This window comes from Salvelinus namaycush, chromosome 39 (genome assembly GCF_016432855.1).
Source record: "Salvelinus namaycush isolate Seneca chromosome 39, SaNama_1.0, whole genome shotgun sequence".
Lineage (NCBI taxonomy): Eukaryota > Metazoa > Chordata > Actinopteri > Salmoniformes > Salmonidae > Salvelinus > Salvelinus namaycush.
Genome location: NC_052345.1, coordinates 10,132,814 through 10,421,171, shown reverse-complemented (window position 1 = coordinate 10,421,171; position 288,358 = coordinate 10,132,814). Strand labels below are relative to the sequence as shown.

The window sequence follows — 288,358 nt, the reverse complement described above, 5'->3', positions numbered from 1 at the left end:
GAAATATATTGAAAACATTCTGGTTGAGCTTAAAACGGATCAGAACGAAAACATTGAATTTACTTATGGTAAAACGATTGTAAAACTCCACTTTAGACCCACCAAAACCTCTCTACATATATAATATTTGGTATTATATTTATAAACATAATACAAATAAAAGGGTTATGGAGCACCATCAGCTCGACCCTAACCGTTATGTTTCATACTATGTGGATCAAGTTGGTAATGGACTACCAGGATATCATGGAGCACCGACAATGTACGGTGCGGGGATAGGGGGTATATTTCGTAACCTCTTTAGGATGGTTTTACCGTTTATGAAGAGAGGCTTCAGCATAGCCAAACCACATTTAAAATCAGCGGCTAAAAATATAGTAAGTGAGGTTGTAGCAAATGCTATGACCCGAAGGGCGTCACCAGATGTGGAGCATCAAGAAGGCTCGGGGCTTATGATATTGTCTCGAAGGCCAAAAAAGAGACCCCCAGGTTTAAGACGCAGGCCGGCACCTAAAAAGCGGAGGTTAACTGTTAAAAGAACCTCAGTAAGTCAAAGACGTGGTAAAGTGAGGAGGTCTGGACCAAAAAGAATACTAGGAAGTATTTTCTAAAAGAATAAGTGACATGGCTCTTTTACACCGAATGTCCTCTGAAGCTATAAAGACAGAACTCGATCTTTTCACGGCACCGTTAACGCAGCATTCAATAGACAGGTCCAGTTATGTGGAGATAGCCCCCCTCTCGGCTATTACAGATAACGGGCCTATCGAATTTTTCATACCCGGCCACGGTGACAACTATCTGGACCTCAACAACACCTTGGTGCATTTACGTCTAAAAGTGACCAAAAGAGATGGGTCTAATATTGCAGGCGATGCCAAAGTGAGTCTCATTAATTACCCCTTGGCCACCATCTTCTCCCAAGTGGATGTGACTTTGGGTGAACGCCTAATCAGTCAAAGCAGCGCCACATACCCATATAGAGCCATCATGGAGTGTTTGCTAAACTACTCCGAAGACACTCTCAAAACACAATTTAGCGCCGGGTTGTTTAGCAAGGATACTGCAGGAGCCGCTATGGAATCGACAGACCCTTCCACCGGTGCAAACAAAGGACTGGCGGCACGCGCTCGCTACTACGCCGAATCTCGAGAGTTTCATTTGCTAGGCCCTATACACTCTGACATTTTCTTTCAAGAACGGTTGCTCTTAAATTCTGTTGATTTAAGATTAAAATTAACCAGGGCCAAGGATGAGTTTTGCCTGATGTCTCCCCAAGACGGGGATTTTAGTTTGAAAGTGTTGGGGGCCACCCTTTTTATTAAAAAAGTGTCTGTATCTCCGGCAGTACGCCTGGGTCACTCACATGCTTTGATGAAAGGAAATGCCCTTTACCCTCTCCAAAGAATTACCATGAAAACCTTTAGCATACCTGTGGGCAGTAGAATCTGCAGTCAAGAAAACCTATTTCTAGGCCCTTTACCTAGATATGTGGTTATAGGTCTGGTTGATCACGCCTCTAATACGGGGAGTTTAGATAAAAAAAACTTTAATTTTCAACACTTCAATGCAGAGTATGTAGCTCTCTGTCAGGACGGACGTCAGGTTCCGGCTAAGGCTTTCCAACCCCAATTTAACAACAACATATCTGTGCGAGAATTTGACAATCTATTCCTGGCTACAGGGCGACATCTCAAAGATCTCTCTTTGCCTATTGACAGAAATGATTTTGCAGAGGGTTACACGTTGTATGCTTTCAATTTATCCCCTGATGATGACACCTCAGGAAATCTGTCTGTGATGTCCCAAGGTAACCTCAGGCTGGAAATGCGTTTCCGTACACCTTTAACCTGTACAGTTAGCATGATTGTTTACGCATGCTCTGATTCAATCTTGGAAGTGAATGCCCGAAGACAGGTCTTAGTGGATTATTATTAAGGACCTTTGAGCAAAGACATGAATACCCAAGAGTTGGAAGGGCTCATGAGCCGCTTGATTGTAAAACAATTTTGTGGAGTGATGGCTTGTGATGAATTACCTATTGAGATATGGCCTGAGAGGCCTGCAATGTTTATTGTCAATACCCATCCTAAACACATGCCTGTTGAACATTGGCTAGCTATGACATTAGAACAGGAAGGTGGAAGAAAAATCTCAACTTTTTTTGATTCCTATGGCTTTCCCCCCGGTTTTTCACATTTCCCTAAATCTATTAAATATTTTTTGACCCTAAACGGTTCAAAGATCTACTACAGCATCAAACAAGTGCAAGATAACCTTTCCACTACATGCGGTCACCACTGTGTATTTTACCTGTGCCAAAGAGCCCGGGGAGTTTCTTTTGAAGATGTTATGTCTCTTTATAAGGATGATTTAAGAAGTAATGATAACCTTGTATCTTGTTTTGTTAGAAAATATCAAAAGTGTTCAAATGTGTGTCCTTTAAGAACGCGTAATCAAGGCGTATGCTCACGTCATATGTTTCAAGAATGCCACAAATGTTAAATTGCTTATTTTTCAAATAAAAAATTTATTGAATTTAATCATAGTCATTCAAAAGTCATTTTCAAAAGTCTAACCACGCCGAGAGATCGGGATTAGGAAAAGGTCCTGAGACGTTCATGGGAGTAAATGAGTTAGCATCATCGCTTTCATAGGGGGACGGTGTCGTTGGGGCATCTTTAGGGGTGCTGTATCTCGTTGAAGGCTTTTGTTTTAAAGCTTGAATCTGTTGACGAAGCTTATGGTTGGGTACACCCGAGAGGGGAATGTTGAGGATTGCCAGGGCCTTAAGAAACTGACGCCAGCCGGGAGGCCTTCGGTCATCAGCAACCTTGTGGGCAGCCGTGGTACTTTTAAGCAAGTCCAGCATATGTGAACCCCTGACAACAGAGCCCTGAAGGATAAACTCTCCAGAGTCGTTCCAAGCAGCTATCCCCTTTGAGTCTTTTATCTTGTTCATAATGTATTTAACATTCTTCCTGTTACGTAAAGGCACATGTGTCAGTAGGTCATGCATAACTTTATCTTCAAATGGCATTTGAGCTTCACCAGACATATGATCTTCACTAGGTAAGATCGCCGGTACAGGCCTTACAGGGGCATGGCTATCGCTAGGTTCGACATCTGTTAAAGGGTCCGGTAGGGAAAGTGTTAAATGGTTAGTCTCTCTCTCCCCTTGCTTTACCAGAGTCAAATACCTTTGCATTAGGTTTGTGTATTTTTGAATCTTATCATAGGGGTTCAATCCTTTTCGGTTCAAAACATCCTTCATGGCCGTATCCAAATCATTTTCCGCTGTTTGTCTGATATTTTCAGGACCCTGCATTTGTTTTTTAAGTCTATCCAACTCTTGTTGAGGCACCAAGTACATTTTAGTGGCCATCACACCGCGTGTTCAACCCCCACGTCTGGCAGCAATAAGGCTGGTGATGAAGGGCACGGCTATACTGAGTAAAGGTAAAAGAAAACCCCCAGACTGTTGTATACTATGTCTTTTCTTTTGAAGACTGGCCCTTTTATTGGCAAAGAGTTTGATCGCGGTCTTTTGTCTCTTTAATTTTTTCAATTGGTTCAGGGTGAGTGGAATGCGTCCTTTGAGAAGATTCAAAGCAATCTCACATAGGGCTAATATGAGATCTGAAGAACAGCGACCCAAGATGGCCTTCCGTTCTTTAGCTGTAGACCCAACTAGCCTTCTCAAGAGGGGCAGGTTTCTTTTTAAACGCAGAGACATAGCGTTTACTTTTTAGGAAGGTATGCAGCAGGCCGCTCCCACGGAAACAGACCTGTACGTAGCCTAAGGTGTTCTGGAGTATTTGCTTTTAAATCCACGATTAAATAAGAAAATGGCTCTTTGGTAGCGTCCTCATAGCTCTCCATAAAGTATGATTTCCTTCCAGGGTACATCTGCTGAGCTAGAGTGCTAATTTGCAGTTTGTCTCTAGGATTTTTAAACAATACCATGTAGTTGGCATTCAAGCTAATGGTACGGCTATTTTTACCTTGGTGAAACACATTCTGGACCAAGTAAAGCACGGACAGGTTTCTATGATGAGTATATTGGGTAAAAGCTCGTGCAATTTCGGGGTGTTCGCTACCAGCAAATAGCATATTGTCCAAAACAAGCAGATTGTTTTTATGTGGGGGGAGAAGTTCATCATCAGACAGAGAATCGGGTATTCCTTCAACAAACTTGATTTTTATTGTCTTCAATAATTCATCATACAGAGGTTGGTAACAGGAATAACACCATACAATATTGTCAGGCTTTTGAGATAACACATGTTCAGAATTCTCTAAAATACTTTTTACAAAAAAAGTTTTACCACTGTTTGAGGGGCCTGCAATTAAGGCCGAAAAAGGCAGTTTTAAACGTGGGTCAAAATCCTCGACAGCCGTCATTATATCTTAAGCTTTAAGACACACCGGGGCTTGTAGCCTAAGTCAGTAGCCAAAGGGCAATGTGGTACCGTCAGGCAATAGCCGTCTCTTGTCATAGACTACCCTGAATCTTTTAGTGAGTGGGGCGTTTCTTAGATGGAACCCCTTTTTATCCCTCACTATTTTGTTGTAGGAGCTCAAAATCTCCAAGTCACTATTCCTGTCATTTACGAACCCCTCGACCAAGCGCGTGATTGATTCCAAGTTTACACGCGGGGCATTTTCGTAGTTTTGAGTCACGCCTTTGGCTTTCAACACCACGTGATTGGCTTTAGTCCTAAAAGCATAGCTTTTGGGACCACATGAGGACCATTCTGTGATATGGTCACCCTCGTCGAGTTCACTAGTTAAACCCCCAAGATAGTTGCTAAGTGGGGGGTTCCAATCCCCCGGTTTGCTTACATAGACCACAGAGTCTGTGTCGTGGTAAAGAACCCGCCGCTGAAGCTGTTCCATGAGGGTGTACAGGCCATAGGCTGTGGTAAATGCTGCAAGAAACACATTTACATTACCCGGGGGTAGAACCCACTTTTGGTTGCGCCGCCATTGCACCAAGGCAATGTCTTGACTCAAGAATGAAAAATGTGAAATTTCGTATTGGTCCGAAAAAACAAATTCCAAAAATTCTTCCGGGTCTTTAATGATCGAAGTTGTTAGCATATTGCATCTCTGCGCTAATTTCCCCCAAAGGGAGTTCAAGTACAATTTCGAAACATTTCTTTTGGTTTTGTTGACCTCTATTCTGTCAGGGTCAAGAAGTATGCCTTCTCTGTCATGGTAGTCTTGAATGTACTTGTCTTTACTCTCTTGATCTGTGACCGATGCAGGATAGCCGGAAGCCATCTGCTTGCATCTCAAGAAGGTCTTGATGTACTCTTTAAAAAGTGTGTCTGATTTCCTGGAAAAGTTCCACACTTCAAAGATTTTGGCCACACGATACCCCTTCTCTAAAGCCTTAGAGAATTCAACGGTGACCCATACACCGGTCAGGGCTCTTTCTTGATCTGAGTGATCACATGGGTTTTCCTGGTTGTTGTTTTCACAGCATGTGCGACAAAGGGGAAAGAAAAGTTTTCCTTTAGACCCCTTGTAAGGCAACACAGGTATAAACAGACCCCTAGGAGGGTAGACAGTCGCTTTGATTAAACCAAAATAATTTTGAGGTATGTCAAAGTCGCTGTGAATAATTTCAGGATGCCCTATAGGATAGCATGAGGAACTCATTACATGAGGATATAGGGATGTAAAATCTACATAGCCTATTGTCTCGTCGGGTTGAGCTACATAACGCAATGTCAAAGCATTGGTCCGGCCTCCAAACAAGGCCTGTCTCGGTTCCAGGGGCTCTGGAGGGTCATATTGGGTAAGGAAGGCCTGAACATGAGGATCCGCCTTTTTGAGGGCTGTCCATTCGTGCTCCCACAAAACCACAACTTTTAACCCGTAAGTAGCCTTTAAAGAATTCAGTTTGTCTTGAAACTCTTGGTACATTTCCCCAAAAGTCTTTTGGGTTAGGACACACAGGGCCTGGGGGACAAAGCATAATTTACAACCGTGGAAGAAACAACCGTTGTACTCATACACTGTCTCAACCCCGTCAATCTGTGTGTATCCATCTACATGGTAAGGCCCAAAAGCCTTCTCCCCCCGATTCAAAGCATGTTGGATAAAAATATCTTTATCCTGGGCCAAGTACTCCAACCATTGAATGGAACCACTAGAGTAGGCCTTGAATTGTCGTCGGTAGTTGTCTGGCGATGGGATAGCTATAGATGCTGGAGTTAGATAGTGTGTACGATAGGTTTTCATGCACGCGGATGCAATAGTTGTACAGCTCCAGGGGTCAATGCCCGCATCTTTGATTACCTCTTCTCTGAATCTGAGGCATCCTTCACGTAGTATAACCACGTCATTGTCACAGTATGATTCCATCTCTTTATGAAAATTAAAAGTTCCATGTCTTACTGTCTCGTACCACGTCATGAATTTCTCACGCTCTTTGGGAGACATTTGATCACACCCGTACATTTCGGGGGATGGATAAGATCCTATATAATGTAGATTCTCCTCAGATGTGAAGAAGTGGGGGAAATAGCCTTTGACAGAGTTTTCAAAACCCAAGGCCTCTGGCATTTGAGCCAATCTCATGGGTAAGAAGCTTAAGCTGTCAATGTATCTCTGTTTGAAGGCGGGGTCAACAAAACATAATATTTTACTCCCTTGAGCTATGACACTGGGCGCAACGCCTTGCTGTATCAAAGGGTTCAGAAGCAGATAGGAGTCATAGGCTCGCGCATTGTGAGCTATAAACGTGAAGTTTCTGTACTGGGCCTTTCTAAAATGTTTTAGAAAGAGCCGGGCACAATTGGGCCCCTCGGCCGACCACTTTTCACCGGTGAAAGTCATGGTAGATACAAAAATAGGCAAGTGAACCCCTGATTGCTGATTTGTCTCAAAATCATAAAAAACATATTTCTCTATGTTCATCTTCAGCCAAGGGCTGAATGTAACACTCATGTGGTACTTCTTGAACCACTTCTGCGTCTCTGCTTTTCAAAGGCCCTTTACAGATGGGGCAATGTAGAATTCCACAAACATGCGGTTTAGGGCTGTCTATTTTAAGGTTGTAATTGCAATGACATTTTGGACATTTCTTGTTAATGTCACAACTGCTTACAGATTTACAGGCCTTGGGGTGCCATGTTTCAGTTTTGTGTTTTTCGTAACAGTAAACCGAGCGACATGTGCGGTGACAATCCTCACAGGGTGTCAAGTTTAGCGGTTGCATAGGGCAATGTTTATCCAGACATACTGAACAGTTATAACGACACGAGTGCCCCCCCAGGCGTGTGTAGCCGGTATGACAGGCGGGACAAACATATGGGGCGCCTAAAAAAACTGTGATGTTAGTTACGGCATAGTAATGCTCATTTTGCACATAAAAGTACATAGTCTTAGGATGTGGCTCTTGTATATTTTGGAACTTCAAGAGAGCGTCATTAGCCCTACTGTGGTACAAAACCACAATCTTGATATTCAGAAAGTTTTCAAATTGGACTATGTCCGAGAAAGCCACCGCATCCTGTATACCGAGACCCACAGCCTTTTGTAGCTCTTGAGCTTTCTGTAACGCTGCGCGCTCTGTACATCCTGAGCTGAGTAAGTGGGCCAGCCCTATGGCAAAGCATAGCTTATTACCAGGATTGGGAACGATTATGAGGTAGGCCCTTTTATTGCTTATGATTTCTGACTGCATTAGGCTATCGAGCTTCCTTCTCTGACCACCGCCACCTTGGGGTTGACGTATTAATTGTACTACAAGTTCGAGGGTCCTATCTGCTAGCACGTTTAAATTTGACTGAACAAGGCGTTCTAGCAGGTTAACAAATTGTTCAAGATCTGCTTCACCATTCTGTAAAATAAGCGATACACGGCTCTGCAGACTGTCTCCACAAATTTCCAACTGTAAGAGATCCCTTGGTTCGCTATAATCTCTAACCCTATCTAACAGTTCATTCAAAGTGTCCATAAGCATTACGTAAAACACAGCATATTCCCGAATCTGACCCCCCCATGCGAAATTGAAAAACTGTCGAACCTCAATATTGTGGAATTTATTTCGATACAAAACATGTACACTGCGATCAAGACCATCCCCCTCCTGATTTGCTAGACAATTGTCCAACTGTTCAAAAACATCGTATTGGGTTTCAGACTCTTCGGACATGGGTGTTAAAGGCTGGCTTAGAGGTGTAGGTGGTGCAGAATTAAACCTAGGGCTCTCGTTCTGTACACTGCGATCAAGACCTTCCCCCTCCAGATTTGCTAGACATTTGTCCAGCTGTTCAAAAACATCGTATTGGGTTTCAGACTCTTCGGACAGGGGTGTTAAAGGCTGGCTTAGAAGTGTATGTGGTTCAGAATTAAACCTCGGGCTCTCGTTCATCTGGGGTAATTAGAGATATGATTGATTCGGGTATCTGTGATAACCTGTTTTCATCGGAAGGCCCTGACTCATTCATACGAGTAATAATTTCTATGAGTTCGGCGGGAATCTGGGATAATAGGTTTTCATCTATAGTCATTATGTCAATTATCCCCGAATCATTCATATGGTTAATTATATCTTGGAGCTCTGTAGGGATTTGGGCTAAGAGGTTTTCAATTGTCTCGCTTAGGTCTATAGGTGGCGCCATTTGTCTACTTAAGGATGTGTGTTCTTGTGTTTACAGATGTGTTTTTTAACGGCGGTATTTGCTTGTTTTAACCCTACTGTTTTTTAACATACGGGGAAGCTCGCTACGCCAGAATGACACATCCTGACTGTATTGATGCTCTAGTAGAATACACATACGTCTTTGAAGTAAAGCCTTTCGTGATCTTAAACCCTGAGTAAAAGCCTTGAAAAACCTGGCTTGGTCTATTTCAGAATCGGCTGTTGCCCCCCCAGAATTGGCCGATTCAAGAAGGTTGGCCAATTCACAAAACATCAAATCGTCTACCTCAGAAATGTCATTTAAAACTTTGAAATCATCAGTTTTCGCTGTTCTCTTGACAGGGGTCTTTGGCGCCTCCTCGGGGTCTAGATGTGTAGCTTCTTCGATGTCTTTATAAGCCGGGGAGGAGTCTGAAATAAAAATAATACATACAAAAATAGGTTATTAACCCTAAAATATGTTAGATAAAAATGTCAAATACATTTCAGATATAAGCCTATATATTAACAATACATTAATGAAATACCTCGGCTTTTTTGACGAGGGCTGTTCTGAAGAAGCTCGGAAAACTCTGGAACATGTCTTTGGGCAACCCGAATTACAGCATCTGCCTGGTCTGTAGCTGGTGAGCCTGAAAAAAAAACAGCATTAGGCCCTGTTTTAACATATTCAGGCATAAAAAAATATATAAATAATAAAATAATAATATATATAAATAATAATAATATATAATTGATTCATACCTTGTCCTTGGAACGCGGTCTCGTGAATACCGGCCAAGTAGAATTGCTCGGGTGAAGCGGAACTGTGGATCTGGGCACTGATTGTCCGTTGGTGTTTAGAAATATGGGGCGCACCGGTGGCCTGTCCCAGGGGAGTTGACCTGCCGTTTAAAGCCTCTGTTCGCGGCTTGTGTGTAAAAACCTCCTTGGAGTATGGGCGAATGGGCTCGTAGTCATATGTTTCGCAGAAACCGTTCAGGCTCCTTATGGCATCCTTTAACCTTCTAGGCTTTATGTCCGCTGTAAACACATAAAAATAGCTTTTAATATAAGATGCCCACACTTTTTGTTTTTAAGGTCTAAAAATATTTTTATGTATGGAATTCTTGGACTCACGTTTACAATTCAGGGTCGGCGTTGGGATGCAGGCAATTTGTTCCGGAGACCCTATGGCCGGTTCGAGCTCAGTTATACCTCGGAGTATCTGCGTGAATGCTTCAGAATCTATAAAACATTCGACAATATTAAAGCTCTAATCCCTTTATATAATATTGACATGTTATACGTTAAGAATACATGCCCTAATGCATGTTTAATATTGCTATAACATACATAATGTTCAAACAATTCCACACAACAGACAAATCTAATATAAATATATATTTATTTCAAGAACTCACCTTCAGAAAGATCCATTAGGAGTTTTTCCTAGATGCTATTTTAACGGGTCAGTCCGATAACGATTCTTGGGGTTTCTGTAGGTGCTGTTTGCATCTGAACTAAAACGCTGCTAACAGGGTCGCGGTTGTCAATAGAGTTTGTCCCCCACTACCTAGAGAAAGTACTGTATGAATTCACATAGCATCGGGTTGACGTTTTTTTAGAACTAGACCCCAGCTATATTTAACTCCTAAGGTATTTGGTTCAAACAAAGGGATTGGTGTTGTTAAACCTTATTACACCCTAGGCTATTCTACAAACTAACCGGGGTGCTAGCACCTCGATGCTGGGGGTTGGGAGTTCTAGACAAAGAGGGACTGATTTACTTTTTAAAACCCTGTTTTAGACCCTAAAACATAAATTATGTTTTGACATGTTGTTAATGATTCGTAAGTGGCCTTAAGACAAAGACACCCTTTTTTGTTTGGGGGGTAGGCCTCTGTTTTGCAGGATATGGTAAAGATAGAGAGAGAGCCTTGAGCGCTGACGCATAGCCATTTATGAACACACACCCCGCCCCCGTTTTCTTTGTTTTGAAACACACACACACACATCCACTCCAGCACACGCACGCACACACACGCGCGCACATGGCTTTTTCCGCAAGTTTTTTTCTCTGGGGGCATGCTTGGTGATAGACACACACGCTCGCACATGGCTTTTTCCGAAAGTTTTTTTTCCTCAGGGACAGACTGAGCTAAGAGTGAACAAACTAACGAGTTCATGACATGGTGAGATTCTGCTTTTAAAACCATTTATTTCATTCAAAATATTTAGTACATACATTTTATAACCGTTCATAATTATGGTCTTTTACGATGCCTTTCTTACAGATCCAGGGATCTGGTGCAACCACCCCCCATTGTCCGTGTCTAATTCTTCACCCTCAAAATGCCGGGATCTCTTGCAAGGTTCATCAAAACTGCGTAAGTTTTCACTCCAGGGGTAGATCCTACGTCGGGCCTTTTGGTCGTGACTATGTCTCAAGGACAGCCTAGGCCAGCGCTTTAACTGTTCGCGATTTTTGAAGAGACTGTCCAGCTTATTCATAAGGGTTATGAAAATCGGATAATCCAAACATTTAAAACTAAACACAGGAATAAAAAAGTTTACATCTTTGCATGCTCTGGAAGCTACTGGAGAATTGACAGACTTTGTAGCATTACCAGCATCATAAACTTCACAGGCTAAAATTGTCACTTTGTTGTCAGGGCTATAGTCCATTGAAGCGATTCTTAGAGCCTTCAGATCCCTGCCCCCGAAGACCTGTTCTTCCAACGCATAGCCGGGCACATGTTTACCACTCAGAGCCTGTTCAATTTTACAGAGCGCCAGCCTGATCTTTAGCCATTCTCTCATCCCCAGAGCAGGAGAAAAACTACCAGGTTTTGCCTGATACAAGGGTTTGCGGCCACTGTCTGTGAATATCTTTACCGTAGAATCCTCCGGGTGGAATATGTAAGAAATATGGCCATCACTCGTACCCAAAAATCCTTTAAAACATTCTGGAGCTTCACACAGAACTTCTTCAAGGCTTTGGTCACTGGGTTCATGACAAGCCGAGCATAACATCCCGAAAATTGGCATAGGTGGCATTTTTGTTTAATATTCAGGGGGGTTATCAAGTACAGTCTTAACTTCTTGCGAATATAGGGGGTGCTGTTTCGACTTAGCATTAATTGGTCTCCAGATTAAACTGCCTAGTACTCAATTCTTGCTCGTACAATATGCATATTATTATTATTATTGGATAGAAAACACTCTCTAGTTTCTATAGCCGTTGGAATTATGTCTCTGAGTGAAACAGAACTCCTTCTACAGCACTTTTCATGACAGGGAGTGAGATTTCAGAAATCTTGGCCCCTGTTCCCAGGTCAGTTGTAATGTCCCTGTAAATGCTATGGGGAAACAAACACTGCCTACGTCTTCCTCTAGATGTCAGTAAGTGGTGACGCTTTGAATGGAGTCGATTGCGCAATCAGGGCCTGTATAAAACACCAATGACCGGAAGTAGCTTTCTTTTCGTCTCTGCGCCTGACGCACGATGGACGTCGGACTTGCCTCCTTCCAAGCTGTTGTTTAGCCAGTAATATTTCTCCGGTCATGTTTTTACTCGTTATAGGTGTTAAAAACATCATAAGGTAGTTAATTTAAACCGTTTTATAGCAATTTATATCCGTTTAGGGCGATTTTATGGCATTTCTGTGTGATGCACCTCGAGGAGCTGGGCACTTTTCGAGTGCATGGTGAACGTTAGTGGCCATTTCAACGGGACAAGAGGACATCTTTCGACCAAAAGACGATTAGACCGGAGAAAGGATTCATTGCCCAAGATTCTGATGGAAGAACAGCTCATAGTAAGAACTATTTATGATGATAAATCGTGTTTCTGTCGAAAAATGTTAAACGCTTATGCCGCCATTTTCTTTGGTGTAGCTTCGCTTTGGCGCAACCTGTATTGAAAAGTAAGGATAATTTTAAAAATGTAATTCAGCGATTGCATTAAGAACTAAATTGTCTATCAATCGCTGTCCACCCTGTATTTTTTAGTCAAGTTTATGAGTATTTATGTATAAGACTAGATCACTGTCTAATATGGCGCCCGACATTTTCTGACCAGCTTGGGTACTTTTCTCATTGTATAACCACGATTTTGGTGGCTAAATATCCACATTTTCGAACAAACTCTATATGTATGTTGTAATATGATGTTACAGGAGTGTCATCTGAAGAATTCTGAGAAGGTTAGTGAAAAAATTAATACATTTTGGTGGTGATAATGCTATCGCTCTTTTTGCCGTGAATCAATGCTGGGGTAATGTTTGCACATGTGCTATGCTAATATAACGATTTATTGTGTTTTCGCTGTAAGACACTTAGAAAATCTGAAATATTGTCTGGATTCACAGGATCTGTGTCTTTCAATTAGTGTACGCTGTGTATTTTTAAGAAATGTTTTATGATTAGTAATTAGGTAATACACGTTGCTCTCTGTATTTATTCTAGTCGAGTTGTGATGGTGGGTGCAATTGTAAACTATGATTTCTACCTGAAATATGCACATTTTTCTAACAAAACCTATCCTATACAATAAATATGTTATCAGACTGTCATCTGATGAGGTTTTTTCTTGGTTAGTGGCTATCAATATCTTTATTTGGCCGAATTGGTGATAGCTACTGATGCAGTAAGAAAATGGTGGAGTAAGAAAATTGTTGTCTTTTGCTAACAGTGGTTAGCTAATAGATTTACATATTGTGTCTTCCCTGTAAAACATTTTACAAATCAGAGATGATGGCTTGAATCACAAGATCTGTATCTTTCATTTGGTGTCTTGGACTTGTGATTTCATGAACATTTTATTTTATGATATCCCTGTAACTTTAGACTAGGCTATGCTAGTCAGCTTTTGTGTTGGGGGGGATCCCGGATCCGGGTTAGGGAGGCGTTAGAGGTTAAACAGGGATTGTTCAAAAGCTTTATAAGGCTTTTGCAAAGCCCCTGACATTAGTGTTTCCTAGACAACAACCCCTGAGGGCTATAAGCTATAAAATAGGCCTTACTCTTTGAAATGTTCAGCACACACACCCCCACCCACCCCAGCCCCCAACAGGACACATGACATCAAACAGCATGACAAATTCAAAAACAGCATAAAACGCTTTTATGAAACAGGAGCACCATTCATAGGGTCATAAACCACGCCCCCCCTCAAACCAAAAGGAGGGTCAGGACAGGAAACCCTGGGCTTGCACACGTCAGCAGGACATAGGGTCATCAATAATTTTTTTGACAGCTGGACTTAGGGTCATCAATCAATATTTTGACACGTGACATCTACTTTAATCTCTCTCGAAAGCATCAGTTGTTTCTCTATTCAAACGGCTTCCAAGCGGGAAACCGGCGTTCCAGTGACACTGCCAAATGTCACGCTCCACAGCTGCATTGTCGAAGCCCCACAGGGGGCGGCCATGTCTGGCCCACCTTGTGAAATCACATCCATAGAAATGTGATTACTGGAACTACAAGTCAGTGATGGATAGGCCGACAGCCATATTGAGTGTATCCATGCAAATAATTATATTTCTATGTTCAGATGTGGACGACCAGTGGTTGAAACCAAAAAAACTGCATGTTTTCTGTGCCCTTTTCTCTCAGCTAATTATGTTTATCTCTCCAATTGATGCTGGACATACACTAGAGGAAGTTTTGGTAATGCAAGACATTTGGAGAAAAAGTATTGGTTTCGTGACTTGATCTCTAATTAAGCATGGCTAGTACAGCATCTAGTACAACTGGATGGAGGGATTTTGTAATTCAATGTATTGTATTAGTATTAGGTCCAATGGGTGTTTTTAGCCATACAAATACTATATTTTATGGAAAATTGCCCAAAGGAAAACGATTTGCTATGTCATCATAGTTGCATTAATGTTTACGTTGTAAATAAGAAGACAAGTATCCATTTATTGCTTTATATTGACATATATTGTGTCGTTTTTCTCTTCTTCGCAAGGACACAACACAGAGTTATTGGAGGAGATTGCAGTGACCCGAACGTCGAGTCACAGTGCATGTTTTAGCTTGCCTTTCAGACTCGTTTCGGCCGCCATTTGGAAATCTGCTGTCGACTCGTTAGAAGTTGATTACTTACTCAATAACCCATTAGTCAGTCAGCAGAGGAGAGCAGAGGGCAAGACGAGTGTGTCGAGATTCGTAAATGTTGTAAACATATGGAAATAATGTGGTTTTGATGTTGCACAATGTAGACAAAGTTGCTGACAATATGTCTGACAAATACCTGTAACAAGGAATGACAATGGTGTGGCGCAAATCCCCAGTTATCTAGGAGGAGGGTAGACCACCCCTGTGTTATGGTAAGTAGGATACCATTGAATGCTATTCCCCGTTCCTACAAATGTTACAGGTTGTATACATACATACCAAACACATGTTATGTAGTACTATCTGACAAACCTCTCAGAGCACCAGTGAAAATACCCTACCACTCACTACAAACATGTTGCCTCTCATTTCCCTCTCACACATTTAAAATATCCAAAGAAGTTTTACATTTATCTTCCCTGCATGTTAATTTAAGTCTCCTGCCTCTTTTTGAAGTAGGTACTTACCTTTTGAAGGCCTGGTCGCTCTTTCTCCATCTTAATGAATGAATCACCTTGTAAAATTTGGGAGGCACACTATTGACAAAATGGAAATGGGAATGCTGACCCAGCAAGCATCAATCACCTCTGAGATGAATTACCAATTTCAGCCCCCATGTCCCCCTTATCAGTCTTTCCTTGATGATACCTCAAAGGACTAATTAATTTAAATTAAAAAACGTTTTATTTTGACTCTTAATCACATGGAAATATCACTGACGACAGTTCTTTTATTTAACTTCTTTCTCTCCAGTGAAGAGTATTGGAGATGTGGTTGTGGGTGCAAAATAACTTAATTTTCACAACAATGGGGTGGCAGGTAGTGGTTAGGGCGTTGCACTAGTAACCGAAAGGTTGCAAGATCAAATCCCCGAGCTGACAAGGTACAAAATGTTGTTATGCCCCTGAACAAGGCAGTTAACCCACTCTTCCTAGGCCATTATTGAAAATATGAATTTGTTCTTAACCGACTTGCCTAGTTGAGTAAAGGTAAGACTTTTTTTTTTTTAAATGTGCTGTGAAGTAGATGGTGAAATACTTTACAACTTTTAATGGACTGAGTTATAACACCATGCATCTAAATGATGAAATACCTTCAAAAGATAAATATATTTATCAAGACATCATGCAGCAGTGGGATATTTTATATTATAGATGAAAAGTATTGATACAGTGCATTGAGAAAGTATTCACAACGCTTTACTTTTTTCACGCATTGTTGTGTTACAAAGTGGGATTATGTCACGACTTCCGCCGAAGTTGGTCCCTCTCCTTGTTCGGGCGGCGTTCGGCGGTCGAAGTCCCCGACCTTCTAGCCATCGCTGATCCACTTTCATTTTCAATTGGTTTTGTCTTGTCTTCCTGGTTCCCTGAATCACAACTGGTTCCAATTCCATCAATTCCATGGTGTGTATTTTAACCCTCTGTTCCCCCCATGTCCTTGTCGGTAATTGTTTCTTGTAGTGCTTATGCACGGTATGCTGGTATTTACCGGGTTTTGTTTGACCCATTTTTTGTATTGTTCTGTTGACGGTGGTTTATGGATATTAAACGACACAGTTGTAAATCAGTTTTCGCTCTCCTGCGCCTGACTTCTCTGCCGCCAGTACGCACCTCACTACAGATTAACATTTAATTAACTGTAATTTTTTGTCAACGATCTACACAAAATACTTTGTAATGTCAAAGTGGAAGAAAAATGCTAAAATGTGTAAAAATAAAGTGAAAAATAAAACACATATGTCTTGATTAATAAGTATTCAACCCCCTGAGTCAATACATGTTAGAATCACCTTTGTCAGTGAATACAGCTGTGAGTCTTTCTGGGTAATTGCTCAAAGAGTGCTCAACGAGCATTCCACACCTGAATTGTGAAACATTTGCTTATTGTTCTTTTCAAAATGTTTCAAGCTCTGTCAAATTGGTTGTTGATCATTGCTTGACATCCATTTTCAGGTCTTGCCATAGATTTTCAAGCAGATTTAAGTCAAAACTTTAACTCGGCCACTCAGCAACATTCGCTGTCTTCTTGGAAAGCAATTCCAGTGTAGATTTGGCTTTGTGCTTTAGGTTATTGTCCTTCTGAAATGTGAGTTCATCTCCCAGAGTCTGGTTGAAAGAAGACTGAAACAGTTGTCCATTGCCTGTGCTTAGCTTCATTCCGTAAATGTTTTATCCTGAAAAACTCACCAGTTAAAAGCATACCCATAACATGATGCAGCCACCACTATGCTTGAAAACATGGAGAGTGGTACTCAGTAATGTGTTGTATTGGATTTGCCTGAAACATAACACTTTGTATTAACACTTTGTATTTAGGACAAAAATACATGTTTTTGCAGTATTACTTTTGTGCCTTGTTGCAAAAAGGATTCATGTTTTGGAATATTTTTATTCTGTACAGGCTTCCTTCTTTTCACTCTCTCAATTGGGCTGGTATTGTGGAGTAACACACAATGTTGTAGATCAATCGTCAGTTTTTTCCTACCACAGCCATTATACTCTGTAACTGTGTCAAAGTCCCCATTGGCCTCATGGTGAAATCCCTGAACGGTTTCCTTCCTCTAGAGCAACTGTGTTAGGAAGGAGGCCTTTATCTTTGTAGTGACTGGGTGTATTGATAGACCATCCAAAGTGTAATTAATAACTTCACCATGCTCAAAGGGATATTCAATGTCAGCTTTTTTAAATGTTTACCCATCTACCAATAGGTGCAGTTCTTTGCAAGGCATTTGAAAACATTCACTAAGGGACTTTACATATAATTGGATATGTGAGGGTACAGAGATGAAGTAGTCATTAAAAAATCATGTTAAACACTATTATTCCATGCACATTTTTATGTAACTTGTTATTAAGCTCATTTTTACTCCTGAACTTGCCATAACAAATGGGTTGATTACTTATTGACTCAATACATTTCAGCTTTTCATTAGTATTTCATTTGGATTTTGGGGGGGGGGGGGACATAATTACATTTTGACATTAAGGTTGTATTTTGTGTAGGCACATTTGCTTTAGGCTGTAACACAACAAAATGTGGGAAAAGTCAAGGGGTGTGGATACTTTCTGATGGCACTGTACATATCTGAAGGCATTGGTCTAGTAATTCAACAAAATATGATGTTAACACAATAGGGAAAACATTTGTTTAATAGTGGTTCAATAAAATCAATAGCGACTTCACTAAATTGATAGTGGTCAGTAAACTCTCAGATGTCCACAAATATGACCAACTGTATGACTACGCAAGTTACGGTGTTCCTTTCACAAGGCTATTGACAGAAATACCTGACAGGGGATAACGATGGCAGATAAATGTAGAAGGAAAAAACCAGTAGGTCTCAGCGGAGTTATTATTCATACACAGATGACAAGCAGAAGCAAATGAGCTGTGAACGAGGGCAGCTGTCCCTGCTGTTGCATGGAGAACTCTGGACTTACAAGAGGTAGTATCAGTACACTTTAGACTAAGGCTAATGTTAAACTATTAAATACTTCTCATTGGAGGATTGTGTGTCGAGGTAGGGGAGGGTGAAGTGGCGGTGAGAGGGACTCATTATTTTTTCTCCGATTTGATATTTGCCGTATCGGAAATAGCTCCAATCGTCTAGCTAAGAGGGACATTCTAGAGAAATAGAAAATGCAATGGTTTGTGGCGCATCTATTCCAGAGATTCTGACTGAGCCTGACAAAATTTGAGGAGTGAAGATAGATTTGTTTTTATAGCTATTCATATGATTGTAAATAACAGAGGGCCCTACAATACTGTAGCGACTAAACAAACAGTATGGAACAGAACACCCTTTCATTTGATCCTATGTCATGAATGTAGTTCTATTGAGCCAGGAGGTCGATAATTCAGGCTATACATGTTCAGGCACTTCCACAGAAACTCTGAAAATGGAACCGTGAGACTGTGGCCAATGAAATATTAAACTAATGTCCTATCCGTCTGTAAAATATGTAATGCATTCCCTGGTATCTGACATTATGCACTGCCAGTTTGAAAATGTCCACTCACAGCTATGCATAAAGGGAGTGCTCTTTATATGTTTATTTTTGAAATATTGAAATGTAACTGTGACACTAAAACTTTTGTAACAGGGATGACTTTAGGTAACAGGGCTGAGTTTAGATAACAGGGATGACTAGATAACAGGAATAACTTTAAGCAGAAAGGAACGGAAAGATTCATTTCCCAAACCCTGGTCCTCAAATACCCCCAACAGAACACATGTTTGTTGTAACCCTGGACAAGCACAACTGATTCCACTTTTCAACTAATCATCAAGCCCTCAATGAGGTGTGTTTGTCAAGAGCTACATCTCAACTGTGTACTGTTGGGGTACTCGAGGATCAGGGTTGGGAAACACTGCCATACTCAATAGAACTGTATAAGTAAATATCCCAAACCCCAGTGTCAGAGTGAACACTTAGTTCAATTAGGCTTCAACTCAGCCACTTCAGCCATTGAAGAAATTGACCATTTACATCACTCATGAATACCTCTGCATTTACTTTCATTCCAGTTATCGCCATTCCGAGGTGAAATATTAAGCTAACAAAACCAACCTCCAGGCTTCTGAAAAATAATAATCATCACTGACTCACATCAAATGTTTGTCCAAATAAATGTTTTTTCCAAATACAGTAGTATTTTATCCAATGAACTCCAAAATGCCCCTAAGTGGCCAGAGTTTTATAGTCCATTTCTGGTCAATCAATCCCAGAAACAGTTCCATCTGAACCCTTTTTTTGTAATTAATTCAACCGCCCTGGTAAGCTCCCGCGATACATCATTTTGTGCCGAGTCAGAGAGGAAATCAAAGTTAATTCACCTTTACACTGAACCTTGCGGGGTAAGCTTTTAAGCTGTCCTATCTTTGACCTGTTGTTTTCTGTCAATTTACTTACAGGCATAAATAATAAATGGAAGAAGGTCGAAATAACTGTCCACCCTCTCAACACACACATCCATGTACTTGCGCACACACTGTTACACACAGCTATACCTGCATTAAAGATCCCCCTGTGTGCTGGTGTCTATCATTGCTGTGATGAAATAAATGCCATCACATCTCACCACTTGACACACAACTCTGTGAAATGCAAAGTACGTCTTAAACGGTCAGTTTCCAATGTGCAGGGTGGAGTTCAACCGAGCCCGCCAAGCTTCAACTGTAATCAATCACAGCGCCTACTTCAAACATTTAAGAAACATTTCAGACAAACTCATGGAAAGTTACGAGTTTTCCAACCCCCTTACCCCCTATTGGTTACCCTCCCACGGCATCCACCTAGTTTTTTTGTGTTTTTTTTACAAGGCCCTGAGCATCAAGGACAAGCATCTATTCCACCAGGGAGGGAGAGAAGGAATACATCATTTACATTTAAGTCATTTAGCAGACGCTCTTATCCAGAGCGACTTACAAATTGGAAAGTTCATACATATTCATCCTGGTCCCCCCGTGGGAATTGAACCCTGGTCCCCCCGTGGGAATTGAACCCACAACCCTGGCGTTTCAAGCGCCATGCTCTACCAACTGAGCCACACGGGACCACGACATCAGGGTGTCTTCTTATTTGATGATTCCAGATGCTTCATTAGGACTTGATGTCTTTCATCATTATACTTTCATGTTATTCTGTAGCGCTCGGCATCTGCACTCCACTCAGGTAGCACTGTTTGGTTTGTATGGAAATCGATTTTCATCAAAATCACATAAACAGGCTTTGAAAAACTACTAGAATATTTCAGAATCCTTCAACAATGGCTGAAATCATGAGGTGAAATATATAACGTTGATCTAACATTGGCCCAAGCATCTGGAGTTGGATACTATTCACAGCTGAGATGTGAAATGTGAAGAATTTTCATTTTCCATTGACTGAGTACAACAGCAGGCAGATGCATATTGCTTTTTCATTGCACATCTCCGTTTTGGGTTTGAAATGACAAAACAACTTCTGTGGGCGAAACACTTTTGATACCCTTTGATATACATCTGAACATAATCAGAATGTTATATTTTGTTCTATTGCTAATGATTCAAGTTTCAAACATGGCCTGCTGGCCTGTTGATTATTTTTCATTATCTGTGGGTTTCAAGATGTCATAATAAATCATGTTTATTTATTTCAAATTATACAAAAGTCATTAACATCAAACATCAGGGATCAGGGAAATTAATTACAATTCCAGCATCTTCTGTCTTTTTTTCATTTCATAATGAGATCATAGTCCTCTTTAACCGTCCATTGTTGATGGAAAAGTAATACGTATAAAAGCTTGTTTGTTCTTCGAGATCAAAGCCACATCAATATGACAACAACTTGAGACCAAGTGACGTACAGTTGAGAGACTCTACTCAGCCCCCCAAGTACACAGGTGAACTGTGCTTGACAGATGACTTAAAATGCTCAGGGACTCAGGAAGTGAGACCTGAAAAAACCACACTCATTGCTATGTCAACTGACTCGTCCCATTCAACAGGGCTCCTTTCTTACTAAATGTGTAATCGTGCCACACAGCACCCACTCAGTTTACTGGATCTCCAAGGTAATTACTTTTCGGGAAAAACTAGGCTTCATTTTTTTTCTAACTTTACAGTTGTTGACACAGCTAAGCTTCAACTTTGTTGGTAACTATACTTTAAGACGAGTCTTTGGTTGTCTATCTTCAACAGCACAGGTGGATGGGTTTATAATGTATTTCACATATATTCCTCCACTAAAATTGCCTCCACTACTGAGACTGAGAGATACAACATAATGACAGGTTACAGACCTGTTATAGACCCATCCACTGTTATAGACCCATCCACTGTTATAGACCCATCCACTGTTATAGACCCATCCACTGTTATAGACCCATCCACTGTTATAGACCAATCCACTGTTATAGACCCATCCACTGTTATAGACCCATCCACTGTTATAGACCCATCCACTGTTATAGACCCATCCACTGTTATAGACCCATCCACTGTTATAGACCAATCCACTGTTATAGACCCATCCACTGTTATAGACCCATCCACTGTTATAGACCCATCCACTGTTATAGACCCATCCACTGTTATAGACAGTGGATAATCCTAGAGTCACCTCTGCAATGTCATTTTACATCACAAACCTGAATCTACTCAGCCCCCCCAAAAACATATGTGAGCTTTGCCTTTTTGGTAGATATACTTTAAGGCAAGTCTTTGGGCTGGATTCAAATCGCATCGCTGAAGTATTGCGGAAGATCTGCGTAAAAATGTTAAGGACAAATGCAGCGTTTAGGCCTACCGTGAATGTAGTCCCCGCAACCGTGGAAACATTGCCTTAAATTGTCAATCATGCTTTTAAGAGTATCTTCAGCACTACGGATCGAATAAAGCCCTTTGAGTGTATATCTTCAGCGGCACAGGTGGATGGGTTTAAAATATATTTCACATACAGGTAACTGCCAAAGTAATGCAAACACATGAGTAAAAAAGGGATACAGTAAAGTATATTGAACGTGGGTGCCTCCACACAGGTGTGGTTCCTGACTTAAGGAAGCAATGTACATCTGTTAGTGGAATTCAATAATTCCTACAATATACTCATTAATTAAATTCAATCTGTCTATTTATAAGAATTTGTAAGATACTTATTAACATAAAATAGACAGGATACAGTCTTATCAAAATTAGATAATAGAGTTTATTCTCGGAGCAAGCTCCCATTTGAACATAAACACAGGTTTATATACAAAATATGACGTCATAGATTACAGAATTAAGTCTCATTGTCCTGACAAATAGAAAACAGGTTCAAAAGTTCATTCTAACCTCACAGGGCACTCACATGAAACACCATATAATCATTTATCCTGAAGGCTCACTATAATTGATTACCACTTTAGCAGACAACTCAAGATAATGGAAAACCTAAAAAGTTATCTAAACACCTCAGGGCTAAGTTGGGTCAGTTCAACCATAGTTTAACGACCCTTTCTGCTTATTTTATGACCCACAACACAAATCTCTTTTCACCAGGCATGCAGAGTTCAATTAGTTATAGTTTTATCTAAAGCTAGAATTTGTTTTAACTATTTATTAACAAAATTCCTAACAATCCACCCTAAATAACAAAACAATTCATAGCTACATATCAAATATCATATAGAAACATAAATGTTTATACAAGAATAAAACCACATCAATACATGTATTTACACTCCATCAACATCAATGACTGTTCTAACCTACATCAGAAACATAACTCCATATTTAGGATTTTCGTTACAGACTTCATTAAAGAAACAGTCTATCCATTGAAACATGTAACCGTCTAAATTCTCTAAACGTCAAATACAGTCTCGTCCAATCTCGGTTCCTCATAATTAAAAGATCCGGAGTCGTTTTCCACTAGATCCGGGCCCATACATTCATCCTTCCACTGGTCAGAGCTTAGAATTGGTCCGTACTTTATCATCTGTTGTGTAATCGATTTCTCCAGAATCCTGGAAATGAGAACTTTCACACACGGAATCAAACCACATCCACACAAAACTAACACAGTCACACAGGTGAAGGTAGCCCATAACACAGTAATCATGACATTTTTCCATTTCCCAAACATACTGTCAAACCAATTAGTCAGAAAAGTATCCACCCCTGAGGTCACTGCCAACTCGTGAGCTAGGGTGGTTAAACCTCCAAGGCCTTAGTCACAGATCCATCTGGAGCTGTGTTACTTGGGATAAACGTACAGCACATCGACCCGAATAACACACAAACCCCAACCTTTTCTGCCAATAACATATCTATCTCGATTCTATTCTATTCTGCCAAGCCATTCATTACATCTCTGGTATAATTGATCTAGTCCACATTCTTATTGAGAGTGGACCACTAGAAAATACTTGACTCTAATCCTGCTAAGATCTAATTCCTCGCTTTGAATTGGATCTGAGTAAGGGTAAAGAGCATGCCTAACTGCACTAGTGCACAACTACCGTTCCAATTGGTAGGCAGGTTAGGTCACAGCTTCATACCTCCACACTCTAAACCTTTTCATCTGCCAGTCAGGTCCCTCATTGTCTTCTCGGTTGTAACATTCTCAGTCCTATTGCATGTACTGACTCCCCCTACTTCCCATCCGTGTGTTATGTAGCGATCCATAAAATCCTGTCACTGTGAAAGAGAAAATCTGGATGTAATCGGCACCTGGGGACACATATCACAGATCAATGCAACTGTCATAGTTCAGCTTCCTGCCCTCTTGAACCGCTTTATCATACAGGCCATTTCATGGGTGTAGCAATTCCATCAAATGGAAAGGAAATGGTTATGAACTGAGGTTTTGCTGAGGCATGCCTAACCATAGGTTAGAATCCCATAACAGTTTCCACCTCAATCACTTCCTTAAAATCTTTCATCTGAACCATCCACATCGGCCTTGGCTCTGGACAACTCTACGGTCAGTATCTGCTTTGTCTGGGGCTCTGCTTGTATTCTGGCTGACTATCATCTGCTCTAACTTCTCGTACTCGGAATGGCACTAGGTTGTCAACTGAAACCCTTACTTTCACTACTCTCCATCTTCCATACTGGGTATGTAGATTTATGTAGCCCTCTCTCATGATGTGAGCTATAACCTGTTTCCATGAGCTACACAGGGACTTGCATAAATGTCTTCCACAATGGCTGCTCTTAGTCCTAAACTGCCAAGGAGTCAGAGGCCCCATTTGGTCTACATAGAACTCCACTGAGACTTCCTTCCCAATCCCACTCTCACTTCCTGTTTATCCAGATTACGTGATCTCTTATGCTTGGTTAATACAAAATCCTCTCTAACTATGGGTCAATATTACCCTCTGGCCTTCTTGGGGTTCATGGTGTATCAGGAATATGGCTCCCACAACCAGACAGCTCAGGATGGACCGCTCACCTATAAAGCCCCACCCTCTCCCAGAGAAAACATCATCAGCAAGAAGCCAGACACACCTTCACTTCTATGAACAAACACAGGAATGGAATGACGGGAAAAGGAAATCTTCATCCGAGAGATGGCCCCCGGAATTCTGTTAATTCCAGTTCTCCTCTCGGACACTGTGCTTGTTCGACAGTGTCAATGTGTCTTACCCTCCCGCAGTGTGATATGAATCCGGGTAGCTCTTTCAGCTAGCTGTTACCAGGAGTCTTGGTATGGTCCCCCCAACAGGCCTCAGGGACTGGATTGAGTGACTTCACCTGTAATTCACCTGTAGTGCATAAAATCTTGGACATACAGGTTTGGTTAAACAAACAACCTTTTCATGTAATTAACAATACTTCTTTCTATTTCTATATCTGCTTATTTAGCTAGATTTTTTTTTAAATTAGTTTATCATCCAGTAGGCCACATCCTATCCTAGACCACAACTTACCCATCCCCCCTTTGTTACCTGGCTCTGCCAGTTAACAACCTTGTCTAACCTAACCAATGACTTAGGTAAAATTAGTTTAAATTATCCTTATGTCTGACATTATCATGTAGGAACGCCCCTTTCATTCGCCGCATGTCCAATTCTCCCTTGGCCGTCCATTCATATCTATCCTTTTCCAATTCTCTGTCAAGTTACTTATCTACTTAAAAAGGTATCTGTGCTGCTTATATATGTTCTTAAATATATATATATTTATTGATTTAAACCGTATCCCTCTTCTCACCTATCTTATTTCACAGCCTACCTTGCTCATGTCCTGGTTCCCCCCTCTCCACTCTGCTCTCAAACCTTCAAGATCTCAACAGTGCGTGGCGGACCCCTCTGTATGCCTTTTTCTCACAATAGTCAATAACAACTATGTGTTTCATCCAAATATTAACTAAGTGTCTCACTGTTTTGGCTTTATCTAAAATCATGGATTTAAAAAAACAACATGTCTTATAGTGTTAATCTCTAAAATCCTTATATAACCTTAATCAACCTATCAATAATCCCAAATCATCACACATGTCATATACCCCTGTCAATTTTAATACTATTTAAATAAAAATCTTCTAATGGCCAAAACAAATGGTAACCATATCAAAACCTTTCTTTACTAATAAGCCCTCTCCCCCAGGAGTCCACTGTTTTTTATTAAATAATAATATTGGTTAAACTTAACCTCAGTCTCATAAATAATTAATATATGTTTTACAGTGTGGATACCTTATCCACAGTAAATTACCACTCCTAAGAACTAAAACTTATTTCTTCTCATAAATAATTTGAATGCTTATGTATTTTCCTGCCCTATTGGCTTAAAATATCTCCTGTCCAAACCTCAATGTATCATATCTTCCCTCATTTATTATTGATGACAAAGGGGATTTTCCCAGTTGTAATACCAAATCAATAATAGTCAATTAATTTACCTCAAAACTAGTATCCCAAATGACCACAAATGCATTATCTACATGGCCCTCCCCTGAAGCTGATCAGACTTCAAGAGACAGCCATGATAAAGGTCAAAGGTTATACCACCCCTGTATAGTCATGTTCCTAGACATTTTAAAGAACCCTTTATCCTTAAAATCAAAAAATTCACTTGTGTAATTAAAACTCAGAAGATAAAAACTCATAAAAACTCCAAATGTGAGCATGCCCCTTTAAAATACCTTTGCACTAAAACGAATAGTCCTAACAAATGTTTTATGTGTGTATATTTGCAAACCTTAATGAAAAAACAAAAACCTTTCAGGCCCTTTCCAATTTGGTCGTTTATGGCCTCAATCTCACTCCTCAATCTCAAACTCAATTTCTCCCCAAGATAATAGTCCCTTTAAACATTCAAGAAGACAATAAAACTCGCACTCTCCCAGGAAAAACACAAAGCGCCTAACTAGCATTCACTGTGCTACATCGATCCAGAAACTCAAAAGTGAACCATTAACCAAACCTAATGATAATTTCCAATTTACCTCAAATCATTAACCATAAGTTTTAAACAACGTCCATGTATATGCCTACTTAAGTGAACATGCTAGCCTTAGATGCAATTAACCTGATATTTATCATCTAACCGTATTACTTTTTTCCTCTGTCGCAAATGTCGTACATTTCTCAGTGTAAGAAATCAGTAATTTAATCCCAGGTATTTAATAAAAATGTAAACGTATTTTCCCATGGCTCCTTCAACTTACATATTTTAGATAACTTCCATCCGTCCCGGAAGAAGGAATCCTACTTTAACACACCAGAATACAATGTTTAATTAAGTTAAATCAACTCCTAAAATAAACAATAAACAGTAACCAAATAAACAAACCATTTTAATCAGCAAAAAACAAACTATACAAGAACTCACTACTATAATGGTTCAGATGACAAAATTACTCAGAGACTCATGTTTACATCTCAATAAAATAAAACACAGTCTGCATGTTCCTCAAAAAACAACAACTGATGCCCCTGTTACAGATGTCTATGTATCAGAGGAAAAGCTCAAATAACCAAATTCAACCTAGCTAATTTCCCAAAACATATGCAATTGTTTTTTACTATAGAGGTTGCTTTTCAACATTAATACCCTGACATTGTTCCACATAATGGAAACGGATTATAATGTTAGACTACATGAACTTTCCTGCTCAAATTAACTGGTGTTACTTAAACAATCAAACCAGGAATCAATAACCATCAGAATCCATTATCACTATGTTTTACGATTCAGACATTCAGATCTCCCTTCACACAGGTGAATATAGTCCAATAAACACCATAAATCAATGATGCCCACCTAGCGAATCTGTTGCTAGTTTTTAGCATCTTTACTGACTACCCTGACGACTTACAGCTACTTTTAAAAATGTAGCTGGAAATGTTTATCAACTTCTGAAAAGTGACTCAAAACCATATTGGACGCATTTTCCTTCTAAATGACACAAACACTTTTCTCTGCCATACCCCAGTCACAACATCATTGCCGTGGCGACAAAAGTGCCTTGTGAGTGATGTCATCAACAGGCGCTCAACCCAGACCCAAGCCGCAACGACTTTAAATGAATTGTAAATAATTGTTGGCTGTCTGCAGCAACAGTAGTACGGGTTCGATAAACCAAACCCAATTTATCACAAAGGTTGGATCTTGAATATAATTTACAACGTCAATCAACATCTCTCAATCAAAACTATACTGCCAGAATTATAGAAAATAGTGTACCTGAACAATGGCCAAATAATTATAATATTCCGATGGGCACAACTGTATCGTATTTCTCCGTTATTCTTTAGAATTCATCAGATTTAGTAACTATCTCTTCCTTGATTCAGCATTTTAATTACGACTATATTCCCAATACATTATTCAAACATATAATTTAGGCAACAGACATCGTCTTGCATCGAAATTCGCTTCGTTATTATTTTAAGTGGAACGAATTAATCTATTAATTTAACCTATACAATCTAATAAAACGTTCAGTTTATATCTTATACAAACACTAGCAACTATAACTTACTAGGCAAAACATACAAATAGTTTAATTAGAATCAAAAACTCTGATTCTAGTCAAAGCATTTACCGGGAACCGAACCCGAGATTCTCACGTTCCAGGCGAGAATTCTACCACTGATCCACCAAAGCCATGTAAATAACAAAACATTATCCGTATTTAAACCCACTTTACATTTATCTGTATTCTTGGTGACAACACAGAGACTACAAAAATAGCCCTAATTTAAAAGCTACAAGCCTTATTCCGGCTATATTTCCCCCATGCCAAATTAATAGATTAGCAGTCAAACAATAAAATCAACATTTATAGACTAGGAAACAGATCTCGTGCCTTTTAATAAATGTAGATTATGTTTACTCATGTAACATATTTCTTCCAGCCCCGCCATCAAGAACTCAACTCTTTTTCTCCCGATAGACGCGCCTTACCTTTCCCTTAGTTAAATTACAATCTCGGTGATTGTGTCCAATCCTGTCACGATGTTTGCAGGGAGTGTTACACTCCCGGGCGAAATGTCCAATTTCATTACAATTAAAACATTTTCTCTTTTTCTTTGGACTCGCATTTCCCACTTTTCTCGACTTATTTTCTTTCTCTACACCGACTATTCCTCCTTCGGCTTCAGCAGACTCCACAATTTTGGGTGGTTGTACCGTTATCTCCTGCAGCCGTATTCTCACCACTACTATCTCATCAACAGTATTACCTCTGTATATCTGGTCTACTAGAGAAGGACATAGTATTTGACTCCCACCCCCGCCCATTCGGCTAACTTTTTCATCTGTGGGAGCGGAGTGTAGCGTATTTTGTCTCTCTTTAGATTTCTTTCTGTTATCACCCTCTACTCTTTTCCTAGCATCCGAAAGCCAGACTCTAGCTGTGTATAACCCCTGTTTATTCTGCTTCTTCTCATCCTCACCACACTTCTTATGTATCTGTTTGATAAGTAATTCTAGTTTTTCAACATTCAGCCTACCATCAAATCCATAATGCTTACTCCAATTTGGACAGAATTCTAAATTCCTTTTATCTTTCAGTTCCATAAAACGCTGGTCTCCCGTTAATACCGGGACCTCCTTGGAGGATTTACTACCCATGTTTGATAAATCCTTGCCTTTACTAGTAGTTATGGTATTATCACCTATCTATGTCTTTCTATTTATTTATTTATTTCTCTATGTGTGTGTTACCACTTACCTAGTTATAATCTATGTGTATGAATTTATATGATTCTCTTCCCTGGAAACTTTATCTATAGCGTTGTTATTGATCGGACATTAGATCTCACTTTAAACTATCAGTTATTAGCCAGGGGACTTACTTCCCTGGTCAAACTCTGGTTGTATTTATCCAATCTCACTTCGCTATATTAAGTTTCCCTCCCACCCTTTTGGATATTACTTTCTTTCAGTATTAATAAATTCAGTTATTCCGTTCGCCTAGGATTACCCTGCCTTCTCACCAAACCGAATTTATATTTAGGTATGTCTTTTGAATTAATGGCTGTCCTATTTGTACAAAACGACCGTCCTAACAACACGTACTATACCCCACCCTCAATAATCCTCACAGTTTGCAAGACTCGGATTATTCAAGCTCATCATTATTTTTTTTACGGTAATGCACCTACCAAGGTCTTTTCGGACCTTTACATCCATCCATCTTGTATTTCGGTCATACAAGTAACCCACAATCTGTTTGGAATATCCGAAGCTACTATTATTGATAAATGCTAAACACGTTTAGAATTTAAAATCAAAGATAACGTACATCATACCCCCCACATTCGAGAATAAAGACTATTTACCTTCGTCTTGCAGACTGGGAAAAACAATGCCGGTTTGTTTCCGTTACCGTCTCTGTCGACCTCAGATATATATATACCGGCCTGTTTCTTAACCTCAATTCAGAGGCCAGGACTTTAAAATAACGGGTCTAGACCCGCCCGTGCACGGTTTTCGGCTAATATCTTCGGATGACAGAGGCAAAGTTTGGAAATCCACTCGAAGGACCAATTGTTAGTGGAATTCAATAATTCCTACAATATACTCATTAATTAAATTCAATCTGTCTATTTATAAGAATTTGTAAGATACTTATTAACATAAAATAGACAGGATACAGTCTTATCAAAATTAGATAATAGAGTTTATTCTCGGAGCAAGCTCCCATTTGATCATAAACACAGGTTTATATACAAGATATGACGTCATAGATTACAGAATTAAGTCTCATTGTCCTGACAAATAGAAAACAGGTTCAAAAGTTCATTCTAACCTCACAGGGCACTCACATGAAACACCATATAATCATTTATCCTGAAGGCTCACTATAATTGATTACCACTTTAGCAGACAACTCAAGATAATGGAAAACCTAAAAAGTTATCTAAACACCTCAGGGCTAAGTTGGGTCAGTTCAACCATAGTTTAACGACCCTTTCTGCTTATTTTATGACCCACAACACAAATCTCTTTTCACCAGGCATGCAGAGTTCAATTAGTTATAGTTTTATCTAAAGCTAGAATTTGTTTTAACTATTTATTAACAAAATTCCTAACAACATCCCATCATGAATTGGGTCATGTATAAAAATGCTGGGCATGTCATTATTTTGGCTACCATGGCTATGCCCCCAAAGGATGACATTGCCTCCATCCACAGGACATAAGTGGTCGATGAATTGTTTGAGGAGCACAACACCAATGTAAACCATATGCCATGTCCTTCTCAGTCAGCAGATCTCAGTCTAATTGAACACCTATGGTAGATTCTGGAGCGGCGTCTGAAATAGCGTTTTCTACAACCAACAAAATAACAAATGATGGAATTTATTGTGGAAGAATGGTGTTGCATCCCTCCAAAAGAGTTCCAGACTCTTGAAAGATCTATACCAAGGTGCATTGAAGCTATTCTGGCTCGTGGTGACCCAACGCCCAATTAAGACACTTTATGTTGGTGTTTTCTTTATTTTGTCAGTTACAGTGTCTTGTGAAAGTATTCACCCCCTTGGCATTTTTCCTATTTTGTTGCCTTACAACCTGAAATTAAAATATATTTTTTGGGGGGTTGTATCATTTGATTTACACAACATGCCTACCACTTTGAAGATGCAAAATGTATTTATTGTGAAACAAACAAGAAATACGTTTAAAAAAACTGAAAACATGAGCGTGCATAACTATTCACCCCCCAAGTCAATACTTTGTAGAGCCATCTTTTGCAGCAATTACAGCTGCAAGTCTCTTGGGATATGTCTCTATAAGCTTGGCACATCTAGCCACTGGGATTTTTGCCCATTCTTCAAGGCAAAACTGCTCCAGCTCCTTCAAGTTGGATGGGTTCCTGCTGGTGTACAGCAATCTTTAAGTCATACCACAGATTCTCAATTGGATTGAGGTCTGGGCTTTGACTAGGCCATTCCAAGACATTTAAATGTTTCCCCTTAAACCACTCAAGTGTTGTTTAGGGTCATTGTCTGCTGGAAGGTGAACCTCCGTCCCAGTCTCAAATCTCTGGAAGACTGAAACAGGTTTCCATCAATAATCTCCCTGTATTTAGCGCCATCCATCATTCCTTCAATTCTGACCAGTTTCCCAGTCCCTGCCATTGAAAAACATCCCCACAGCATGATGCTGCCACCACCATGCTTCACTGTGGGAATGGTGTTCTCGGGGTGATGAGAGGTGTTGGGTTTGTGCCAGACAGCGTTTTCCTTGATGGCCAAAAAGCTACATTTTAGTCTCATCTGACCAGAGTACCTTCTTCCATATGTTTGGGGAGTCTCCCACATGCCTTTTGGTGAACACCAAACGTGTTTGTTCTTTTTTTCTTTAAGCAATGGCTTTTTTCTGGCAACTTTTCCATAAAGCCCAGCTCTGTGGAGTGTACGGCTTAAAGTGGTCCTATGGACAGATACTCCAATCTCCGCTATGGAGCTTTGCAGCTCCTTCAGGGTTGTCTTTGGTCTCTTTGTTTCCTCTGATTAATGCCCTTCTTGCCTGGTTCGTGAGTTTTGGTGGGCGGCCCTCTCTTGGCAGGTTTTTTGTAGTGCCATATTCTTTCCATTTTTTAATAATGGATTTAATGGTGCTCTGTGGGATGTTCAAAAGTTTCGGATATTTTTCTATAACCCAACCCTGATCTGTACTTCTCCACAACTTTGTCCTTGAACTGTTTGGAGAGCTCCTTGGTCTTCATGGTGCTGCTTGCTTGGTGGTGCCTCTTGCTTAGTGGTGTTGCAGACTCTGGGGCCTTTCAGAAAAAGTGTATATATACTGAGATCATGTGACAGATCATGTGACACAGGTGGACTTTATTTAAATAATTATGTGACTTCTGAAGGTATTGGTTGCACCAGATCTCATTTAGGGGCTTCATAGCAAAGGGGTGAATACATATGCATGCACCACTTTTCTGTTTTTAATTTAATAAAAATAAAAAATATTTTCACTTCACCAATGTGGACTATTTTGTGTATGTCCATTACATGAAATCCAAATAAAATCCAATTAAATTACAGGTTGTAATGTAACAAAATAGGAAAAACGCCAAGGGGTTGACTGCTTTTGCAAGACACTGTACCTGCATTTCCTCCACTAAAATTGCCTCCACTCTTGAGACTGACAGATAAAGAGCAACAACAAAAGCTCAACTGATATTCATTTGTATTTATGAGCCTCACTGAATTGGGTTGTGTCTGGCACACTGAGAAGGTGCCATGCTCAAGCTCAGAGATGAAACCTTGCAGCATTGTGTAAAGAGTTGGGTGATATGAATACACAATAGCTTCAGACACAATAGCTTCAGACACATTCAGTTTGGTCCTTTGGAGACAGAGAAATTGAAAATGAAAGCACAGATGCTCTCTTAATATGTTTGAGGATCACACTTCATCAAAGAGTTTTAAAAGTGTCATGAAATACCAAAACCATTGAGTGTATGTTGCTCAGTGCAGGCGAGGGCTGACAACCCCACTTACATAAGGAATCAGTTATGTTTTCTCTCTAAGGTGAGTTGAATCATGTCATTGAGGGAAAGCGATAGAAAACAGGTTATGTTATCTTGTCTCCACAGTCCAATGTTATACAGTGTAATGTGCAGCATTTCACACAAATGTACAGTGATTTGTCCTTGAACTAGCGATGAACCAACTATCTACTTGAAAAGTAGCTATTCCATATTAAATTATAGAGGATGTAGGGGCTAAGTAGACCCTCAGATAGCCACTTTCGACCAAACCAGAAAGCCTGCCGGCCTCAGTGCGAAGTTCTATACCAGCACGCAATGCCATTTGTTTGAGGTTTGCGCAATTTCGTACAAAATATTTATTTTGAGACTTGACATGTAACAGATGAAATACTTCCCACGACAGGGGGGATTTGTTCATGAGAATGTCATGCTTGTTTTATTATTTAAAAGTGGAACATGAGGCCTCCCGGGTGACGCAGTGGTCTAAGGCACTTCATCGCAGTGCTAGCTGTGCCACCAGAGACTCTGGGTTCCAGAGACTCTGTCGCAGCCGGCCGCAACCGGGAGGTCCATTGGGCGACGCACAATTGGCCTAGCGTCGTCCGGGTTAGGGAGGATTTGGCCAGTAGGGATATCCTTGTCTCATCGCGCACTAGCTACTCTTGTGGCGGGCCGGGCGCAGTGCACGCTGACCAGGTCGCTAGGTGTACAGTGTTTCCTCCGACACATTGGTGCGGCTGGCTTCCGGGTTGGATGCGCGCTGTGTTAGGAAGCAGTGCCGTTTGGTTGCTTTGTGTTTCGGAGGGCGCATGGTTCTTGACCTTCGTCTCTCCCGAGCCCGTACGGGAGTTGTAGCGAGGAGACAAGACAGTAACTACTAACAATTGGATACCAAGAAATTGGGGAGAAAAATAGGGTAAGAAAAAAAAAGAAAGTGGAACATGAAGTGCATCATTCAAGTCAGGAGTGTGTGCCGAAGATGATGGGTTTATTGATCCCATCCCCAAATTTTTGGAAGTCACCCTTTTAGTTTTGTCCACAACACATGACAACCGAGCGAGTTGGTTGTCTCACTCTCTCTCACTCTAAAAGACTCATGACAGAATATTACAAACTTAACAAGTTTATGCATGTGCCTTGATATACTTACATACATACACTTATCTTTTAATGGTTATTGCTAATCCAAATATCTACATTATGATCAATATAACGATATTGACAATAAGCTCATTATCTACCTAATGGATCCTCCATATTGCCCTTATTTATCTATTTTCTAAATCTCTGCAGTGCAGCTGGACCTTCTGCTCACCCATGCTCCTCCATCACCCTGTTATCATGAGGTCATAGAGTTGCTATCAGGCTTAGCCAATTATATTACCTTCATAAATTAAAGTTAAACTAGAACATAGTGTATTTAATTATTTGCTTTAGATGGAGCTCATGTCCAAACGTGTTAGTGCAGATCATTTTTCATGCTAAAGCTTACCTAGACATGGATACAATGATACATATTCAGCCTTTGAATTACAACAAATAGCCTCCGGTGTTGTCGTGCTAATTGATCAAAAACGCCTGCATGTCTGACAGCTCCATATTGACGAGAGGTAGATAATGCATATTTTTTAAATAATCTGCTGAGCGTGTGAACTCATTAATAACTAAATGATTTATTCCCTTGTGTTCTTAATATTATAAAAATATGAATGTTTCATGACTCATCTTACATGATTGCGTGAATTTATTTATGCTAAACTCTGAGAGATATTGTTCAAGTATTGTGGACAGCAGTACGTCACCTCAGATTCTTCAGTCTGTAGTAGGACTCTAGAAGGAATACTAAATATTGTTGTTGTTCTGGTCTAGCACTCATTTCACATTTTTCATTAAGATAATCTCTAATGGTAAATGTATAAGCTTACTCCCACTTGAAGAGTCAAAACGTTTCAGAGCTCATTTAAGGGGATTTGATATCAAACCGATTCTCTTATGATAGTCGACAGAGGTTGATGTCTATCCCCTCTCTTCAGTATAAGTGTTTGCCGAACTTTTGAAATGACTAGAAGGGCCTTTCATCACGCTAAGTACCTCTGTTTATGTATAGGCGTCTTTGTGAATGTGATTTTGTGGTAGATTTAATAAATGGATGATTGTTATTACAATATGCATAAACCACCTCTGGTGATGGCTTCTTGTCCTCTTCCGATCCCTGTGGGATGGAAGACAATGGAAAGCGGTCCTCTAGCCTGCCTGTTGTTAGCAGAGGAAAATAACCCCAAGTCAGAGGAAATACATGCTCATGGAGGTTGTTTCACTCTATGTTATGCTCAATGGGAGACACAAGATGAAGATATTGTAGTTTTCAACCAAGACCACATCTTGGCACATCACATGACATCCCTGTTTGTGCAATACCACAATGGGCCTACATTAATATGTTTTTTGATAGTCAATGTTTGAATGATTACACTGAAACTCGAGTTATTTTTAGTTCACATGTTGATGTGATAAACAACATGTGGGAGGTATGGAGTAATCATGAAATCATTTATTACAGAAAACACTAGCTGTTGAAATTTTTATTTTTGTTATGTTTACTCACAATCAACTATCCTAAGCACCATAACACACAGTCTGGGCCCTGGGCGGTCTTGACAAAATGTACATCCTTATGATCAAACCACCCTCTTCACAGTAGTGCCATCCTAACCAATATCAGTGTTATCCTACATGTGGGAGCTCTGCATATGCGTTGGAGACCAGCTCACATTAAAACAATGTGTAAATAAACTTTTGCCTAGAACCAAGCTTCTATTACACATCCCACAGGTCTATCTTTAACCATATCTACATGTACATTCTACCTCAATCAGCCTGACTAACCGGTGTCTGTATGTAGCCTCGCTACTTTTATAGCCTCACTACTGTATATAGCCCGTCTTTTTACTGTTGTTTTATTTCTTTACCTACCTATTGTTCACCTAATACCTTTTTTGCACTATTGGTTAGAGCCTGTAAGTAAGCATTTCACTGTAAGGTCTAGACCTGTTGTATTCAGCGCACGTGACAAATACACTTTGATTTGATTTGATCAGCAACCCTCTCCAAGAGTTAGAGTATGTGTTTGGGGTTCTAAGGCTGTGTTTACACAGGCATCCCAATTCTGATCTGTTGTCCATTTATTGGTCTTTTGACTAATCACATCAGATCTTTTCACATCAGAACTTTTTAGAGCTGATCTGATTGGTTAAAAGACCAATTAGTGGGAAAAATATCAGAATTGGGCTGCATGTGTAAACACAGCCTAAGATAACTGTAACATTTTGAGAAAGGCCCCAAAATTAATCTAACCCTAGGTATAATGAGGCTGCTCTGAAAGCTTTCCCTTTGCGAGTCAAGACAAATGTCCCTTGTTTATGCCAAGTCGGTCCATCTGCCAACTACGACAGAAAACTGCAAAAGTGAAATAAACTGTAATCGAAGTAGAGTCTTTATTCGCCATTAAGTGACAGTACTTTTATTGTCTGGTGAAGGCCCAATCCCTTGAGGGGACGGTGGCTTTTTTCAGATGGCAATGCTGCCATCTTTCTTGACAAGGGTATTTTATCAAGTGCAAATATTCTGCCTCAAATCAATTGTTCACCGCTTCGTCCTCTCTTTCCGGCTACAGGCGGCTAGAGGATAATGAAAAAAAAAACGTGGCCTCTTAGACAAGGCTCATTGTTGACGTTCGAGTGGTAGCAGGTGTCACACGACGTGGATGTCAAATTAAGGACGATTTACCTGTCAGTGTCAAAAGAATGGCAGTAGAACAGATCAGAAGGGGAAGTGGCATCTCATAATACCGTGAAGTCATCCTGTCGCCGTGGTGATAATTAAACCAGTGCCTCATAGGAATACCTCTCACCTGTTTGGGTTCAGGAAGGAGACACGCAGTGACCTCACTACCGTGAAGGACATTTGGAAAATATTCAAAATAAATATATCTTCTCTAAAATAATAAGATACAGTATAGTATCTACAATAACGGCATACAGTATAGTATCTAAAATAACAGGATACAGTATAGTATCTACAATAACAGGATAGACTATAGTATCTACAGTAACAAGGTACACTATAGTATCTACAATAACAAGAGACAGTATAGTATCTACAATAACAAGATACAGTACAGTATCTACAACAACAAGAGACAGTATATTATCTACAGTAACAAGATACAGTATAGTATCTACAACAACAAGAGACAGTATATTATCTACAATAATGAGATACAGTATAGTATCTACAGTAACAAGATACAGTAGCTTTAACAGGAACTTACTGTATAACATGACTGCAGTATCGGAAGATTAACTCGGAAGATTAAAGATTAACACAAAACTGCTTTTATCATTTCTGAACAAGTGTTGGTGACAGTTATCACAAACTATCACATTAGTCACATTGACAATATTTATGCCCGTCCTTTGTCTTGCAGCCTTTGAATTTACCATAAGTATTTTACATCAACTGTTGTAGCTGCTATTTGCTAATGGCATGCCCGTCACTAGAGACACACACACACACACACACATATCTCCCTAATAGCTGTAGATAATGCATTCTTCACACAGTAACATCGTGACAGACAGGAATACAGCAGTACATTGTCTAAATGCCTGCAGCAGTGTAAGTAAGTGATGGCTGATTCTGATCTGCAGTATTGGTGCTTGGGAGAGCATTGTGTACACTTCAGCTCCTGGCTGTAGCTTCTGTAGCTGGCTGAAGCAGGTGTAATGTATCAAGGTTTGTCAGACAGTATACAGTGATGTGGTTTGCTTTAACGACTTCAGTGCTGATGAACTAGGAGAAACTGGAGCTGTTAGACTTTGAGTAAAGGTATCTGCTGAAGTTGGGCTTTTTAAACACTTTTTCCACAACACTGTTGACAATGATTTTTTTCAACACTTTTTCCCAAAACAGTATTTTTTCTACAATGTTTTAACACTGTAACAGTTAGACAACTGTAATGAAGAAGGAATGACCTGCATAACATCATTTTAACACCCATCAATCAATCACATTAATTTTATTAAGCCCCTTTTACATCAGCAGTTGTCACTATGTGCTTATACAGGTAGTCAGCCTAAAACCCCAAAGAGCAAAAATGCAGATGTGGAAGCACAGAGGCATAAAAACTCCCTAGAAAGGCAGGAACCTAGGAAGGAACCTAGAGAGGAACTAGGCTCTGAGGGGTGGCTCCTCTTCTAGCTGTGCCAGTTGGAGATTATAATAGTACATGGCCATAAAGGCTAGATAAGAAAAATATATATATATATTTCACCTTTATTTAACCAGGTAGGCTAGTTGAGAACAAGTTCTCATTTACAACTGCGACCTGGCCAAGATAAAGCAGTGCGACACAAACAACAACACAGAGTTACACATGGAATAAACAAACATACAGTCAATAACACAATAGAAAAGTATATTTAAAGTGTGTGCAAATGAGGTAAGATAGGTGAGGTAAGGCAATAAATGAGGTAAGGCAATAAATAGGCCATAGTGGCAAAACAATTTACAATTTAGCAATTAAACACTGGAGTGATAGATGTGTGTGCAAGTAGAGATACTGGGGTGCAAAGGAGAAAAAATAAAATAAAATAAAAAAATAACAGTATGGGGATGAGGTAGTTGGATCTGTGAGCTGCTCTGACAGCTGGTGCTTAAAGTTAGTGAGGGCGATTGTAACGTCCTGACCAGAGTTCTTATGTGTTTTGCTTGTTTAGTGTTGGTCAGGACGTGAGCTTGGTGGGAATTCTATGTTGTGTGTCTAGTTAGTCTGTTTCCTGTCTCTGTGTTTGTGTTCTGCACCAGATAGGACTGTCTCGGCTTTCACGTTTTGTTATTTTGTTATTTGTTAATGTTCACCGTTTATCGTCTGATTAAACATGTTGAACACTAACTGCGCTGCATTTTGGTCCTCTCCTTCATCCCAGGAAGAAAGCCGATACAGAACCACCCACCAAACCCGGACCAAGCAGCGTGGAAACGGGCAGCAGCGACAGCAGCTGTGGTACAAGGAGGAATGGACATGGGAGGAGATTCTAGACGGAGAAGGACCCTGGGCAGAGCCAGAGGAGTGTCGCCGCCCCAAAGCGGAGCTGGAGGCATCAAAAGCGGAGAGGCGGCATTATGAGGCGCTAGCAAGGCAGAGCGGCTGGAAGCCCGAGAGGCTCACCCAAAAATTTCTTGGGGGGGGGCTAAAGGGGAGTGTGGCGAAGTCAGGTAGGAGACCTGCGCCAACTTCCCGGGCTTACCGTGGAGAGCGAGAGTACGGGCAGACACCGTGTTGTGCGGAAGAGCGCACGGAGTCTCCTGTACGTGTGCTTAGCCCGGTGCGGGTTATTCCACCTCCCCGCACTAGCCGGGCTAGAGTGAGCATTGAGCCAAGTGCCATGAAGCCGGCACAACATATCTGGCCTCCAGTACGTCTCCTCGGGCCGGTGTACATGGCACCAGCCTTACAAATGGTGTCCCCGGTTCGCCAGCATAGCCCAGTGCGGGCTATTCCACCTCGCCGCACTGGCAGGGCTACGGGGACCATTCAACCAGGTAAGGTTGGGCAGGCTCGGTGCTCACAAGCTCGTGTACTCCTTCACGGTCCGGTATATCCGGCGCCACCTTCCCGCCCCAGCCCAGTACCACCAGTGCCTACACCACGCACCAGGCTTCCAGTGCGTCTCCAGAGCCCTGTTCCTCCTCCACGCACTCTCCCTATGGTGCATGTCTCCAGCCCAGTACCTCCAGTTCCGGCACCACGCACCAAGCCTCCTGTGCGTCTCCAGAGCCCTGTACGCACTGTTCCTTCTCCCCGCACTCGCCCTGAGGTGCGTGCCCTCAGCCCGATACCTCCAGTTCCGGTACCACGCACCAGGCCTATAGTGCGCCTCGAGAGTCCAGTGTGCCCTGTTCCTGTTCCCCGCACTAGCCTTGAGGTGCGTGTCTCCAGTCCGGTACCACCAGTTCCGGCACCACGCACCAGGCCTACTGTGCGCCTCAGCAGGTCAGAGTCGGCCGTCTGCCCAACACCGCCTGCACTGCTCGTCTGCCCAGCACCGTCTGTACTGCCTGCCTGCCCAACGCCGCCTGCACTGCTCGTCTGCCCAGCACCGTCTGAGCTGCCTGCACCTCTCGTCTGCCCAGCGCCGTCTGAGCTGCCTGCCTGCCCAGCGCCATCTGAGCCATCCGTCTGCCCAGCGCCATCTGAGCCATCCGTCTGCCCAGCGCCATCTGAGCCATCCGTCTGCCCAGCGCCATCTGAGCCATCCATCTGCCCAGCGCCATCTGAGCCATCCGTCTGCCCAGCGCCATCTGAGCCATCCGTCTGCCCAGCGCCATCTGAGCCATCCGTCTGCCACGAGCCTTCAGAGCCGCCCGTCTGTCCCGAGCCATTAGAGCCGTCCGCCAGTCAGGAGCCGCTAGAGCCGTCCGTCAGTCAGGAGCTGCCAGAGCCGCCAGCCAGTCAGGAGCTGCCAGAGCCGCCAGCCAGTCAGGAGCTGCCAGAGCCGCCAGCCAGTCAGGAGCTGACAGAGCCGCCAGCCAGTCAGGAGCTGACAGAGCCGCCAGCCAGTCAGGAGCTGCCAGAGCCGCCAGCCAGTCAGGAGCTGCACTCCAGTCATGAGCTGCCCTCCAGTCATGAGCTGCCTTCCAGTCATGACCTGCACTCCAGTCATGAGCTGCCTTCCAGTCATGAGCTGCCCAACAGTCATGAGCTGCCCTACAGTCATGAGCTGCCCTACAGTCATGAGCTGCCCTACAGTCATGAGCGGCCCTACAGTCATGAGCGGCCCTACAGTCATGAGCTGCCCTACAGTCATGAGCTGCCACTCAGTCCGGAGCTGCCATTCAGTCCGGAGCTGCCATTCAGTCCGGAGCTGCCATTCAGTCCGGAGCTGCCATTCAGTTCGGAGCTGCCATTAGTCCAGAGCTGCCTCTCTGTCCGGAGTTACCCCTCTGTCCTGAGCTACCCCTCTGTCCTGAGCTACCTCTCTGTCCTGAGCTACCTCTCGGTCCTGAGCTACCTCTCTGTCCTGAGCTGTCTCCTAAATCATGTGGGGGCCTTGGGGAGGATTCCTAGGCCAAGGTCGGGGGCGAGGGTCGCCACTCAAAGGACGCTAAGGAGGGGGACAAAGACAGTGGTGGAGTGGTGTCCTCGTCCACCGCCGGAACCGCCACCGCGGACAGATGCCCACCCAGACCCTCCCCTTGAGTTTTAGGGGTGCGTTCGGAGTCCGCACCTCAGGGGGGGGGGGGTACTGTAACGTCCTGACCAGAGTTCTTATGTGTTTTGCTTGTTTAGTGTTGGTCAGGACGTGAGCTGGGTGGGAATTCTATGTTGTGTGTCTAGTTAGTCTGTTTCCTGTCTCTGTGTTTGTGTTCTGCACCAGATAGGACTGTCTCGGCTTTCACGTTTTGTTATTTTGTTATTTGTTAATGTTCACCGTTTATCGTCTGATTAAACATGTTGAACACTAACTGCGCTGCATTTTGGTCCTCTCCTTCATCCCAGGAAGAAAGCCGCTACAGCGATATCAGTCTCCAGCTTCAGTGATTTTTGCAATTCGTTCCAGTCATTGGCAGCAGAGAACTGGAAGGAAAGGTGGCCAAAGGAGGAATAGGCTTTTGGGGTGACCAGTGAAATACACCTGCTGGAGCGTGTGCTATGGGTGGGTGCTGCTATAGTGACCAGTGAGATGAGATAAGGCGGGGCTTTACCTAGCAAAGACTTATAGATGACCTGGAGCCAGTGGGTTTGGCAACGAATATGATGCGAGGGCCAGCCAACGAGAGCATACAGGTCACAGTGGTGGGTAGTATATGGGGCTTTGGTGACAAAACGGATGGCACTTGTCACGGCCGTTGAAAGAAGTGGACCAAGGTGCAGCGTGGTGAGCGTACATATTCCTTTTTATTTGAATGTCGCCAACAAAACAATAAACAATACAAAATGACCGTGAAGCTTAACAGGGCTATGAAGCCTCTAACAAAGTTAACTTCCCACAATGACACAAGGGACAAAGGCTGCCTAAGTATGATTCCCAATCAGAGACAACGATGGACAGCTGTCCCTGATTGAGAACCATACCCGGCCAAAACATAGAAACACACAAACCTAGAAAACAGAACATAGAATGCCCACCCCAAATCACACCCTGACCAAACCAAATAGAGACATAAAAAGTCTCTCTAAGGTCAGGGTGTGACAGCACTGTGATAGACTGCATTCAATTTGCTGAGTAGAGTGTTGGAGGCTATTTTGTAAATGACATCGCCGAAGTCAAGGATCGGCAAGATAGTCAGTTTTACAAGGGTATGTTTGGCAGCATGAGTTGCTGGAAAGGATGCTTTGTTGCAAAATAGGAAGCCGATTCTAGATTTAATTTTGGATTGGAGATGCTTGATGTGAGTCTGGAAGGAGAGTTTACAGTCTAACCAGACACCTAGGTATTTGTAGTTGTCCACATATTCTAAGTCAGAACCGTCCAGAGTAGTGATGCTGGACGGGCGTGCAGGTGCGGCCAGCGATCGGTTGAAGAGCATGCATTTGGTTTTACTTGCATTTAAGAGCAGTTGGAGGCCTCGGAAGGAGAGTTGTATGGCATTGAAGCTCGTCTGGAGGTTATTTAACACAGTGTCCAAAGAAGGGCCAGAAGTATACAGAAGCGTGTCGTCTGCGTAGAGGTGGATCAGAGAATCACCAACATAAGAGCGACATCATTGATGTATACAGAGAAAAGAGTCGGCCCGAGAATTGAACCCCGAGGCACCCCCATAGAGACTACTAGAGGTACGGACAACAGGCCCTCCGATTTGACACACTGAACTCTATCTGAGAAGTAGTTGGTGAACCAGGTGAGGCAGTCATTTGAGAAACCAAGGCTGTTGAGTCTGCTGATAAGAATGTGGTGATTGACAGAATCGAAAGCCTTGGCCAGGTCGATGAATACAGCTGCACAGTATTGTCTCATTCTTCAAGCTGTTCAAATGTTCATAGATGACCAGCAGGGTCAAATAATATAAACAGTGGTTATAGAGGGTGCAACCGCTCAGCACCGTAGAAGTAAATGTCAGTTGGCTTTTCATAGAGAGAGAGATAAACAGAGGTTCGAAACAAGAATGCAGACACACACAAACACACACACAGTAACGTGTGGGATATAGCGATAAGAAAGTCAGTTTAATATGCAGTGCAAATCACCTCCTATTACCCTTCTCAGAGTTTTAAGAATTCCATTACACAGAGAGAAATGCGTTGATGTAGAAAAATACATTTATTTGAAACAATTTCAAAATGACATTTTCTTTACAGTAGAAATATTGAAATTAAGATGAAACAGAACAGTACTGATGATGCATGCATTTGTAGGATTTGTGCAATGAAGAGTATTACAATGGTCTGCCCTTAGAATCATAATACATGTGGTAAAGAGGTCAATGGAACGCAGACCGTGGGGATTGGCGCACATTCAACAAATCTGATCTAACAAAGTGGAGAGCTGTCAAATCCATCATGATTGATGTATTGTAACAGACCCACTAAGTGGTTACTAAAGTGTGCATAACATTTTAGAAGTTTTCCCATATCAGGTTTGAAGAAGTGACTGCTAAATGCTAACTCCTGTTCGTATAAGCTGGTAGCATAGCTAGCATACAGAACTCTGTGGTGGTAGTCAAAGTCGTTTTTAACTGTAATGCAGTTGATTGGTCACAATGACATCCATACAAGCATTACACTCCGATTTCTACCTCTACATAGTGTGAAATACACATATAAACAATAGCCTAAGTGTAGCCACATTTTGCTGGGGGTCAATGAGGAGTTTCAGGACATTTCCCCATGCCATCTTTCCCCCACGCGTTTCCATGGCATGTCCATTAATTTGGTCGAGTTCCACTGACCTCATTACTGCATCTATGTACACTAAGGTTTCTTAATTTCCCTTTCCCACAATCTTGATTCCCTTTCAGATTTCAGAGATAATCCTATAATAGGTGTTCAACATTTGTACCAAAAACTAATCAAACCAGCTCAATGGAATCTGATGTAAAGCAACAAACACCAGAGAAAACTTTTCAAACGAACGTTGCAGAATAAATGATCTACACCAATAAATAAGCACACAAACTGTAACAAATGTAACAAAAACCCAATTACTTTCCTTACAAACCTGCAGCAGTACAGAAAAATATATTTTAAAAAATTGCCTCTGAAGGATGTCTGAAGAACTTAGCACTGTTGAATGATCAACGACCAAGGCGGAAATGCCAACGCGTGTTTCCCACTCATAGGGCAAAAGGAGCTTCGAGGCTCATGGGATGAATAGTTGTAATCCACCGCTATAATGGCCTTACATGTCGAAGGAATGTCTTCTGAAGAAATTCAGGAGAAATAAAAGGAATTATTAACGTGGATGAACTCAGTGACCTTTTAGCTCAGCTAGTTCAGCCTAGTCTGCCAGTGGAGGAGTCACCTTAGGAACTGGTGGTGGCAGAGACGACACAAAGAAAAAACAATGTAATGTTCCCGTTATCTGTCACTACGTTAATCTTGTTTCTTTTTAATAAGTATTTGAACAAAGCCGGCGTGACATTAAGAACATCAGAATGAGTTGTCAACAACAAACAAAATAAGGACAGTCAGATGAGTGAGGATGATGCAATTATTGTTTAACAAAACAAAGTGTTGCTTTGTTCTGTCATGTCAGGAAGAATGCCTCTGTGGATAGAGTTCCATGCATCATAACAACGTTAGATTGTCCCTACTGCAACAACTTGCTTTGACAACTGCTATAACACTCCTATTAAAATGTAACTCCACTCTCGTTACAATGTAACAAGGGACTACAGATACAGAAGCTCCACCTCTTTCCTCTACTACTGAACACACTTATGTACACGATCATGGAAAACACTTTCCTTCTGCAACATTCTCTAAACATTCCCGCCATTCCCCCCTCTCACTCTCCTGTGTGTCGTCATGTGCCGAATCTAGGCACGGCATTGTTGGATAGCTCGGCATGGTGCATTCGGTGCTTAACCATCCATCCATCTCCGCGCACCGCCAGACTGGCTACACCTGCTGCCAGGGGACCTGTCCGTGCCTTCAAGCCGCTGACTGGCTGACTGGAGCTCCTGCTCCTTATCCTGCTGATGACAGCTTTCGGAGGACTGCATTGCACAGCAGTGTAGTGGAGGAAACTAGCTACTAGCTAGAATGTACACTATTGTGTGTATTTCACCACGTTAGGGAATTCAACCGTTCAAAGGTGGAACTTGACTCAACAGTTGGTTTCTAACTTCTAAATGAAGCTGATGAAATGTGTTGATAGTGGGATAATTTGATGAGACTCAAACGGATGGGATGGTGGTTTTAAAATCAGGGACTTGTGTAGTTTTTACTCCAGACACCTTGTCAGATGAGTGGAAAGTCAACACAAAGTTGTTTTGTTCCCTTCTTGTATGGAGATATTGTTTGAGAGATAATGTTTGAGGAGATTACCATGAAACTCTATGAGAGTTGATATGCTTTACAGAGATAGAGCACTCTATGAATAGATGCCAGCAAAGGACTTGTTACACTATATCACTGCAAAATACCCCCAAGATACTTGTCCTTGTCATGCTGATGGGCCTTGTACAGTATACTCATCAGTAATAACAATTGGCATCTACAACAATGTGGGATCATCTTGATGAGTCAGACAAAAATGATATCCACGGATGATAAATGGTTGATTCCACTTTTCTCGTTACATGTTTATGGCAAATGTAGTCTGTTACAAGGAGTTTAACCGTTGAGATGCAGGTAAAAATTACCACCAATGATGTGTTTTATTTCATTTCAAGCAGGGGTGGCGTTGTGTAAACCTGGTTTGATATTTAAAAAATGATGCCCATCTTAACAGTTAAACTCTTTGTACAAGACAGATACATTGTATAGCCATAAATTAACTAAATGAAGAATATGCGAGTCTGTATATATACTGTATGTAAAAGTGACTGAGCTCTTTTAATTAATAGAAAATAACTATTTACAACACTTGCTTATCTACAACACATACATCTGTCATTAATAATAACATGCACAAGTCAAGGACCTCATTAAAAACAAAGTTGGACTCTTTCTATAAGTAACATCTTGTTTTTAACACACTTTTAAGAACTGATAACAGGCCATGACTAGATCTCCTGTGTTCGTGTTCGCATTGTACTTTTACTTGAAGCGTGTGAAAAGTGAACATACATATAGTATATACAGAGCGATAACTGATATCTAAAGATAATATGGTAAGTTTTCATTAATATTCCGTTAGATCGGAGACCTAGACATGATGGCCCATACAGACAAAAACGCTTATACCTCATGAAAAGGAAAACATTAAGAAATGTACATAACTCTCTTCGTAGGTTTCGATAAAGGCTTTGATAAAATTCCATGAAATAAGACAATTACGGGCTGAAAATGTAACATTTCTTTGTAATCCAAATTGTGTAACAGTAGGCCTAAGAAGCTCATACTTGTAATTGAAACTTGTCTCGTTGAGTGGATTTCAGATTCGCCGCATAGATGCTATCAAGCAAGACACCCATGCACATCAGTATAAATCAGGCCCTTAGAAAACTATTAACATTGGGGTTGTGTTTGAGAAATTACAAAAGAAAACAAAAAAGAGAGAACCCTCAAAATGGCAATACTTTGTCTGTACACATTTGTTGCATTCCTTCCTCGGCTTTACACGCTAGTACAGTTTGGAATCTCCCTTGTGCTCTCGCAGGCATTTCCAATTCGCCCTGTGGTAGAGAGAGAAGAAAACACACATAAGAACAACATAGGTTAGTCCACTGGTAGTAGAGGCTTTGATGTCTGTGAAACAAATACCTACTTTGACACTGATACTGCCTGTTAATTACTGGGGTTTCATTACAGTGTCTTATCAAAAGCTCCTAAGCTGTTGTTTCATACGTGGGACATTAGTGGCCTACCCATTGGTTCGTTTGTTTCCTTTTTATTTAAAAAAGGTTTAAGGGGTCGATCAGCTTAATATTGCGGAATGTTGCTTCGTTTGATCCCTAGTTTTCTTTTAAAGATACACTACTCCTCCTTTTTCCTACCAGTTAAAGAAACAATGTATACTTTATAACCACTATGTAGTGTATACACTGCAGGTCAAAAGTCAACATTGTTATACAAGGAGATATGACCCATATGTGTTCTAGTCCAATATAATGAATTTGGACAAAGTATGTGTAATATTGTTGGAAGTTCATAGTTACCAAATTAGCAACTTGCTATTAAAAAAATGATTTATCAGACTATGTATGTATCTTACGTTTAACTCTGGCGTCCATCTCCTTCTCCATGACTTCTTTGGCCGTAGAGAACTCACTGAGGGTGATCTTAGGCGTGCTGTCGCTCTGGCTGACCGAACCGATCATCTCCTGCTCTTTCTCCTGGTTCACCTCCGCGTAGATGTTAATCCAGGGGATTTTTCTGCAGATTGGTAAATGTAGACAGACAATAGCCATGTTAAAATAGGGAATGACTATTCAACGATGATCCGTCCTTTTGGCAACATTTCTCAAAGATGTATGTTACACTTTTTGTTCAGAGTTGGTATGTTGACAAAACTATATTAATCTCCCTATTATCATGAAGCCACTAGATATATAACTAAGAAAATCTTAATCTATACATAATTAAATCCCCATATGACATCAATGTAGTGATATAAGACTGTAATCCTAATATATACACTACCGTTCAAAAGTTTGGGGTCACTTAGAAATGTCCTTGTTTTTGAAAGAAAAGCAACATTTTGGTCCATTAAAATAACATCAAATTGATCAGAAATACAGTGTAGACATTGTTAATGTTGTAAATGACTGTTGTAGCTGGAAACGGCTGACATGGGCGTACAGAGGCCCATTATCAGCAACTATCACTCCTGTGTTCCAATGGCACGTTGTGTTAGCTAATCCAAGTTGATCATTTTAAAAGGCTAAATGATCATTAGAAAACCCTTTGGCAATTATGTTATCACAGCTGAGAACTGTTGTTCTGATTAAAGAAGCACTAAAACTGTCCTTCTTTAGACTAGTTGAGAACATTTCTATGTGACCCCAAACTTTTGAACGGTAGTGTACATTTTGCATAATCTCAGAAAAATCTTTTCCCATTTCTATTTATGATTAGACATTTGTTTCATCCACTCTTACTTCAATTTATTTCAAATTACAAGTAATTTTGTTACTTAATTGTTTTGCTTTGTCGTGTGTGACATTTCAATAAATCGGTTTCTTCTTTAGATTAATTCCATATCCATAATTGATGCGTTTTCAGCAGACTTTTCCATGAGAATAATTTTAATAATTCAGCTTCTAACAGCCAAAGTATGTCAACAGCATTTTAAGCAATTAAATGATAGTTTTCTTAACATAACATCACTGATTCACACACGTGCCTCATGCATCCAAATCACTCTAAATTTGTTTACTACATCTTCAGTATAAAGGACTAAAAGTTACTTCAAAGGAACGTCTTTAGCTCATTAATGATGCAGGCCCTACCAATCTAGCATATCATTATAATATGCATTATGAATGATGATAGCAGGTTTATTCGAGCAGTGCTGCGATATAGTGTTCAAGGATATAAACATGCAGTACAGTACATACCTCTTGAATTTGTAGATGAGAAACACTGCTAAACCCAGGAATACTACTGATAGGAGCATCAGCATGGCTGAACTGCTGTGTCTCGGGCTGGAATCCACCAAGGGTGCTGTAAAAGAGAGTAGAGGAAGACAAACGTTAAACATAACAAGAACAGAGCAACACAATAAAGGCTAATCTGGGAATGCCTTGGAGATGTTCTTGCTTCATTGCCAATATTGATCCTATGCTGTATAATATTGTGTCACTAATAACAACCATGGAGTACAGTTGAGATGCATATTTTGCATCATAATAGTCTGCTACAGTAGGGCTACATACAGTCAATGCATATGCTTTACTTGAATCAATTTGTTGATTCAAGTAAATAAATCTGGCTATGTATTATGGGTCGATCCAAGGCAATGATAGTGCATTTTTAATATCCCAAATTTAAAAGGCTGTGATAGCGTGTAATTACTATTTCTTAATGGTTGCCTTTTCTCCAACTAAAAGCCATCTGTCTTAAACAAGCATACAGTAGCAACATTTATATTCAGAGGTAAATGCTAAATTATGGTTAAATCAAGCCTTTTACATCGATAACTGTCACAAATAAAGTGCAACATTTACTGTGGAATAAACTGGAGGTATGTGGTGCTGATTATACTATTTAACACCTCTCTCTGTGGTATTACACACCCTTGACACACAAACACACACACACACACACACACACACACTTTACGGTCCAGCACCCGCAGACCTGCTTGTGTATACCTAGCCCTTTAAGCCACAGACGGCCAGCTCAAGGCTATGTGTTCTCACTGGGATTACGTGGCTAATAGAACCTTCAAAATATGTACTATTAGACCTGTCAAACCTGGCAATCCCCTTTCCAACCACCACCCCCACCCATACAGAAAAAAAACATGTGAAGAGTTCCAAAAAGTTACATTTTATGTGAAATGATGTGATTTTCCACATGTGAAATCATGTGGTTTTTCCGTAAGGGCACTTCCAACTTTAACCCTCAACTCTTCCATGTGGACCCAGCTGCTGTAGTAAGTGTGGTGTTGTATGAGTACATACTGTAGTAGAAAGCTGGACTACTGCTCTGTATCCATTCAATACTCTCAACTGAGAATCTTTTCCAATGTGAAAGAGGATTTGTGTTGTTTTTGGGTGGACGCTGGTAAAGCATTTTAATTTCAGCCAAGAGTAGTTATTTGTTTGTCTCATTTTGAGCCAACACTCAAACTGGTGTAATGTTGTTGATTACTTTTTAGGCGATTCTGAATTCTGCATGCATTTCTAACCAAACTTCTCTTTTTTTGTCCTTTTCTCAAGGACCAAACAATCAACATAATTACACTCAGTGCAACACTCATTTTGTGGTTGGATGGCTGTAAAAGACAGTGAACAGATGTTTGGGTCGTCTTGATGGCAGATATAAAGTATCAATTGTGTCAAGGAGTTCCACTTCAAATAAAATCCATCCTCCCTTTCCTCTCATGTCCTCCTCCAATCTTCATACACCAAAGATTGTGACAAACATATAAGGCATTTTAAATCCAGAACAAAAAATAATGTGTTTGGTTTATGCTATACAAATATGAAGACGTTAGCGCTGGTAAATTATATTGCGTTTATGACATCACAAAAAGAAACAAACACAGCTAAAAAAACTATATGTAGAGAAAATAATGATTTCTCGTGCAAGTACATACAGTTAATTTATGTAATTATCTTGATACTAACTTCTTTCCTTACCCAAAGTTAGCTGTGTGATGTAAACGATGACTCTAGCTCCTGGCTTTAGTTCAAACTCCACCAGATTCTGGTTCAGAGCACTGGCAAGTATCTCAGAGATCTGTTGAAGGAAATGAAAGAAGCATCATTTAGTCAAACAATTGTCACACTTTGCAGCTCTTTCAATTCACACACAATGCATCATTAAATCGTATTTGCTGTTTCGTCACGACGCCCACCACGTTGGTTCAGTTGTCTCAATTGTCGGACTCGGCGCAATAGAATTAATGTCTGCGTGTGTGTCATTTCAGCCATGACAATGCATTTATCCTGTTGTGTGAATTGGTGTGAAGGATTGGAAACAATTTGTCATACATGCCATGACAGAATTACAATAACACTCAAAATGTCAGTGTCCAATCTAACTATCCCATACCTGCTCTAGCTCCTCCTCGCTCTTTTTCCTGCCCTCTGATTGGTTCTTGTGTGGTAACAGGAAGAGCTCAGCGGCCGTTGGCACACCTGGAAACACTGCAACCAACAGCTGATCCTCTGGAAAGTCTGACACCTGTTGACAATGGACAGTACTGTTACAATAAGTTCATACTTGTATGGTATTCTTAGTCTACAGTCAAAACACTGCCCTTAGATTATATACATATTTAACATGTTTGAAATCAAAGGAGAGGGAGGTGACAATAAAATAGCTTTGCGCTTGACCAAAATGTGTTAATAACCAATACAACCTCCAGGTAAACAATGCTACAATATGTCACCAATAGATGACAAGTCAGTATTAATTCTACTTTCTTTTTCAGTAACACTTTATTTGACACCTAGCATCATATCACGTTATGACACGGTTATAACCATGTCATAATATGTCATAACAGTTGACATAACCTGTCATAACATTGTCATAACACTGCCATGACACATATATTTAGATGTGTTGTGACATACTGTACAGTACCAGTCAAAAGTTTGGACTCATTCAAGGGTTTTTCTTTATTTTACTATTTTATACAGTACATTGTAGAACAATAGTGAATACCTCCAAACTATGAAATAACACATATGGAATTATGTAGTAACCAAAAAAGTGTTAACTTCTCTAGGATAGGAGGCAGCATTTTCACTTTTGGATAAATAGCGTGCCCAATTTCAACTTCTTTCTACTCATCCCCAGAATATAAGATATGCTTATTATTAGTAGATTTGGATGGAAAACACTCTGAAGTTTCTAAAACTGTTTGAATCATGTCTGTGAGTATAACAGAACTTATGTAGCAGGCAAAACCCAGAGGACACTGTCTGTTCAATGAGGTTTCATTGGGATACTAGATTTCTAATCAACGTGTTTGCAGTTCCTACCGCTTCCACTGGATGTCACCAGTCTTTGGAAATTGGTTGAGGTTATTCCTTTGTGCAATGAAGAAGTATGGCCATCTGGAATCAGTGTAACGTTATGTGTACTGTTTGAGAGTTGCGCAAGACTAGAAAAGTAGCGTTAGTTTGTTGTCCTCCTGTATTGAAAACAGATAGACCCGTCTTCAATTTGATCGATTATTAACGTTTAAAAATACCTAAAGATGTATTACAAAAGTAGTTTGAAATGTTTTGGCAAAGTTTAGAGGTACTTTTTGAGATATTTTGTAGTGATGTTGCGCAAATTGGAAGCTGTTTTTGTTCTGGATCAAACGCGCCAAATAAATGGACATTTTGGATATATATGGACGGAATTAATCGAACAAAAGGACCATTTGTGATGTTTATGGGACATATTGGAGTGCCAACAAAAGAAGCTCGTCAAAGGTAAGGCATGATTTATATTTTATTTCTGTGTTTTGTGTTGCGCCTGCAGGGTTGAAATATGCTACACTCTCTTTGTTTACTGTTGCGCTATCATCAGATAATAGCATCTTATGCTTTCGCCGAAAAGCCTTTTTGAAATATGACACGTTGGCTGGATTCACAATGAGTGTAGCTTTAATTTGGTACCTTACATGTGTGATTTAATGAAAGTTTGATTTTATATAATTTTTTTTGAATTTGGTGCTCTGCATTTTCCCTGGCTATTGGACAAGTGGGACAAGTGGCCTATCCCAAAGAGGTTTTAACATGTCCGTTTGTCACAACTTGGGAAACTCATGGGAGACTGTGTGGCTACATTACCATACCGCTGTTTATATAATACCTCAGATATGAGGTTTACATCTAATTGTTGTATAAAATGAATGAGTGAGTATGATACTGTTTGTATAATTGTGTAATATGATTTTGGACTGTTTAATGAAGAAAAATACAAATTCCTTTTGATTTGAACTAAATCCGAGGACCCGCCCCTGAGCCCAGTTGGGTTAGACATACTGGGACAGCCCCTTTCTGCAATCCTAATAAAAACCCAACTCTGAGAAATTATCACTAGACCATGTTTTTTCTCCATTAGGAGGAGAACGAAGGTTGAGTACCATTGCTGAATCTGTTAACCATACCACGTGGTTAAACTCTTAGACGAATAAGAACAAGTCTTTGATATTGACTACTAGTCTGCAGCTAGGAATTCGGTATCATTGAACGCGAAGAACGACAACCGCCGAAACATCCATTCTATAACGAATGTCACTCTGAACTGTCCACAATAACCAAGACAGAGACAGACGAAACTCTCCAACAGAAACTAACTTTTCTCCAGCGATCAAGACGACACACTGAGCGTAAATATATATATTGATTGCAATTGTTCCCGAATGAGTGAGCGTTCATGTGTAAAGGATTAGCATGTCAATTGTTATAGTTATGAACTCTGTAGTGACTTCTTAGTCGATCCCCAATTTTCCCTTTGTCTAACAAGCCGCCATGCCGGTTCAGCCCACTAGGGCATATTTCTCCTATCATTTAACCATTTTAAGTTTGTTTGTTTGTTTATGCATTTCTGTGAATTACTTAGTCAATAATACATAAATGATTTAAGACAATTGATGTATGGATGACTCATAGTGAAGACTGGGTTTGTGCAGATAACCAACAATTTACGACGTTTGGAATGAGACTAACGTGAGGTAAAATAAATAAATCATTAATCAGAAGATTATTGATCAGATATGAAAATATCTGAAAGGTTATATTGGGAAATTATAACTTTGTAATCTGAACAGTTTCCCTGGTGCCCCAAATTCATAGTTAATTAGTTACGTTATTAATCAGTTGATGTGTAATCCCTAATTACAGAAATCTTTGATATAAACTATAAGTCTTCAATTTAATGATAGCAAAGACACGACAGTGTTAAAGCCCACAAAACCTACCACACAAGGCAAACCAATCCATTCTACTTGTAAATAGTATGTTATATAACATTTCTTAAATTGTCCATTTTATTACCATTGTAATAGTGCCCACATTGATGTCAAACATGTGCCTAGCCCAATGCTCTTTCACTGATGACTGGGATGAATGCAGGAGAAGGACAAACACCCTCTTTGGAAAAATGAAGCTTCTTGGCAGGGAAAAATTTAACTTTTTATGGCTGCAGGGGCAGTATTGAGTAGCCAGATAATAGGTGCCCATTTCAAACGGCCTCGTACTCAATTCTTGCTCGTACAATATGCATATTATTGTTATTATTGGATAGAAAACACTCTCTAGTTTCTATAGCCGTTGAAATTTTGTCTCTGAGTGGAACAGAACTCATTCTACAGCACTTTCCCTGACATGGAGTCAGATTTCAGACATCTTGGCCCCTGATCTGGAGTCAGTTTAAAGGTCCCTGTGAATGCTATGAGGATACAAACACTGCTTACGTCTTCCCCTGGATGTCATTACGTGGTGACGCTTTGAATGGAGTCGATTGCGCAATCAGAGCCTCTATAAAACAACACAACGTGTAGGTAGTGTCCCTTTTCCAGCTGCGCCTGATGCAAGGTGGACACGGACCTGCTCTTTTTCCAAGCTTTAGTTTAGCCAGTAATATTTCTCCGGTCATGTTTTTGCTCGTTATAGGTGTTAAAAACATCATAAGGTAGTTAATTTAAACCGTTTTATAGCAATTTATATCCGTTTAGTGCGATTTTGAGGCATTGCTTTCTGAGACACTTTGAACCTCTGGGCACGTTTCCAGTTCATGCCGAACGCAGTGGGCATTTCCACATGGCAAGAGGACAGCTTTCGACCAAAAGACGATTAGACCCAATAAAGGATTCTTTGCCCAAGATTCTGATGGAAGAACAGCTCAAAGTAAGAACAATTTATTATGATAAATCGTGTTTCTGTCGAAAAATGTTAATCGCTTATGCCGCCATTTTGTTAGATGTAGCTTCGCTTGGCGCAACCTGTATTGAAAAGTAAGGATAATTTAAAAAATGTAATTCAGCGATTGTATTAAGAATTAAATTGTCTATCAATCGCTGTCCACCCTATATTTTTTTAGTCACGTTTATGATTATTTATGTATAAGACTAGATCACTGTCTAATATGGCGCACAACATTTTCTGACCAGCTGGGCTACTTTTGTCATTGTCTAACCATGATTTTGGTGGCTAAATATGCACATTTTCGAACAAACTCTATATGTATGTTGTAATATGATGTTACAGGAGTGTCATCGGAAGAATTCTGAGAAGGTTAGTGAAAAAATTAATATATTTTGGCGATGATTACGTTATCGCTCTCTTTGGCTTGAATCAATGCTCTGGTAACGTTTGCATATGTGGTATGCTAATATAACGATTTATTGTGTTTTCGCTGTAAAACACTTAGAACATCTGAAATATTGTCTGAATTCACAAGATCTGTGTCTTTCCATTGCTATGTGCTGTGTATTTTTAAGAAATGTTTTATGATGAGTAAATTGGTAATACACGTTGCTCTGTGTATTTATTCTAGTCGATTTGTGATGGTGGGTGCAATTGTAAACTAGGATTTATACCTGAAATATGCAAATTTTTCTAACAAAACCTATCCTATACAATAAATATGTTATCAGACTGTCATCTGATGAGGTTTTTTCTTGGTTAGTGGCTATCAATATCTTAGTTTAGCCGAATTGGTGATAGCTACTGGTGTTGAGAAAAAATGGTGGACAAAGAAAAATGGTGTCTTTTGCTAACATGGTTAGCTAATAGATTTACATATTTTGTCTTCCCTGTAAAACATTTTAAAAATCTGAAATGGTGGCTTTATTCACAAGATCTGTATCTTTCATTTGGTGTCTTGGACTTGTGATTTAATGATATTTAGATGCTACTATTTAATTGTGACGCTATGCTAGCGATGCTAATCAGTGTGGGGGGGGTGGGGGATGTTGTCATAGGTGTACCGACCTCGGGCTTGCAGCCATAAGAGGTTAACATAAATAATACCATTTAGAGTTAAATCATTTGATGTTGTTGTTGTAATGAATTCTTTACAGTCATATATTTTTTTCCTCAAATTTTGAATAACTTAGGAAAAATACACATTGTCATGAAGCATTATGACCATCCTGTGTCACTTTACTTGTACTATGAAAATACACTTTATGACACTGTCAAGAAGCATTATGAACATCCTGTGTTATTTTACTTGGATTAATACACTTCATGACACTGTCAAGAAGCATTATGAGCATCATAATCATATAAGCCAGATAGGTCTATCACGTACATGCCCTTATATTGGTCATCAGTCACAAATAAGGTGTCTTGTCCTGCTCCTGAAATCTGCTCCTGCATTCATGCCAGTCATGAGCAACAGAGGATTGGGGTAGGTACATGTCTGACATCAATGTGTGTTTGCAATTTAATATGGTACATTTTAGAAAATGTAATATAACATAAACCTACTGTTTACAAGTAGGCTATGGTGTAATAGAATGGTTTGCTCTGTGTGGTAGGTTTTGTGGGTTTTGACACTCTTATGTAGGTGTCATAACCAGCCATAAAATAATGCAATATGTCACAACAGGCTAAATATATGTGCCATGATAATGTTATGACCATATAATGACAGTTTATGACAAGTTGTTTCAGCTGTTGTGACCTACTATGACATGGTTATGACCGTGTCCTAACAAATAAAGTGTTGTACTTTTTTCAATCCAATCTCAACCTCCATGTTTTCGCAAAAGTGTATTTTTTTCTTGATGGTAAAAGTACATCTTGCCAAACAACTGTTTTTCCATGCTTTCAAAATAGCTACTACTAAATATTTTTCTTTAGAATGTCCTTTATCCACTTTAGATTACCAGCGAGGCACGAGTTCCAACCAGCAATAAGTGTCCATTTTAAAAGCCACTAATGTTGTTATAGGTTCTCTATGGGGCTATCGGCGGACAATGGAGTGGCGTAGTCGGCAAGTCACATACACTTGAAGCACATCAATTATCAAGCCTTAAAATCACTATTTGAGTAGCAAAGTAGTGGACAAATAAAGAGCAAAGGAATGAGGGGAAAGAGGTATAGAATGAATGGTAGAGGGAAGGGGAGAGGGAAGGGGATACGATGCAATAGCCTCTGTAAAAATCAATACACTCAGCACATATTTGTTCTCTTTGCGATCACTCATTAGTCTAAAAAGACTTCTGGCTCTGTGTACTTGGGTAGCGCTGGCATTTTGTGCCCCCAAACTCATTGGCTGGAGTGAAAAATCTGATCTTCGTTAAGGGAGGAGAGTAGATGAGTCAGACAGTCAAATGAGTGAGTGTTTTGGAGGGAACTTTGTCCAAGCCCAAATTTGGTTGGAAAACCAGCTCTTCAGAACTGTATCTTGTTGCTTTAATATTTTAATTAACAGCAAACGCTTTTGGAGAGGCTTCCTCCCAATCTTACTGTATGCAAATCTAAATAAATAAGATTAAACAGTGGTCAATTATTAATTACTATTGTAAACACACCATGAAGTGGATTCTGTTTTTCATTCGTCGTGAACTTGAAAATACTGGGTTATTCTATCTTCATAACTCCTTCCATAGTGCATTATTCCAACAATATTGTTATAAATAGGTTATGATGATTCAACTATAACTATCATTTTATTCTGTGAAGTAAACTACAGTCGTTACCCAGGAACTGAAGGGGGGGGGGGGGGGGGCAAGAGCGAGAAAGGGATGCCCAGAAGAAGTGCAGTCTCTTAGGGAAAAAAGAGGACATGTTAACCTCTTGCACCACACTGAGAGGTGCATTAACAAGTGGTGGTGACACCAGGGGGGGCTTCCGCGAAACATCCAAAATTATATGAATTTCCCGACAGTCACTGTCTGGAACCTGAGAGTGAGCTTTCGGCATCTTCCTTGTTCCGCAGAGGGAGGAAAGAAGAAGCCGGAGAAAGCGGAGATGGAATGACTTCGGAAAATAACTTGAAATAGCCTCTATTACTGAACTCCCCATTCAAACCTCTATTAGGCGGTGGGTTGAAATCAGCTTAGGAGCAAAAGCCCTGCCTTGCTCTCACTATTGTCAGCCATAGAGCTGTACTGTAGTACGGCAACACTGCAGTTTAATGGACCCTGACATTAATTGCGATTTTGCAGAGATCTTTGCTTTATTGTGGGGAGATGTTTACATTGACACGATGGAAAATGTTTCATCTTGAAGGTGAACTGAACGTGAACCGCAGAAAATCAAAAAAGAAATGAAGAGAAAAATTCGAATAACACTTTGTATGGCGGTTGTTGCACAATATCTAGACTATGAACCCTATGTCAACTCTAGCAGTACATGGATGAATAGGCCTTAATATGATTTCCTTTTAGAGAAAGGGAAAGAGATGAAAGGAGGGATGGTTTTATAGGATTAAACTGTATATGGAGGAGCACATGACACATGAACTAGTGTTCATAAACTCAATAGATACCGTATAATGTATGTAGGTTCCAAAACGTTTTGTATGAAAAGAGGTGCTGTAACAGTCTATTGAGGCTAGCAATTAATAGCTCAAGCTAGATCTATAGCTGTCTATAACTGAGTGTGCCCCTCAGTTCAATACAATTCAATTGGCTGGTGCTATACTATACTGCCATGAACATACTATGTGGCTCCCAGGTGACAAAGTGCACTTTATCCCTCAAAAAGCCTCACTTTGACCCATATCACAGTAGCTCCCTCCACTGGCTCTCAGCCTAGCTCGCCTGAGGTGCCTCTCATATCAAATCAACTGTGGAGATGGTGAAAACACAGAGAGACCACAAGTCTCAAACTATAGGCCTAAACCAACACACGAAGTGGAAGAGTAACACACTTAACTATGACATATCAGCTCTAGCTCTCCTCCGCAGATACTATGCACATCCTATGTCACAGTAATGCCTAAGATCTCCTTCATTCCAGGCTAATTCCGAAGAATGCATTTCATTGCTCCGACTTCTGAAAATAAGTTGTTAGTGCTCATCAAGCTGCCTCGAGGGGGGAAGAAGAAGCCGAGTCTCTCGCACCTGTGTGATAACGAATCACAGGACAGCCCGAGGGCGAACGCCGAAGCATCTCAGCGGATAGAAAGAGACGAGAGAGAGGAAGAATAAGAGAGAAGGAAGGAATTCACACTTACTTGGAGCAGAGCCTTCTTAATAACTCTCCCCACATCCTGTCTCCACTCGGGGACGTCAGGGTTGTACTCGTCCAGATTAGGGGAGAAAGATAAAAGCAGAGATTTGAAGAACTCTGTCAGAAAGAGAGAGAGAGACCCAGGGGAGAAACAGAAACAGACCGTTAATTCAGCCCCTGATCTAGGTGCAATATTTTCAAGGTATCCTCCTCATTCCCCACTGTCATTCGTTCTGGTTGTGTCCCTCCTCTAACTGCCTTCTGATGGGTGGGAAATCTGACAGAGATGTTGGCGTGGGTACAGTATGCATGTGCTCATGGTTTGACAAGGGGAGATGATTGCTTGCTAAGTGATTTCTGAGATAATTGGGGAAATGTCCCCTTTCGCATATATCCTGACATATTCAAATGTTAAGTACAGTCAAAAGTTGCATACCAAGTGAGATGCATGCTAGATGTGCTAATGAACATTACATTAAGTAGAATAATTTGATTAGGGTGATCAGAGAGAGAGAGAGAGAGAGAGAGAGAGAGAGAGAGAGAGAGAGAGAGAGAGAGAGAGAGAGAGAGAGAACCTTGGACTGCTATGGTCTTGGTGTCTTGCAGTATGGTGTTGGCTGAAGACACTTGGACCGTAACAGTGTTCATTCCCTCGCTGGTGAAGGTGTACGAGATGCTCCCGTCTAAGCTGATCAGCGGCTGGAGGAAGAGGGAACATGGACAAAATGGATGATCACACTTTGATCCGGTAAGTATCCCTTCACCTAAAACCTTTAGCTAAAACCCCAGAACATGAAAGAAATCCACTCCAGATGATAACAACTTCTCCTTCAACTTCTCACTTAGAGTAGTCGGAGCTTCTGACTTGAATAAAACCCTACAAAACACATCCTCCCCATAATACCTAGAACCAATGCAGCTAAGGTCATAACTTATGACATACTAATAAGATGTCTGAACAAAATATAAGATCAGAGACTGCTCCGCCTCTATCACAGTCGTCTTCATTAATAGAAGAGGTCAATGTACATAATACCATAGACATTAGGTATAACTCATATATACATCAGTGGAGGCTACTGAAAGGAGGACAGCTCATAGGAATGGCTGAAGTGGAATTGAACTGGAATGGAAACCATGTCTTTGATGTGGTCGATGCTGTTCCATTGATTCCGTTCTAGCCATTACAATAAGCCTGTCCTCCGATTTAGTTACAGTGACACCAGCCACAACTGCAGTACATGTACAGTATATGGCATTATAGGGTAAGACCCTTTTGAATAGTGCCCATTTACCTCTAATGTTGTACAGTTGGTAACCCACATATACTGTATACTATACACAACACTGGAGTCCCACAGGGCTCGGTTCTAGGCCCTCTTCCCTGTACACCCAGTGTTTTAAGTCTAATTTACCTCAGTGCTGTTCCCCAGCCACCAGAAGTAGGTGACGGTCCTGGAGTGGATGGGCCACACCACTGCTGTTAGGTTTACTTCCTTGTTCTTGATGGCTACAAACGGAGTCAGCAACTGGACATGTTCCACAGGACCTGATACAAACACAGAGGATGATTCAGATTCAGTATTGGATGATTCAGATTCAGTATTGGATGATTCATATTCGGTATTGGATGATTCAGACTCGGTATTGGATGATTCAGACTCAGTATTGGATGATTCAGACTCAGTATTGGATGAATTCAGACTCAGCATTGGACGATTCAGAGTGAGTATTGGATGATTCAGACTCCGTATTGGATGATTCAGGCACAGTATTGGATGATTCAGACTCAGTATTGAATGATTCAGACTCCATATATGATTGTAATTACAAGGACATTGCTTGAGACTGCCTATTTCACAATAGGAAAAGCATTCGCACATGGAAATATTATTTTTAGATGATTTTTTGTTTAAATAGGAAAAGCACTCGCACATCGACATAATATATTTTAATTTTTTTAGTTTAAATCTGAAAAGCACCGGCACATCCGAAGATTAATTTTACAGGTGCGTGGGAAAATAGAAATAGCAACCTTCTTAAATGAAGAATTGGGGAAAAGAAGATCTCTCACACTGAGCTTGCCAGTATCCCTAACATTATCACTGGGGTAGTGTGTGGGATCTTCTCAATAAGACTACTTTAGCTGAAACGGGAAGGTGAATGAAATCTTCCTCAACAATTATCATAACTGTCATAATGTTTTACAGTTTTGATGGAATTTAGTTGAAGAACAAGATTTATTCTCGACTTAAAACACATAGGTGTTATCATGTTTTTGAGTTTTGATGGGATTTAGTTGAAGAACAGGATTTATTCTGGACTTAAAACACATTGGTGTTATCATGTTTTTGACGTGATACCTTGTGAGTAATACTGTGGTCTGCCATGCTGAGACTGTAATGTGAGCTGACGTGGGTGTACGTGGCATTAACGTCATCTAAGTGGTGAAGGTTCCTATAGCGGAGAGATATAACACGGTATTTTAACAGTAATATTCCGGCTGACAGTGGTGTGACTCGGCGTTCAGGCTTGTACGTCTCCACCTGGGCTTCTGTTATCCTTTTTAACTGAGACGAATCTTTATCCTAGCTTTCCAACACATGCAGTGTATGTCTGTGTTAGTGTCTGTGTATGTTTGTGATGTGTGTGACAGAGAAAGAAAGTGTGCGTATCTGTGTGTCTCCCTCTTTTAATTTTGTGTCTATGCAGATGTGCGTGTGTGTGTGTTGTGTGTGTGTGATGTGAGTCATTTGGTCAGGGTCCCTAAACTGTGTCGGTTGTTAAAAATATTTCAATTTGAAGTATGTGGTGGCATCGTGATTGGCACATTGCTTAAAGCATCATCTGCACTCTCTCTCCCTTGTAAATTACCTCAAAATGTGCCAAACAGCCTTCCGAGTGCAGAGGTCTGAGGCACTGCATCACAGTGCTTGATGCGTCCCTACAGACCCGTGTTTGATCACAGGCTTTGTCACAGCCGGCCGGGTCCGGGAGACCCATGAGGCGGTGCACAATTGGCACAGAGTCGTCCGGTTTAGGGGAAGGTTTGGCCGGCCGGGATATCCTTGTCCCATCGCGCTCTAAAGACTCCTTGTGGCGGACCGGGCGCCTGCAATCTGACTGCGGTCACCAGGTGGACGTTGTTTCCTCCGACACATTGGTGCGGCTGGCTTCCAGGTTAAGCGAGCAGTGTGTCAAGAAGCAGTGCGGCTTGGCAGGGTATTATTTTGAAGAACGCACGGCTCTCGACCTTCGCCTCTCCAGAGTCTGTACGGGAGTTGGAATGATGTGGCAAGACTGCAACTACCAATTGGATATCACGAAATTGGGGAGAAAAAAAAAGTATAATAATTTGTACCAAACCATGGAGAAAAAAACACCAGCAGAATGAATGTCATCAAAAATATCAAAGTACACTGATTGAAAGTGTCGTGGCGACCAGAGACAACATTTAAATGGCACCACTAATTGACTAAAGCCTCACTTTTCAAATCAGGAGACGAGGGGTTAATTCAAACACAGCACTTCAAAGAGCTGGATAATTCTTGAAGCCTTTTAGACATGAGCATGTTATATTTGTCACTATTATTTACTTGACATTTGGCTGGCTTGTTCATTACAAGATGAAAAGAGCGAGAGAGCATCAAAGTGCTGTACTATGTGCAGAGCATTCTGGTACTTTGTCTTTAACTGGGTCCATTGTACACTGCTGTATATTTAGTAAGGTGGTTATTTACAGAGAAATATGAGGCAGAGATATTCAATTATGATCCTTGAGAACCACAGCACTGTTGTTTTCCATCCTTTCTTTCCAATCAGGGACTGATTTAAACCTTTGTAACCAGGTGAGCGACCACTGTGGCCAATCAATGGCCGATGTCACAGTAACTGACCAATTATCTATCAGGTACAGTAGAAACTAAAACCAGAAATACTTCATTCCTCAATGGCGGGAATTGAATATCCCTGACAAAATAGATGAATGTATAGAGGTGACGTACACGTAACATGGAGGTACAAGGTGGTAGTGTCAAATCCCAGGGTGTTCTCCGCCAAGGCCGAGACACGGAATATCCCAGCCGTCTTGTAAACATGTCTGATACCCTCTTCGATCCAGCTAAGGTTGGAGTAGGAGACTGCCGTGCCATCTCCAAAATCCAGTTGGATGTTGGTTCTCATTGAGTCCCCCTGGAAAGCAAGTAAAGTCTCAAGTAAGGACTACAGATGAAGAAAGAAGGAAAGACAGACAGAAAAGACAGAAATAAGACAAAAATAAAAAAAAATAAGTTCAAGTTACATAAAAAATATATATATAACAATTCCATTGTACTTGAGAGCCCAGCTAGATGCTTGTACTTTTGTTTATTATAGACTTAAATACATCATTGTTTTGTGACGGCAGGTAGCCTAGTGGTTAGAGCTTTGGGCCAGTAACCCCCAAAAAGGTCGATTCGGGGATTGAATTCCCGAGTCGACAAAGTAAAAATCTGTTGTTTTGCCCCTGAACAAGGCAGTTAACCCACTGTTCCCTGGTAGGCCGTCATTGTAAATAAGAATTTGTTCTTAACTGACTTGCCTAGTTAAATAAAAGTTAAAGGTATTTTTTTTTTAAATGGGGTTCAATACAAGAACTCAAAACCACAGTACCATTCAGTAATCAGCACTAAGCATGCATGAGCACAGGCAGGGCATCTTTGTCTGTTTTTGTCAGAAGTCCAACAGATGGTGTTGTGACACCTCTACATCAGCATGCATCCTGAGTCTGACATGAGTCCCTGTGGTGTGAGTGTGTGTGTTTGTGTGTATATGTGTGTCTGATGGAGAGAGAGAGAACGACAGGGAGGTCGAGGCAGTGTAGTAATCAAGAGACAGTAGGGTGGCAGGTACACTAGTCAACAGACTGCTGGGCTACATTCACACACAGACACAAGCAGTCAGCACTAGGGGTTGCATCATATTCTGGCCCACCATGAGAGCAGTGTGTGTGTGTGTGTGTGTGATGGAGAGAGAGAGAACGACAGGGAGGTCGAGGCAGTGTAGTAATCAAGAGACAGTAGGGTGGCAGGTACACTAGTCAACATACTGCTGGGCTACATTCACACACAGACACCATCAATCATCACCAGCCCAACATTGGGTTTGCATCATGTTCTGCCCCAATGTGAGAGCGGTCTGTTTGCCTGTTATACCTAATGAGGTTTGTGTGTGTGTGTGTCTTTCTCTCTCTCTCTCTCTTTCTCTCTTTCTTCACTATATGTTTTGCTTCTTTTCAAGCACAGCAGAGTATGAAAACACGAGAAGGCTTCTGGGGGTATATAACGTTGGCGGCTATTGTGTGGAACTGTAATGACCCACAATCCTTTGCCAAAATGTCACTCGCAATGACACTTAGGTTTTCAGTGGCGTCGATGTCATTCAGGCTTTTGTTGATGTCCGCTGTTCACATTCTCTGGACATTTCTAGTTCTATATCGAGGTGTCCTGGGATCGCTAACTAATCTGCATGAGACTGATGCTGGCCTGCTGGCTAAATGTCAAGCTTTGTGTCCGTGGCTCCGTGTGTGACTCAGAGGGCCTCAAAATCCAAAATGCATAATAGGGTAAGCGTCATGGTCTGGACAACAGTGCTGGTTGACAATGAGGGGTTTTGTTAGTTCAGGTTCAGACACAGTAGGACAGTGTAAGGTACTCTTGTTCAGGTGAATGTCAACACACAAAGGATGGTATAAACGGTGTGATGTCAGTGCTGTCGTGCTGATGGGGTGTCATACCTGGGTTCAAATAGTTTTCGCTTTATTTCAAATGCTTTGAGTGTTTGTTTGAGCCTGCCTGGAGAGCTAGATGGACTGATTTGCACTTTTGGGACTATTCCATTGGTTATGGTTGGTGTACACATTACATACTATAAGGCAGCTAATGCACAGTAAATCTGGTTGGTGTACACATGATATGCTATAAGGTAGCTAATGTACAGTAAATCTGGATGGTGCACACATGATATACTATAAGGTAGCTAATGTACAGTAAATCTGGATGGTGTACACATGATATGCTATAAGGTAGCTAATGTACAGTAAATCTGGTTGGTGTACACATGACATGCTATAAGGTAGCTAATGTACAGTAAATCTGGATGGTGTACACATGACATGCTATAAGGTAGCTAATGTACAGTAAATCTGGTTGGTGTACACATTACATACTATAAGGTCACTTTCTGATAATGAAATCTTGACGTGTGACACCACAGATCTCATCCCTCTCTCAAAACATCAAACTTTCTTCCACCTCCCTCTCTCCTTTATTTTATTTTCTGAACCGCCATGTTCACTACCTGCCATTACCACACATTACATATTTAGGCCCATTTGCTCTCCCCAAGAAATACTGCCATCTCGGGCTTCATGAATATAAATTAAAGTCTGATTCGATGGGACCGAAGGATTTTCCGAATGCATGAGACCCAATGCCATCAAGATTCTTCACCTCCATTAGTCTCCTGTGATAGTTGTTTAGAATTATTTTGGGACTGAAATTATTATAAGATACATTTCACAAACTTTTTGACCACATGGCAGAGGAGGCCTCTCTTAGTGAAATAAATACATCCTAATTTCCTCAACTCATCACACTGTAATGTGACAGCTGGGCCCGGGAGAGACCTCGTGGTAGAGACACTTCTTATCTGCAGTGCAGGGGGAAAGCACCACCGCACCGAGCAGAGCACTACCTCACTTCTTCCACCTGAATTTAATGTGAGGTGGTTGAACAGTGTCTAGGGAGTGAGGGGAATGAGGCAAGGCCCTGGCTCTAGAAGGAGGCTACTCTGAGTCTATCACTCTATAACAGGGTCTCCAGGGGTGCATCTCTCTCTAAGGTCTTTTTCTCTTACTCTGCCTCTCAGCTCGGGGCTTGGGGCATGTAGCTGTGTGTGGGTGATGTTGTGTTGCAAGTGACTATTAAACTTTCAGGAGTTGGTGTATATGAGATGACATAACAGGGAAATAATTTCAAGCGTATGTCTGGAAGAAACATCCATATTTCACTCAGTAACAGGCCTACGGTGAGTTAGTTGTACACCACATGCTAGGACTACTTTTACAACCATGCATAACAATACAAAACATATAGATTTTTCGTTCTATGGCTTAAGGTAAAAATCAATGCAACTCATAACAGTGATGTGTACAAAGGGGTCCATTTGGGCTCCTACAGCCCCATAACAATGATATACAAAAAGGCTTTTCTGGCTTTTGGCCCAGCTCTACCTCATCCAGATGCACCAGGAAGGTGACGTTGGTGTGCAGGTCGGCGGTAAGCTTGCCCTCTCTGGTGGAGAGAGAAAGGCCTTTTGGAGCCCTGTTGGGACACATCTGCTTCCTGGGTGTGTACATGTCCTTGACTCCCTTGATGCAGTTGTTGGACACCACTTTTCGGTACCTTAAGAAGATACCATATGAATTAGTTAGTACATGTTCAGTATGGTTTACTGAGGTTATGGCTTCCTGACTCTACTAGTTAACAAGGCTAAGGTATTGGTCACGTTCATCAATGAAGCTTGACTAGAAATCGTATTTTTTATGTTTTTAACCTCAAATTGATTGTGGAAGTGACAGAGCTAGTGAACAAGACTTGCTGTTCTTTGACTAATCTTAAAAATGCTTAGTAATGACTAATTCAAAAAGTACTTTTAACCCTGAACGTTAATGTCTGACACAAGACAGTACAGTAGTTGTCAGTCACATTGACAAAACTCCAACATGTTTTCTAACTTCTGGACAAAACATGACTTTTGACCTTTTGGGGAAGCGAATGCATAAATGAACGATGAACCGTTCTCCTCAGACCTACACCATCCTGAGGCGTCCTAATCTGTGTCCTAGGACTCCTGACTGTGCTTTGTAGCTCTCAGTAGTACACTATGTCACTCAGTATAGATCTACTGTCTGGTGAATGACTCAGGCCTAAATAGCCAATATCACTATTCACACTAGGAGCCGTGCCAGAAGGTGTGACACCCTGCCAGTGTTTAATTACAGTGGGAAGATGGGAAGATGATGAGCATTGGCCAACCTATACAGAGAGATACTGTAGCCACTGTAAGCTTTAATGTGTTGTTGTACTTCTCTTTTGAAATGTGTGACACCTATTCAGGCTTTTTTTTTTACATGGACCACATCATGACCAACATAATTCTTTACAAAATGAAATGGAAAACATCAGAGCAAAAATATATGGCCTCCCACTGAGCAGAAATATACAGAAGGGTTGCCTTCACTTAGAATAGACAACATAGAAACGCTACAAAATAGTGCCCCTATGTGCAACTCACCCTGTGCTGTTGAGGTACTTCTGTCCTTGGCTGCAGCTCCTTGATACAACAGCTGGGTTGAACCAGAACGCTGGTAGACAGTTCCCTTCTCTACGCCGTTCATAGCCATAATCACTATAACAAATCACATACAGAATGTGATCAATATCAACACTTTACCTCTACCTACTGTATATGTACATATCTACCTCAATTACCTCATACATCAGCACGTCTACTTGGTACTGGTACCCCGTGTATATAGCCAAGTTATTGTTACTCATTATGTATTTATCATTACTTTTCTATATTTTTCTCTCTGCATTCTTGGGAAGAGCCCGTAGGTAAACATTTCACTGTTAGTCTACACCTGGTGTTTACGAAGCATGTGATAAATACAATTTGATATGATTTTGAGCCAAAGGACATACAGTATTACTGTGTTATATGTTACAGCTTCTCTCTCCTATCCCTCAGCACGATACATATAATAGATATTTTTTCCATTTCAACGCATAATTATTATATATTGATTGGGCTGCAGTTGACAAATGCTCCAGATCAGCAGAGGTAGGAAGACTGAGCCCTGGGGGACTCCATGTCAACACAGGCAGCCAGGTCAGGGATGGCTGACTTCCACCGGCTGACGTTAGCTACCTCCCAATCACAAAGTGATTTACATCACGCAAAGCAGGTTAGGCAAGTGCCGATTCTAATAATGACGCAGTCATTGATTCATCAATTAATTACCTAGCCAGAACTAACAGGAAGCAACAAAGCCTGAGGTCCGTCTAGGACTCCCTATGGCCTGGTCTGACCTCAGTGTGATTTAGAACCTCCCCCAATTTATTGACAGGCTGTCAAGTGAAGTTATGGTGTTTTGGTTGGTCGGGATAATAGTTATAAGGGACCAAGTGAGTCCAATGAGGGTACAGGACATTACAGCACCACTGAATCACAGCTTTGGTAATGCATAGATTACATTTCTTTCCAGTAAGTCACAGAAAAGTATGGTGTCCAGTTTAGTACATTATAGTTATGCAGACTCCCAGCGTGTTTTGGTTACATATTAATACTAATCTCTCCTCACACATTATTAATATAATATATACAGTGTTATATCTATGTATATACACTGAACAAAAACATAAACACAAAATGTTGGTCCCATGTTTCATGAGCTGAAATAAAAGATCCCCAGAAATTTTCCATAGGCATAGGGTTTCTTCTGCCAAGATAATCCATCCACCTGACAGCTGTGGCATGTCAAGAAGCTGATTAAACGGCATGATAATTACACAGGTACACCTTGTGATGTGAACAATTAAAGGTCACTCTAAAATGTGCAGTTTTGTCACACAACACAATGTCACAGATGTCTCAAAGTTTTGAGGTATCGTGCAATTGGTATGCTGACTGCAGGAAAGTTGTCAGAGAATTGAATATTCATTTCTCTAGCATAAGCCACCTCCAACGTAGTTTTAGAGAATGTGGCAGTATGTCCAACTGGCCTCACAACCGCGGACCACGTGTATGTCGTTGTGTGGGCAAGCGGTTTTCTGATGTCAACGTTGTGAACAGAGTGCCCCATGGTGGCTGTGGGGTTATGGTATGGGCAGGCATAAGCTACAGACAACACACACAAGTGCATTTTATCGATGGCAATTTGAATGCACAGAAATATCTTGATGAGACCATGAGGCCCACTGTGAGGCCAATTTGGTATCTGTGACCAACAGATGCGTCATGTGAAATCCATAGAATAGGGCCTAATGAATATATTTCAATTGACTGATTTCCTCATATGAAATGTAACTCAGTAATTTATTTGAAATTGTTGCATGATGTGTTGATATTTTTGTTCAGTGTATAACCTCTGTTTTCAGTCTAGTCACTGTCCCACTTTGGAATCAACCCCTGGACCTTTTGTTCACAGCACAACAGAACAACAGGCCGGTGCATTGTCACCCTCTTACGCAATACGCAATCAATACGCAATCAGTAAACATTTCAGACCTCAATTAGAAGTTGTATTGTTTTTCACTCTGAACATTGAAGTTTCTCAAAGAGATTGTTTTTTTATTTTTGAATTTCACTGCCAGCTGTAGAGATAGATAGAGAGAGAGTGTGAGAGAGCGAGAAAGAGAGAGAGAGAGAGAGATAGCAAGGGAGAGAGAGAGAGGGTGAGAGAGAGACATGCCATGTGGTCAGGAAGTTTGTGAAATGTGTCATATAATAATTTAAGTCCAAAATAATTAAAATAACTATCACTGGAGACTAATGGATTCTAATTACAACTCATACAGTCTGACCTGACACCGCTGGCATTTACAAATGCATCATTGCTTTTCTCTTCCCTGCCTTTTGAAGCTAAAAAACAACAACAACCTACAGTCCTATTAACACCCCTCGTCTTCTCTACGTTATTATAAACATCGCAAAACAAGCTAAGCAGAGAGACAGACGTTAGGAGCAAATTATCCCTCAAAATATCTGATAATTGGAGCGCTGACACCAAAAATGAACCAAATGAATGGGATCCTGAAATAGCGTATTAAATCCAAAATTGACTTAAATGGGACAACATAGACAAAGCATCATACAAAATGTCTCTCTCTTTTATGGACAATGAAACTTCTGTTGATCTACTCATGTTTAGATTTGTGATAAAAATACATGTTTTCACGTGTTCTATTTTACTGCAATTGTGAGTTATTATACTAGTATACTATAATTACCATTCAAAGTCGTGGGCCCGACAGATACACGATTCAGCAGAGAGGACTTTGGCGTAGTCTTTTCCCAGCATGCAATAGTTTCCTGGTCTGCGTTTCATATAGATCTGTTTCTGGCCCATCACACACGGCTCGCCCTGTGAAACACATACAGGATATTAATCCATATAGTGAACGCACATGGGATTACAGTATGTCATTTTCAAATGTCAAATTCACATAGAACAGCAAGTCAAACCATTCTTATGTTAACCTATTGAGTTTATTGGAACTAGCCAAACACTGTAAGTACACTGCATCTACCTTGTAAAAACATTGGTACCCGGAGGAAAATGGGGGAGGGTCATGCTTTTTTAATTTCAGTCAGGGGGAGGGTTTTTTATTTTGGCCAGAGGAGGGTCAGGTAATTTGTAATCGATGAAATTGCTCAGGTTTTGAGAATTATTATACTATCTCGATGTGTGCCACTACTGTGGTCACAATCAAATGATCCATAGACTATACTATATGCTATAAGCCTAGGCTATATGAAGAGCATGCTAGGAGAAGCACAGGGCAAAGTTACATTTCTAAGAACATGTACTTCCTTCCTGAGTTTTTGCATTGCTGTGGTGGTGTATATAGAACTAGGTTTCACTGCATTACACACTGCAATAGATAGGCGTTCCCAATCATGAGCCCCGACCTGTCCTGCTCTTGCTGATGTAAACACTTTTGTACTGCCTAACAAATGACTGTGCTGTGTACGATGGCGCTTCAGGAGGCGAGTCAAAGACTTATTCCGGATTTTTTATTTCATTTGTCCAAAAAAGTATATATCTGTGCTTGCAGACTAGGCCTACTGATGCCCTGTTCAGTTTGAGAGGGAGAGAATGAAGATGAAACGGAAGACCCGAGGTGAACTTCCTACTGATAAAATTGATTTTAATAAAAACAATATGTTTCGTTGCCCATAATGAAGCTGTTTATCAGGTTTATTGACCTCACAATAAGCCATATTCATGTAATTTACATAACTTACATTACTATGACGCAGCAGCAGTTTAGTTTGACTTTAGGCTACTAACAACAAGAGGACTTTGTGTTGGAGCCTTTTTCTTCCTATTGAAGACATAAGAAGTAGACCTACCTGTTTGACAGATTAAATTATAGTCTACTATCCATAGACTGTCAGCCATTTCCTTCAGTCACCATGCACTCCTTAAATATCTCAGTGTCAGTGAAGAGCTTGGTGTGTTAAGTTAAAACCAGGGCTTGAAATGAGGAGGTATGTGAGGGTATTGTGGCTTTTGTTAAAGAGCATGGCTAAAAGCATAAGCCTACCCCCTTGTTAGCTTGTTATTTTGGAAATAAAAGTGTATGGACCTGATTATATGAAGTGATATATAAGGACACTTTAATCCGCAATTCTTTATGCTAGAAACAAGCTGTAAAATGCCGGGGAAAGACGAGACTCCGATGCATATGGGATATCTTTGGTTTGTCTCTATGACATGCAGAGGCTATGCTACAACCTTCTATAGCCAAGGAGACAAGAAATGTACTTTGTTTGGGAAGTAATGTGTGATTCTGTCACTATCAATTGACGTTCAACATTTTAAAAGGCTATTAAACATACTAACTCTAAAATCAGTCAGGAGCAAGCCAGGTAGCCTAAAAATGTTTATATTATTATTATTTCCAGGCATTAGCCTGCCATTTAACTTCTTGACGCTAGGAGGCAGAATTTTTAAGTTTGAAAAAATAACTTTCCCAATGTAAACGGCCTATTTCTCAGGCCCAGATGCTAGAATATGCATATAATTGACTGATTAGGATAGGAAACACTCTAAAGTTTCCAAAACTGTCAAAATATTGTCTGTGAGTATAACAGAACTGATTTTGCAGGCGAAAACCTGAGAAAATCCAACCCGGAAGTGCCTCTTATTTTGAAAAATTCTTTTTCCATTGCCTGCCTATCCTCCATTTAAAGGTTATATCAACCAGATTCATTTTCCAATGGCTTCCACAGGTTGTGAACAGGCTTCAGACATAGTTTCATTCAAAAATAAAAAACTTTTATTCAAAAAAATGAGCGAGATTTATCAAAACGCATCAGTGGATAGCCAGATGTCCTTTGATTAGTTCCCTGCGCGCGAAAGTTGTAGCTCAACATTTTCATTATCTATTGTATTGAATAGTTTACCGTCCGGTTGAAATATTATTGATTATTTATGTTAAAAACAACCTGAGGATTGATTATAAAAAACGTTTGACATGTTTCTACGAACTTTACGGATACTATTTGGAATTTTCGTCCGCCCTTCATGACCGCTCGAGCCTGTGGATTTCTGAACATAACGCGCAAACCAAATGGAGGTTTTTGGTTATAAAAATAATCTTTATCGAACAAAAGGAACATTTATTTTGTAACTGGGAGTCTCGTGAGTGCAAACATCTGAAGATCATCAAAGGTAAGCGATTCATTTTATTGCTTTTCTGACTTTCGTGACCAATCTACATTGCTGCTAGGTGTTTGTAATGTTTTGTTTAGTGATCGATAAACTCACACAAACGCTTGGATTGCTTTCGCTATCAAGCATATTTTCAAAATCTGACACGACAGGTGGATTATCAACAAGCTAAGCTGTGTTTTGCTATATTGCACTTGTGATTTCATGAATATAAATATTTGTAGTAATTTTATTTTATTTGGCGCTCTGCAATTCAGCAGTTGTTGATGAAAATGATCCCGCTAAAGGGATCTGTGCGCCAAGAGGTAAAAATAAATACATTGAGAAACATTTGTGACATGCTACAGGCTGGCAGGGGTGCACAGCATTTCAACAACATGCCTATACAGTACATTTCGCATTAAGGCGGTATTAAATGAAATAAAATAAATTACTGAGAATTAAATAGAAACACGAGTTTGGCCAGTCTTTGGTTTGAGGATCATGTGTTGAGCTACAATACGCATGCCTAATTTGTTAATTTAGACTAGCAGATGCTCTTATACTCCCATGCCTTAATCACAATCTACACAAATCTATTTTGCAGCAACAATATCTGTCACGTCCTGATCTGTTTCACCTGTCCTTGTGCTTGTCTCCACCCCCTCCAGGTGTCGCCCATCTTCCCCACTTATCCTCTGGATTTTTATACCTGTGTTTTCTGTCTGTCTGTGCCAGTTCGTCTTGTTTGTTCAAGCCTACCAGCATTTTGTCTCAGCTCCTGTTTTTCCCTAGTCCCTCTTTTTCTCATCCTCCTGGTTTTTGACCCTTGCCTGTCCTGACCCTGTACCCTGACCACTCTGCCTGACCCTGAGCCTGCCTGCCGTCCTGGCCTCTACTCTGGATTATCAACCCCTGCCTGCCTTGACCTATCGTCTGCCTGCCCCTGTTGTTACAATAAACATTGTTACTTCACACAGTCTGCACTTGGGTCTTACCTTGATTCCCGATAATATCATGGAATAAAATAGAAACTGATAGTTTCCCAAATGACATTTTTTTTGCTGTGTTAAACAACTAATGGCTTTTTCTCAAATGAATCGATGATCATGTACTTCAGTTGTAACTGGTTCTGTTGTGCTCACTTTTTACAGTTGATAGACAACTTTAGCACTGTTGCAGACATAGACTATCCTCTATTTTTAACAATAGCCTGTAGAGAAATCAAAACCTCTCTGGTGCTGCAGCATGCGCTCATTCGTTGTCATGCTCTATTTTGCTATTCAAAAAAAGATTCTGACTGTCTCCAGTCATGTAAAATTATGTAGAATTGCATGAAATGTGTTAATAATCGTTTTTTGGGGGGGGAAACGTAAATAAGTTGATAGATTCATGCAGTGCTTTTGTTATAATTGATATATTTTTACCACTACCCTTGTCCGCGGTGGTCTTTGAACCCACAACAAATCTAATAAAATGAAGAACGGTTTCTAAAACTGAATATCAAAAGCTCTGGTCTGTCCTAGGAGTGAAGGTACATGGTAGGCATGTTCTCTGCTATCCACTTTATGTTTTAATTATTATTTTGCTTATAGGGGAGGGTCACTTTTTTTTTTTTTACCATTAAGGGAGGGTCGGGTAAAAATATATTTTACTGAAGGAAGGGCCATCCATTTTCTTTTCTGAGAGGTCCGATTTTCTCCAAGTATCGTCATTATAAATAACGTACAGTCCCTAACTAGCATGTAAATACATTGTTATTAGGTAAGAAGGACACATATTGATAAGTTGGACCGACTTCCTGTTTAAGAGGTCTTACCTTGTTGTGAAGGTGCCACGTCTGATAGTCTCCTTCTGTACATTTCCTGTTGAAGATAGACTTGTAGTCGATCTTGATAAGCTGCCACTCAGACCTATGGCTGAAATGTCCAAAAAACCTTGAGAAACAAAGGATGGATACATAGGTTAATATAACTCGACAAGGGTTGTCAGCGCTACAAGGTTTCACCAATGGGGCATTCAGTCCTAAGCTAACAGACTGACAACCCTTATGAATCAAATATTATTTTCTCCCATTTAAACGTCTGTTAATAAAGATGAGACATCAGCAATCGTTTAATTAAAATTCCTCCCCATCCCCTCATATCTTCCCTCCAAGAGGAACAGGGTTCCCAAGAGAACAAGATGAAGAGACAAATTATGTCATCCATCTCATCCCTCCATCCCCTTCCCTTTCACCAAAAGGAACAGAGTCCCAAAACAATGGCAGACAGAAAGATTAAACACATCATCCCTCTTTTTCTCCATCTCTCTAAGACTTCCTACGGAGGACAAAAGAACGTCATCCCCCATCTCTAGATCATTCATCACTGCACGTCATCCCTCGATTATTCTATTGTCCCGACTCACGTCATGATCTGGTTTTCTGTCCCGGCCTCCACCAGCATCCCGTCCACAAACAGAGGCACCAAGGAGAAGCTGTGTCTGGTCCACTGACGCCCTTCATCAAAACTGATTCTGTAACAGAGTCACAACACAATAACACATTGAATGAATCCCAAATGGCACCCAGGGTCTACAGGCCTCTGGTCTAAAGTAGTGAAGCCTACTAGGAAAAAGGGTGTCATTTGGGCTGCAACCATTCACTGGCGGTAACAAGAAGGTCAATATTCATCATTCTGACTTGGGAGTGCTGATCTAGGATCAGTTTTGCCTTTTAGATCATAATGAATGAGATTATACGGACCGGTGGGATCTGATCCTGGATACTACTCTGAATTCTAGCCCTGATGCTCTCAATTACAGTGGGTTCATGGAAGATCAGCGGAGTGAATAGTCTCCATAGAGAGTCACCCGCTGAATCTCAGGTTGTATCTAATTGACTACAATTAGTACACGTTCTGCTGAATAGATGAAGAATAAAACAACAGAACTGTGTTTGACTATCAAAGCGTGGAGACATAACAACTTGAAGAGAAAACTCAAAGTCTTGAGTTTACTTACGGTCTAGAGTGAGGTGACGTAGAAGAAATAACACAACACACAAAACAAACCAGAATAGAACCGTTTCATGTTCTAACGACTACAAAACAGGGGCGGAGAGGTGTGGGGAGACAAATAAAAAAAATAATAAGAGAATGGGCAACCTTCATCCTCCAGGCCTGTTCTCTATTGATTCTGACAGCTCATCAACAGCACTTCAGATGTGAGAACACGGCAGTACCGTGTGTGACAAGGTTGTGAACAACACTCAACAAGGCAGAGTCTTGCACTAGGATACAAGAAGCAGCAGCCTCCATGTTGCAGCTTCCATCCAAACCTCCATCAGCCAGCATGCCTTCATCTGGCTAAAAGTTCAGACAACAGACCAAGTATTGATACACATCTATTAGGAGGATACCAGGGCCAGGAAATGTTTTCAATTACCCTAGCTCTGAAGAGCGAGAGAGAGACACGATTGGTTTCTACAGCGCTTGCCTGGGTTCAAATAGTATTTATCTTTCAAATACTTTAGTTGCCCGTTACCTGGTCTAATGGATCCAATGGAATTGGCCCAAAAGTGCAACCCCCACCCATCTGGCACTCTAGACAATTAAATGTCTCAATTAAACACTGAAAGAAAAAAATACTATTTGAAAACTGGTCTGATATGAGGGCTTCTTACTGTGTTCCTTTCCTCCACTAGTGCACTTAAATCATCTAGGAGACACAACCAGGAAGGAAGGAATCATCCACACTTGACTGGTGCTAAAAGTAATTTCCTAAAGTGATATAAAAAGAAGAGAGATGTGGTTTCAGTTGAGTTGGTCTTCACTGAGGCAAAACGTGGGCGCTCCAATTTAGAAGAGGATGGGCAGTATGTTAAAGTACTAAAAGGGGGACTTGGTGAAGAAAAACACTTTCCCCCAATTTAGATTTTTGACAACATGTTTGTATCTTTATTGCATATGTTTAATCATATATAAAGTGAAATTAAAAAAGTTTTCTTTACATCAATAGAAGTACTAACATGTTACAGCAACCAGTTTTCAGATATACAAACACTGAATTAGATATAAACCTACTGTAAATGCCTAGTGGGGACGGTTGGTTGTTTCACAGCGACAAGGGCCCCTCCTTTATCCAGAAACCAGACATTGTGTTCCTCCTCGAATATCTGAAAGAGGACACAGCCCATTCAATATAATATATTATTTACATACAGTTACCGATTGTACACATCTAGCTGAACACTGAGAGTTTCATAACACCTCAAGATCAAAAGGCAGAGACAGCAGTCCAAAATACTTATTTTCCAAACTACAACATTCGAATATATGATTAGAATGCCTTAGATTTTACCCCCAAATTCAGTCCAAACTCACCTGTCTCCAGTTGTTACCACCATCAGACGAGATGAACATTCCAACGTTATTGTATGACAGCTCAGACCCAATATTCCCTGTGATAAAAATGGAACAAAGCATTAGTTAAATATTCAAATGATGCTGAAAATATGAAGATGGTGTAAATTACAATGAAAAATAGATGCAGAGAAGAGAAGAACAAACATTCATGAATGGATGGATATCGCTGAGTTTTTCTTAAGCAATGATTTTAAAATGCAGACCACACTATTTGCCTAGGGAGTTTTCAGCTTTACTTTCGTGGCTGTTTTTTACCACCACAGACGGATGCTGGCACTAAGACTGCACTCAGTCAGCTGTATGAGGAAATAAGCGAACAGGAAACCGCTCAACCAGAGGCGGTGCTCCTAGTGACCGCAGACTTTAATGCAGAGAAACTTAAATCAGTTCTACCAAATTTCTATCAACATGTTAAATGTGCAACCAGCGGGAAAAACATTCTAGATCACCTGTACTTCACACACAGAGACGCGTACAATGCTCTCCCTCACCCTCCATTTGATAAATCCAAACACAATTCTATCGTCCTGATTCCTGCTTACAAGCAAAAAATAAAGCAGGACGCACCAGTGACTCGGTCTATAAAAAAGTGGTCAGATGAAGCAGATGCTAAACTACAGGACTGTTTGCTATCACAGACTGGAACATGTTCCGTGATTCTTCCGATGGCATTGAGGATTACACCACATCAGTCACTGGCTTTATCAATAGGTGCATCGAGGACGTCATCCCCACAGCGACTGTACGTACATACCCCAACCAGAAGCAATGGATAACAGGCAACATTCGCACTGAGCTAATGGGTAGAGCTGCCGCTTTCAAGCTGCGGGACTCGGAAGCTTATAAGAAATCCTGCTATGCCCTCCGAAGAAACATCAAACAGGAAAAGCGTCAATACAGGGCTAAGATTGAATCGTCCTACACCGGCTCTGACGCTCGTCTTATGTGGCAGGGCTTGCAAACTATTACAGACTACAAAGGGAAGGACAGCCGCCCAGTAACACGAGCCTACCAGATGAGCTAAATCACTTCTATGCTCGCTTCGAGCCAAGCAACACTGAGGCATGCATGAGAGCATCAACTGTTCCGGACGACTGTGAGATCACGCTCTCCCTAGCCGACGTAAGTCAGGCCTTTAATCAGGTCAACATTAACAAGGCTGCGGGGCCAAATGGATTAGCAGGACGTGTGCTCCGGGCATGTGCTGACCAACTGGCAGGTATCTTCACTGACATTTTCAACATGTCCCTGATTGAGTCAGTAATACCAACATGTTTCAAGCAGACCACCATAGTCCCTGTGCCCAAGAACACGAAGGCCACTTGCCTAAATGACTACAGACCCGTAGCACTCATGTCCGTAACCACGAAGTGCTTTGAAAGGCTGGTAATGGCTCACATCAATACCATTATTCCAGAAACCCTAGACCCACTCCAATTTGCATATCGCCCAAAAAGATCAACAGATGATGCAATCTCTATTGCACTCCACACTGCCCTTTCCCACCTGGACAAAAGGAACACCTACGTGAGAATGCTATTCATTGACTACAGCTCAGCGTTCAACATCATAGTACTTTCAAAGCTCATCATTAAGCTAAGGATCCTGGGACTAAACACCTCCCTTTGCAACTGGATCCTAGACTCCCTGACGGGCCACCCACAAGTGGTGAGGCAAGGTAGCAACACAACTGCCATGCTGATCCTCAACACTGGAGCCCCTCAGGTGTGCGTGCTCAGTCCCCTCCTGTACTCCCTGTTCACCCACGACTGCGTGGCCAGGCACAACTCCAACGCCATCATTACGTTTTCAGACGACACTACAGAGGTGTGATCACCGACAACGACGAGACAGCCTATAGGGAGGAGGTCAGAGACCTGGCCGTGTGGTGCCAGAATAACAACCTATCCCTCAACATAACCAAGAGTAAGGAGATGATTGTAGACTACAGGAAAAGGAGGACAGAGCACGCCCCCATTCTCATCGACGGGGCTGTAGTGGAGCAGGTTGAGAGCTTCAAGTTCCTTGGTGTCCACATCACCAACAAACTAGAATGGTCCAAACACACCAAAACAGTCGTGAAGAGGGCATGACAAAGCCTATTCCCCCTCAGGAAACCAAAAAGATTTGCATGGGTACTCATGGGTTCTACAGCTGAAACATCGAGAGCATCCTGACTGGTTGCATCACTGCCTGGTATGGCAACTGCTCGGCCTCCGACCGCAAGGCACTACAGAGGGTAGTGCATATGGCCCAGTACATCACTGGGGCTAAGCTGCCTGCCATCCAGGACCTCTACACCAGGAGGTGTCAGGCACAAAAAATTGTCAAAGACCCCAGCCACCCCATTCATAGACTGTTCCCTCTACTACTGCATGGCAAGCGGTACCGGAGTGCCAAGTCTAGGACAAAAAGGCTTTCAACAGTTTTTACCCGCAAGCCATAAGACTCCTGAACAGGTAATCAAATGGCTACCCGGACTATTTGCATTGTGTGCCTCCCCCCCATCCCCTCTTTTTACGCTGCTGCTACTCTCTGTTTATCATATATGCATAGTCACTGTAACTATACATTTATGTACATACTACCTCAATTAGCCTGACCAACCGGTTCCCCCGCACATTGGCGACCCGGACAATCTGCATTGTGTCCCACCCACCACCCGCCAAACCCTCTTCTACGCTACTGCTACTCTATATTTATCATATATGCATAGTCACTTTAACCATATCTACATATACATACTACCTCAATCAGCCCGACGAACCGATGCCTGTATATAACCTCGCTACTGTTATAGTCTCGCTACTGTATTATAGCCTCGCAACTATTGTTTTTTTTATTGTCTTTTTACAGTTGTTTTTATTTCTTTACTCACCTATTGTTCACCCCATATCTTTATTTTTAGAAATTGCACTGTTGGTTAGAGCCTGTAAGTAAGCATTTCACTGTAAGGTCTACACCTGTTGTAATCGGCACATGTGACAAATAAACTTTGATATTGCTCAGTTTTTCTTCAGCAATGATGTAACATTTTCCTCTCTGAGCAGATATCTCCACTTTGTTGATGCCTTGTGATATCCCCCAACCACTGTTCAGTGTCAGGCGTGAGTGTTGAGCTGCACCGTGCTTCAGGGTCACCACCTGATCTCTGCACCAGCTGTGTGTGTGTGTGTGTATGTGTGTGTGTGTGTGTGTGTGTGTGTGTGTGTGCGTGTGCGTGTGCGCGTGCGCGTGCGCGTGCGCGTGCGCGTGTGTGTGTGTGTGTGAGGGCGAGTGATGAACGGGGCCGAAGCAGAGGGTTGTGTAGAGATACCCGAACACACACTCACACACAAACATAGTCTGTTGTGTCATGTGTCCTCAGTCTGCACTGGCCCACTTAAATAAACCGGGTGACTTTGCATCACCAAAACGTCTGTGAGTAAGGACAACATCAGAAGTGCTAAAGTGTGTCTCTGGACAGATTCAGTACATTTATACAGGCTCACAGTGGCTTAGGGATCTCACATATCCAGTAAGAGATTAGAGGATCGGAGGAGGGGACAAATTATTGTTTTGGTGACAGAGTAAATATTGTTTGAGGACAGAGATCAAGAAAGCATATTCATGGATGTAGGTCGTTTTTGTTGTTGTATCTCAATATGTCAATATGATACAACAATATGTTGTATCTCATATGTTGTATCCCACACAGTTGAAGATGAGTTGTTAATAGCAGGACTTGCAGATCCCTATCAGTAATGTTAGGGATTGGATAATCATCATAATATTCACAATCAAATGGAATTTCAGAACTGACCTGGAAAAGATAGACAGCTATTCTTCTTTTGTACCATTACCTAAATTGTATAGCCAAATTCAGCCAAATGAATTTTCACATAAGTGGACAATAAGGTAATCTAATCTAATCGTATCTATCAAATGTTCATTCTGTATTCTCTCACCTGTGGCCACTATGATTCCCGGTGCTGAGGCCTTGGTTGATATGCTGCCTGACAGGTAGGGGTTTTCAGACGTCTGCAGTTGGAGATGGAGCGAACAGAAGGGCTGAGAAATGACAGACAGTCCATTATATTTGATGAAGTCATTATACACTTATACACTGGTCAATCAAATCCCCAATGTTACATAGAACACTAAAGGACCTTTAAAGGTGCACAAAGCATATGCTTTTTATTTCAAGAGGTCCTTAAGATAAGGAAAAGAAAAGCTGCTATGCTGTCTTCATCTCAGAAAGCCTGAAGATACAGCCTAATAGAGTCCTTTTGATTCTGAAGTCTTCCCGTGAGTTACATTTACACCAAATGCTAACAACAATGCTAACATAGGCAGTTAACTATACAAAAAACTATATTTTGTGTACAAAACAAAACATGCTGCCTCTCCATAGTTTGTCTTATTAATTGTCATTATCAGTCATTAATACAGGGAGGGTCTTTACATAAAATCAACAAGTCAAGGGAGAGAAGGAGAGAGAGGGAGACACAGCTGCATGTGAGCTCTCACATTTTTAAACAAAGGTCATGTGGTTTGGTAAGAAGGATGCCCCTCTCCCCACAGGTGTGATTACTACCTCTGAGGGTTTAGAGCTTGACGTAGTCACCTCATACAAGTACTTGGGAGTATGGCTAGACGGTACACTGTCCTTCTCTCAGCACATATCAAAGCTGCAGGCTAAATTTAAATCTAGACTTGGTTTCCTCTATCATAATTGCTCCTCTTTCACCCCAGCTGCAAACTAACCGTGATTCAGATGACCATCCTACCCATGCTAGATTAAAGGGATGTAATTTATAGATCGGCAGGTAAGGGTGCTCTCGAGCGACTAGATGCTCTTTACCATTTGGCCATCAGATTTGTCACCAATGCTCCTTATAGGACACATCACTGCACTCTATACTTCTCTGTAAACTGGTCATCTCTGTATACCCGTCGCAAGACTTACTGGTTGATGCTTATTTATAAAACCCTCTTAGGCCTCACTCCCCCCTATCTGAGATATTTACTGCATCCTCCACATACAACCCCCGTTCTGCCAGTCACATTCTGTTAAAAGGTCCCCAAAGCACACACATCCCTGGGTCGCTCCTCTTTTCAGTTCACTGCAGCTAGCGACTGGAACGAGCTGCAACAAACACTCAAACTGGACAGTTTTATCTCAATCTCTTCATTCAAGGACTCAATCATGGACACTTTTACTGACAGTTGTGGCTGCTTTGCGTGATGTACTGTTGTCTCTACCTTCTTGCCCTTTGTGCTGTTGTCTGTACCCAATAATGTTTGTACCATGTGCTGTGCTGCAACCATGTAGTGCTGCTGCCATGTTGTGTTGCTACCATGTTGTTGTCATGTTGTGTTGCTACCATGCTAGGTTGTCATGTGTTGCTGCCTTGCTATGTTGTTGTCTTAGGTCTCTCTTTATGTAGTGTTGTGTTGTCTCTCTTGTCGTGATGTGTGTTTTGTCCTATTTATTTATTTATTTATTTTTTCCCAGCCCCCGTCATTGTAAATAATAATTTGTTCTTAACTGACCTAGCCTGGTTAAATAAAGGGTAAATTAAAAAAAGTATAATTTAAAAAGTCTCAGGGGTGAGCCGACAACAAAAGTCTATTATATCTGTTCACAGATTACCCTGCCAATTCATAGTATGACATTGCTGTAAGGACAAACAGGATTTAACAGGGTAATCAAATAGAATCTGTAATTAAAATATTACATAAATGCACAATCGTATTCAACCTGTAGCCCACTCAGCGCACGGTGTGCAGCCCCCACAATTGCCTCCCTAGGCTTTTAATAAACTCTACTGCTAATGTCTCAAAATGATTTCTCTACATAGTCATCATTTACAGTCGCCTCACGTGGGATAAAAGGAAAGATAGGGCGCCTAAATTAATAATAACTGTAAATAACAAGGAGTGTGTACACAGTTCGTCTTGATATCATAGCTTAAATGTGATTACGTAAAGTAATTCCCCTACCACTAAGATGAGTAAGCAAACTCCCTTGAGTGTGTGATGAAACACAACTGTTATCATTGATGTATATAACTTGAAGGGAACTGAACACATATTTCTGGACTAAAATAAACTTTCAATGGAGATTATCTATTGAGTATGCTTATTTAACTCTTCGACTAGGCTTAATCTGGGTCTGGGAAAGCACCTCAAAGTGTTCAGGCAATCTTAGATCATGATTGATTACCACTGCAATGAGCCTTCCCTGTTAGTGTCAGTATAACTCACCAGTATACAGTGGATGTCATTGCCAGCCAGGTCTGTCGCCGGGGCCTGCAGTAACCTCCAATCACGGCCCTTGTTGTAGGTGATGTAGGTCTTCACCTGGTTGTCTAGCCTCCTGTTTGCGATTAGCATGCCTTTGATACCTGCTACCTAGGGATAAATAGAGAACAAAATCTAAAACAGACACTAAAACTAGCCAATCAAACCACCAAAACAGATTACATTATGTTTTTTGATTTATTTTTCAAGCACTAAACAGTACCCAAAATGCCCCCTGACTGACATATCTGCGGGAAGTAGGATGCTGAGGGTGCTGCAACACTTCCTGAAAAAATAGATATTTATATTTTAATACAAATATGTCTACTACCGGGCAAAAGCTTGAGAACACCTACTCATTCAAGGGTTTTCAAGACATCAAAGCTATGAAATAACACATATGGAATCATGTAGTAAGCAAAAAAGTGTTAAACAAATAAAATATATTCTTCAAATAGCCACCCTTTGCCTTGATGACAGCTTTGCACAATCTTGGTATTCTCTCAACCAGCTTCACCTGGAATGCTTCTCCAAAAGTCTTGAAGGAGTTCCCACATATGCTGAGCACTTGATGGCTCCTTTTCCTTTACTCTGCAGTCTGACTCAACCCAAACCATCTCAATTTGGTTGAGGTCAGGGGATTGTGCACTCCATCACACTCCTTCTTGGTAAAGAATAGCCCTTACACAGCCTGGAGGTGTGTTGGGTCATTGTCCTGTTGAAAAACAAATGATAGTCCCACTAAGCCTACTAAATTGTAATTATTTCGCCACTATGGCCTATTTATTGCCTTACCTCCCTAATCTCACTACATTTGCACACACTGTATATCGATTTTTCTATTGTGTTATTTACTGTACGTTAGTTTATCCCATGTGTAACTCTGTGTTGTTTGTGTCGCAATGCTTTTATTTATCTTGGCCAGGTCGCAGTTGTAAATGAGAACTTGTTCTGAACTGGCCTACCTGCTCAAATAAAGGTGAAATAAAAATAAATAAAAAGCCCAAACCAGATAGGATGGTGTATTGCTGCAGAATGCTGTGGTAGCCATGCTGGTTAAGTGAGCCTTGGAATTTTAAATAAATCACAGACCGTGTCACCATAACACCTCCTCCTCCATGCTTAATGGATGGAAATACACATGCGGAGATCATCCGTTCACACACACCTCGTCTCACAAAGACACGGCGGTTGGAACCAAAAATATCCAATTTGGACTCCAGACCAAAGGACAAATTTCCACCGGTCTAATGTCCATTGCTCGTGTTTCTTGGCCCAAGCAAGTCTCTTTTTCTTATTTGTGTCCTTTTGTAGTGGTTTCTTTGCAGCAATTCAACCATGATGGCCTGATTCTCATAGTCTCCTCTGAACTGTTGATGTTGAGATGTGTCTGTTACTTGAACTCTGAAGCATTTATTTGGGCTGCAATTTCTGAGGCTGGTAACTCTAGTGTAATTATTCTCTGCATTCCATATGTGCTATTTCATAGTTTTGATGTCTTCACTATTATTCTACAATGTAGAAAATAGTAAAAATAAAGAAAAACCCTTGAATGAGTGTTCTGAAACTTTTGACCGGTAGTTTATATATACTGTATATATATAAAATTAGATTTTTCACAAAAGTCACAAAAGTAGTGCACTGAGTCTTTCGTAGTCCTGTATTAGCAGACCGATATAGCCATCTGTAACGCGGGCAAATTATAATTACATATATTGTTTTTTATTCTCACAAAAGTAGTACACTGGGCCTTTACTAGTCCTGTATTAGCGGGCTGCTACAGCTGTCTGTAGCGTGGGCAAAAATAATCCCTGCAACCCCACAGTCCACAAAAAGTTCTCAGCACCCCCAACCCCAAACATCTTCCCGCGGCTATGCTGACAGACATCAAACCAGTCTCCTTGTCCTTTAATTATCTCCCTTTAATTGTGTCCTCATCAACCGCTCACCACTGTTGTGACAACATTACTATGCTGGACGTTAAAACTGATAAACTGTCACATCCATGTGACACCCACTCACAAAGTGAGAGAGAGAGAGAGAAGTCATAGCTCCTTGCCTCCTTAGTCAAACTATCTTCCTACGATAACCCATCCAGGATGGAAATGTGATGGGGGTAAACCTGACGACTGTGCTTTAAATAAGATACTGCAGCAGACATTGAGGACCCTCAGTCGTATCACCTTACCAGTATAAGTGGCACTAATAGGCGCCACGTTTGACATCGTCATAGAAAAACAGCCACCCGGGATGGACACAGCTAATGAGGCGGGATGGGGCCCCTCCCTCCTCCCATGACCAGACGTGTCAATCACAGCGGTAATTATTTATCGTCCCCCCACACCCATCCCTCTATCGCATCTTCCACCAACAGTCCCTACTTCCCTGCTGTAGAGAAAGACAGGGTCCCTGCTGTAGTGAAGGACAGGGTCCCTGCTGTAGTGAAGGACAGGGACTTAGATCTCCACTCTGGAATAGCAACTTGTAGTCAGAGGTGTAATATCAAGGGAGTGTAGGCTGGTACTACAGTATTGATGGAGATATTACCTCTGTCAAGATATATCACAGTGGGAGAACAGGCGAGGTAGAGTACAAGGTAAAAAAAACACTGCTGGCCACCTTGCCCCTGGCAACAGCACAGTACACTTCCTGCAAGCTAATATTTTAACTAGGTACTAAATCAAAACTGTTACAGTACTAATAATGATAGCCATCAGTACATTGCTTTGATGATTGTTGGCATCAATGTCTCATTGACTATAAGAGTGATATCTAGTAATATGTGTAGAGCTATGTGTGGCTGTCATATAGTATAATTACTGTACATATGGACCTACAGGTAACTGCCAAAATAAAGGAAACTCTTGAGTAAATGAGGGTTCTGGTGGCTCTGTTATGGTGTTGTGTGATTTTTCCTGACATGGTTTAGGTCCACTCAACCCCTTAGAGGGCAAGGTAAATGCCAATAAATACACAGCCATTCTGAGGGATTAACTTCAACCTATGGTGAAGCAGATCTATCCTGATGGGAGTGGTCTCTTCCAGGATAACAATGCCCCCGTCCACAGGACATGAGTGGTCTCTGACTGGTTTGATGAGCATGAACATGATGTAAACCATATGCCATGGCCGTCTCAGTCACCAGATCTCAAACCAATTGCACACTTATGGGACATTCTGGAGCGGCGCCTGACATGCTGACCAGACCGGACACGTCGCGTGCGCGAGCGTCGCAAAATAAATGTAGAAATCCATGTTATTCAATTATTGCACCCACACTGCTCGCGCGCGTCAACGAGCGTCTGCGATGCCAAGGGCTAAAATAGAACTCCTTTCTATTTCTGATGCAGATCGCACTGAAAGTCCTGCCTCTCCCATCTTCTCATTGGTTTACAGAAGCAGGTACCCACGTGCCATCTCCTCATTGGTTTACAGAAGCAGGTACCCACGTGCCATCTCCTCATTCGTTACACCCACGTGGGTGATTGAAAGACTATATGTTTTGCCGGTTGTTGTGGTAAAAGTGTAGATGCCAATCACCATATAAATTCAAAGATGAAAAAGCCTGGAAGGAGGAAAGATGACTAGAAACGATTCGGTTGGCCGTTTTATGTGTGGATAAATTGTCGGTGCAGAAGACCTTGTGCATTTCAGGTAAAATAACAACTCAATGTTTATATCCCAGGACAAATTAGCTAGCAACAGCAAGCTAGCTAAATAGGACATATTAGCTAGCAAGTGCAAGCTAACTAGCTAAATTACCATACATGTTTAATGCTTTTCGACCTGTCCCCAAATTAATGTCATTGGTTCAGAGTTTGTTTTGCTATTTTAACCTGCGTGTCGTGATCGCGTTTGGTGTAGGGGGACAAAATACATTTATGCACGATAGCGCACGATGGCGCACGCGCACAGCCGGTTTGGGTTCCGTGTAAGACAGCGTTTTCCACCACCCTCAACAAAACACCAAATTTGGAATTTATTGTGGAATAATGGTGTTGCATCCATCCAATAGAGTTCCAGACAGTTGTAGAATCTATACCAAGGTGCATTGCAGCTGTTCTGGCTCATGGTGGTAAGACACTTTATGTTGGTGTTTCTTTTATTTTGGCAGTTACCTGTATGCGTACGTGTGGAAACATCTACAAAGGCAAAACAACAACGCCCAGCACTCTAGTAATATTAAATATAGACTGATGTATGCATGTGGATCCACCTACATAGACAAAACATACAACTTTCAGCACTCTAGTAATATTAAATATAGACTGATGTATGCATGTGGATCCACCTACATAGACAAAACATACAACTTTCAGCACTCTAGTAATATTAAATATAGACTGATGTATGCATGTGGATCCACCTACATAGACAAAACATACAACTTTCAGCACTCTAGTAATATTAAATATAGACTGATGTATGCATGTGGATCCACCTACATAGACAAAACATACAACTTTCAGCACTCTAGTAATATTAAATATAGACTGATGTATGCATGTGGATCCACCTACATAGACAAAACATACAACTTTCAGCACTCTAGTAATATTAAATATAGACTGATGTATGCATGTGGATCCACCTACATAGACAAAACATACAACTTTCAGCACAGTAGCACTAGTACCATACACGACCACTGAAAACCAGACTTCCCTCGGTACATGCAGTCGGTCTCCCCGCAGAGAGCCTTTTACAATCTTTCAATATGCATTAATGAAGCTTTCTGCAATCTATTAGAAATATGGATCCACTGCTGAATCAGGGAATCAGAGGGTCTGAATAGGGTGAAATGGGAGGAGGGGTTAAGAGGGTTGGCAGAGAGCTAATACACACAAACCGCTAGGCTAACAGAAAGGAGCATCATCACCATGACCATTGCATTACCTAAATCATCTAGCTAACCCTCCCTCCATCCATCTGTTTCTTCCTCCCTCCTACCACTCACTCATTCAAAAGTTATTTATAGCTCTGACTAGGGAATCAGGTAGTTCATCATTGGGCTGTCGTTGATTTGTAGGCCTACCACTCTGAGTATTGATTGTGCTAGGCAAGTTAGTTCTGTAATATTCAGTGTTGAAGTTCATACCTCTGGGAGATGGATTGAATCAAAAACGTAACACTAAATGGCTACGTCGACTGGGAGTTAGAGAAAAACTTTTTGATTGAAGGGAAGATTGTCCAGATTGAATCCAACTGACACTCAAGTTACTCCCATTAGTCTAAAGTGGGGGAAAATATTGTTTTATTCCAGAGAATAATATAATTTATTTTTGAGAGAGAAAGACTGGGAAAGAGAAAGTGAGAGAATACTGACGAAAGGCAAATCATTATTTGACAATCCAGGGGAAAGAGTAAAAGCCTGTTGCTTTCACTCAGTCTCTCTGTTCCCTGTTGAGCTCAAAGTACTTAGTGAATGATTCCTCTCTGAGTCTTTGAGGCCATTGGCCTTCTGAAGCCCAACACTCCAGGGGTTGTTAAAACCATACTTGGGACTCCTACAAAGTACTTTGGTCAGAGTTATATCTACAGTATTTTTCAGAGGATCTCAGAGCAATAGTCTGCCTCTTCAAAAAAAAAAAAAGATACATACAGCATAACTTCAGTTTACAATAGTTTGTGATCAGCACATGCATGCATACCCAGAGGGTTAAACTAGTTAAAACAACATCAGACTGAATGGAAAACTGGATTGGCGTCATTTCAACCAGTTTTACCCACTGGGTGTGACCATTCATTTTAATACTAACTCTGTTTTTGTAAACCATTAACACACATGTTAGAAGGAGCAGCAGTAGTAGTAGCATTGTTAATGACTTCTGACTCTGAAGATCAGACCCATATCTCACTCCTCTGCCTCCCTTCATCACACCTGCCAGTGTCTGTGATAAACTGGGGATTCATCCTGAGAAAGAGGGGAAAAAGGAGGGGGGACGAGCCGCAATGAATGTTAATGACATAGAGACCTACTAACAAGGCTACTACCAGTCCGGTGGTAGTACACATGTGCGCACCCCCCCCCCCCCTCTCCAGACACACACACAAACACACTGTGGACACTTACCTCATACAGGTCCAGCATCTGGTTGCCCCCCAGGCCGCGGGTGGTCTTGACGTTCTCCATGGCCAGGGTGAAAAGGATGCCCTGGGTGTCGGAGAGGTACAGGTTGTACGTGTCATTCTGGTTCCACTCCTGTACTGCCGCGAAGACCTGGTGCTCGTCTGTGCTGACGATGTGGAGGTCCTGGTGACAGAGGATGGGGGGTTGGAGAGGTTCGAGGATTTATAAAGAGATGACGGATCTTATGGGTTGGGGTTGTAACGAGCTGCCGAGTACGTGTTGGGCGTCACAAGATCAGGTCTCGTGTGTATATTGAATGTTTAACACTAGAGCTGCCAATGTTCTCTACACAATATATAGTGTCTTTTAAGAGCTGCAACAGAAGAGTGAGACTGCACTATGAGACTACACACCATTGTGTAGTAGTGCTACAGATATTTCTAGAGCTAAATCCTTTTGTTGAAGGGAGAAAACAAAGGGGGAAATTGTTGGGTACTTCAAATCAAATTTTATTTGTCCCATTCTATGTATACCACAGGTGTAGACTTTATTGTGAAATGCTTACTTACGAGCCCTTCCCAACAATGCACAGTTAAAAAGTAAGAAAGAAAAAAAAGTATTCAATCTGAATAATTGTTCGACTGTATGTATCACTGTAGGCATGGTGTTTATCACTGTAAAATGAATGTTGCTTACCTTAGGCAGAGAATATTTGGGCAGTTTGATTTTGAGGAATGGATCCCTCTGGTAGGACACATAGTAGCTGGCCTGTCCTGCTGTAGTAACCTGGAACACGTTGAGCCAAAACACAGAGTATTCCCTTTTTGTTCAGAATTTGTCCACGCTACAGTACACATCACATGAATGAACTACTTGGATTAATCTAAAAACTTCATAAATGTTGCAACCTTCACCCAAGTGAACATGGATGACATTGTTTATGATGTAAATATATATACTTCATTGTCAGAGAGGAACCTCCTCTCCTGTTGTCGATGCTCTTTGTGGTTTGGAAGGTAGACTTGGGTAAATATCTCGTAGGGACAATCAATAGCCCCATTATTCTCTGCCAAGAGAAATCTTTAACTCTCCCAATCAATGCTCAGTGGCCTGTCTTAGGAAAGTCATCCTTAATGATACCAGCGCCTCTGCAAGCAAACACTCGAGCTGTTAGCTGCTGTTAGCCTATGCAGTACAAACACCGCCAGCGGGGAAGAAAGTGTTACAAACCTGTAATTAGAGCACAGGCTTCGGAGGCTATAAGGATAGGAGAACAATTTTCGTCAACAAAAGTGTGATTGTCCAAGCATCAGCACTAGGGAGCAATTTATTTAATCCACTTCCTCTTTCGTAATTCCATTAATCAATAATTAATCCACAAAACAAGCTGCTGGCTTTCTGGGTTGGAAAAGGGGGAGGTGAAATAGGATCATTATCATATGACAGAACTAATTAGGCCTCTTAGTGTGCTTCTAAGTGCACTTAAATGAGAGAGAGAGAGAGAGAGAGAGAGAGAGAGAGAGGGAGGGAGGGAGAACGGGAGAGAGGGGGAGAGAGAGAGAGAGATAGAGAGAAAGAGAGAGGTTTTGAACTGAAAGAGATATTGGGATGATTGATTTTTCATTACCCACATTCATAGAATATGTTCGGTTGTGACGCAATGTGAGAAAACATTGTAGGTTCCCTGAATTGAAGATGCGGTAGGAGGTATAGGTTGAGTGGTTGTGGGTTTAATTAGGGAGACGTATGAGTGTGGTCAAACATAGTTGAGGGATCTCTTAGAACACAGAACTTATTTTAATTGTTCTTCTTTTTACCCCTTTTTCTACCCAATTTCGAGGTCTTCTTTTGGTAGTTACAGTCTTGTCCCATCGCTGCAACTCCCGTACAGACTCAGGAGATGCGAAGGTCGAGAGCCATGCGTCCTCCGAAACATGACCCTGCCAAGCCGCACTGCTTCTTGACACACTGCACGCTTTACCCGGAAGCCAGCCACACCAATGTGTCGGAGGAAACACCTTACAACTGGCGCCTGAAGTCAGCGTGCAGGCGCCTGGCTCACCACAAGAGTTGCTAGAGCGCGGCAGGACAAGGAAATCCGCCTCATGGCTCTCTCGGACACAGCCGGCTGTGACACAGCCCGGGATCAAACCCTGGTCTGTAGTGATGCCTCAAGCACGGCAAGAAACCAGAAATCTTAATTTCCATTATTCTGGCAGAATGAAGCAAATCATGTGTAGAACCTGTAGTCTTGGCCCTGCGTAGGCTATAAGTAGATGGCAGAGTTTTTCCAAGGCAGGTTTAGGGCTGAGAGTTCTTCCTGAACCCCTGACAAAGAATAAAAGAGCCTAGAGTTTTCCTGGTCAAGCCACTTTCTCAAGGGAAAACTTTTGGCTCTAATTGAAATAGTTAGGACCAGGAATTTTCCCTGACCGTGTGACCTGACCTGGAAAAACTTCTGGCCCTAATTCATGTTCTAATAGAAATACATCCAAAACTCTCCCCTTCAAATACTTCAAACAGCAAGGTAGTTCTTTGGAGTTCAATTTGGATTAAATAGTGATTTATACTGGACTGGATTGTCAGGATAATTATTCCTCTTTAACTGTTTACTTTTAAATTCATGCATCCTCATTTGCACAATGTCAAAGTAAAAAATATTAAGGCACCAGCATTACTTAGAATTCAGCACATTACCAGATTTCTCTCTCTTGCATAAATTATGATTAATATGACATATTGGGATTGGTGTGGAAGAATATAAAACTCCCTAGATCATTCACTTCTGAATCAGAATAGTGTGCAAATGCAGACTCAAGAATGAAGGTTCAAACAAAAGGTTTGCATATTTGACATATGTCACGCGAGGTGCCTTTTCTTCATACAGAATGTGTGGTTAGATATAAAATATCCATGCAGAATAACAACTGGTCAAGGTTCGGAGGTGAACATTACAAAGTATCGGAAAGTATTCAGACCCCTTGACCCCCCCCCCCCAAAAAAATTGTTACAGCCTTATTCTAAAATTGATTAATTTGTTACTTTCCTTCATCAATCTACACACAATATCCCATAATGACGAAGCAAAAACTTGTTTTTAGTAATTTTTGCAAATGTATAAAAAACAACAACAACTGGAATATCACATTTACATAAGTATTCAGACCCTTTACTCAGTACTTTGTTGAAGCACCATTGGCAGTGATTACAGGTTAGAGTCTTCTTGGGTATGACGCTACAAGCTTGGCACACCTGTATTTGGGGAGTTTATCACAGTCTTCTCTGCAGATCCTCTCAAGCTCTATCAGGTTGAATGGGGAGCATCGCTGCAAAGCTATTTTCAGGTCTCTCCAGAGAAGATCAGGTTCAAGTTCGGGCTCTGGCTGGGCCACTCAAGGACATTCAGAGACGTCCCGAAGCCACTCTTGCGTTGTCTTGGCTGTGTGCTTAAGGTCTTTGTCCTGTTGGAGGTGAATCCAGTCTGAGGCTCTGGAACAGGTTGTCATCTCTGTACTTGTCTCTGTTAATCTTTCCCTCAATCCTGACTAGTCTCCCTGTCTCTGCCGCTGAAAAACATCCCCACAGCATGATGCTGCCGCCACCATGCTTCACTGTACGGACGATGCCAGGTTTCCTCCAGACGTGACGCTTGGCATTCAGGCCAAATAGTTCAATCTTGGGTTCATCAGACCAGATAATCTTGTTTCTCATGGTCTGAGAGTCTTTAGGTGTATTTTGGAAAACTCAAAGCGGGCTGTCATGTGCCTTTTACTGAGGAGTGGCTTCCGTCTGGCCACTCTAATTTAAAGGCCAGATGGGTGGAGTGCTGCAGAGATGGTTGTCCTTCTGTAAGGTTCTCCCGTCTCCACAGAGGAACACTGGAGCTCTATCAGAGTGACCATCGGGTTCTTGGTCACCTCCCTCACCAAGGCCCTTCTCTCCCAATTGCTCAGTTTGGCCGGGCGGCCCGCTCTAGGAATAGTCTTGGTGGTTCCAAACTTCTTCCATTTAAAGGATGATGGAGGTCACTGTGTTCTTGGGGATCTTCAATGCTGCAGAAATGTTTTGGTACTTTTCCCCAGACCTGTGCCTCGACACAATCCGGACTCGGAGCTCTACGGATAATTCCTTTGACTTCACTGATTGACTTTTGCTCTGACATGCACTATCAACTGGGGGACCTTATATAGACAGGTGTGTACCTTTCCAAATCATGTCCAATCAATTGAATTCCTGACTAGAACCAAACATTTTTTGAAATCATATTACTCCAGTGCTAGCTTCCCTACACTGGCTTCCTGTTAACCTTTTCTCAATAGGGGGTGCTGTTTGCACTTTGTAATAATTTCGTTCCCAAATTAAACTGCCTCGTACTCAATTCTTGCTCGTACAATATGCATATTATTATTACTATTGGATAGAAAACACTCTCTAGTTTCTAAAACCGTTTGAATTATATCTGTGAGTAAAACAGAACTCGAGTTGGAGCAATTTTCCTATGAGGATGTCAGAATGCTGAATTCTGCAAGCTATTCTGAGGTCGGTTTATTAATTTGCCTGTATTCTATTGGTTGAGATGCACTGCATACGCCTTCCCCTGGATGTCAGCGAATAGTGAGAATTGAAATGGTGTCGCTAGGCAGATCTGAGAGCTTATAAATGGGCTGGCAACGTGGGGTCCTTCCTTTCTTATCTTCGCCATGACGCAAAAAGGACCTCTGGAAGTCGTTCTAGAAAGCTCCCGTTATAGCCCTTAGATATATCCGGCTCTGTTTTTATTCGATATAGGTGTTAAAGACATCATAATGTTGTTATTTTAAACCGAGTTATATCAGTTTATATCAGTATATTGCGATTTTCGGATATTTATTAGTGCTGCGTTATAGTGAGTTGGACACGTCTTTGCCACATGGCTAATGTTTACTGCTAATTCCAACGTTGAAGACTACATTCTACAACCGAGCAACGATTCTTTTGGACAAAGGACAACTTGACCAAGATTCTGATGGGAGTTCATCAAAAAGTAAGAACTATTTATGATGTTAATTCGTTGTTCTGTTGAAAAATGTAAAACGCATATTCCGCCATTAATTTCGGTGCGGTCTCGCTTTAACGCACGCTGTATGTCGTAGTAACGTTAATTTTAAAAATCTAACACAGCGATTGCATTAAGAACTAATGTATCTTTCATTTGCTGTCCAACCTGTATTTTTTAGTCAAGTTTAGGATTAGTTACTGATTAGAATAGGTGCCTCTCCCAAGATTTCTCCCGACATATTGTTGGCAGCTTGGCTACTATTCTCATTGTATAACCACGATTTGTGCCGCTAAATATGCACATTTTCGAACAAACTCTATATGTATTGTGTAATATGATGTTATCCTGTTTGGGCTCAAGGGGCAGTATTGAGTAGCCAGATAAAAGGTGCCCATTTCAAAAAGGCCTCGTACTCAATTCTTGCTCGTACAATATGCATATTAGTATTACTATTGGATAGAAAACACTCTCTAGTTTCTAAAACCGTTTGAATTATGTCTGTGGGTGAAACAGAACTGGACTTAGAGCAATTTTCCTATCTGTATGTCAGAATGCAGAATTTTGCTGGCTGTTCTGAGACCTGTGTATTAATTTGCCTGTCCTCTATTGGTTGAGATGCACTGCATACGCCTTCCCCTGGGTGTCAGCGAATAGGGAGACTTGAAATGGAGTTTCTACGTAGTTCCCAAAGGTTATAAATTGCTTGGAATCGAAGTGTCCCATCTTTCCACTCTTCGCTCTGACGCAGGGAGGGTCTTGGCATGTCATGTTAGAAGCTCCTGTTTTAGCTCCTAGATATATCCGGCTCTGTTTTTATTCGATATAGGTGTTAAAGACATCGTAATGTTGTTATTTTAAACCGAATTATATCAGTTTATGTCAGTATATTGCGATTTTCGGGTATTTATTTTCGTGACGTTGTAGGAAGTTGGGTATCTCTGGCCCACATGGCTATTGTTTACTGCTAATTGCAACGTTGAAGACGACGTTCTCCAACCTAGCAACGATTCTTTTGGACAAAGGACACCTTTCCCAAGATTCTGATGGGAGTTCATCAAAAAGTAAGAACTATTTATGCTGATAATTCATTGTTCTGTTGGAAAAAGTAAAATGCATAAGACGCCATTACTTGCAGTGTAGCCTTGCTTTATCGCACCCTGTATTGCGCAGTAACGTTAATTTTAAAAATGTAATTCAGCGATTGCATTAAGAACTCATTTGTCTTTCAATTGCTGTCCAACCTGTATTTTTTTAGTCAAGTTTATGAATAGTTTTCGATAAGAATAGGGGCCTTTCCAAGATGGCGCCGGACAGATTGCTTGAGTATTTGGACACTATTTTCATTGTATAAGCACGATTTGTGCCGCTAAATATGCACATTTTCGAACAAACTCTATATGCATTGTGTAATATGATGTTACAGGACTGTCATCTGAAGAATTCTGAGAAGGTTAGTGAAAAAATTAATATATTTTGGTGGTTTCTACGTTATCGCTATTTTTGCCTTGAATCAATGCTGTTGTTATGTTTGCTATTGTGCTAAGCTAATATAACGCTATATTGTGTTTTCGCTGTAAAACACTTGATAAATCGGAAATATTGTCTGGAATCACAAGATGCCTGTCTTTCAATTGCTGTACACTATGTATTTTTCAGAAATGTTTTATGATGAGTATTTAGTTATTTGGCGTTGGTGTCTGTAATTTTTCTGTCTGCTTTCGGTGCAATTTCTGACTGTAGCTGCAATGTAAACTATGATTTATACCTGAAATATGCACATTTTTCTAACAAAACATATGCTATACAATAAATATGTTATCAGACTGTCATCTGATGAAGTTGTTTCTTGGTTAGTGGCTATTTATATCTTTATTTGGTCGAATTTGTGATAGCTACTGATGGAGTAAAAAACTGATGGAGTAAAAAAAGTGGTGTCTTTTGCTAACGTGGTTAGCTAATAGATTTACATATTGTGTCTTCCCTGTAAAACATTTTAAAAATCGGACATGTTGGCTTGATTCACAAGATGTGTACCTTTCATATGCTGTATTGGACTTGTTAATGTGTGAAAGTTAAATATTTAAAAAATATATATTTTGAATTTCGCGCCCTGCACTTGAGCTGGCTGTTGTCATAAGTGTACCGACATCGGGCTTGCAGCCTGAAGAAGTTATAGGACTGTCATCTGAAGAAGTTTGAGAAGGTTAGTGAAAAAATTAATATCTTTTGCTGGTTTATACGTTATCGCTATTGTTGGCCTGAATCAATGCTGTTGTGTGGTTGGCTATTGTAGTAAGCTAATATAATGCTATATTGTGTTTTCGCTGTAAAACACTTAAAAAATCTGAAATATTGGCTGGATTCACAAGATCTTTGTCTTTCATTTGCTGTACGCTGTGTATTTTTCAGAAATGTTTTATGATGAGTATTTAGGTAATTCACGTTGGTCTCTGTAGTTATTCTAGTTGCTTTGGTGAGAGTTGTGATGGTGGCTGCAATGGTAAACTATGATTTATACCTGAAATATGCACATTTTTCTAACAAAACATATGCTATACAATAAATATGTTATCAGACTGTCAACTGATGAAGTTGTTTCTTGGTTAGTGGCTATTTATATCTTTATTTGGTCGAAATTGTGATAGCTACCTATGCAGGAAAAAAATGGTGGAGTAAAAAAAGTTGTGTCTTTTGCTATCGTGGTTAGCTAATAGATTTACATATTGTGTCTTCCCTGTAAAACATTTTAAAAATCAGAAATGATGGCTGGATTCACAAGATGTGTATCTTTCATCTGGTGTCTTGGACTTGTGATTTAATGATATTTAGATGCTAGTATTTACTTGTGACGCTATGCTAGGCTATGCTAGTCAGCTTTTTTACTGATGGGGGTGCTCCCGGATCCGGGATTGTGTGCAAGTAGAAGTTTTAAGGCAAGGGCTGATTTCAAGGTTTTACTGTTAACCTACAAAGCGTTACATGGGCTTGCTCCTACCTATCTTTCCGAGTTGGTCCTGCCGTACATACCTATACGTACACTACGGTCACAAGACGCAGGCCTCCTAATTGTCCCTAGAATTTCTAAGCAAACAGCTGGAGGCAGGGCTTTCTCCTATAGATCTCCATTTTTATGGAATGGTCTGCCTACCCATGTGAGAGACGCAGACTCGGTAGAGATACTCTTAATGATCGGCAATGAAAAGCCAACTGACATTTACTCCTGAGGTGCTGACTTGCTGCACCCTCGATAACTACTGTGATTATTATTATTTGACCATGCTGGTCATTTATGAACGTTTGAACAATCTGGCCTTAAATGGCCATGTACTCTTATAATCTCCACCCGGCACAGCCAGAAGAGGACGGGCCACCCCTCATAGCCTGGTTCCTCTCTAGGTTTCTTCCTAGGTTTTGGCCTTTCTAGGGAGTCTTTCCCAGCCACCGTGCTTCTACACCTGCATTGCTTGCTGTTTGGGGTTTTAGGCTGGGTTTCTGTACAGCACTTTGAGATATCAGCTGATGTACGAAGGGCTATATAAATAGATTTGATTTCATTTGATTTGAATTTACCACAGGTGGAGTCCAATCAAGTTGTAGCAACGTCTCAAGGATGATCAATAAAAACAGGATGCACCTGAGCTCAATTAGCCAGCAGCATACCACCCTGCATACCACTGTTGGCTTGCTTCTGAAGCTAAGCAGGGTTGGTCCTGGTCAGTCCCTGGATGGGAGACCAGATGCTGCTGGAAGTGGTGTTGGAGGGCCAGTAGGAGGCACTCTTTCCTCTGGTCTAAAAAATATCCCAATGCCCCAGGGTAGTGATTGGGGACACTGCCCTGTGTAGGGTGCCGTCTTTCGGCTGGGACGTTAAACGGGTGTCCTGACTCTCTGAGGTCATTAAAGATCCCATGGCACTTATCGTAAGAGTAGGGGTGTTAACCCCGGTGTCCTGGCTAAATTCCCAATCTGGCCCTCAAACCATCATGGTCACCTAATAATCCCCAGTTTACAATTGGCTCATTCATCCCCCTCCTCTCCCCTGTAACTATTCCCCAGGTCGTTGCTGCAAATGAGAACGTGTTCTCAGTCAACTTACCTGGTAAAATAACGGTAAAATAAAAAATAAATAAAAAATAATTTGGAGTCTCCTGGCAAAGGGTCTGAATACTTATGTATTTAAGTAAATCTGTTTTAGTTTTTTTATACATTTGCAACAATTTTTTTTTTAACCTTTTTTCGCTTTGTGATTATGGGTTATTGTGTGTAGATTGATGAGGGAAAAAATTATTAAACACATTTTAGAATAAGGCTGTAACGTAACAAAATTTGGAAAAAGTCAATGGGTCTGATTGCAAAATTAACAGTTAAAAAACTTTGCGTCTATCAATGGTTCCCACATCTATCCTAATCAAGAAAATACTGCCGTTCATACAATGTGTCAACATAACAATTAATCATAAATATAAAATATTTATCATACCATTTTCTCAAACCTTGCATGTGGTGCTGTAAAATATGCAAATCCCCTCCCAGTCCTAGCCAAACCAAGTTGTGCGTAACACGTAACAAATGCCCATAATATTGAAGGCTAACAATGCATATCCTATGCAATGCATCATGGTCCACATACAATACTTTACAATATATTTTCTTCAGACAGAGCCTTACCTGAATAAACATATAGTCATCTTGGACCACCAGTGAGCTGATGTCGATGTATCCAGGGAATGGGTAGTTTCTGTTGGTCTCTGAACACGTTAGAGCCCGGCATGTTACATACTGTATACCTGCAAGATGAGGAGATCGAGATTACTGGATAACAGGGACATTTTGTATGGTTTGTGATTGACATGCAATAGAGGAGATAACATTCAACTTGTGACGGTGTACTGACTGTTTATATATATAATTGGAATTTGACCAGTATGTTGTGATTTCCATTCTATAGTGGTGATTGGATCATACATCCAATATGTCAAGTTGTACATTTGTCACAATTCAACATGATCAACTATGATCATTCTCTGTGTACAGAAAACTAAACTGTCTCTGATTCTGGGGCTCTAACAACAGCAGCAGCAGATACTGTAGCTAGAATAAACAATCTCACAATTTCACCTATGGATGAACTTGGGTGGCATTGCAGTGGCGAGTTATGGAGCTGACAGTTCCAGAGGGAGAAGGATGAGAGGGAAAGGCCATATTAATCAACTATCATGCACTGCATTTATCAGTGGGGTAATCCACTGTCACTCTCCTGGGACACGATGCTCTGAACCCAGGTTGGAATTTATTCCTTGACAGACTCTCACTCTCTTCTATCTTTAGAGGGCTGATAATTGGACTGCAAATGTGGGGGCATTTCTTTGTAGTGTGTGTGACAGAGAGAAAAAGAGAGGTGTGTTTGTGTGTCTGTGTGTGTGTGTAGTGCTACTCACGTCCATTGGGGGTGTGTGCCTCCATGTGAACCAGATCTGACTCCTTGTCTAGACCCGTAACAGACCTGGATTAAAGAAGTCGAGGAGAGAAGGAAGGATGAAGAGGAGGAGGGGGAAGGAGGGGCAAAGCAATGAGAAGAAGGGAAGAGGAGTAGGGGAGACAGAGAGAAGAAGAGGAGACGAGAAGGGTAGAAGCGGCACGGAGGAGGGAGGAAGAGGAGAAGAGGAGGGAAGAGAAGGAGGGAAGAAGAGGAGAGGATGAGGGAAGATAAGGAGGGAAGAAGACAATAAACAGAGGCAGATGAGTCTCAACAGAGGTATTCCACTCCAGATATAGACGTCTCATTTCAGCGTTGTCTCAACAATGATGGCAATAAAATAGCAATGCCTTTCCATGTGAGGACGTTCTCTCCAGAGATGTGTCACAAAATGTCACATTACCCTTAGCAACCCCCACAGCAACAACCAGACACTGTGGGTTTGTTATTCTACCAAAAAGCTGTATCTGTCACAAAAGTGTATACACGCAACAACCTACATATGGCATTTATTTTGTGTGGCGCTGTACACCGGCAAGGCTGTGCCACATAATTAAAGTTAGAATCGCTGTACTGTATATCACTGTATTATATCATTTTAATGGGTATAGTGGACAAACTTGGACAGATTAAAAAATATATATATATATACAGTTGAAATCAGAAGTTTACATACACTTAGGTTGGAGTCAGTAAAACTCGTTTTTCAACCACTCCACAAATTTCTTGTTAACAAACTATAGTTTTGGCAAGTCGGTTAGGACATCTACTTTGCGCATTACACAAGTAATTTTTCCAACAATTGTTTACAGACAGATTATTTCAATTATAATTCACTGTATCACAATTACAGTGGGTCAGAAGTTTACATACACTAAGTTGACTGTGCCTTTAAACAGCTTGGAAAATTCCAGAAAATTATGTCATGACTTTAGAAGCTTCTGATAGGCTAATTGACATTATTTGAGTCAATTGGAGCTGTACCTGTGGATGTATTTCAAGGCCTACCTTCAAATTCAATGACTCTTTACTTGACATCATGGGAAAATCAAAAGAAATCAGCCAAGACCTAAGAAAAAGAATTGTAGACGTCCACAAGTCTGGTTCATCCTTGGGAGCAATTTCCAAACGCCTGAAGGTACCACATTCATCTGTATAAACAATAGTACGCAAGTATAAACACCGTGGGACCATGTAGCTGTCATACCGCTCAGGAAGGAGACGCGTTCTGTCTCCTAGAGATGAATGTACTTTGGTGCGAAAAGTGCAAATCAATCCCAGAACAACAGCAAAGGACCTTGTGAAGATGCTGGAGGAAACAGGTACAAAAGTATTTATATCCACAGTAAAATTAGTCCTATATCGACATAACCTGAAAGGCTGCTCAGCAAGGAAGAAGCCACCTATCCAAAACCGCAATAAAAAAGCCAGACTACGGTTTGCAACTGCACATGGGGACAAAGATCGTACTTTTTGGAGAAATGTCCTCTGGTCTGATGAAACAAAAAAGAACTGCTTGGCCATAATGCCCATTGTTATGTTTGGAAGAAAAAGGGGGAGGCTTGCAAGCTGAAGAACACCGTCCCAACTGTGAAGCACAGGGGTGGCAGCATCATGTTGTGGGGGTGCTGTGCTGCAGGAGGGACTGGTGCAATTCACAAAATAGATGGCATCATGAGGGAGGAAAAGTATGTGGATATATTGAAGCAACATCTCAAGACATCAGTCAGGAAGATAAAGCTTGGTCGCAAATGGGTCTTCCAAATGGACAATGACCCCAAGCATACTTCCAAAGTTGTGGAAAAATGGCTTAAGGACAACAAAGTCAAGGTATTGGAGTGGCCATCACAAAGCCCTGACCTCAATCCTATAGAAAATTTGTGGGCAGAACTGAAAAAGCGTGTGCAAGCAAGGAGGCCTCCAAACCTGACTCAGTTACACCAGCTCTGTCAGGAGGAATGGGCCAGAATTCATCCAACTTATTGTGGGAAGCTTGTGGAAGGCTACCCGAAACGTTTGACCCAAGTTAAACAATTGAAAGGCAATGCTACGAAATACTAATTGAGTGTATGTAAACGTCTGAACCAAGGGGAATGTGATGGAAGAAATAAAAGCTTGAATAAATGATTATCTCTAGTATTATGCTGACATTTCAAGGTCTTAAAATAAAGTGGTGACCCAAACTGTCCTAAGACAGGGCATTTTTACTAGGATGAAATGTCAGGAATTGTGAAAAACCGAGTTTAAATGTATTTGGCTAAGGTGCATGTAAACTTCTGACTTCAACTGTATATTTAAATAGGCAAGTCAGTTAAAGAACAAAGTATTAGTTACAATGACAGCCTAGGAACAGTGGGTTAACTGCCTTGATCAGATTGACAGATTTGTACCTTTTTGGTTCGGGGATGCGATCTAGCAACATTTCGGTTATTAGCCCAACGCTCTAACCACTAGCCTACCTAGAGCCTACCAGATATGGTGTTCCTATAGTGTGATGTATGTCATTCTTGGTAGAGTGAGGCTGATAAACTTATTGTCTGTAATCATGGCTTGAGATGCATGGGGTACTAATCATGAGGGTCAGAGTTTAAAGTCCTTGAAGGGGTTGGATCAAGGATGGATCACACAAATTATTTAGGATATGTAATGAAAAGTAGACCCTGGATTTATGCAAGTTGCTGTGGACATAGCTGGCGGCAGCTCGACTCACACACATATGCACGCACACACACACACACACACACACACACACACACACACACACACACACACACACACACACACACACACACACACACACACACACACACACACACACACACACACAGAGAGCATCTCCTACATCTCTAGGAAGGAAAGCAATGAGGCAGAATAAATTCAGAGCTACATTTGTGATGAGTGTGTACTTCCTCAGAATGGGGGTGGACCGATGTAATTAGATGAGAGGTGACAAATTATACAGTATCTTCCTATTTTATGAATGTACAGTATGTATGGATAACACCCAATGAAAAAGTAAGGACTGTTAAGATGAACCAGAATGTGACATGTGAGAGGCAGAATGTAAAATGGAGACAGTGTGGATGTAGATTTATCACAGTCCAATCATATCAACAGTGGAAATGAGCAGAATCGTACATAGAATTTCCCAGCAGCAACACTAGTTATTCAAATCAAATCAAAGTTTATTTGTCACGTGCGCTGAATACAACAGCGAAATGCTTACAGGCTCTAACCAATAGTGCCAAAACGGTATTAGGTGAACAATAGGTAGGTAAAGAAATGAAACAACAGTAAAAAGACAGGCTATATACAGTAGCGAGGCTATAAAAGTAGCGAGGTTACATACAGACACCGGTTAGTCAGGCTGATTGAGGTAGAATGTACATGAATGTATAATTAAAGTGACTATGCATATATGATAAACAGAGAGTAGCAGCAGCGTAAAAAGGGGGGTTGGGGGGGGGGGCACACAATGCAATTAGTCCGGGTAGCCATTTGATTACCTGTTCAGGAGTCTCATGGCTTGGGGGTAAAAACTGTTGAGAAGCATTTTTGTCCTAGACTTGGCACTCCGGTACCGCTTGCAATGCGGTAGTAGAGGGAACAGTCTATGACTGGGGTGGCTGGGGTCTTTGACAATTTTTAGGGCCTTCCTCTGACACCGCCTTGTGTAGAGGTCCTGGATGGCAGGCAGCTTAGCCCCAGTGATGTACTGGGTCAGAGGCCGAGCAGTTGCCGTACCAGGCAGTGATGCAACCAGTCAGGATAATCTCGATGTTGCACCTGTAGAACCTTTTGAGGATCTCAGGACCCATGATACATTTTTTTAGTTTCCTGAGGGGGAATAGGCTTTGTCGTGCCCTCTTCACGACTGTCTTGGTGTGTTTGGACCATTCTAGTTGTTGTTGATGTGGACACCAAGGAACTTGAAGCTCTCAACCTGCTACACTACAGCCCCGTCGATGAGAATGGGGGCGTGCTCGGTCCTTCTTTTCCTGTAGTCCACAATAATCTCCTTAGTCTTGGTTACGTTGAGGGATAGGTTGTTATTCTGGTACCACCCGGTCAGGTCTCTGACCTCCTCCCTATAGGCTGTTTCGTCGTTGTCGGTGATCAGGCCTACCACTGTTGTGTCGTCTGAAAACTTAATGATGGTGTTGGAGTCGTGCCTGGCCATGCAGTCGTGGGTGAACAGGGAGTACAGGAGGGGACTGAGCACGCACCCCTGGGGAGCTCCAGTGTTGAGGATCAGCGTGGCAGATGTGTTGCTACCTACACTCACCACCTGGGGGCGGCCCGTCAGGAAGTCCAGGATCCAGTTGCAGAGGGAGGTTTTTAAGTCCCAGGATCCTTAACTTAGTGATGAGCTTTGAGGGTACTATGGTGTTGAACGCTGAGCTGTGGTCAATGAATAGCATTCTCACGTAAGTGTTCCTTTTGTCCAGGTGGGAAAGGGCAGTGTGGAGTGCAATAGAGATTGCATCATCTGTGGATCTGTTTGAGCGGTATGCAAATTAGGGTGGGTCTAGGGTTTCTGGGATAATGGTGTTGATGTGAGCCATTACCAACCTTTCAAAGCACGTCATGGCTACAGACGTGAGGGCTACAGGTCTGTAGTCATTTATTCAGGTTGCCTTTGTGTTCTTGGCCACAGGGACTATGGTGGTCTGCTTTAAACATGTTGGTATTACAGACTTAACTTCTCTAGGGTAGGGGGCAGCATTCGGAATTTTGGATGAAAAGCATGCCCAAACTAAACTTCCTGCTTCTCGGGCCCAGAATATATGATATGCGTATAACTGGTAGATTTGGATAGAAAACACTCTAAAGTTTCCTAAACTGTTAAAATAGTGTCTGTGAGTATAACAGAACCGATTTGGCAGGCAAAAACCTGAGAAAAATCCATTCGGGAAGTCGTTTTTTAAATGTATTTTTTAGTTTTCTATTCAATGCCATTACAGTATCCATTGACTTATGACTCAAATTGCAGTTCATATGCCTTCCACTAGATGTCAACAGTCTTTAGAAATTGTTTCAGGCTTGTATTCTGAAAAATGAGGAAGTAAGAGCAGTCTGAATGAGTGGACCCTAAAGTGTCACAGAGCTTTTTCATGCGCACGACCGAGAGAGTGCCTTTCTTGTTTACCTTTTATATTGACGACGTTATTGTCCAGTTGAAATATTATCGATTATTTAGGCTAAAAACAACCTGAGGATTGAATATAAACATAATTTTACATGTTTCTATGAACTTTACGGATACAATTTGGATTTCTTTGTCTGCCTGTTTTGACTGCGTTTGAGCCTGTGGATTACTGAAGAAAACACGCGAACAAAACTGAGGTTTTTGGATATAAAGAGACTTTATTGAACAAAAGGAACATTTATTGAGTAAATGAATGTCTGCTGAGTGCAACCATATGAAGATCATCAATGGTAAGGGATTAATTTTATCTCTATTTCTGACTTGTGTAACTCTTCTACTTGGCTGATAACTGTTTGTAATGATTTGTCTGCTGGGCTATGTTTTAAAATAATCGTAAGATATTCTTTCGCCGTAAAGCATTTTTAAATCTGACACCGTGTTTGGATTCACAAGAAGTTAATCTTTAAACCTATGTAAAATATGTTTTGTTTTCTGAATTTTTATAATGAGTATTTCTGTATTTGAATTTGGCGCCCAGCAGTTTCACTGGCTGTTGAAGAGGTGGGACGCTAACGTCTCACGTACCCAAGAGAGATTAATCAGGGACATGTTGAAAATGTCAGTGAAGACACCTGCCAGTTGGTCAGCACACGTCTTGGTAATCCGTCTGGCCCCGCAGCCTTGTGTATGTTGATCTGTTTAAAGGTCTTACTCACTTCGGCTATGGAGAGCGTGATCTCACCTCTCACCTGGAACAGCTGATGCTCTCACGCATGCCTCAGTGTTGCTTGCCTCGAAGCGAGCGTATAAGTGATTTAGCTCGTCTGGTAGGCTCGTGTCACTGGGCAGCCCGCGGCTGTGCTTCCCTTTGTAGTCTGTAATAGTTTGCAAGCCCTGCCACATAAGACGAGCGTCGGAGCCGGTGTAGTATGATTTAATTTTAGCCCTGTATTGACGCTTTACCTGTTTGATGGTTTGTCGCAGGGCATAGCAGGATTTCTCGTAAGTTTCCGGGTTAGAGTCCCGCACCTTGAAAGCGGCAGCTCTACTCATTAGCTCAGTGCGAATGTTGCCTGTAATCCATGGCTTCTGGTTGGGGTATGTACATACAGTCACTGTGGGGACGACGTCCTTGATGCACTTATTGATAAAGCCAGTGACTGATGTGGTGTACTCCTCAATGCCATCGGAAGAATCACGGACCATGTTCCAGTCTCTGATAGCAAAACAGTCCTGTAGTTTAGCATCTGCTTCATCTGACCACTTTTTTAAAGACCGAGTCACTGGTGCGTTCTGCTTTAATTTTTGCTTGTAAGCAGGAATCAGGAGGATAGAATTGTGGTCGGATTTACCAAATGGAGGGCGAGGGAGAGCTTTGTATGCGTCTCTGTGTGTGGTGTACAGGTGATCTAGAATTATTTTCCCGCTGGTTGCACATTTAACATGTTGATGTAAATTTGATAGAACTGATTTAAGTTTCCCTGCATTATAGTCTCTGACCACTAGGAGCGAGTGGTTTCCTGTTTGTAGTCTCTGACCACTCTGGGTGAGTGGTTTCCTGTTTGCTTATTTCCTTATACAGCTGACTGAGTGCGGTCTTAGTGCCAGCATCTGTCTGTGGTGGTAAATAAACAGCCACGAAAAGTATAGCTGAAAACTCTCTAAGCAAGTAGTGTGGCCTGCAATTTATCACAATATACTCTACTTCAGGCGAGCAAAATCTAGAGACGTCCTTAGATTTCGTGCACCAGTTGTTGTTTACAAATATGCACAGACCCCCCCCCCCCGTCTTACCGGAGTGTGCCGTTCTATCTTACCGGTGCAGTGTGTATCCCGCTAGCTGAATATCCATGTCGTCATTCAGCCACGATTCCGTGAAACATAGGATATTACAGTTTTTGATGTCCCGTTGGTAGGATATTCGTGATCGTACCTCGTCTAGTGTATCCTCTCTTGGGTAGGTTAAAATGATGTTGGTGAGTATAACAGAACTGATATGGCAGGAGAAACCCAGAGGACCAACCATCCAAAAAAAATAGATTTAAGCCTTCTACTGTTTCCAATGGCTTTCATGTTTATTATGAGGTGAAGTCCTCCCAGATTGCAGCTCCTAGGGCTTCCACTAGATGTCAACAGTCTTTAGAAAGAGTTTCAGGCTGGTTTTTGGAAAAATGTGCTATAAGTTGTAGTGTTACAAAGTTTTTTATTTATACATTTTTTATTTTATTATTTTTTAGTACCAGTAACTTGCAAAACATAAACATAACAGCCAGAAGGATTCCACAAAGAAATGAGAAGGAAAAAAACTGGAAAAAAAGAATCCACTTTATATCAAATCAAATACAGACATATAGCGAATACATTTTTGGGACATTTTGTTTTTGTATATGTTTTAAAGACTAAATAGTTTTCCAAATCAGAAAAAAAAACTAAGAAAATGATATTTTTCTTCATAAATTTTGATTTGTGTACGATTTTTTTTCCTAATAAAATAAAGCGATTTATGACATACTCACGTTCAATTGTGGAATCAGTGTAATACAATAATATGTAAAACTTAGAAATGTCAATGGTTGAATGCAATTTGAGGCCAAGATATAGTTTTATATCAGTCCAGAACACTTCACTATATAAACAATGACAGAATAAGTGTTCAATAGATTCAGTTTCTAGTTCACAAAAACTACGTTCACTGGTAACATCAGGTATATATTTAGAAATCAAGCTATTACACGGATAGAATCTTTGGCTATTCTTAAATGAGATCTCCTTTACTTCATTGGTCACCATAAATTTGTGTGGAGTGAGCCAAGCATGGCGCCAGTTTACATCAAACGATGAAGCCCAGCAAAATATCACAGAGGGAATAGACTTCCTGTAGAAAATATCCCTTAATAAACGATTGTTGAATTTCGTATCTAGTAGACCAATGCCATTCACCTGGATATCGCTTACAATCGGAGATATTCCAAAATATGCACTATTCTGAAGTGAAGTTTTTATCCCACTAGGTATAGCTTCAATAACAGTGTCATATTCCTTGCTTGAAACCTCAAAGTTGTATCTTTCCATAAATTCTCTCCGTGTAAATAGATTCCCACTAATATTAACTAATTGGCTGACAAGGACAATGATTTTCGAGAACCATTTATGGTTAAATAACATCTTGTTTCTATGTAATATCGAAAAATTGTTCCATATAAAACATTTATGAGGTGAAAAGTTTTGTTTATACAACAAAGCCGAGTACATTAAAGCCTGCTTGTGAAAAGCCGCCAGTTTCACAGGAAGTTTACCCACAATATATGGACATTGTAGTAAAAAATGAAGCCCTCCGAACTTCTGAAAACAAATTGAGGTATAATATTACAGAAACTATGAAGATTTTTTATGTACCTTTTAATCCAGTTGACCTTTGATTGCTGATTGAAGAGAGTGAAGTCTAAGACATTTAGACCGCCATCACAAACCCTGTTGGTGATAACATCTCTTTTTATCTTATGTGGCTTGTTTTTCCATATGAAGTTGTACAAAAGCCTATCTAAGGTACAGCAAGTGGATTTGGGAATGTCAATAGATGAAAAAAGATAGGATGCACGAGATAGCCCCTCAGCTTTGGATAAAAGCACCCTTCCTTGAAGAGGAACTGGTTAAAACCAGTTATGGACAGGGGGCAGCATTTCCACTTTGAACGAATTGCGTACCCAAACGGAAGTTCCTCCTACTCTGCCCCAGAAGGTAATACATGCATATTATTATTACTATTGTATAGAAAACACTCTGAAGTTTCTAAAACTGTTCGAATTATGTCTGTAAGTATAACAGAACTCTTTTGGCAGACAAAAACCTGAGAAGACTTCCAAACAGGAAGTGAGAACTCGATTTTCAAAACAGTGCCAAATGATAGCCCATATAGTTATGGATAAGCAAACACTTCCTAGGGCTTCCACTAGATGTGACCGTCTTTAGATGTTGGTCATATGATTCTACTATAAAGGAGGGGCTCATAGGAGCTATTTTACTGAGTGGTCTTCAGAAATTCTCAGTCTCATTTTGCGCACGAGCGAGAGAGAATGCTCTCGTTCCAATGCTCTTTCTTCAGACAATGAAATTCTCCGGTTGGATCCTTATTGATGATTAATGTTAACCTGTTTGGGCTGCAGGGGGAGTATTGAGTAGCCAGATAAAAGGTGCCCATTTCAAACGGCCTCGTACTCAATTCTTGCTCGTACAATATGCATATTATTATTACTATTGGATAGAAAACACTCTCTAGTTTCTAAAACCGTTTGAATTATATCTGTGAGTCAAACAGAACTCATTTGGCACAAACTTCCTGACCAGGAAGTGGAAAGTCTGAAATCGAGGCTCTGTTCTTCTTCCTGCCTATAAATGGGCATGATACGTAAGAGTATACGTGCACTTCATAGACCTTCCCCTGGATGTCAAGAGGCTGTGAGAGAAGAAATTTAGTGTTTATCTTGGTCTGAAGTGGAATACAAGCTCTTTGTATGACGTGTCCCTCATTTCCGGTACTCTGGGGAGCGCGAGGTGGACAGTGGGATTGCCTTCTGTTTAGCTGCCGTTTTAGGCGACTACTATCTCCGGCTTTGATTTTATTTGATACATGTGACCATATCATCGTAAAGTATGTTTTTTCAATATAGTTTAATCAGATTATTGAATTTTTTTCGGGAGTTTTGCCGTGTTCCGTTCTCTGACTTTGTTTACGATGGAGAGATTCGCGCCACTTGGCTAGTGCGCTTGCTAAATCAAGAGGGAAAGTGGACGTTCTAAATCCAAACAACGACTGTTCTGGACAAAGGACACCTTGTCCAACATTCTGATGAAAGATCAGCAAAAGTAAGACACATTTTATGATGCTATTTCATATATCTGTCGTGCATGTGAACTAGTCGTGGGCGCCCACCTTTTGGGTACTCTAGCTATACCGAAGCTGGATGTCGTAATGAAGTTATTTTTTAGAATTCTAACACGGCGATTGCATTAAGAACTAGTGGATCTATCATTTCCTATACAACATGTATTTTTTAGTTATGTTTATGAATAGCTATTTGGTCAGAATATGTGTGTCATAAAAAGTGTCCGAAAAATATCCGAACGTTGTGGGAAATAGTAGCTACGTTAGCAGAATGTATAACCATTGATTTCAGCTCTAAATATGCACATTTTCGAACAAAACATAAGTGTATGTATAACCTGATGTTATAGGACTGTCATCTGATGAAGAAAATCAAGGTTAGTCAAAAATTATATATCTTTTGCTTGTTTGTTACGATCGCTAACTTTTGCTACTGGGAAATTGCTTGTGTTTTTGGCTATTGTGGTAAGCTAATATAACGCTATATTGTGTTTTCGCTGTAAAACACTTAAGAAATCGGAAATATTGTCTGGAATCACAAGATGCCTGTCTTTCATTTGCTGTACACTATGTATTTTTCAGAAATGTTTTATGATGAGTATTTAGTTATTTGGCGTTGGTGTCTGTAATTATTCTGTCTGCTTTCGGTGCAATTTCTGATTGTAGCTGCAATGTAAACTATGATTTATACCTGAAATATGCAAATTTTTTGAACAAAACATAGATTTATTGAATAACATGTTATAAGACTGTCATCTGATGAAGTTGTTTGTTGGTTAGTTAGGTTGGTTCTTGGTTAGTTAGGTTGGCTTTGTGCATGCTACCTGTGCTGTGAAAAATGTCTGTCCTTTTTTGTATTTGGTGGTGAGCTAACATAAATATACGTGGTGTTTTCGCTGTAAAACATTTTAAAAATCGGACATGTTGGCTGGATTCACAAGATGTGTACCTTTCATATGCTGTATTGGACTTGTTAATGTGTGAAAGTTAAATATTAAAAAAATATATATTTTGAATTTCGCGCCCTGCACTTGAGCTGGCTGTTGTCATAAGTGTACCGACGTTGGGCTTGCAGCCAGAAGAAGTTAAACACATCCTAAATATGGATTGCATACATCATTTGACTTGTTTCTACGACCTGTAACGGAACTTTTTGAGTTTTTGTCTGGAGGGATTGCTCGTGCGTCATGAAAATGGATTCGTGGGCTGAACATCCTAACAACAAGTGGCTAAATGATGGGCTTTATGGAACTTTTCAGTCATTTATTGTCGAACTGGGAATCCTGGGAGTGCCTTCTGATGAAGTTATTCGAAGGTAAGTGCATATTTATAGTGTTTTTGTAGCTTCTGTTGACGCCAAAATGGCGACTATTTCTTTGGCTGGATTGTGCTCTGAGCGCCGTTCTCAGATTATTCTTTTTCCGTAAAGTTTATTTTGAAATCTGACACAGCGGTTGCATAGAGGATAAGTTTATCTTTAATTTTGTGAATAACACTTGCATCTTTTATCAATGTTTATTATGAGTATTTCTGCAAAATCACTGGATGTTTTGGAATCAAAACATTACTGCACGTAACGCGCCAATGTAAACTGAGATTTGTTTTTATACATATATATGCACATTATCGAACAAAACATAAATGTATTGTGTAACATGATGTTATATGACTCATCTGATGAAGATGTTCAAAGGTTAGTGATTCATTTTATCTCTATTTGTGGGTTTTGTGAAAGCTATCTTTGCTGTGAAAAAATGTCTGTGCTTTTTTGGATTTGGTGGTGAGCTAACATAAATATATGTTGTGTTTTCGCTGTAAAATATTTAAAAAATCGGACACGTTGGCTGGAATCACAAGATGTTTATCTTTCATTTGCTGTATTGGACATGTTAATGTGTGAAAGTGAAAATATGAAAATATTTTTGAATTTTGCGCGCTGCCTTTTCAGCGGAATGTTGTGGGTGTTCCGCTAGCGGAACCCCTGGGTGAGAAAGGTTAAATCCCTCCCTAACCATGACGATAATTTTTTGGGGACAGATTCAGTTACAGGGTTCAAATTAAGATCATTCACAGCCTTAAGATTTTTGGTGATCTTTACACCGAGGTGGGTTACAGTATCTTTTTCAGAGATGTTACAATCTGCTCGATTGACAGCTCCTTTCAAAACAAACAACTCACATTGGGAAAGATTTAATGCCAAACCTGAGATTTTGGAGAACTGCTTCACAATATACAATGCTAATCTAGTTTGTGACACATTTTTCAAAAAAAGTGAGGTGTCATTCGCCAGTTGGGATATCTTGATCTCTTGATGCCTTCAAATTGACTTTTATGAACTAATGAGCATAAAATTTGAGATACTAACAAAAATAAAAAAGGTGAAATTGGACAACCTTGTTATATTCCTTTGTAAATGTTCAACCTTGAGGATGTTCCATGACAGAGTTTGATACAGCTATTGCCACCATTATACAGAGTTCTAATAGCATCAACAAAAAACAACCATTTCGACACGAATTTCAAATGCTTAAGACAATCAAATATAATATTGTGACTTACTGTATCAAATGCTTTCTGAAAATCCAAAAATAGGAAAACAGGGATGTCACGCCCTGACCTTAGAGATCCTTTTTATGTCTCTATTTTGGTTTGGTCAGGGTGTGAGTTGGGGTGGGCATTCTATGTTTTGTGTTTCTATGATTTTCTATTTCTATGTTTTGGCCGGGTATGGTTCTCAATCAGGGACAGCTGTCTATCGTTGTCTCTGATTGGGGACCATACTTAGGTAGCCTTTTTTCCCACCTGTCTTTGTGGGAAGTTGAATTTGTTTAGGGCACATAGCCTTTGAGCTTCATGGTTTGGTTTTGTAGTGTTTATTGTTTTGTTTGGCGTCATTTTGAGTTAATAAAGAAAATGTACGCTCACCACGCTGCACCTTGGTCCTCTTCTGTTAACTTCTCTAGGATAGGGGGCAGCATTTTCACTTTGGATGAATAGCGTGCCCAGAGTGACCTGCCTCCTACTCTGTCCCACATGCTAATATATGCATATTATTATTACTATTGGATATAAAACACTCTGAAGTTTCTAAAACTGTTTGAATGATGTCTTTTAGTATAACATTACTCATATGGCAGGCAAAAACCTGAGAAAAAATCCAAACAGGAAGTGAGAATTCTGAGGCTGGTGGATTTTCAACTCATCGCCTATTCAATTCCCAGTAAGATATGGATATGTTTGCACTTCCTACGCCTTCCACGAGATGTCAACAGTCTGTAGAACGTTGAATGAAGCCTCTACTGTGATGTGGGGCCGGATGGGAGGTGTTTGAGTCAGTGGTCTGGCAGAGTGCCAGTTCCTGGTCACGTGCATTCCACATGATATCGCCTTGCGTTCCATTACTTCTGTAGACACAAAGGAATTCTCCGGTTGGAACGTTATTGGATATTTATGATAACAACATCCTGAAGATTGATTCTCTACTTAGTTTGACAAGTTTATTCGACCTGTAATATAACTTTTTGAAGTTTTTGTCCGACATTCGCCTGGACCTGCGCAAGCGTTTGGACATGTGTACTAAACGTGCTAGCAAAAGTAGCTACTTGGACATAATTAATGGACATTATCGAACAAAACAATAATTTATTGTGGAACTAGCATTCTTATGAAGATCATCAAAGGTAAGGGAATATTTATGATGTAATTTCGTATTTCTGTTGACTCCAACATGGCGGAGAAATGTTGTTTATATCTGAGCGCCGTCTCAGATTATTGCATGGTTTGCTTTTTACGTAAAGTTTTTTTGAAATATGACACAGCGGTTGCATTAAAAACAAGTGTATCTTTAATTCTATGTAAAACATGTATCTTTCATCAAAGTTTATGATGAGTATTTATGTTATTTGATGTGGCTCTCTGCAATTTCTCAGGATATTTTGGAGGTATTTCTGAACATGGCGCCAATGTAAACTTAGATTTGTGGATATAAATATGCACATTATCAAACAAAACATACATGTATTGGGTAACATGATGTCCTATGAGTGTCATCTGATGAAGATCATCAAAGGTTAGTGAATCATTTCATCTCTATTTCTGCTTTTTGTGACTCCTATCTTTGGCTGGGAAAATGGCCGTGTTTTTCTGTGGCTATGTACTGACCTAACATAATCGTTTGGTGTGCTTTCGCCGTAAATCCTTTTTGAAATCAGACATGTTGGCTGGATTCACAACAGCTTTAGTTTGGTGTCTTTCATGTGTGATTTCATGAAAGATTGATTTTTATAGTAATTTATTTGAATTTGGCGCGCTGCATTTTTACTGGCTTTTGGCCAAGTGGGACGTTAGCGTCCCACATATCCCAGAGAAGTTAACAGCCATGACAAGGGAAGTCATCCAATAGATCACAATACTCAACCAAGTCTAACACCAACCTCAGATTATTAGATATATGGCACCCTTTCATAACCCCTGATTGACATTCATCAATCAGATCATTCAAGCAAGACTTTAACCTTTTTGCAAAGATTAAGGCTATAATTTTGTAGTCGTTATTTAGGAGTGTGATTGGACACCAATTATCAATATTTAAGAGATCCTTGTGTGGTTTAGGTATAAGAGTAATAACCCCTTGCTTCAGAGAGGCAGGTAGTTCTCCCTTCTTTATAGCCTCCTTAAAGGTTTCAAGTAAAAATGGTGCTATTTCTTCAGAGAAGGTTTTGTGAAATTCAGAGGTTAATCCATCACAACCTGGAGATTTGTTATTTTTTTATTGAGCAACCCCGTACTGGATGTCCATAATGGATCAATCATGACAACAATACTGATTGAATTCTTCACTAACCGAATTAACATTCTCTGTAGAATCAAGGAGATCCTTAGAGTCACTCAAATTGTTATCTAAGGAGTAAAGATTCTCATAAAACTTGTTGGTAAAGTCTGATTACAACTCTCTACTCCTCAGTGGTAACCCCATTAATCTTAAGTTTCCAAAGTGTGTTGAGTTCCCCTCTCATCTTTTCCAAACTAAAAAAGTATCTGCTGTTCTTTTCGCCTTTTTCAAGCCATTGTTTTCTGGATCTTATGAAAGTTCCTCTAGCCTTTTCCTCATACAATGTATCTAGTTGATTCTGTAAATCATTCAATTTAGCTCATTAAGATCAAGATGCTCAATCTCTGTGATATCCGCAATTGTCTTAGAGAGTTCAGCTACCTCACATCTCCTTCTTAAAGCAAGCCTTTTTCCATAAGTAATACAGGCTGAGCGGATTTTAAATTTCAGCAGTTCCCAATATTTCCCATATTCTGCATTAGATGTAGCTAAACTCCAGTAAACAGAAATTAGATTCTTAATCACATTTTTTAAATCATAATTTAATAACAATGAGTTATTTAATTTCCAATAACCACCAGAGTATTTCTTACCATCATTACTGCACATTCTTACAGTCAACCATATGACTTTATGTCAGGACTGCAGGACTGCAGGCAATATTTTGACCTCTACAGTGTTGGGTTCAAGACTAGAGGTTATCACCCACAAGTCAATTCTTGATTGTAGAGAACGATCTCTATTGCTCCATGTGTATTGTTTCTCTCCAGGGTTTTTAACTCTCCACATGTCAATTAATTCCAGGCTTTGGCAGAAATTCACCAACTTGTTCACACCATTGTTAGGCCTATGGGGCAATCTATCAGTCTCATTAGAATAAACCATATTAAAATCTCCACCAACTATAATCTGACTGGATAGATATTTTCTCAGAAGACTTTTAAGAATTTCTTCAATTTCCTCTAGAAGTAAGTTATTTGGAGGACTAGAACAGTATCCATATACATTACACAACACAAATAATCTGTCCATGTGGTTGATGACCGTTACTAGTCAATGTCCATTGGAGTCCATTTGAGTAAACAAAAATGTCCCTTTGAAATTGTGTGCTAAACCAGCTGAATGATTAGATGACACTGATTTTTCCAATAATTATAGTCCTCTTTGCATGAATGTGTTTCTTGACCGAATACAAGATCTGCATTGCAGTCCTTACAACAAAAAAAAAGCTTTTCTCTTCAACAGGTTTCGTATCCCCCTCGCATTGATTGACATAAACTTCAAGTCCGTATCTATAGAATAGAAAGAAAAATCCTATGCAATCTCAGCTCTACCGTCTCTATAAAATGTTGCTTCATATATGTATTAACAGAAGTCTTAACTTGTAAACAGTAACACCATAATTCAAAACTAGAACGCTCAGTTTGCAGTGGGGAAGGAGCTACCTTGTAAACCTACCGACAGAACAAATCACCCTGGTTGTATTTCTTTTCCATCGGCAAGAAAGGCTCTGATTCCCCTGTAGTATCCACCCTTTCCTTGATTTTGGGCCTGTTGTACAAGAGGCCACACTTTTGCCTTTGCTGCCTTGTCTGCTGCAGTCAAGTCCTCACCCAATCTAAATTTTCTCTCTTTCAGAAAGGAGCTTTCCTTTGCTTTTCTCCAAACTGCATCTCTCGCTGTGCGAAAAGCAAAATGGATGATGATCGAGCAGCTGACGATGGCCTCTTGTTTCTTCCCAATACGATGAGCGACATCCACAGCCAAATCCATATATCCATCGGCGAAGTCCGGTGCCACACGGTTACAGATGTCTCACACAAAGCGCTTCACATTCTCATCCTGGTCCTCGGGGTCACCGTAAAGCCGTAGCCCCCAACTTCTCCAGTATCGTTCTGCTTCCGATAAGCGCTCTTGCATGTCTGCGATGGTCTTCTCCTGTGCAGTGCATTTCTCAGAAGTAGCAGTGTTAGCAAGTTTAAGCTCTTCGATACTCTTGTATGCATGATTCAGAGAGGTCTCGAGGTCAACAATTTTTCATGTGTTTTCGCGTATCATTTTCTCCAGACCATCGGCTCTTTCGTTTATTTTTGCAGAGACAGCATCGATTATGTTGACCTGTAGTTCGCGCAAAGACAATTCTTTCTGTGTCTTTTTGGGTGCAGGACTATTGACTGGATTTTCAGAATCAACCAAATGTCCAGAATCCTCCATTTCTTCTCCCGAGGAGTCAGGTGGCGGTTTTTCTCCAATGTATGAGTGCTCAGCTAGCAACTGCCTTCTCCTCCCTTTGCTCTTCGCACATTTTCTTTTCTCCATTTCTCAAAGTTTCAGATCAAATTAGCGGTCAACTAAGCGTTGTTCTCTATTGTGTTTACTATAAGCCAAGTTCCATTACATTTAAGTAAGTTTGAGAGGGATAAAAGTTAAGGTTACTCGGAGCAAGCTGAAATCTCGTCTGCACTCGCCGCCATCTTCAGCACCCACTGTAGTTTTTCTAAGTGACTCCCATTTGGGCTGTAGTGTTTCCATTCGCGTTCTTTCTTATTTATCTCCGGTAATGAACATACTATTCTCCGTCTTACATTTTATTGTTTATTTACATATTAGGGTACCTGAGGTTTGATTATAAATGTTGTTTGACTTGTTTGGATAAGTTTATTGGTAAAGTTTGGGATTCATTTTGTATGCATTTTGAAGGAGGGAAACAGGTGGATTATTGAATGAAGAACGCCAGCTAAACTGAGTTTTTATGGATATAAAGAAGGACTTTATCGAACAAAAGGACCATTTGTGATGTAACTGGGACCTTTTGGAGTGCCAACAGAAGAAGATCTTCAAAGGTAAGGCATTTATTATATCGCTATTTCTGACTTTCGTCTCGCACCTACCTGGTTGAAAAATGTTTTTCATGTTTTTGTATGTGGGGTGCTGTCCTCAGATAATCGCATGGTGTGCTTTTGCCGTAAAGCCTTTTTGAAATCTGACAGCGGCTGGGTTAACAAGAAGTTAAGCTTTATTTTGATGTATAATACTTGAATTTTCATGAACGTTAAATATTTATATTTCTGTAATTTGAAATACGCGCTCTTAAATTTCACCGGATGTTGGCCAGGTGGGACGCTACCGTCCCACAAGAAGTTATTGTCCAAAGATTGCATGTTGGCGAGTAGTATTGACGGTAATGGCAGCTTTCCCACTCGCCTTTTTCGGGTCCTGACCAGGCATCCGGCTCTTTGTCCTCTGTACCTGCGTCACTTCCTCTTGTAAATAAAGTGGATGTCGGCCCTGCCAGGTGTTTGGAGAATGTCTTCTGCGTCTTGTTTGTTGAAGAAAAAATCTTCGTCTAATCCAAGGTGAGTGATTGCTGTCCTGATATCCAGAAGCTCTTTTTTGCCGTAAGATACGGTTGCAGAAACATCAAATAAGTTACAAAAAACGCGAAAAAAATACACATTAGCTCAATTGGTTGGGTGCCCGTAAAACTGTTGCCATATTATCAATATCCTTCACAGTCTCTTGCAATGCAGAAAGCAAACAACATGTTCCACACACTGCTAGTGATGCTCCAAAACAGTTTGTGATGAGAGTCTGAGTAAACAAAGGAAAAGATCAGGACAACAGAGAGGATGAGAGGAAGTGAAGGATGATGAGAAGAAAGAAAGAAGACTCACCAGTAGAACCTGTTCACATGCTCATGAACCAGCTGCCATTTTCTCCCAAAGTCCAAGGATGCGTACAACTGTGAAGAAGAACATAAAAAGAGAAAGAAAAGAGAGATAGAGAACATATCAGTCATGGCAGGATAATGCTAGGGAAGAGCGTACCCGTGAGCAATAAAGCGTGACACTCTAGATAGGCTGACATAGCTTTAAACTGACATCATCATTATAACTCAGACCATTCATGTTAAGACTATCCTGTTTCCAGACCTATCCTGTTTCCTTTTCCAATTGTAAATTAGCACGTGGTATAGATAAAGCACTTCAAGTCCAATATGTTCGGTGCAAAATAGGTTTAACATTATCGTTTGCTTTTCCTGGAACAGCAAAACCTTTGGTGGATTACTGGCGACCAAATGAAGTGGAATGCTTATATAGCAGATTATTTATCAAACAAATGGAAACCAACGCCTATAAATCAGAGGAAGAATACAAATCCAGAATGCTACTGTCAATTAAGAATATACTTGCCTAAAAATAAATATATTTCCCTGTTGACGAGCAGGTGTAGAAGTGCCCATGGCCTAATTTCATTGGTCTAATTACATTTCCCACTTCCTGGGTGCATAATGACAGGGAGCATTTTGTTCCATTACACTGATTGATGCTACTGATGTTGCATCCTGCTGGCTGTCTGTATTGTTATTTTAGTCCTACAGACAGAGTCTGTGGCCCCAGTCAGACTCCATGCTAATGTTCTACCTTTATCAGAGTGGAAATCTGACAGCCAACAATCATAAAACAACAGATACAACTTGCCATATTTGCTGTATGCAAACAAATTGTTATGCACACACACAATAGTAACTAAACTGTCATCATCAAAAACATCATGTTATTTATCGCTGGCTTGGTACCAGATCTGATCCTATAGCTAAACCATCAGTAAATAAATAGCAGTCATGTTCCACCTCATAGGATCCTACATGTGGCAGGCAGGCGGAGCCATGTTCCTCCCAATAGGAGTCTATGGTGGCAGGTAGGCTGAGCCGGGTAGCAGGTAGGCAGGTCGGGCTTGTCTCTCGTCAAGCTGCACTCATTCATCAGGCCAATTACATGTTTTATTCAAAAGCTCAGAGCTGTCACAAAGTGAGCTTCATAGTTTCCTACTCACGTCAATAACTCAAAACACCCGCCAGATCCAGAGCCACTGATGAGTCCTGCCCGGCGACAGCCAAGAGACTTAGAGAACGAGAGCTGCCAGGGAAACTTCTCTAAATGGTGGTTGAAGGATTGAGGATAACAGTTTTTGGTTATACTCATCTATTCATGTTGATGGAGGATTTCAATTTAAATCCATATGGCGGTGTGTACGTTATTGTGTTCTGAGGCTTGTTTAGCTGTGTACTTTTGCAAAACGTTGACACCAACTGAATCATTTTTAAAGTAGAACATGCGGTTTACCAGGAGACGGAAAAAGAGAGTCATGGTTGTTGTGCCGAAGCTAGGTAGGTAAACAATGTAAGCGTTTGAGAATATGTCAAGCGGACTAACGAAAACATCTGATTATGTACAAGAACAAAAACATCACGGCGCATGAGGGCAGGGAGGACGTCGCACAGCATGTGTCACGTCTTCATCTAAAGAATCATTAATTCTAATGTGGATTCAAGGAAAACGCAGAACATTATGTACAAACATTATCGCTGATGCATATGGTGCGTTGCGACCCCAAAGAGTGGGCATCACAGTCAAGGCTCCAAGATCTTACACAGGCCTCTTTTTCCAGACAACAACATCTTTTAAATTGTCTGCAGCCAGCCAGTCAGAACGTTTACAGCTATCAAATCAAATCAAAAACAAATCTGTCACACACGCCGAATACAACAAGTGCAGAGCTTACGTGAAATGCTTAACCCTTAACCAACAGTGCAGTTCAAGAAGAGTTAAGAACATATTTACCAAATAAACTAAATTAAAAATGATAAAAAGTAACACAATAAAATAACAAAAACGAGGCTATATACAGGGGGTACCGGTACCGAGTCAATGTAGTTAGTCGAGGTTATTTGTACACGTAGGTAGGGGTGAAGTGACTATGCATAGATAATAAACAGCGAGTAGCAGCAATGTCAAAACAAATGGGGGGGGGGGGTGTCAATGTAAATAGTCCGGTGGTCATTTGATTAATTGTTCAGCAGTCTTATGGATTGGGGGTAGAAGCTGTTCAGGAGCCTTTTGGTCCTAGACTTGGCGCTCCGGTACCACTTGCTGTGCGATAGCAGAGAAAACAATCTGTGACTTGGGTGACGGGAGTCTCTGAAATTTTTGGGGGCTTTCTCTGACATACCAGCCAGTGATTCAACCGGTCAGGATGCTCTCGATTGTGCAGCTGTAGAACTTTTTAAGGATCTGGGGACCCATGTCAAGTCTCTTGAGGGGTAAAAGGTGTTGTCGTGCCCTCTTCACGACTGTCTTGGTGTGTTTGGACCATGATAGTATGTTGGTGATGTGAACACCTAGGAACTTGAAACTCTCGACCCGCTCCACTACAGCCCCGTCGATGTTAAATGGGGGACTGTTCGTCCTGCCTTTTCCTGTAGTCCACGATCAGCTCCTTTGTATTGCTCACATTGAGGGAGAGGTAGTTGTCCGGGCACCACAGTCAGGTCGCTGACCTCCTCCCTATAGGCTGTCTCATCGTTGTCAGTGATCAAGCCTACCCCCTTTGTGTCGTCAGCGAACTTAATGATGTTGTTGGAGTCGTGTTTGGCCATGCAGTCGTAGGTGAACAGAGTATAGGAGGGGACTAAGTCCACACCCCTGAGGGGCCCCAGTGTTGAGGATCAGCATGGCAGACGTGTTGTTGCCTACCCTTACCACCTGTGGATGGCCCATCAAGAAGTCCAGAATCCAGTTGCAGAGGGAGGTGTTTAGACCCTGGGTCCTTAGCTTAGTGATGAGCTTTGTGGGTACTATGGTGTTGAATGCTGAGCTGTAGTCAACGAACAGCATTCTCATATAGATGTTATTTTTCTCCAGATGAGAAAATGCAGTGTGGAGTGCGATTGAGATTGCATCATCTGTGGATCTGTTGGGGCAATATTCGAATTGGAGTGGGTTTAGGTTATCCGGGAGTATGCTGTTGATGTGATCCATGACCAGCTTTTCAAAGCACTTCATGGCTACCGACATGAGTGCTACGGGGTGGTAATAATTAAGGCAGGTTACCTTTGCTTCCTTGGCCACAAGGACTATGGTAGTCTGCTTGAAACATGACTTGGTCAGGTAGAGGTTGAAAATGTCAGTGAAGACACTTGCCAGTTGGTCCGTGCATGCTTTGAGTACATGTCCTGGTAATCCGTCTGGCCCTGTGACTTTGTGAATGTTGACCTGTTTAAAGGTCTTGCTCACATCGGCTACCGAGAGAACAGCTGGTGCTCTCATGCACACTTCAGTGTTGCTTGCCTCGAAGCGAGCATAAAATGCATTTAGCTCATCTGTTAGGCTCGTGTCACTCGCATCTGGGTTTCCCTTTGTAGTCTGTAATAGTTTTCAAACCCTGCCACATCCAACGAGCATCAGAGCCGGTGTAGTACGATTCAATCTTAATCCTGTATTGACGCTTTGCTTGTTTGATGGTTCATCTGAGGGCATAGCGGGATTTCTTATAACCATCCAGATTAGTGTATTGTGCCTTGAAAGTGGCATCTCTATCCTTTAGCTCGATGTGGATGTTGCCTGAAATCCTGGGCTTCTGATTGGGAAATGTACGTACAGTCACTGTGGGTGGTACGTCGTCAATGCACTTATTGATGAAGCCGATGACTGAGGTGGTATACTCCTCAATGCCGTTGGATGAATCCAGGAACATATTCCAGTCTGTGCTAGCAAAACAGTCTTGTAGCGTAGCATCCGCATCATCTGACCACTTCCGTATAGAGAGAGTCACTGGTACTTGTTGCTTTAGTGTTTGCTTGTTAGCAGGAATCAGATTTGCCAAATGGAGGGTGGGGGAGAGCTTTGTATACATCTCTGTGTGTGGAGTAAAGGTGGTCTAGAGTTATTTTCCCTCTGGTTGCACAGAAGTTTGGTAAAACGCATATACGTTTGTCTACATTAAAGTCCCCGGCCACTAGGAGCACTGCTTCTGGGTGAACATTTTCTTATTTGCTTATGGCCTTATAGAGTTGGTTGAGTGTGGTCTTAGTGCCAGCATCGGTCTGTGGTGGTAAGTAGACGGCTACGAATAATATAGATGAGAACTCTCTTGGTAGATATTGTGATATTGATATTGTGTCTACAGCTTATCATGAGGTACTCTACCTCAGGCAGGCAATACCTTGAGAGTTCTTTAATATAAGACATCGCACACCAGCTGTTATTGTCAGCTATCTGAGCAGCTAACCAATCGCTGCAGCTGTACATAGCCCATCTGTAAATAGCCGACCCAATCTACCTACCTCATCCCCATAGTTTTTATTTACTTTTCTGCTCTTTTGCACACCAGTATTTCTACTTGCACATCATCATCTGCTCATATATCACTCCAGTGTTAATTTGCTAAACTGTAATTACTTCGCTACTATGGCCTATCTATTGCCTTACCTCCTCACGCCATTTGCACACACTGTATATAGACTTTCTTTTTTTCTATTGTGTTATTGACTGTACGCTTGTTTATTCCATGTGTAACTCTGTGTTGTTGTTTGTGTCACACTACTTTGCTTTATCTTGGCCAGGTCACAGTTGTAAATGACAACTTGTCCTCAACTAGCTTACCTGGTTAAATAAAGGTGAATATTTGTTTTTAAAGAAATTGACAAATAGACACACACCCCAACCCCTCGTCTTACATCACGCCAGCTCTATATTATCCATGTCGTCGTTCAGCCACGACTCGGTGAAACATAAGATGTTACAGTTTTTAATGTCCCGTTGGTAGGATAATCTTGATCGTACGTCATCGATTTTATTTACCAATGATTGCACGTTGGCCAATAGAACGGATGGCAGTGAAGTTTACTCGCTCGCCTATGAATTCTCAGGAGGCAGCCCAACCTCCACCCCCATTTTTTCTGTCTTTTCTTCACGCAAATGACGGGGATTTGGGCCTGTTCCCGGGAAAGCAGTATAACCTTCTCGTCGGACTCGTTAAAGGACAAAGCTTTGTCAAGCTCGAGGTGAGTAATCGCTGTTCTGATGTCCAGAAGTTATTTTCGGTCATAAGAGACGGCAGCAGCAACATTATGTACAAAATAAGTTTAAAAAATAAGTTACAAACTATGCAAAAAAACGTTTTAAAAGACAGTTGGTTAGGAGCATGTAAAATGTCAGCCATCCTCTCCGGCGTCATCTTAAATGTTATGCCTTGGTCTTTAAGGGAAGGAATAAATGGGATTTATTTTAACATTGTCCATATGACTGATATCATTTAGATGGGAATATTCAATTTCATATCTGGAGGTGCTTTTTTATGAGTGATTGTGAGCATATTACTGTGACTGATACATCAAAATCTGTCAGACATGTCTACACAAGGCAAAGTTCATCACCTCTTAGCACACAGCGTATGGCAGTGTCTTGGCCAGTCTGACATTGTCTTGGCCAGTCTGACTGTGTCTTGGCAAGTCTGAAAGTGTCTTGGCCAGTCTGACAGTGTCTTGGCCAGTCTGACAGTGTCTTGGCCAGTCTGACAGTGTCTTGGCCAGAGTGAACCTGTATAGAAGCCATACTATACAGTTTGTGGTCAATCTAGACAGCCATCCCTTCAACATGGTCACTTTAGTAGCTGTACATAGATACAGTACATGATATTACCAACACATGCTTGTGAACACTGTACTATCACTACCTATTCATTATGGTAGTGGCTATGAGGTGATGACTAGGATGACTGTCATTCTGTCCATCATGTCTGGATCCTGATTGACATAGAGGAAACAGGGTGGCATCATTTGACAACAGTCTGGGTCTTGTGGATTTTTAGCTTACTGTGAGCTCTGTATGAGCCCTGGGCTAAAGTGGCAGTCATTTGCAAGGCAGATGGCAGAATGTGTTTCAAATTAGTAACAGGAGGCTTCATTTACAGTGTGCTACAGGGCAACAATCAACTCATATTTATTAACTGTATACAGTATCAGCTCAAGTATAGAAGGAACTAAAATGGGATTGCAAGCTAATAGTATCAGAGATTGTCAAGTTTGTTGGTGCCATACTTCAGGCTACATATGTGAGTTGAAGCCTAAACAATACTTTACAATAGGTGACTAGGCATATGTTGCGTGTCACTACTTCACAGGAGCACTATTTGAATGTAAACTTTTTTTGAAATCAGAATGCTTTTTTGGGCAGAAATGCCTCTTGAACTTGAATGTGCAAACTTGTATGCCATCTGTAAATATGAATAAAATGGATAAATTACGAGCCTAGTTGGTTTATCCATGGAAAAAGTTAGCAACCTTCCCTCTAGCCATGATTGGCTGAGATAATGAGTGGGCAGGACATGCCGAGAGATGAGTTTGAATTGGTCTGCCATGTAGCAGGCTTCTGTCTATAATATGAACTGGTCAGTATGTGTAGGTAACCCTTTCTAACGTGGCTTTTTTGAAAGATATCACATAGTAGAACTGCATAAGTGTTGCTCTCCACTTTCTAGAGGACCGAGTTTTGAAATCAGTGGAATTAGACTTTGATAGCTAAGGAGATGGGGAAAATTCTGGAGTTTGACTGCAAATATGCAGACAGAGTCGAAAAGAGAACACTGAAGGCTCCGGATTACATCCTCAAACTAAGGGCAACCATGGCAACCGTGACAGAGAGGGAGAAGTGTCAATCCATGTATACGGGTAAGAGAGTCTAGCTAGCTACATTTTCAGATATTACACATTTTTAATTTAGTCAGAAAGTCATTTTCATTTGAAGTTAAATTCTACTGCTAACGTTAGCTAGCTGGCTAGTTAGGTAACATTACGTATGTGATCTGCGTTGTAATATTATTTGTATCTCAGAGCCATTTGCATTGCTAGTTATAGCCGAATGTTAGCTAGCTAACATTGAACCTGGTTGGTTAGTTACCTGCAGATTCATGCAGGGTAGTAACATTATGAGTTGGGATTGTGGTTAATTGTTTAGCTAGCTAGCTACATGTTTAAACAAAAGACTCCACTATGCAAGTAACTATTTCAATAGAATGTTTATGATGTCACTTCGACAACTGTCGATAGATGTAGCTGGTAAATTCGCTCTGGCTATCTACTCCGATTTCAGAGCACTCTCGTCGTGTGCCAGAGCGCAGAATAACTGACAAATTTACGAACGCTCAACACCCGTTGAATATGGCCGGTGTCAGTAAACGTTGGCAAAAAAAGGCTAGTTTAAAGTGTTGCCAGCAGCACAGTTGCAGACACCACCGCTCTGGGTAACACAAAAAGAGCCTAACCAGCTTTACTAGGGCGAGTAAAATGGTCTGCTCCGGAGCACAAACTACTGCATCACTTGTCACCCCTCCCTTGTACGTTCTATAGAAATAAGACTGTGTTGAGTCCCAAATGGCACCCTATTCCCTATATAGTGGCCTACTTTTGACCAGAGCCCCATAGGGAATAGGGTGCAATTTGGGATGTAAACTATGTCCATATACTGTACAGTAGAGCTGATACTCTGTAATGAACTCCAGAGTTTGATGTAGTTAATTTGACAGTTATGTTTGAAATTGATGAACAATACTGGAAATGGAATTAGACCTGATGATACTGTATGGATGTCTATCACGTTTGTTAGGTGCCATGCTGTAACTGCAGTAAGAATATTTTGGTAGGCTGATGTGTCAAAATCTGTTGCATAATGTTTAAATCTCAGTCTTATAGACTTATAGACCTGTAATACATATTACAGCACAGCATTAATTAATCAAGAAAGTAATAATCTTCAGAGTTTGAAGACACATAAAAATGAAATACACTGCAATGGCAACAGCATGTATTCTCATACAGCATACCGTATCGCTAAACATGTAAGTGGAACATCTCATGTTGCTAGTAGTATACACCTGACAAATAAAACAATTATCTCAGGAGATGAACTTCATACACTAATGGAGCCCACTTTCCTATAAACCAATACCAATTCCCTCTCGCATTGCGGTGACATATTGTAACGGGTGTCTAGTTCTTCCTCCTCCTCGGACGAGGAGAGGAGAGAAGGATCGGAGGACCAAAATGCAGCGGGTTGTGAATACATAATGATTTAATTACAGACGAAGACGAAACATGAAGAACACTTGAAATGATTACAAAATAACAAAACGAAAACGTAGACAGACCTGAACTATGAGAACTTACATGTAACACGAAGAACGCACGAACAGGTACAGACTACAACAAACGAACGAACAAACCGAAACAGTCCCGTGTGGTGCATAGACACAGACACGGAAGACAATCACCCACAAACAAACAGTGTGAACAGCCAACCTATATATGATTCTCAATCAGAGGAAAAGTCAAACACCTGTCTCTGATTGAGAACCATATAAGGCTAATTACCAACCACCTAAACATAGAAACACAAAACATAGAATGCCCACCCCAACTCACGCCCTGACCAACTAAACACATACAAAAATAACATAAAACAGGTCAGGAACGTGACAGAACCCCCCCCTCAAGGTGCGAACTCCGGACGCACCACCAAAAGTCTAGGGGAGGGTCTGGGTGGGCATCTGTCCATGGTGGTGGCTCAGGCTCTGGGCGTGGTTCCCATCCCACCATAATAAATCCCCGCTTCTTTATCCACCTCACAATGACCACCCTCCAAATAACCCCACCTAAATTAAGGGGCATCACCAGGATAAGGAGCAGCACCGGAATGAGGGGCAACACCGGAATGAGGGGCAACACCAGAATGAGGGGCAACACCAGAATGAGGGGCAACAGACTGAGGGGCAACACCAGAATGACTGGCGGATCCTGGCTGGCTGGCTCTGGCGGATCCTGGCTGGCTGGCTCTGGCGGATCCTGGCTGGCTGGCTCTGGCGGATCCTGGCTGGCTGGCTCTGGCGGATCCTGGCTGGCTGGCTCTGGCGGATCCTGGCTGGATGACGGCTCTGGCTGGTCATGGCTGGATGACGGCTCTGGCTGGTCATGGCTGGATGACGGCTCTGGTTGGTCATGGCTGGATGACGGCTCTGGCTGGTCATGGCTGGATGACGGCTCTGGCTGGTCATGGCTGGATGACGGCTCTGGCTGGTCATGGCTGGATGACGGCTCTGGCTGGTCATGGCTGGATGACGGCTCTGGCTGGTCATGGCTGGCGGAAGGCTCTGGCTGGTCATGGCTGGCGGAAGGCTCTGGCTGATCCTGTCTGGCGGAAGGCTCTGGCTGATCCTGTCTGGCGGAAGGCTCTGGCTGATCCTGTCTGGCGGAAAGCTCTTGCTGATCCTGTCTGGCGGAAGGCTTTGGCTGCTCCTGTCTGGCGGAAGGCTCTAGCGGCTCCTGTCTGGCGGAAGGCTCTAGCGGCTCCTGTCTGGCGGACGGCTCTGAAGGCTCATGGCAGACGGGCGGCTTTGCAGGCTCAGTACAGACGGGCGGCTTTGAAGGCTCAGTACAGACGGGCAGTTCATGCGGCACTTGGCCGACGGACAGTTCAGACGGCGTTGGGCAGACGGACAGTTCAGACGGCGTTGGGCAGACGGACAGTTCAGACGGCGTTGGGCAGACGGGCAGTTCAGGCGCCGTTAGGCAGACGGGCAGTTCAGGCGCCGTTAGGCAGACGGGCAGTTCAGGCGCCGTTAGGCAGACGGGCAGTTCAGGCGCCGTTGGGCAGACGGGCAGTTCAGGCGCCGTTGGGCAGACGGCAGACTCTGGCCGGCTGAGACGCACTGTAGGCCTGGGGCGTGGTGCCGGAACTGGAGGTACCGGGCTAAAGCTACGCACCTTCAGGCTAGTGCGGGGAACAACAACAGGGCACACTGGACTCTCAAAACGTACTATAGGCCTGGTGCGTGGTACCGGGCTGAGGGCACGCACATCAGAACGAGTGCGGGGAGAAAGATCAGTGCGTACAGGGCTCGGATACGCACATGAGGCTTGGTGCGTGGTGCCGGAACTGGAGGCACTGGGCTGGATACACACACCACAGGGAGAGTGCGTGGAGGAGGAACTGGTGGTACTGGCCTGGAGCGGGGAGGTGGCGCCGGAAATACCGGACCGTGCAGGCGTACTGGCTCCCTTGAGCACTGAGCCTGCCCAACCTTACCTGGTTGTATGCTCCCCGTCGCCCGACCAGTGCGGGGAGGTGGAATAACCCGCACCGGGCTATGTAGGCGAACCGGGGACACCATGCGCAAGGCTGGTGCCATGTAAGCCGGCCCGAGGAGACGTACTGGTGGCCAGATATGTAGGGCCTGCTTCATGACATCCGGCTCAATACTCAATCTGGCCCGGCCGATACGAGGAGCTGGTATGTACCGCACCGGGCTGTGCACACGTACAGGAGAAACCATGCGCTCTATTGCGTAACATGGTGTCTGCCCGTACTCTCGCTCTCCACGGTAAGTACAGGGAGTGGGCGCAGGTCTCCTACCTGACTTCGCCACTCTCCCTTCTAGCCCCCCCCCCAAGAAATTTTTGGGGTTTACTCACAGGCTTTTCGGGCTTCCAGCCACGTCTCCTTGCTGCCTCCTCAAACCACCGCTCCTGGGCTTTAGCTGCCTCCCTCTCTTCCTGAGAGCGGCGATTCTCTCCTGCCTTAGCCCAGGGTCCTTCTCCATTCAATATCTGCTCCCAAGTCCACGAGTCCTGGTTTCGCTGTTGAGCTCTCCCCCGCCGCTTGGTCCTAGGTTGGTGGGTGATTCTGTAACGGGTGTCTAGTTCTTCCTCCTCCTCGGACGAGGAGAGGAGAGAAGGATCGGAGGACCAAAATGCAGCGGGTTGTGAATACATAATGATTTAATTACAGACGAAGACGAAACATGAAGAACACTTGAAATGATTACAAAATAACAAAACGAAAACGTAGACAGACCTGAACTATGAGAACTTACATGTAACACGAAGAACGCACGAACAGGTACAGACTACAACAAACGAACGAACGAACAAACAAACCGAAACAGTCCCGTGTGGTGCATAGACACAGACACGGAAGACAATCACCCACAAACAAACAGTGTGAACAGCCAACCTATATATGATTCTCAATCAGAGGAAAAGTCAAACACCTGTCTCTGATTGAGAACCATATAAGGCTAATTACCAACCACCTAAACATAGAAACACAAAACATAGAATGCCCACCCCAACTCACGCCCTGACCAACTAAACACATACAAAAATAACATAAAACAGGTCAGGAACGTGACACATATTACCCACCACCGTCCCTCAATGGATCTTAATGGGGCACACATCTGCACTACCGCAGTTAAATAACAAATGATAGCAGCCGTTCAAACGGCGCTGCAACTGCTTTGGTTCACAATGTCACCAAATGTGTAATCTCTGGTGGGGAGGAATGATGGCTGTTGAGCTCAGTCATCTATTCCGCTCGGTTGAATACGCTCTGCAAACTCGTCAACAACAACCTCTTCCTAGACCCCGACACCTTTTATAGGTGTAGTTTAGTGGTGTGTAAAGAGATTTTAAAAGGTTCATGTTATGGTGGAAAAATGTGTGTGGATGTGCAAGTAAGTATATTGCTTCTACATGTCTAGACTGTGAAAAAACATGTGGTGATTCACAATGCAAATTAATAATACCCAACTAAGTACTTAGGCTTGGTATGTCTGCATTGTTATCCAATTAGGCATAATTGTGCTGTGAAGTGCTACGAGGTAAACGCAGAAAAAATGACACTATTAGTCCACTGCTAAAGGCAATATGGGCGCTTATTAATCCACTGCTAAAGGCAATATGGGCGCTTATTAGTCCACTGCTAAAGGCAATATGGGCACTTATTAGTCCACTGCTAAAGGCAATATGGGCACTTATTAGTCCATTGCTAAAGGCAATATGGGCACTTATTAGTCTACTGCTAAAGGCAATATGGGCACTTATTAGTCCACTGCTAAAGGCAATATGGGCACTTATTAGTCCACTGCTAAAGGCAATATGGGCACTTATTAGTCCACTGCTAAAGGCAATATGGGCACTTATTAGTCCACTGCTAAAGGCAATATGGGCACTTATTAGTCAATTTTTTAAGATAATATGGAGGTCTGTATTGTCATTGTCATGACAGTGTGTTTCAAATTAAAGTCCATTAAAGGTGTCCTGAGAGGACCTGCTGGTTCCAGTGAACTGCAAGGGGAGCAGCTTCAGCTGACATGTGGGCTGAGCACTTAAGATACCTGCCATCTGGACGGGCATTGAGCTGAGAAATGCACCACAGCAGAGGAGGAGAAGGAGCAGCCATTTTGGCTCTGGCTCAGGAACATTTTGAAGGGTCGCATCCAGATCTAAGGTGGGTGCGGTAGGGAAGGCACTGCGGTGGTGGTGGAGGCCATTTTGGATTTAAATTAATGGATAGTATGTTTATATTGTGGAGGAACCATTTTGGGGTCTGACTCCACAGCACCTTGCTGGTTGTGTCATGACAAATTGGGCCTATGCACTGCAGTGGTGGAGACTGGGGAGGCCATTTTGACTCAAGATCAACATCACCTTCCAGGATCAGTTTATGCGGAGGAGTGAAACTGCTGACGTAAGGAAGCCATTTTGTCATACAGTGTGTTCCATTGCAGAGTTTGCACCACATAATATAATACAACCACAGTTGGATACTAAACTTTTACTACCTGGATACAGGTCTGGGAACACACATAAGGGGCAGATGTTGCTTCTGCTAACACAACACAAGCTCTTAAATCAGAAATATGGTTTACTGCTCTCTCTCTCTCTGTACTATAGTGCATCTATTTAAGTTTTGTCGATGTCAGAAACGGGAGGTTTTAGAACGAAAAATCAGTAATGAGCAGCAGAAAGGTGTCAGCCACGGATTACAATGACAAGAGATCCTGTAAGCGAAAGCACTCTGTGATTTATAAATTCACTGACTCCTATTAGACAAGGATTGATTTAAACCAGCTTATCTGAAGGAGACTCCTCCAACGACAAGAGCTGAAACCCATCCATAGAAAGGCAATATCCCAAATATTACTATTATTACCACAGAATTGCATTTTTATGCACTTTTAAACAGTCAATTTAATTCAAATGAAGACAGAAAAAAAAATATATATATTTATTTTCTCACTCTGCATACTTTATTGAGACAGATGTCCCCCGTTGCATTTGCGCTAACGTTTAGCGGCGATACGATTCTGTGTAGAAAATAATTAACGGCGTACATTAGCATCATTAGGGCGGATTAAGTCAAGCAATGTTTGCTTATAGAAGGACTGGAGGGACTGTGTAGCACGCTCAACGAGGCTGATTCCTACCATTTCCTGATTAGATTTTTGGTAGCTGCCCCCCTGGGAGAAGGGAATGGAGAAAAATTATCCATTCAGCTAAGCGCCAACAGCCAACATTCGTCACGTTTATTTGTGGCCTGTGTGTTTTGAAAAGCAAAAACAATGGCAAGCAACAAATGTTGGAGAAACCTAATCACCAAGGTTAATGAGGTAGAAAGTGTCAAGAGAACAACCGTATCTGTTGTTTTGATGATATAACACCTTAGTGATTAGCAACATTTTACCTCTCCCTGAGTCTTCTCCATTTACACAACTTAGTTCTGCCACAAAAGTTATGTGGCCATTTTTCTCGACAGTCAGAGTGTTATTTTCTCATTTCCCAGCCTGCCTCTCTCTCCAGACTGATAATACCTCCTAAGACCCTGACAGACTGATGATGGGTTTGTCCAGATGTGGGTCGCACCTCTTCAGTATGATCCCTGTGTATCCCAGAGAAGCCAAACTATCCTCCAGATAGTGTCACATGCCCTTGAAGTGTGCGTTTTGCTCTTTTGCCGAACTCAACACCTCTGGATAACAGAGAGAGGATTATAGGAGGAGAGGTACAAGGTACATTTTGGGCTATTCCCTCTTTCATTATTCAGCCCCCATGACTTTCATTTGCTCCCCATCCAAAATGTTCCCTGCTGTTTCTTAAAATCACTATTCTTATACTTCCAGGTCACCTTGCTCGGTAAGTGTACTGTACAGTTGAACAACATGTCGTATCCTGTTGGGTTTCAGAGGATATTTCCTTCCAACAATTACCTGCATCACACAAACTAGTATACTACAAAGTAGGCTGGACTATGACACATTGGCAACATTATCTACAATGTTTGTTTCATACTCAATACAATACTAAACATAAGAGTACATGGAATATGCCATATTGAAAGGGTGATGTTGCTATATAGCATTTTGTATGGTAGATTACTACTAAACAATAGGTTTGTAGTTAAAGCTGGAATCCTTAATTGTTTAACTGCCACGTCCATTTGCAATGCTACAACATCAAAGTTACTTCAAACAACGAATACTGTTATGTTTTTCTCTGACATCATTGTGCACAATAGAACAGCAGAGTATTTACTGTGATTTATTTTTACTGCGATGCTGGATGTTCATCTCCTCTGTTACTTCAACTAAACAAAAGCAATAACACGTGCTGGGAGGAACACTGTTTCACCTTATGGGGAGTTCAGCTTTAAAATAAGTCTATTGTATATATAGACATATTGGTTTATGTCTCCGTGGTGGCACGATGAACATGTTAAAACCCCTACAGGCATGTTATGAATGCACATGCAGTTGTTAATGTGACAACCGTCTTAACATGGACCTCCAATGGGGTTTCCTAACACACAGGGAATGAACTAACAGCAACAGCACTATACCACAACCCAAAATGGGCCCTGTCATCTTCAGTCACCCATTACCATTAGTCAACTGGTAGAGTAATTCAGCTTAGCACATTACGCCAAAGACATCACAATGGCACGAGGACGTAATTAATTAGTATTTTTTAATAAAATGCTTACGGAAACGAGATTCTGCCACTACTCTTCAGGACATATGGTAGATTTTCTCTGAGAGAGGATAGGTGGAGACCACATAATGATGAGACACTTAGTGTCACTACTGTTCACGATTTATAGGCTCCTGGGCAAGTTACGATCATTAGGGGAAATGTGGGGGATGTGTACGACTAGAGATGGGGGTGGTGGATGGGATATTACATCAAGGCTTTTTCTGGTGAACGCAGCACTTTTGAACTATACATCTTTGATCCTCCCTCCGCACTATTTGTGCAATGACATTTTGTGCAATGACGACTCCCTATAATTTCACACTCCAATTAGTACAATACTAATGTTGTCCTAAAGAGCCAATCTCCGGCCACAGTAAACAAATACTGTAGGTTCTAAACCTCAAGGGCATCAAAGGTTCCCCAAGTCCAAATAAAACTGGCACTGAATGTATGTCTAAGTGGTATATATGTGGGAAAGGAATTGCAGCAAATCTACAGTACATGAGGCAGAATCGCCCAGGTTTAGTATCTGATTGGAAGTTTAACTTCACTAGGGGGCAGCATTGGGAATTTTGGATGAAAAGTGTGCCCAAATTAAACTGCCTGCTACTCAGCCATAAAAGCTAGAATATGCATATAATTAGTAGATTTGGATAGAAAACACTCTGAAGTTTCCAAAACTGTTTGAATGATGTCTGTGAGTATGACAGAACTCATGACAGGCAAAAACCTGAGAAAAAATCCAACCAGGAAGTGGGAAATCTGAGGTTTGTAGTTTTTCAACTCTTTGCCTATCGAATACACAGTGTTTATGAGGTCAAATTGCACTTCCTAAGGCTTCCACTAGATGTCAACAGTCTTTAGAACCTTGTTTGAGGCTTCTACTGTGAAGTGGGGGGCGAATGAGAGGGGAATGAGTTAGAGGTCTGCCAGAGAGCCACGAGCTGGCCATGGGCGTTCACGTGATAGTTAGCTTGCGTTCCATTGCAATTCTACAGACAAAGGAATTCTCCGGTTGGAACATTATTGAAGATTTATGTTAATCTTGGGCACGTGAGACGGTAGCGTCCCACCTCTACAGCAGCCAGTGAAACTGCTGGGCGCCAAATTCAAATACAGAAATACTCATTATAAAAATTCAGAAAACAAAACATATTTTACATAGGTTTAAAGATTAACTGCTTGTGAATCCAACCACGGTGTCAGATTTTTAAAATGCTTTACGGCGAAAGCATACATTACGATTATGAGAACATAGCCCACTAGACAAATCATTACAAACAGTAGCCAGCCAGGTTACACAATTTAGAAATAGAGATAAAATTAATCCCTTACCTTTGATGATCTACATATGTTTGCATTCAGCAGACATTAATTTACTCAATAAATGTTATTTTTGTTCGATAAAGTCTCTTTATACCAAAAAACCTCTGTTTTGTTCGCGCGTTTTCTTCAGTAATCCACAGGCTCAAACAAAGTAAAAACGGAAAGACAAAAAAATCCAAATTGTATCCGTAAAGTTCATAGAAACATGTCAAACGATGTTTATATTCAAACCTCGGGTTATTTTTAGCCTAAATAATCAATAATATTTCAACCGGACAATAACGTCGTTAATATAAAATGTAAACAAGAAACGCACTCTCTCGGTCTTGCGCAGGAAAAAGCTCTGTGACACGGCAAGGTCCACTCATGCAGACTGCTCTTACTTCTTCATTTTTCAGAATACAAGCTTGAAACATTTTCTGAAGACTGTTGACATCTAGTGGAAGGCATAGAAACTGCATTTTGAGTCCTAAGTCAATGGATACTGTATTGGCATTGAATAGAAAACTACAAAACCAACAAAAAAAACTACTTCCTGAATGGATTTTTCTCAGGTTTTTGCCTGCCAAATCAGTTCTGTTATACTCACAGACACTATTTTAACAGTTTTGGAAACTTTAGATTGTTTTCTATCCAAATCTACCAGTTATATGCATATCATATATTCTGGGCCCGAGATGCAGGCAGTTTGGGCATGCATTTCATCCAATATTCCGAATGCTGCCCCCTACCCTAGAGAAGTTAAAAACATCCTAAAGATTGATTCTGTACACCGTTTGACATGTTTCTACGGACTGTAACGGAACTTTTTGACTTTTCGTCTGCACCTAGTGATCGCGCCTCATGAATTTTGATTACTGGGCTAAACGTGCAAACATAAAGGAGGTATTTAGACATAAATGATGGACTCTCTGAGCGCTTTTTTTCCGTAAAGTTTTTTTGAAATCTCCAATATAGTCCAACCCCAATACAGTCCAACTCCAGTAAAGTCCAACTCCAGTATAGACCAACTCCAGTATAGTCCAACTCCAGTATAGTCCAACTCCAGTATTGACCAACTCCAGTGTAGACCAACTCCAATACAGACCAACTCCAGTATAGTCCAACTCCAGTATCGACCAACTCCAGTATAGACCAACTCCAGTATCGACCAACTCCAGTGTAGTCCAACCCCAGTAAAGTCCAACCCCAGTAAAGTCCTTCAGTAAAGACCAACTCCAATGTAGACCAACTCCAGTATAGTCCAACTCCAGCATAGACCAGCTCCAGTATAGACCAACTCCAGTATAGACCAACCTCAGTATAGTCCAACTCCATTATAGTCCTCCAGTGTAGACCAAGTCCAGTAAAGACCAACTCCAGTAAAGGCCAACTCCAGTGTAGACCAACTCCAATGTTGACCAACTCCAGTATAGTCCAACTCCAGCATAGACCAGCTCCAGTATAGACGAGCTCCAGCATAGTCCACCTCCAGTATAGTCCAACTCCAGCATAGACCAGCTCCAGTATAGACCAGCTCCAGCATAGACCAGCTCCAGTATAGACCAACCTCAGTATAGTCCAACTCCATTATAGTCCTCCAGTGTAGACCAACTCCAGTAAAGACCAACTCCAGTAAAGACCAACTCCAGTATAGTCCAACTCCAGTATAGTCCAACTCCAGCATAATCCAACTCCAGTATACACCAACTCCAGTATACACCAACTCCAGTATAGACCAACTCCAGTATAGACCAACTCCAGTATAGACCAACACCAGTATAGACCAACTCCAGTATAGACCAACTCCAGTATAGAGCAACTCCAGTCCAGATCGACATTCCACTGAAAGAGGAAGCCTCTTTGATAATCCCCTATTTCTAACAGATGAGGAAACAATACTGCTGGCTGGCAGCTTCAAATTACCATGAACATGAATGGATTCAAAATGGCCACCTCTTTCACTATCGCTCTCCCTCAGAGGGAGACTTTATCATACTAATAAACAAGAAAGAAATGCAGAGCGGGTCATGTTAGTGACATATGAAAGTGGAGCCGGCCACAGAACGAGGCTGTTGGACTGTAGTTAGGCGAGGCAGAATCCATCACGTCGACTATTATGTCTTCCCCACAGAATAATGATGGAAGGTTGGCAGCACTGATACCCAGCTGATCCTATTTGAAAAGTTAAATGTCAGCCATGTCCCTGGCCGAGATACTGAGATACACACTCTGACTTCTGTCTGCAGCGGAAGAGAAGAGGGGGATTCAAAAGGCAGGGACAGGAAGAAACAAGAGAGGAAGTGGGAGAGGTGTAATAAAGTGTCAGATCACCATCAGTGCCAGCTCAGGGAAGGGACGTATGCAAACCGTGAAAAGTGTGTTTTCGCCCTCACTGTCACTGTAATATGGGCCAATAAGTTTAATTGAAAATAAGTGATTTTGACCAAGTGTCAGGAAATCTCAGATAGTTGGGGGTTTGGAATGTAAATTGATAGAACAAAGTGAGAATATTCTGGAGGCCCTGTTTCAAAACAGATAAACAAACTTGAATTCATCATCTTCACTCCCTGTCACACACACACACACTCCTCTACACACACAGTACAGCCTATGGTTTGAATTGAAGAGGCAGTCCATCAACTGGGGCTTTAAACTTAATGTAAAGAGGCCCGGGACATGAAGAAAAACCAAAAGGATGTCACACCTCCACCATATCACCAAAGGAACACAGGTGCATGGCAAGAGAGGCCTGACAACGACACAAAAAGTGGTGTTTCTTACACACGCTACAATCTGTTTCCTTGTTGTTTGCACATTGGCTCCTCACTCCTCTCTCTATTTAACAGCACACCTCCATCCATTTGCTGTAGTGAAAATGTATACATCCTCAAAAAAAAACACCTCCAGATATATTCTCAGCAGGAAGACCCCCCTCCACAACACATTCTCCAGCTTTATCCTCAGCAGGTAGACCCCCCTCCACAACACATTCTCCAGCTTTATCCTCAGCAGGAAGACCCTCCTCCACAACACCTTCTGCAGCTTTATCCTCAGCAGGAAGACCCTCCTCACAACACATTCTCCAGCTTCATCCTCTGCAGGAAGACCCTCCTCCACAACACATTCTCCAGCTTTATCCTCAGCAGGAAGACCCCCCTCCACAACACATTCTCCAGCTTTATCCTCAGCAGGAAGACCCTCCTCCACAACACATTCTCCAGCTTTATCCTCAGCAGGAAGACCCTCCTCCACAAACACCTTCTCCAGCTTTATCCTCAGCAGGAAGACCCCCCTCCACAAATACATTCTCCAGCTTTATCCTCAGCAGGAAGACCCTCCTCCACAAACACCTTCTCCAGCTTTATCCTCAGCAGGAAGACTCCCCTCCACAAACATATTCTCCAGCTTTATCCTCAGCAGGAAGACCCTCCTCCACAACACATTCTCCAGCTTTATCCTCAGCAGGAAGACCCTCCTCCACAAAAATCTTCTCCAGCTTTATACTCAGCAGGAAGACCCCCCTCCACAAATACATTCTCCAGCTTTATCCTCAGCAGGAAGACCCTCCTCCACAAACACCTTCTCCAGCTTTATCCTCAGCAGGTAGACTCCCCTCCACAAACACATTCTCCAGCTTTATCCTCAGCAGGTAGACTCCCCTCCACAAACACATTCTCCAGCTTTATCCTCAGCAGGAAGACCCTCCTCCACAACACATTCTCCAGCTTTATCCTCAGCAGGAAGACTCCCCTCCACAACACCTTCTCCAGCTTTATCCTCAGCAGGAAGACTCCCCTCCACAAAAATCTTCTCCAGCTTTATCCTCAGCAGGAAGACCCCCCTCCACAAATACATTCTCCAGCTTTATCCTCAGCAGGAAGACCCTCCTCCACAAACACCTTCTCCAGCTTTATCCTCAGCAGGAAGACCCCCCTCCACAAATACATTCTCCAGCTTTATCCTCAGCAGGAAGACCCTCCTCCACAAACACCTTCTCCAGCTTTATCCTCAGCAGGAAGACTCCCCTCCACAAACACCTTCTCCAGCTTTATCCTCAGCAGGAAGACTCCCCTCCACAAACACATTCTCCAGCTTTATCCTCAGCAGGAAGACTCCCCTCCACTAACACATTCTCCAGCTTTATCCTCAGCAGGAAGACCCTCCTCCACAAACACCTTCTCCAGCTTTATCCTCAGCAGGAAGACCCCCCTCCACAAATACATTCTCCAGCTTTATCCTCAGCAGGAAGACCCTCCTCCACAAACACCTTCTCCAGCTTTATCCTCAGCAGGAAGACCCTCCTCCACAACACATTCTCCAGCTTTATCCTCAGCAAGAAGACCCTCCTCCACAAACACCTTCTCCAGCTTTATCCTCAGCAGGAAGACCCCCCTCCACAAATACATTCTCCAGCTTTATCCTCAGCAGGAAGACCCTCCTCCACAAACACCTTCTCCAGCTTTATCCTCAGCAGGAAGACTCCCCTCCACAAACACATTCTCCAGCTTTATCCTCAGCAGGAAGACCCTCCTCCACAACACATTCTCCAGCTTTATCCTCAGCAGGAAGACCCTCCTCCACAAACACCTTCTCCAGCTTTATCCTCAGCAGGAAGACCCCCCTCCACAAATACATTCTCCAGCTTTATCCTCAGCAGGAAGACCCTCCTCCACAAACACTTTCTCCAGCTTTATCCTCAGCAGGTAGACTCCCCTCCACAAACACATTCTCCAGCTTTATCCTCAGCAGGAAGACCCTCCTCCACAACACATTCTCCAGCTTTATCCTCAGCAGGAAGACTCCCCTCCACAACACCTTCTCCAGCTTTATCCTCAGCAGGAAGACTCCCCTCCACAAAAATCTTCTCCAGCTTTATCCTCAGCAGGAAGACCCCCCTCCACAAATACATTCTCCAGCTTTATCCTCAGCAGGAAGACCCTCCTCCACAAACACCTTCTCCAGCTTTATCCTCAGCAGGAAGACCCCCCTCCACAAATACATTCTCCAGCTTTATCCTCAGCAGGAAGACCCTCCTCCACAAACACCTTCTCCAGCTTTATCCTCAGCAGGAAGACTCCCCTCCACAAACACCTTCTCCAGCTTTATCCTCAGCAGGAAGACTCCCCTCCACAAACACATTCTCCAGCTTTATCCTCAGCAGGAAGACTCCCCTCCACTAACACATTCTCCAGCTTTATCCTCAGCAGGAAGACCCTCCTCCACAAACACCTTCTCCAGCTTTATCCTCAGCAGGAAGACCCCCCTCCACAAATACATTCTCCAGCTTTATCCTCAGCAGGAAGACCCTCCTCCACAAACACCTTCTCCAGCTTTATCCTCAGCAGGAAGACCCTCCTCCACAACACATTCTCCAGCTTTATCCTCAGCAAGAAGACCCTCCTCCACAAACACCTTCTCCAGCTTTATCCTCAGCAGGAAGACCCCCCTCCACAAATACATTCTCCAGCTTTATCCTCAGCAGGAAGACCCTCCTCCACAAACACCTTCTCCAGCTTTATCCTCAGCAGGAAGACTCCCCTCCACAAACACATTCTCCAGCTTTATCCTCAGCAGGAAGACCCTCCTCCACAACACATTCTCCAGCTTTATCCTCAGCAGGAAGACCCTCCTCCACAAACACCTTCTCCAGCTTTATCCTCAGCAGGAAGACCCCCCTCCACAAATACATTCTCCAGCTTTATCCTCAGCAGGAAGACCCTCCTCCACAAACACCTTCTCCAGCTTTATCCTCAGCAGGTAGACTCCCCTCCACAAACACATTCTCCAGCTTTATCCTCAGCAGGTAGAATCCCCTCCACAAACACATTCTCCAGCTTTATCCTCAGCAGGAAGACCCTCCTCCACAACACATTCTCCAGCTTTATCCTCAGCAGGAAGACTCCCCTCCACAACACCTTCTCCAGCTTTATCCTCAGCAGGAAGACTCCCCTCCACAAACACATTCTCCAGCTTTATCCCCAGCAGGAAGACTCCCCTCCACAACACCTTCTCCAGCTTTATCCTCAGCAGGAAGACTCCCCTCCACAAACACATTCTCCAGCTTTATCCTCAGCAGGAAGACCCTCCTCCACAACACATTCTCCAGCTTTATCCTCAGCAGGAAGACCCCCCTCCACAAACACATTCTCCAGCTTTATCCTCAGCAGGTAGACTCCCCTCCACAAACACATTCTCCAGCTTTATCCTCAGCAGGAAGACCCTCCTCCACAACACATTCTCCAGCTTTATCCTCAGCAGGAAGACCCTCCTCCACAAACACCTTCTCCAGCTTTATCCTCAGCAGGAAGACCCTCCTCCACAAACACCTTCTCCAGCTTTATCCTCAGCAGGAAGACTCCCCTCCACAAACACATTCTCCAGCTTTATTCTCAGCAGGAAGACCCCCCTCCACAAATACATTCTCCAGCTTTATCCTCAGCAGGAAGACCCTCCTCCACAACACATTCTCCAGCTTTATCCTCAGCAGGAAGACCCCCCTCCACAAACACATTCTCCAGCTTTATCCTCAGCAGGAAGACTCCCCTCCACAAACACATTCTCCAGCTTTATCCTCAGCAGGAAGACCCTCCTCCACAAACACCTCCTCCAGCTTTATCCTCAGCAGGAAGACCCCCCTCCACAAATACATTCTCCAGCTTTATCCTCAGCAGGAAGACCCTCCTCCACAAACACCTTCTCCAGCTTTATCCTCAGCAGGAAGACCCCCCTCCACAAATACATTCTCCAGCTTTATCCTCAGCAGGAAGACCCTCCTCCACAAACACCTTCTCCAGCTTTATCCTCAGCAGGAAGACTCCCCTCCACAAACACCTTCTCCAGCTTTATCCTCAGCAGGAAGACTCCCCTCCACAAACACATTCTCCAGCTTTATCCTCAGCAGGAAGACTCCCCTCCACTAACACATTCTCCAGCTTTATCCTCAGCAGGAAGACCCTCCTCCACAAACACCTTCTCCAGCTTTATCCTCAGCAGGAAGACCCCCCTCCACAAATACATTCTCCAGCTTTATCCTCAGCAGGAAGACCCTCCTCCACAAACACCTTCTCCAGCTTTATCCTCAGCAGGAAGACCCTCCTCCACAACACATTCTCCAGCTTTATCCTCAGCAAGAAGACCCTCCTCCACAAACACCTTCTCCAGCTTTATCCTCAGCAGGAAGACCCCCCTCCACAAATACATTCTCCAGCTTTATCCTCAGCAGGAAGACCCTCCTCCACAAACACCTTCTCCAGCTTTATCCTCAGCAGGAAGACTCCCCTCCACAAACACATTCTCCAGCTTTATCCTCAGCAGGAAGACCCTCCTCCACAACACATTCTCCAGCTTTATCCTCAGCAGGAAGACCCTCCTCCACAAACACCTTCTCCAGCTTTATCCTCAGCAGGAAGACCCCCCTCCACAAATACATTCTCCAGCTTTATCCTCAGCAGGAAGACCCTCCTCCACAAACACCTTCTCCAGCTTTATCCTCAGCAGGTAGACTCCCCTCCACAAACACATTCTCCAGCTTTATCCTCAGCAGGTAGAATCCCCTCCACAAACACATTCTCCAGCTTTATCCTCAGCAGGAAGACCCTCCTCCACAACACATTCTCCAGCTTTATCCTCAGCAGGAAGACTCCCCTCCACAACACCTTCTCCAGCTTTATCCTCAGCAGGAAGACTCCCCTCCACAAACACATTCTCCAGCTTTATCCCCAGCAGGAAGACTCCCCTCCACAACACCTTCTCCAGCTTTATCCTCAGCAGGAAGACTCCCCTCCACAAACACATTCTCCAGCTTTATCCTCAGCAGGAAGACCCTCCTCCACAACACATTCTCCAGCTTTATCCTCAGCAGGAAGACCCCCCTCCACAAACACATTCTCCAGCTTTATCCTCAGCAGGTAGACTCCCCTCCACAAACACATTCTCCAGCTTTATCCTCAGCAGGAAGACCCTCCTCCACAACACATTCTCCAGCTTTATCCTCAGCAGGAAGACCCTCCTCCACAAACACCTTCTCCAGCTTTATCCTCAGCAGGAAGACCCTCCTCCACAAACACCTTCTCCAGCTTTATCCTCAGCAGGAAGACTCCCCTCCACAAACACATTCTCCAGCTTTATTCTCAGCAGGAAGACCCCCCTCCACAAATACATTCTCCAGCTTTATCCTCAGCAGGAAGACCCTCCTCCACAACACATTCTCCAGCTTTATCCTCAGCAGGAAGACCCCCCTCCACAAACACATTCTCCAGCTTTATCCTCAGCAGGAAGACTCCCCTCCACAAACACATTCTCCAGCTTTATCCTCAGCAGGAAGACCCTCCTCCACAAACACCTCCTCCAGCTTTATCCTCAGCAGGAAGACCCCCCTCCACAAATACATTCTCCAGCTTTATCCTCAGCAGGAAGACCCCCCTCCACTAATACATTCTCCAGCTTTATCCTCAGCAGGAAGACCCTCCTCCACAAACACCTTCTCCAGCTTTATCCTCAGCAGGAAGACCCCCCTCCACAACACATTCTCCAGCTTTATCCTCAGCAGGAAGACCCTCCTCCACAACACATTCTCCAGCTTTATCCTCAGCAGGAAGACCCTCCTCCACAAACACCTTCTCCAGCTTTATCCTCAGCAGGAAGACCCCCCTCCACAAATACATTCGCCAGCTTTATCCTCAGCAGGAAGACCCTCCTCCACAAACACCTTCTCCAGCTTTATCCTCAGCAGGAAGACTCCCCTCCACAAACATATTCTCCAGCTTTATCCTCAGCAGGAAGACCCTCCTCCACAACACATTCTCCAGCTTTATCCTCAGCAGGAAGACCCTCCTCCACAAACATCTTCTCCAGCTTTATCCTCAGCAAGAAGACCCCCCTCCACAAATACATTCTCCAGCTTTATCCTCAGCAGGAAGACCCTCCTCCACAAACACTTTCTCCAGCTTTATCCTCAGCAGGTAGACTCCCCTCCACAAACACATTCTCCAGCTTTATCCTCAGCAGGTAGACTCCCCTCCACAAACACATTCTCCAGCTTTATCCCCAGCAGGAAGACTCCCCTCCACAACACCTTCTCCAGCTTTATCCTCAGCAGGAAGACTCCCCTCCACAAACACATTCTCCAGCTTTATCCTCAGCAGGAAGACCCTCCTCCACAACACATTCTCCAGCTTTATCCTCAGCAGGAAGACCCCCCTCCACAAACACATTCTCCAGCTTTATCCTCAGCAGGTAGACTCCCCTCCACAAACACATTCTCCAGCTTTATCCTCAGCAGGAAGACCCTCCTCCACAACACATTCTCCAGCTTTATCCTCAGCAGGAAGACCCTCCTCCACAAACACCTTCTCCAGCTTTATCCTCAGCAGGAAGACCCCCCTCCACAAATACATTCTCCAGCTTTATCCTCAGCAGGAAGACCCTCCTCCACAAACACCTTCTCCAGCTTTATCCTCAGCAGGAAGACTCCCCTCCACAAACACATTCTCCAGCTTTATTCTCAGCAGGAAGACCCCCCTCCACAAATACATTCTCCAGCTTTATCCTCAGCAGGAAGACCCTCCTCCACAACACATTCTCCAGCTTTATCCTCAGCAGGAAGACCCCCCTCCACAACACATTCTCCAGCTTTATCCTCAGCAGGAAGACTCCCCTCCACAAACACATTCTCCAGCTTTATCCTCAGCAGGAAGACCCTCCTCCACAAACACCTCCTCCAGCTTTATCCTCAGCAGGAAGACCCCCCTCCACAAATACATTCTCCAGCTTTATCCTCAGCAGGAAGACCCCCCTCCACAAATACATTCTCCAGCTTTATCCTCAGCAGGAAGACCCTCCTCCACAAACACCTTCTCCAGCTTTATCCTCAGCAGGAAGACCCCCCTCCACAACACATTCTCCAGCTTTATCCTCAGCAGGAAGACCCTCCTCCACAACACATTCTCCAGATTTATCCTCAGCAGGAAGACCCTCCTCCACAAACATCTTCTCCAGCTTTATCCTCAGCAGGAAGACCCCCCTCCACAAATACATTCTCCAGCTTTATCCTCAGCAGGAAGACCCTCCTCCACAAACACCTTCTCCAGCTTTATCCTCAGCAGGAAGACTCCCCTCCACAAACATATTCTCCAGCTTTATCCTCAGCAGGAAGACCCTCCTCCACAACACATTCTCCAGCTTTATCCTCAGCAGGAAGACCCTCCTCCACAAACATCTTCTCCAGCTTTATCCTCAGCAGGAAGACCCCCCTCCACAAATACATTCTCCAGCTTTATCCTCAGCAGGAAGACCCTCCTCCACAAACACCTTCTCCAGCTTTATCCTCAGCAGGTAGACTCCCCTCCACAAACACATTCTCCAGCTTTATCCTCAGCAGGTAGACTCCCCTGCACAAACACATTCTCCAGCTTTATCCTCAGCAGGAAGACCCTCCTCCACAACACATTCTCCAGCTTTATCCTCATTAGGAAGACTCCCCTCCACAACACCTTCTCCAGCTTTATCCTCAGCAGGAAGACTCCCCTCCACAAACACATTCTCCAGCTTTATCCTCAGCAGGAAGACTCCCCTCCACAACACCTTCTCCAGCTTTATCCTCAGCAGGAAGACTCCCCTCCACAAACACATTCTCCAGCTTTATCCTCAGCAGGAAGACCCTCCTCCACAACACATTCTCCAGCTTTATCCTCAGCAGGAAGACCCCCCTCCACAAACACATTCTCCAGCTTTATCCTCAGCAGGTAGACTCCCCTCCACAAACACATTCTCCAGCTTTATCCTCAGCAGGAAGACCCTCCTCCACAAACACATTCTCCAGCTTTATCCTCAGCAGGAAGACCCTCCTCCACAAACACCTTCTCCAGCTTTATCCTCAGCAGGAAGACCCTCCTCCACAAACACCTTCTCCAGCTTTATCCTCAGCAGGTAGACTCCCCTCCACAAACACATTCTCCAGCTTTATCCTCAGCAGGTAGACTCCCCTGCACAAACACATTCTCCAGCTTTATCCTCAGCAGGAAGACCCTCCTCCACAACACATTCTCCAGCTTTATCCTCATTAGGAAGACTCCCCTCCACAACACCTTCTCCAGCTTTATCCTCAGCAGGAAGACTCCCCTCACAAACACATTCTCCAGCTTTATCCTCAGCAGGAAGAGACTCCCTCAACACCTTCTCCAGCTTTATCCTCAGCAGGAAGACTCCCCTCCACAAACACATTCTCCAGCTTTATCCTCAGCAGGAAGACCCTCCTCCAAACACATTCTCCAGCTTTATCCTCAGCAGAGACCCCCTCCACAAACACATTCTCCAGCTTTATCCTCAGCAGGTAGACTCCCCTCACAAAACAATTCTCCAGCTTTTCCTCAGCAGGAGACCCTCCTCCACAACACATTCTCCAGCTTATCCTCAGCAGAAGACCCTCCTCCACAAACACTTCTCCAGCTTTATCCTCAGCAGGAAGACCCCCTCCACAAACATTCTCCAGCTTTATCCTCAGCAGGAAGACCCTCCTCCACAAACACCTTCTCCAGCTTTATCCTCAGCAGGAAGACCTCCCCTCGCACAAAACACATTCTCAGCTTTATTTCAGCAGGAAGACCCCCCCCACAAATAACATTCTCCAGCTTTATCCTCAGCAGGAAGACCCCCTCACAAACACATTCTCCAGCTTTATCTCAGCAGGAAGACCCCCTCCACAACACATCTCTAGCTTTATCCTCAGCAGGAAGACTCCCCACAAACACTCCAGCTTTATCCTCAGCAGGAAGACCCTCCTCCACAAACACCTCTCCAGCTTTATCCTCAGCAGGAAGACCCTCACAAAACATTCTCCAGCTTTATCCTCAGCAGGAAGACCCCCTCCACAAATACCTCTCCAGCTTATCCTCATCAGGAAGACCCTCCTCCACAAACACCTTCTCCAGCTTTATCCTCAGCAGGAAGACCCCCCTCCACAACACATTCTCCAGCTTTATCTCAGCAGGAAGACCCTCCTCCACAACACATTCTCCAGCTTTATCCTCAGCAGGAAGACCCTCCTCCACAAACACTTCTCAGTATCCTCAGCAGGAAGACCCCTCCACAAATCATTCTCAGCTTTATCCTCAGCAGGAAGACCCTCCCCCACAAACACCTTCTCCAGCTTATCCTCAGCAGGAAGACTCCCCTCACAAACATATTCTCCAGCTTTATCCTCAGCAGGAAACCCTCCTCCACACAACACATCTCCAGCTTTATCCTCAGCAGGAAGACCCCCTCCACAAACATCTTTCCAGCTTTATCCTCAGCAGGAACCCCCTCCACAAACACATTCTCCAGCTTTATCCTCAGCAGGAAGACCCCCTCCACAAATACATTCTCCAGCTTTATCCTCAGCAGGAAGACCCTCCTCCAAACACATTCTCCAGCTTTATCCTCAGCATGAAGACTCCCCTCCACAAACACCTTCCAGCTTTATCTCAGCAGGAGACCCCTCCTCCACAACATCTTCTCCATCCCTTTATCCTCATCAGGAATACCCCCCTCTACAAATATTCTCCACTTTATCCTCACAGGATACCCTCCTCCACAAACACCTTCTCAGCTTTATCTCAGCAGGTAGACTCCCCTCCACACAACCATTCTCCCAGCTTTATCCTCAGCAGTAAGACTCCCCTCCCACACTTCTCCAGCTTTATCCTCAGCAGTAAGACCCTCCTCCACAACAAATTCTCCAGCTTTATCCTCAGCAGGAAGACTCCCCTCCACATACACCTTCTCCAGCTTTATCCTCAGCAGGAAGACTCCCCTCCACAAACACATTCTCCAGCTTATCCTCAGCAGGAAGACTCCCCTCCACAACACCTTCTCCAGCTTATCCTCAGCAGGAAGACTCCCCTCCACAAACACATTCTCCAGCTTTATCCTCAGCAGGAAGACCTCCTCCACAACACATTCTCCAGCTTTATCCTCAGCAGGAAGACCCCCCTCCACAAACACATTCTCCAGCTTTATCCTCAGCAGGTAGACTCCCCTCCACAAACACATTCTCCAGCTTTATCCTCAGCAGGAAGACCCTCCTCCACAACACATTCTCCAGCTTTATCCTCAGCAGGAAGACCCTCCTCCACAAACACCTTCTCCAGCTTTATCCTCAGCAGGAAGACCCCCCTCCACAAATACATTCTCCAGCTTTATCCTCAGCAGGAAGACCCTCCTCCACAAACACCTTCTCCAGCTTTATCCTCAGCAGGAAGACTCCCCTCCACAAACACATTCTCCAGCTTTATTCTCAGCAGGAAGACCCCCCTCCACAAATACATTCTCCAGCTTTATCCTCAGCAGGAAGACCCTCCTCCACAACACATTCTCCAGCTTTATCCTCAGCAGGAAGACCCCCCTCCACAACACATCCTCTAGCTTTATCCTCAGCAGGAAGACTCCCCTCCACAAACACAATCTCCAGCTTTATCCTCAGCAGGAAGACCCTCCTCCACAAACACCTCCTCCAGCTTTATCCTCAGCAGGAAGACCCCCCTCCACAAATACATTCTCCAGCTTTATCCTCAGCAGGAAGACCCCCCTCCACAAATACATTCTCCAGCTTTATCCTCATCAGGAAGACCCTCCTCCACAAACACCTTCTCCAGCTTTATCCTCAGCAGGAAGACCCCCCTCCACAACACATTCTCCAGCTTTATCCTCAGCAGGAAGACCCTCCTCCACAACACATTCTCCAGCTTTATCCTCAGCAGGAAGACCCTCCTCCACAAACACCTTCTCTAGATTTATCCTCAGCAGGAAGACCCCCCTCCACAAATACATTCTCCAGCTTTATCCTCAGCAGGAAGACCCTCCTCCACAAACACCTTCTCCAGCTTTATCCTCAGCAGGAAGACTCCCCTCCACAAACATATTCTCCAGCTTTATCCTCAGCAGGAAGACCCTCCTCCACAACACATTCTCCAGCTTTATCCTCAGCAGGAAGACCCTCCTCCACAAACATCTTCTCCAGCTTTATCCTCAGCAGGAAGACCCCCCTCCACAAATACATTCTCCAGCTTTATCCTCAGCAGGAAGACCCTCCTCCACAAACACCTTCTCCAGCTTTATCCTCAGCAGGTAGACTCCCCTCCACAAACACATTCTCCAGCTTTATCCTCAGCAGGTAGACTCCCCTCCACAAACACATTCTCCAGCTTTATCCTCAGCAGGAAGACCCTCCTCCACAACACATTCTCCAGCTTTATCCTCAGCAGGAAGACTCCCCTCCACAACACCTTCTCCAGCTTTATCCTCAGCAGGAAGACTCCCCTCCACAAACACATTCTCCAGCTTTATCCTCAGCAGGAAGACTCCCCTCCACAACACCTTCTCCAGCTTTATCCTCAGCAGGAAGACTCCCCTCCACAAACACATTCTCCAGCTTTATCCTCAGCAGGAAGACCCTCCTCCACAACACATTCTCCAGCTTTATCCTCAGCAGGAAGACCCCCCTCCACAAACACATTCTCCAGCTTTATCCTCAGCAGGTAGACTCCCCTCCACAAACACATTCTCCAGCTTTATCCTCAGCAGGAAGACCCTCCTCCACAACACATTCTCCAGCTTTATCCTCAGCAGGAAGACCCTCCTCCACAAACACCTTCTCCAGCTTTATCCTCAGCAGGAAGACCCCCCTCCACAAATACATTCTCCAGCTTTATCCTCAGCAGGAAGACCCTCCTCCACAAACACCTTCTCCAGCTTTATCCTCAGCAGGAAGACTCCCCTCCACAAACACATTCTCCAGCTTTATTCTCAGCAGGAAGACCCCCCTCCACAAATACATTCTCCAGCTTTATCCTCAGCAGGAAGACCCTCCTCCACAACACATTCTCCAGCTTTATCCTCAGCAGGAAGACCCCCCTCCACAACACATTCTCCAGCTTTATCCTCAGCAGGAAGACTCCCCTCCACAAACACAATCTCCAGCTTTATCCTCAGCAGGAAGACCCTCCTCCACAAACACCTCCTCCAGCTTTATCCTCAGCAGGAAGACCCCCCTCCACAAATACATTCTCCAGCTTTATCCTCAGCAGGAAGACCCCCCTCCACAAATACATTCTCCAGCTTTATCCTCATCAGGAAGACCCTCCTCCACAAACACCTTCTCCAGCTTTATCCTCAGCAGGAAGACCCCCCTCCACAACACATTCTCCAGCTTTATCCTCAGCAGGAAGACCCTCCTCCACAACACATTCTCCAGCTTTATCCTCAGCAGGAAGACCCTCCTCCACAAACACCTTCTCTAGATTTATCCTCAGCAGGAAGACCCCCCTCCACAAATACATTCTCCAGCTTTATCCTCAGCAGGAAGACCCTCCTCCACAAACACCTTCTCCAGCTTTATCCTCAGCAGGAAGACTCCCCTCCACAAACATATTCTCCAGCTTTATCCTCAGCAGGAAGACCCTCCTCCACAACACATTCTCCAGCTTTATCCTCAGCAGGAAGACCCTCCTCCACAAACATCTTCTCCAGCTTTATCCTCAGCAGGAAGACCCCCCTCCACAAATACATTCTCCAGCTTTATCCTCAGCAGGAAGACCCTCCTCCACAAACACCTTCTCCAGCTTTATCCTCAGCAGGTAGACTCCCCTCCACAAACACATTCTCCAGCTTTATCCTCAGCAGGTAGACTCCCCTCCACAAACACATTCTCCAGCTTTATCCTCAGCAGTAAGACCCTCCTCCACAACACATTCTCCAGCTTTATCCTCAGCAGGAAGACTCCCCTCCACAACACCTTCTCCAGCTTTATCCTCAGCAGGAAGACTCCCCTCCACAAACACATTCTCCAGCTTTATCCTCAGCAGGAAGACTCCCCTCCACAACACCTTCTCCAGCTTTATCCTCAGCAGGAAGACTCCCCTCCACAAACACATTCTCCAGCTTTATCCTCAGCAGGAAGACCCTCCTCCACAACACATTCTCCAGCTTTATCCTCAGCAGGAAGACCCCCCTCCACAAACACATTCTCCAGCTTTATCCTTAGCAGTTAGACTCCCCTCCACAAACACCTTCTCCAGCTTTATCCTCAGCAGGAAGACTCCCCTCCACAAACACATTCTCCAGCTTTATCCTCAGCAGGAAGACTCCCCTCCACAAACACATTCTCCAGCTTTATCCTCAGCAGGAAGACCCTCCTCCACAAACACCTTCTCCAGCTTTATCCTCAGCAGGAAGACCCCCCTCCACAAATACATTCTCCAGCTTTATCCTCAGCAGGAAGATCCTCCTCCACAAACACCTTCTCCAGCTTTATCCTCAGCAGGAAGACCCTCCTCCACAACACATTCTCCAGCTTTATCCTCAGCAAGAAGACCCTCCTCCACAAACACCTTCTCCAGCTTTATCCTCAGCAGGAAGACCCCCCTCCACAAATACATTCTCCAGCTTTATCCTCAGCAGGAAGACCCTCCTCCACAAACACCTTCTCCAGCTTTATCCTCAGCAGGAAGACTCCCCTCCACAAACACCTTCTCCAGCTTTATCCTCAGCAGGAAGACTCCCCTCCACAAACACATTCTCCAGCTTTATCCTCAGCAGGAAGACTCCCCTCCACAAACACATTCTCCAGCTTTATCCTCAGCAGGAAGACCCTCCTCCACAAACACCTTCTCCAGCTTTATCCTCAGCAGGAAGACCCCCCTCCACAAATACATTCTCCAGCTTTATCCTCAGCAGGAAGACCCTCCTCCACAAACACCTTCTCCAGCTTTATCCTCAGCAGGAAGACCCTCCTCCACAACACATTCTCCAGCTTTATCCTCAGCAGGAAGACCCTCCTCCACAAACACCTTCTCCAGCTTTATCCTCAGCAGGTAGACTCCCCTCCACAAACACATTCTCCAGCTTTATCCTCAGCAGGTAGAATCCCCTCCACAAACACATTCTCCAGCTTTATCCTCAGCAGGAAGACCCTCCTCCACAACACATTCTCCAGCTTTATCCTCAGCAGGAAGACTCCCCTCCACAAAACCTTCTCCAGCTTTATCCTCAGCAGGAAGACTCCCCTCCACAAACACATTCTTCAGCTTTATCCCCAGCAGGAAGACTCCCCTCCACAACACCTTCTCCAGCTTTATCCCCAGCAGGAAGACTCCCCTCCACAACACCTTCTCCAGCTTTATCCTCAGCAGGAAGACTCCCCTCCACAAACACATTCTCCAGCTTTATCCTCAGCAGGAAGACCCTCCTCCACAACACATTCTCCAGCTTTATCCTCAGCAGGAAGACCCTCCTCCACAAACACCTTCTCCAGCTTTATCCTCAGCAGGAAGACCCCCCTCCACAAATACATTCTCCAGCTTTATCCTCAGCAGGAAGACCCTCCTCCACAAACACCTTCTCCAGCTTTATCCTCAGCAGGAAGACCCCCCTCCACAAACACATTCTCCAGCTTTATCCTTAGCAGTTAGACTCCCCTCCACAAACACCTTCTCCAGCTTTATCCTCAGCAGGAAGACCCTCCTCCACAAACACCTTCTCTAGATTTATCCTCAGCAGGAAGACCCCCCTCCACAAATACATTCTCCAGCTTTATCCTCAGCAGGAAGACCCTCCTCCACAAACACCTTCTCCAGCTTTATCCTCAGCAGGAAGACTCCCCTCCACAAACATATTCTCCAGCTTTATCCTCAGCAGGAAGACCCTCCTCCACAACACATTCTCCAGCTTTATCCTCAGCAGGAAGACCCTCCTCCACAAACATCTTCTCCAGCTTTATCCTCAGCAGGAAGACCCCCCTCCACAAATACATTCTCCAGCTTTATCCTCAGCAGGAAGACCCTCCTCCACAAACACCTTCTCCAGCTTTATCCTCAGCAGGTAGACTCCCCTCCACAAACACATTCTCCAGCTTTATCCTCAGCAGGTAGACTCCCCTCCACAAACACATTCTCCAGCTTTATCCTCAGCAGTAAGACCCTCCTCCACAACACATTCTCCAGCTTTATCCTCAGCAGGAAGACTCCCCTCCACAACACCTTCTCCAGCTTTATCCTCAGCAGGAAGACTCCCCTCCACAAACACATTCTCCAGCTTTATCCTCAGCAGGAAGACTCCCCTCCACAACACCTTCTCCAGCTTTATCCTCAGCAGGAAGACTCCCCTCCACAAACACATTCTCCAGCTTTATCCTCAGCAGGAAGACCCTCCTCCACAACACATTCTCCAGCTTTATCCTCAGCAGGAAGACCCCCCTCCACAAACACATTCTCCAGCTTTATCCTTAGCAGTTAGACTCCCCTCCACAAACACCTTCTCCAGCTTTATCCTCAGCAGGAAGACTCCCCTCCACAAACACATTCTCCAGCTTTATCCTCAGCAGGAAGACTCCCCTCCACAAACACATTCTCCAGCTTTATCCTCAGCAGGAAGACCCTCCTCCACAAACACCTTCTCCAGCTTTATCCTCAGCAGGAAGACCCCCCTCCACAAATACATTCTCCAGCTTTATCCTCAGCAGGAAGATCCTCCTCCACAAACACCTTCTCCAGCTTTATCCTCAGCAGGAAGACCCTCCTCCACAACACATTCTCCAGCTTTATCCTCAGCAAGAAGACCCTCCTCCACAAACACCTTCTCCAGCTTTATCCTCAGCAGGAAGACCCCCCTCCACAAATACATTCTCCAGCTTTATCCTCAGCAGGAAGACCCTCCTCCACAAACACCTTCTCCAGCTTTATCCTCAGCAGGAAGACTCCCCTCCACAAACACCTTCTCCAGCTTTATCCTCAGCAGGAAGACTCCCCTCCACAAACACATTCTCCAGCTTTATCCTCAGCAGGAAGACTCCCCTCCACAAACACATTCTCCAGCTTTATCCTCAGCAGGAAGACCCTCCTCCACAAACACCTTCTCCAGCTTTATCCTCAGCAGGAAGACCCCCCTCCACAAATACATTCTCCAGCTTTATCCTCAGCAGGAAGACCCTCCTCCACAAACACCTTCTCCAGCTTTATCCTCAGCAGGAAGACCCTCCTCCACAACACATTCTCCAGCTTTATCCTCAGCAGGAAGACCCTCCTCCACAAACACCTTCTCCAGCTTTATCCTCAGCAGGTAGACTCCCCTCCACAAACACATTCTCCAGCTTTATCCTCAGCAGGTAGAATCCCCTCCACAAACACATTCTCCAGCTTTATCCTCAGCAGGAAGACCCTCCTCCACAACACATTCTCCAGCTTTATCCTCAGCAGGAAGACTCCCCTCCACAAAACCTTCTCCAGCTTTATCCTCAGCAGGAAGACTCCCCTCCACAAACACATTCTTCAGCTTTATCCCCAGCAGGAAGACTCCCCTCCACAACACCTTCTCCAGCTTTATCCCCAGCAGGAAGACTCCCCTCCACAACACCTTCTCCAGCTTTATCCTCAGCAGGAAGACTCCCCTCCACAAACACATTCTCCAGCTTTATCCTCAGCAGGAAGACCCTCCTCCACAACACATTCTCCAGCTTTATCCTCAGCAGGAAGACCCTCCTCCACAAACACCTTCTCCAGCTTTATCCTCAGCAGGAAGACCCCCCTCCACAAATACATTCTCCAGCTTTATCCTCAGCAGGAAGACCCTCCTCCACAAACACCTTCTCCAGCTTTATCCTCAGCAGGAAGACCCCCCTCCACAAACACATTCTCCAGCTTTATCCTTAGCAGTTAGACTCCCCTCCACAAACACCTTCTCCAGCTTTATCCTCAGCAGGAAGACTCCCCTCCACAAACACATTCTCCAGCTTTATCCTCAGCAGGAAGACTCCCCTCCACAAACACATTCTCCAGCTTTATCCTCAGCAGGAAGACCCTCCTCCACAAACACCTTCTCCAGCTTTATCCTCAGCAGGAAGACCCCCCTCCACAAATACATTCTCCAGCTTTATCCTCAGCAGGAAGATCCTCCTCCACAAACACCTTCTCCAGCTTTATCCTCAGCAGGAAGACCCTCCTCCACAACACATTCTCCAGCTTTATCCTCAGCAAGAAGACCCTCCTCCACAAACACCTTCTCCAGCTTTATCCTCAGCAGGAAGACCCCCCTCCACAAATACATTCTCCAGCTTTATCCTCAGCAGGAAGACCCTCCTCCACAAACACCTTCTCCAGCTTTATCCTCAGCAGGAAGACTCCCCTCCACAAACACCTTCTCCAGCTTTATCCTCAGCAGGAAGACTCCCCTCCACAAACACATTCTCCAGCTTTATCCTCAGCAGGAAGACTCCCCTCCACAAACACATTCTCCAGCTTTATCCTCAGCAGGAAGACCCTCCTCCACAAACACCTTCTCCAGCTTTATCCTCAGCAGGAAGACCCCCCTCCACAAATACATTCTCCAGCTTTATCCTCAGCAGGAAGACCCTCCTCCACAAACACCTTCTCCAGCTTTATCCTCAGCAGGAAGACCCTCCTCCACAACACATTCTCCAGCTTTATCCTCAGCAGGAAGACCCTCCTCCACAAACACCTTCTCCAGCTTTATCCTCAGCAGGTAGACTCCCCTCCACAAACACATTCTCCAGCTTTATCCTCAGCAGGTAGAATCCCCTCCACAAACACATTCTCCAGCTTTATCCTCAGCAGGAAGACCCTCCTCCACAACACATTCTCCAGCTTTATCCTCAGCAGGAAGACTCCCCTCCACAAAACCTTCTCCAGCTTTATCCTCAGCAGGAAGACTCCCCTCCACAAACACATTCTTCAGCTTTATCCCCAGCAGGAAGACTCCCCTCCACAACACCTTCTCCAGCTTTATCCCCAGCAGGAAGACTCCCCTCCACAACACCTTCTCCAGCTTTATCCTCAGCAGGAAGACTCCCCTCCACAAACACATTCTCCAGCTTTATCCTCAGCAGGAAGACCCTCCTCCACAACACATTCTCCAGCTTTATCCTCAGCAGGAAGACCCTCCTCCACAAACACCTTCTCCAGCTTTATCCTCAGCAGGAAGACCCCCCTCCACAAATACATTCTCCAGCTTTATCCTCAGCAGGAAGACCCTCCTCCACAAACACCTTCTCCAGCTTTATCCTCAGCAGGAAGACTCCCCTCCACAAACACATTCTCCAGCTTTATCCTCAGCAGGAAGACCCCCCTCCACAACACATTCTCCAGCTTTATCCTCAGCAGGAAGACTCCCCTCCACAAACACATTCTCCAGCTTTATCCTTAGCAGGAAGACCCTCCTCCACAAACACCTCCTCCAGCTTTATCCTCAGCAGGAAGACCCCCCTCCACAAATACATTCTCCAGCTTTATCCTCAGCAGGAAGACCCTCCTCCACAAACACCTTCTCCAGCTTTATCCTCAGCAGGAAGACCCTCCTCCACAACACATTCTCCAGCTTTATCCTTAGCAGGAAGACCCTCCTCCACAAACACCTTCTCCAGCTTTATCCTCAGCAGGAAGACCCCCCTCCACAAATACATTCTCCAGCTTTATCCTCAGCAGGAAGACCCTCCTCCACAAACACCTTCTCCAGCTTTATCCTCAGCAGGAAGACTCCCCTCCACAAACACATTCTCCAGCTTTATCCTCAGCAGGAAGACCCTCCTCCACAACACATTCTCCAGCTTTATCCTCAGCAGGAGGACCCTCCTCCACAAACACCTTCTCCAGCTTTATCCTCAGCAGGAAGACCCCCCTCCACAAATACATTCTCCAGCTTTATCCTCAGCAGGAAGACCCTCCTCCACAAACACCTTCTCCAGCTTTATCCTCAGCAGGTAGACTCCCCTCCACAAACACATTCTCCAGCTTTATCCTCAGCAGGTAGACTCCCTTCCACAAACACATTCTCCAGCTTTATCCTCAGCAGGAAGACCCTCCTCCACAACACATTCTCCAGCTTTATCCTCAGCAGGAAGACTCCCCTCCACAACACCTTCTCCAGCTTTATCCTCAGCAGGAAGACTCCCCTCCACAAACACATTCTCCAGCTTTATCCTCAGCAGGTAGACTCCCCTCCACAAACACATTCTCCAGCTTTATCCTCAGCAGGAAGACCCTCCTCCACAACACATTCTCCAGCTTTATCCTCAGCAGGAAGACTCCCCTCCACAAACACATTCTCCAGCTTTTTCCTCAGCAGGAAGACTCCCCTCCACAAACACATTCTCCAGCTTTATCCTCAGCAGGAAGACCCTCCTCCACAACACATTCTCCAGCTTTATCCTCAGCAGGAAGACCCCCCTCCACAAACACCTTCTCCAGCTTTATCCTCAGCAGGTAGACTCCCCTCCACAAACACCTTCTCCAGCTTTATCCTCAGCAGGAAGACTCCCCTCCACAAACACATTCCCCAGCTTTATCCTCAGCAGGAAGACTCCCCTCCACAAACACATTCTCCAGCTTTATCCTCAGCAGGAAGACCCTCCTCCACAAACACCTTCTCCAGCTTTATCCTCAGCAGGAAGACCCCCCTCCACAAATACATTCTCCAGCTTTATCCTCAGCAGGAAGACCCTCCTCCACAACACATTCTCCAGCTTTATCCTCAGCATGAAGACTCCCCTCCACAACACCTTCTCCAGCTTTATCCTCAGCAGGAAGACTCCCCTCCACAAACACATTCTCCAGCTTTATCCCCAGCAGGAAGACTCCCCTCCACAACACCTTCTCCAGCTTTATCCTCAGCAGGAAGACTCCCCTCCACAAACACATTCTCCAGCTTTATCCTCAGCAGGAAGACCCTCCTCCACAACACATTCTCCAGCTTTATCCTCAGCAGGAAGACCCCCCTCCACAAACACATTCTCCAGCTTTATCCTCAGCAGGTAGACTCCCCTCCACAAACACCTTCTCCAGCTTTATCCTCAGCAGGAAGACTCCCCTCCACAAACACATTCTCCAGCTTTATCCTCAGCAGGAAGACTCCCCTCCACAAACACATTCTCCAGCTTTATCCTCAGCAGGAAGACCCTCCTCCACAAACACCTTCTCCAGCTTTATCCTCAGCAGGAAGACCCCCCTCCACAAATACATTCTCCAGATTTATCCTCAGCAGGAAGCCCCTCCTCCACAAACACCTTCTCCAGCTTTATCCTCAGCAGGAAGACCCTCCTCCACAAACACCTTCTCCAGCTTTATCCTCAGCAGGAAGATCCCCCTCCACAAATACATTCTCCAGCTTTATCCTCAGCAGGAAGACCCTCCTCCACAAACACCTTCTCCAGCTTTATCCTCAGCAGGAAGACTCCCCTCCACAAACACATTCTCCAGCTTTATCCTCAGCAGGAAGACCCTCCTCCACAAACACCTTCTCCAGCTTTATCCTCAGCAGGAAGACTCCCCTCCACAAACACATTCTCCAGCTTTATCCTCAGCAGGAAGACTCCCCTCCACAAACACATTCTCCAGCTTTATCCTCAGCAGGAAGACTCCCCTCCACAAACACATGCTCCAGCTTTATCCTCAGCAGGAAGACCCTCCTCCACAACACATTCTCCAGCTTTATCCTCAGCAGGAAGACCCTCCTCCACAACACATTCTCCAGCTTTATCCTCAGCAGGAAGACCCTCCTCCACAACACATTCTCCAGCTTTATCCTCAGCAGGAAGACCCTCCTCCACAACACATTCTACAGCTTTATCCTCAGCAGGAAGACCCTCCTCCACAACACATTCTCCAGCTTTATCCTCAGCAGGATGACCCCCCTCCACAACAACATTTAGTTATAGTCTATTGACTAATGACAGTAATCCTGCTATCTGTAATAGCCAACAAACCTAATGCAGACAAGGGGCCAATCAAGTGAGTTAGAGACTGGAGAAGTCACAAATAAACCTGAGATACACTGAGGCTTTATTCTAGCGGCGCTGTCTGGCAATACAGATTATTTCCCCCAGTGGAAGGAATTACAAATAACCCAAACGGGGCTTAGGCGATGTGTTGGGTTGCCTGCAATGTAATTGGGTGACCAGGCTGCAAATAGAGTATGCAGGTGATCCAAATTCACTTGTTGTGAGTTATTATTATTTTCTATTATCTTGGAACGTTGGACACTGTGAACTCATTTGACTGTGTGAAGAAATGTGACTTGTTTCTGTTGATAACTCCGAAGTGAAACGTTTTTGCTCACTTTTTTCAAAGGTTGAAAGGAAGTGTGAATAAATGCATCTCCAACATGTCAACTATCTGATTTGGTTGTTGTACAGCATGCGGTAGACTGACGTTCTTCAGACTGACGACATTGTGCGTCTGAGTGGGAGACTACAGGGGGCTGACAGGAACATTATTTGGGGAAAACAAAGTTATGTCAGACACCTGGGGTTCTCCTCTTGACATACCCAAAACTAATTGATTAGAACACCAGAAACCTGAATAAGGGTATTAAACACAGAGAACACTTGTATTAAAATAATAGTGCTGAGGGAGCTGAGGTGGCTAGATATTGCTAGACTTTGTGATAGACTGGCAATAGATAAATGGACATATACTGGATCTTTTTGTACAATCAATGTTTAATGTCTGTCTGTGCAAATGTAATTTTATCTACACTAGCAGCTTTTTCTGAGGTGAATTGTCTGCTCTCATTAACACTTCTAACTAAATAATGAAATCAAAACTCCATATCCCCAAGTGACCACAGTAATTGCTGTAACAATGTGCGCTGAGAGTCTGGAAGCAAGTTCAGGGAGTGAGTGTTTTAATAAATGAACACAACATAATACAAAATAAGAAACAAGAACAATACACAGACATGAAACAGAAACCATAACGCCTGGGGAAGGAACTAAAGGGAGTGACATATATTTTTTAACAGACAGACAGATAAGGAGTTAGGGAAGGTAATCAGGGAAGTGATGGAGTCCAGGTGAGTCAGATGATGCGCAGGTGCGCGTAACGATGGTGACAGGTGTGCGCCATAGCGAGCAGCCTGGTGACCTAGAGGCCGGAGAGGGAGCACACGTGACAATTGCAATGTGTACTGAATAGTTGAACTCAACGGTCCCACCAAGTTAACGTTTTGATGAACATATCCTTCACACAACCATTAGGGACCCAAGGCTTTGTCTCACAGGTCCAACGAGGTGTGTGAGCCGGGATGCAATATGTTAAGAATGGAAAATAACTTGAATTGTGGGGACTTTAGGGTTCTTTTCACTTCTCCCTTGAGACTTCCACCACTCGCTTCCTACCTCATTAGAACTGTACGTATGTTGTCTAAGAGTGTTCCATGTTCACAAAGGTATGTCTTCTGAGAGAGTTTAAAGTCCACAAATGTTCGTCTTCTGAGGGTGTTCCATGTCCACAAAGGTTCGTCTTCTGAGGGTGTTCCATGTCCACAAAGGTTCGTCTTCTGAGGGTGTTCCATGTCCACAAAGGTTCGTCTTCTGAGGGTGTTCCATGTCCACAAAGGTTCGTCTTCTGAGGGTGTTCCATGTCCACAAAGGTTCGTCTTCTGAGGGTGTTCTGTTCCATGTCCACAAAGGTATGTCTTCTGAGGGTGTTCCATGTCCACAAAGGTTCGTCTTCTGAGGGTGTTCCATGTCCACAAAGGTTCGTCTTCTGAAGGTGTTCCATGTCCACAAAGGTTTGTCTTCTGAGGGTGTTCCATGTCCACAAAGGTTTGTCTTCTGAGGGTGTTCAATGTCCACAAGGAATGTCTTCTGAGAGTGTTCCATGTCCGCAAAGGTATTTCTTCTGAGGGTGTTCCATGTCCACAAAGGTATGTCTTCTGAGGGTGTTCCATGTCGACAAAGGTATGTCTTCTGAGAGAGTTCCATGTTCGCAAAGGTATGTCTTCTGAGGGTGTTCCATGTCGACAAAGGTATGTCTTCTGAGAGAGTTCCATGTCCACAATGGTTCATCATTTTAATGCAAACAAAACATCACCAACATCTATAGTTTACATTAAACAGCCCAAAAGGTTCTGTTCCAAATTCGTATAGACGGCATTCTAAAACGAAGGCCATCACAGACCGAAAGCGCAACAAATTACAACCTCTGGTTCTGTCCAGGTTTCATTGTTATGACTGATATTGGGGTCAGTTAGCAACCCAAGGTGTCAGTATTCTCCCTCCTCCACCTCAACCAGACTCCCCTGTGTGATAGCCATCTTGGTAGCCTGGTCAGACTCATTGGCCATAATGGTAGGTCTTCTTCACAGGGGGTTATATGGGATGTGACCTGTGTGTGAATGGGGGGTACAGAGCTCTCCTCAACATGAGAGCACTGTACAGGGAAGGTTACAGATGAGAGCACTGGTGTATAGGACTGCATAGTCGCTGTATGTGGTATGCAGGCCAATAGTGCTGACATTTTCTAATGAAAATGTAAATGTTCAATTGTAGTTACAAGTAAAGTTACTGTGTAGTTGGAATCATGTTATAACACAAATATTTCCATTGCTCTAAATAAATCGCCATGGTAATTAAATAAGGTAACATCAAATGGATAACAATAATCAATATTCTAATCAAAACTTCCAGCTAAATAAATCATTTAATCATGGCAGAAGAATATTCAATAAACCAACATGGCGCCGTTGAAACCGAGATGGAAATAAGATTAAAATGTATAGCTTGGAGTTTTATCCAACTGTGTATCACTGTTCAAAATCCAAAGCATACTGTATAAAACAACTAACTGCGGTGAAAAAATGACATGGAGCTCACCTTCTGGTCGTGGCTGTAGGCTAGAGCCCAATCCTCCTGTGTTGGATGGAACAGAAGGCTTAGGATGTAGAAGCTGAGGCGGTATTTCTGATAGCTCGCTCCTTCATCCGAGCTGATGAGCACACTGCTCTCAAACTCAGGGTCTGTCAGCACCATTATCTGGAAGAGAGGGAGAGGGGGGTGGGATGGAGAGAGAGAGAAGAGGGGTGAGGGTGAGAGGGAGGAGATGGAGAGGGATAAAAAAAGGGAGTTATGAGAGAGAGAGTGAGGGGAAGATAGAGAGAGAGAGAGAGAAAGAGAGAGATAGAAGGGGTCACCATGTCAGCACTCCAGGTCTAGTGGTTGGCATGCATCATGCTGTTACTAGCGCTAACACCTTCACATTGTTTTGGACTTCATTTTACAAATGTGCCTCTCGCGCTCTGTTGCCATGGTTTTTTGGCCTCTTCCAGTGCACGCACAGGTCTGCTCTTTGGTGCACTTTGGCTTCCAGTCACCCCTCTCCAGATACATTCCCTTTAATGAGATAGTGGTGGTTCAGAATACCCCTGTGGACATATAAGTCAACCATGAGGGGCCACAATACAACTACAACAATACGTTGCTATGTTAAAGAATAGGATAAGTTTTAAGAATAAAGTTTTAAGAATATATTGTAGATCAATAGGCTGCTGTGCTATGGTATTCTGTAACACAGCTGTGAAGCAAGAGAGAACTCCACAACTTGGCGTTTACCAAGCGTGACTACATGTCTAGGCAATGCAATTTGTTTGGAACAATATCTACATCTGTGATGAGAAAGAACAAATATTTGTGCAATTAAGAATCATGTCTTTGTGGAATGCTAAATGTTACCACAGTGGCGCAAATTCTAATTCCATGCTAGGAATTATACAGTCTCTACTTTCATTTCGTCATAAATTCAGTGAAATGTAAATGTTTGTTGGAAATGAGCCTCTCGTGAAAGCGATAACAGAGCAAGATCTGTAAAACTAAAATTATAATAGGAACACAAATGTAGGTATTAGGTATAATTATGTAAATTACAGTACATGTTCATACTTTAAAATCAAAGATACTGTAAAAGTACACAACATTGACACAACTTAATTAAGATGAAGCCCTTTGTTTGGAAGCCTGTATGATATATATAATATGAAATACTACATTGTAACAAAATCTGACCTTATTTGTCTACTATCTACAGTATATCTTGGTATAATATGATTTATTTGTGGGGGAAGTAAAGCAGACATTTTCATTACAGTTCATTACTCTCAAAACACAGAAATATCCCTAAAAATGCATTTCCACTATATAGAACCAGGGCCTTTTTTCTCAAATGAATCCATAGACATGTTGATTAATAAGACACATAGCTCAAATATGCTTTCTCTTTGTGATTTAATGCAATAAGACATTAACCTGACACCTGGCTTTAATGATAATTAACTACTAAACCCAGACAGAAAAAGGAGAAGGGAAAAGCGTGACTTGGATAGTGTCACAGCCCAAACAACTGTGTTTTCTTTCCCTGCAACAGATTTGAATTGGAAAAAACAGCAGTGCATTTGTCACTGACAAAAATACCACCGTCTTTCCCCAGCTTTAACTAGGAACCCTCCCCAACCCTCTTTATCCAGCTTTAACTAAGAATCCTTCCCACCCCTCTTTCCCCAGCTTTAACTAGGAACCCTCCCCAACCCTCTTTACCCAGCTTTAACTAGGAATCCTACCTGGTAGTGATTTAGATAAATTGTTTTTCATTAAAGCCAATAAACAGACTGCGGACTCTGTGCCAGGTTTTTTCTTAAAAAATATATGTTTCTTCGATTTTTGTTGTTCGCCTCACCTTCGAATTTTGCCATTATCATTGCCCTCACTGAGGGACGAGGGACTGCGAAGGGCCCCGTCTATTTCCCCCAGTGTCTTAGGGCCTTGCCACATGTAATTAAATAGTTTCTAACGTCAGGTCTAATCATTTTTCATAATATCGTATTAAACGACAGCATTTATTATGAGTGGAAATTGCATTTCACCTTGTATTTCTGATTGTTCTGTCAGGACCTTTCTCTCTGTCTCACCACTTAGAGGGGAAAGTACAAATGCCAGAAGTCCTTGAAGGATCTAGTTGAATCAGTGTTTCTTTACCACTGAACAGGGAGACACTGAATGTTTCTCAGCTCTCTAATAATAATTTAGGCGAGTCCTTTTCAACCAGGCTTCCTTTATATTTACTGTAATACACTTCATATTAAGACATATCTCTATTGAGGGCTTGTTGTATAGCTGTGTGTGTATAGCTGTACTCTGTATATCCCCTGTATCACTGCTGCATTTAATGGAAGGTGTAATATTACACTTTATATGTTGAGAATAAAAGGAATTCGAGTCTGGAAATGTATTAACGGCCAAAGATGATTCATCTTAAACCAACCTGATTTAACTTCCTGCACGGTAAATATTATTTGCCATGTGACATATTCAAGAATAAACCTTATTTAAACATAATTTCTCTTACAAAATGTAGAAAAATGTATTGGACAAATACCATAACTGGACTAAAAGCATTCTCGTAACCCATCTCTCAGTAGATTGAATTAATTTCCTTCTGAGATTGTTTATGTGGATCCATATGGATATGGGCATGTCCATCTGTTCCTGAATCAGTTTTGACAGGCACTAAGTTCCACGAGGGGAGGTTACGTAACAGCTCACATCATCGTCAATAACTTTCACATCATCAAATATACCATCGGCAGGTAATTAACATTTCGCTCCACATCCACATGTCAACTGATCTCCTGGGAACAAAGAGGAGTGAGGTTAGTAACTAAGCTTAGATCAATACAGGTTGGAGGGATAACCTCGGCATGTTATCTGCTGATGTTCAGCTAGTTGGTGGGAGGCCAGCTAATCATCAAGCGAGAAGTGCGATAGTCATTGCTGTGTTGTCTGAGGGGCTGAAGCCTGCTGTTGGACGGTGCTTGAGCCATCTGCTGACCACAAACAAGGGGCGGAGCAGAGGATAGGATTTCTCACAGCAGAATAATCTTGTCAAACACAGATCAATTGCGGCCTATCTGCGAGTGAGCAGTCTGTTGGGAAGGTATAAAAAGGCTAAATTCTGGTGAATTGGGATATCACTCTAGATACAACCATAGAAATATAATGTCTATTCATTCTATGTCTATTCATTCTATGCATACGTCTAGAATGCTAGACTCTTCATTATTATCAGTGGCTGTGAGTCAAACTGTGCAGAAGACCTCGAAATAAGGCTGAACATGCGTAAGGGCAATTCATGATGGGTGTTTTCTTCACAAGCTTGAAGATAAATGTCACCACCATCATTCAAATCTATTATCTGCTCCTTGAAAGGTCAAGCCTCTGTCTTTTTTCCTTTAGACATCATGTGAGAATATAGTCGGTGACGTTAACAGAATACTGTTGTGTGGAAACCAATCGATTGTAATATTGTAATATTGTAATATTCACGTGGGAGAAAAAACACCTTTGAGGCATTAAATACACAAATATATTGTCATGGTGATTTAAGGGTCATTACTGCCTCATCTCAACAGATATAGACATAATCCTCGCCGTGTTTTCCCCATGCTACACACACATGTTATGCATGGCCACTGGAATGCAATGAGGAGAAAACATCCCAGCTTATCCAGTAGAGAGTTGGGCTCATCCATCCATAATGAGATAAAAGATAAGGTGAGGAGGATTGTGGGTCGGTTGAAGCCAGAGGTCAATAGTGGTTGTCTACAAAACGTGGCCCTAACGAGAGCATCTGGACATCATAGGATCTCGTGACTAGCTTCTACTACAATGTAGTTCCCTAACTTGGGTGGAGAAAACTACAAGATCCTTGGTCTATCACCATAAAAGGGAGATGATAAGGCCCTTGCAGCAAATCTGTTGCCTGTCCACGTATATCGTGTGTCTTTGGCTTGGTTAGCCTTTATCCCTATACCTGGGAAATGTGCTGAATGGGCATACTCAACCTTCAACTAGACTATAGGGTCTATCGCTAAGTCCGGCCGGCCAGTGGGAAAATAGTCACAGGGTCAGACCTAGGTATTACTGAGTTCAAGGCTGACCTGGGTTAAGTCCATCAGCTCGGTATCCCACAAACCCTCTCTTTCCATAGAGGGATTTTCAGGGTCAGCGCTAGTGATCTATGGACTGATTTGACTCTCTTCAGGAGGCCCAGAAAGCCAGCTGGGGCCCTTTACCCTTCACATTACCAACAGAGAAAAGTTTATTCATGGACGGTTTGCTAGTGAGGGACCTTAACATGACCCTTAGAAAGTTTTCAGGAGAGACTGAGACACCTGTGTTATAATGTGGAATAGATGGTCTGCTTCCCAGAGTAAAAATGTATTTTGCTCAGAGAAGATATTCAAGAAAGAATCTTGTTGGTTTGTAGATAAATGCTGAAGCAAAACTACTTTTTTCAATTAGTTTTGCTTCAGCATTTATCTACAAACCAACAAGATTCTTTCTTGAATACGTTTTGTCTTTCTAACAGGTATTTTTGTTCTTTGTGTTGTGTCATAGTAAATGTCCTGAGGCTATAACTACAGTATGAGTAAGTGTTTCTTGGTAGCAATCTTGAATTGACTTTCTAAGTCCAGGCAAACTGCCAGCTTAAGGCAATGTGAGCTAAATATGGTCATTAAACTTTGGTTATTTCACGAACTACAAAAACAATTAAAAGCATGAAAGAAAATATTTATTCAAACCATATTTATTTGAGTCTACCGTCTAACCTTCACTTCGAGTTAACATTTGATTTGATCAGAAAGAGCAAATAGCGGCAGCAGAGAATGGACAATGAACAATTCAGTTCTAGTTAACTCAACTAAATGTAATTACGTTCTTCTAAGTCTTAGTCATTATTGTGTTATTGAAAATCACTTTTTTGAAGTTTGTCTTACCTTTCTCTTGTTGGATGGACAGACATACAGGTAACTCAGCACTGTCTTAGATCCCACTTTGTCATTCATCCTCTCATAGGTGGAGCCATAGTCTGTTGATCTGTAAATGAAAAAAAATGTGTTTAGACTGAGAGAAATACAGACACAGGCAGTTCAATGTATAGACAGACAGACATACAGACTTATAGACAGTGGTTATGTACCAACACCTGCTTACAACCACAACCACATCTCTACCTGTGCAGAGCACATTCCCCTTTGCCTTTCCAGTCTCCAAAGTGCACTTTCAGTGATAGTAGAATTCCCCCCCCCCACCCAATTTTTTGTTGGTTTTATACACATTTTGTCGTTCTGAATCCTGCAAGTCATCTTTAAATGCTCATCCATGCTTCAAAACCAAAAGGTTGCATGTCTTGATTGTTGACCAATCACCAGTCATCAGAATTGGAGCAAAAAGGTGGGCACACATATCCAAATTAGTGATAAAAAATAACTTGTATAATTTATTCAAATTTTCCCTGATTAAAACAGAGTAGATCTATGTTTATCATCCATATAAAATACAGTTTAGAGATTTACTACTAACTCATCTTTTCCAGAACAGGCTACGTGGTGATTTGATTGATCTAATTTCATATTTCAGAAAGGCCAAGTTTGGGTGCCTATTGGCTATAAACAGAGTTTACCAAACATTAGGAATGCCTTCCTAATATTGAGTTGCCCTCCCCCTCTAAACAGCCTCAATTTGTTGGGGCATGGATTCTACAAGGTGTCGAAAGCGTTCCATTGGGATGCTGGCCCATGTTGACTCCAATGAATCCCACAGTTGTGTCAAGTTGACTGGATGTCCTTTGGGTGATGGACCATTCTTGATACACCCTGGAAACTGTTGAGCCTGAAAAACCAAGCAGCGTTGCAGTTTTCGACACAAACCGGTGCGTCTGTGTCCTACTACTATATTCACCATCTGAATAACACACATACACCATCTCAATTGTCTCATGGCTTAACAATCCTTTTTCAACCTGTCTCCTCCCCTTCATCTACACTGATTGAAGTGGATTTAACAAGTGACATCAATAAGGGATCATAGATTTCACCTGGATTCACCTGGTCAATCTATGTAATGGAAGAAGCAGTTGTTTTTCATGTTTTATATACTCAGTGTATGTCTAAAGATTAACAGCTGTAACATTGCACTGCTTTCAATATTATGGGATGAAGATTTAACGTATTATGCTCAATTTATTATGACATTTGTGAGGAAGAACAGGGCTACCCGGCTGACAACAAGCACTCTGCAAGCATGCTGCCCTCCAAAGTGATGGAATGGTGCAGACAGAACATGCTTTCCATCTGATCCTGCAACCTCCATTAAAAATAGGCCGTATGATTTTGCTTGCTCTGGACACCAGGGAAGTGACACTATATATCCCTAGCTGATATTGGCTGCTAACATGAATGACTTTCAGCTCAAAATGCAGGTGTAAAACACAGTTTATTTATGTAGCCTATCTTGTGTTTTGAAAATGCATCACCGTTTATGGCTGTATAGACAGGCTACACTTTCGCACCGATTGTGTGTGCATGTTCACATGAGCCTAAGAATAGCTACCATGTCCCTGTGATTACCTAATTATTTCAATCTGAAGACTGCGAAAAGTCCACACCCACTCAGCATTAACCCCCTTCGGATGTGCGGTGCAATTTACAGTATGAGTGAGGAAAGACGAATGGGAAAGAATTCTTATTTTATAGCTCTTCAGGTTTTCTCTCTCCTGATAGCGTAGTCGGCAGAGAGTTGTGCAGCTCTGCCAGTAATAGAGTTTCGGTTTATATTACAATAAGATCTTTCTTCATTCCAGTTCTTTCCTGAGTGCCGGGGAGAGACGGTCACGATGATTACAAAGTAGAATAACGAGAGAGAAAGACACTGCATGAGGGCGTGCTGACAGCTTCGACAGGATTTTTTTTTTTTTAAGAGTCAGAGAAATGAATGGGGCGATGACTGATTGGAGAGGGAAATATTATGTGGAATGGGCCTCCGAGCACTAGGAAGCTCCCAATGGCTGCGTTATATTGTTAGAGTCTTCTCATGTCCGCGGCAGGCAGGGACATTACAGCAAAGACACAGAATGCTGTCTGCCTGAGTTTCTTGTCAAGTATAAATTGAAGAGATAGCAGGCTTCTGTGTGGTATTGTATGTAGGCTTTGCATCCATTTTACTTTTCACCACTTAGTTCTATCCTCAAGTACTAAGGCTCTGGTGTGAGAGTGTCACGGACAGACTGTACAATCAGACAGAAATGCATTCAATCAAACCTCCAAACCAAAACGCATATGCCTCTTTCAGATAGCCTGATTTCCAAGGTGCCTTTTTTTGATAATCCAAAACCTAGAATGACATACATATTCATGAGTGTCTGTGGGGAAGGAAGCTGTAGTCATAATTAGCATTCAATTGCGGTGTTGAAACCTGGCTACACCGCCATACAATAGGCACTTCTCTTCCTTCCTTGTTTTCTATTCAATACTTTTTTCCTCATCAGCCCCTGTCCACCGAGACGGTTGTTTATCTGGTGTTTAGGTTCTGGTCTGGATACAATGTCTTGAGGGAGAGTGAGACAGAGAGAAACAGAAGCAGTGTTGCAAGTGAAGGGAGATTCTGAGAAAAAGACGAAACTTCATTTGCCTTCAGAATTTCAATTCTGAGCGAAACATAGCTGAAGTTTCTTCAGCAGCACAATAGAGAGCTAATACTCGCTCTTGCTGTTGGAGTAGCAGTTTATGAAATATCACAACGCTTCCCAAGGCATCTGAAACTAATGGGGTTTTGGCATGCTGATGGAAGATAGCATCAGTCTGAAATATTACTTGACTATCAGAGAGGGGGTTAGGTACTGCACTATTTACACTGTCTGCTGTTGTTGTGTCTGCCTGCATCGAGGAAGAAACCTTGAGGTAGTGTGGATATTAGTGATGAAATGCTTTCACTATAGCAAAGAAGTCAGTTATTCAAGGTAAATAAGAGTGCTTGAAGCAGTTTAATCATCCATTCCAATTGTACACCCTTTGAGGCAAGAGAAAACTTCTCTCATATCCTAGAGTTAAACTCTCATTTACCAGGAGCTTCAATCCAAGAACTTTCTTTTCCAGGCAATGAAAGGCAGTTGCTTCAGAATACAATATACCGACAGTGAAAGAGATTAGTGTCTAAGAACTAAGTAATATTGTTGTGTTAAAGTAAACACTGAGGGGTAAAATACAGTAAAAATGTAAGACAGAGTGAGGCTAAATCTTGTTTGAAGATTCATGTAGAGATTATTCGTACACACTAAAACCATGTACCTCATACTGCAGATTGCTGAACATGTAACATGTACATATACTGTAACAGTCCAGGGAAATAACAGAATCCCGGATGTTTCTTCCCGGAAATCAAATCCCCCAGTGTTTTGACCAGGTTCCATCTTCCCTGACACAAAGTGAGGAGCTTTTTCATAACCAAATCAATTTCACAGAGGTGTGAGATGGAGGGGGGAAACAATGTGCATGTTCCTTCATGAACATCATATGAACAGTAAAAAAAAATCAGTGACCACAAATCGCATTAGGCATTGTTGTGAGGCTTTGCCAGATGGCTGTTTGTAAAGCAGAACAATTAAGTGGTTGGTGTGCAGAGGCATTGTTTGGAGACCAAGCTCTGGGGAGAGAGGAAAAAGCTCAGTACTTCAAAGCGAGAGTGGGACCAAACTCCAAAACCAAATCATCTCAGTCTGTCGTAACACACAAAACAGAAGAGAAAAAGACTGGGGCGTTCAGGAGCGCAACTGACTCAGAGGTCCTATTCCTGTATTGTTCCAGCAGCGAAACTAAAGGTTGGTGATCTATCTTGCATAGCTAGCTCACAGACTGAGGTCTCTCTCTGTCTCTTGAAGCTGACTTGGCTTGCCGCTGACCAAACCAAAGAGATAGTAACTGGATGCTAGCATAACTAAGACACCAGACACACTAGCCAGGGCAAAAAACCTTATCCAAAAATTCTACCGGGGCCCAAAACTTTTACATAGTTGGGTTGTTGGTGTCAGAAGTGGGGTAAACAAAAAGGAACAACTTTACCTGACATTGCAACTGTGAGAGAGAAGAGAGAAAACAGGAAAGTTCTTAGCTGAAGACCCCGAGTCAAGATCAAGCCTTCAGGGTCAAAACAAGATCTTTCCTCTGATTGACATGCTTAAACATTATTCTGAACGTAGACGAAGCCCAGGCATCCAGTCTTAAAGGGGTCAGAACACAACGTCTGAATCCACAGTGAAACATTTCTACAGCTATTGTTTGAGATACTACAAGTAATTTTTGTTCCTAGTCAGACTGCAGGGGAATGACAGATGCAATATGGGTCCAAACACCAGATCCTAGACCCGATGATTCAACTGTCTGAATCAATGCTGAGACCTCTGGACGACACAGGAAAATGAGAGTTTAGCGACTGAGATTTGGTTGGCAGAGACAAACCGCAATGGGCGTGAATTGGGCAATGCCTTACCATCATTGCTCTGATAGATAGTGCTGGATAGCAGAGAGACTGTGGGGCCAGCGATCTTAATAAGAGACAGATGAAGAGAGGTAATGTGAAAAGGTCATGCAAAAACCGACTAAAAGGGGAAAAAGTGAATAGTTGAAAGGAAATAGCTGACTGGAACTATTCAAAACCCAAACTGCTCTAACTCTTCATTATCCATCCTCATGGCAGATCCCATTGTGGGGTGCTGGAAGAAAAAGTGTTTTTACTTTAAAAAGAAGAAAACCATCTCTATCCTCTTGAAAAACAACTTAGAGAATAGTGCAGTCAACACAGAGAATGTGGTAGAAAATGTTCTGCAGAGTCGGGGGCCCATAAAGAAACAGTTAACTGACAATAAGGCCCACAGTAAAAGGGACTGTGATAGCACATTGTCTCAGGCTAATCTAACCCCTTAATATACACCATTAACAATCACATCTCCGGGATAAATCACAAGAGCCTCCCATCAGCAAACTGCTGTCATTTTGGGTTCAGAGAGTAGCTGAGCTGAAAGTTTTGTGACGACTGTGAAAATCCATTCCGCTAGCGCGGAAAGAAACAGAGAGTGAGAAAGAGAAAGAAATGGAGGAGAAAAGGAAGAGGGGGAAAAATATTGAAGAGAATGCATCAGTAGAGGAAGGTGTAGAGGGCAAAGGCAGCAAATAAAGCTTTTAATAATATCTGCTACCATCAGCATACCTTATCTCAGGAAGGTGACCAGCATTGTACAAGCTGTCAGAGTGTTTATCTGTTGGAACATATACACAACGCAGAGGCATCGAGACACACACACACACACACACACACACACACACACACACACACACACACACACACACACACACACACACACACACACACACACACACACACACACACACTTCTCACCCCTAAAGCACATTAACTGTAGCAGAATCTCTCCTCTAATAACAGAATCCATTGAAGCATGATTGAAAATGACTTTTGGAGAATTGACACAATAAGGGTACGGAAAGATATTTGCAGGTGTTTGCTGGAAGAGCACAGTGGATCATTGGTGAGAGACATGTAGGAGGGTGGAAACTCGTGCGTGAATGAATAATGGAAAAAAACATTCACATTTACAGACTGGGTCCAATCGGTGAGAGGAGATGTGTTTTTTCTTCTTTATCTCAACACTTGGAGTGACCTTGAAAAATGAGAAACAGGCAACAGAGACAGGAAGAGGAAATATGAAACAGTCCACACATGAAACAAAACAAAAACAGCAGGAACAGGGAAATGTGTCTGATGCACAAACAGATTCACTACACCACCTAGGCTCTCTGGCTTTCAGATAATAAACTAGGAAGTCAATAAATATTCCCACTGTGTGAAATGAAGATGTTAGATAAAAAACCAAGAGTAAGCACTGTAGGTACTGTATAGCTACTGCAGGTAGCCTGGAGGTTAATAGCATTTGGCAAGGTCGCTGGTTTGAATCCTGGAGCTGACAAGGTAAAAAATAGTTTGCTGGGCCCTTGATCAAGGCACTTAACCCGAATTGCTCCAGGGCCGCTGGGCAATAGTGATCCTGACCGTAACCCCACTCCCTGTGGGTGTCTCAGGGGGAGTTGGGATATGCAATGACACACTTGACATTGACACACTTGTAACAGAACAAATATAAGGACCCCCTAAATGTATTATTATTCTTTTTCAAGTTTTCCTGAACACTTTGTGGAGGAGAAAAGCTATGAGACAGGAATGTTTCAATCTCCCAATGTACCTAACCTTAACATGGAACTGTATGCATATAACAGACAAGAGTGAGCACAAGATACAGCATTTGTCATAAGTTACTGGACACAGGGGGAAAAACATGAACGTTTACATTTCACAAATCATACTTTTATGGCACTTTGATCAAGTTACTGGACACAGGGGAAAACAACTATGAGACATGAAAGTTTAAATCTCACTATGGTCCTAAGTCATCCTTTCATGGCGCTTTAAGCATGGCCTTCATGGCATGAATGCATGTCACTGCTTTCATTCACAAATGCACTCTCGAAGTGCTATAGCGGAAGAAACGCTGACTTTCGGAGGATCTTTTGAAGTGACCTCACATACTGTCTTGTTGATATCTTTGTCACGTTCAACATTCCTCTTTCACTCCTCTAAGCTTGACCTCATGTTCTCCCCTGTTCTCTACATTCCACAAAGCTCTTTTCCAGAACAAATCTTTCAATAAACATATAAAAGTTTGAGATTCCCCCTCCAGGCGTGATTCTTTTTGCATGAGGGCGAAGACAGCTTTTTAGGTCACACCGAGACAAATCCACAAGCGAGTCACCACTAAAAAGTCACCGCCTTTTTTCCGCTCATCGCCAACCATCGCCACTGACTTGAAACGCAATGGTGTTGACTCATCGTGTGGTCACCTCATAACCTCTTCTGACCTGACAACACCCTAACACGCGTTCTGCCCTTTCCTCACAATGGATTAAGGTTGTCGTGTGTGAATTGGTGGAGTCACGCTCGGGTCAGAGCACAGCATCAGGCTTTCGGGTATAATCTTTAGGTGGGATCTTTGCTCTGGCTGTGCGGATATGGCACGAGTACAACGGCAGGGGAGGCAGGGTAGCCTAGTGGTTAGAGCGTTGGGCTAGTAACCGAAAGGTTGCAAGTTCAAATCCCAGAGCTGACAAGCTACAAATCTGTCATTCTGCCCCTGAACAAGGCAGTTAACCCACTGTTCCTAGGCTGTCGTTGAAAATAAGAATTTGTTCTTAACTGACTTGCCTAGTTAAATAAAGCTTTCCGTTCATTATTTACAACTAGAGGAAATTAAAGTAGGTTAAATTACGTTTATCATTTTCTTATGTAATGTACAGGTAACAAACAAAAAATAATGGATACGTTTGAGTAAATAAGGGATTGAAAGTCTATTGAAAGCAGGTGGTTCGACACAGTTGTGTTTCCACACAGGTGCTACCACACCGTGTGCACTTTAGCATTAGCGATGATTGTACGGAATCTTGCCAGGCTTTCCAAAGCCATGTATTAATGAATGAGGGTCCAAAAACACACTCTTGTTTTACAGTGCATTCTGAAAATATTCAGGCCCCTTCCCCTTTTCCACATTTTGTTACTATTGTACAGCACACGCTATTATGTATACAACTAATGTAAGGGCAGGACATGAGACGAGAGTAAAAACTAACGTGGGCATTGTTTAATGCGTTTTACAGGACAAAACATTCCAAGCATTCCAATGTACATAAGGGGGGGTGTTACAGGTGCCCTAAAGGGACAAACTAGAATATCAATGCATAACAGTTACGTTACAGGCTTATTCTAAAATGTATTAAATATTTTTTTTCCTCATCAATCTGCACACAATAAATACTCCATAATGACAAAGTGAAAACTAGTTTAGACATTTTTGCAAATGTATTAAAAATAAGAAACAGAAATATCTTATTTACATAAGTATTCAGACCCTTTGCTATGAGACACGAAAATGAGCTCAGGTAGAGCCTGTTTCCATTGATCATCCTTGAGATGTTTCTACAACTTGAAACATTTACCTGTGGTAAAATCAATTGATTGGACATGATTTGGAAAGGCACACACATGCATATATAAGGTCCCACAGTTGACAGTGCATGTCAGAGCAAAAACCAAGCCATGAGGTCGAAGGAATTGTCCGTAGAGCTCCGAGACAGGATTGTGTTAAGACACAGATCTGGGAAAGGGTACCAAAATATGTCTGCAGCATTGAAGGTCCCCAAGAACACAGTGGCCTCAATCATGAAAGAAGTTTGGAACCGCCAAGTCTCTTCCAAAAGCTGGCTGCCTGGCCAAACTGAGCAATCGGGAGGGAATGGGCCTTGGTGAGGGAGGTGACCAAGAACCTAATGGTCACTCTTATAGAGCTCCAGAGCACCTCTGTGGAGATAAGAGAACCTTCCAGAAGGACAACCATCTCTGCAGCACTCAACCAATCAGGCTTTTATAGTAGGCTTTTATAATAGTGGCCAGACGGAAGACACTCCTCAGAAAAATGCACATGACAGCCCCCTTGGAGTTTACCAAAAGGCACCTAAAGGACTCTCAGACCAAAGGAAAGAAGATTCAACTCTTTGGCCTGAATGCCAAGTGTCACGTCTACAGGAAACCTGGCACTATCCCTATGGTGAAGCACGGTGGTGGTAGCATCATGCTGTGGGGATGTTATACAGTGGCAGGGACAGGCAGACTAGTCAAGATCGAGGGAAAGATGAAGGGAGCAAAGTACAGAGAGATCTTGATGAAAACCTGCTCCAGAGCGCTCAGACTGGGGCGAAGGTTCACCATCCAACAGGACAACGACCTTAAGCACATAGCCAAGACAACACAGGAGTGGCTTCGGGACAAGTCTCTGAATGAGCCCGGACTTGAACCCGATCGAACATCTCTGGAGAGACCTGAAAATAGCTGTGCAGCTACGCTCCCCATCCAACCTGACAGAGTTTGAGAAGATCTGCAGAGAAGAAGTGAGAAACTCCCCAAATACACGTATTCCCTCGCTGTCGGGTATAAATCACATTGTGGAATAAATGGCCCACGTGCAATTGTTTAACTGTAACAAAGGTTGTTTTTCGGGCTGGGATCTGGGGTTGAATAAGAAAGATTTGATAGTGTACTATCAAACATATTCGCTGCCTTACATCCTGCTGTGTTCCCCTCAAAGGGTATGTGTTTTGTTGTTTCCAGCAACTCTCCAAAGAGATATAGAAAAAAGGAGAACTCTCAGAGAGAGTGAAAGTGAGAGGAAGCAATATTCCACCTTTTACATCCTTTGTCTGTTTCCTCCTTCTCCCTCTCTATAGGTAGTTTCAGAGCCAATCATGTGGAAAGGTATAACTCAGGCATCATGAGGAGATGGGCTGAGTTGATCTGAAGGAGGAAGTAAAGAAAAAACTTCCCCAAACTTCAGGAAGAGAAGTGTGAAGAAGCAACATTCTGACTAATCTGTTTCATTGAAATGGATAATGTTGTTTTCCAGGCCAGGTTCACAGGAATCAGATAAGTCTGGCTGGCATTGAGGCTGTCTTCTTGTTCTCTCTTGACACATCCCTGTCACCTTCTCTCAGTCCCCAGAATGCTCTCAGAACTCTGTCACAGTGTGGGCAAAAGTCCATCCATAATCTCAATGGATTTAAGCCCTTGGCGTCCATGGCAGCTCTGTGGTTTCACTACCGTGTGGTAGGGGCAATTGGTAGGCAAATTAAAAACAACACACGCAACTAGGCCCACATCAACAGCAAGCAACCACAGGCAACCATTCAGGACCCCTCACAAGAGTTGTCAGAAAGTAGCCTTTCTTGTAGTATTTATGTCATTTATGTCAGAAAAGTAGTGGTTTACTCAAGATTTCTAATTTCACACACAGTGTGACTTGTAGGCCAGACTACAAAACATTGCATCATCATGTCTGAGGCAACATGTACAGTACTGTCTGCATGCACTGGTCAGTGTACAATTTGTACTAGTACACTGGCCTGTACATGGAATGATAAAGTCCAGTGAGTTAGAAACCCCAAAACAAACTTAGTATCACAACAACGAGGTAGAGCGTCGTAGAGATCGAATGACAACCTCTGTGCCGCACGAAAAAACAACAATCAGTTAAGCATTCACGCTCAAGAGGATCAATAATTTAGCCTTAATCAGTGTCACATGTGGCGGCTTGATGAGATTTTAACTTGATAACCACAAACAAAACCGAGAGCTGCGGATTTAAAAAGGGAGCTGCTCTTGAGTTGCATTTGTATAGAAAACCCGTAATATAAGCCTGCTGGCAGTTAGAGCTGGTGAGGAAATCCAACCATTTACTCTTATGACAGAATGTAAATTAGAGTGTGCTTCAGGATATGGGTGGGAACCCCAAGAGTATGTAATTAAAAAGGTTGAATTTAAATATTGAGAGAAAGAAGCTACATAAATGACCTCTTCTATAATAGAATGAGTGATTAATGTATCAGACACCAGGAAATGGGAGGGGAGAAGGACGTGCCCATTGAAATGACTAGAAATCCTATATGGAGAGCAAAACTATGAGTGTTTTTCATAGCAGTTTCACTGTAAAATGGAAGATGTAGATATTGTATATCAAGGGATTCTTTCAAATTGTTACAATGCCATGGACTAAAGCCTATCTGTTGACGCAAAGGACTATGTTGGCAAATCCTTTGTTTTGAGTCCTGGATGACATCTGCTTATGAATAATCTAGATTGAGCGGCTTTGATATGGAATTTACTGTATGGGCCTTGACTTGAGGATAACACATTATGATAAACATAGATATTCTACAATATATGAGAATCGATCTGAAAACCTATACCGTCAGACGTTTACATGAATATCAAATCAGATCTCAGTCATAGCCCTTTTCTGAGACTTCCTACTTGAGGAACCTTAAAGGTTTTCTTTCTTTCTAGGACCTTTTAAGGAGTGAATTGACACCCACTAATTCACAGCAGGAGAGCTTCACAATGTGTTGAACTTTGAACTGTGATACATTTCAGTTGGGAATGTATTTATAGATAAGTGTGACATGAGAACATTACTACTACAACAGAGACTCATTAATACAAATGCCCAGAACATGCTGTATGTTATATTATACAGTACACTTAATTTCACAGTTACACAATTAGTCTAACCTAACAGTACCGCTTCACACTTCTCACAACATGAAATAATTACCAGACTCGATATCCATTGCATTCGACATCCACTTGTACAGTGCAATCCCATTTCAGATCATTATAAAATTGCATAATGTCACTTTTATTAACACTAATTCCTGTCAGTTATCATCATATGACTTCACCATACAGCACATCATTAAGACCACAATCAAGCGTCTAATAAGGGGATGGAGAGGGAAGAGGAGCGAGGAGCATGCTTGCATTATCAGATGGAGGAACAACTGCACAAGGAAAAACTATACAAACCAGTTGCCATTTTCATCTGAATTTCTCTCTGAAAACCTCCTCAAACATGAAGGGTGCATTTATTTTGTGCTCTGAAGAGAGGTATTATCCTTAAAATAAAGAAAAGATTATCCAACTTGAATAAATGTTTGGAGGTAAGGATGACAGGAGTGGTGATATCTACATAGCGCATAGGGAAAGGGGGATACCTAGTCAGCTGTCCAACTGATTGTATTCAACTGAAATGTGTCTTCCGCATTTAACCCAACTCCTCTGAATCAGAGAGGTGCGGGGGGACGCCATAATCGACATCCACGTCTTCGGCACCCGGGGAACAGTGGGTTAACTGCCATGCTCAGAACAACAGATTCTTACCTTGTCAGCTCGGTGATTCGATCCAGCAACATTCCGGTTACTGGCCCAACGCTCTAACCACTAGGCAACTGTACCTGCCAAATCACACTGCTGCTCTCTCATGTAGCTATTTGGGCCTTATGGATTGTTGTTGTTGTGGATGGCTGTTCACAAATCTAAATGTGTATTTGAACCCAATACCTGTCACACCCTGATCTGTTTCACCTGTCTTTGTGATTGTCTCCACCCCTCTCCAGGTGTCGCCCATCTTCCCCAATATCCCCTGTGTATTCATACCTGTGTTTTCTGCTTGTCTGTTGCCAGTTCATCTTGTTTGTCAAGTCAACCAGCGGATTTGTCTCAGCTCCTGCTTTTCCCAATCTCTCTTTTTCTCGCCCTCCTGGTTGGTACCCTTGCCTGTCCTGACTCTGAGCCCGCCTGCCTGACCACTCTGCCTGCCCTGACCCTAAGCCTGCCTGCTGACATGTAACTTTTCCCAAGCTCTGGATTATTGACCTCTGCCTACCCTGACCGTGAGCCTGCCGTCCGGTACAGTGCCTTGCAAAAGTATTCATCCCCCTTGCCGTTTTGGCAATTTTGTTGCATTACATCCTGTAATTTAAATAGATTTTTTTGGGATTACAAGTAACGGACATACACAAAATACTCCAAATTGGTTACGTGAAATGAAAAAATTCAAAAGAATGGTGCGTGCATATGTATTCACCCCCTTTGCTAAGAAGCCCCTAAGATCTGGTACAACCAATTACCTTCAGAAGTCACATAATTAGTTAAATAAAGTCCACCTGTGTGCAATTTAAGTGTCACATGATCTCAGTATATATACACTTGTTCTGAAAGGCCCCAGGGTCTGCATCACCACTATACAAGGGGCACCACCAAGCAAGCGGCCCCATGAAGACCAAGGCACTCCAAACAAGTCAGGGACAAAGTTGTGGAGAAGTACAGATCAGGGTTGGGTTATTGAAAAAATATCAGAAACTTTGAACATCCCACAGAGCACCATTAAATACATCATTAAAAATGGAAAGAATATGGCACCAGAACAAACCTGCCAAGAGAGGGCCGCTCACAGACCAGGCAAGTATGGCATTAATCAGAGAGGCAACAAAGAGACCAAAGACAACCCTGAAGGAGCTGCAAAGCTCCAGAGTGGAGATTGGAGTATCTGTCCATAGGACCACTTTAAGCCGTGTACTCCACAGAGTTGGGCTTTACGGAAGAGTGGACAGAAAAAAAACATTGCTTAAAGAAGAAAATAAGCAAACACGTTTGGAGTTCACCAATGGCATGTGGGAGACTCCACAAACATATGGAAGAAGGTACTCTGGTCAGATGAGACAAAAATGTAGCTTTTGACCATCAAGGAAAACGCTATGTCTGGCGCAAACCCAACACCTCTCATCACCCCGAGAACACCATCCCCAGGGTGAAGCATGGTGGTGGAAGCATCATGCTGTGGGGATGTTTTTCATCGGCAGGGACTGGGAAACTGGTCAGAATTGAAAGAATGATACACAGCGCTAAATACAGGGAAATTATTTAGGGAAACCTGTTTCAGTCTTCCAGAGATTTGAGACTGGGATGGAGGTTCACCTTCCATCAGGACAATGACATTAAGCATACTGTTAACCTTTCACGAGTATCAATCCCGGATCCGGGATCACCCCCCACCCCCCCCACACTGATTAGCATAGCTAGCATAGCGTCACAATTAAATAGTAGCATCTAAATATCATTAAATCACAAGTCCAAGACACCAGATGAAAGATACAGATCTTGTGAATAACCCCATCATTTCTGTTTTTTAAAATGTTTTACAGGGAAGACACAATATGTAAATCTATTAGCTAACCACGTTAGCAAAATACACCATTTTTCCTTTGTCCACCATTTTCTCTCTCCACCAGTAGCTATCACCAATTCGGCTAAACTAAGATATTGATAGCCACTAACCAAGAAAAAACCTCCTCAGATGACAGTCTGATAACATATTTATGGTATAGGATAGGTTTTGTTAGAAAAATGTGCATATTTCAGGTAGAAATCACAGTTTACAATTGCACCCACAGTCACAACTGGACTAGAATTACTAGAGAGAGCAACGTGTATGACCAATTTACTCATCATAAAACATTTCATAAAAATAGACAAAGCATAGCAATGGAAAGACACAGATCTTGTGATTTCAGACAATATTTCAGATTTTCTAAGCGTTTTACAGCGAAAACACAATAAATCGATAAGTTAGCATACCACATGTGCAAACAATACCAGAGCATCAATTCAAGCCAAAGAGAGCGATAACGTAATCATCGCCAAAAGATATTAATTTTTTCACTAACCTTCTCAGAATTCTTCCGTTGACACTCCTGTAACATCATATTACAACATACATATATTGTTTGTTCGAAAATGTGCATATTTAGCCATAAAAAACCGTGGTTATACAATGAAGATGGTAGCAAAACCAGCATGGAAAAGTCGGTCGCCATCTTTCAGAGTGATCTAGTTTAATCAATAGCTAATCATATACTTGACTAAAAAATACAGGGTTGACAGGAATCGAAAGACAAATTAGTTCTTAATGCAATCGCTGATTTACATTTCTAAAATTATCCTTACTGTGCAATACAGGGTTCGCCAAGCGAAGGGATAGAAAACAAGATGGCGAAATATGCGTTTAAAATATTTCGACAGAACAACGATTTATCATATTAAATATTACTTACTATGAGGTGATTTTCCATCAGATTCTTGGGCAATGTATTCTTTCTTGGGTCTAATCTTCTTTTGGTCGAAAGATGTCCTTTGTCCGTCGAAATGCCCGCTAACGTTCGACCGGGACCCCGAAACGTGCCCGGTGCTTCATAGAGCATCAAATAGAAATGCATCAAAATCGCACTAAACGGATATAAATTGCTATAAAACGGTTTAAATTAACTACCTTATATGTTTCTAACTCCTATATCGAATTAAATTACAGACGGATACATTTCACGTTGATAACCGAGCCTTTGAAAATGACATCCGGAGGTCCCTTCCTGCGTAATGGCGAGAGTCGAAAGGGGGGCTACTCTCACTCCTTGGTCTTTTATAACCTCTGAGAGCTACGTAGAAGGCCCATTCCACTTCTCATTGGTTACTGACATCCAGGGGAAGGCGGGTGCAGTTCGTGTCGTTCCATAGGATACACAGAGACCTTAAAAACTGATCTGAAACCAGAGCTTCGCTCTCAGACCTTTCACTGTCTGTCATGGATTTCGCTGTAGAAAGAGTTCTGGGTCACCCACAGACATAATTCCAACGTTGTATGAAACTAGAAAGTGTTTTCTATCCAATAGAATTAATAATATGCATATTGTACGAGCAAGAATTGAGTACTAGGCAGTTTAATTTGGAGACGACAAAATGCTAATTCGGAACAGCACCCCCTGTAGTCGCAAGAAGTTAAAGCAACACTCGAGTGGTTTAAGGGAAAACATTTACATGTCGTGGAATGGCCTAGTCAAAGCCCAGACCTCAATCCTATTGAGAATCTGTGGTATGACTTAAAGATTGCTGTACACCAGCGGAACACATCCAACTTGAAGGAGCTGGAGCAGTTTTGCCTTGAAGAATGGGCAGAAATCCCAGTGGCTAGATGTGCAAAGCTTAAAGAGACATACCCCAAGAGACTTGCAGCTGTAATTGCTGCAAAAGGTGGCTCTACAAAGTATTTACTTTGGGGGGGTGAATAGTTATGCACGGTCAAGTTTTCTGTCTTTTTGACATATTTCTTGTTTGTTTCACAATAAAAAATATTTTGCGTCTTCAAAGTGGTAAGCATGTTGTGTAAATCTAATGATACAAACCCCCCACTTTAACCTGATCCTTCAGATCTTCACAAGTGAGTCTTGACATTACTGAGTTTGGGTAATCCAAAAGTTACGTTACTGATTATAATTTTGGACAGGTAACTAGTAACTGTAACGGATTACATTTAGAAAGTAACCTACCCAACCCTGGATAGAGTGTTGTAGCTGGCAATCTAAACAAGCCCAATTACTGGAGTCTGTACTGGAGTCAAACATGGTGCAGTATTATGTGTAACTAGCAATAATACAAATATGAATTGAACTGAACAAAAAAAAGATGAAGAATGAATCCTCCCTTGTTACCCAATGGAAAACAAATGCTGTACTGAAACACAATGTAAGTCTTGGAATAACAAAACACAGAATATTAAATTAGGACTGTCTTTTCACAGCAGTCGTTTCTTCTCTCTCTCTCTCCTCCACCACATCCTAAACAAAATCACTGAGTCCCTCTCTCTCCTTCCCTCTCTCTCCTTCCCTCTCTCTCCTTCCCCCTCTCTCCTTCTCTCTCTCTTCCTTGTCGTCAGTCTGACTCACTCAACAGGAGAGTGATCTACACACGTCACAGTCTGACTATCTGGGTCCCACAAACACACCGAGAGCCGCATCACTATAATCTTACAAGAATCATTCAACTTTCATTGTGTTTACACACACAATTGCCTGAAAGGACCACAAGCTCTTACTGTGTCACCACTACAGTCACCATTAGCAAAAAGAACAAGAAAAAACGGCAACGAAAGTAATGAATGAAGACAACCTGTCCGGTACACCGGTACAAAAATATGTTGATGGTGGTAATGCTCGTAGCTTCCCATTGACTCAAAGGGGACTTGTATACTTCTCCTTTTGTCAGTGTATTTGTAATGCACTTTGTGTTGTTACTCTGTGTTGTTTTTGTGTTAGTCTCCCTGGGAAAGTGTAAGGGGTACAGAGGTACATCAGTGGAACATCATGTTAAACATGCAGTGACAAGAGCAGAGACTAGTCATTGTTCACATGGGGCACCCTGCCCAATGCTCAGTAGTGCAATGCTGCTCTGCATGCAGCAGTCTTGTAAAAAGCAGTGAGGGAGAGAGAAAGATGAAGGGGGACGAGAGAGTAGAAAAGAGAAAAAGGGTGGAGAGAGACTGCACTATTGTTCCTATGATGAATCTGAATACGTGTCAGGGGAGGAAGGGAAAGAAAGAGGGAGAGAGGAAGTGAGAGACAGAGAAGGAGATATGAAGAAAGGCTACTGTCTTACCTCCACAAGGTGCTCTCTGTAACACTCCCCAGGTGAAAGTCGTAAAGTTTGGTCAGAATCAGGATCACCTGGAAACAAAACAGACATAACAGGGATTATAAGTATGTAATAAGACATTAAATAACTCAAACCTATTAGATAATAAAATGAAAACATTTAAGTATACCACAGGTTATTCTTTCAGAAGATATGAGAGACTGGGCAAACGTATGTTATATTCTCTTAGAAGAACAGCAACCTACGTATTCCATAAAAAACAATCAAAACAACAACAAGCACAGTCCTTATGTCCGTCTCTCTGTTCCGATAGCTTTGATCTGAGTGGTTTGTAGAGCGGGAAAGAGAGTGATGAGGGAAGGGGGTCTTTGATAACCCACTGAACACGGTGACGGGTGAATCACAGACCAAGATGGCCACCCATATTCTAGAGACCCAGTGGTCATATTTGATATCACAACAGAGGACCAGAGAACTCTGTGTTTTTTTGACTCGGTGATGCCTGAAGTGGCATCTATCACAGAATCCAAAATCAACCCCTATAACTCCTCCCTAGGCTGTCCTGTAGGAAATGTTAAACGTGTAGTGTATTTAATGTTTAAAAAGGCTTATGAAGTTTGCAATTTCTACTTTGAAATGTCAAATAAAAAAATATACATACTTATAATCCACATAATAATTTACATTCCCGTGTGCTGCAGGATTATATTCCTGCTGTATCAAACTGCCTCAAATTCAGATCCTACATCTGTACTGTAGGTCCAAGCAGTATGGCAAAAATCCCCCCCCCCCCAACATATTAGAAGGCAAATTGTTAAAAAGTTATTAACATTCTACTTAAACCTATCCAGCCTAACCTATCTTAGATCTACAGAAGAGGCTGTTGGTAGAAAGGGCCAAGGGATTGATTTGGAATTCAGCGTATGGTAGGCTATAACTTGGGCACATATGGAGTCTATGGAGGAGACAAACAAAGAGTAATACTGGGAAGACAACACTGTCTTTATATAAATGCCACAACAGCCAGATGGTCACAGCGTTACTAACGATTTATATTACCACCTCCGGGTTGCGTAGTTAATTCCAAGGTTGACGCTGGAATTTGTTAAATACAAGAGCATGGAACAGAATGACTCGAACCTTAATTATTTACCATTCGTCCCGACACAGATGACTTGAGTGTGCACGGGGGAAGAATTTTTACATAATAAATGCTATTTTCCCAGCAGTCGCTTTTTTATCTAACGCTACAAACCAAATAGAATCTGGCTTTTTTATTTATTTGCATACTTGTCACTTGTTAGCGTCCCCCGCTTTGCGCCAAGCGTATGTTAAGTTAAAGTAAACCAACAAGTCTGACTTGAGTCACTTCGCTGCAAGGTGATTCGCTAGCTGTCTCTCTTCGTCTTGCCTGACTACATTTAGAGATGTACATCAGGAAAATGGAACTCAGGAGGGAGAAAGGAATAAGGCTAACACCAGTTGTTAGACCTGACCTCAGTGGTCCATGTGTACAGGCTCCAGGCTTGGCCTCACTAGCCTGGCTGGCCTTAAGAGCCCCAAGGACTGGCCTGGACCTCACTGGGGAGCCACTGATGGTTCTCTCTAAGAGACGGTGCCACCACCCCGGGGCCCCTCTCCTCCTCCTAAGACTGTGAGCAGATGGTTCGGGCCAAGCAAGATTGCACTCCAAGAGAGGGCAATGTAGAGAAAGAGGAAGAATAACATAGAATAAGAAAATTGGATTCATGCCATGCCTGTAAAATGCAATGCAAAACTGAGCTTTTCTTGGAGTGTTGATTGTGTGTGTGTGTGTGTGTGTGTGTGTGTGTGTGTGTGTGTGTGTGTGTGTGTGTGTGTGTGTGTGTGTGTGTGTGTGTGTGTGTGTGTGTGTGTGTGTGTGTGTGTGTGTGTGTGTGTGTGTGTGTGCGCTTGCATGCTCTTGCTTGAGAGTGTGTGTGTATGGAGATTCCTGGAGGGGTCTGATGTTTTGTCAGACAAGCTCGCTCTCCTCTGCCAGGGGGTGGCACCACACAGACAGGAAGCAGTCCCCTTCCATGACAGCATGAATTGAAAATTCACATTGAATAACTGGGGCACCAGCTGAAATCCCAGAGAATACTTTTATCCTGTCAGCTTGTATCACCGTCATGAAAATCATAATCATGTCACTGAAAATGCCACAAACGGAATACAAACGGTGAAAGCATTAAATGTGGGGCGGTTGCAAAAACGACTGAACATTCAGCAAGTCCTTGTAACATATTGTCAAGTTTCTTTACATAATGCAGATCTTTGTTGGTTCTGTTTAGTCGACTGACAATGGATTCAATGCAATACGAATGGCAAAAAATGTAAACAATTACATTTCCCTAGGCGGCCTTTTTTCTTCGAAAACCCTAATTGACCGGCAATGCATGGAAGAAAATGTCAGCCTGTTGCCTCGCAATTAACCAACTGTGGCGAAAACATATTATTAGCATAACTAAATGTCCCATGTCCACAAAGACCCAATTCAAAGTGGCAAACACAATTTTGAATGCTGATTTAGCTCTGCGGCACGCTAATGATAGGTCACTAATGACTTTGAGAAAACAGTTAATATCTCCTCCAAGCCAATCAGACGTTTAATTGTATTAGCCTCGCAAACTGCTGGTGTCTATCGCCGGGGTCAATGCTTTGCGGCCGGTAACAAGGACACTAAATTAAATGTGCTTTTCAGTAGCGAATACTGAATGAGTATCTAGTCTCTCAGGAGTGTTAAATCAGTGCGGCGTGGTGGAAACGCCTGGCTAATAAAATAACACCTCAGAATGTCTGTGTCCTTGTGGATAACTGGTGCAGCATGCGACCACAGTGTTGCATCATTCTTGCAATAACCACACAGTAGCGGTGTTATGGAACATGTCACATAATAATCATTAAAACATGAATGTAGTGTGGGGAACCTACAGTAGTTGACCATTTGCTGATTATATGTTATTTTTTCTTGAGACACCTGTATAGATGTAGGTTAATGAGACCTCTGCCTGTTTACACAACGATTCTTCTCATTCAAAGACTTCTGTATCTATTCTACTTGATTGCACACTTAGAATTTAGCTACGGTGCCTTCGGAAAGTGTTCATACCCCTTGACTTATTCCACATTTTGTTGTGTTACAGCCCGAATTCAAAATGGATTGAATATATATATTTTCTCAGCCATCTACACACCCCATAATGATAAAGTGATGTCACGTCTACTCCCGCTCCTCCCCCTCTGGCGTTCGACATCACCGATATATTAACCACTTCCTCATGAGGCACACCTGGACTCCATTACCTCACTACCTTAGGTTCTTTCCCCAGTCAGTATTGTTTCTGTGTTTCTGTGTAGATGCCACTGCTATATTGTCTCGTTCCATGTTTGTTGTTTTATTAAACGTACCACCTGCTTCTCGACTCTCAGCATCTTCCTTCCAGAATACTGACTCAAGCGATGGAAGCAGCAGGAAAACAGAATATCGGTCGATGAGCAGGGATACCTTCTTCCTCAACACCACGACCAGCTGGCACAACTGGGGACGGCTATGGAATAGGTTCTTTGCTGTGTGCAACGTCTCAAACATACCCGGGAGGCATTGCAGTCAACTAGCAGAGGACATTCTACAAGCAGTCGACCCAACGAGCCAGCACAACAGCCCATTCAGCAACCCGCTCAGGTCAGAGATGCTCGTTTGTCCCCCCTAGATAAATTTGAATACACCCCATCTACTGTAAATGCCGTGGCTTCCTACTTCAGTGCTCCCTCTACTTTGCCCACCAGATGGGAGCCCCCACAACCGAGAGGTACAAGGTTGCCACTGTTATTTCTCTGCTGACTGGGAGGGCGGCTACGGGCCATCTGGGAGAGAGGAGAGGAGGAGCTAGATTCATATGAGGGGTTCATGGCTCTGTTCAAATGTATCTTCGATCACCTAAAGGAGGGTAGAGACGGGTGTGAGCGCCTACTCCAATTATGCCAGGAGGACCAGACGGCTGCCGAATACGCGCTCACCTTCCGGACATTAAAAACACCCAGCGGATGGAATGAGCCGGCGCTTCCTATGATTTTCAGAAGAGGGCTGCGCGAGCAGGTCCAGAAGGAACTGGCCTGTCGAGACGACAACCTCTCCTTGGACCTCTCGACAGTCATCCGTCTGGATAACCTACTTTGGGAGCATCGGTACTCTCATCGCTTCTCTCCCTCCCTCAGTGAACACTCTGGATCAGAGCCTGAACCCATGGAGGTAGAGGTCACACACCTCCCCGCGGCAGAGCAACACAGACGGAGACAGATGGGGCTCTATCTTTATTGTGGTCAAGGAGGGCACCAGCTCCAGTGGTGTCTGTTATTTTACAACGTTGGGATCCACAAGAGCACAGGGATTGTCACATGATCTACCACCTCCTGGGGCAGGAGTGAGTATTCCCTCTTCATCACTTTCTGCTAAACTCTTTTTGGTGTCCATCACACTAGTTGACTGTCCCTCATGTACTCTGTCACCAGCGTTAGTGGATTCCGGTGCCAAGGTGAACTTTATTGACCAGACCCTTGCCTCCTCTCTTAACATCATCTCATACCCGCTCTCCTCTCCTTTCTCGGTTCAAGCCCTCGATAATCGGCCACTATGATCCGGAAACATCACACACATCACCCAACCACTCACCCTCACCGTGGAGTCCATTCATCAGGAGAACATCCCCTTCTTCATCACCAGTGCAGCTGTTCCCAAGATCATCCTCGGCCTCCCTTGGCTTCATTGCCATAACCCCACCATCTCATTGTCGAGGATGAAAATCAACGACTGGTCACCCGAATGCCGGAGGACCTGCTTCCCCATCCCTATGGTCCACGTCGGTTGAGTGTTCTGTGGTTACCCTTCAGCATAACATCCTGGAGGTTTATCAGGACCTGCAGGAGTTATTTTCCTAGACCCATGCCACCTGCCTCCTCATCGCCCCTGGGACTGTGCCATCAAGACCGAGGCCATGGAGGAGTACATCCAAGAGGCACGCCAACAAGGTTTTATCCGCACGTCCACTTCTCCTGCGTTGGCTGGTTTCTTCTTTGTGGCCAAGAAGGGTAGAGGTTGCGTCCTGTATTGATTACAGAGGATTCAATGAAATCACCACTAAGTGCCATTAAACTCTCCCGTTGGTGCCGACAGCCATCGAACAGCTCCGCGGGGCCCAGTTCTTTACCAAACTGGACCTGTGGAGTGGCTGGAGGGCACCAAAGACCCATTTGTCATCCTCACGAACCATCGGAACCTGGAGTACATACGGACAGCTAGGAGGCTGAATTGGCGCAAGCAAGGTGGGCCCTTTTCTTCACAAGATTTGACTTCACGCTGACCTATTGCCAAGGTTCAAAGAACACCAAGGCCGATGCCCTGTCCAGTCTCTACGATTCAGGAGAGGGTCCTGTCCAGAATGTACCTATAATCCCATCCTCTCCAGTAGTAGCCCCTGTGGTCTGGGACGTAGTTGTAGACATCTGCCAGGCTCTGGAGAGGGAGCCCACACCCAATAACTGTCCCCCTGAGTGCATCTACGTTCCCACAGGGATAAGGGATCGGCTGCTGACCTGGACACACACAACTGTCGTCGCTGGACATCCAGGCATTTCTCGCACTACCCAATCTATCTCTGAAAAATACTGGTGGCCCACCTTGGCGCAGGAAGTCACTCACTACGTCAACTTCTGATCCGTATGTGCCGCATCCAAATCCCCCCGTAACGCTCCAGCAGGGAAACTCCTTCCCCTTCCCGTGCCTCAGCATCCCTGGTCTCATCTATCCATCTCCCTTCCTCTGTCGGTTTCACCACCATTTTGGTGGTTGTGGATAGATTTTCCATATCATGTTGTTTTATCCCTCTCTCTGGTCTCCCTACTGCTCTCCGGGTCGCTAAGGCACTATTCCAGCAGGTATTCCGGCATTTTGGCCTTCCGGAGAACATTGTCTCCGACCGTGGCCCCAAATTCACATCACAGGTATGGAGAGCCTTTATGTAGAAGCTCGGGGTCACCGTCAGCCTCACTTCCAGGTATAGGCCTCAGTCCAATGGGCCAGGAGAGGATGAACCAAGAGCAGGGAGAGTGGGCCCAATTCTGTCCATGGGCGGAGTTTGCTCAGAATTTGCTACGTCACTCCTCCACTTGGCTGACCCCCTTCCAGTGTGTTCTGGATTTTCAGCTTGCCCTGGCTCCGTGGATCCCGGGTCAGACTGAAGCTCCTGTGGTTGATGAGTGGTTCAGGTGCGCAGAAGAAGTATGGAGTGATGCTCAGGTGAGATGCCAGCATGCTGTCCACCGTCAGAAAGAGCAGGCAGACCGCCACCGCAGTGCGACCCCCGTGTTCCATCCTGGGGATTGTGTCTGGCTCTCTACCAGGAACCTCCCACTCCGCCTGCCCTGCAAGAAGCTGAGCCCCCAGTTTGTGGGGCCATTCAAGGCTCTCCATAGGATCAATGAGGTGACGTATAGGTTACAGCTTCCCAGAGACTACCATATCGCACCTTCTTTTCAATGGTTCCTGGTCCCCTAGCTGATGCTGTCCCCCACGACACCCTCTGCCCTCCTGGACATCAAGGGGTGTCCATGCCCTCAGATTCCTACTGGACTCCTGACATCGTAGGGGTCGGCTCCAGTACCTGGTGGACTGGGAGGGGTATGGGCCAGAGGAGGGGTGTTGGGTTCCGGTGGAGGATATTCTGGATCCCAACATCATCCGTGATTTCTACCTTCACAGCCCCGACCGGCCCGCTCCTTGTCCTCTGGGCCGTCCCGCTGGTCGACGTTGTCCTGCAGTTGGAGCCGCGCGTCAGGGGGGTACTGTCACGTCTACGCCCGCTCCTCCCCTCCGGCATTCGACATCGCCAGTATACTAACCACTGGTCCTGGCATCCGTCATTACGTAAACCTGGCACCAATCATTACGCGCACCTGCACTTCATCATGAGGTGGACTACATTACCTAATTTATTACCTCCCCTATATCTGGCACTCCCTTAGGTTATTTCCCCAGTCAGTATTGTTTCTGTGATTATGTGTAGATGCCACTGCTATGTTTCTGGTTCCATGTTTGTTGTTTTATTAAACGTACCACCTGCACCTGCTTCTCAATTCTCAGCATCTTCGTTACAAGTGAAAACATGTTTTTAGAAATGTTACTACATTTATTGAAAATTAAATACATAAATATCTAATTTAATAAGTATTCACACCCCTGAGTTAAAACTTTTTGGGGAGCACCTTTGGCAGTGATTACAGCTGTGAGTCGTTCTGGGTACATCTCTAAGAGCTTTCCACACCTGGACTATGCAACATTTGCCCATTATTATTTTCAAAATTCTTCAAGCTCTGTCAAATTGGTTGTTGACGATTGCTAGACAACCATTTTCAGGTCTTGCCATAGATTGTCTTGCCATAGGATTTTGCCAGTACTTCGATTGTGGTAGCAGAAACACAAGAGTATGTTTTATTCATGCACCTAATGGTTGTTTTATTTAATAAAGTAAGATTCTTTGGACTCTCTCTCTCTCCTTTTCTGAGAGGAGTCTTTGGAAGCTTGGGTTGGCAACTGATTAAGTAATGGCTTTTTATTTTGATTTAACCCTTATTATACCAGGTAACTTGACTGAGAACACATTTTCATTTACAGCAACAACCTGCAGAATAGTTACAAGGGAGAGGAGGGGGGATGAATGAGCCAATTGTAAGCTGGGGATGATTAGGTGGCCATGATGGTATGAAGGCCAGATTGGGAATTTAGCCAGGGCACCGGGGTTAACACCCCTACTTTTATGATAAGTGCAATGGGATCTTTAGTGACCACAGAGAGTCAGGACATCCGTTTAACGTCCTATCCGAAAGATGGCACCCTACACAGGGCAATGTCCCCAATCTCTGCTCTTGGGCATTGGGATATTTTTTAGACCAGAGGAAAGGGTGCCTCCTACTTGCCTTCCAACACCACTTCCAGCAGCATCTGGTCTCCCATTCAGGGACTGACCAGGACCGACCATGCTTAGCTTCAGAAGCAAGCCAGCAGTGAGGTGCAAGGTGGTATGCTGCTGGATATGGCTTGGTGATAAAAAACCTACAGCTGGAACTCCATAGATCAGATGTGGTGGGTGTCACCGAGATAGAGATAGCCTGGAGGAACAGAACAAAAGCCTCAGTATTCCTAATTATCCTGGCATCTGGGAGACAACACCAGAGGGAGGTGACCACAAGATGAACACAAAGTGGCTTATGGTGGCTTACGGGTGAGGGGGTGGTTTGAACCAGCTTTGATTGACGGTTTCAATATTGTAATAATTAGTCAATATTGAATAAAGATGATTGTTTGAAGAAATGACAAAGCCGCTCTCACTTGAATATAATATTCCACCACAAGATCTATTCAGTTTGTTTTTTATCCTGAAAAACTTACCAGTCCTTAACGATTACAAGCATACCCATAACATGATGCAGCCACCACTATGCCAGAAAATATGGAGAGTGGTACTCTTAATGTGTTTTATTGGATTTGCCCCAAACATAACACTTTGTATTCAGGACAACATTTTAATTGCTTTGCCACATTTCTGGGAGCATTACTTTTTTGCCTTGTTGTAAACAGGATGCTTGTCTTGAACAGGTTCTGTACAGGTTTCCTTCTTTCACTCTGTCAATTATGTTAGTATTGTGGATTAATTACAATGTTGTTGATCTATCCTCAGTTTTCTCCTATCACAGCCATTAAACTCTGTAACTGTTTTAAAGTCCCCATTGGCATCATGGTGAAATCCCTGAGTGGTTTCCTTCCTCTCCGGCAACTGAGTTAGAAAGGTGTTTATCACTCCACAGCCCTCACTCCCTCTTTCGCTCCTCCTCTCTACTCTCTCCCCTCTCTCCGCCCCTCCTCTCCCTCTCTCCGTCTCCTATCTCTGTCTCTCTTCTCTACCATCTCGCTCCACCCCATCTCTCTCTCTTCCTCCCTCCTCTCTCTCTCTCCCTAAGGCAGAAGGGAGTTGAGTTAGTTATACACTGCAAGGAGGAGGCCTAATTAAAATCAATGTATATTTACTGAATGCTCGTTAAAGCAGAAGGGTGGTACTTATCTGTTTGGATTTTGAATTAAATATCTTCCATGAAATGCAAAGTGAGAGAGTTCTCACCTATCACAACTATTGGTTTTTAAAAGGTGATCGATTGATCACACCACTGTCATAGGCTATTACACAAATACACCTGAAACATACACAACAGAGTCAATATTGATTTTCATTGAACTAAACCATCTCAAGAGAAATTGCTTATTTTCATACATTTGGAAGATGTTACCTTTCACACCAACAGAAATTAACTGGTTTCCATATGTTCCCATTACGTGGCACATTACTACACAACATTCTTCTATCTTTATCTGAAGTCTTTACGTGTTGGCATTCCACTTCATAATCACCTGTCAGAAACATCGTCCAAACTGGAGACATTTTCTACATGTTTTATGATTCGGTGGTCTGACGTGTGGGAACAAAGCATGATGATATGTGCTGGATTGTCATAATAGCATTTCATATTTCATGTTCTATCCAATATGTCTCATCATTAATCCTCAGCTAATCAGACACAGACATATATCAAATGCTAGGTATAACAGCAGGCATAACAACATAACAAACATGAGTTCACTACACAGCACAAACAGATCAGAGTCAGACTAATACAACCCTATTCCCTGGCAAACAGGAACTCTGGAAAAGCTAACTTAATGCTAACTTAAAGTGTCATCAAAAGTGTTCTCTCAATGCTCTCTATACCTGCTCTATGTGTTTGACATTTCCAGAGTGAGGCCACAAGCTGTATCCTTCTCTTACATTACATTACAGTTGCCCTTTTTCCCTTCCCATGGTGCAACTGTCTCTCAGGCTGGCGCTAGCCCAGGGAGTAAGTCAAGCGAATCAAACGCTATCTGGCTGCCCAGGAGAATCCTTGGTGGGGGTTTGAACGTGCACACTGTGAGGAAGAAGGATAAAAGCACAAGCCAGGCCTGGCGGACCCAGACACTCTCCCTCTCTCTGACTCCATCTTATCTCCAGTCTTGAGTGGTGAGATATCTCCTTCCTTCTTCTCTCCCTTCGACTTTGAACCGTGAACCTCTGGCCAGAGACTTCAAAGTCTCTCACGGTACATTATCATAGGACAAATACTAAAAGAGTAGTAAAGTAAAGAGTAGGTGCCAGAAAAAATGCAGGATGATGTGATGTGAGACCAGGTTTGGAGATATACTGGGGCGTTAGTATGGTGTAATGCACAGTGTTCATCAAGGTAGAAGACATAAGTAGGCTATGGTCTAAGAACAAGGCCATAAGTGGAGAGTACACTACAATAGAAGTAGCAAGACAACTGAATGCTCAAACTATATTCTTCAAAGTGCAATTAGATTCATTGTCACTGTCACGCCCTGGCCTTAGTTATCTTTGTTTTCTGTATTATTTTAGTTAGGTCAGGGTGTGACAGGGGGGATGTTTGTGTGTATTTGTCTCGTCTTGGGTGGTTGTATTGTATAGGGGGTTTTGTAGAGTGTATGGGGTTGGGTTCAGTGTAGGTGTTTAGGAAAGTCTATGGTTGCCTGGTTTGGTTCTCAATCAGAGACAGCTGTTTATTGTTGTCTCTGATTGGGAGCCATATTTAAGGCAGCCATAGGCATTAGGCTGGTGTGGGTATTTGTCTATGTCTAAACGTTAGTAGCGTCAGTGTGCACGTTCGTTTTGTAGCTTCACGGTCGTTTGTTGTTTTTTTGTTTAGTTTTGTAAAAGTGTTCATTTCGTGTTTTCGTGTTTTCTAAATAAAAGAAGATGTATTTGTATCACGCTGCGCCTTGGTCCACTCTTTCACCTATAGACGATCGTGACAGTCACAACATCTTCTATGACCGAACACCTCCTCCACCCGCTGCAACAAATCCCAAACACTTTCCCTTTCCTTTTAAATAACCACTGACATATAATTTGTGGTTACTGAGACATATTCTACTTTATTCATCAAATGAGGGACAGGAATTAGTTTGGAGTTTGTCTTTTCTCAACTTCTCCTCTTTTTTCTCTTTTTCACAGTTCTGGTCTTTTTCTCTGTTCCCCCTGTCAGGCAGAGAAGAGGTGAGGGAAAGAAGAAGGGAGGGAATCTCTCTTAACAACAGGCATACCAGTGTGTGTCATTGTGAATCTTCCTCAGAGGTGACACGATGAGGCGGCAGCACCTGATGAATGGAGTCGTGGCATCTCATAATTATATTTTTTCTACTTTGTCTTCCTGTCAGTCACCAAGCTGTATCTAATATGGAGGAGGAGTTGTTAAATGAAGATAACTTTTTTCAAAGTGGAGTGTTACCGATAGTGTGCCGGTGTAGTCATAACATCTGTCAGGTGCAATTAAAAATTAAATATGTTGTCCTTTAAGTGGCCTGCGTTGAGATATGGTTTCTCCCTCAGCAGGTGACACTGGGGGGAATGGTCGCTGTCATCCATCAACTAAGTGATCCATTGGCTCAATGTGATACGACCCACCAATAATGCGGCTCGACTTGCCGGGGGCCACCCGCCAGCATTAACATCCTGATAAAACAGTGTCAGGGTGGTAGACGACGGCTGGTGTGCGTTACCATGCCAATCCTCTCCCACCATTCCACCAGCCACGCCGCCATCCATTATTGCTATTTGCGACTCTTTATGATTGATCAGCCATTTTGGAGAATCGCTTTGGCAGTTGTTGCTCCCTGCACTTTTTGTGATTTATGTCTTTCCAGAGTAAACGATGAGAGATGTTAGCGAATCACAGAGCCAAAGGGGACGAAAACAGTGTGTTAAATACACTTACTGTAACACAGTCTGTCAGTCTGTCACAGATTCATTCATATCTTCCCCTGTTGAGAGACATGGTTCTGAAGGCAAATCAGTAAATTATTTAAATGGCAGAAAATGAATATCTAACTCCATATTTACAATTTAAAAGAGCCCTGTTGGTTAAAATAGACCTGGGAATTACTAAATAAATTAACTGAATTTTGGAGTGTTGAGAATAAGAAAACGAAAAAGTGTTTTTAATTGTTAGGAGATTTAATTATATGAGTCATGGAAATTAGTGCTATTTTTTCTTCTTAAAAACACAACTAAGCCAGAACCAACAAAAATATTATACAGAATATTATTACGGTGTCCTTATTAGGACCGCGTACTGTAGATTAGACAATTTGATGTTAGGTAATACTGTATATGCATACAGTTGAGGTCAATTGGTAAACATGGTGACTCAGTCATACAGAAAGTCACTCTTCAGCTGTCATGATTGAACACAGGCCCTGAAGGTCTATCCACTGGCTCATTCAGGTCTGGCATGGTCACTTATACACACTTATCACCCAGTCCCAGGCAGCCCTAAGAAATAGTTCTGCCGTTAGTTGCCTAGTATGATTCATTCAGACATTCATGGTCATCCAGCGACCTCACAGGGCACATCCGATGAGTCACCCCAGAAATGCGGACTAGGTCTGGGATACACTCGCAGGCTTGTAGGGTGATCACTATGGAGGTTCACAGAAAGAGCTGTGGTGATTTGGTGAGATTTGAGATCAGTTATGCCTACGGTGTAGTGGGGACAGCCACTAAAGACCGATTAGTTAGCCCCTGGAGCTAAAGGCTAGGCAGTCTGCTCTTGAGTCATGCGGATGACCAAGGTTCAATATATGATCCATCACATCAGCATCAAAGAAGATGTAGGGTTAGCTGAACTGTATACTGTATATACCATTGAGCTGTGGAGATAGACCTACAGTTTGGGTAACCCCTATGAGCACTAAAGGTCATATGAACGTTTAAAAAAAAATGTATTTCAGTGATACAGAAAGTTGATTGAATTGTCTAACAAAGTGTTGGTCCTACAAGAGGTAATTTGAACCTCTGGTATATTTTCAATACTCTAATTGAACAGTCATCTAGTGAAGTTGTAATGCTCGTGTGTTAGAGAGACTCTTTATAAACCAATTAGAAGTCTAAAAGGTCCCAGCCTTGGAGGGGAAAAGATAAAACCCAAATGGGCCCATGTTCTAATTTTGATCATTAGACATTTTACTTAGCAATTCAATTGAGCATGATAATAAGACGATGTGAGAGCTCTGCTCCTTTCTTCTCCCTCTCTCTATCTGAGATTTCAGCAGTGGAGAGAATTGGAACATGGGTTGTTAATGAATAAGATTGGGCTCCGAAGGATCTGACAACGTGTATATGTTAAGTAGCTTTTCTTTATTCTCAAACGAGCCCTCAAAAACGAAAACGTGACTATTTCAGAAGTTAGCTAATAAGTAAAGCTGGGAGATTTTCTACACTGCTGACGAGAACAATAGGCGCTAAAAGAACTGAAATGCTAATTTGAGAAAGTATAGCTTACTAGTGTTGAATAACGAAAGATTACAGGTACTGTGTATGAATTGTTCTATAACACGAAAAACAACGGTCCTCTTTTATTTTTATTCAAGGCTTTATGTGTACTTAAAATATGTTCCACAACAAACTCAACCCCACTCAAAGAACATGTCATTTTCTACAATCATCTCGCCTAATACTTTGAAATATTTTTCTAAAGTAAAGATTCACTGCTTATGCAACCCTTTCATGTAAATAACACGCCTGCAACAACTAACCGGCCCAAATCACAATCCTCCAAGCTTGTATTATCTCCATTGACACATCAAAATACCTAAATACCAGGCCTCCTGTTGTTGTGAGGCTCTAATCGACTTTATAGCTCAAAGTCGTTCAATAGAAAATAAAGGATGTGCTATTGAGGGAGGCGAATTAAGACTATTAAGTCTCACTAGTGGCTTTGATTCGGTCCACATGGGACTGTGTGCTGTGCTTCTTGATTTTCAGCATGCTACAGAGATAAGGCCACTGGGCTTAGAGTGATTATTACAATGAAGAGCACATCTATTCTCTTTGTCAGACGTGCCTCAGACACAGTCAATGCCTTTCCATGAATCCCTATTTTCTTAAAGGGATATTTGGGGATTTTGGCACTAGCATTCTTGGATGGTAAGTTGGTGGTTGAAGATATCCTTCTAGTGGTCTGGGGGCTGTGCTTTGGCAAAGTGGGTGGGGTTATATCCTGCCTGTTTGGCCCTGTCCGGGGGTATCATCGGATGGGGCCACAGTATCTCCTGACCCCTCCTGTCTCAGCCTCCGGTATTTATGCTGCAGTAGTTTATGTGTCGGGGGGCTAGGGTCAGTCTGTTATATCTGGAGTATTTCTCCAGTGTCCTGTGTGAATTTAAGTATGCTCTCTCTAATTCTCTCTTTCTCTCTTTCTCTCTTTCTCTCTTTCTCTCTTTCTTTCTTTCTCTCTCTCGGGGGACCTGAGCCCTAGGACCATGCCTCAGGACTACCTGGCATGATGACTCCTTGCTGTCCCCAGTCCACTTGGCCGTGCTGCTGCCCCAGTTTCAACTGTTCTGCCTGCGGCTATGGAACCATGACCTGTTCACCGGACGTGCTACCTGTCCCAGACCTGCTGTTTCCAACTCTCTAGAGACAGCAGGAGCGGTAGAGATACTCTCAGCGATCGGCTATGAAAAGCCAACTGACATTTACTCCTGAGGTGCTGATCTGTTGCACCCTCGACAACTACTGTGATTATTATTATTTGATCCTGCTGGTCATCTATGAACATTTGAACATCTTGGCCATGTTCTGTTATAATCTCCACCCGGCACAGCCAAAAGAGGACCGGCCACCACTCATGGCCTGGTTCCTCTCTAGGTTTCTTCCTAGGTTTTGGCCTTTCTAGGGAGGTTTTTCCTGGCCACCGTACTTCTACACCTGCATTGCTTGCTGTTTGGGGTTTTAGGCTGGGTTTCTGTACAGCACTTTGAGATGTCAGCTGATGTAAGAAGAGCTATATAAATGCATATGATTTGATTTGATTTGAGATACTCAAAGAATTCCAGTCTTGGCGCTAATGCTAGCTAGCATTGGTTTGCAAAACTACCTCGAACTTCCTTCATACTGGACACAGAGACATACAACTGGAATCCACCAGTTCATCTGACTCTGCGGAGGTAGATAACGGGCCTCGTTGCTAAAATCCCAAAGAATCCCTTTAAGCCGTTGGGGGGGGGGGGGGGGTGTGTTCTTCCGACACACCGTTCGCAACAAGCTTCGTTAATACAATGGATGTACTCTGCAAAGCGTGATTTCGATGTTGTAGCTAGGGAAGGAGAGAAAGTAATATATTGAGAGAAAAAACATCCATTTGGAATAGATCAACATCAGGGACGGATATCCTGCAAATGCTAAAGAAGATGAATAACTTTTAAATGAGCAGCCATTTTTATTCATGACAACAGCGAGTACACAACAACAACACAACAAACGCTTGGTTTTGCCTTGTTCACAACCCAAGAAGCCTAGTATCCTACAGCTTATTAATGCCCTTTGTTTCTTTTTCAAAAATGTGTTTGAAACATCAAAGAATCGCACTCGTCTTGCTGTAGCTACAGTACAATATCTGACTATTTCTGCACGTCTGACTATCTCTCCTCTGTCTCCGCTCCTAAATTATCTTAACTATAAATAGAAGAAATCCAGGCAAACATGCAGGTTAATAAAGCTGTCAAAGCTTCAAAATCACATTGAAGAATGACAGCTATGGCAACGCGTCTATGTATTCATTCAGGCTAATGTATCATTCCAAGGAAAGGCCTCATTATCAGGCAAGGAATAAATGGGGGTTGAACTCTTTTGGCAGAAGAACACGAGTGTGGGCATGCTTTCCGATAGCTTTCAGGTCAGGTGTAAGTTGGCCGTGCAGAGGCTCAAAGCCAGCTCAATTAGGACATTGCGGTACTTCTCACTCATCAAGATCAAAACCTTCAGTGACTTTGTTCCCAGGGCTCTCTCTCTCTCTCTCTCTCTCTCTCTCTCTGCTGGAGTAGAGTCAACCAATTGGACGGCTTGCAGACTGCAGTGAATTAGAACTGGCACCTTGCCTTCAGAGCTTTAAGGGTTGCAGTCTGTAAATTGAGAGTGGGTGGGTGCTCTTCTGTGGAGTAAAGGTAGCTGGTAGCTTTGTGATGTCTGATGTGTTGGATATGCTGTCAATTACGTGATTGATTCATTCAGTGTCACCTGCTGCTATGTTAAGAAATAAAATGTTGGCATGTTGTATTATACTTTGATTATCATTACAATTTCAGAAATTGCAGACAACTCCCTGGTTGAAAAGACAGAAGAATACTTTATTAGTGTGTGCGTCATACTCTACTCTCAGGAAATGCCTACAACATTATTAGCGTCTCATATTAGTCATCTACTGAACAACAAAAACCAAACAAGTTATCCTGACCACAACCTTATTACTAACAGGAGGAGGTGCTGAAAGTACAATGCACCAGTGGAGTATAAAAGGCTCTGCAGTCACGTACACAAAATGGCATTGTCACCTCGTACTAATTATACAATGATGATCATCATTAACATTTAAAAGGTGACCCGTTATCTTAGCACAAGCTCCTTTAGTGGATTCCTGTTTGTTTTCTTTCCCATCTTCCTCTTCTGCTCCAGCCTTTACCTCTGTGGACCTGGAAGGTGAATTTGGTTCTTGCGCCTGCAGACATTTTCAGATGGGCCAATGCAAACAACAGTTCAGTTCCCTGGCCTGAAAGCGAAAGGGGGATACCTAGTCAGTTGTCCAACTGAATGTATTGAACTGAAATGTGTCTTCCGCATTTAACCCAACCCCTCTGAATCAGAGAGGTGCAGGGGGCTGCCTTAATCAACATCCACGTCTTCAGCGCCCGGGGAACAGTGGGTTAACAGCCTTGCTCAGGGGCAGAACGGCAGATTTTTAACTTGTCAGCTCGGGGATTCGATCCAGCAACCTTCCGGTTACTGGCTCAACGCTCTAACCAGGTTGGTTCTGTCTGACTGAAGTTTCAGACCTAAATAACTAAAAAACTCTAAATACATTGCAGTCTTGTTAAGACTATCATCTATACATTAGGGACGATTTAGGAAATATTTGTTGAATTAGGACAAATGGAAGAAAAGAGATGTTTAAATACATAAGAGTAATTACTTTTTTGTAAAGTTTAACACTATAAATGGTACCTTTTTAAAATGCGTTTTACATGTATCTCACTGTGTTTGACGAAGGAGATGCAAAATCCCTATCTGTTGTTGTCAACAGGAATGCCAGAAGTCAAAATAAATGAATGTACATTGAGGGAATCAATTAAACAGAAGCACTGGGCCATGGAGGAAACAAAATGCATGTAGCGCAACTCAGCATTGCAGATATATATTCTCATTTTCTCATTCTCATAAACTGAAACACCCCAGCAATACCCACCAAAATCAATGCTGATTTAAGACGACATATTACTGATAACAGCAAAACTACGTTTCCAATTATTCAATGTTGGAGTGCAGAGTAGAATCTTTGGGATATTATATATTGGAGTAAGGAAGCGTTGGCTTTTGCTGTCATTGCTACTTCATCCTTTGGTCGAATTCAGCAAAATAATACAAATGCCCCTCCTATGATTACATTTCTGAGACTCAAAACCTGCAACCAGTCAAATATTAACTTTATATAATCCTATAACGCTTTGCAAGACAACCGCTTGCAAGCCTACCTCATCCATATTCCAAAGCCATGAAACCAGCCAGTGAAACCAGGCAGAGTTTAAAATAATAAGACCATAAAACCTTTATTTACATTGCTTCCTATATGGTACATTAAGGCAGGGTCCCAACCATTTCCCCAGTTGGCTTTCAAAACACAGTGCATCCATGCACTTCACAATATTATTCCAGAAACGACTTTGAGCAGAGGCAGCAGAGGGACATCATAAGAAACAGCCTGGACTAATCTGGTCAAAACCTCAAAACCTCATAAACTATGGGGTTCAATAAAAGATGGACCCTGGTCTTTACTTTGAGAAGTGGGCAAATATCTTGATTTCATTGTAAATTAAATGAATTTAAAAAGCACATTGCCAATCGCGGTGAAGACATGTTTCCTGACAGTATTGCCTAAACCTTTGTCTCTCGTTTACAGACTTGTATGTAACCATAAATAGTACCGTAGATCTGTCACGATACAACGGGATGCGTGAGATCAGCAGTTCCGGTGCTTGGGTTTTTCATCACTGGATATTTTAGAACGAATCAGGATCTCGCAAATGTTATCAACTTTCGAATTTCGGAAGGGGAGGGGACATTTTCCCCATAGACTTGCCGATAACTTGCAAAGAGAGGGGGTGGAGCTCTTCATTCCGGTTCTTATCCCTGTTCTATCTCTTCTCTTAACACGTATGGACTCAGAACTTAATCGAGCATCTGACCAATTATGAAAGACTTTAGTTCTGGGTTAACCCAGATGACCTAAACCCAAACCAAGACCCATCGACAGTTTCCTTATGTCCTTTGGATGATATTGCTAGTCTGCACGTCTCTTCACCAAAGGTTATCTGGTCAATTAAAAAGTTCAAATCTCTATCTGAGGTTTCGTGATTAACTCAGAGGCATGAGCCTTTTATCTGAAATGTGAACGATAAGGTGACCAAGAGGAAATTGTCAAGTGTTCTTCTGGTGGACTGGGCCTTTTAGAAGACGGTTAACACATGCCAACCCCCTGTCACCCTTCCAACCTCAACCTGCCATGTGAAGACTACTGTAGGCTCATCGTTAGCTCTGTATTCAGCGAGCTCTCATGGAAGTGGTGGACACAACTCACACACTCTGAGTTTCATATTCACACACACAAGCAAGTGTACATTGACATTAGCAGTATTTTCTCACACAATATATCTCTCTCTCTCTCCACCACCATCACCACAACAACACACACACATATAATACACCACACTCTCTCCAGATCAATTCTCCTGAATGGATGGTCTGGGGCCTTCTAGCTGAATAATGGTGTCGGCAAATATGGTGACTTACCGGCTGCCACTTCGTCACAAACAATGACCCACGTTGTCAATCCTAATGTCCACTGTTGTCATCACAGACACCACCCCGCTCAACGCCGTGGGGGACCCTCTGTACTGTTTCTGGCTACAAATGAGGGACAGATGTCTCTTAAACAGCAGACAGCTGCATCTCAATGTGTTTGCTTAGCCAGTGAATCTTTTACAAATGACCCCTAAGGAGCTGTTTGGGAAAGAGGGGATGATTCGCAGTCTATAAAATGATTCGCAGTTGATAAAATCCAGATTGATTATTGATTCTGTTTTTGGTTTTGAAAACAATCGGCAACCTCATTGAGGTAGTTTTTTTCTCGTCCCTAATAAAAGCTGCGATTAATTTTTTATAGGCAATTCGCCTTGAGTGAGTTTGTGAAACAAAGGCCCAGACAGAGAATTTCTTCCATTCTTTCATGCCTGGGCATTTCCATATGTCCCCCATAGCTCCCCTATCCATCCATCACATTTCACTGTGGGCTAGACAGCTGTCCAGGGCTAACGCATACTCACAGTCCAGCAGTCGGTCAAATTGAATGCAATGCCATAATTCCTTAGCAGTCAACCCAGGCACACAGAAGGTGTGTGTGTGTGTGTGTTGGTGCTTGCATGCAGTGCTATTGTGTGTGTGTGTGTGTGTGTGTGTGTGTGTGTGTGTGTGTGTGTGTGTGTGTGTGTGTGTGTGTGTGTGTGTGTGTGTGTGTGTGTGTGTGTGTGTGTGTGTGTGTGTGTGTGTGTGTGTGTGTGTGTGTGTGTGTGTGTGTGCCTGCGTTCATCTGTGTATGTGAGTCTGCATGTGGGAGCTAGTGAGTGGGTGTGTCATCGTATCACGCATGTACGTTTGTGTGTGTGACCTGCATGTGTGTGTGTGCCTGTGTGTGTGTGCCTGTGAGGTAGAGAGAGAGAGGTAGAGAGAGAGAGGTAGAGAGAGAGAGGTAGAGAGAGAGAGAGAGAGAGAGAGAGAGAGAGAGAGAGAGAGAGAGAGAGAGAGAGAGAGAGAGAGAGAGAGAGAGAGAGAGAGAGAGAGTGTGAAAGAGGCACAGCGATGTTGATACAACATGCCAAGATTAATTAAAGGATCTTGCTCTGGCTCTTGTGTCACCAAGGAGCCCCTCCACAGTAAACTGTTGACTTACTAATGGATAATGACATGCGTTTACTCAACCCAATCCCATTTGCCCTTTAAAGAAATTGCTGTATGAACAAAATAGCAAACAGCCCTCTTCTGTTGCCTTGACACTTAAAGTAAACAGTGTAAAATGTCTGCTTAACACTACAACTAAATAACATATTAGAGTTTGGTATAAAATGTCTGCTTAACACTACAACTAAATAACATATTAGAGTATGGTATAAAATGTCTGCTAAACACTACAACTAAATAACATATTAGAGTTTGGTATAAAATGTCTGCTAAACACTACAACTAAATAACATATTAGAGTATGGTATAAAATGTCTGCTAAACACTACAACTAAATAACATATTAGAGTTTGGTATAAAATGTCTGCTAAACACTACAACTAAATAACATATTAGAGTATGGTATAAAATGTCTGCTAAACACTACAACTAAATAACATATTAGAGTTTGGTATAAAATGTCTGCTAAACACTACAACTAAATAACATATTAGAGTATGGTATAAAATGTCTGCTAAACACTACAACTAAATAACATATTAGAGTTTGGTATAAAATGTCTGCTAAACACTACAACTAAATAACATATTAGAGTTTGGTATAAAATGTCTGCTAAACACTACAACTAAATAACATATTAGAGTTTGGTATAAAATGTCTGCTAAACACTACAACTAAATAACATATTAGAGTATGGTATAAAATGTCTGCTTAACACTACAACTAAATAACATATTAGAGTATGGTATAAAATGTCTGCTTAACACTACAACTAAATAACATATTAGAGTTTGGTATAAAATGTCTGCTAAACACTACAACTAAATAACATATTAGAGTATGGTATAAAATGTCTGCTAAACACTACAACTAAATAACATATTAGAGTATGGTATAAAATGTCTGCTAAACACTACAACTAAATAACATATTAGAGTTTGGTATAAAATGTCTGCTAAACACTACAACTAAATAACATATTAGAGTTTGGTATAAAATGTCTGTTAAACACTACAACTAAATAACGTATTAGAGTTTGGTATAAAATGTCTGCTAAACACTACAACTAAATAACATATTAGAGTATGGTATAAAATGTCTGCTAAACACTACAACTAAATAACATATTAGAGTTTGGTATAAAATGTCTGCTAAACACTACAACTAAATAACATATTAGAGTATGGTATAAAATGTCTGCTAAACACTACAACTAAATAACATATTAGAGTTTGGTATAAAATGTCTGCTAAACACTACAACTAAATAACATATTAGAGTATGGTATAAAATGTCTGCCTAACACTACAACTAAATAACATATTAGAGTATGGTATAAAATGTCTGCCTATATGCCAAAGAAATACCTTATAAGCGTTAAGAGAAAGACCTTTTGAACAGCCTTATTGACACCCAGTAAGGAACTCCTTTGTGGTTTGAGGTTAATCTTCACAGCTCTTTATCCCATGGTGAGGGACACTTCTCTGTGTGGCCGTGCCATATCTGATGCATAATGTCATTTCAGATAAGGAGTCTACAGGGAATAGAGCATCGCTGTGGGGACACTGGCCTGATAAACCTGACACGTGTGTGTGTGTGTGTGTGTGTGTGTGTGTGTGTGTGTGTGTGTGTGTGTGTGTGTGTGTGTGTGTGTGTGTGTGTGTGTGTGTGTGTGTGTGTGTGTGTGTGTGTGTGTGTGTGTGTGTGTGTGTGTGTGTGTGTCCAACAAGCTGTTCTCACCATCCCCAGTAGAGATATACTAGGCCTATACTTTTCCATTTGGAGAGTGAGAAGGCAATGTTTCCAGCGTGAATGTTCATGACACAGCAATACTCTGATGGCTCTGTATAGACAGAGGGAATTGCCATGTGTTCACAGCGACGTGGATAATATTTTACAGAGCAAACCACAGCAGTTTTTTTGTGGTCAGGAAAAAGTCATGGCCTGAATCATGGTGCAGTATATACAGTGCATTTGGAAAGTATTCAGACCCCTTGACTCTTTCCACACTTTGTTACGTTACAGCATTATTTTTTAATTGATTAAATCGTTTTTTCCCTCATCAATCTACACACAATACCCCATAATGACAAAGCAAAAACAGGTTGTTAGAAATTTTAGCAAATTTAATTTGTTTATTTTTATTTCACATTACATAAGTATTCATACCCTTGACTTAGTACTTTGTTGAAGCACCTTTGGCAGTGACTGCAGCCTCAAGTCTTCTTGGGTATGACGCTATAAGCTTCGGAACAACTGTATTTGGGGAGTTTCTCCCATTCTTCTCTGCAGATCCTCTCAAGCTCAGGTTGGATGGGGAGCGTCGCTGCACAGCTATTCTCAGGTCTCTCCAGAGATTTTCGATCAGGTTAAAGTCCGGGCCCTAGCTGGGCCACTCAAGGACATTCAGAGACTTGTCCTGAAGCCACTCCTGTGTTCTCTTGGCTGTGTGCTTAGGGTTTTTGTCCTGTTGGAAAGTGAACCTTCACCCCAGTCTGAGGTCCTGAGCGCTCTGGAGCAGGTTTTCATCAAGGATCTCGCTGTACTTTTCTCTGTTCATTTTTCCCTCGATCCTGACTAGTCTCCCAGTCTCTGCTGCTGAAAACATCCCCAGAGCATGATGCTGCCACCACCATGCTTGACCGTAGGGATTGTGCCAGGTTTCCTCAAGATATGACGCTTGGCATTCAGGCGAAAGAGTTCAATCTTGGTTTCATCAAACAAGAGAATGTTGTATGTCATGGTTTGAGAGTCCTTTAGGTGTCTGAAGGCAAACTCCAAGCGGGCTGTCATGTGCCTTTTACTGAGGAGTGGCTTCCGTCTTGTTACTCTACCATAAAGGCCAGATGTTACTGCGGGTGTAGAATTTTGCTACACCCGCAATAACATCTGCTAAACATGTGTACGTGACAAATACATTTCATTTGATTGGTGGAATGCTGCAGAGATGGTTGTCCTTCTGGAAGTTTCTCCCATCTCCACAGACTAAATCTGGAGCTCTGTCAAAGTGACCATCGGGTTCTTGGTAACCTCCTCGATTGCTCAGTTTGGCCGAGCGGCCAGCTCTAGGAAGAGTCTTGGTGGTTCCAAACTTCTTCCATTTAAGAATGTTGGATGCCACTGTGATCTTTCAATGCTGCAGAATGTTTTTGGTACCCTTCCCCAGATCTGTGCCTCGAGACAATCCTGTCTTGGAGCTCTACAGACAATTCCTTTGACCTCACAGCTAGATTTTTGCTCTGACATGCACTGTCAACTGGGGGACCTTATATAAGCAGGTGTGTGCCTTTCCAAATCATGTCCAGTTAATTGCATTTACCACAGGTGGACTCCAATCATGTTGTAGAAACATACCAAGGATGATCAAAGGAAACAGGATGCACCTGAGCTTATTTACAAGTCTCATATCAAAAGGACTAAATAATTGTGTAAATAAATCCAATCAAATGTTATTTGTCACATGGCCGAATACAACCGGTGTAGAAGTTACAGTGAAATGCTTACTTACAAGCCCTAAACCAACAATGTAGTTTCAAGAAAATACCCCCGCAAAAAAGTAAGAGATAAGAATAACAAATAATTAAAGAGCAGCAGTAAATAACAATAGCGGGGCTATATACAGGGGGTACCGGTACAGAGTCAATGTGTCAATGTGAGGGGGCACCAGTGTCGAGGTAATTGAGGTAATATGAACATGTAGGTAGAGTTATTAAAGTGACTATGCATAGATAATAACAGAGATTAGCAGCAGCATAGAGGAGGGGAGGGGGGCATTGCAAATAGTCTGGGTAGCCATTTGATTAGATGTTCAGGAGTCTTATGGCTTGGGGGTAGAAGCTGTTTAGAAGCCTCCTGGACCTAGACTTGGCGCTCCGGTACCGCTTGCCCTGCGGTAGCAGAAAGAACAGTCTATGACTAGGGTGGCTGGAATCTTTGACAATTTTTAGGGCCTTACTCTGACACCGCCTGGGATAGAGGTCCTGGATGTCAGGAAGCTTGGCCCCGGCGATGTACTGGGCAGTACGCACTACCCTCTGTAGTCAAAGGCCGAGCATTTGCCATACCAGGTCCCATGCCAAATCTTTTCAGTCTCCTGAGGGGGAATAGGTTTTGTCGTGCCCTCTCCATGACTGTCTTGGTGTGCTTGGACCATGTTAGTTTCAAATCAAATCAAATCCAATTTTATTTGTCACATACACATGGTTAGCAGATGTTAATGCGAGTGTAGCGAAATGCTTGTGCTTCTAGTTCCGACAATGCAGTAATAACCAACGAGTAATCTAACCTAACAATTCCACAACTACTACCTTATACACACAAGTGTAAAGGGATAAAGAATATGTACATAAAGATATATGAATGAGTGATGGTACAGAACGGCATAGGCAAGATGCAGTAGATGGTATAGAGTACAGTATATACATATGAGATGAGTAATGTAGGGTATATAAACATAAAGTGGCATAGTTTAAAGTGGCTAGTGATACATGTATTACATAAAGATTTCAAGATGCAGTAGATGATATAGAGTACAGTATATACATATACATATGAAATGAGTAATGTAGGGTATGTAAACATTATATTAAGTGGCATTGTTTAAAGTGGCTAGTGATACATTTGTTGGTGATATGGATGCCAAGGAACTTGATTAGGTATTTCTGTTTTTCATTTGTAATAAATTTGCAAACAATTATAAAAACCTGTGTTCGCTTTGTCATTATGGGGTTTCTAATTTCGGAATGCACTTTAGATATCAGCTGTTGTTAGTTTTAACTCAAAGGAATCGCTACATTGTGACAAGGGGTGAATAGCCTCCGCTAGCCAAGTGACTGACAGTGATTGGCACGACATGGAAATCCCTATCCTGTCAATTCCCAGCAGTACAATTGCCAGACATCCTTATTCCCACCATCTCTTCTCCTCCACCATCCCTCTCTAACTGCCTGCTTCTATAACAGTGCACCAACGTCACTTAAAAAGACAGAGGTCCTCAGGAAAACATATTTTCAATGGCGTGGTAAAACTCAAAGCTACATGCCATTTCAAGGCTTTTCAGATTGTGTGTGTGTGTGTGTGTGTGTGTGTGTGTGTGTGTGTGTGTGTGTGTGTGTGTGTGTGTGTGTGTGTGTGTGTGTGTGTGTGTGTGTGTGTGTGTGGTGTGTGTGTGCGAGCAAGTGTTTGGTTTATGGCTTCTCAGATTGGGTTGGATTTGAATGAGGCCCATTGTTTTCCCAGACGGGGGTTTGCCATGGTCCCCACCTCATGAAGATTGCCTTGTTAACCCACTCAGTGAGTGAGTAGAGGATTGCACTGTATTTAATGTATGGTGGCACCTCTCCAACAAAGTCCTTTTTACATTACGGTGAGCTGTGAGCTCTGCCACCGTAGCCACCACTCCAATCTCTTTCTATTATGGCTTCCCTCCTCCCTGCCTCGGACCGACTCGCATCCCCATCATTACACTGTGATGAACTTCTGATGACGATCATCCTTTCAGAGAGACCAGTGGGAGTCATTTTCTGTCACTGAGGATTTGAGAGGCCTGATGAACACAAATGTTGACGAAATTATACAGTATAACATGCTCCAAAATGAACGGAGTGATGAGGAAAGAGTTTTTTTTGTCATTCCTCTTTACAATGTAATGGGGCCATTCCCATGACGTTCCTAAATAATCAACATATGTTCTCCCATGTGTTTTGAGAGTACACACTGTGCATTTCGATTGTAGCCTTTGGTTAATTAAATGCTTTAGCCAAACAAGAATCACATGTATCTCTATTACAGTACCTTGAGGAAAGAAAATGGTCCTGTGTAATGGATGATGAACATAGATAAATAGGCTACACATGAATTAGAAATTTTGACAAGGACATACAATTTCACATTTTAATTGTTTCAGCTCATGTGTGAATATACACTGCTCAAAAAAATAAAGGGAACACTTAAACAACACAATGTAACTCCAAGTCAATCACACTTCTGTGAAATCAAACTGTCCACTTAGGAAGCAACACTGATTGACAATAAATTTCACATGCTGTTGTGCAAATGGAATAGACAAAAGGTGGAAATTATAGGCACATTTGTGGCCTGCTGGAGGTCATTTTGCAGGGCGCTGGCAGTGTACCTCCTTGCACAAAGGCGGAGGTAGCGGTCCTGCTGCTGGGTTGTTGCCCTCCTACGGCCTCCTCCACGTCTCCTGATGTACTGGCCTGTCTCCTGGTAGCGCCTCCATGCTCTGGACACTACGCTGACAGACACAGCAAACCTTTTTGCCACAGCTCGCATTGATGTGCCATCCTGGATGAACTGCACTACCTGAGCCACTTGTGTGGGTTGTAGACTCCGTCTCATGCTACCACTGGAGTGAGAGCACCGCCAGCATTCAAAAGTGACCAAAACATCAGCCAGGAAGCATAGGAACTGAGAAGTGGTCTGTGGTCACCACCTGCAGAATCACTCCTTTTTTGGGGGTGTCTTGCTAATTGCCTATAATTTCCACCTTTTGTCTATTCCATTTGCACAACAGCATGTGAAATTTATTGTCAATCAGTGTTGCTTCCTAAGTGGACAGTTTGATTTCACAGAAGTGTGATTGACTTGGAGTTACATTGTGTTGTTTAAGTGTGCCCTTTATTTTTTTGAGCAGTGTACTTTAGAATGTTGCTGTGCAGACAGAATTGAATTCCTCATCATTACTACCCTGTTCATCATGCAAAGGCACAATACAAAGAGACAGCAAGTCGGGACAATGAATATAGATTAAATTGGAAATATTTGCACAACTAATTACCTCCAAATGGCTTTCCGGTAAACAAAACGTCAAGCTCCCGCAATACCACCACCAGATAACGGCCAAAACATTGTCTCCCCCAACACCATAATGATTTAATTCACAACCAATTTAATGAAAATGGTTTTAGAAACCAGTGACAAATGATTGATATTTCAAATGGTTGTATTTTAAATAGATAGGAGGGGAAATAATTGTACACAGAAGAAGTGTTGTAGCCTACCAATCAAGGACGGAACAGATGTTTGTTGAAATGTGACGTGTGTAAAGTTCACAGGAGCTTTTCCTTCGTCCTCCGAAAACTTTTAGAAGTGCTAGTAATGCATCGAAACACTTATACCTATGTGAGGTAAAACAACAATCATTAAGTACCTCCGAGGGCACAGACAGAGCTGGTGATGTATTCCTAATAATGTTTTATTAATACAGACGTCTGTCTGAGGGGGAAACGTTGCCTTTTCCCACCGCCACACTTCCATTTGAAGATATCAATCATTCTAACTCTCTCTCTAATGACACCTCATCAAGCCTGACGGGCTACAAGCTCCTACCAGCTTCTAGGCTGAACTTTAGTCTGAAAGTGAAATTCAGATCAGAAGCTGCTGATGGAAAGTGAAAGGCAGTACAGTTACAGTGATTAAGGACATGTAACATGTTGCTAGAAATAATATCTGATTGGCATTCTTATTAACCTTGAATGTCAACCGTGTTGTTTTGTGAGGTGTTCTGAGGTACTTAGCTATGAATATGTTCCTTAATGAAACAACAGTCTTAATACAGTCTCAAGAGAATAGACTGAACGTTTTATATAGTCTTATTAACAATGAGTCCCAATCGTGTTGTTTTCAGAGTTATAAACTATTAACATGTTCTCAAATCCCTACCAGAGAGGGGATGGATGACCTTATGTTCATCCAAGTATATGTTATCACATGACGACAGTTACCAGCTACAGAACATGGATTTATAATGACTATATACAGGATAAAATACAACCCCCCCCATTTTTAGATTCCTAGTCCCAGTAAAATTCCACAGTTCCCATGATGCTCAGGCAATTGACATTTTTCTGAGATTCCATTATGTAGAGACTAGCAAAACTCCATGGTAACGGAACCATCCTGGTCATTTATATTATTTTTAACACCCTGCCTACCTCGATACCACCAGCCCAGCACAAAAGGGGTATTCAGAAAATCCAATCTGGCAACCTTCCACTGGTCGGGTTCACTCTGCTGGACCAGAGGCTAGGAAAACCGACCCCTGACCAAGGCAGCAAACCTTGACCACTCCACAGTGGGCGGTTGATGAATAGAGTGCAGGACTACACGAGGAAAGAGGTTGTGAACCCACCCTCAAGTACTAAATGGTTCTTTCCAACTCCATTCTGCAGCTAAAACAGTGCCGTGAGCAAAGAGAAAGAGAGAGTCAGAGATGACACCATTAACAACATAACAAGCTCCAATGCCTCTCGGTAAAACGAATGAAATCATGAAAATGTGTTTTATATTACTTATTTCTTCACTTCCTTTGCTTTTAACCTCGACACAATCCGTCATTCTTCCTGCCTCGGCTCATGACTCCGCTGGTTTTCACTGATGTTAGGTGTGTGCCATATGGTGTCCCCAGCAAAATACTTCTTCTCATCCTCCCATATCTCCCTTTTCTCTCTCTCTCTCTTCCCCCTGTACTTTTGGCCTGTGATAATAAAAGAGGAGAAATGCTTGGCGAGCCACCTGAAAGACGACTGGCCTCTTTATTAAATCCGGAGGTTAAAGGGAAACTCCACCACTTTCAACGTCATTTTCATTATCTACCGCACAATACCAAGTGAAATGTCTTGCCCTCCCTTGATCTACAAATACATCATTTGATGTAAAACAATATTCTTTGCCTGTGTTTGCCATGTTATGAATTATTAAAACCCCTTAACGACTATCGATTAACGACTACTCCAAATACTTACGAAAGTCTGAGGGTATTAATTTGATATTAAAATAACCAACGGTGGTAAGGGACTGTTAGTTACTTAAGAGCCTGCAGCAAAATCACCTTCAGTCATTACTCCTTGATACTATCTCATTTTACGAACAAGGACAGAGTCATCGAGGTATTTGGAAAACCACTTTGTGTGTCTACTTAGTGTGTATCCTCATCTGATGTCCATACGTCACAGACTAGCACCGTTTCACAAAGAGACTGTCTGGGACTCTCCTCTATCATCATGCATTCTTAACCAGGGTCCAACAATGATTAGCCAAGATACAGTAAACTGACTTAGTTTTTTAGTTTTTTTACCCTTTGTTTTTATTCACTTCTTCAAAGCAGAATATGTTGTACTGTAGATGCCTGGTTGGATTCCAATTACAAAGTGTGATGATGCGTAATGGAATTATTTGAATAATTAGGGGTTCGTAATGACAGATGTGGTGATGAGGGTTGAGTTTGTTTAGTTATTTAAATGTCCATTACATCATAACAGCACTCAACATTTCCACCTATTATAATTAAGGGGGTATTATGCAGTATGAAGGATAGATTATTCTCTTTTTATGTCTAATGGCATTACCCATAAGCCCCTACTATCTGCAAAACAGCCATTCAATCTCCCATGATCGCCTAATTTAAATGTCACTGGTATTCGAGTCTGGAAACACAGCAAAGAAAGGTACACTGAAAAACACATTGTGTACATTCAACCAGATGGGGAAATAGATGAAAAGCAATGAAAAATATTGAAAACACCTTATGAGACCTTTCTGAGACACTTGCTACTCTTTAGCCTCAAAGTAGAAGAAACAAAGAAAATCCCAGACAAAATCATAACAGTTTTGTTAAAAGACTTTTGTGTTAAAGTCAAATGAAGGACAACCTCAATCCCTCATGTACCTCATTACTAGGATGAGCGTTCTTTACCCGACTTAGCTAGACCCACCATCTGTCAAACACCTGCTTTCCATGTCTGCGAGACAGAGACAGAAAGACAGGAGCGCCTTAAGAGGTCAAGTGCAACCAGTCGGTGTGACTGCGAGTCTGCGACACGTCCAAAGCAGCTGACATCAATAGGAATATGTTGCATCACAATGAGTACAATCGCAACCTGAGACAACCTTGCTGGTTTTTGTAGAATTCAGAAGTTCACAACTATGTTTTGATGTCAGCAACAAAAGTGTGATGAAGGCTGCAGGTATTTCAATGAGATTGAAGAGTTTTAGAGTAACTTCTAGGTTCTGTTGTCACTAAAACACATTCAACACTGTGATTTACATCTACACAGTGACTGACTTTCACAGAATAAAACATATTTTGTGTTTGGTTTTGATTCCTTTTTACCTGATCTGATATCTCCCAGGTCTTAATTAGTTTTACTCTGGGTGAGTGTCCCTTGTTAGTCGGTGTATAATTGTGACATGTCACTCAAGCTAACACCTGTCCCACAGGAGGTTTAAGGGATATGATCCGCTCTATCATCTAGTCAATTGCATTGATCATTTTCTCACCTCAATGTGGACCTTGATGGTGCTATCATACCTCAGTGCACCCTCCCTAACTTTGCATCAGTGCCTATTTAAAAGGAAAATGTGTAATGAATGTCATTTTAAGATTGTGAAGATTATGACCAATAATATAATATGCCCCGATAATAATGTTAACTTTAACAAATATCATGCATTTATGACCATTTGATGAACAATTCATTTTCTAAAAAGTTGGTCTATTTTTGCAGAATATTTTGCTGGTAGGAACAAGGGGGCGATATGTCTGAAGAGTAAATTATATTCTCACCCCTGTGGCTCTCCCTTGTTCCACCAAGCAAGATTCCTCCCAGTTCATCTCCTCACTGACTAGGCCTATAAACAATGAAGAATTCAACAGACATCTCTCCCCATACTAGAGAGAAAAGGTTGAACATAGCCCTGAGCGATGCTGTAAGCACTTCATGCTTCAACAATTTGGTAACAATCTCTGTTTTGGCAACCTAGCAGAAGAAGGGGTGAGAAAACGTTGTCCATCTTGCAGGACTGTGTTTTTCCTACTATTTAGTTTCCCAGTCTACTGCTACATTGCCTTGCAAAACTATTCATCCCCCTTGGTGTTTTTTCCTATTTTGTTGCATTACAACCTGTAATTTAAATAGATTTTTATTTTGATTTCATGTAATAGACACACAAAACAGTCCAAATTGGTGAAGTGAAATGAAAAAAATTACTTGTTTAAAAAAATTCTAAAAAAGGATAAACGGAAAAGTGGTGCGTGCATATGTATTCACCCCCTTAGCTATGAAGCCCCTAAATAAGATCTGGTACAACCAATTACCTTCAGAAGTCACATAATTAGTTAAATAAAGTCCACCTGTGTGCAATCAAAGTGTCACATGATCTGTCACATGATCTCAGTATACATACACCTGTTCTTAAAGGCCCCAGAGTCTGCAACAGCACTAAGCAAGGGGCACCACCAAGCAAGCGGCACCATGAAGACCAAGGAGCTCTCCAAACAGGTCAGGGACAAAGTTGTGGAGAAGTACAGATCAGGGTTGGGTTATAGAAAAATATCAGAAACTTTGAACATCCCACGGAGCACGATTATATCCATTATTAAAAAATAGAAAGAATATGGCACTACAAAAAACCTGCCAAGAGAGGGCCGCCCCCAAAACACACAGACCAGGCAAGGAGGGCATTAATCAGAGAGGCAACAAAGAGACCAAAGATAACCCTGAAGGAGCTGCAAAGCTCCACAGCGGAGATTGGAGTATCTGTCCACTTTAAGCCGTACACTCCAGAGAGCTGGTCTTTACGGAAGAGTGGCCAGAAAAAAGCCATTGCTTAAAGAAAAAAGTAAGCAAACACGTTTAGTGTTTGCCAAAAGGCATATGGGAGACTCCCCAAACATATAGAAGAAGGTCCTCTGGTCAGATGAGACTAAAATTTAGCTTTTTGGCCATCAAGGAAAATGCTATGTCTGGCGCAAACCCAACATCTCTCATCACCCCGAAAATACCATCCCCACAGTGAAGCATGGTGGTGGCAGCATCATGCTGTGGGTATGTTTTTCATTAGCAGGGACTGGGAAACTGGTCAGAATTGAAGGAATGATGAATTGCGCTAAATACAGGGAAATTCTTGAGGGAAACCTGTTTCAATCTTCCAGAGATTTGAGACTGGGATGGAGGTTCACCTTCCAGCAGGACAATGACCCTAAGAATGCTACTAAAGCAACACTCGAGTGGTTTAAGAGGAAACATTTAAATGTCTTGGAATGGCCTAGTCAGAGCCCTGACCTCAATCCAATTATAAAATCTGTGATATGACTTAAAGATTGCTGTACACCAGTGGAACCCATTCGACTTGAAGGAGCTGGAGCAGTCTTGCCTTGAAGAATGGGCAAAAATCCCAGTGGCTAGATGTGCCAAGCTTATAGAGACAGACCCCAAGAGACTTGCAGCTGTAATTGCTGCAAAAGGTGGCTCTACAAAGTATTGATTTTTGGGGGGGGGGGGGTGAATAGTTATGCACGGTCAAGTTTTCTGTCTTTTTGTCTTATTTCTTGTTTGTTTCACAAGAAAAAATATTTTGCATCTTCAAAGTGGTAGACATTTTGTGTAAATCAAATTTTTATTTTTATTTAAAAAAAAAATTCACCTTTATTTAACCAGGTAGGCTAGTTGAGAACAAGTTCTCATTTGCAACTGCGACCTGGCCAAGATAAAGCATAGCAGTGTGAACAGACAACAACACAGAGTTACACATGGAGTAAACAATAAACAAGTCAATAACATAGTAGAAGAAAAAAAAGAAAAAAAAGAGAATCTATATACAATGTGTGCAAAAGGCATGAGGAGGTAGGCAATAAATAGACCATAGGAGCGAATAATTACAATTTAGCAGATTAACACTGGAGTGATAAATCATCAGATGATCATGTGCAAGTAGAGATACTGGTGTGCAAAAGAGCAGAAAAGTAAATAAATAAAAGCAGTATGGGGGGTGAGGTAGGTAAATTGGGTGGGCTATATACCGATGGACTATGTACAGCTGCAGCGATCGGTTAGCTGCTCAGATAGCAGGTGTTTAAAGTTGTTGAGGGAGATAAAAGTCTCCAACTTCAGAGATTTTTGCAATTCGTTCCAGTCGCAGGCAGCAGAGAACTGGAAGGAAAGGCGTCCAAATGAGGTTTTGGCTTTAGGGATGATCAGTGAGATACACCTGCTGGAGCGCGTGCTACGGGTGGGTGTAGCCATCGTGACCAGTGAACTGAGATAAGGCGGCACTTTACCTAGCATAGCCTTGTAGATGACCTGGAGCCAGTGGGTCTGACGACGAACATGTAGCGAGGGCCAGCCGACTAGGGCATACAGGTCGCAGTGGTGGGTCGTATAAGGTGCTTTAGTAACAAAACGGATGGCACTGTGATAAACTGCATCCAGTTTGCTGAGTAGAGTATTGGAAGCTATTTTGTAGATGACATCGCCGAAGTCGAGGATCGGTAGGATAGTCGGTTTTACTAGGGTAAGTTTGGCGGCGTGAGTGAAGGAGGCTTTGTTGCGAAATAGAAAGCCGACTCTAGATTTGATTTTGGATTGGAGATGTTTGATATGAGTCTGGAAGGAGAGTTTGCAGTCTAGCCAGACACCTAGGTACTTATAGATGTCCACATATTCTAGGTCGGAACCGTCCAGGGTGGTGATGCTAGTCGGGCGTGCGGGTGCAGGCAGCGAACGGTTGAAAAGCATGCATTTGGTTTTACTAGCGTTTAAGAGCAGTTTGAGGCCACGGAAGGAGTGTTGTATGTCATTGAAGCTCGTTTGGAGGTTAGATAGCACAGTGTCCAAGGAAGGGCCAGAAGTATACAGAATGGTGTCGTCTGCGTAGAGGTGGATCAGGGAATCGCCCGCAGCAAGAGCAACATCATTGATATATACAGAGAAAAGAGTCGGCCCGAGAATTGAACCCTGTGGTACCCCCATAGAGACTGCCAGAGGACCGGACAACATGCCCTCCGATTTGACACACTGAACTCTGTCTGCAAAGTAGTTGGTGAACCAGGCAAGGCAGTCATTAGAAAAACCGAGGCTACTGAGTCTGCCGATAAGAATATGGTGATTGACAGAGTCGAAAGCCTTGGCCAGGTCGATGAAGACGGCTGCACAGTACTGTCTTTTATCGATGGCGGTTATGATATCGTTTAGTACCTTGAGCGTGGCTGAGGTGCACCCGTGACCGGCTCGGAAACCGGATTGCACAGCGGAGAAGGTACGGTGGGATTCGAGATGGTCAGTGATCTGTTTGTTGACTTGGCTTTCGAAGACCTTAGATAGGCAGGGCAGGATGGATATAGGTCTGTAACAGTTTGGGTCCAGGGTGTCTCCCCCTTTGAAGAGGGGGATGACCGCGGCAGCTTTCCAATCCTTGGGGATCTCAGATGATACGAAGGAGAGGTTGAACAGGCTGGTAATAGGGGGTGCGACAATGGCGGCGGACAGTTTCAGAAATAGAGGGTCCAGATTGTCAAGCCCAGCTGATTTGTATGGGTCCAGGTTTTGCAGCTCTTTCAGAACATCTGCTATCTGGATTTGGGTAAAGGAGAAGCTGGGGAGGCTTGGGAGAGTAGCAGCGGGGGGGGCGGAGCTGTTGGCCAAGGTTGGAGTAGCCAGGAGGAAGGCATGGCCAGCCGTTGAGAAATGCTTGTTGAAGTTTTCGATTATCACGGATTTATCCGTGGTGACCGTGTTACCTAGCCTCAGTGCAGTGGGCAGCTGGGAGGAGGTGCTCTTGTTCTCCATGGTCTTTACAGTATCGCAGAACTTTTTGGAGTTAGAGCTACAGGATGCAAATTTCTGCTTGAAAAAGCTGGCCTTTGCTTTCCTGACTGACTGCGTGTATTGGTTCCTGACTTCCCTGAACAGTTGCATATCGCGGGGGCTCTTCGATGCTATTGCAGTTCGCCACAGGATGTTTTTGTGCTGGTCGAGGGCAGTCAGGTCTGGAGTGAACCAAGGCCTATATCTGTTCTTAGTTCTGCATTTTTTGAACGGAGCATGCTTGTCTAAGATGGTGAGGAAGTAACTTTTAAAGAATGACCAGGCATCCTCAACTGACGGGATGAGGTCCTTCCAGGGTACCCGGGCCAGGTCGATTAGAAAGGCCTGCTCGCAGAAGTGTTTTAGGGAGCGTTTGACAGTGATGAGGGGTGGTCGTTTGACCGCGGACCCGTAGCGGATACAGGCAATGAGGCAGTGATCGCTGAGATCTTGATTGAAGACAGCAGAGGTGTATTTGGAGGGCAAGTTGGTCAGGATAATGTCTATTAGGGTGCCCATGTTTACGGATTTAGGGTTGTACCTGGTGGGTTCCTTGATGATTTGTGTGAGATTGAGGGCATCTAGCTTAGATTGTAGGACTGCCGGGGTGTTAAGCATATCCCAGTTTAGGTCACCTAACAGAACAAACTCTGAAGCTAGATGGGGAGCGATCAATTCACAGATGGTGTCCAGGGCACAGCTGGGAGCTGAGGGGGGTCGGTAGCAGGCGGCAACAGTGAGAGACTTATTTCTGGAGAGATTAATTTTTAAAATTAGAAGTTCGAACTGTTTGGGCATAGACCTGGAAAGTATGACAGAACATTGCAGGCTATCTCTGCAGTAGATTGCAACTCCTCCCCCTTTGGCAGTTCTATCTTGACGGAAAGTGTTATAGTTGGGTATGTAAATCTCAGAATTTTTGGTGGCCTTCCTAAGCCAGGATTCAGACACGGCAAGGACATCAGGGTTGGCAGAGTGTGCTTAAGCGGTGAGTAAGACAAACTTAGAGTAGAGGCTTCTGATGTTGACATGCATGAGGCCAAGGCTTTTTCGATCACAGAAGTCAACAAATGAGGGTGCCTGGGGACATGCAGGGCCTTGGTTTACCTCCACATCACCCGAGGAACAGAGGAGTAGTAGGATGAGGGTGCGGCTAAAGGCTATCATAACTGGTCGCCTAGAGCGTTGGGGACAAGGAATAAAAGGAGCAGATTTATGGGCGTGGTAGAATAGATTCTGGGCATAATGTGCAGACGGGTATGGTGGGGCACGGGTACAGCGGAGGCAAGCCCAGGCACTGGGTGATGATAAGAGAGGTTGTATCTCTGGACATGCTGGTCTCAATGGGTGAGGTCACCGCATGTGTGGGAGGTGGGACAAAGGAGGTATCAGAGGTACGGAGAGTGGAACTACGGGGTCCATTGCAAACCAAAACAATGATAACTAGCCTGAACAACAGTATACAAGGCATATTGATATTTGAGAGAGACATACAGTAAGGCATAAAGTGATTGCAGGTCTTGATTGGGAGAGCTAGCTAAAACAACAGGTGAGATAACAGCAGCTAGTCAGCTAACACAGCAACAGCAGGTAAAAATGGCGACGACTAGGCAGAGAGGGTCGGATTAACTACACACAGAGCCTGAGTTAAAACACAGAGCCGACAGATAAAACATAAATAAACAGAATGGAGTACCGTGAATTAATGGACAGTCCGGCAGGCATCAGCTATGTAGCCAAGTGATCATAGTGTCCAGGGGGCAGCCGTAGATGGAGCAGGGAAGCCGCCACTACGCTAGCACGCGGCGTTTAAAGTTAGTAGCCCGGGGATGGTCTGCTCAGACGGAGGGGGTCTGCTCAGACGGAGGCCGGTTGAGGGCACAGCGGATGGGGTATTCGTCTGCAGACCAGACGTGGTCGTGTCGACAGAGAATCCAAGCCGGATGGCGATGGCGAAAGAGAGGTTGTAATTGTAGAATTGTGTTTGCTAACTGGTGCTAGCTTCGTGGCAGTGGCGCTAGCTGCGCTAGCTGCAAGGTAGCTGTGAGGATCAGAAGTAGTGGCTCAGGGATTACGGCAGGAATCCGGCGTTGTTGTCGAGAGACAGTCCGATGCTGGTAAATTGGTGAGTAATATGCAGGCTAATAACAGGGCTGGTGTCTGTGCAGAAGGTAAAAGCTGCTAGCAGCGGCTAAAAATGACTAAATAGCTTGTAGCTGATTAGCTGGTTAGCTGGTTAGCTACTGGTTAGCTACTGGGGGTTCTTGAATGTGTTCCAAAGTAAAAAAAATAATAGCGATTCCGTATCACATTGGGTGAGGTAGGTTACCGGAAGGTATAATCGAATTAAAAATCGAAAAGAGAGAGAATTTAAAAAAAATATATATATACAAGAAATACGAAAAATACAAACGTACATGAGAGGACGAAACAAAATACGTCTACACTGCTACGCCATCTTGGTTCCACGGGGATGATACAATGATTGAACGAGAGTCCATTGATCTGTCTCAGAGTTGAAGTGTTCAGGTGTTCAACTTCCAAAAATGTCAAGAGTTTGACATCCAAAAATGTAAGAGTTTGACATCCAGAAATGTAAGAGTACAACATTTATGGCTATGGTAAATGATACAAACCCCCCCAAAAAATCTATTTTAATTCCAGGTTGTAAGGCAAGAAAATAGGAAAAATGCCAAGGGGGTGAATACTTTCGCAAGCCACTGTATATGAGTTAAATGTGACTGAAAGAGGTAGGAAATGAGGACAGGGCTACAACAGGGACCCAATTCATATGGCTCACCCTAGGTGGCTTGATCTCACATTTAACCACTGCAAAATTAAATGTAGCTTGACAATATGAACTTACTGTGTGAACATGCAGAGTAAATGCAACAAAAGACTGACAGGGCTCATTTACAAATGCTTCTTAATTTTTTAACACATTCATTGCACGTATATTACAGCAGCAAATCCCCACACGAGAAGTCACCAGAGTCCGGAACTGTGGCAAAATAGGGCTTACTCACGACTGTGGGTGAAACAGTAATATAATGAATGTTCATATCCCTTTGTTGTTACTCCTGCTGTTGTTGTTGTGGAAGCACTCTGGGGATCGCTCAAGACGGTTGATTTCAATAGAGGTTTTCTACTGCTACTTTAAATGCTTTGTACTCATTTTGCACTAGGTGAACTTGCATGCAGTGTCATGAAATCGAATTGCCATTCGTCACTTTAATACTGGGGGGAAATAGGCGGCTGATTGAGACACACACACGCAGTGCTCCATCTTTGAATCACGTGCACCTCTGATTCTTGGATGTTGTACTCTTACATTTCTGGATGTCAAACTCTTACATTTTTGGATGTCAAACTCTTGACATTTTTGGAAGTTGAACACCTGAACACTTCAACTCTGAGACAGATCAATGGACTCTCGTTCTATATGGGACTTTGTATAATTTTATGGCTATGGTCAATTGATAAGGAAGCCACTACACTTGACTTGATTGTAGTGGCTTCCTTATCAATTGACCATAGCCACTGCCCAAGCCTGAAGCAAGGTTGTTTCAGACGCATACAGTCCACATTCGAAGATCCCAAACGACAAAAACATTCAATGATATCCAGGGATTTGGTGCAAAAGAAATGTTTATTCATTGATCTCTACGTCCTTCAACATATAGGGGTGAACAGAACAAAGATTTCACCCTTCTTTTTGAAAACCTAAAAAATTACTATTTTTGGTATTTGCTCTCAATTTTCCTCTGTGGTGCAGATCTCTGAACCCGGCAGTGGGTTTAATGCAGGCCTGCTCTCCTCTCCACTCTTCCAATGGCATTCACTTCCTCTGGCCTCCTGGAGAGTATTGCTCTGTTCATTAACCTCAGTGCACTGGCGTACCCCAGAGCTCTGTTCTCAGCCCTGTTTTTTCTCACTTGACGCCCACTCACTGGTCCATCTCGCTGCCTTTCCCAGTTGCCTCCTATCACTCCTATGCAGATGATACTTGTGTACTACTTCAACATGTTTTTTACATGTTTCCGCTCTTTGTTTTTTCCCTCTGTCCTTCTATCATGCTGGTCACAGACTCTCCTCCTGTTCGCCTCAGCCAACCACCTGAGGGTGTCCTCCACCTCCTTGCTGTCCTCTCTCACATTAAACCACAATTACATCCTCTCTGAGTAGTTTCTCCCTTCCCCTCTACTCCTTAGTCAATTTCAAAGAGTGATTATTGTGTTAACGCAATAAATATCACAAAATACTATCTCTATCCAGAGTCAAAAATGACCTTAAACCCACTCTATATTCATCCAGTGCTACACACATCAATACACATTCTTAGAAGTCTCTTTACAAGCTCAGACACATTTGAGGTTCTTGAGACGAGTCCTGCCAACATACAGTACATGTTTGTTTTAATGATCAGAAGATTCAGAGGATAAACTTAATTCATTCATTTTAGACTTTGGAGACAACATCGAGACAACATCAAGGGTGGGGTTAGCTAGCATGTCTATGGTCTTACGCAGCCTTACACTCCCAAATCAATTCTGCAATCCAATCTGATAGTCTGCGAGTAATTCTCTCAGAGAGAGATATGAAACCACCCCACTTCCATACACCAACTTTCTGTCACTGGCGGCTTTATGCACATCCGCAAACCATGCCAGGAACATGGGGAGAAAGGCTTTGGAAGCTCCGTGCCTCTGGCAAACTGGGAGCCATGGCATTTTAACACGCATTCCCCTGAAAGGTAATTCATTGGATTTGGGAACAGATGGTGTGAGCCGTTTACCAAGGGGTTGGAAATGAGAAGATCAATGCATTCTGTTTTCCCTGTCATATTGGGGAAAGTGGAATCGTCAGAGACATAATGAACTCTAAGTACACAGACGTACACTTTTTCATGTCATTCTCAATATTTCATAAATTGAGAGTTGTGATCATTTTGCATAATCAGAGTTCTTCAGTAAAGAGTCTTCAAGGAAGCCCCTGTAATGCTCTTTACTCATATATTGATCATATTAGCATAGTTATTAAGTTGAGCATTTTGAAGACAACATATCTATCTCGACACATAGATATTAACTGTTTAGCTTCATATCGCTCATGAGTTGTAGTAATTTCACATCACCCTTGTTCTCCAGTAGAGAATCTCAAAGACACTGGATATTTAGTGTAGCTCTAGTAGGACAATTCCGGCTGAACTTCTCAGAGTAAAATGGAGCAGAAACTACAGGACTGCCCGTTTGTGATCCATTTTAATGAAATGACTAAACATTGCCTTCAGCTTGAATGTGAGTAGAGCAGTAATGAATCCATTACGTTCACAAAAATCTGCTGAGATCCAAGGTTCTTCCTCTGTGTGTACTTTGTGGTTATACAAAGGAGATGAGAGAATGACTCAAAATCTATTGTGAATTAAAATCCATGGGGTTCATATGTTGAAGGCATTCTATGGCTGATATGGTATCATTTATCAATGGTATCATTTATTATTTAAAAAAGGCCTGTTTAATAGAATACATATTAATAAACTGCAATGTACTTTCTTTAACAGCACAATAAGCCTTGGCAAAACATTAACCCATATCTACAAGTTAATTGATTCCTTCAGTACCTTATCCATCCAACAGAGTAAGACAATGTTATATCACATTTTTCTAAAGTCCAAACACTTTCAATGACTTTCTTACCTCAAGTATCCTTTCCAGGCAACAACAACCTTGAACCCCGGCCCACTCTCTCCCTCTCTCTCTGCTCCTATCATATCCTCACCATTGTGATTTAGCTGGTGTTCACACACTATTGTCATAGCCAATGTGGTCTTCTCTCTGCATCCTCAACAGACTTATTTTGCTTTTCACACCTCTGTTTCCAGCTCCTACTCCCAGGATCCCACTGGCCGGTTGAAAGCCGGCAGACGGGTTGCATTCCCTCCGAAATCGAGAGATGTAGGAGATCAAGTTTCTTCAGTTCTGATTGACATCAGTCCAGCTCCCCTCATCATCCCTCCTTCATCACACACCTCATCACCTCAACCCTTAAATCCTCACATTTTCTCCCAACTTATACAATCTGAACCATCAATACCCGTCGGAGGTGCAATCCAATTTGTTCTCTTCTCTCTCATTTCTCCAACCGTCTCCTCCCTCCCCTGTCCCCTCCATCCCACCACCTGCTCCACTTCCGTCTCCCCTCTCTCCACTTGTTTTTCACTTTCTGATGATGATTCCTTCTCATCTTTCACTGCAGCAATGACTATGATTCACATTCTTTGGCTCCAGAAACGATCGTTCCTGCACCACTTTGTGCAATTTTTCAACGGACTCTTGCCTGTCAGAGCTTTAACCCTTGACCCTCCGCGGGGTTTTTCTGCGTTTAGTGTCCCCCATGTTTCACTATTCATAGTTGGTATTGTGAATTGAAACTCTGACTATGAAAAATAAACAGCTTATTCAGGTTACTAATTAACTTGACAACTGGCTGATCTGCCACGTATGATTTAGGGAAAACTAGATTTGTTCAACTGATTTGAAAGTTGTCAAAACGACTTGTTGACAACATTTGTCCTTTAGATCAAGTTTGTCAGGATGACATGAGAACCCTCACCATGTGAGTACGGGCCTCCCGTGGATATCTTAAATGTTATTATTTTTCACAAATCAGAGCGATGCAGGGGACTTTCTCCCCATGTCTAATTACAGTGCATTGTGGGCTTTTATTTCATCCTGAAGGAAAACAGATGGCATCAGAAGTGATGTGTTTACAACTAAATGGCCCATGAACATTGTGTCCTGACCACTTAGGACCACATTCCTAAAAGAGAAAAATCTTCACTCTGTCTATTAATGTTTTTCTGTTCAAAACCTCCTGTGGACTTATTCTAGGTTTGAGGAGAGAAGTAATAGGCTTAGGATGGTAATGTCAATCTCCTCTCACTAATGTATTTAAAGGAGTCAAGTCATGTCCTTATTGGTTTCAGGGTTATATTCCGTGGGGAAACATATTAAAATGAACATGTGGACAAATAGCTGTGAGGAGATGACTGTCACTGCAATTCTCTCATTTACTAATGGAGTCCATCAACCGCTTGTCAGCGAGAGGTTTCAGTGGCAAATTCTCCATGATGGACAGCCAATCATAACACACTCCTCCAGCTCATTGTGATACACTCTGACAGTATCAATACGTGATGAGGTAATGTTGAACACTGCTAATTGTCAGTTTGTAATTGCTGAAAAGAAACCCGGACGGTCGACACATGAGATACATAGTAATGAGACAATACTACTAGATGTTTAAAGGAAAGACGGAAGCCGTCTCCACGATGGTGAGCCTTGTGTGCTTAAAAACCCTTTAAGCCTACTTTTGAGAAGTTATGCATCTACGCGTGCAATGTCTGCTGACGGCTTTGCGTATACGACATTGAAGCACCCATTAAAGCTCAACTAATGTGTGTGTTTAATTAATTTACATGGTTGGAAAACATTAGCAATTAGCATGACATGGCAATGAACACCGTAACCTGCCTTGTCCCTCATGACGTACTCTTCTGAGATCCCAGAGTACATTAATGCGGCTGAATATTATTCCAAAATAAAAGTTCTGCTTCAAACCTCTTAACTTCTAGTTCCTCCCAAACCCGGATCCGGGAGCACCCCCACCAGTAAAAAAGCTGACTAGCATAGCCTAGCATAGCGTCACAAGTAAATACTAGCATCTAAATATCATTAAATCACAAGTCCAAGACACCAGATGAAAGATACACTTCTTGAGAATCCAGCCACCATTTCTGATTTTTAAAATGTTTTACAGGGAAGACACAATATGTAAATCTATTAGCTAACCACGTTAGCAAAAGACACCGTTTTTCTTACTCCACCATTTTTTCACTCCATCAGTAGCTATCACCAATTCGACCAAATAAAGATATAAATAGCCACTAACCAAGAAAAAACTTCATCAGATGACAGTCTGATAACATATTTATTGTATAGCATATGTTTTGTTAGAAAAATGTGCATATTTCAGGTATAAATCATAGTTTACCATTGCAGCCACCATCACAACTCGACTAGAATAACTACAGAGAGCAACGTGTATTACCTAATTACTCATCATAAAACATTTCTTAAAAATACACAGCGTACAGCAATTGAAAGACACAGATCTTGTGAATCCAGACAATATTTCAGATTTTCTAAGTGTTTTACAGCGAAAACACAATATATCGTTATATTAGCATACCACATGTGCAAACATTACCCCAGCATTGATTCAAGGCAAAAATAGCGATAACGTTATCACCACCAAAATATATTAATTTTTTCACTAACCTTCTCAGAATTCTTCAGATGACAGTCCTGTAACATCATATTACACAATGCATATAGAGTTTGTTCGAAAATGTGCATATTTAGCGGCACAAATCGTGCTTATACAATGAAAATAGTGTCCAACTACTCAAGCAATCTGTCCGGCGCCATCTTGGAAAGACACCTATTTTTATCGAAAACTATTCATAAACTTGACTAAAAAAATACAGGTTGGACAGCAATTGAAAGACAAATTAGTTCTTAATGCAATCGCTGAATTACATTTTTAAAATTAACCTTACTGCGCAATACAGGGTGCGCTAAAGCGAAGCTACCCAAAAATTAATGGCGGCTTATGCATTTAACATTTTTCAACAGAACAACGATTTATCAGCATAAATAGTTCTTACTATTAGCTGAGCTTCCATCAGAATCTTGGGCAAGGTGTCCTTTCTCCAGAACAATCGTCTTTTGGTCGAAAGATGTCCTCTTGTCCTGTCGAAATGGCCACTAACGTTCGGCATGTACCGGAAAAGTGTCCAACTCTTGAAAGTGCGTCACAAAGAAATGCCAGAAAATCGCAATAAACTGATATAAATTGCTATAAGTCGGTTTAAATTAACTACCTTATGATGTCTTTAACAACTATAACGAATAAAAACATGACCGGAGATATAGAACTGGCTAAACCAAAGCTTGGAAGGAGGCCAGTCCGACGTCCATTCTGCGTCAGGCGCACGGTTGAAAAGAAAGGTACTTCCGCTCCAGGGTCTTATATAAGGTCCCAGATTGCGCAATCGACTCCATTCAAAATCTCCCCGCTTACTGACATTTTGAGGAAGGCGTATGCAGTGTTTGTAGCCCCACAGCGTACACAGGGACTTATAAACTGACCTCAGAACAGGGACCGAGATTTCTGAAATCTCACTCCCTGGCAGGAAATGTGCTGCAGAAGGAGTTCTGTTTCACTCAGAGACATAATTCAAACGGTTTTAGAAACTAGAGAGTGTTTTCTATCCAATAGTAATAATAATATGCATATTGTACGAGCAAGAATTGAGTACGAGGCAGTTTAATTTGGAGACCAATTTTCACAAAGTCGAAACAGCACCCCCTATACTCTCAATCAAGATCTGTGTTGCGTTCAGCTGATTCATTGTTTTGAATTAGCATAACATCTCACTTTGCACCGAGGGTTGTATTGTAGGTGGTGGTGTACATGACGGTAAATGGTGTAAACTGTCTGAGACCTTATGGTTTCTCGTGCCTAAATCCTCTCTTTGTCACACATAATGTTTTATGATGGAATATAATGACTTTGATTCAGAGACCAAAATTATCATTTACAAGCATTCGAGAGAGACAAGGTGATTGCATGGCAAGTGACACCTGGGTAAAATGTACAGTCAACTCTTGGACGTAAAAATGTCTTGCAAAATATCTTTCACAATCTAAGAATTGAATCAGATGGTATATTAAAACTACTTATGGCTGCAGGGGCAGTATTGAGTAGCGTGGATGAAAGGTGCCCAGAGTAAACGGCCTGCTCCTCAGTCCCAGTTACTAATATATGCATATTATTATTAGTATTGGATAGAAAACACTCCAACGTTTCCAAAACTGTTTGAATTATGTCTGTGATATTAACAGAACTCATATGGCAGGCAAAAACCTGAGAAGTTCCACTTCCTGTTTGGATTTTTTCTGGGGGTGCCATATTTTCAACCAAGCTCTCATTGAAAATACAGAGAGATATGGATGGGTTTTCACTTCCTACGGCTTCCACTAGATGTCAACAGTCAATAGAACTAAGTCTGATGACTCTAATGTGAAGGGGGGTCGAAGGAGACAGGAATTAGTAATCACTGCCATGCGGTGACCATGCATTCAACACACGCGTTCACAGCTCCGTTCCATCTCTCAATTGAAGTCGATGTAATTCTCCGGTTGGAACGTTATTCAAGATGTATGTTAACAACATTGAAAGATTGATTCAGTACATCATTTGACATGTTTCTACTGACTGTAACGGAACGTTTGGACATTTCGTCACATTATAGTGGTCGCGCTTTGAGACTTTGGTTAGGGTGTTTGGTAAACAATTCGAAAGTAGCTAATTTGACATAAATAACGGACATTAACGAACAAATCAAGCATTTATTGTGGACCTGCGGTTGTGTCAGATTGTGGCTATGCAAAGTCACTTGATGTTTTTGCAACTAGTGAATCTAACGCCTCAATGTAAACTCAGATTTTTTTTATATAAATATGAACTTAATCAAACAAAACATGAATGTATTGTGTAACATGTCCTATGAGTGTCATCTGATGAAAATAATCGAAGGTTAGTGATTCATTTTATCTCTATTCTGGTTTTTGTGAAAGCTATCTTTAGCTGGAAAAAATGGCTGTGGTTATTGTGGTTTTGTGGTGACCTAACATAATCGTTTGTAGTGCTTTCGCTGAAAAGCCTATTTGAAATCGGACACTTTGGTGGGATTAACAACAAGATTACCTTTAAAATGATATAAGACACATGAATGTGTGAGGAATTTTAATTATGAGATTTCTGTTTTTTGAATTTGGCGCCCTGCACTTCGACTGGCTGTTGTCATATCGATCCCGTTAACGGGACTGCAGCCATAAAAGGTTAAATACTTGGCTACTAGACATTTTTGTCACTGCAGATTGACACCTGGTGCCATTATCACTGCTATGCTTTTTAGGGGTACGAGTATAGGGGGAGTATAATTTGAAATGTTACGAAACATTCTCTATGACTCTCTGTGCAAAACATGGACCCATGACACAGGACAACATCATCATAGTTGGCCCTCCTGGATACTGTAATCTGTGAAGCACTTTCTACCCTACTTGGCAATTAAGCAAGCGAGCGAGCGAGCGATAGATAGATAGATAGATAGAGAGAGAGAGAGAGAGAGAGAGAGAGAGAGAGAGAGAGAGAGAGAGAGAGAGAGAGAGGTCTGCTTGGGACAACAGACTGACAACAGGGGTCGATCTGTACTGCCAGACGGTCTCTCTCTCTGTAGAGCTTCCCTTCCACCATCAAATCAAATCAACTGGGTAGCAACTGGGCTCCAATCCCAAAGGTCCAGCCATTCACAGCTACTGTCACTTTGGCACAGATTGTCCAGTGAAATGACTCCTGAAAAACAGATTAAGTGAGCATACTGTACCTACAGATTTGGTTTCCAAACTTTGGTAAGTAGTTAAAGGGTATGACTTTTAAGCTAAATGACTTCTAAGAGGGCGATGCTTCCCCACTAACACTTGAGGAAAAGCACCAGACAAACTATATCTCTCCTCAGAACACCCAGTACAGTAAGAAGTTTCGTAAGGAGGTTCACGACCAGGGCATGTAACATAGAGATAAACCATAGCAGCATGCGGGTTCATGGTGCACGGTAATATTAATATTTAATATTTGTAGTATTTGAGATGGCTAAAAAACACTCAAAAAGGAAGGGAGGGGTGGGGGGAGCAAGCATAGGGGTCTCTCTACAGTACACACTGAGAATCGTTATACATCCTAAGATGACCCAAAACTGCTTCAATAAACACACCGCAAGAACTGGTTGCACGTTTTAGTTTTTGCCTTAGCACTAAACATCTGATTCAAATAATCAAAGCTTGATGAGTTGGGGGTGGGGGGACCCAAGGACTGAGTTTTGGAAGCCCTGCTTCATGGTACTTCAAATACTTCAACATAATAACTGCCTGCTACCTAGTATGGTGCCGACTGGTGCTTCTGAACCAACATAATCACCTACACGTGTTTTACACATGTGATACTGTACATCAGCATTGAGTCTGGTGTAATTGGCATATTTCTAAAGGTTACCCTGCCAGACCTGGAGACAGAGAAGACAGAGAGCCGTGAAATCCAGTCATCAATACACTGCAGGTATTTAAGGCATCCTCAGACCTCTGTGCTTCCTCAGGGGAGGCCACGGCTCCATATCCACCGCATCGATTTTTATATCAAGCCCTGGCCACAAAAGCTGAAAACATTTAATCTGCTTGATGAAATAATGATTTCAATTTCCTTAATAACTCCCATAAGAGGGGACCTCACAGGACCATGGGCGACCACTGACATGAAACGGTTTTTACACACTGCTAAAATACACAAGTCACAATGGTTGAACTGAAGGACTGAATTGCAAATCCCACAGCAATGGTAGTCTTTACGGCTACTTGGCTAGCTCAAATTACTGTAGTACAGAAAGACGTGTGAAGAAACCGTAAACATCTGAGCGAGCACACAGTCAGACAGTGCAGTTTTGCCCTAGTCTTTATAGTATGTGGCTGGCTAGCTGTATAATCTTTTCATCTGATTCGTAGCAGAATGCCAAATGTAATCTTTCCCGAGCCCATTATGGGGGTTAAGGCGAGCCATCAGAGAGAAAATGGTGTCCGTGAGATAAAAACAGGAGGCCGGACTCTGGGATTCTGTTGATCCTCTCTATCCCCTAAAAGCTCTCTAACAAGATCAGGGATGGAGTTATCCCCATTGTGAACAAGGCAGACCTTATCTCTGAAACCAATTATTGAGTATTGCTCGAATAGTGTTTACTAACAGGGAGACTTGCTCTCAGACAGCACACAGATACAGACGCTTTTCACAAAGTGTAAAGGCGAAAGAAAATATATATATTTTTTTATATATTTTTTTTTTACCAGGGATAATATCAAACAAGGAAATGCCATAACTCTGTACTTGTCTTCTAAGCATCCTATCCTTGACAGGATAAAACGCTCGAGATTGTTAGCTGGCCTTTCGTTTGATAAATGAACAAGGCCAGTAGGATGTTTTTCTCCAGTGAAAGGAGTAGAATACACTCTTCAGAATACAGTATATCTAATTCCATGTGATATTATAAAAATAATAATTTGGGTGTTCATATTCGTCCTATTTCACACATGCACAAGTGTATTACAGTTTTTCCCAATCGCTTTGGCAATTTTTTAAAAACTGTCTTAATTAACATTCCCTAAACTTTAAGTGCAATTGTCATAACTGTTTTATGGGACATCACAACTCTATTCCATGTCTGCAAAATGTAGAAACTCACCCAAAACATTTAATTCATGCTTCAAAATCAAATTATTGTGTCAGTAAATTGGCTAATGCCACCAAAATGAAAAGTTTTTTTGTCATTGTGTGAGCCGTACTGGTCAAAATGTTTAGATGTTTTTTCACCATGGTAGTCAACCTTAGAAATGTTTGTTAAATACAAATTTCAGTTTTGTTCTACTTTTTTGTTGACACTGACTGCTTAATGCACTATACAAGAATGTCAGTTTTGTCTAGCTGAATGTTATTGTGTATCACACTGAGCTATTAGTTACCAATTTCAACAGTAGGTAAAAGTTTACTGGGAAAAGTCAATACTGAAAATGAATATGCACATTTGTATGTATACAGTCAATTTATTTTTGTAGCAATGTGTTACATGTCTCTTAGAAAATTCACATTTGCATGTCCATTTTTACATATTTCTTACATGTCATATACAATCGTGGCCAAAAGTTTTGAATTTAAATACATTTTCACAACGTTTGCTGCTTCAGTGTCTTTAGATATTTTTGTCAGATGTTACTATGGAATACTGAAGTATAATTACAAGCATTTCATAAGTGTCAAAGGCTTTTATTGACAATTACATGAGTTTGATGCAAAGAGTCAATATTTGCAGTGTTGACCATTCTTTTTCAAGACCTCTGCATTCCGCCCTGGCATGCTGTCAATTAACTTCTGGGCCACATCCTGACTGATGGCAGCCCATTCTTGCATAATCAATGCTTGGAGTTTGTCAGAATTTGTGGGTTTTTGTTTGTCCACCCGCCTCTTGAGGATTGACCACAAGTTCTCAATGGGATTAAGGTCTGGGGAGTTAACTGGACATGGACCCAAAATATCGATGTTTTGTTCCCCGAGCCACTTAGTTATCACTTTTGCCTTATGGCAAGGTGCTCCATCATGCTGGAAAAGGCATTCTTCGTCACCAAACTGTTCCTGAATGGTTGGGAGAAGTTGCTCTCGGAGGATGTGTTGGTACCATTCTTTATTCATGTCTGTGTTCTTAGGCAAAATTGTGAGTGAGCCCACTCCCTTGGCTGAGAAGCAACCCCACACATGAATGGTCTCAGGATGCTTTACTGTTGGCATGACACAGGACTGATGGTAGCGCTCACCTTGTCTTCTCTGGACAAGCTTTTTTCTGGATGCCCCAAATAATGGGAAAGGGGATTCATCAGAGAAAATGACTTTACCCCATTCCTCAGCAGTCCAATCCCTGTATCTTTTGCAGAATATCAGTCTGTCCCTGATGTTTTTCCTAGAGAGAAGTGGCTTCTTTGCTGCCCTTCTTGACACCAGGCCATCCTCCAACTGTCTTCGTCTCACTGTGCATGCAGATGCACACTCACACCTGCCTGCTGCCAGTCCTTAGCATGCTCTGTACTGTTGGTGCCCCGATCCCGCAGCTGAATCAACTTTAGGAGACGGTCCTGGCGCTTGCTGGACTTTCTTGGGCACCCTGAAGCCTTCTTCACAAAAATTGAACTGCTCTCCTTGAAGTTCTTGATGATCCGATAAATGGTTGATTTAGGTGCAATCTTACTGGCAGCAATATCCTTGCCTGTGAAGCCCTTTTTGTGCAAAGCAATGATGACGGCACGTGTTTCCGTGCAGGTAACCATGGTTGACAGAGGAAGAACAATGATTCCAAGCACCACCCTCCTTTTGAAGCGTCCAGTCTGTTATTCAAACTCAATCAGCATGACAGAGTGATCTCCAGCCTTGTCCTCGTCAACACTCACACCTGTGTTAACGAAATAATCACTGACATGATGTTAGCTGGTCCTTTTGTGGCAGGGCTGAAATGCAGTGGAAATGTTTTTTGGGATTCAGTTCACTTTGCAATTAATTGCAATCCATCTGATCACTCTTCATAACATTCTGGAGTATATCCAAATTGCCATCATACAAACTGAGGCAGCAGACTTTGTGAAAATGTATATTTGTCTCATTCTCAAAACTTTTGGCCACGACTGTATAGTGAACAGAACATTTGCAAAAAATGACATCAATGCAATAACAAAAAAAACACTACAAAGAAAAAACCTGAGGTAGTTCTGTAAAAAACAATAAATTGTAGCTCCTCACAGTACGTAACACTACAAGTTCCCATCTTCTTGGTGGACATCCTGTCGCACTTGTTGGTCTGGCCAGAGATTTTCGTCAACATCACATCTGATGTTTTCCCTTGCGATGCACTGGGGGAAAAATCTCTTTGCGTGGCGCAACCATCCTCTGCAATGATCGCCTGTGACGTCCTCACAAGCAGAATTCATGGCATCTAACAGAGACATCTGATCTTGTGCCCGATAGTCATATACTTTCCACCTCCATGCTGAAACAAAATCCTCTACCGGATTCCGGAATGGGGAGGATGGTGGAAGGAACTCCATTGTTATCCTTTCATGCGCAGCAAACCATTCCCTAACACTGTTGGTTCGGTGGAAGCTGACATTATCCCACACAATTACATAATTTGGCAAAACTGGTCTAACTAAACCTTGTTCGTGTTCTGGTATTAGATCTCTGTAACGTGTATTTAGAAGGCCAGGATAAGTTGGGTGTTATAGGGCCCAATGGGTGGAATGTGTGCTCACACCACTCTCAGAAATGGCAGCACATATTGTAATATTGCCCCCACGTTGGCCTGGTGTGCCAATTGTGGCTCGGTGTCCAATGAGATTGCGGTCACGTCTCCTGCCTTTGGCCAGATGGAACCCAGCCTCGTCCACAAAAACAGGAATGTGGGTCATTTCATGTCTTTCCAGTTCCGTTATTCTCTATATAGTAACACAGAAACCAAATATAAAGTTAGTTTTACATAGCCTATTCTAGAATCAGACAGTTTAGTAAAGTAGAAATGTTATCTACAACATCAAGAAGTACATACAGGCATCATTGAAGTACAGTAAAACTCCCTGTACAATATACCATGTGCACACCAATGGTTTACCTGGACATACTGGTACCGCAGCTCCTTCACTCTGTCACTATTCCTCTCAAATGGCACTTTGTAGAGTTTTTTCATAGTCAATCGATATTTTTTCAAAACTCTGTCTATAATGGAAATGCTGACAGAATTGATATTTGCCAAAATATTGTTGGCATTTATGATTGCACTTTGGATCTCTCTTAGCCTGATGGAATTGTTGGCTATGACCATGTTGCAAATATCTTGTTCTTGCTGATGGCTGAATACTGCTGCTCTGCCACCAGCATGAGGTCGTTGTGCAGTCCTATATATGACATGTAGAATTCACAAATAGATCATGTTACCGATAATATATTGTATTGAAATTGTGCTGTATTACTGTATATTCCTCATACAAATCTTACGGTACATTGTGATTTTCAGACTTGCATTTAACTTTACAATAGTTGCTGTATTGTTGTGAATGAAATGCTGTAACAAAAGTAAAGAACGAGCACATATTTACCTATTTTCCCTACAGAATGTTTGCACAATTGATGACACAGTGGACCTGTTTACATTAGGCTGTACTCTCCGACCAGCCTCTTCCATTGTAAGACTATGGTTTATGACATGGTCCACAATTGTGGCTCTGATTTCATCAGGGACTCTTATTCCCTGCCTTCTACCTCTTCCTCTATTATGTCTTCTCCTAACACCACCACCACCACCACTGTGCATTCTTACACATCATCTTATTTCTCTTCCACCAGCATGTAGCTGCTGTTCAGAGTTGTGATGTTCCTCCATGTTCAAAAATTGTAGTGATTGTGCTGTGGGTAAGCTCCATATATATGCTTCCAAACTTGATTGGCTAATTGGTAAGATTGTGATTTCTTATTTCATTACTATGTCACCTGGCAGGTAATTTGCCAATTTAGCAGACATCACAAACATTCCATATCATAGATACAGTTGAAGTCGGAAGTTTACATACACCTTAGCCAAATACATTTAAACTCAGTTTTTCACAATTCCTGACATTTAATCCTAGTATAAATGATCTGTCTTAGGACGGTTAGGATCACCACTTTATTTTAAGAATGTGAAATGTCAGAATAATCGTATAGAGAATGATTTATTTCAGCTTTATTTCTTTAATCACATTCCCACTGGGTCAGAAGTTTACATACACTCAATTAGTATTTGGTAGCATTGCCTTTAAATTGTTTAACTTGGGTCAAACATTTCGGGTAGCCTTCCACAACCTTCCCACAATAAGTTGGGTGAATTTTGGCCCATTCCTCCTGACCGAGCTGGTGTAACTGAGTCAGGTTTGTAGGCTTCCTTGCTCGCACATGCTTTTTCAGTTCTGCCCACAAATTTTCCATAGGATTGAGGTCATGGCTTTGTGATGGCCATTCCAATACTTTGTTGTCCTTATGCCATTTTGCCACAATTTTGGAAGTATGCTAGGGGTCATTGTCCATTTGGAAGACCCATTTGCGACCATGCTTTAACTTCCTGATTGATGTCTTGAGATGTTTCTTCAATATATCCACATAATTTTCCATCCTCATGATGCCATCTATTTTGTGAAGTGCACCAGTCCCTCCTTCAGCAAAGCACCCCCACAACATGATGCTGCCACCCCCGTGCTTCACGGTTGGGATGGTGTTCTTCCGCTTGCAAGCCTCCCCCTTTTTCCTCCAAACATAACGATGGTCATTATGGCCAAACAGTTCTATTTTTGTTTCATCAGACCAGAGGACATTTCTCCAAAAAGTACGATCTTTGTCCCCATGTGCAGTTGCAAGCCGTAGTCTGGATTTTTTATGGCGGTTTTGGAGCAGTGGCTTCTTCCTTGCTGAGCAGCCTTTCAGGTAATTGTCGATATAGGACTCGTTTTACTGTGGATATAGATACTTTTGTACCTGTTTCCTCCAGCATCTTCACAAGGTCCTTTGCTGTTGTTCTGGGATTGATTTGCACTTTTCGCACCAAAGTACGTTCATCTCTAGAAAACAGAACGCGTCTCCTTCCTGAGCGGTTTGACGGCTGCGTGGTCCCATGGTGTTTATACTTGCGTACTTTGTTTGTACAGATGAACGTGGTACCTTCAGGCGTTTGGAAATTGCTCCCAAGGATGAACCAGACTTGTGGAGGCCTGCAATAATTTTTTTTAGGTCTTGGCTGATTTCTTTTGATTTTCCCATGTTGTCAAGCATAGATGCACTGATTTTGATGGTGGGCCTTGAAATACATCCACAGGTACACCTCCAATTGACTCAAATAATGGCAATTAGCCTATCAGAAGCTTCTAAAGCCATGACATAATTTTCTGGAATTTTCCCAGCTGTTTAAATGCACAGTCAACTTAGTGTATGTTAACTTCTGGCCCACTGGAATTGTGATACAGGGAATGATAAGTTAAATAATCTGTCTGTAAACAATTTTTGGAAAAATTACTTGTGTCAGGCACAAAGTAGATGTCCTAACCGACTTGCCAAAACTATAGTTTGTTAACAAGAAATTTGTGGAGTGGTTGAAAAATGAGTTTTAATCACTCCAACCTAAGTGTATGTAAACTTCCGACTTAAACTGCACATGTATATTCCATAAATGCAGTTGAAGTCGGAAGTTTACATACACTTAGGTTGGAGTCATTAAAACTCATTTTTCAACCACTCCACAAATTTCTTGTAAACAAACTATAGTTTTCACTGTATCACAATTCCAGTGGGTCAGAAGTTTACATACAGAAGTTGACTGTGCCTTTAAACAGCTTGGAAAATTCCAGAAAATTATGTCATGGCTTTAGAAGCTTCAGAAGCAACTTTATGTCTGACAGATTTTGAAATTTGAATGGATCATTTTGCATGTGATGGCTCACACGATGAAAGAATGTTTAGAAGTTGTGAAGAGTATGATAATTTCACTGAGAATCAACTCATCAGTTTTCATCAGCAAGCCATGTGCATGTAGATATTGGGCAAATTGTAGACAACTGTACTTACTGTTTTGCACACGTGCCAAAACACGTGCAATTTGCTTAAATGAATCAGAACTTCAAATCCGGTGTGAACAAGAAACTAATTGTTCAGAGATTTGAACTTGTTGTTTTGAAAAAAAAAATCTCCTTTGAGAATTGAGCCAAAGAAATTGAGAAAAACTATAGTACACGTGTGAATTGGAAATGAGTTTTTTTGCATATCCCATTTCCCCTGAGACAACCTCGGAGACTGGGGTCATGGCCGGGTTCTATTAGTTCAGCATGATACTAGCTAATAAAGAAGAGGTGCTATAGTAAGGTCAGTATTTAGTCCCGCCTTTCTGAACCGCAACATACAAGTGCAAGGATCTTATAGAAAGCATCATTTTCAAGATCATCATCCTTGAACAACATGATGTTGTCAATATGACCACCACTTCCATTGTTTTATTTCATGTCAACTTCATACCCACTCCATTAGGCCTACATCATATAATACAGAGGGCTTGACTATGGGTACAAACTGAATCGGTACTGGGGACTGAAAGGTATGCGGCTGAACTGTTTATTTAATTAGTCCCCCGTCAGTGGTATCTAATGATGAAGCACCTGTCTCTGTCTCTTGTTTTTTAAATATTTAGATATACCATTTAGATTTTACCATTCACCTCACACAACTCTAAACCAGGATTCTCCTCAGGCCTACAGAGGGGGAGGAGATGAAACATGAATGTCCAGGATAATCACAACTACGCCGTACCGAGCAGAGACGGCCCATCTGACAGAAACAGAGAGTGAGAGATACAGAGATATTATCTTTTTCTGTAGAGTAGAGACCTGCAGACCAGTTGAGTAGTAGAATTTGACACATACATTAGTCTAGTCGGACTTTTAATGAGCCAAGTTGCCGTAAGAGCCAAACAATCAAAGTGGAGAGAGTGTTCAGTCAAAACTCCAGGGGAGCTTGTGTCTGTATGATCCTTTTAACCACATAATATGAGGAGAGGAGAAGTAGGAAGAAGAGGACAGATACAGAGGGAAAGAAAGAAGATTAGGAGGAGAAAAGAGAAAGAAAGAAAGAAAGGAAAACCCCCGTGCAAGCACGCAGGAGGGGAAATTATATGTTCTTCTTCTATCTTCTCTGTTGAGTTGTTTAATTGTAGCCCTGTGAGAGCCGTCTGAAAATACTCTCCCCTGTCAATGTCTAATGCTACAGCCATCGCAGCGCATAAATGAAATAGAAAATACAACTGGCAGATATACTGTAATATGCAGTGACTGGAAAGAACAGGGGGTTAAACAACTCCCTCCTACCCCTCCACCACTCTGAATAAAAAAGCTACAAACTGATTGGGGAAAAATATAAACTTTTCGAGCCAGGGCAAAAGTAACCATCAACCACCTTATATAACCATCAACTACTTGATGTCGCGTATTGCCTTAGAACATGGTGCAAAATGAAAGCCTGATCTAACGCAGCTCATGTATCACTTGCTGTTGGCTTAATGAGGAGGATTGCGCAAGAGTTTAGACAAGAGAAGGGGTTTATAAGGTTACATCTTTTTAAGTGTCATACTAGATGTACTGGATGTGTTGGAATGAAACAATCTTTACTAGTGTAAAGACAATAACCAACCTAATTAGACGCAGTATCAGAAACATCAAGACTATACGTTGTCATCAAAGGATTCCATACAGATGTAGGTTCTTAATTTTACCAATATTCAGTCACAGCAAAATAATCCTGCAGAAACAGGATTTGAACATTTAGTCCACAATGTTGCTTGATCGGTTAGCAATAAGCTGGCCAAAAGAATGCTACATGAAAAGTGCAATACTGTTAATATAACCATGTGTTAGTGTGGATTTTCAGTGAATTTATGTAAATCACAAAATTCTCAGCAACAAAACAGTGGTCAAATTAAGATCCTACATCTGTATGCAGTATATTGAATTATGGTATGATGTTACTGTTGCCTACATATGACTGGAGATCTGATTCTGCTTTAGAACCATGATTAATGTATAATGAAATGTGTACCAATTAAAAGCTTGTAAAAAGACAAATGAAGCACAGTACTTCAAAATACTGTGTTTAATTGCTCATTATTTTTGGTGATTATTCCATTTGAATTAAATTATCAAGCTAATCAGTGTTGGGAATCATTAGAATGCCCATTGTTAGTCCTCTGTGTGCACTTGCACTGCCGAGCATAATGGGAAAATGAAATGTCGACTGAGGTGACTGACCGAGTAATCCTGCTGGCTTGCCTCTGAAGCTAAGAAGAGCTGGTCCTGGTCGGTCCCTGGATTGGAGACCAGATGCGGCTGGAAGTGGTGTTGGAAGGCCAGTAGGAGGCACTCTTCCCTCTGGTCTAAGGAGATCCCAATGCCCCAGGGCAGTGATTGGTGACAATACCCTGTGTAAGGTGCCGTCTTTCGGGTGGGACCATAAACGGGTGTTCTGACTCTCTAAGCTCACTAAAGATATTATAAGAGTAAGGGTGTTAACCCTGGTGTCCTGGCTAAATTCCCAATCTGACGCTCATACCATCATAGCCACTTAATCATCCCCAGCTTCCATCTGGCTCATTCATCCCCCTCCTCTCCCCTGTAACTATTTCCCAGGTTGGCTGTGTCCAAAATGACTCCCTATGAAGTGCACTACTTTCAGATCCATTTGGGCCCGGGTCAAAAGTAGTGCACTATATAGTGATTAGGGGACAATTTCAGAAGCACAAAGGGCACCCAGGGTCAACAACAACACAGGACAGAAAATAATCTTGCCACTGAGGCCAAGTTCACTCATAAACAGTGTGATTTCTCTTGAAAAAAAAAAAAGCAGATAACTTGCCAAGACGGTTTCCGATTACAACGAATTTCCTTACAATCTTATTATACATGTATGGCATTCTGTGTCTGTGAGCACAGGAAAAGTGTTGATTCCATTATCACAGCTGGCCAGCCCTTTCAGAAGAGATATTCCTCAAGATATTCCTCAAGATACTTCAGTCATTAAGTGCAAATCGCAGTGGGAGGGGAGTCAATCCAGGCTGTATCACAATCAGCCGTGATTGGGAGTCCCATAGGGCAGCACACAATTGGCCCAGCGTCGTCCGGGTTTGGCCGGTGTAGGCCGTCATTGTAAATAAGAATTTGTTCTTAACTGACTTGCCTAGTTAAATAAAGGTTAAATAAAAAAAATTAAAAATGACTAACAATGTGGCAGTCCACAGGAGATCTGCATGAAGAAAACACTAACACGCTAATGAAGCTAACCGCTAGCCAGATTGTCACGGCAGCAGTCTAACTTTAGCTCTGTATATTATAGGTATCTTTTGTCAACTTGTATGTAGCCTATATGCAGCCCATCGGAAGCCAACATTCAGCGATAACCATTGTTATTTCCAAGTCTGAAAGAAAGTGGTGTTTCTGCAAAGTATCCATAATACATACACTAGTCTTTCAATGTATGGAAATGCACAGACGTATTTTCAAACAGATTATTTTGTTGTTTTGTAGGCTTTAATTGCCTCCCTGACGTCAATCTACATGTCAATCTACCTCATTCACATGACGTTTTCCTTCACATCTTCACTCCAAAGTAGCTGTTTGTCTACAGAGAAGATTTGAAATAAAGAGCAAGTCTGCCAGTTTCACTCTGTATGGTTAATTGCTTCACCACCTAGTGAAACTGAGCGGATCTTCCCCCAGAATGAAGGCCCACTATGCCAGACTGAGAGCAAAGCACTGCCAGCCTTGTCTTACATCCACGCCAAGAATACAAATTGGTATTTAAAGAAACAGACGGATCCTGGAAAACAGTGTTTACTTGTTGGACTAGTTTCCTGGACCTGTATAAACGAAGCATCTCAGAGTAGGAGCAGTGGTGGAAAAATTATTGCATTTTTATACTTGAGTGAAAGTAAAGATACGTTAATAGAAAATGCCTAAAATAAATGTGAAAGTCACCCAGTACTACTTGAGTAAAAGTCTAGAAGGATTTGGTTATAAATATACTTAAGTATCAAAATTAAATGGATTTACTAAAATATACATAAGTATCAAAAGAAAAAGTTTAAATCATTTCAAAAACCTTATATTAAGAAAACCCGACGGCACATTTATTATTTGTATTTTTTTTATATCCGAATACCCCTAAAAACTACACCATGTTCTAAGTACTTTTAAGCTTTTCTAATTAAGTACTGTACTTTACACCACTGAGTAGGAGTACTGATCTAGGATCCGTTTAGCCTTTTAAATCACGATTAAGAAGGGGTTGGGCTGATCCTAGATCAGCATTGTGCTGAGTCACTTTGTGAATGTGTGACCTGGGTCACTTAGACCGTTAGGCTAGAATACATCAGACTTATAGTGTTATGGTCTGCTTTAGCTGTAGATAGTGGGCACCAACTGAACTTAGAGCACTTTGTGATGACAACAATGTCAGACCGATGACAACATTGTCAGACTGATGACAACAATGGCAGACTAATGACAACCATGGCGGACTGATGACAACAACGTTTTTTCAAAAGGTGTTAGACCTATCTATATATATCTCTGTACATTTCCCCATGTTGCCACTATGTTTTCCATCTCTAAAGCATCTCCACCATCAATTCCCCTTACAGTATCTACCATCAATACCTCATACAGTATCTACCATCAATACCCCATACAGTATCCACCATCAATACCCCATAGAGTATCTACCATCAATACCTCATACAGTATCTACCATCAATACCTCATACAGTATCTACCATCAATACCCCATACAGTATCCACCATCAATACCCCATAGAGTATCTACCATCAATACCTCATACAGTATCTACCATCAATACCTCATACAGTATCTACCATCAATACCCCATACCATATCTTCTATCAATACCCCATACAGTATCTACCATCAATACCTCGTACAGTATCTACCATCAATACCCCATACCATATCTTCCATCAATACCCCATACAGTATCTTCCATCAATACCCCATACAGTACAGTATCTACCATCAATACCTCATACAGTATCTACCATCAATACCCCATACCATATCTTCCATCAATACCCCATACAGTATCGTCCATCAATACCCCATACAGTACAGTATCTACTACCAATACCCCATACAGTATCCACCATCAATACCCCATACAGTACAGTATCTACCATCAATACCCCATACAGTATCCACCATCAATACCCCATACAGTACAGTATCTACCATCAATACCCCATACAGTATCTTCCACCAATACCCCATACAGTACAGTATCTACCACCAATACCCCATACAGTATCTACCATCAATACCCCATACAGTACAGTATCTACCATCAATACCCCATACAGTATCTTCCACCAATACCCCATACAGTACAGTATCTACCATCAATACCCCATACAGTATCTTCCATCAATACCCCATACAGTACAGTATCTACCATCAATACACTATACAGTATCTACCATCAATACCCCATACAGTATCCACCATCAATACCCCATACAGAATCCACCATCAATACCCCATACAGTATCCACCATCAATACCCCATACAGTATCCACCATCAATACCCCATACAGTATCCACCATCAATACCCCATACAGTACAGTATCTACCATCAATACCCCATACAGTACAGTATCTACCATCAATACCCCATACAGTATCTACCATCAATAACCCATACAGTATCCACCATCAATACCCCATACAGTATCCACCATCAATACCCCATACAGTATCTTCCATCAATACCCCATACAGTACAGTATCTACCATCAGTACCCCATACAGTATCTACCATCAATACCCCATACAGTATCCACCATCAATACCCCATACAGTATCCACCATCAACACCCCAAACAGTACAGTATCTATCATCAATACCCCATACATTATCCACCATCAATACCCCATACAGTATCTTCCATCAATACCCCATACAGTACAGTCTCTACCATCAATACCCCATACAGTATCTACCATCAATACCCCATACAGTATCCACCATCAATACCCCATACAGTATATACCATCAATACCCCATACAGTATCCACAAACACACACACACACACACACACACCCTCTCCCCCCGACCCACCATTCCTTCCTCAAATTCCTCCCATATGATGAGAGAGGGTGGCAGCGTTGGTGTGATGTGAGAGGAAACTCTCTTCTCAGCAGGCTCCCTGCTACAATTAATGAAGAGATCACATTATATATTTATATTATATATTTATTTCCCAGTCATTATGATTCTGCCCCCCAAGAGCCGACATCCTCCTGTTGTTGCTAGTGTGTTCTCCTGGGAGCATTCATTTTGTTTGGTCTAGATAACAAAAGGACAATAATTAAAAGTTACCAAACCAGACTTTTTTTCCTCAAAGCTTGGCATGCAGTTTGTATTGCTGTGGTTTGTATATGTAAACATGGGGAATAAACTATTGAGGAAAGTTGTTTATAGGTTTAATTAAATGGATTTAAAGAAAAGCTACAGGCAAAAGCTTTATCCCATGTATTAAGAGGTTGGTTATTGTTGGCTATTGTTTCAAAGGAACAATGGTTTAATGTTAAAAAGCATTTTTGGATGTCATTTTGCTTCACAAGCTGTTATGTTGTGCTGAGCAAGAGTAATGACAGTAGACATTGTTAAGGAAGCATAGTACATAGTAGTTGTATTGCTTCTTTAATCAGGACAACAGTTTTCAGCTGTGCTAACATAATTGCAAAATGTTTTTCTAATGATCAATTAGCCTATTAAAATGATCAACTTGGATTAGCTAACACAACGTGCCATTGGAACACAGGAGTGATGGTTGCTGATAATGGGCCTCTGTACAACAATGTAGATATTCCATAAAAAATCTGCCGTTTCCAGGTACAATAGTCATTTACAACATTAACAATGTCTACACTGTATTTCTGATCAATTTGATGTCATTTTAATGGACAAAAAAAATTGCTTTTCTTTAAAAAACAAGAACATTTCAAAGTGAACCCAAACTTTTGAACGGTAGTGTATATGCACTGCTCAAAAAAATAAAGGGAACACTAAAATAACACATCCTAGATCTGAATGAATGAAATATTCTTATTAAATACTTTTTTCTTTACATAGTTGAATGTGCTGACAACAAAATCACACAAAAATTATCAATGGAAATCAAATGTATCAACCCATGGAGGTCTGGATTTGGAGTCACACTCAAAATTAAAGTGGAAAACCACACTACAGGCTGATCCAACTTTGATGTAATGTCCTTAAAACAAGTCAAAATGAGGCTCAGTAGTGTGTGTGGCCTCCACGTGCCTGTATGACCTCCCTACAACGCCTGGGCATGCTCCTGATGAGGTGGTGGATGGTCTCCTGAGGGATCTCCTCCCAGACCTGGACTAAAGCATCCGCCAACTTCTGGACAGTCTGTGGTGCAACGTGGCGTTGGTGGATGGAGCGAGACATGATGTCCCAGATGTGCTCAATTGGATTCAGGTCTGGGGAACGGGCGGGCCAGTCCATAGCATCAATGCCTTCCTCTTGCAGGAACTGCTGACACACTCCAGCCACATGAGGTCTAGCATTGTCTTGCATTAGGAGGAACCCAGGGCCAACCGCACCAGCATATGGTCTCACAAGGGGTCTGAGGATCTCATCTCGGTACCTAATGGAAGTCAGGCTACCTCTGGCGAGCACATGGAGGGCTGTGCGGCCCCCCAAAGAAATGCCACCCCACACCATGACTGACCCACCGGCAAACCGGTCATGCTGGAGGATGTTGCAGGCAGCAGAACGTTCTCCACGGCGTCTCCAGACTCTGTCACGTCTGTCACGTGCTCAGTGTGAACCTGCTTTCATCTGTGAAGAGCACAGGGCGCCAGTGGCGAATTTGCCAATCTTGGTGTTCTCTGGCAAATGCCAAACGTCCTGCACGGTGTTGGGCTGTAAGCACAACCCCCACCTGTGGACGTCGGGCCCTCATACCACCCTCATGGAGTCTGTTTCTGACCGTTTGAGCAGACACATGCACATTTGTGGCCTGCTGGAGGTCATTTTGCAGGGCTCTGGCAGTGCTCCTCCTGCTCCTCCTTGCACAAAGGCGGGGGTAGCGGTCTTGCTGCTGGGTTGTTGCCCTCCTACGGCCTCCTCCACGTCTCCTGATGTACTGGCCTGTCTCCTGGTAGCGCCTCCATGCTCTGGACACTACGCTGACAGACACAGCAAACCTTCTTGCCACAGCTCGCATTGATGTGCCATCCTGGATGAGATGCACTACCTGAGCCACTTGTGTGGGTTGTAGACTCCATCTCATGCTACCACTAGAGTGAAAGCACCGCCAGCATTCAAAAGTGACCAAAACATCAGCCAGGAAGCATAGGAACTGAGAAGTGGTCTGTGGTCACCACCTGCAGAACCACTCCTTTATTGGGGGTGTCTTGCTAATTGCCTATAATTTCCACCTGTTTTCTATTCCATTTGCACAACAGCATGTGAAATTTATTGTCAATCAGTGTTGCTTCCTAAGTGGACAGTTTGATTTCACAGAAGTGTGATTGACTTGGAGTTACATTGTGTTGTTTAAGTGTTCCCTTTATTTTTTTGAGCAGTGTATATATATTGTATGTGTATGTGTGTTAAAAAAAAATTACCAGATGGTCGTTACAATGCTTGTTGGCACATCATTTATGTAGCATTGGGCAAGTCCATTCATATTCCCTTGCCCAACACCTATATGCATTTACATCATACAGCACAATCCTTGCCTTACTGTTGGTATTGACAATTTGAAGATCATAGGCCCTTAATTTAGGCTTTTCATATCCACCAATTCAAACGTCCAACTAAAACACATGAATCAGCCCACTGATTCAGAAAGAGGTGAACTTTTCACACACAGTCTGCATCCCAAATGGCACCCTATTCCATAGTGAACTACTTTTGACCAGAACCCTATGGGCCTTGGTGACAAATAGTGTACTATATAAGGAAAAGGATGCCGTTTGGGATGCAACCTGTGTATACATGACTTCCCTGGTAGATTGGGCTACATGGGAGTAATTGAGGGAGGATAAGGTGTGAATTATGAGGAGCAGACTGACAAGTGAGGACAGAACTATTGTCTAACTGTATTGGTTAGATTAATAGAAAAAAAACCCATAGGAGAGCAAATGACAGCATTTCACTGATGGAATCATGATGAATTCATCCTGAATCTGTAGCATGACATCAAGATAAATGAAATATACTGCACATTATAAAATCAAGAACAAAGACAGTGAAAATCATCTGAAATGACTCATAGGCCTCCTTATCCAGAATATACACATTTTCATTCCATAGAACACAATCCTCACTTCTTTCATTGTTCCATAACTCCCTGGTAAAAACAAGAACCCAACATGCTCTCTACTATTAGCCTGTGACCTCCTGACCCCTGTTCTTTCCCCACTGGCCATTGGCCAGGTGTTGCTGACCATGTCACCTAGGTCAGCAAGGTGGTTCAAATGACAGAAATATGCAACACCTTTGTGGTTTAAACTGCATTAATGTCTGCCAGGTGTTTTGAACAAATCACAGAATGTCCTTCCATGTATGATTATAATACCATGGTGTACTATCTAGATCAGTGTTGTCCCGTTCTGGCCATGGGGACACACAGACTATTATTTCAGCCCTGCACTATCACCTGATTAAACCTAACAAGGGTTCGATGATTAGATGATTAGTGCAATCAGGTGTGTTAGTGCTAGGCTGGAACAAAACCCTGCCCATGCTGTGGGTCCCCAGGACCAGCATTACATAACACTGATCAAGACCGAGTGAAACCCTTACAGAATGTAAGAGCTACTGTAATATCATCCTTTATCCAAGATGTTGTATGTGGACCAGTACAGATTACAACAGAAGTGAAAAGCCACTTTGCCAACGATGTAACTGTACTGTAGGGAGCAGCAGCAGGTACATGAAAGGAGATGAGAGGAGTTTGACTGTGCGTCAGTGTTCTCTTTGAATGATGGAAGACCTTTAGCTAGCTAGCCTAGGGGGGTAGAGGAACTATCAGCTACAACCTCCCTCGCTACTTCCCACAGGACTGTCTTACTCCCTCCCTCTCTCCCTCCTTCATAAATACAGTTTAAGAAGTTCTGAGTGCCAACAGTCATGTACTGCTATGGCATCAAAGAGGGAACATCACTGGATTGAGTATATCACCGTAATGCCAGGGATGGAGGGATGATCAGAAGAGCTGAGTGGAGGAGAGGAGAGAGGTTTACTCTGTACGACGGTGCTTAATTACCAGGACAGTTCAAAACAATTTTCCCTCTCTCCCACAGTGATCCTCCCCTTCATGCCCGAGCCAGTATCCTACACCACTACAGCCTCCTGGGGCGGAGACAGACTGTACACCACATCCTGTTACTGTTTATTATCTATCCTGTTGCCTAGTCACTTATTCCCTACCTATATGTACATATCTACTGTACCTCAATTAGCTCGTACCCCTGCACATCAACCCATGTACTGCATATAACCAAGTTATCAGTACTCATTGTGTATTTATTCCTTGTGTTATTATTTTTCTATTATTTCGACAACCAAAAATGATCTGCATTGTTGGCAAAGGATTCGTAAGTATTTACACTGTTAGTCTACATCTGTTGTTTACGAAGCATGTGACAAATACAATTTCATTTGATTTGATCCCCCATTGGCTGCATTTAGACAAGCAGCACAATTCTGATAATTTTGAACAAATTGGTATTTTGACCAATCAGATCAGCTCTGAAAAAGATCTGATGTGAAAAGATCTGATGGGATTGGTCGAATAACCAATTAGTGGGAAAGAAAATCAGAATTTGGCTACCTGTGTAAATGTGGCCATTGGGGAGCATTTCTAATATCTCTCTCTCTCTCTCTCTCTCTCTCTCTCTCTCTCTCTCTCTCTCTCTCTCTCTCTCTCTCGCTCTCTCTCTCTCTCTCTCGCTCTCTCTCTCGCTCTCTCTCTCGCTCTCTCGCTCTCTCTCTCGCTCTCTCTCTCGCTCTCTCTCTCGCTCTCTCTCTCTCCAGTTTTGTCATACATGTTTACAATGGAAACTGATGAAATAGAGAAAAAGGATCCACACCCAGTGGGCAAAACTGTGGAAAACTGGTTAAACGAAGGTAATAATGACGGTTGTAATGACGTAGTATCAACCAGTTTTGTCCGCTGGAAAGGGTGAACAGAAATAAAGCAGTTTATTCCATTTTATACATGTCTATTACATACTAGAAACTTCATTGGAACTTAAGTTTTAGGACCCATGGTCCATGCATTGTGGGGGAAGACTGCAAAGCCTCCTCCATCTTGGCTCCCTAATCTATCATCCCAATAGTGGATTTATGATGATATAGCTGCAAGAGGCCTGAAGAGAAATGACAAGAGATTAATGACTCGTTGAACTGGGGGAGGCTCCCAACACAGACTTTGTGATGCATGCAATGTTTTTTCCACGTGTATGGATATTGTTAGACATGAACCGAAACAAGAACCTGAGGCACAATTTTGTCCAACAGGTCTCTCAACCTCTCTTCTCTCTCTCTCTCTCTCTCTCTCTCTCTGGCCCTATTTTCCCTTATACTGCATATTTCACAATATGGGCCAAATTCATAAGTTGAATTACCTATATTCCGATTGCTTCAAGGCTGTTGATAATATCAGACAGCATTGTCGTTGATTGTGAAGTAAAGCTAGCCAAACGGTAGGACAAGCTTCACAGGCAAACACAAAGCAGTGATTGGCCAGCAGAAGCCTCAGGCAAGGTGCTGATTACATTGGCTGTTAGGGGCTACTGTAGTACTTGATTGTAGTTATATACGTCCTTGTTTTGAAAGCTAATTTACCCACGATCCCCTGGGAGAAAATGGTCACCGTCTGTCACATGAAAAAAACGTCAATTTGGCTCAACAGGTATGCCGTTTTTTTCCGATGAAGGTGAAAAGTCACGTTTCCTCAAGTGTAGCCAATTGCTCTGTGGCGAAGGAGGAAAGAGGGAGGAGGATATCTATCACAGTTTATCATTCATGTGGAAATAGAAAGACATCGTACTCAAGGTCTTTCCAATGAATAAGACAGACACTTGATGTCTAACGCAGAAATGGAAGGACACTTGGAGGAGAGAAGGAAGGAGAGAGGAAAAGGAATAGGAGGAGAGGAAGAGGAGAAAGAAACGGAGAGGAGAGAAGAACATGAGAAAAAATGATGGAATGAGTGAAGAAAATTATAAAAGGAGAGAGAAAAAAAATTGATAAAATAGATGGAATTCAATAATAATCCACAGATTAGTTCATTGCCTGAGTTCCTCGTCCTTTTGGGGACTTGGAGAGTACAGACAATTCACACAGATTCTCTCCTTTAGGAACCATATGCTGCTTCTTAACCTTTCTGGATTGCTGTCATATTGCACACTATTGGGTTATACTGGCAAGCATTTGTGAGAGTTAAAAGACTGTGCATGCCGAGTTAATCGTAAAGTTTACTCCCAAGAAGACATTGACTTAATTCAGCAGATCTCACTAAAAGGCATGAAATGAATGGATTCAGGAGTATCATATTGGTCCCTTGTGTCACATACAGACGGCATAGTATTATTCTACACCTATCCAAATAGCTAGCTAATAAACGTGCAATGAACAAATTATCCAACAACCAGGAACATTGTGCAGCATGTGAACTATTCAAAAAGCTTCATTGCCTGCAAATCCTTATCCACCCGTTCCTCAACAAGCTAGGATAAAGACAGGCAGTTTGATAAAGCAGTCTGTTGAGGATTAAAACAACAGGAAAAACACGGAACTGAGAGAAAGAAGGGAGTGAAGGACTTCAGGCCAGAATCTGTCCAAAGCTACGTTGATCTACAGCCACACACACTCACACACTCAAACACACACACACACACACACACACACACACACACACACACACACACACACACACACACACACACACACACACACACACACACACACACACACACACACACAGAGCTACTGCCACACACGCGGCCAAACACGCAAGCACGCACACACACACACATACATACCACCACCCCTCCAACCCATTTGAATGAACATGATTAAAGGAGTTAACGTTGGGGTCACCAACATCGCTGCTATGGTGGTGTCGTCGTTTGCTTACTTCACTGTAGGTAACGTTTTAATACTCTCCACCACTCGTTCTGTCAAAACAGTAATCACAGATTCTGAACAATGGGATCCTCTTTTACAGATCGTGAATCCATACTGTATGTAGGATTGTACAATGGGATCCTCTTTAACAGATAGTGAATCCATACTGTATGTAGGATTGTACAATGGGATCCTCTTTAACAGATAGTGAATCCATACTGTATGTAGGATTGTACAATGGGATCCTCTTTAACAGATAGTGAATCCATACTGTATGTAGGATTGTACAGTGGGATCCTCTTTTACAGATAGTGAATCCATACTGTATGTAGGATTGTACAATGGGATCCTCTTTAACAGATAGTGAATCCATACTGTATGTAGGATTGTACAGTGGGATCCTCTTTTACAGATAGTGAATCCATACTGTATGTAGGATTTTACAGTGGGATCCTCTTTAACAGATAGTGAATCCATACTGTATGTAGGATTGTACAATGGGATCCTCTTTAACAGATAGTGAATCCATACTGTATGTAGGATTGTACAGTGGGATCCTCTTTTACAGATAGTGAATCCATACTGTATGTAGGATTGTACAGTGGGATCCTCTTTTACAGATAGTGAATCCATACTGTATGTAGGATTGTACAGTGGGATCCTCTATTACAGATAGTGAATCCATACTGTATGTAGGATTGTACAGTGGGATCCTCTTTAACAGATAGTGAATCCATACTGTATGTAGGATTGTACAGTGGGATCCTCTTTTACAGATAGTGAATCCATACTGTATGTAGGATTGTACAGTGGGATCCTCTTTAACAGATAGGGACTCTTTAGGGTTCAGAACCAAAACACTACACTAGATATGGAGTTGTGAATTGAATTCCTCCACACTCTGTAGGATACACATGTAATGACAGACACATATGACTGATCATATAGACAACACATGGGTTTGACATGTGAGAGATGGAGATGATTAAGACAGAGACTGTAGTGACATAGATTCTGCATCTAGATTCAACCCCCAATGTTCTTACTTAGTTCCCTCTACTTCCCAATTAGATTCCCAGAGTCACTTTTAAGCGCTTAATATCTAATTTTAGATTATGGCTGAGGCATTGTGGGGTGTGTGCGTTTCTGTGTGTGTTGTGTATGTGTTGTGTACATGTGTGTGTGTTTGTGGGTTTCTGTGTGTGTGTGTGTGTGTGTGTGTGTGTGTGTGTGTGTGCGTGTGTGTGTGTGTGTGGCTGTGTGTGTGTTTCAAAATGTTTCTGTGTGTGGTTTCCCTGTGTGTGTGTTTCTCTGTGTCTTTACTTGTTGTGTGTGTGTGTGTGTGTGTGTGTGTGTGTGTGTGTGTGTGTGTGTGTGTGTGTGTGTGTGTGTGTGTGTGTGTGTGTGTGTGTGTGTGTGTGTGTGTGTGCGTGCGTGCAATGGAATGCCTTTATTTGCGCTTCTCTTTGTCTGCTTTCCACTCCACTGAATTAGACATCCCATGATGCCACAGTGCAGCGAAGCAGGAAATGATACTTCCGAGATCCACCGTGTTTTCAGATCTTTTAAATGTATATCTCCAAATGTCTCTGTGTGTGTGTGTGTGTGTGTGTGTGTGTGTGTGTGTGTGTGTGTGTGTGTGTGTGTGTGTGTGTGTGTGTGTGTGTGTGTGTGTGTGTGTGTGTGTGTGTGTGTGTGTGTGTGTGTGTGTCACTGTATGTGTGTGTATATGTGTGTCTGTGTATGCATGTGTGTAGTCAGCAGCCCCACACAGCCCTCCCAAGGAACACCGGTAGTTTTTTGTTTGTTTCAAATACTTCCCTCTTGATAAGCATTTGATAAAAAATAAGATAGTTCTCTCGTTGACTGTTTATTTTCAAGCGTTTGTGATCAAATGTAAGCATCGAATGCTCTGTGAGCTCTATGAGGGGGGCTGTTGTTGATGTTTGGTTCGTTTTTCAGTTTTTCGGTTAAGCTGGCTTGTTAGCCTTCTTTATCGACTGTGTCGAATGAATCGTGAATGTAAAGATGTAAAGCTAAAGCTTTACATCTTTGTAGAAATACAACATACTAGAGTACATCTCTCATCTCATCTCATATCTACATCTCACTTTTCATTATTCACGATTCATTCAGGATTATCCGTAATCATGGTTGCCTCCACATTAATGTGGAAGCGTTTGGAAACATATTCTATTCTTACTTACAATAAAATTAAATAAAAAATGGCACAATGCATTATTTACGATTCATTTCTATCAGGCACAAAATAATCTGAATCACAACCAAAATGAACTGCAAATGCATCCAACAACTTTGTAGAGTCACAAGCTTGATGTAGTCCTTTTGTGCTAGGGATATACGTAGGACTAAACACTCAACTTATTACTACTTTAGGTGGTTCTTTAGGTGGTTTCAAAAATGTTCACCCCTACCTTTATGAGAAAAACTTAATTACTTGTTAAACAAAATCTCTTTCTCTGAGCATTTGTAGATAGATTAAAATTAGATACATTTCCAACTGTTTTTAGCATACAGTATAGCTCAGTATTTATAATATTAATTTATAATAATATTCAGTCATTACTGTCCATCTTTATCGAAATTGTCAATATTTTCAGACCCCATTGTATATATGTTTATTTTATAACGTGACCCCGGTCATTTATCTGACAGATAACCCTCACCCAAAAATCCATGACCGTCACATACCTAACACCCAGTATATAGCATCATGTCTTAAACAGTTAACAGTATTAGACCCACCCCTAATACTGTTCACTGTATTAGGACCCACTCCTGAGGTTTTCTACACTGTGGTGCTCCCAACCCCCCTCGACATGTCAGTGAATGGTTTGACCCGGCCCTGTCTGACATCACAGCAGCTCTTTGGTGCCCATCACTCTGAGCTCAGGGAGGGGGGTAACTGTTGTTGCCGGGCCTCCCAAGTAGCGCAGTGATCAAAGGCACTGCATCACGGTGTTGCAGTGTCACTACAGCTTAGGGTTCAATCCCAGGGTGTGTTGTGACTGGGAGTCTCATAGGGCGGAGCACAATTGGTGTCCGGGTTAGGGGAGGGTTTGGCTGGGGTGGTTTATTTGGCTCCTCGTGCTCTAGCGACTCCTTGTGGAGGCCCGGGCGCCTGCATGCTGACCCCGGTCGTCAGTTGAATGGTGTTTCCTCCGACACATTGATGCTGCTTCAGAGTTAAGTGAGCGGATGTTAAGAAGCAGCGTGGCTTGGCGGGTGATGTTTCGGAGGATGCATGACCCGACCTTCGCCTCTCCTGAGCCTGTTGGGGAGTTGCAGCAATGAGACAAGACTGCAATTGTATATCACGAAATTGGGCAGAAAATGGGGTAAAATTACAACAACAAAACATTTTTTAAATAAAAATGTCGTTGACAACTTCGGACACGCACAAGTTACAGCAATAGCGTCTCATAAATGTAATGACTATTGCAGCTGGCATGGTGATGACACAAAATATGATATTCATTTACACCCAGGAAGGGAGATATTTGAATGCCGTTCCTATTGAGTAAGAAGAAAAGGTAGATAGAAGGTATACAGTATACACAAATATGAATATATTTTGATGTATTGTCATCCGCTTTAACCTCTGTCTTCTTCTAGGTTAATCTTGAGTTGTTAGAATACCAGAATAGTTTTTTTGTTTAAGTCATAGCAGCTTTGACTAATATCTATTCTAAACAGTGCGTGTCAAATGTCAGGCAGAGTTCAAATGAAGTGTAGCTTGAATTCTGCATGTATGTATAGTACATGTAATACATTTACATGATATACAGGCTAAGTCAAGCATAAACACACTATAGCCATGCTGTCATACTAACAAATGTCTGCAGTTTGTGAAATCACACAAAGCCTGCTGTGTTCATATAATCAAATCAAATGTATTTAGAAAGCTATTTTTTACATCAGCAGATGTCACAAAGTGCTTATACAGAAACCCAGCCTAAAACGCCAAACAGCAAGCAATGCAGATGTAGAAGCATGGTGGCTAGGAAAAAACTCCCTAGAAAGGCAGGAACCTAGGAAGACGCCTAAAGAGGAACCAGGCTTTGCGGGGTGACCAGTCCTCTTCTGGCTGTGCTGGGTGGAGATTATAAGAGCACATTGCCATTAAGGCCAGATTGTTCTTCAAGCTGTTCAAATGTTCATAGATGACCTGCAGGGTCAAATAATAGTCGCAGTGGTTGTAGAGGGTGCAACAGGTCAGCACCTCAAGAGTAAATGTCAGTTGGCTTTTCATAGCCGAGCATTCAGAGGTCGAGATAGCAGGTGCGGTAGAGAGAGAGCGAGAGAGCAAAGCCTACTCGGTTCCTATAATCGCACATCAGTAAATACAGATTAAAAAACAAACCAATTCCATTCAAACGTCCCCTGCACTTGCTGAAACACTGCTTACAATATGAATGAAAAATACAGAGGGACAGTGGCCTGTTTACCAGTTAGAATACATTATCTTTCATAGCCAGCCTGCTTTACAAATGCTTCCTTATCTGTCAAGTCATGTATCACTAAATTCAATTAGGCCCACATAAACATTTTCATGTGTGGCAAGTGAGCTGTGAACGGGAGTGGCAACGAACAACCTCAGCCTGATACAGGATAGAGAGAGCAAGAGGAAGCTATTTAAATAGAGACTGAGGCCAAGACTGAGACAGTGGTGGTAGAGACTATTTTTTAATTTTTTATTTTATTTAAGTAGGCAAGTCAGACTACGGATTTTAAACATGAGCGAACTCCAGCTAATAATGACTCTCTGTGCTGAGTGTGTGTGTCTCTGTCTGTATTTATCTCTGTCTCTGTCTCTGTGTGTCTCTGTGTGTATGTGTGTCTCTCTTTCTCTGTGTGTCTGTAGCTCTGTCTCTGTATGTGTGGGGCTCTGTCTCTGTGTGTGTGTGTGTGTCTGTCTCTGTGTTTCTCTGACTCTGTGTGTGTGTGCCTCTGTGTGTGTGTCTGTCTCTATGTGTGTGTGTCCCTATGTGTGTGTGTGTGTGTGTGTGTGTGTGCGTGTGCGTGCGTGTCTCTGTGTGTGTGTGTGTGTGTGTGTGTGTGTGTGTGTGCCTATGTGTGTGTGTCTCTCTCTCTCCCTCTATCTCCCTGTCTCAGACCACTCCAGCTCCATCTACTCATCCTGTCCGTTGGCCCATGTTAGTGTTAATCTTCCCCATGCTGAACACTCCCTCTAGTGATGGACACAGGCAATTCCTGAGGACGAGCCAACAGGCACTGTGAATGTTGCCATCCACAACAGACTCACAGAGACAGCCCTCACACGCTAGATTGTATGTGATAATGTGATGTTCCCACTGCTAACTAGGAAACATAGTGTATTGAGAGGATGGTTGATACTGTAGGTCTTAGGGTATATGTCTATACTGAATAAAAACACATGCATGAACTCTCTCTCTCTTTCTCTGTCCCTCTATCTCTCTTTCACAAATACATCCCTCACACCAATTGAGAAACCATCCTGATTGAACAATATGTGCAAAGTATGTTCAGAAAGAAAACCCACGTGTACATTTAACCATTAGAAAAGATAACAATGTATGGTTTGTCAATAGGGCTCTGCTCCTTCAGGGTAGCTCACTGCCAGAGCCAAGCGTCATATGAAGATGGTACTATAACTACAGTCAGTGAGCACGATATGCTATATCAAATCCCCTGATGGAGGAAACAGAACCCCTACAGGTGGAGGCTGGGTTGGTGGTGGGATATCAGAAACAGCAAGCATAACAGCTAGTTACAGCAGCAAGAGACACCAGCGCATGACAGCGGGTGACATCCGGCATCGAGGAAGCATGTGTAGAACTGGTCAACTAAATAGACAGCATGTAATTAGAGTGTGAATCCAATTGGTGCAATATCAGCTGATGCAATCAACCACACTCAAGTTTCCCTTCTGAACTGGCTTCGCTTAATTTCACCCCCCCCCCCCCCCCCCCCCGAACACACACATGTACAGTGCACTCGGAAAGTATTCAGACTCCTTGACTTGTTAAAAATGTTGTTACGTTACAGCCTTATTCTTAAATGGATTAAATGTTTTTCCCCCCTCATCAATCTACACACAATACCCCAAAGCAATACAAAGCAAAAATAGTTTTTTAGAAATGTTTGCAAATGTATTTAAAGTAAAAAACTCAAATACCACATTTACATACGTTTTCTGAACCTTTACTCAGTACTTTGTTGAAGCACCTTTGGCAGATACTACACCCTCGAGTCTTCTTGGGAATGACGCTATAAGCTTGGCTCACCTGTATTTGGGGAATTCCTACCTTTCTGCTCTACAGATCCTCTCAAGCTCTGGTTTGATGGGGAGTGTCGCTGCTTAGCTATTTTCAAGTCTCTCCAGAGATGTTTGATCGGGTTCAGTCCGGGCTCTAGCTGAGCCACTCAAGGACATTCAGAGACTTGTCCCGAAGCCAGTCCGGCATTGTCTTGGCTGTGTGCTTAGGGTCATTGTCCTGTTGGAAGGTGAACCTTCGCCCCAGTCTGAGGTCCTGAGCGCTCTGGAGCAGGTTTTTTACTTTGCAGTCCCTGCCGCTGAAAAACATCGCCACAGCATGATGCTGCCATGACCATATTCACCGTATGGATGGTGCCAGGATTCCTCCAGATGTGACGATTGGAATTCAGGCCAGAGTTCATTCTTGGTTTCATCAGACCAGATAATCTTGTTTCTCATGGTATGAGAGTCCTTTAGGTGCCTTTTAGCAAACTCCAAGCAGACTTTCATGTGCATTTTACTGAGGAGTGACTTCCGTCTGGCCACTTTACCATAAAGGCCTGATTGGTGGTGTGCTGCAGAGATGTTTGTCCTTCTGGAAGGTTCTCCCATCTCCACAGAACATTACACCTGCTCAGAACCCACATGCTCCTAACACAATCATTAGTACGTTTGTTGTTGTTGAACGCTGTCGAACGCCGAAACTGAAACCTGTCGAACGCTGAAACCTGCACTAAAGACCTCTGTTTCAAAGCTGACAGTGTTTTATATACTTTTATTTTATTTTGAATCATGCAGCTCTGTTGGGCTAAATTGCTGTGAGCGCTGCTGTCTGTCCCGGGATCCTGCCAGATTCCGCATAGGGGGAGAGACGCGAAAGCCTAGCTAGCCTAGCTGGCTCGGCGGTCTCAAATGGAGGCCGCTATTGAACGTTTCCAGCGCTGCAGGAGCTGTGTTTACTTTGCTTTGTTCCGGGACAATGTGGACTGCGCTGACTTTCAATGTAGCAACTGCTTGCAAGTAGCAAATCTACATAAGCTACTGGGGAACCCACGCCCACCTACTTTTTATTTTTCGCCGCTGTGTCGGCTCTGCACAGCCAACTCGCCAGTGCTAGGCAGGGTTCCATCCCTGAAGGGGTCTCCCCCTTCTCTGGAGAATGGAGCTGATCTCAACCCAACCAACCAGCCATGGAGGTACGTCACTCGCCGTGGAAGTCGAAGAAGGCGTCCTCTGGCAACGGGGGTCACCATGAAGATGTTGAGCCAGGAACTGACACAGACCAGAAACAGCTTTGCCGCCCTGGATCCAGAGGTTCCGGCGCCTTCGTCCTTGGTGGCTTCCCAATCAAGATCGGATCTGGAGGTACCTGCATCTTCGTCCTCGGCTCAGTCTCCCTCTCCAGTGGCTTCTACCTCGGGTTCAGATCCCCAGAGCTCCCAGCCTCCCCAAACCGTGAGGCTGCCTGAGTGACCGGCCCATTCAACATCCCCAGCTGTCATCATAGGGTGTGAAAGATTTAGCAGACTACTGGCATTACACATCTGGCTAAAAGACTACTGTAGCTCTGCTGGAGTCACTTGTATTGATAACTTTGACACCTTCTGGAAACAAAAGATACTCTACAGGAATGACGGAGTCCATCCAAATCATCTTGGCTCCTGGACTCTGTCCACGCCTTTCAAGGCTAAGTTGAAACAATGACTGGTAAATGATCCAAAACCGGCTCAGTTAATCCCTACCATTGTGACAATGAGTTGTCATAATGCTGCATCAAATGTACAGTTGAAGTCGGAAGTTCACATACACCTTAGCCAAATACATTTAGGTTCAGTTTTCACAATTCCTGACATTAAATCCGAGTAACAATTTCCTGTCTTAGGTCAGTTACCACTTTATTTTAAGAATGTGAAATGTCAGAATAGTAGTAGAGAGAATTATTTATTTCAGCTTTTATTTCTTTCATCACATTCCCAGTGGTCAGAAGTTTACATACACTCAATTAGTATTTGGTAGCATTGCCTTTAAATTGTTTAACTTGGGTCAAACGTTTCGGGTAGCCTTCCACAAGCTTCCCACAATAAGTTGGGTGAATTTTGGCCTATTCCTCCTGACAGAGCTGGTGCAACTGAGTCAGGTTTGTAGGCCTCCTTGCTCGCACACGCTTTTTCAGTTCTGCCCACACATTTTCTGTAGAATTGAGGTCAGGGCTTTGTGATGGCCACTCCAACACCTTTACTTTGTTGTCCTTAAGCCATTTTGCCACAACTTTGGAAGTATGCTTGGGGTCATTGTCCATTTGGAAGACCCATTTGCGACCAAGCTTCAACTTCCTGACTGATGTCTTGAGATGCTGCTTCAATATATCCACATATTTTTCCTTTCTCATGAAGCCATCTATTTTGTGAAGTGCACCAGTCTCTCCTGCCACATTGCACCCCCACAAGATGATGCTGCCACCTCCGTGCTTCACGGTTGGGATGGTGTTCTTCGGCTTGCAAGCCTCTCCCTTTTTCCTCCAAACATAACGTTGTTCATTATGGCCAAACAGTTCTATTTTTGTTTCATCAGACCAGAGGCCATTTCTCCAAAAAGTACGATCTTTGTTCCCATGTGCAGTTGCAAACCGTAGTCTGGCTTTTTTATGGCGGTTTTTGAGCAGTGGCTTCTTCCTTGCTAAGCGGCCTTTCAGGTTATGTCGATATAGAACTCGTTTTACTGTGGATATAGATACTTTTGTACCTGTTTCCTCCAGCATCTTCACAAGGTCCTTTGCTGTTGTTCTGGGATTGATTTGCACTTTTCGCACCAAAGTACATTCATCTCTAGGAGACAGAACGTGTCTCCTTCCTAAACGGTTGGCGGCTGCGTGGTCCCATGGTGTTTATACTTGCGTACTATTGTTTGTACAGCTGAACGTGGTGCCTTCAAGCATTTGGTAATTGCTCCCAAGGATGAACCAGACTTGTGGAGGTCTGCAAGTCTTGGCTGATTTCTTTTGATTTTCCCATGATATCAAGCAAAGAGGCACTGAGTTTGAAGGTAGGCCTTGAAATACATCCACAGGTACACCTCCAATTGACTCAAATGATGGCAATTAGCCTATCAGAAGCTTCTAAAACCATGACATTATTTTCTGGAATTTTTCAAGCTGTTTAAAGGCACAGTCAACTTAGTGTATGTAAACGTCTGACCCACTAGAATTGTGATACAGTGAATTAAAAGTGAAATAATCTGTCTGTAAACGATTGTTGGAAAAAAAACTTGTGTCATGCACAAAGTAGATGTCCTAACCGACTTGCCAAAACTATAGTTTGTTAACAAGAAATTTGTGGAGTGGTTGAAAAACAAGTTTTAATGACTCCAACCTAAGTGTATGTAAACTTCCGACTTCAACTGTACATGATCTTAGGGGTATTGGCAAACACAATGTAAGTAATTTAATTTATGTACCCCTAATTGCACCGAATACATATGTTTATCCTACAGCTATTGTAAGCAGTAATCATTAGCCTATAAACCAGAGTTACACTGAGGCAGTGTGCAATAGTAGGAAGACCACTTTATGTAGCTCACCCTGCCCCAATGTAAAAAACATGAGTAAGTCTACCTCTGATAAGCTTTCCCAGTAAAGCATTAAAAACAATTTATCAACCCAGAAAAGTTTTTAAAAAATAGCCAATATTAACATATGTAGCCTAAGAAACAAGCTCCATGAAGTCATTAACTTGCTTGTAACAGATGACATTCATATTCTGACCATCTCTGTAACTCACTTAGATAATACCTTTGATGATACAGTGGTAGCAATACATGGTTATAACATCTACCGAAAAGACAGAAATGCCAACGGAGGCGGTGTTGCGGTCTATATTCAGAACCACATTCCTGTAAAGCTTACAGACGATAAATACTGTTGAAGTAATATGGCTACAGGTACATCTGCCTCACCTAAAGCCCATTCTTGTGGGAAGCTGCTATAGACCACTAAGTGCTGACAGTCAGTATCTGGATAATATGTGTGAAATGCTTGATAATATATGTGATATCAACAGAGAAGTATATTGTCTGGGTGATTTAAATATTGACTGGGTATCATCAAGATGCCCACTCAAGAAAAAACTTCAAACTGTAACTACTGCCTGCAACCTGGTTCAGGTTATCAATCAAGCTACCAGGGTAGTTACAAACAGCACAGGAATGAAATCATCAACATGCATTGATCAGATCTTTACTAACGCTGCAGATATTTGTTTGAAAGCTGTATCCAAATCCATCGAATGTAGTGATCACAATATAGTAGTCATATCTAGGAAAACCAAAGTTCCAAAGTCTGGGCCTAATATAGTGTATAAGAGGTCATACAATAAGTTTTGTTGTGATTCATATGTTGATGATGTAAAGAATATTTGCCCGTCTGTGGTGTGTAATTTTTTTATATTTTTTATTTAACCTTTATTTAACCAAGTAGGCTAGTTGAGAACAAGTTCTCATTTGCAACTGCGACCTAATGAGGAGCAACCAGACGCTGCACTTGATGCATTAATGAAACTACTTATTCCAGTTACTAATAAGCACGCACACATTAAGAAAATGACTGTAAAAACTGTTAAATCCCCTTGGATTGATGAGGAATTTAAAAATGTTATGGTTGAGAGGGATGAGGCAAAAGGTATGGCAATTAAGTCTGGCAGATCAACTGATTGGCAAATGTACTGCAAATTAAGAAATCGTGACTAAACTAAATAAATAGAAAAATAAACTACACTATGAAACAAAGATAAATTGTATAAAGAATGATAGTAAAAAGCTTTGGGGAACTGTGGTGGCATATTTCTGCTTTACCAAATGAGGAGAGATACAAACTACACACCAGTCAGAGTTATACTTAAACTATATCTTTAATAATAATAATAAGCTTTGCAACAGCATTTGACTTTCAACAATTCACTGTTTCTAATGAACCGTTGAGAAGTACCAACAGAAAAGTACAAAGATCTTTTATAGCCAAGATACACCCCTCTCAACTTAAATTACGAATTACAGATCTTAGGAACTGTTCACAAAGAAAGACTTTTTCTTGAGAAAGGAGTATCCCTTAGCCAGATAACATTCGCTATTAATTATCGTTGAGTTTGGTCCCTCAGACAAGGTTCTAATCTCGTTCCTGGTACTTCATAGTACAAAAACACCAACTCATCCAATGGCATAAATCAATAATCAACTCTAGATACTCCCATCTCAAGTAAACCCCCTCTTGACCCCACTCCTGGACAAGCTCACTGATGGGAGTGAGCTTCTAGGTCATACACTATCCCAGGATAAGTGTAAGATCAGAGAGGACATACAATGTTTCCAGACACTGACATACACCTCCCCCAATGGGAAAAGGAGGGAGTGACTGGAACACAGACATTGTGAAGACAAGTAATTGGTTCCCCATTAATCACAACATCCCTTCACATGGTTTAAGAATAGGTAAAGACACATTCACATATGAAGACAATGTTCCATTCTGTCCTCTTCCCTTTCTGATATTCTGCATAGCACCAGGGACATGTGAAAGACAAGCCTGACCTCTCCCCTCTCTGGGCCCCAAGTGACTGAGCCCTAGCTGAGGGAAAAGTGCAACTGCCAACACTATAGTCCAAAAGGATACATTCTAATGACAAGTACCTCACTATTATGCAAATAAAACATCTTAATTATCTATGTTACCCAACTAATTCTGATTCTTCCGCCACAGAACATTAAATTACATTTTGGGAAAAAAAGCCAACTCGGCTCCTTCATTCATTGAATCAGATGGCTCATTCATCACAAAGCCCACTGATATTGCAAACTACTTTAATTACTTTTTCATTGGCAAGATAAGCAAACTTAGGGATGACATGCCAGCAACAAACGCTGACACTACACATCCAAGTATATCGGACCAAATTATGAAAGACAAGAATTGTACTTGGATTCCGTAAAGTCAGTGTGGAAGAGGTGAAAAAATGATTGTTGTCTTTCAACAATGACAAGCCACCGTGGTCTGACAATCTGGATGGAAATTTACTGAGGATAATAGCAGACGATATTGCCACTCCTATTTGCCACATCTTCAATTTAAGCCTACTAGAGAGAGTGTGCCCTCAGGCCTGGAGGGAAGCTAAAGTCATTCCACTACCCAAGAATAGTAAAGCCCCCTTTACTGGCTCAAATAGCCGACCAATCAGCCTGTTACCAACCCATAGTAAACTTCTGGAAAAAATTGTGTTTGACCAGATACAATGCTATTTCACAGTAAACAAATTGACAACAGAATTTCAGCATGCTAATAGGGCAGAACACTCAATAAGCACAGCACTTACATAAATGACTGATGATTGGCTGAGAGAAATTGATGATAACATGATTGTGGGGGCTGTCTTATTAGACTTCAGTGCAGCTTTTGATATTATCAATCATAGTCTGCTGCTGGAAAAACGTATGTGTTATGGCTGTACACCCCCTGCTATAATGTGGATAAAGAGTTACTTGTCTAACAGAACACAGAGGGGGTTCTTTAATGGAAGCCTCTCAAATATAATCCAGTTAGAATCAGGAAGTCCCTAGGGTAGCTGTTTAGGCCCCATGCTTTTTTCAATTTTTACTAATGACATGCCACTGATTTTGAGTAAAGCCAGAGTGTCTATGTATGCGGATGACTCAACACTATACACGTCAGCTACTACAGCGACTGAAATGACTGCAACACTCAACAATGAGCTGCAGTTTCAGAGTGGGTGGCAAGGAATAGGTTAGCCCAACAATAGGTTAGCCCAACAATAGGTTAGCCCAACAATAGGTTAGCCCAACAATAGGTTAGCCCAACAATAGGTTAGCCCAACAATAGGTTAGCCCAACAATAGGTTAGTCCAACAATAGGTTAGCCCAACAATAGGTTAGCCCAACAAAAACTAAAAGCATTGTATTTGGAACAAAACACTCACTAAACCCTAAACCTCAACTAAATCTTGTAATAAATAATGTGGAAAATGAGCAAGTTGAGATGTCTAAACTGCTTGGAGTAACCCTAGATTGTAAACTGTCATGGTCAAAACATATTGATGCAGTAGTAGCTAAGACGGGGAGAAGTCTGTCTGTAATAAAGCAATGCTCTGCCTTCTTAACAACACTATCAACAAGGCAGGTACTACAGGCACTAGTTTTGTCGCACCTTGACTACTGTTCAGTCGTGTGGTCAGGTGCCACAAAAAAGGACTTAGGAAAATTGCAATTGGCTCAGAACAGGGCAGCACGGCTGGCCCTTGGATGTACACAGAGAGCTAATATTAATAATATGCATGTCAATCTCTCTTGGCTGAAAGTAGAGGAGAGATTGACTTCATCACTACTTTTATTTATGAGAGGTATTGACATGTTGAATGCACCGAGTTGTCTGTCTAAATGACTGGCACACAGCTCGGACACCCATGCATACCCCACAAGACATGTCACAAGAGGTCTGTTCACAGTCCCCAAGTCCAGAACAGACTATGGGAGGCACACAGTACACATTAGAGCCATGACTACATGGAACTGTATTCCACATCAAGTCAATGACGCAAGCAAGATAAAAAAAACACCTTTTGGAACAGGGGGACTGTGAAGCAACACAAACATTGGCACAGACACATGCATACACACACACACACACACACACACACATCACACGATAACATACGCACTATACATACACATGGATTTAGTACTGTAGATATGTGGTAGTTGTGGAGTAGGGGCCTGAGGGCACACAGTGTGTTGTGAAATCTGGGAATGTATTGTAATGTTTTTAAATTGTATAAACTGCCTAAATTATGCTGGACCCCAGGAAGAGTAGTAGCTGCTTTGGCAGCGGCTAATGGGGATCCATAATAAATACAAATACAAATACAGAGGAACTCTGGGGCTCTGTCAGAGTCACCATCGGGATCTTGGTCACCTCCATGACCAAGGCCCTTCTCCCCCGATTGCTCAGTTTGGCCGGGCGGCCAGCTCTAGGAAGAGTCTTGGTGGTTCCATACTTCTTCCATTTAAGAATGATGACTGAAGAATGACTCCGGGATGCTGGCCTTCTAGGCAGAGTTCCTCTGTCCAGTGTCTGTGTTCTTTTGCCCATCTTAAACTTTTCTTTTTATTGGCCAGTCTGAGATATGGCTTTTTCTTTGCAACTCTGCCTAGAAGGCCAGCATCCCGGAGTCCTAGAGACCACGTGTAACAACACCTGCACAGGATCAGTACATCTGAACATCACACCTGCGGGACAGGTACAGGATGGCAGCAACAACTGCCCGAGTTACACCAGGAACGCACAATCCCTGCATCAGTGCTCAGACTGTCCGCAATAGGCTGAGAGAGGCTGGACTGAGGGCTTGTAGGCCTGTTGTAAGGCAGATCCTCACCAGACATCACCGGCAACAATGTCGCCTATGGGCACAAACCCACCGTCGCAGGACCAGACAGGACTGGCAAAAAGTGCTCTTCACTGACGAGTCGCAGTTTTGTCTCACCAGGGGTGATGGTCGGCTTCGCATTTATCTTCAAAGGAATGAGCGTTACACTGAGGCCTGTACTCTGGAGCGGGATTGATTTGGAGGTGGAGGGTCCGTCATGGTCTGGGGCGGTGTATCACAGCATCATCGGACTGAGCTTGTCATTGCAGGCAATCTCAATGCTATGCGTTACAGGGAAGACATCCTCCTCCCTCATGTGGTACCCTTCCTGCAGGCTCATCCTGACATGACCCTCCAGCATGACAATGCCACCAGCCATACTGCTCGTTCTGTGCGTGATTTCCTGCAAGACAGGAATGTCAGTGTTCTGCCATGGCCAGCGAAGAGCCCAGATCTCAATCCCATTGAGCACATCTGGGACCTGTAGGATCAGAGGGTGAGGGCTAGGGCCATTCCCCCCAGAAATGTCAGGGAACTTGCAGGTGCCTTGGTGGAAGAGTGGGGTAACATCTCCCAGCAAGAACTGGCAAATCTGGTGCAGTCCATGAGGAGGAGATGCACTGCAGTACTTAATGCAGCTGGTGGCCAAACCAGATACTGACTCTTACTTTTGATTTTGACCCCCACTTTGGTCAGGGACACATTATTCCATTTCTGTTAGTCACATGTCTTTGGAAATTGTTCAGTTTGTCTCAGTTGTTGAATCTTGTTATGTTCATACAAATATTTACACATGTTAAGTTTGCTGAAAAGAAACGCAGTTGACAGTGAGATGGCGTTTCTTTTTTTGCTGAGTTTATAACCGACTTACTTTCAGTGTAGTGGGATTACACAACAATGTATTCACTGTTAGGGTGCAGGGGAATCCCTGAACACACTAGAACCTTAGCTGTCGTCTCCCATTTGGAGACGTAATGAGTTTATGTACAGTGAGCTCCAAAAGTATTCGGACAGTGAATTTTTTTAGGTGTTTTGGCTCTGTAGTACAGCACTTTGGATTTTAAGTGAAACAGCGTTACAGACAAAGACATTCATCAACATATTATTTTTTAAGTATGTTACCCATGTTGTTTGAGGCTTACAATAGTATTAGCCTCGATCACTAGCAGACAACTGTAATGAATACTCAGGGAGAAAAAGGTGTAGATTTATGCGCAGAGCGCGGCAGGTGTTTATTTCGACCTTCGCAGAAGGCAGGAATCGTGGTCACAGGCAGGCAATGGTCATACACAGGTAGACAAACAGGCAGGTGAATCAAAACTAGGACTGAAGGCTATAACTGGTTCTCACAAACAAGCTAGGAAAAGGCTTACCCCCAGTCGGTTACAGAAGGTTCGCTATACCCGGGAGACAAACTGGGGCCCAGGTGTTTATTTCGGCCTTCGCAGAAGGCAGGAATCGTGGTCACAGGCAGGCAATGGTCATACACAGGTAGGCAAACAGGCAGGTGAATCAAAACTAGGACTGAAGGCTATAACTGGTTCTCACAAACAAGCTAGGGAAAGGCTTAGTAGAGTCAAAACTAACAATACCTCACAAAAGGCACAAATAGAATGAACTGAACTGAGTAACTAACACAGGTGAAATCAATGAACAAAAATGAAAGACGGCGCTACGTTCAAGAACACAACGAAACAGAACACAAGGTTGACTAATAAAATAAATGCAGAACCTTACAACAACTGTAGCTGTTGGTAGGCACTACTGTTACCACTAGCAAGCTATACCCCAGTTGGGAAAAGACACAGAGAGGCTTTGGTGGCAGACAACAGATGTTGTGAGGCTTTTATTTGGGCTGCCCTGAAGTGGTAGCTACTGACAATACCTGCAGACTTCAGTATTTCCTTATTTACTGTTACACAGGTATCAAGAGTATCACAGTTGGGACACAGGATAACAATGAAATAAAGCAGACTGTTTGCCCAAGTGTCCCTCCTACGTATTACAACCATTCAAAAGGGAGGGTGATAAAATTGATATGGTAGAGACATAAAGAGAGGGAAACAATAAAAACTATGGCAAGAAGAGAGAGAGACATAGAGACAGTGAGAGAGAGAGAGAGAGAGAGAGAGACATAGAGAGAGAGAGATGTATTTATTCATTTGACATTTTGCAGGATGAAATCTCTTGAGATACACTGTTTCGTTTTCAAGAGCCCCCCCAAAAAATAATACTTACAGTAGATAGATAGATAGATAGATAGATAGATAGATAGATAGATAGATAGATAGATAGATAGATAGATAGATAGATAGATAGATAGATAGATAGATAGATAGATAGATAGATAGATAGATGGGAGAGAGAGAACCAGGATGTGTTTATGTGCTGTGTTCAGCTCTATGGGCCTCGCTGCAGAAAATTGCTGTGTTTTTCGACGTAGCAGCCAGAAGAGCAAAAAGTAGTGAGTAAGCTGAAACACCAAAAATGTGTCAGGGTAAGTATTTATTTAGTTACACGCTTGTTACCATTCATTACTCAACATTACTGCAGGTGTTCAACTCAACTGTGTGTGTGTGTGTGTGTGTGTGTGTGTGTGTGTGTGTGTGTGTGTGTGTGTGTGTGTGTGTGTGTGTGTGTGTGTGTGTGTGTGTGTGTGTGTGTGTGTGTGTGTGTGTGTGTGTGTGTGTTTGTGCCAACCTCTCATTCAGCAATTTACCACCAAACACTTGTTAAGTAATGCTACTGCTGTATAATCAACTTACAGTATATCACATTCCCTCATTAAAACAAAGTTGCATCATCATTTCCCCCTTATGGCCTCACATTTTAATAACAACAGTGGTGGAAGCTATTTATAATCAATCTGGGGACTGAGGAAACTTCAAGGCACACACCCAGACATACCAGGATATCTGGCAATTTCCTCGTCTTTTATTGAGGCCTGCTAGAATGAGTCCCAAATGACTGAATGAGTATCCTATACTCTACATAGTGCACTCCTTTTGACCAGAGCTATATGGGCACTACATAGGGAATAGGGTGCCATGTGGGACGCAGACCTAGACAGGTAATAACCAGATACATAAGGAAAGCAGTAACAACCCTTCTGTGTTTATGTAAACTGTCTGGAGGTAGAAATCGGCTGTTGTCCAATGGAGCAGACAGGTGCTAGCCTACATACTGTATCAAAGAGATTTAGAAGCAATTAACACCTTACCTAAGGGCATTGTTCACACAAGGCCTTTTCATGACTAGGCCCCGGAGCATTTCCTGACTTGATTAAACTGTGGGCACTAGTTAGTATAGGCTATCACAAGGGCCCAGAGTATTACCTTAGGCACTAAGTATAGGCTATCACATGGGCCCAAAGTATCTCCTGATTGGGATACGCAGTCAAGGATAACTCCAGGCCCTTTTCATTCATAACAATCCCACATTGTGTAAAACCAACTCCAAAGCAGTGAACCTAGCTAGCTCATGTTCTGATGCCCCTCCCACTCAGCGAAACTCCTCTAAAGAGAAGGCAAATGAATAATGCAGTGATATCTATGAACACTCTCTCTCTCTCTGTTTTACTGAGCACTGCTGTATTATTAGGTTTCAAATCAAGCTCGTCTTTACTTCTGTTAAAGCGTTATTAAAAATTAAAATGTGTGAATGTGTAGAGGGGGTGACTATCATTTGTTTAGAGGCGACTTTAATGAGGATAGTTAAACTCAGAGATAAAGAAAGAGAGAAAGAGAGAGAGAGAGAGAGAGAGAGAGAGAGAGAGAGAGAGAGAGAGAGAGAGAGAGAGAGAGAGAGAGAGAGAGAGGGAGAGGGAGAGGGAGAGGGAGAGGGAGAGAGAGAGAGAGAAAGAAAAAGAGGAATAGAGTCTTCCTTTAGAAAATACAATGGAGAGACAGGAGTTCAAAGTTACGTACTGCTTGCTTCCCCAGACTAACTCTGTTAGCAAATCTCCTATCATCAAGCTGCGTCTATTTCCCTCCACTAAATGAAAGATGCTAACACAATATGTTTGGTAATGGCCAGTGTTTAAGCAGGTTATTATCATTAAAATATAAATGGGAATAAAAAGAGAAGGAGAAGGGAATAGTGAAGTTAATGTGGCGTGGCCCCGTTTTACAGCCACACACAGTCTTTTTCATAGATAAACCGCTAGATCATTTTAATTGGACAGTGTGTTAATTGAGTGTGGGTCCTGGGATAAAATGTGTCATTATTGGTCTGCACCAACGACAACCCCTCACAAGAGTGACACCATTCACCCGACCAAGTGAGAAAGAGAGGGAGAGAGTGACAGAAAGAGGAAGGGGGAGGGAAATAGTGTTTGTGTGTGTGAGAGAGAGGGGGGGAGTGTGAGTGAGAGAGAGAGAGAGAGGTAGGTGATCTCCTACCTCAACATCCTCTCTGACATCATTACTTAGTCATTGCGTTCTGCCTAGTGTGCTAACATTCAGGAAATGCCAAGAGAGATCGACGTTACAAGGTATCCCACTTTGCCTCAAAAAGCAGGTGGTAAAGGTCAAGACTCTGTGCCCAGGGGGAGCATGCTGCATATACCACCTACTTCGATCTACCTACTACACTGCACCATGCAGTCCAACCACTACCATGCAAAACTGGTCTGAGATCAGCTGTTAGAGAACTAGAGAGCGTCAGACTACGACAGTCCAACCACTACCATCCAAACTGTACTGGGATCAGCTGTTAGAGAGCCAGAGACAATGTCACGGTCGGCTCCTACTTTATCCTGAGATAGCCCCTGTGGAAAAAGAGGTTTAATTAATAGAATGAAGATGAAATCAAATGAAACCAAATCACATTTGACACTTTTATATTAATGTAATTAACACCCACACACAGCCTCTCTCTCTCTAACACACACACTGACAAACTCACACACACGTACGCCACAAATGCAGCTCAGTGCTCTGTCGACACCCTTGTACTGCAGAACGGGATCAGTGGCCAAGCGTATTATTACACTCAAGTCATACATTCTTAACGTATCCTTCCACAAAGGCCTACTCTAGAACCTCTACTGTGGCGATGGCACAGGAAACAGAATGAGACCATTAGCTTGGTGATTGACTGCTTTCAGAACCTTTCATCCAATGGGTAGCTCCGGGCCATGCAGGAGACGTGAGTCTCAAGGTTTTTAGTGACTTCTGTGGTCTTAGATGTTGCTCTGTTCCAACAGCAGGTGCTATGTAATGTGATTGTAATTGACCTTGAATCTGTTGTAATGCAGGCATCAATGCAGCATCAATGCAGGCATACTGGGTAAATGTGTGGCTATCAAACGCTGATAAGCCAACTGTAGTTACGTTAAACTACCTTATTCAGTAGGTCTTGGAGAGCAGTTATGACAAGGAGTTTCATGACCTGGCCCGACCAGGGAAAGTTCACTAAGGTAAAACGAGGACCCTATATATAATTCCATCACCTTTCACATGTTTCTCTCAATCCAGTTCATTAACTAGATAATAAATGACATGCATGTAGTCAATCTTGATAAAGCGACTAAACAAGATGCTAAACGCTAGCCTGAAAAGGTTGGGTCAAGTGCCAAGACGTTAGCTCTGGGGGGCAAGTCAAGACAAATCCTCCATTTAGTCATGGCATGACGTCTTGCCACCAAGCTTCACCACTTCCACTGCGGAGAGGAAACAAGGGCTGGGAAAACACATTTGTAAACATGAAGTAGACAAAGAGGGGAGGGGATGGAGGGATGAAAAGTGGAAGAGTCCCTTTGGAAGAGTGGATTATTTATCCCATCCTATCCTCCTCTCTTCCCTTCTTCCTCCAGAGCAGTTAGTTCCTCCATAGCGGTAGGTAGCAAAATAGTGCCACTTTACAAGCCATTAGCATCACTAAATGGAAGGGAAGCCATCCAAGGGGTGAGAAGAGACACAGACAGGGCTAGGAACAAGCCACCTGTGTACATCCTAAATCATGTTCCAGGCCTCTGCATGGATGCCAAAGCTGTGTCTAGCTATGCCAACCAACTACACCACCCTCTCCTCACTGTTGGTGGGTGCAGTAAGGGGGTTGGCAAACAACAATATTCTTCCATACGAGTGGATGTTGTTGACTAAGGAAGTTCATTTCAGTTCATTCCAATTAATTTCAGTTTGTAAAATTAATTTCAGTACATTTCAGTTGAGTTCAGTTCATTTCATTTCAGTTTAGTTCAGTTTATTTCATTTCAGTTGAGTTCAGTTCATTTCAGTTGAGTTCAGTTCATTTCAGTTTAGTTAAATTCATGTCAGTTGAGTTCAGTTAATTTCAGAACAGTTCAATTCATTTCAGTTTATTATGAGGGGAAGAATCCATGTGTACTAACATATTCCTTCGTTCAGGTTGAGGAGCCACGTGCTTGAGTCTACTAAATGTACTGCAATTATTGAAGAAATTAAATGTCTCCAATTATGGTCCATGCAGTATGCCAACAGTATAGTTAATGAATGTGCATGAAAGAGTTCCACATGTGCAGTAGATTACTGTAGCCTTACAAAATGGGTCTCTTAAACTACTTTGTGTGTGTGTGTGTGTGTGTGTGTGTGTGTGTGTGTGTGTGTGTGTGTGTGTGTGTGTGTGTGTGTGTGTGTGTGTGTGTGTGTGTGTGTGTGTGTGTGTGTGTGTGTGTGTGTGTGTGTGTGTGTGTGTGTGTGCATCTATTAGCTCTCTGAAAGAGATGTGGGCATTTCAAAAGACCAGCTCACTACATTGATAACCTGCCAGATATATAATGAACTCTCCTTACATTAAAGACCACTCACAGAGTCCCAATCTGCATCTTATGCAAATTCATATTTAGATTTTCCCCACTGGATGTATGAAGAACAAAGAGAAAACCGTGTGTTGTATCATGAAGAAAAAACATCAAGATAAAAAAATGGCCATATATCCTGCCAAGGCAGGCAGATTTTCCTGCACTATTGACATATACAGTATGTAGATATTCACTACCAGCGAAGTGCATTACTGGAAGCAAAGACTTCAAAAGCGAGTGGATGGATGAAATACATTATCAAGGTTGAAAATCACTTAGGAAAGTGGCTTTTATGATAGTAATGATAAGCATGAAGCACAATAATGGCGGCCATTTTGGATCCACACTGGCAGGAAGAAGGAAACCTGCCATTAAATTCATAAACACCACTGAGAATGAGAAACTCGACACTCAGCCCATAGGGAGGCTTTCTCCCCATAGGGAGGCTAGTATCCACCCAGGGCTCAAGCACACAGACAGACAGAGAAGAGACCACATTAGCCTTGTCTACATGCCTCAGAGGGTACAACCTGCCTTGGGGAACAGAACACACCATAACACCTCTACTACCCAGGTCACCCTAGAGGAGTAGTGGCACAGGGCACAACACAGCTCAGGGAGCACAAGCAGAGCATTCTGAGTAGAAGTCAAAAACAAAAAAAAGTAAAAGAGGGAAAGGGAGTGTGGTGGCACATCGACAACTGAGTGAATCCATGGATGAGGCCAGAGTAGACTCGTTCAGCCACCCACCCCCACAACACACACACACCAACCCTAACTGCTGTGGTTAAGTTAGAGTTAGAGGACTTCAGGCTCCATCAGGCCGTCCTTGAGGGCTTAATTCATCACCCATTCAATCATGGTCTAAAACCCAATGAAGATAAAGTAGTCCAGTACTAGAGTCTGAGAGCTGGAGAAAACATGCTTGAATAGGCAGTCAATCCCCCTTACCTGGCCATAAGAAAATATTTCAAAATGGATGCCTGTTTCCGTCTTCAAGATAACTATTACAGATTTACAGCTGGGGGAACAGAGGCAGGGAGTTGGGCTGGCTGTGGTAGACAATACACCCAGAAAAACACACACACACACACACACACACACACACACACACACACACACACACACACACACACACACACACACACACACACACACACACACACACACACACACACACACACACACACACACACAGAGCCAAGCTTCTATAAGATGATTCATCTGTGTCATAACAACCATTTATTTATTAGAAACCTGAAGTATTAGCCAGAACAGGGACAGGTCCTATCATTAACATGACCTACACGTTCCATAGAGACCTCAGTTAAAGTACAAGCTGTCTTCACTCACAGAGGATGAGACAGGTTGTAGTGCATCACCAATTACTACCCTTATGTAGACTGACAGATGTTGGTGGCAGAACAACATTTATGGATCAAAATCAGATATGACATACCAGTTCTCCTCTGTGCAGTTGTAAAGCTGCTATTACGGGCTCATAGCCTGCCAATCAATGACATTGTATTATTGACCATCACCACAGGTATTGATCACATAGGCCAAGGCATATTAAGAACAGTGGTCTACGTGCTGTGAATGTTTGCTAGGGAAGTTCAGGCTTCACAAGGGTCCTTCCCTGGATGATTCCATTAGAGACCATTGTCTCAGGCTCTGTATCCCTACACCACTGCAGATGCAGCTTTTGGGAAGCATAATGATAAGTCTCTCGTACATTGTACGCCACCCTTTGGAGTGTCTGTGTAAGTGCAGGTAACAAGTGCACCGATTATTAATTTGAGGAGCGAGGCATTATTCTGAATAGGATTTACTCTGGTATGATGATAGTTTGCAGATTCATTCATAAAAAAATCCATATAAATGGTAAATATGCATATAAAGTCCACATAATTCATAGGCATAGAATATAATTATTAAACTAGGCCTATTAAATATTTGGCTTTTGTAAAGGAATTGTGAACATAGAAGCAACAGGAACAAGCCAGCAATTCAGAGGACCACATAGGCTTGCTTTCATTCAATGCGAAATTTCGTTATTACAAGTAAAGAGTTCAAATAATTCATATCCACGTCAAAAATATTTACAAATCTGCCCGATCAATTAGCCTAGATTTGATGAAAAATATCGGATCCAAAGCGACATATAAACGATCTATAACAAAACATATATATTGCAAAATACAGGACACGTTAACGATTATAATTTATTTCAGTCGTATTCATTACATATAAATGAACTAAAAGTAGTGGAATTCACTGGTCAGAGTAACCTATATGCGCAAGTATAGTGAGTGTTTTCCAACCGCTATGTGAAGCAGTGCTGCTATCGGTATGGCACGGGCACGGAGTCTGCAGCAAGCAAGCATATCTCCGTGTGCAATAGCAATACCAGTCCAACCGGGCCCCGAATGCTTCTGGAGGTGCTGAAACCTATGTGGGATATTGCCCTGCTGTGCCCAACTGAACCAATGCACCTGTTACAGTGGACAAATAACTCGCTAAAACAAGCGAATATTTGCACAAAACAGTTTGGATATAATAAGCCTTTACAGTCCTTGGCGAAACGTAGTGCTTCATAATATAAAATGGTTTATTTTGTGAAATACAAATACACATGACAAATGGTGAATAATCATCACTTACGCTGCTGTTTTGCCCTGACCAGTAAACCACTGCGTGGTTATGCGCTGAGTCCCCGGTCAAGGCGAAAGTAGTGCTGCTTAGTTTGGGATCATCTCCTCTGGAAGTCCCTCGACCCTCGTCCCTGTTCCACTTGAATTCGGATCGGCCCAGTCTGTGTCCGTCCAGTAACGGACCAGGACTCCTTCTCTCATCTGATGTCTCTCCTTCTAAACCGGGGCGACCGGTCCTAAAGCTCTCCCTAAACTCGGGAGGTTCGGGACCGCTTCGCTTCGCTCTCCGTAACGCAACATCCTCAGCATCATCAGTGACTTTACCCAAATCATTCACCCCAATATTATATTCATCACGGTACCTTTCTTCGTTTTCACTAGACCCAGTTAAATCTTCCAGAGCGACTTTTGGGGTAATTCCATCGTCATTGAATCTCGGCTCATTCACAAGAACACCTGCCTGTTGGGTGTCGCTTGGTACTCCAGTATTTTGGTCAGTAACTCCGAGTAGCTGGCGCTCCAGCAGGACCTGTTCCAGAGCTTTGGCCGCCTGCCTCGTACCATCAGCCGCGTGCGTACCGATATCCAGCTGTAATTCCTTCAGGTGTAGCTGGACCGGTGACTGGCACGATGCGCAAGTTATCTCCGCCTTGACATTTAGCTGGGTATGAGCGGAGATCAGAAGCCAGGTACACAGAGTTAAGTGCAAGCCTGGGCAGAAGCCAAGCCAAGTATCCATTGCTGGTATAGTTAGAGATTTTGGTCCAACACACGGAGCGGGAAAACCTTATCCAACCGAGGACCAACTCCTCCCGAAGTCGGTGAGATTGTTGGGGTATTTAGAAAAGCGCTCTTCAGCTAAACTGTTCACGTTCAAGGAGCTGGTCGCGGGAGCCACCACATAGGGGAGGAGCTGTATCGAAGCCGAGCTGCCGAATGTGCGCCCGGATGAGAGGGAGACTGTGAGAGAACGCGAACGCAAGAGTGAGAGGAGAGCGAGCGCTGAGAACGGGAGAGAGCGAGAGAGAGAGAGAGATGCGCCGTGGCTTTCACACTGGTGGTGATAGCCCATTAGTAATCGAATATGATATGACCGATAAATACATATTCAACATAGCTTTCAGCAGAGAGATAACATCTGACAATGTTCATATCAAAGTCAAATCAATGGTGTCAATGTATAACGATGCTTGATGTGATTAGGGACCAGGATGTCCAACACATTATAGTCTTCATAGTGCTTCAGAACTCATTATTTTTATTAACCCGAATCAAAGTAATTGGTTTTTAATGTAGTCCTGTCCAAAGGAAACTGTATTTCCTGAAATGCATCAAAATTACTTTAATGTAGCAGGTGCTCTGACACCTTAGACTCTTGCCAATTAGATGTTCCATTATGCCATGACATAAAGGTTAATGTGCGCACAGAGGGAATTATTAGCGCAATAAAGCAATGGCATTTTTTAAAGATCAGCAGCCGAATAAAAATGATGTTTGTGCAACCAGAACATTAAAGACATTGTCCAGTTATTAACTTGTTATTATTTGAGAAAAGGTATTAAAGTAACTGTCCAGTGTTTCCAGATTTCCATGAAATATGACCTACTACAATTACAATTACAATATGACTGAAATAGTTTTCCTTCGATTCTTTTTTAATGACCTATGCTTCTTTGTTGGAATGTTGTTGGCATACAACAACAACAGAACTATGTGGCGTATTCTGGTCATGAAAAATACTCATGTGAATAGACCACTGATTGGCCAGCTCGTCCGCTGATCCAGACATCATCCTCCGTTAGGAAATAGAAAGCATATTTTAAACTGTATGTTTGAGATAGCAGTTTGAGGTGTGGTTTGTTATAGGTCTATGTTATAGACCTGTGCGCAATGCTTGTATCTCTGCATGCTCAAGAAAAGAAACAATCTTGTCATCATTTTCATTTATGTCTCATGACAGCCAACAGACGCGACCAGAAATGAACGAGCCGCACACGGCTGAGTCGAGTCTGACGGCATATAGCTGGCGGCACAGCCCAGCACCGTACTGGGCTGGGGCATTCAAATTGAGCTCTAGTGTGCGTGCAGAGAAGGCCCAGCGCAGAATCAATACGGTGAATTGGGCGGATTTGGCAAGGAATTAGGCTATTCCCAGTAGTAAAACACAACCAGCGCCAAAAGGAGAGAGTCCGGTGGACAGGGCGGGAGGTATAGAGGGATTGATGGATTTGGACAAAGACACCAGGTGTTTATCAACCCAAGACTTAAGAAGCAGCCAAAGTGTGAAAAATTATAACACATCAAATCAAAATCAAATCAAATCCCATTGGACATTTCAAAACTGAATGCAGCCTACCAATTTCTTATAGAATCTAGCCTACATCACAGAAAACCCTAAGACATAGAAATATGCAGAATGTCCTTCATATCTATAATACATTAGCAGTGGATGGGAGAATCAGACAGAATCCACAGGTTCATGACCTCCAATGACGTCTGGTATAGCGATAAACTTGAATATGTTGTGGTCTCGTTGTGGTCAAGATGGCTAAAACCACTGCACCTCCAAATGGCTCCACGCCATAGAGGAAATAACAAAAGTTTTAACTCAAATGGCACCCTATTCACAAATGGTTCTTGTCAAAAGTTCACTCTTAGAAATATTGGTGACTCGAGGAACCCTGGAAATCCTCAAGGAACCCTGGAGATCCTCAAGGAACCTCTGGAGATCCTCAAGGAACCCTGGAGATCCTCAAGGACCCCTGAAGATCCTCAAGGAACCTCTGGAGATCCTCAAGGAACCCTGGAGATCCTCAAGGAACCATTGTTAGTCAATGGTTCATATTTGCACCTTCAGTTAGTTCAGGGGTTCTTGGAGGAATATTTCATGGTTCAATGAAGCAACGGGTTCTTCCTAGAGTGGAGGCGTGGCTTAGTAGGGGCATGGCTTTAACTTCTAGTTCCTCCCAAACCCGGATACGGGAGCACCCCCACCAGTAAAAAGGCTGACTAGCATAGCCTAGCATAGCGTCACAAGTAAATACTAGCATCTAAATATCATTAAATCACAAGTCCAAGACACCAGATGAAAGATACACTTCTTGTGAATCCAGCCACCATTTCTGATTTTTAAAATGTTTTACAGGGAAGACACAATATGTAAATCTATTAGCTAACCACGTTAGCAAAAGACACAATTTTTCTTACTCCACCATATTTTCACTCCATCAGTAGCTATCACCAATTCGACCAAATAAAGATATAAATAGCCACTAACCAAGAAAAAACTTCATCAGATGACAGTCTGATAACATATTTATTGTATAGCATAGGTTTTGTTAGAAAAATGTGCATATTTCAGGTATAAATCATAGTTTACAATTGCAGCCCCCATCACAACTCTCACTAAAATGACTAGAATAACTACAGAGACCATCGTGTATTAGCTAATTACTCATCATAAAACATTTCTTAAAAATACACAGCGTACAGCAATTGAAAGACACAGATCTTGTGAATCAAGACAATATTTCAGATTTTCTAAGTGTTTTACAGCGAAAACACAATATATCGTTATATTAGCTTACCACAATAGCAAACCAGACAACAGCATTGATTCCAGCCAAACATAGCGATAACGTATTCACCACCAAAATAAATTAATTTTTCACTAACCTTCTCAGAATTCTTCAGATGACAGTCCTGTAACATCATATTACACAATCCATATAGGTTTTGTTCGAAAATGTGCATATTTAGCAGCACAAATCGTGGTTATACAATGTGATCAGTGGCAACAGGTCATGCATTCTGGCCGGCGCCATCTTGTAAAGGCACCTAATCTAATCAATAAATAATCGTAAACTTGACAAAAAAATACAGGTTGGACATCAAATGAAAGATGCATTAGTTATTAATGCAACCGCTGAGTTAGATTTTTAAAATTAACGTTACTAGACATACAGTGTGCGTTACAGCCAGACTAGTGCCGCAATAATGGCGGACAAATCCGTTTACATTTTTCCACATAAATACGGAATAACATCATAAATAGCTCTTACTTTTGGACGAGCTTCCATCAGAATCTTGTGCAAGTGGTCCTTTGTCCAAAAGAATCGTTGCTTGGTTGTAAAACGTCGTCTTCAACTTCGGAATTAGCAGCTAAGAATAGCTATGTGGCCACAGCATGCCCAAATCCTCAAAACGCAATACTAAGGAAATTCCGAAAATAGCAATATACTCGCATAAACTGATATAACTCGGTTTAAAATAACTTCGTTATGATGTTTCTAACACCTATATCGAATTAAATTACAGACGGATATATCTAAGGTCGATAACTGAGCGTTTCAAAATGCCATCCTGAGGTCCTGCTTTGCGCAATGACGAACGTCGAAAAGAGAGCTCCCCTCGTTCCTTGGCCTTTTATAAACTCTGAGAACTACGTAGAAACTCCATTCCACTTCTCATTGGTTACTGACATCCAGGGGAAGGCGGGTGCAGTTCATGTCGACCCATAGGATACATACAGAGCTTTAAACTGATCTGAGAACAGAGCCTCATTTTCAGACCTTCGCAGTTCCTGTCATGGATTTCGCTGCAGAAAGAGTTCTGGTTCACCCACAGACATAATTCAAACGGTTTTAGAAACTAGAGATTGTTTTCTATCCAATAGTAATAATAATATGCATATTGTACAAGCAAGAATTGAGTACGAGGCAGTTTAATTTGGAGACCAATTTTTCCAAGATCGAAATAGCACCCCCCATAGGCTCAAGAGGTTTAAGTTATACACTATACTGTATATACAAAAGTATGTGGACACCCCTTCAAATTAGTGGACTCCAGGTCCACAATAAATGTTTGTTTTGTTCGAAAAAATCCGTTATTTATGTCCAATTGTTAGCGCGTTTGGTAAACATATCCAAACGCTAATTCTGGTCAGCTTCATATCGGACAAAAACTTCAAAATGTGATATTACCGGTCGAAGAAACATTTCAAACTAAGTACTGAATCAATCATTAGGATGTTTTTAACATATAGCTTCAATAAAGTTCCAACTGGAGTATTCTTTGTTCTCTTCGTGAGCCATGGAACGGCAGTGGCTTGCATGAGGAAGTGTAATGTTACGTGAGTGGCTGCTTGATGGACACCTGACTGATTCTGCTCTCATTCTCTCCCACAACACCATAGAAATCTCATTGGAATTTCTATTGATTGCTGACATCTAGTGGAACCCCTAGGCAGTGCAACCCCAGTCCTACGTCATTTGGATTTCTTTAGGGACTCTGTTGAATACAATCTCAGATTTCTGACTTCCGGTTTTGATTTCAACTCAGGATTTTGCCTGCCAATATGAGTTCTGTTAATCTCAGAGAAATAATTCAAACAGTTTTAGAAACTTTGGAGTGTTTTCTGTCCAATATTAATAATAATATGCAAATATTAGGAACTATGACTAAGGAGCAGGCCGTTTGAAATGGGCACCTTTCATCCAAGCTACTCAATACTGCCCCTGCAGCCATGTCATTCCTGTTCATCTATTTTGTTGTATTGCCACAACATGTTAAAGTTGAACACTGACCGTTTTGTAGCTTTCATGAGTACATGCACACTAATAATTCAATGTTAAATTGATTGTGGCAGTAGGACGAGTATAGATATAGTCATGGAAACATTTTACTCTGCTTAGCTTAATCAGCGTACAGTCAAAATGGAAGTAAGCATACGCAAATTAAAACACCTGGTTTTCTGAGCAATATTTCAAACTATTGGGACATGTAAACAGCTTCATCGGCATTCCAGCTGTGTATTTTAGTTGCATATGTGCAAACTCTGGTAGCGCAAGCATCCATCTATATGTGCAGTGAAGTGAATTCTGAAAAAACTGAAAGTATTTGTGATGGACATTTTTCTGTTTGTGCTTTAATAATGACCAATTTCTGTGTTCTCTTCATGTTCTTTTCTAATAACCCATTTCTGTGTTCATGCAAGTGACTGATTGAACGAATCCTCACTATCAGTATCTGCAATTTGGCAGTACGCCCAGAACCTTGTCTTGAGAAAGGGATATCTCAGTCTCAAGGTCTCAGTTTAGAGAGAAGAAGCCTCGTGAGTTATTGGTCTGTCACATGCATGACCCAGTATTGGTCTGTCACATGAATGAAGCAAATGTTAATGATGAATTAATTATGAATGATGAATAAGCTAAATCATGCAAATATAACTTGTTTGTCTCTGTGTAAGAATTTCCATGACACTTTGGCATCAACGAACAGGATGATTGATTCTGTCTGTGGAGCTTTCCAGTGGGGGCTGCGAGTAAAACTTGTGGCGCATTTTATGAAGCGTGAGGGAAATTCCCGTCTGACCAAAAGACAACGAGACCCACCCAGACCCTTGCTGTGAGCTGCCCAGGAGGAGACACATCATTTGTGAACATTTGAGGGACGGCAACTTATTTCAGTAAGTCAAAGTATGTAAAAAAAAAAATAACAATTACATTTAAAGCGAGTAACGCATAAAAAGGCCCCTATTGTCATATAGAGAGAAGGCTATTCACTAGTCTTATGAGAAGACTAGAGCGAGGGCGTAACGGTTGCCTAGAAAGCCCTGCTGACAGCTGCTTGTAGGCATGTATAAGAAATGTCTACGTGGTGTTCAGCCACTACAAATAACACAAGGTGCTTTTGAACACAGGGTGTTATTTATATGTATGTGTTATTTATATGTATAGGAAGTAGCGGCAAGAGAACCATTGAAGATATATATGGTGCATAGGAAGTAACGACAAGAGAATCATTGAAGGTGCACATGGGGTAATAAGAGTGATCACTGAGTGTGTTTGGGAATAGTACTAAGTGAATGTGGATGTGAAAGTTGTGTGATTGTGAGATATGGCATATTAATCTGATTGAAATGTTGATAATAAATTAATTGAAAGTATTACTTTTATGTTTGAAATTTGGATAATAAGCTGATTGATTGAAATATGTATGTTAAGCTGATATACATTTTCATAACAAGAGATTGAAATATGGATAATAAGAGATTTTTGCTATTAAGTACTGAGTGAATGAGAGCTTTCAGGGGACTGGCTCCAGTATGAAAGCGGTAATATGAGAGAGTGTGTATCTGAATGGATACCCCAAACAGTTCTGTGAGCTGAGTTTTTTTATCTAAATGTTATCTACGGTTATTGTATATCTATAGGAAGTGGAGGCAAGCTAGTCTTAGGAGAAGGCTAGCATTAGGGCAGGAGGCTCGATTAACAATTGTCTGTTGGCATTTATAAGTGAAGTGTCTACGTGGTCAGAGAACCACTGATAATAGCACATGGTGTTATTGTAGGCATTTAGAGTCGTAGATGCACATGAGTGGTGTGGATGTCTGTAGGCATTTATGATCTTTAACGTTATAAAGGGATTCTGTATGAAGATATGAAAGGAGAAAGTACAATTCCCGAATATGCTGTTAAATAGAACAATTAGTGTAAATATCTAAACCCCTGTATGAATAGAATACTAGTCTAAAGGAGGAATTGGTGAAGAAAATGATGCTTGGTTTCTAGAGATTTGATAAAGTAACAATGGAAAAAAGTAATAATAATTATTATATACAATTTGCGCACCCACACATAGACGTACGTAGGTGGTGTAAAAAGTATTCTGAGAAATGTTCAGAGTGGTCCCTTTATGGATAATTTGATAAAGATACGGTTAAATCATTGTATGACTGTCTAAAGAGTCTGGGAAATAGAGTCTCAGACAAAGATTGGCGTATATCGGCTATTGGTAAATGTACGGGACTTGACTTACCCCTAACCAATAAAACTATAAATAGAACCAATGAATGTTGAACATGATTTTCTGTTAACTAAAATCAAGGCTACAATTTATTGTACTCCGGATGGAGTTTTCGTTGATATCCAAAATGATGACGCTCTAAACCAATTTGTGAGTAGGCAAAATGGAAACTGCATCTATTTTCCTGTCTATACTGTCTCAGGTGCCAGACTTATTATGGACATAGCGCGCCATCTATAGGGTACTGATAGAGAGTGCCAGACCAGTTAATACATATCAATCCCTCCAAGCATTGCAAATTAATCTTAAAATAATAGACATTTAACCTCTCTGGGATATTCGGGATGCTAGCGTCCCACCTCAACAACAGCCAGTGAAATTGCAGGGTGCCAAATTAAAAACAACAGAAATCCCATAATTAAAATTCCTCAAACATACAAGTATTTTACACCATTTTAAAGATACACTTGTTGTAAATCCAGCCACAGTGTCCGATTTCAAATAGGCTTTACGACGAAAGCAAACTAAACGATTATGTTAGGTGAGTGCCCATTCACAGAAAAACACAGCCATTTTTCCAGCCAAAGAGAGGAGTCACAAAAAGCAGAAATATAGATAAAATGAATCACTAACCTTTGATGATCTTCATCAGATGACACTCATAGGACTTCATGTTACACAATACATGTACGTTTTGTTCTGTAAAGTTCATATTTATATCCAAAAATCTCAGTTTACATTGGCGCGTTATGTTCAGTAGTTCCAAAACATCCGGTGATTTTGCAGAGAGCCACATCAATTTACAGAAATAGTCATCATAAATGTTGATGAAAATACAAGTGTTACACATTGAATTTTAGATCCACTTCTCCTTACTGCAACCGCTGTGTCAGATTTCAAAAAAACTTTACTGAAAAAGCAAACCATGCAATAATCTGAGTAAGGCGCTCAGACGACAAATCAACCCAAAGAGATATCTGCCATGTTGGAGTCAACAGAAGTCAGAAATAGCATTATAAATATTCACTTACCTTTGATGATCTTCATCAGAATGCACTCCCAGGAATCCCAGTTCCACAATAAATGTTTGTTTTGTTCGATAATGTCCATCATTTATGTCCAAATTCCTCCTTGTTGTTCGCGCGTTCAGTACACAATCTAAACTCACGACGTGCGTGCAAGTCCAGCGGAAAGTACGGACGAAAAGTCCAAAAAGTTCAGTTACAGTCCGTAGAAACATGTCAAACGATGTATAGAATCAATCTTTAGGATGTTTTTAACATAAATCTTCAATAATGTTCCAACTGGAGAATTCCAGTTTTAGAAACTTCAGAGTGTTTTCTATCCAAATCTACTAATAATATGCATATCCTTGGATCTTGGCCTGAGTAGCAGGCAGTTTACTCTGGGCACGCTTTCATCCGGACGTGAAAATACTGCCCCCTACCCCAAAGAAGTTAATAAGTGTTAAGTAACAAATTGAATGGTAATTGGCTTTCAGATAGCACTCTAATAACACAATGTCTTAGTAATTTGAAGAAGTAAATGTTGCAATATAAGGTCACATGACGAACAGAGGGATTGAGCATTGGGACTGATATTAAATTAGCGGCCGCTATCTGGTGTTTGGGTTAGAGATAAGTTTCCTGTGGAACAATAGATAGCCACCAGTACTCACTGAAAAAAAACAGTTTGTAAGGGACACAGTGGGGACATTTGGGACAGAGGTATGAATAGTATGGGTAAGAGATGGTTTTGAACATTTCCAATTATTATTATTATTACTCAATGCTATAGTTTGGGTAGCAGCAGTGATTGAAGTAAGAAGGTCATCTAAAACAGTAATTTGTTTCATTAAACGTAGAACTGTTTCCAGAATTGAAGTAGTGTAACGATCGTCGTATTGTGAAAGAGAGGAGGACCAAATCGCAGCATGGTATGTATCCATATTTATTTGAATACTTATTTTACACGAACAAAAACAATAAACAAAACGAAACCAACGACGCTACAGTCCTGAACATGTGAACCTATAAAACAAAGAACGCAACGAACAGGAACAATCACCCACAAACAAACAGTGAGAACAGCCTACCTTAATATGGTTCCCAATCAGAGACAACGTAAAACACCTGCCTCTGATTGAGAACCATATCAGGCCAATAGACAACCCTAAACCAATGAAACACATAACATAGAATATACCCACCCAGCTCACGTCCTGACCAACTAAACAAAGACTAAACAAAGGAAATAAGGTCAGGAACGTGACAAGTAGATCCAAGTAAATGTTTTAGTGCTGAATATTGAGCCGATAAGCAAGCACCAACTGTTTTGAAGGTCCTAGCAGATTTGTTAAACATCAGGTTTCATATTTTGGCTAGCTGATATCACAGGAACATACAGTGCCTTGCAAAATAATTCACTCCCCTTGGTATTTTTCCTATCTGTTATTTTTAATTAATTTTTATTTGGATTTCATGTAATGGGCATACACAAAATAGTCCAAATTGGTGAAGTGAAATTTAAAAAAGATCTTGTTTCAAAAAATTAAAAAATATTTAAAACGGAAAAGTGGTACGTGCATATGTATTCACTCCCTTTGCTATGAAGCCCCTAAATAAGATCTGGTGCAACCAATTTCCTTCAGAAGTCACATAATTAGTTATGGTGGACTTTATTTAAGTGTCACATGATCTGTCACATGATCTCAGTATATATACACCTGTTCTGAAAGGCCCCAGAGTCTGCAACACCACTAAGCAAGGGGCACCACCAAGCAAGCAGCACCATGAAGACCAAGGAGCTCTCCAAACAGGTCAGGGACAAAGTTGTGGAGAAGTACAGATCAGGGTTGGGTTATAAAAATATCAGAAACTTTGAACATCCCACAGAGCACCATGAAATCCATCATTGAAAAATTTAAAGAATAGGGCACCACAACAAACCTGCCAAGAGAGGGCCACCCACCAAAACTCACGGACCAGGCAAGGAGGGCATTAATCAGAAAGCCAACAAAGAGACCAAAGATAACCCTGAAGGGGCTGCAAAGCTCCATAGCGGAGATTGGAGTATCTGTCCATAGGACCACTTTAAGCCATACACTCCACAGAGCTGGGCTTTATGGAAGAGTGACCATTGCTTAAAGAAAGAAATAAGAAAACACATTTGGTGTTCGCCAAAAAGCATGTGGGAGACTCCCCAAACATATGGAAGAAGGTACTCTGGTCAGATGAGATTAAAATTGAGCTTTTTGGCTATCAATGAAAATGCTATGTCTGGCACAAGCCCAACAACTCTCATAACCCCAATAACACCAGCCCCACAGTGAAGCATGGTGGTGGCAGCATCATGCTGTGGGGATGTTTTTCATCGGCAGGGACTGGGAAACTAGTCAGAATTGAAGGAATGATGGATAGCGCTAAATACAGGGAAATTCTTCAGGCCAACCTGTTTCAATCTTCCAGAGATTTGAGACTGGGATGGAGGTTCACCTTCCAGTAGGACAATTTTTATTTTATTTTTTATTTTACCTTTATTTAACCAGGCAAGTCAGTTAAGAACAAATTCTTATTTTAAATGATGGCCTAGGAACAGTGGGTTAACTGCCTGACAATGACCCTAAGCATACTGCTAAAGCAACACTCAAGTTGTTTAAGGGGAAACATGCACATGTCTTGGAATGGCCTAGTCAAAGCCCAGACCTCAATCCAATTGAGAATCTGTGGTATGACTTAAATCAAATCAAATCAAATCAAGTTTATTTTATATAGCCCTTCGTACATCAGCTAATATCTCGAAGTGCTGTACAGAAACACAGCCTAAAACCCCAAACAGCAAGCAATGCAGGTGTAGAAGCACGGTGGCTAGGAAAAACTCCCTAGAAAGGCCAAAACCTAGGAAGAAACCTAAAGAGGAACCAGGCTATGAGGGGTGGCCAGTCCTCTTCTGGCTGTGCCAGGTGGAGATTATAACAGAACATGGCCAAGATGTTCAAAATGTTCATAAGTGACAAGCATGGTCAAATAATAATCAGGAATAAATGGCAGTTGGCTTTTCATAGCCGATCATTAAGAGTTGAAAACAGCAGGTCTGGGACAGGTAGGGGTTCCATAACCGCAGGCAGAACAGTTGAAACTGGAATAGCAGCAAGGCCAGGTGGACTGGGGACAGCAAGGAGTCATCATGCCCGGTAGTCCTGACGTATGGTCCTAGGGCTCAGGTCCTCCGAGAGAGAGAAAGAAAGAGAGAAGGAGAGAATTAGAGAGAGCCAAGATTTTCAAAATGTTCATAAATGACAAGCATGGTCAAATAATAATCAGGAATAAATGGCAGTTGGCTTTTCATAACCGATCATTAAGAGTTGAAAACAGCAGGTCTGGGACAGGTAGGGGTTCCATAACCGCAGGCAGAACAGTTGAAACTGGAATAGCAGCAAGGCCAGGTGGACTGGGGACAGCAAGGAGTCATCATGCCCGGTAGTCCTGACTTATGGTCCTAGGGCTCAGGTCCTCCGAGAGAGAGAAAGAAAGAGAGAAGGAGAGAATTAGAGAGAGCCAAGATTTTCAAAATGTTCATAAATGACAAGCATGGTCAAATAATAATCAGGAATAAATGTCAGTTGGCTTTTCATAGCCGATCATTAAGAGTTGAAAGCAGCAGGTCTGGGACAGTTAGGGGTTCCATAACCGCAGGCAGAACAGTTGAAACTGGAACAGCAGCAAGGCCAGGTGGACTGGGGACAGCAAGGAGTCATCATGCCCGGTAGTCCTGACGTATGGTCCTAGGGCTCAGGTTCTCCGAGAGAGAGAAAGAAAGAGAGAAGGAGAGAATTAGAGAGAGCATACTTAAATTCACACAAGACACTGGATAAGACAGGAGAAGTACTCCAGATATAACCAACTGACCCTAGCCCCCCGACACATAAACTACTGCAGCATAAATACTGGAGGCTGAGACAGGAGGGGTCAGGAGACACTGTGGCCCCATCCGATGATACCCCCGGACAGGGCCAAACAGGAAGGATATAAACCCACCCACTTTGCCAAAGCACAGCCCCCGCACCACTAGAGGGATATATCTTCAACCACCAACTTACAATCCTGAGACAAGGCCGAGTATAGCCCGAGTATTCCTGCTGTACACCAGCAGGAACCCATCCAACTTGAAGGAGCTGGAGCAGTTTTGTCTTGATTAATGGGCAAAAATCCCAGTGGCTATATGTGCCATGCTTATAGAGACATATCCCAAAAGACTTGCAGCTGTAATTGTTTCAAAAGGTGGCTCTACAAGGTATTGACTTTTGGGGGGGTGAATAGTTATGCATGCTCAAGTTTTCAGTTTTTTTGTCTTATTTTTTGTTTGTTTCACAAGAAAAAATATTTTTTGCACCTTCAAGTTGCTAGGCATGTTGTGTAAATCAAATGATACATACCCCCCCAAAAAAATCGATTTTAATTCCAGGTTGTAAGGCAACAAAATAGTGAAAATACCAAGGGTGCTGAATACTTTCGAAAGGCACTGTATGTCAATGCAACATGTTCAAAATAATTAAGACGTCTATTTTCTTTCTTCCAAGACTTATGTCCGCTACCACGTTTTTCTTGTTGACGTGTTTAACAATGGTGCCGTGTCTCTCCTTTTGAACGGCTTCCTGAGGAAAGGATGCACCTTAAAGGGCACACAAATGAAAATCTTTGAGGTATCTAATGTCCAAGTTTTGGTTGCAGACATGCAAATTCTCTCGATAAGAAATGTACTGAAGAACCCAATGTAAACCCCTCCTTAGTGGCTGAAGTAATGTCAACAATGGCGTTCAGTATGGTCCTTCATCAT

At 42.3% G+C, this 288,358-nt stretch overlaps 1 protein-coding gene and 1 non-coding gene across 2 annotated transcripts; both read right to left on the bottom strand.

Moving 5' to 3' along the window:
- Positions 1-20,252: 20,252 nt before the first annotated feature.
- On the bottom strand, positions 20,253-20,329 carry trnas-uga. The gene has a single exon. It is a non-coding gene; the product is annotated as a tRNA-Ser (tRNA).
- A 26,652-nt stretch (positions 20,330-46,981) lies between these two features.
- Positions 46,982-275,456, bottom strand: LOC120032675 (VPS10 domain-containing receptor SorCS3-like). The gene is made up of 27 exons (XM_038978873.1): positions 274,728-275,456; positions 183,315-183,382; positions 166,328-166,427; positions 161,376-161,534; positions 118,461-118,528; positions 99,887-99,951; positions 99,117-99,235; positions 90,107-90,196; positions 89,414-89,593; positions 83,305-83,451; positions 81,003-81,105; positions 77,014-77,090; positions 76,714-76,805; positions 75,059-75,166; positions 74,469-74,586; positions 70,221-70,354; positions 67,504-67,617; positions 66,440-66,611; positions 63,174-63,360; positions 60,585-60,718; positions 59,745-59,868; positions 59,174-59,286; positions 51,089-51,220; positions 50,674-50,773; positions 48,925-49,030; positions 47,580-47,740; positions 46,982-47,040 (listed from the first exon to the last, which is right to left on the bottom strand). Exons 1-27 carry the CDS (start codon positions 275,454-275,456, stop codon positions 46,982-46,984), a joined length of 3,759 nt encoding a protein of 1,252 aa, XP_038834801.1.
- Between the last annotated feature and the right edge of the window lie 12,902 nt (positions 275,457-288,358).

Coding starts and splice junctions, on each gene's coding strand:
- LOC120032675 (XM_038978873.1), bottom strand. CDS start 275,456: ATGGATACTTGGCTTGGCTTCTGCCCAGGCTTGCACTTAACTCTGTGT. Junction 74,587..75,058: donor ACAGAAAACCAGATCATGAC/GTGAGTCGGGAC, acceptor TTGTTTCTCAAG/GTTTTTTGGACATTTCAGCC. Junction 67,618..70,220: donor CGGGCCCACGACTTTGAATG/GTAATTATAGTA, acceptor GATTTGTTATAG/TGATTATGGCTATGAACGGC.